Source organism: Mugil cephalus, chromosome 13 (assembly GCF_022458985.1).
Source record: "Mugil cephalus isolate CIBA_MC_2020 chromosome 13, CIBA_Mcephalus_1.1, whole genome shotgun sequence".
Taxonomy (NCBI): domain Eukaryota; kingdom Metazoa; phylum Chordata; class Actinopteri; order Mugiliformes; family Mugilidae; genus Mugil; species Mugil cephalus.
Genome location: NC_061782.1, coordinates 17984959 through 18271410, shown reverse-complemented (window position 1 = coordinate 18271410; position 286452 = coordinate 17984959). Strand labels below are relative to the sequence as shown.

Here is a 286452-nt window from a genome sequence, read left to right as displayed (position 1 = left end):
GCGTGCTCCGGGTACTTAACAGCACTCAGCGGTGACACGCTGTGGACGTGGCCCTTCAGCTTGACTGACTGCTGCATAATGGAAACAAAAGATTTCTGTTGCAGTTGCTAGCTGGGAGTCAAACTTACAAATAGCTCGGGGAGCGAGGGGAAAGTGCGGGGAAGATTCCGTGCGGGGAACGGCCGTGTCAGACTTGATGCAACACAAAACGAGCACACCTTCCAGTGTGAAAGGTTGGGAACTGGTGGGGGTTCAACGTTTAGTAAACATTGTATGGATAACATGTGATTATGTCTCATTGACCATGATTAGGCCTGTGTGGCAGAGCAAATGTAAATACCAAAGAGCAGAAGCCTTACATCTTCTTTCTATACATTAAACTGAACAGTAAAGGATTCGAAGGTGATCAGGGCAGCAGATGATTAAACACAAAAGAGCATAAAATGCGTTAATTCGAATTATTGTGGAAAAATTAAGAGATTCACTATCTTAGAGGATATGAAGGAGTGAAGACGAGGAGGATTCAGAGCACCGAGGATTAACGTTCCAGACTTGTCAATCAAAAGCCTCTCACCAAGGTGGAGCCGCATAAGGCGGAGAACCACAGCTGATCTCCGCAGCATCCACCCTTCCATCTCCCCCCCTGTCTGGCCTCCATTCTTTCTCTTCCTTGACTCATTTGTCTTTTCCCTTTCTTCCGCGGACACACTGCTTCATGTTTTTCATAAACCGCCGTCTACTCGTGTCGCGTTAATTGTCGAAGCAAAAAATAGTCTGAATAATCTGAAGCCTTGCGGCGCGTGCCGGGACTGACGGGGTGATGCGTGCACAGGTGTAGCCCTTTCATCTTCCTGGCACGGCTCATATTTTAATGCCACTAGGTGGTGTGAGCACTCGGGTCTCTGACCACGGCGTCTGCACGTACGGCTGAAGTGAAACGAACACACCCACGCGCAGGTTTGTGTACTCGCGCGCACGCGCACGTATCTTCTCATCAGCGGTGCTGCCTACTGATTTCCCCTCGAGCTGTAAGAACTCTGCTGTCTTCGGAGAGATAAGCGCGCTCGTCTCGCTGTTGCGGGCACACGCACGCGCGCCGGCGCATGCTGGAGGCTGGTGAAACATTGATGAAGAGGCTCCGTAGTTGCTCTGCTGACCGCCGCCGCCCTTTGTTTGCTTAAATCAGCCTATCACGCGAAGAAAACATTTTACCACCTGCGTACCAAAGCACAGAACGTGCGGGCTCATTCATATCTGAAATGCTTGCTGCTCTGAGTGATTTTCCATGACAGTTACGTGGGTGAAGATATGTATATATTTATATATATATATATATATATAAAAGGGCCTCCTGCAATCCTGTCTTTTTGCTTTCAGACCTCATAGTGTGTCAGTTGTGCGTTTTAATAGATGTCATTCTTGACACAGATGAACCCACTCACCCTACCTGTATCAAAGCATAAATGGAAGCATGTAGGCGTGGGGAAAGTACTGAAAGAAGTAATCTAATGCATTTATTTGTAAAATTATAGTCCCATATTCAGAGTTTCACTTGAGAAAAACAGAAGTGCAGTTGAGGCATAACATTTTGACCACTGTCAGGAGAAGTAAATAACCATCCTGTGACAATACAATGGCCTACTGAGAAACGTTTGTACCTGGCTTTCATGTGGATGTTACTTACAGACCAGGCAGCCCCACCCCATGACACTCCTCGATGGTAGCAGCCATCCCCAACAGGATGCAGCCTGACACAGACACACACACAAAAACGGTTTAGGAACAACTCAAAAAAACAAAAACAAAACAAAAAAAAACAGCACGAGATGTAAACCTGGCCTCTAAATTCACTAGATCCCAAACTGATCAACTATCTGTGGGATGATCCACAGATGCCCCTCCCCTCAAACCACAGGCCCCCCACTAATAACATCATGTAGCCAGACACCACAGGACACCTTCAGAAGACCCATGTCCATTCTCTGATGAGTCACAACTGTTTTGGAGAACTACACAATATTGGAAATATGATCATAATGTTATGCCTGATCAACGTATAAGCGTATAATTAAAACCAAATGACTAACAATGTGCTGGTTCTGAACCTTTTTGTCCAAACACCTCTGACCTGTCCTTGGTAGTGGATCCGTTAAGTCAAGGGTGGGGCGTCCAACCTCAGTCAGACTGAGATCGGTGAAATTTTTCATCCGAGTCGACACCTTGGAGTTCTTTTCCTCATGCTGTTCCTAAACTTTTTTTCTTCTTTGTTCACGCCCCATTATCTAGCTGAAAGAGACCCTACCGTTGCCATGAAGAGGTGTACATGGTCCGTAAGAATGTTTCCGTGGGAGGTACTGTATGTGTTAAAGTCACATCCACAGGAATGCCAGGGCCTGAGGTTTCCCAGCAGGAAATTGACCCCAGCAACACACCGCCTCTGCTGGGCTGCTTCTTTAAATAACCTCTCCTGTTATGTGCTTTCATTCCCCAGGTGAATAGCGCACAGAAATTCATCAGATCAGGCAGATCCATTGCTCCATTTCCATTGCAAGTGCTGTGTGTCCGTGGTGACCACATGAGTATCGTACAAAGCATGCTGAGCTGTGCAGTGTGTCTGATTCATTTTTTTTTTTTTTTTTAGCAATGTGTGCTTCAGAAGCTCTAATACTGGATCTGACCACGCAGGATAATCAATGTTAATCACATTAGCTGTCAGGGGGATTAACGATGCAGTTAGCTGGTGTATATTTTCTCTGCTAACATTATATAAAATGGATGGAAGATTCCGTTGACCTTTTTGTGGTTTTCAGGCAGTTCTGTCATTTTAAAGTTACAACTTGGATAGAGAAACCTGACTTTCACGCTCCAAAAGACGTGTGTGTAGCACATCAACCCCAAGGCTGATGGTTCCCATTGTGGATGTAAATATTTAATAACTCTTTCCTTGACAGGATGGACAGCGGGTTTTTGCGGACGTTAATCGAACTGAATGAAAGTGAACATAATTAAAACAACTCACAAACTGCTTCAGTGTCGATTTTCAGCGAAAAGACGTGTCTCTGTATAACTGGTGTGATTTAAGTCCATGGGACATATTATTAATCGTTCTCATCTGATTTAATTCGAATTTCTAAATTAAAATGTAAGAAAAACTTTTTAATATTAAAGCTGGTAAACAAACTTTGTATTCTCTTGGGACTGCATGTACTGTATAATATTTTAGGAGTTCATCATGTCTTAATCAAAAATGCTCTTAATAGAATACATAAGTAAAAGTTACTCCATTCCATAGTTGAGGACAGTGTTGGAGTAAACTTATTTTGTTTTTCTTAAAACTACCCTTCTTTCCTCCAACTCTTTCCTCGTCAATGTACGTCAAGACAGATTAAGTCAGGGGCTAAAGGGTGATGGCGAACCCTGGGCATTATCTTTAAAGTGCAGCAGAACCTGGAGGCAACGCCGAGTGTAACAGTGTCAACTAAATGACGAACTCTGCACTTGACCGCAAAGCCGAGGCGGCACTCGCTGATTTGTGTACAACCCTCGGTTTATTTCGCTTTTACTACAAAGAATTTATTCAGACAGTTTGTCCACCAGTGCTGCCCCGTTCTGCTGCCACAGCACACTTTGCTCTGAGCCTAAATGGATGCTCTCACCGGTGTCTTGTTTACTCACATGCACATTTTGCAGGTGCACACGCAGTCAGGCAAGCAAATGAAAAAACACACACCTCTCAGCGACGGCGGTGACCAACAACAACACCGCCTAATGTGTGAACACGCTGCCACAGTTTCGCGTTTTAACAGGGCGAAGCACGCGTCCATCTCTGCCCTCCGCTCGTACACGTGCTGGTAGCCCTTCTTGTTTAATCTCCCTCTTAAATCATTGAATGGCGGGGTAGAAATACTCACCGGCCCATCTGTATTCCTGGGTGTGCGTGACCTGCACTCTAACGGACGGGCTTTGTCCACAGGCGAGCCAGATGAGGAGTAGAGCCGCGGAGTGGTAGTGTTACAACCCCAAACGGTCTCTACGTTTTCCTATCCTCCACCTCAAGGCTCAGTCAGTCTTCTTTCTGTTTGTGACAGCAGGGAGGAGTCTGATGAGCGCTGTGTTGGGTCAGCAGGGTCCCTGTTTGTGCGTTTAAGGCTATCCATCAGCGTGGGTGGATCAAGGCCCAAAGCAGCTTGTGTGCATGTGCATGTGCGTGTGGTAGTTCATTTGTTGCGGCCGTCAGTGTCATGCTCATTCGTCTGATCTTGAGTGTGCCACCCGCGAAGAAATTCATTCATTTCAGCTCACTGCGCACTTTCATTCACCGACACTCATGTCTCCGCATTGAGAAAAACAAACACCCTCTGAATGCACACACACACACACAACAGTAGACAGACAATCTATTAATTTTCATTTGGTGTTTTGACCCTTCTTGCCGTGAAAATGTGTGGGTTGAGTTGTAAGAATGTTACGAGGAGCTCTGGGACACTTGACCGTTCGCTCATTCGCCTGAGTTCTGAGATCCTATGTTCGAGGGAGAGACAGAGAGATTTGTAGAACAGAAAAAAATAGCAATCAACTGCTCTGTGCGGTTAAACTGGTGTCAAGTGAACTATTCATGTTGGTACAGAGTCATCACCCCAGATTTGAATCCGACAGTCTCTTATTAATTACTTTAGCCCATCTATTCATTTTCAGGCTGTTAGCACATCTATTCATTTTCAAGTGAGTACAGCACAGTTCCAGGTTGTCGCCTGCAGAAAATTACTTCTGTCAGGTGGGGCATACTGCAGATATGAGATATATAATGTTGCACTACTATAAAGTTGTGAGACTCATGGGAGACACATTTTTTAAAAGGTCTGATGCATCAAACTCCAAAAATTGCTGAATGCTACTTTTAGCAAAATATAACTGTTGCAACCATGTTATAGAGCTTGCAGTGACTTTATTTCTGCACAGGAACAAGGCACATCCTTTTTGTGACTTGCCAGCATGAATTTCTCTTTTATGTGTCTGTGATGTTTTCTCTGGTAACTACTTCAGTGTGCAGCAGCAGCAGCAGAGACATATACTCTTCCCCTAACAAGTCTGCTCCAAAACTCACTTGATTCAAAGGTAGGTGGTGGCGGAAGCCATGCAACATGAGTACTGGATGAAATACTCAATTACAAATGGGTGGATGGATGGTATCACAGTACTGAAACCACAAGTGTCCAGTAATCCACAATAATCCTCCCCTATGTAAAATGCAGGCGTCACTTGTTACATTTCCATTCCATCATTTAAATGCATAGAGTAACATCCCTTCTGACTCCCGATTTTTCCGTCAAGCCAATGTAGGCCTAAATGTTGGACAGCTGAACAGCCCTGCAGTGCATAGATTAAACATTTAAACATTCTTATATATTTTCAAATTAAAAGTAGGGGTTGCAATTGCCAATCTCACCACTAGATGGCACAACACCCTATGCACTGGTCCTTTAACTAAAGTATTAATTGTGTTGCATTGCAATAATATTTTCTTTTTATTTGAAAAAAAAATGTGTGAGGAAAGGCCAGCTGTTTGGAGCAATCATGTTTCACAACATTACTTTGACTTTTTTTTTTTCTGCACTATTTTTCCTTTCTAGACTGCCTGTCTCTCTCCCTCCTTTCTCTGTCATGTTCTTGCCTCTCTCTTATATATTTCTTTCTCACTCTCCCTGGCTGGTTTTGTTGCTAGAGATCTAAGTGATTAACTGCCAGTGTGAGGCATTTGAGGGCATGCCAGCCCAACTAGCAGAGACCCCTGTGGCTTCAAAAAAAAGCAAACCAGAACATCAGCCACGCAAGCCTCTAAACGGAGTTTGAAGACCTCCTTTTTTCCGGTCTAATGGCCCCTGTGATACTTCCCTGGAGGCTGGCGTTCAGCTAGGCAAAACTTTCAATGCAGCACTGATAAACGACAAGGCAAAAGGGGCTCCCAGAACCGAAGCCGCATGTGATGGCATGGTTTTAGTTGTATAATACATTAGTGGAAATATCTCCCAGTGCTCCTCCAATTGGCACCTCTTTTTTATGCGTGTGTGTGTAGGAAGTAAAGCAGACCTGAACGACCCACTATATGCATTATCTTGCATAATTGAATCTCTGAGTAATTTGAAAGGAATTAATATTAATCCTTTCCTGTGGCAGGGCGCGCTGTTAAGGCCGCAGTGCCTGAAGGAGACACACTGAGACGCACTGCAGAGAACATGCCAAGATCCTCTTTGAGCACAACAGTCAGCATTGTTGGAAAGGTGGATAAACTCTGCTTTGCAGCGTTTGATTTAAGAGTTCTCGAAAGCCTGGGCTTCAAGGGGAAAGGTAATAAATCAGAACTTCACACCATCTTTCAGATCCAGAGTATTGTTTGGTTATGTTCACACGCTGGCCTGTCTACAGCAGCTCAAAAAACACGGCAATAGGTGTGAGCTGCCACACGATAGGGAGAATGGTATATGTGAGCTGTGAATTGTAGCCTACTGACGTTTTTTTTTTTTTTTTTCGGTCACCACAGTTTGGTCTGCAGAAGGAATTTGCAAGTGCTGTAAAGGAAATGAGGGGGCGCCATTACCACAAACCTGCAGGCTCTGGTACTTACATTCTGTTCATATCAGCATTTCTTTTAACTTTGCTATTTAGCATTTTATTGTGTGATACACTTTGATTTAAACAGATACAAAGATAAGCGTTTGTAGATAAAGGCTCCTATTAACCACTGAAAGCAGTTAGTCACTGGTTGGTTTAAACTGTTCTCTTGTATTTAAGCCTCATCAGAGCAGGAAAAAGTGGTCCCTCTTAGTGGTCCCAAGATCTAGAACGACACATAGGACTCTGGGTCTTTTCAGTGTCAGTCTGAAAACTCTGAAACACCGCATTGTTCAAATCTAAATTAAAAATGTCCTTTTTTTCCTTTCTCTCTTTCTGTTTTTTTTTTCTGGCTTAGATCCTATCTATAGTACTGTATATCTATATGCTACAGATTACCACACTATTTCTGGTTCAGTTTGGTTTTAATTATCCAATTTCTTTATTCTTATCTTGTTGAGTTCTAGTTTTATTCAGCGATTAGTTTTAATTTGTTTTAAGTGTGACGGCCTCCTGCCTAGCAGAGCCTGTTTTGGTGCATTTCCTTTCTTGTTTTGTCTTTCAGGAACCTAGCTGGTAGGCGGAGCCTAGTCAGGTGAACAGGGAGCACCTGGTCAGTCTCCCAGTGGGTGGCCCATTTCAGACCTGGCTGTCAACTCCCATCCTTTTCTCTTGTTCCGTCTTGACAGCACCACGTTTTTGTTTGGTTGGCTTCGGCTTGATTCTTCGTTATTTTACTTCATCTAAGACTTTACATTCAATACAAGAACATTCACCCATTAACAGACGCACTGATAAACACTGATATCCACACCCCACCTATGTGGTACATTTTCATTGTGGTTAATCATCTTTGTTCGTTATAAATAAATTTCTTTTATGTTGCGTTACTGTGTATCTTTGCTTTTTGTCATGGCCAGTGAGCCGGGTCATGACATAAGGCTTTTTTTTAGTTGTACTTCTTAAATAACAATGTCTAATGATGTGTAGCACATTTTTTAAAAAAAAATAAATAAAAGTTGCAGCTCATTGTCCTCTTGCTGGGGTTCCTGTAGGGGCCGTAGCTCGCTTGTCACAAAGATTTAAAATAAGGCTTGATTAACATATGGAAATGATTATAAATGCGTTACGCTGTCCATCATGCCATATCGGTTTATCACAGACTGTGATAATGTTGACAACATAGACATATGAAATGCATGTGATGGGAACCAGTTTTCTTTTTGCACATTTGGTCGGTGCAGAGAAACATTTGCTGTTTTGTTTCTGTCCTTTTGATGTAGGTAAATATCATTTCACACCCCACACTCAGTTTCATCATCTCTTTTCTGGTGATTGACACATGTACAGTGATTTTATTTTCGTTCCATCTGAAAGAAACTGCACCAATTAGAGCAGTCTGAATAGGCTGGAAAACCAAACCGAGGAGTTTAAAGATGCTAGAATGCGCCACAAAAATGTTCTAATTTAAATGTCTGCTCATTGTAACATGTCGTAACAAAATGCTTGCCATTTAAAATACACTTTTCCCACTGAATACAGTAAACAGAATAAACAGCTGCAAATAAAGTGGATGCGGAATGTTTTAACATTGTGAAAAACTAGGTAATCCTCCTTTGGAAATATAGGTAACCGTATTCCCTGTTGTTGAGGGACAGTAAAACTCCTGAGATACGTGTTGTCGGCAACAAAGGCAGAAGAACAAGAAAGAGGACAAAGAAAGGAACTGTGGAACTTTTTCATGGCTATAAAGTGAAATGAAAACATCACAGCCCCTGAGGGTGAGGAAAAGTTTGCGGATGTGCTTTTAACAAAGGACAGCCTCGGTTGGGGAGTGTTTTGCCTCCAATGTTGCCGTGTGAAATCTGCATATTTTGCATTTTTCCTGAACTGATTTACTGCTGGATTGCTACTAATAGCGTTTACTCAGGGAAACTTTATTTCACAAGCCTGTTTTGGGTTTGGTTGTTTTCTTTAAGCCGATGACACTTGCACACATGCAGTTAATTCCCCGTGAGAGCGTCAACACTTCGGAGCGAGACACACTTTCAGGCCAGTGTGTCCCATGTGTGGCGTTTTGCTTCTAGCTGCATGATAACACCGGGATGTATTTCTGCAGTAGGAGAGAGATTCTCATCCAAGTTTCTCAAAAAAAAAAAAAAAAAAAAAGAAATCCAACCCAGGTGTTTAATAAGGAATCCAGGGAGAAGGTGCAGGGATTTTTGGATTAGAGCAGACTCAGAGTGTATATTGCACATTTTTAGTGAACAGAAACATGAATTAAGTAAAAGATGTTCACCAGAGAGTCATAATAGAATGATGAGATGGTAAAACCTTCAGGCGTGTCAAACTACTTGCAGCACTGTCTTCTGTGTCTGCGGGTAACTAATTTGCACGTCTTAGCTGCTCGGTCTGGAGGAAATCTGAAGTTGTGCCCCTTCACGTTAAAATTAAAGCAAGGATTCATTATAAATTAAGAACGACTCAAGTTTGCTCACCTCAGGCAGCCACACTTCAAATTTAAACATGACTGATTTTTTATGTTTTCAAGGCTACGAATCGAATATTTGAATCTGTGGAGTGAAATATAAATGTCCTCAGTTCATCAACAGAGGCTGTTCTGTGCAGATTTGTGTTCGTAATTTGGACGGAAAACAAAGAACTCTTTTCTTAATAAAATCGACTGAAATTGCTGGACTCGTGAGGAGGAAAGTTGAGGAAGTTGTCTTTTGCAACACAACCAAATTTAAAGCCGTGTATTTAAAGTTCAGAGCCAATTTTCAGTTCAAACTTGATTTTTGAATATTGAAAATATTTAATTTGCAGTCAAAGCTCTGATGGAAAGCAGCACGATTTTTTCCCCCTTTTTTTAAAAAAAGCACAATTTCTTTTTAGACAGTTTGCACAGACACTCATTTATCAGCATCTGTCATAACCACTGACTGTCTATAATAGATCACAACAGAAGCAGAGATGCCAGTTTCTCCTCCAGCAGTAACAGATTTAATAGACCATGATGCAACTGAGAAGACACGCACCGTTTGTGTAAAACAAGTCCCATTTTTTTTTTTTTTTTTTTTTTTTTAAAAAGGGGGAACAGAGCTGTCACTGTCTTGGACTCATTATGCTATTGCTATACCTGCCTCTGATTCTCACTCCACAGCTGAATTCTACAATTTCACACTTTTTTTCCCCACACAAATTGTTGGAAGTCACTTCAGGAGATGTGGAAAGTCACTGAAGTGCATGTAGACAAGACATTCTGGGGGGAAAGAGTGAAGAAAGTTAACTAGATCCCACAACGTACTGAGCTTCACAAATTGGTGGTGGTATTCTCTGCACGCCGTCATTGTGTCATTGTCTCTGCAGTGGGGGAAAGATAATTGAAATAATGTTCACACTTCACCAAAAATGGAACATAAAACTGTCAGTGCTGGTTTTTTAAGACAAATATAAACTCTGCCACTAAGACGCACCGCCCTTTAGACAGTTAGTGCTGTCAATCAAAGGCAGTCACATTTGGAACAGTTTACCACTTACAATACATATACAACTTTTAAAATACATATAAAGAACTGGATGAAAAGTAATCAAACTTGCACTCACTGTTCTTATTTGATGTGCACTGTACTTGAATGCATTTTGTAATGAATAGCACTGCCACTATAGCTCTCAGTTGTCTTCTCTTGTCTGTGTCTTGCTTTGTCTGTCAATTTTGTTTTGTTACATGTTTTGAATGCACTGTAATGTAATATACTCGTGTGCTGGTGAAAAATAGCAACACTGCTAGCGAGCATTTTAATGATTTTTTAAACGCCGATCTTAACAATATGCAATGTCCTTTTAAATAAAATAAATAAATAAACAAACATGTTTGACTTAAATGTAATAATAAAGGTAGTTTGTAGTGCAACACTACATCCACCCACTAGATGTCCTCAGTCTCTCTTCCTGGTTCCAGTCACGTGACACCTGTTCCCGACGTACCAATCAGTACCCATGTAACTATGCCTGCCATTACCCCCTGTTCCTTTGGCAGTCACTCGTGCACACCAGGCTTTGGATTGTTGTTCCTGTTCTCAACTGCTAGCCTGCCAACCAGCCTGTAAGCACCTACCTTGCATTATTTAACCGGCAACTATGTCTTTTCTGGCCTGGTTCGGTCTGCTCCTGGGGGCTTGTTCCTGCTGTTCAAGTACAAACCAGGGCAGCTTAGTTTAGCATGTCATGTTGCTAACATTAGCTAAACACAACGTACAGCTAATATCAGTGTCGTTAGCTTTGCAGGTGTCTGTGTAGAGAATTTATTCAATAAAGTCCAAATACTGCTGTTCTGTAGTTGCATCTTTTCTGTTCAGATGCTTGTGCACAGCTTTCCTGGAGCTGTGGTGGGTTCTTTCATTTTTAGTAAAAGTGCTAATGATTGTTTAAAGAATTCCCAGTTTTGGACTGCACGTTTATGGCCAAAATGATGATCACGATTATTGTGATCAATATTGTAATCATGATTTTTTATCATGATATTTATTGCACTACTTTTAAACAAACAATATGTGAACATATTGCACATATTAGTGTGAAATTAAACTTCCTAAGAATAAATGCTTAATTATATATATATATATAAAAAAATACCCAAGAATTTAAAATTAACAAAGGGCTAACAGAATAAATATGCTATTGCGGAGTGCAATCATAAAGTGCAACTCAATGGAACCAATTACAGCTTATACAGCAAAGGCAATAATATTAGGCTTAAGTCTACAGGTTTTTGGCAAAGAACACCAGCCCATCAACATTTTCGTTCACCATGGTGCTTCTCATCTCCGTAGCTTCTTCTCACAACATCATGACTTGTTCTCATCAGTCCACAGAGTGACTTCAAGATGCCGCTGCGAGGTTATTTAGGCAGGTTAATGAAGCCTTAACCATGCGTTCGCCCCCTGGTGGTTGATTGACTACTGGTTGGAAAAAGTGCTTGATTAGATATGCAGCAGAGCCCCCTTTTTAAATCTAAAATTATTTGTGCAGTCTAAGCACATATTCATAACGTACCAGTGGTTCCAAATGATCTTTTAATAAAAAAAATTAAAAAATCTATATACACTAAATACGATTTTAACCCAACAACTTGGATACGGGGGCTGATCTCTGTGCACACGGGTCAAATTATTTAGCTGGCAAGCATAATTGTTGAAAAAAATGTCAAGGTAACAACTCAAAATAACTGAGCAGTCATCAGGAGATGCCTAAAATGTTGGCAAGTATGCGCTTAAACTTGGTAATAAAATGATGATGTAACTCCATGGTAAGTTATTCCACTGACATTAGAGGAAAAGTCAGAGAACCAACAAAGTCATTAAAATTCATCTTCTTGGTAATGTGGCTGTTGGTACAAAACGGCACGATAATCCATCTAACAGTTGCCATAGAGCCCTGTTTCTGTGGTGCAGCTTAAAAAAAAGTCTTTTTTTTTTTTTTTTTCTTGGTTAAAACTAATGGTTTAGTAGTGACCTTTATGCTTGTCTGCCTCTCTGCCATCATGAGTTGATATATGATCATATTAAACACACATGGCCTGGTCAACTGGAAACATTTGAAAGATGAAGTGTCTACACTCACAAAACATATTGTGTTGCTTTTTTAAAATGCACGGCAGCAGGCAAACAAAACAAATGTGTTTTGGAGATTCTGACAAATGCCTGAAACAAAAGGGCGGAAATGCATTTGCTTCAGGTTGCCGCTGTGAATTTCACAAAAGCAGAGATGCTCTGTTGGCAGAGTAAGCAGCAGTGTTACATATGTATATGTGACTTTTCACTGCATTCATGAATTTCTTTTCAACAATTACAGAAGTAACACTTGAGGAATTCATTCAATGTTTTACAGAAATATTACTTGATTCGCTTACTCCTTTTATGACAGCAAATGAGATCGTGAAACTGTTTTAATGTGTATTTATATGGAACAATACTTAAAATAAAATTTGAGAGCCAGAGGTTGTTGACTACAACTACCTTTTCACAAGCAGAATATGATCCAGTAGGTGTAAAGGTGGAGCTATCCATCTATTTGGAGATGGTGTTTCATTATTGATCAGCATAGGAGTACATAATCGGTGTTGACACACCTTTTGCTCTACCTTTTAAAGAGTCTAGGTGAGTCAGTCAGGCACAAAAACATTTTAAACGGAGGTTCCTGGCGTTAAAGTGGCTTTGTTGTTCTTAATCCATGCGTGACTAAAATCATTTGCATGGTAAATCCAGAACAACAATGTGTGGCTCCCTTTGCCTTCCCTAAGCTCCTGCTTGTATTGACTCACCCCCACTAGACTCTGCAAAGTTCACTTAGAGTTTCCACGTCTCTGCACTGATTATCATCACTTGTCCAGGCAGAAAAACACCTGAACCAGCCTCAAAATATAAAAATAAAATAAAAATAAAAAATGTCCAGAAGAACAAATTATTCAGGGAGGAATATATATCAAATTTTGACCCTCATAATCCTCTTCTGTATCTCTAGCTCCCTTTTTTGTGTTCTCCTTCCTCACACATTCTTATCCATTATCGCAATCACACAGTCTGTGGTGTTTCCAATCTCTTTTCTCGTATTATGTCCTTCTCTAGATTCTGACAGTATACATAAAGAAAACTATTGCCATAGTCTGTTAAAACACAAACAAATACTGTTTGCTTTCGCACATGTGCCTATTTTGGAATGGGGCCTTATTTAAATGCCAGTCCTATACTGACAAGCTTAAGAATTGATGAACAACTAATATATTCTGCTTCTGCAGTACAATATCTACATATTTCATACCTTCACCATATAAAAAAAGCCAAAATTGACACCAGAATTGATGCTAAGAATTCCCCTAAGTGTCTATAGTGCATTGTAAACATCATATGTATTTAGAATGCGTAAATGGTCTATCTGACATTGTTAAATTGATTATTGTTTCAAAGAGAACAGGGATGTGTTTTTTAGGTTTCACACCACATTTTATTCATTGTGTAATCTTCTGTTCCACAGTTTTATGTCCTGTTTTAACTAAGACACAGAAAGAACTGCCTTAATGATTTAAATATATTTTATTGAAAGTGGAAATGGCAAGAACGTTCTGCAACTGTTGGATTTATTATACAACAATGTATAACCATGACAACGGTCAGTTATCAGCGAAGAGAAGTATCTTGTCTTATTGGGCCTGTAGTCATTTGAAAGTCAGTGTCTGCTGCCACCGTACCTACCACACCGAAGGGGAAGTGAAGCCACCTGCTCCTTCAGAGTCATCTTCATCAGAGGGGCTGTAATCTGAGTTTTCCTCCGTGTTGCCTTCCTTTAAAGATACATCCTCCTCCAAATCACTATCTGCTTCCTCTTCATCTTGGAAGATCAGATTAAGGACCTCTTGCACAGCATGTCTTGCTGTCATGCCACAGCCCACACCCCCCACGCCCCCTTTCTTTAGATGTTTCTTTTGATCTTAGTTTGGAGTAAATGGATTCAGTTTTATATATTTTTTTCAATACTTTTGTTATATTGCAGGTGCTCACGTCTGTGTCGATGCATCCTCTGACTCTTCTTCCTTTTCGCTCTATATGATTAGACCTGCTGCTTTTTATGCTCTCACCTTTTCGAGGCAGGTGCCTGTCTCTGCGGGAAGCTCGTCAAATGTGGTGGGAACACAGATGGTTCTTATGACAGTTTCAGTGTCCCCCTTGAACCCTGTCCCTACTGTGCCAGAAAAATATACAGATATGCCATGTACAGTCTCTCAGTTTCAAGATTCCCTAAAAGCATAATTTACCTTGATGTGAGCTGATTGATTCTCAGTAGGGGATGTAAAATCCATTTTAATAGATTCGTGTCAAATCTGACTAAATAAGCTTCAATGTACAAATATTTGTACTGTCTCTATTCATTCACATACTTATGTTCATACTTCATTCTGATTGTATACAGCAATCAGAGATAACGTTGGGACCAGGAATGGAATGAGGAAAAAAAGTTCAAGGTGTTGACTTGGATGAAAAATGTCCCAGATCTCAGTCTGACTGAGGTTCTTTGGAGGCCCCACCCTGGACTTAACGGATCCACTACCAAGGACAGGGCCGAGGTGTTTTGACGTGAGGCTCAGGACGTTAGTCAGGTGGTTTTAATGTTGTGCTTATATGTCAATCAGTCGTAACATTATGACCACCTTCCTAATACTATGCATCCAAAACAGTTTTGACACATTTTTGTCCACATCAGAGAATGGACATGGTCCTTCTGAAGGTGTCCTGTGGTGTCTGGAAACAGAATTTTAGTCGGGGTCTTTTGGTCCCGTGGTCTGAGGGAAGTGTCTCTGTGTCTTTGTGATCCAGTTTAGGATCTTGTAAATTTGGAGGCCAGGTCAACATCTCGTGCTGTTCTTCATGTTTTTTTTGTTTTTTTTTTCAGTTGTCCCTAAACTGTTTTTGTGTGTGTGTGTGTCAGGCTGCATCCTGCTGGGCATGGCTGCTGCCATCAAGGAGTGTCATTGCTAGGAGTGTCATGCTATGCCAGGTCCAAAGGTTTTTACAGCAGACCACTGAACTATAACAAGATTATTTATTTCTCCTGCCAGAGGTCATAATGTTATGTCTGATAGATATATAATGGAACACATCTAGTATTTTTCACTTGCTTATACACTTTTTATATTTATATTTATTTTATATTTTTATAACATTTAAGACCAGTTTTTCAGTTTTAACTTTTTTTTGATTTGTCAACCATTTTTTGTATTTTGCTGCTGCAACACAATAATTTTCCTCATGTCATCAAAAAGTATATTAATGTAATATATCTAAAAAATATTAACATATCTGTGTATTTTGTGTATCCTGCTCTCAAATTCCAAAAAAAAATGTTGATCGACCCCATCAACCTCCTGCTTGCTTTGGTGTTCTTTATACTGGTGCTACCTTCCTTGAGAAAAATAGTTTTGATCAGAAACAGATCCCTTTGAAACAAGCTGCAGTAAAATGCAGTTAAATAACACTTCTACTAGTGCTGGCAAACTATTAATATCTTTAATCAGGTTAATCACAGGGTTGCTGTGGATTCATTTTGATTAATTATGATTAAATATTAATTTTCAATCTATATTAAACGTGTTTCATTTTGCAAGAGCAAACAGACTCCAGAAAGACGGGAATACATATGCACTAGACATGTTTGCAGGAGTGACCAGATATTTGCAAGCCAGCATTGCCAGCTTGTTGTTGTTTTGGTTTGTTATTAGAATCCCTGACTAATCTGACGAATCCCTGACTCCCTGACTAGCACTTAACTAACACTAAATGTGATGCATACTGTCACGTTAAGTGCTTTGGTGAAACAAAAAATACTTCCTGTAGAGTGTGCATTATACTTTGTTTGTCGACTGTACGTTTAGTTTTTTTGTACTCAGATTTCCCATGGAGAGGGCCTACGTGCTGCCTCTCACTACTGGATCAATTTGCGCATGCGTGATGGCAAATCTACTTGGACAAACTGCCCGAAATGCGTTGCCAGAGATGCTCAGAGTCATTCTGTACTGCAGGTGGGTTAATTGCACTAAAATCTTTATTCAGATTAGTCATGATGATGGATTTATCTGTGTTATTTTCTTGTAAAGCGCTATAGTATATAAATTATTGCTGTCAAAAATAAGATAAAACTGGAAATGTGGCGCTAAAACTACTGCAAAAATAAACAAATTCAACTTACGAGTGTAATTTCCATGGAGCTGTAGCCATATACCCAGATGTTATTGGACACTTTCTTGTCCATGCACCTGACTCCCACATCCACCTGCTTTGCACTAACCTCCAGCGTCCTCATCTTTCCCGCCCACTCACAAACCGGGTCCCAGTGTTCCCATCCACTTACGTTTCCTGTGTTGTTGCTCGTGCTTTAGATTCGTGCTCTCACCGCCTTGCCAGTTGCCTGTGCCTGCACCGGCTCGCTTGTATCCCTTAATGTAATGTTCAATTCTGGAAATAAGTCACTTAATTGTATCTGCCTGCCTGTTGGTCTGTGTTGAGTCCCTCATACTGTTGTCTGTACACGCTGAATCATAACATTGTAGATTGGTCCCACCGTATGCGCATTATGTCTCTCCGTTGCTGCCGTCTCTTTTTGCTGTGTGTCTCATCTGTGTTTTTCAGTGAATGTACTCTGAGGTCCTCACTGTGCATGTCTCTGTGTTGGACGCTGGTTATTTGTGGTAACCATGGAAGGCTTGTGTAGGATATAAGCGCATACGTGCCTGTTGCTCTGATTGCTGTCTCGTGTTGTCCTCATGTGGTTTCAGTCAATATTTGTGTGCTTTCAAAATCTGCACAGAAATGAATCCTGTTGTATTTCCTCACAGTTGTGGTTGGCCATAAAGAACAAATGTGCCCCACACGAGACCCAGATCAATGTTACACCCTCCTGCCTTGCTTTCATGCCTCTCTCCTCACACACACATAAAGTCTCATGCACTATTAATGCTCTCATCCCTTTTAATTACGCTCTCCATCAGAGCTCAGCAATCAGCCAAGGGACCACGTGTCTTTGGGGATAACTGGGCCGCCCCCTGGCTGGGAAGCTGCATCTAATTTCAGGCCTGCCCGGTTGCTTAGTAGTTAGTGCATAGCGATGATGCCAGTGCAATGCACAGACTGACACTGTGGTGATGGCTTGGTGACAGCAAAAATGACATTAATGCTGATGACCAATGGATGGTGCTGTCAGATTTCAGAGGTTCTCTTGTAGCGTGAAGGGCAAAAACTGATGTGGATTTTAAATATGTAGCTAACACCTGGGGAGGATATGCATGAGCCCTTTGGTTCAGTGCAGCGGTCGAATCATTAGCTTTTTTTAACGAGACAGAAACAGAATGTACACTGCGCTGCATGAAATCACTAATCAAACAGTTAATTTCATTAAGGTCGCCTCAGGAATGTCATAATCATGCCTGTGAATTAAAAAATAATTAGATCAGATTTACTTAAAAGTGAGCGCCGGTGGACTGATGCTTATAGTAAAGATGACAGGATTTGCATAATTGTACAAGGTTTAGTACACTTTGGTAGGTTCCAGTTTTATCCAAAACCAATGGAGGACAACCTTAATCAATGCAATCAATACATTCTGCATGCAGCAGCATACATAAACATTCCCCTGACAGAAACGAGTTTTTCAGTCTGTTAAAATAGTGCAATATTGAAGCGGGGAGGCGGGGGGAAGGTTTGAGAAACTGCAAGCAAGTGAATCTAATTAGTGTACAGTTTGCCAGGACATGCTATTTTGAAAATGCCTACTTCTCTCTTTCTCAGTTCATACTTAAGCCCTTGGGTTACCATAGAGTGATTGCTCTTTGTTGTCTTACTACACAAGTGTTCAGAAGTACTACAGGTGGGAATAAAACAAGGTTTGTTTGGTTGATTTTCAAGGTGTAGTTCAGCATCAGACAGAGAGTCAGTAGAGGCAAAAAAAATCCAGAGATGGACAGGAATCATTAACTAGCCAGCAGGCAAAAAAGAGCAGAAGCACACAACAGACGAGGGGCAAGCATTTCTAGGCGGTGTATATACACTGGTTTAAAAAAAATAAATAAGGAACACTTCGAAAAACGCAAAAGATCTGTATGAAGAAAAAAAATGTGCTGGATATCTATACCGATGTGGACTGGGTAATGTGCTAGGAGTGAAAGGGTCCCACATCAATTGATGGAAGTGAAAATAATCAACCTACAGATGGCTGAATTCAAACACACCCCAAAAATCAAAGTGGAAAAAATGATGCGGCTGGCTCGTTCTTGACGACAGATGGTGTCCTGGGGTATCTCCTCCCAGATCTGGACCAGGGTGTCACTGAGCTCCTGGACAGTCCAAGGTGCAACGTGGCAGCATCAGATGGATCGAAACATAATGTCCCAGGTGGGCGTAGGGGTAGTCAATGGTGTCAATTCCTTCATCTTCCAGGAACTGCCTGCATACTCTCGCTACATGAGTCCGGGCACTGACGTGCACCAGCAGGAACCCAGGACTCACTGTACCAGCACAGGGTCTGACAATGGATCCAACAATTTCATCCCACAACCCAACGGCAGTCAAGCTGCACCCTGTAGAGGTCTGTGCATTGCCTCCCCAGGCCATCACTGACCCACCACCAAAAAAAAAGACTAGGTATGAATGGCTCTGTACATACAGTATACGTCTCAGTCCTGGGTGAACCCAGTATTTCATCCAGTGGTAGCTTAAATTATTCTAGCCCCCACCCATGAGGATAACTGTTCAGAGAAGTTAGAGATAGCAAAATAATGGATAGTAGAGAAATGACAAAATTGGACATAGTGACACATCAATGATTTTTACATCCAGCCTGAGACAGATTATTGTATTCATGAAAGACTTGTTTTAGACAAGAAAAACAAGCTGCACTAGTGGCATATTGGCGTATAACAAAGTAAATATGATGAATACTTTAGCAAATAGACCCAAGCTTACAGATACGCAGACATGGAGTAATATTGTCTTTCATTTGAAGGTATGTTTTTGCTCAGCTGTTGAAAATTTAATTGACTTTACTCGTCTTCACTAACAACTTGGACAAAAATACATGGTTGTTTCAAAGCTTTTCTGAATATGGTTACAAGGACACTAGTACTCTGAATAACAGGCCAATCAGAAGAAGTGTCTGTTGGATTGTTGGTGTAAACCTAATAAACCCTGTAAATGGAATAAATGCATAATTTCTGTGCTTCTTTGGTCCACAATGGGCAAGTAAAATCTCTGGCAAGGCCATAAATATAGGTAGCAAGTCAGCCAATTGTTCAAACAGCTTGGACGAAGCTGAAATGTGTCCATCTTACCCGTTTTTCTTCCAATAATTCTTAATTCAGTGTTGTCAGTAAAGTTGGGAGGAAATCTTTCTTCTTTTGTTATTTTTCCAACTGATATTTGAATTTATCTTTGGCATCTATGTTGGAATTGTGAATTTGAATGTTTTCAGTGAGGGGTTAAAGGAACATACAAATGTTGACCAACGAGTAACTACCTTTCAGTGTCGTTTGGTGTTGGGGCATGCATGCAGTGAGATTGCAGAGCTTAGATAATGAAGTGCTTGCCTGCTTTTGCTGGAAACACCACTAGTGAGAGCGGAGAGCCTGAACCAAAGAAGAAAACAATGCTAAACGCTAAGATGGCGTTTAATTACACTCTGTAGGTAACAATAAAATAATGGAGAACAGCCTGTTAATGAAGCAGTTTCTAATTTCTGAATCTTCATGAATAGGCACATTGACCACTTTCTTAATTAATCATTCCTAATTAGCTCCGAGTCAACTGCTAAATGGCACATAAGGGCCGATCAATCATGACACCCTTATTTCGCAACGATAATTTCTATTTTTGTGCCTCCTCAAATAAAGTAATGCATCATGCTGAGTTTTGAAGAAATGCACCATTACTTGATGGCCACCTCACCGTTAATGAACATTTCTGTGTCCTCTCAGTAGTTCATCATCCTAACAAATGGACAAATTACTTCGTGACTGTTTCTTCTTGCTTGTGACTTTTCAGGGTTTTACATACTTTATCCTTTTATGATGTTTCCATTCCTCTCAAGACTTAGAATCAAGACGTATTGTTGGAGTTGTCATTGTTGCTGTTGCCTTTTTTTTTTTTATCCTATGTTCATGTTTTATTTTAAAACCCTTCATCAATTTTCTTTATATCCTGTCTTTTCTCTCTCTTCCCCTGTCTTCTCATGCTTTATTGGTGTTTTGTCATTCAATATGCCAACTCACCGGCACTCAGCAAGACTGGGTTTCACCTGGAGCTCTCCTGTATTCACACCAAAATCGTATTCAGCCTCACAGGGCTTTTAAAATTTATTGTGCACACAGAAGACAAAAGAATTCAATGGATCTCAGGAATGGATGTGGTTCCTGGTGACGCTTCAAATGCACTAATGACCACATCCGCCCTCCGGTAAACTGTGATTTGATTGAAGAGAAAGACGGAAAGAAAACACTCAGATTTGTTCACTTTTTGTTGGAGCAGAGAATTAGGCTCAAAGGTCCCCGCAATCATCAAGAAGCTTTACAATGTTCAATCAAACACACAGCTCTGATGAATCTATCATGAAATCGATGTGGATATGTGGAATACTTTGATCCTGCGGTGATAGAGAATCAGTGTATAATGAAACACAGGCACTGGCTTCACTGCTATTTCTTTTTCCATGTTGCAGGAGTATAAAACAGATGACCACAGAGCATGACACTTGAAAAGAGTTAAACTTTTGTCTTAGATTTTCAGAAACTTTGATACTTTCTTTTTCACTTCATTCATAAGTGTTTGTTAATGCTTAATGGTCAGACTACTGAAGTGTAAACCACTAAAATCAAGACCTTCATATTGACTGGTTAGTTATTATTTGGAATGAGGCAATTAAATCCAGTTGTCAGAAGTAAGTGTAAGTAAATTAAACAAAGTAATACAAAGTTGAAAGTTACTTAATTTGACTTAAATTTAATACTTAATTTAACAATCAAGAATAACTGTTTTTTTTTATTATTTGATTTGATTCTGATTTGATTTTGCCTCAAGCAGTTGTTTTCATTTGACCTCACACAGGTCAAATAAAAGCATTAGACCGATTCCCAGCTTAAGTGGTTATCACTGAAAAGTACACCCGCTTTGAAAGCTGTGGAATGGCGTTCAAGGCATTTCTTATCTTATCAAAATGGAGGGAGTATCGTCTACAAATGTGACAGGTGATAATGAAACGGCACGAGTTTGGCTTTATATTTATCAGTGAGGCGTTGCATGCCAGTGCCCACAAAAACTTATACTAAAAGTGTTGCACGTTTTTCTTTGTCACCTAAACATTGCAGCAAAGTATTAGCTCCAAGGAACATAGTGTCTTGACTAAGTTTGCTGTGCAGTGGTTGTATTAATGGGCTATTTCATCATTTGCAAGTATAGTGGAAGAAGGCCTTTTCTGCCTGTGTGGCAAGTACTTAGAAACAGAAAACTGTTTTGAATCCTCCTGATTTTAACTTCATGTTGAAAATGAATTTCTAGCTGTGGTCAGCAGGAAAGGTGATACAACATGCTGCCCAGAAGCTGTCATGAGTTCCTGCTAGTGCTGAATACACGTAAGCGGCTAGCAAAGACGTAGCAGCAGCCAGACGTTAAAACGTCTGTTTGTTTTACTTCTCATTCCAAGGCACCGTGTGTTCGCTTCTCCGCTCTTCCTCTCAGATCTCCTGCTCCAAAAGTGAAAGCAGCACGGCAATCTCTGGGCTCACTGACTGCGGGGCCTGAGGGGCTTTGTGGTAAAAGTCTAGGCACGTATTAGTTCTGCAGTGACTGACCCAGCCTGGTCCCTGGCCACATCACCACCGTCTCATGCCTACTCAAAGGGCCTCTGTGTAGGAATGTGCCAGCACGGAGCCAGGCCCCTCTGGAACATGATCCATGGGATATGCAAAGCTGGCAGGATGACAGTCAGGTATGTAGGCACAAGATGGCTGGAACATGGACCTGCTGCTGTCTCAAATCAGGTTTGAGAGGAGTGAGTTTTTTTTTTTATTACCCTCCATCTCTCCCTCAATCTCGTTTCAGGGCCGGCCTTTTTTATGCGTGTCTCTATCAATCCCTTTTGTGCGAATCTCCACAGTGTTGACTTCTTTCCGCGCATCCGTCCCACTCTGCCTCCTCTCACATCACTGTGACTCTCTCCCTGCACACTACTTCTACGACTGTCTCTAGTTACTGTTGTTAATTAATTGATAAGTCCCCAGTCTTCCTGTCATCTTGTACCGTTTTCCCCTTCCGTCTTCCCACCTCTCTCTCTTGTTGTTTTCTTCCTCTCTCTTCATTCCCCAATCAGCCTCCTCCTTCACGCTTCCTCCACTAGCCTCCCTCTCATGCCGTCTTCCACTCGCAGGGTTGTGCTGTTTCCTTACCTAATTAGAAATCCCCTGTAGGTTTTAGTTACAAAGCAGAATATTTATTGGGAGCAGTTCAGCCATGGGTTTCTGGGTCACATAAGGGGAAACGGAGACTGATCCGCCTGAAGACTGAGGCTTAACATGACTAATTCATTACTAAATGACACAGTAGAGTGGTCAAATTACTATTCTCATTAATGCAGAAGTGTACCACTTAATAGTTTTGTTTGTTTTTTGTTTTTTTTGTTGCTATATCTGGACTAGAGAAACTGACTTGCCTTTCCCTGAAGAACTTTTCTATGCCAGTTTAATGTCATTTTGATTCATTGATCATTTAATATCATTTTGATATGAAACTTAATATGCACAAGCAGGCGTGAACTGTTACCTAGCAACAGCTGGTGTAACTGTGTGAGGATAGATGAGTGCCGGGGCGACAGACGCGGGTGTTAGTGAATTTAGGAATTGTGGGCAAGATTAGCTTCTTCCAATTCTGGAGAGATATTCGTTATTTTGGACTTGACTTTCTCAAGTCAGGAATGGGAATACTGGTCGTTTGTGGTAGTTCTTGATGAGGAACTTTGCAGTTAAATAAACATTTGGCATTTTTATGTTCTGTACGTGGACAGACATATATCTACATACTCTTTATACTATTTATCTACCATCTACAGAGCAAATGTATATAGGGTTCCTTTTATACTTCGATACATATTTCATTGGCTGTTCTTCAAACTTTTATTTACCTTGGAAACAATGGTTGATGAAATGGTCTCAGCTCAGGGAGTTTGAACAGTTTTCAGAGTAGTAGGTGTAAAAACATCTTCCATTGTCTCAGAGCACATTCCACCCAGAAAGAGTAAAACATTTTCAATGGATTCTTATTATGAATTAGAATAGTCCCTATTGGGCCAAGTCGTAGATCACAATGAAACTATTTTCACAATTTAAACTAATTTTATTTTCAAGTTTTTTATCACATTGACATTGACTGTATTTGCACCGATTAAAGAAGTAAATAAAATTGACCATCTTGTGACAATACAACGTTCTGCTGTGAAACTTTTGGAGCTGGCATTAATGCACCAAACACGTAGACCAGACCAGGCAGCCCCATCCCATAACAATGACACTCCTTGATGCAGCATGACACAGACACACATACAAAAACAGTTTAGGAACAACTCAAAAAAAAAAAAAAACAAATTGACTAGATCCCAAACTGATCAACAACAGACACCACAGGACACCCTCAGAAGGTCTATGTCCATTCTCTGATGAGTCACAACTGTTTTGGAGGCACAGGGGAGACCTGCACAATATTAGGAAGGTGGTCATAATGTTATGTCCGATCGGTACATAGGCACTAGTATTCTACATATTGTCAATTGCAACACTGTTTTTCTGCCCTGTGTGTGATTATTGCAATTTAAAGATCTGAATATGCACAAACCAATCACTACCAGTAAAGATTGTAGCTTATTGTGATATAAATGCATACACACACTGTACATCTTATCAGATTATTTTCTTTAGCATCCATGTAAAATGTGAAGTTGGGTTGAAGAAATGCTGTCCTTTTAAAACCATACTGATGGTTCAAATTGCTTAACAATGGTATGAAAACTATAAAAACCCAATGTTGATTAACACAACTTCTTCACCAATTACATATGTGCTGTTTTTTTGTGCATGTTTTGAACCGACCAGCGTGCCACAATAAATCATTCATACTGTCGAGGATACAGCAACAAATTAGAAATCCTTCTTTGAAACCTGTTGCTCCCAGCAACAGTTCCCCTGGTGGCATTCCTCATTACTTTGCAGTGTTTAATCAGATGAGTGACAGGTGACAGGGGTTAAGCGCAGGAAATATGATTGACACAAATGGAAAGAAACACTCGTCTTCTCGAGGGGATCAGAGTGTGTCATGATTGCTGAGTGATGCAATTAAAGAATTCCCAGAGAAGGACTTAACTGCTGTGCTGGAGACACTTTCCAGGGACTGCTTCATGAGCAGCACACAGAGAGAGAAAAAAAAAAGATTAGAAACAGCTCTTTTTTAAGTCATGGGTGGCTTGCAGCTTTTCATACTTGCAAATAGATGCAGGGATGTATTACTCTGTATTACTAAATCGATTAGTTCCTGACATTGACAAGTGTAGGGGTTGGGGGTCGAATGTCAGTCAGATTTCAGTGGGTGTCATTAACAAACATGAGGGTTTATTAAAGATGTAATTCAACATTCAGCACTGTTGTTGAGTGGCCAGACTGTAGATCTCTCTCTCTCTTTAAACTTTATAAAAGAAAAAAGACCTATACTGCAGCCAGCCACTAGGGGGAGCTCTACTTGCTTTAGCTTCGCTTTTGAGGAGCAGTCCAACCATCCATAATTATTAGCTACTATGCTTTTGACATTTTAATATGAAGAGCAAACATGCAGTTAATCACGTACAAATGACTTGAAATATTCAACTTTAGGAACAGCCTCACAGAAATGAGAGAATTCCCTGTAGAGAACGGTGCCAGATTCCAAGAAACGTGTCCTGAAAACCCAAGTGGTATTTCTGTTTCAAAGTGAGTCTGAGAATCAAATCCTGCTTTTGAGAAACTGTAAATACAAATGAGTGATGCATGTTAGTTGATACAGTTTCTCGTGTATTCTCCTTGGCGTGTTCAGCCCAGGGGAAAACGGCGCACGAGAAGATAAGCATTAAAGATGTGTTCCTCTACACGTGAAAATCGACAGAGGTAGCTGTGCAAATAATAAAAACAAAACTGGGTTTGACAGGCGAGTTCAAACCTAGTTTCTTGCCTCCACACCTGGCCGTGTAGCGCTGCATTTACGCCCACTTTACTGAGTGGAGTGCGAGGCAGACTGTCGTTTTGAGAAAGTTTAGAAACCGTCAGACGCAGCCCTGCTAATTCCAACGTTGGAGAGATGCTCAGGGAGGGAGTTTGAGACACAGTTTGACCATTCAGCCCAGCACTTAACAAGCATATTTGTGGCCAGTTTCTGACTCTCAGCAACTTGCTGTTTGATTCTTGCCTCCTCTTCTCCACATGTCTAAGTGTTCTGGGGGACTGGACCTCAGGCCAGAACCTTGCATGCATGGCGCCTTCTCCACCACTGTGGCGTGAGCTTGAGTGTGTGTCCGTGAATGTGAGGCAGGAACTGTCAAGTGCTCTGTCTGTTAAAGTAGAAAACACTATATATATATTGTATAATTGCAGTCATTTTGTCAGCGTTTCCTGTTGCAGCTGCAGACACCTACAATTTTTGCTGTTTTGCAAACATGTTATTCATTCTAAATACATAGCGGACACACGTCTCTGCTGAGAGCACCGCACTTTGTGTTTGGGTTAAAGTAGTACAAAGGTCCCCCGTCAGCACGCCCTGCCTCTCCTCGCAAAACAAGTGTTTCTGTATGTCAGTGCACTGTAAAAACTGCTGAGCAAAACGTGGAGTTGGAAAGATGCAGCAATTTCCTTTCAGTTCTCCTGAATGTATTTGATAAAACGCGCTGTATTTGTTATCGAGGGGCTTCCATTACTTGACACATGGGTCGTACTGTGTAATACACATTTTATCATTTTCAATATGTGTCTATTAATGAAGACCTGCTTTTTACACATGAACATTTGTAATGCTGGTTGGGGGAAAAGAAAAGGATGTTTTCTTTATAGTAAGGACAGTCAGAGCTGAGCGAGAGGTGTAGGTGTTGTTCCATGTCATATTGATGCCTTGTCTGTAAGAGAAGGGTGTTTTTCATTCAGTTCACAAAAATCCACAGCAGACCATCTTGTGAATAATGCAGAGCCTTAGGTAGAAATACAGCCTTGGGCATTTTCCCCCTGTACGAGTATCCACAGAATTTGCATATCAAGCAGTTATTTTCAAGTGAATTTGTGAGTACGCTACAAATTGGACTACTCGAGTATGTTTGAGGGGTTTTATAAAGGCGTTCGGTTTTGTTTTTATACAGATTACTCAAATTTTCCTCACAATGCCGAATGTATGCCATAGTAAGACCCAGGCAGACAAACTAAAATGCGTCGTCCCCGTCTAAAATGAATCAAAAGTCGCACAATGAGAGACTGGATTCAAATCCAAAAAAAAAAAAAAATCTTCTTCTCATCTTTTGTGTACTGGCCAGCTCTTTGGGTTTTTTTTTTCCTCTTCTCCTCTGATGCAGTGAAGAACATGCCTTTAGCAGTTCCTTGGAATTCAGAGGAGATTTCCACTGAATAGCTCGACCTCACAGCCTAATCACCAGATCTAAAACTCCAGCAGAGCTCCAGGCCACACTGAGAGGGATAAAGCCTCCTCCTGCTGTTGCTTCCTCCAGCCCCACATGCTAGGACACAATTAATTCATACTGCTGGCAGCCTTGGACTGTCCCCGTAGTACGGCTCTCCTCCCTTGCGCTCATTTTCTCTACTTATTTGCATAATATCAATTTGGTTTGTAATGGCCTATTGGGGAGCACAGTCTGCAAGTTTGCATAAATAAGAGAAAACATGCAAACACCTCTTTCAAGTGATGTTCATGGTCTTATCGCAGCGCTGCAACTTCTGCTCTCAAGAATGATATGAGGTAAAATATATACTCAGATTTTCTGGAAGTTTCGGTGTGCGAGTGTGTGCGTGAAGCCGTTTCTTGCAGGGACAGACCTCTGACGGAAAGTCTCTGAGGAAAACGGTGTGGCTGTGTGTGTGTGAGTGTCCAAGAAGGGGAGAGCGTTGATGAATTTAATCACAGATAGACAAACTGGCCGTGGGTTGAGCGAGCGAGCGAGTGAGTAGGAAAAGCTCTCTGCCTTTCCCTGGATGTATAATCATACAACCCTGCTTCACTCCTTCTCTGCTGGCTCTCTGCTTCTGGGGAACGCACACACACATACACACACAATGAGAGAGAGAGAGTCACAGTCAGAAACAGAAAGATGGACAGGAATAGAGCGATGAAGAGAAATAGAGCGAGAATGATGAGATGGGAAGAAACGGTGCAACAGTGCAGAGGAGAAGATTAGGTGAGGACCAAACTAAATCTAGAAAGCAATCCCCAGGCAGGCAGGCATTTACAGTGCGGCCAGAATTTGTATTAACAAAGCTTGTAGGCATGAGTTCAGATAGGATCACAGTACACCGCTTGACTAAATATGAATTGTCCCCTCTGTTCAAATGTAATTCATACCAATGGTGGAAGGAGAAGAGGAAACAGGACAAAAGGACTTTTGTTTGATCCTCTCCGGTTATCTTTCCCTCCTTATGCCCAGAACTCGGGCATCTGTGTGTTAAGTCGTGTGAGTGGAGGTGGGGATGGCGTGTGTGTATGTGTGTGTGTGTGTGTGTGTGTGTTTATACTTGTACAGCTATCTTTCAGAGAACCAGTTTAAGTTTTATACCATCTGACTGAGAACATTTTGGTCTGTCCTCACTGTTTTTTTGGTTGTTTTGAAGGTGAAAACTCACCTTAGGGTTAGGGTTATTGTTAGGCATTGGGGGATGGTTAGGGTTAGGGTAAGGGGCTAGGGAATACATCATTTCAATGAGTGTCCTCACAAAGATGGCCATACAAGAGTGTGTGTGTGTGTGTGTGTTTGTGTGTGTGTGTGTGTGTGTATGTGTGTGTGTGGATTGCAATGAAACTGATCCCCCTGGGGACTCTCCCTGCAGGCAGAAAAAATGAAGTGTGCGGTGTGTGTGACTGATGTGTTCTCCTATGCAGAGCGCATTTGCAGGAAGGGTGTGTTTTCTGCGAATGTGTGTTGATGCCCAATAGGGAGATTCCTCTTTCCACTCGTCTCTCCTCCATTGGGGTGCAGGGATCAGAGGATCTTCACTTCAGTTGGGAGTTTGCTCACAAAGGCTTGAACTCCTTGTTGATTTGTAGCCCCTTTGCTGCAAAAATAAACACCAACAGTTACATCAACTGTTACATAACGTCTCTCTGTCTTTTGTTTGTCTTCCACTCTCACCTGACTGCCTTCTAGACTCTGGAATTAGTGATACTGTACCACTTCTTCTTGCCACTTTAAACTTCTCTGCTCTCTTGCTGTTTTCCAAGAACCCGCCAGCTGCTGTATTTTGCCATGTCTTGTTTAATTTTTACCGTTATGTTGTATATTGGTGAAGGACAGGTTAAAGCCATTCTTCTGAGAGTTTCAATCCTGAGTCCTGTTCGTTGTTACATTTAATAGCTTTTACTGGACTGTTATGCCCAATTAAATTCATCTGCAGTGCTCTCTGAATGCTACTTCACCACTTCTTCTGCATGTGAACTTCATGTGAACTTCGCGTTTCTTGCTGATTTCAGCTGCAAACAGGACTTACTTGGCCAGCAGGAGCTCTTGAAGCATCCTAATAACTTGCCCATCCCAGCCCAGTGGGTGTTCAGTGGCCACAGAACTCCTCTCTGTAACGGTTTAATCGTTGCGAGCTCTTTGTTGATAGCTCACTAGGATTGTTGATAGTCAGGATTCACTGTAGGTGTCTTATATAAAAGTGCTCCAGCTCAGGGGTTGACTGTGTGTGACCCAGACTTCACAGCTGTTTTGGAGAGCGGTGCACACAACTTTATAGATGGACACTTCATCCAACTGTTACTGTGCAGTTGGAGGTGTGTGTTTGGGAGGACCTTTTGTCAAAGTTTGCAGAGGGTCAATTTATCCATTTGTTGACTTTCTGGTTGAGGTTGCAGCCCAGATCATGTGTTTAAAAGAATAAATCTTAAAAAACGGTGTAAGTGGTGCAGTGCCGGACCTCTGTTGGCAAACAGAGGTGGGAAGTGTGGCTTCCCCCCCCGAAAGGCTTAGTATCCTCTCATACCACCCACCCATATTTAGACTTAGACTTAGGCAGACTTTAATGGTCCTCAAGGGAAATTACTTTATCACCGTAGCTTCGTTGCACATAAAATTAAACACTCATAAAAACCACAAGAAAGATAAAAATTAAATTAAAGTTAAATAAAAATAACCAGTGTAATCAAAACATTTACAGAATTAGCACTTTGATTAAATATACAGAAGTAGTTGGCAAAACAGGGTCCAGGGTGATGTGGTTGTTTGGCCAGTTGCATAGCAACAGCGGCATGGATCGTGTCGCATGGTGTCTCCTTGTTCTTGAGTTCACATCCCTCCTGAGGGAGGGATGTGAACTCAAACGGAGTGTGTCCGCCTATAGAGTCTGAAGCCGGGCACAGACGTACTGTGGTCCCATGAACCAGGTCTCCAAAGCACTTCTCATGACACACTCCCTCTGGGTCCCATCAAGCGCACACAGTCCATCGATCCTGCTGCCAAAGACCTCACGTTCCCCATGAGGGCAGACGGCACCGCACCGTTTCCAAGAAACTCTTTAATACCAGTAAAAGCAACAACAAAATGGGTCAGATTCTTTAATGTAGGCAACAGTTTAGTGCAATTTAAAGCATATTAAAACATATTAAATTTGACTTTATGTGGACTTTGACTAAGTGCTGTCAGTGCCTGAAAATAACCATTAAAAGTTTCATAATATTGTACTAACTACAGATACTTTTAGATCAGATATTGCCTCATTGCGTTGATAGAAAATATTATCTGGGAGGCAGTCATTTTCCTGCAAAAGCTGTTGCCAGTTATGAAGCAAATGCAACATCTCTTCTCGTCAGGTTCTTTTCTATAAGTAAGTTCGCTATGGTTCACTCCTCTAGGTCACCTTGCAATCAACCGTGCCTTGTCGTTATAAAACATTGTTGCAGATGTTTGACCTCAGCGTGGAATGTGTATTTACAACTTTTTGTTTTGAGCTGGGGGATAAGCTCCCTCAAATCCCTCCTGTATATTTCATAGTTGGCTCCAATATCTTAACCAAACATTTGTAGCAGCTTACTAACAGAGTTACAGAAAGATCAGATCAAGGCAGCGCTTGCATATTGTAATTATGTAAATAAGTCTGGTGTGGTGGTGCATTTTAATATGAGAATTCACCTGTCCTAACTGGATTACTCTAGGGCTTGCAGCAGAAATGCAAGATGGCTAAATGAAGCAGAAACATTAATTACCTAACAGGGAAAACATACCCAGACATTTATTCAAGTTTTGAAAACATGTTCTCAGTAAAATTTCGCACAAAAAAAAAAAAAAAAAAAGAACTGGGTAACTTAAGTTCCCTTAAAAAGTGTTTGGACATGCACAGATAAGTCCACTCATTTTTACTTGTTTCATTTAAGCTTTAAGGTGAAAATGTATTTGGTGCATTTTAAATAAAAACTGCTCCATGCACATTTTTTAGTCTAGAAAAGAAAATTAAATGACACACACAAGACAAAAACCATTCAGATCAAGATGCAGAGAAGCCTGTTTATTTGAATGGGTATAATTACAATGTTAGTCTGAATCAAGAGTAGACACAAGATTACAGTAGAGGGGGCCTCGGTGCTTTCATCTTGTCCAGACAGCATATGTCTTTCTCAAGGAAAATCTTTGTCCACAGGTTCAGAGAAATAATGAAAAACTGCTGTTCCTTGAGGGCTATCTGCTCATGGTGTCTGTGGAGCATTTCAGACCAATGTCCAGAGTAAATAATTAGTTAATTCAGCTAATGATAAGAACCTTCATTTAAAAAACTGCATTTTGTGTTAACTTGTGCGCTTTCGAGTACTTGTTGCAGGTTGCCCAGTCTGCATCGTTTAAGATGACGTGCAGTTTCGCCTTAGGCATTCTGAAGGTTCACTTCCATCCATGCAGGTGAAAAACTGACGTCATGTCATGTGTAAATGTGTAAATTTAGTGGCACCAAAATGAAGCACCACAATCTGTGCTGCTTTCCGGTCTGGTTACCACCATTTGCGTCAGCACCAGCGCCATCATGGTACCGAATCATCCATACCAATCCCCAGCTATGAACATGTTCACCTCCAGAAGTCCAGTGCCATATGGAGGTCCATCGCTGATACACCCAGCAATTGCAGGGTCATCTGAGAACTTGTGCGTATGACATGACGCTGTGTTGTAATTACAGTCCGAGGTTTTACAGGTGAACAGGACAGGGGACAGCACAGTCCCCTGTGGTGCTCCAGTGCTGTGATAGTCCTGGGCATGCAGTTCCCCATACTGACATACTGAGGTCTCCCAGTGAGATAGTCCACTAGCCAGGAAATGAGTTGTGAGTCCAATAGAGCAGGAAGAGGATGGTGTCCTCCACACCCACCTTCTCCTGGTACGCAAATTGAACAGGGGCCTGATCTGTCTGTTTAGAGAAAGTCAGCATGGTTATAATGTTTCTACAGTAACCTTTCTAAAGATGTGCTTTGGTACTTGATAGCTTTACGTGGAGAACTGTATAATAGAAATAACACTAAATGACATAAAAGAGACCTCAAGTGTTTCCACTAAAGACAGTCATCATCATTCAACAGTATGTCTTCAAAGGAACCAACCTTTTTTTTTTCACTCTTGCCAGCAGCACTGGCAGTCGAGGCGCTCTGCTCCTTTATGCAGGAACTGCTCGAGGAGGAGATGGCAGGACGGGTAAAAACTCAACAGTGCTTTCCAAAAGACAGTTGCCCCTCAGCTCAGTGGGTGTGTGGCACAGAGCTGAGGCTGCAGTTTTAGCTGAGGAAAGACCTTGAGATCTCATGTCTGTTGCCTGCTATCAGAGCCTTCCTGCAAGCAAGGGCAGACTGATTATTGAGAGAGACTTATACCCAGAAGTCCTCTGCTGGCTGGAGAGGTCCTCATTTTTGTCTGTTGAAAGAATTTTTTAAATAATCACTTTTGTGTACATTTTTTGTGTGTTTACCTAAGTGCAGTGAAGGTATAGAGGATATATATTTAGTAAATGTTACAAAGAAGCAATGCCATGATGAAAAACGGCATTGACAAACCAGGGTCAGCGTCGTTGACCTTGTCTATCTGTCGATCCTCCTGTTCGTTTTTTTTTCTGAAGGACTGGTGGCTGAGGTGAAGACAATGTGATAGGCTGAACGGAGAGTCTCTCCAGAGCAGGATCTTTTCGTGCTTAGTGCAGAGTGCTCAACCCCTCTGCATGTCACATTAATGCTTCCCTCTTAGCTTTGTCAGCCTTTTTGTACATCCAGTATCCTGGATTCTCCAGTGACACCACAAGGGTTTTCCTGCCTACAGTGGCTTCCAGCAAAAAAGACATCAGTAGAGAGTTGAAGACGTTTGTCTTAGTGAGGGACAGGAGGATCCTGGATAAACTGCTCTCCATAATGGACAATCCGTCCCATCCACTACACCAAACACTAGAGGGGAAGAGGAGCTCATTCTCCAGCTCCACTCCCATAGTGAACGCTATAGAACGTCTTATACCCTACTCTGCTCACCTTTTAGTAACAACTAAGCTACTATGACCAATTAATTTCCCTTGCGGATCATAGAAGTCTAAGTCAGTGTGCTGTGGAATGTGGTATTATAAAAGTATTATTACTGACTCATTACTCTGCAAAAGTTTTTGTTATTCAAGTTTCTTTAAGCATTTAAGCGCTTTGAATCAAAAACTTGAGAAAATCAGTCTCCGTGGTTACGGCCCCTGAGTGGCAAAAATTGTCAGTTGAACATGGAGATTAGCAGCAATACTTTTGAATCGTAGGCTTTAATACCATCTAAACTGTAAAATTAATTTAGAAAATGGGGAAGAGCTGTACAAACAGATTTGAAGAGCAGTCGGAGATACATTTTTTCAGATATCTCTATCTCTGTCTGTCAATGGATCGCTGCATTAGAAGAAACAACTGGAATCCAGGCACAGAAACCTGGTGTTGTGGTTCACATTTTGTGTCAGGTAATATTAATTTATGCTGTATTTTTTTAATGAAGTCATAATGACTTCGTAAAAACAAAAATATAGCATAAATTAATATTACTTACGCTTAAGTTACCTTCTGAAGGTCTGTCAGATAGGTTGGTGGATGTTATTGTTTTAACGTAGTTACGACTGACTATTTCAGTTCCAACAACAAATAACAATAAAACAATAAATTGAATGTTTGCGATCACTCCGTCCGGTTGGAAGCTACAGTATTATATGGCTAACATTACTTCTCAGTAAAGCTCTTAGCGTTGGCATTTTTTCTTAAAGTAACTGGAACCGAGGCTAATCCACTTTTCCAAATCCATACTAGTTCGTATGGATCGTTGTAGAGTCAAATTGTCCTTAATTTGATCTGATAATCCACATTTTCCCCGGTCTCGCTGTAGTTACTAATACATTTCACCATGTTTTTGCCACTCAGGGGGGCGTGGCCCCGGGAGGCAGTGACATAAATGCATACCCTCTATATTTTCTCTCTTACTCATTGTAATGATTGAATGAAATGATATTCACCACAGTGTAATAGCTTGAATCACACATGCTTACAAATAATCCCGCCACAGTTGTCAATGTTGTACTTTATCTGTGCAACAACAGGAGCTACTGTACAACCATTTTATTGGTTAAGACCACTGAGTGACTAGCAAGTGCGTTTTTAGTACCTGAGTAGACACATGTGTTTATGTTCAGGAAATCAATGTGTTAAACGTTCTACAACAGTTACTAAGTGATTGTTTATGTTCAAGAAAATGTGCTACAAGCTCCAAAGTGTTCGTAGCTGTCAAGTTAACAGTGGTGACAGATTCACACCCCAAGTCTGATGGTTGGAGTGTTCATTGGTGCCCTAACCATTTTGATGGTGTTGCTATGTGAAAGAAAGAGAGAAATCTTATTTGTAATTAGACTGCCTGATCTGAGTCATGCAGTGTTAATGGATAAGACTAAATGGATTTCTTATCTCTGATGTTATGTCTGTACGCAAAAGATGATGCTCACTGGGGTACATAGTTATTCACTACACTTCCAATCCATCACCATTGTCATCTTCTACTACCACTTGTACTCACTAGGGTTGTGGGAGTTGCTGGAGCCTATCCCAGCTGTCATTGGGGCGAAAGCTGGGCTTAACCCTGGACAGGTTGCCAGTCCATCGCAGAGCTACCAGAGAGACAAACAACCACTCACACTCACAGTAAGATCAATTTAGAATCATCAATCAACCTAATGAGTATGTCTTTGGAGGTGGGAGGAAACCGGAGTACCCGGACCTTCTCGCTGAGAGGTGTCAGTACTAACCACAGAGCCACTGTGTAATGTGTGGCCACCACAGGGGACTGTCCTGTATGTTCACTCTTTACAACTCTGATTTCTGATACAGCTCTGGGTCCTGCCACCTGCAGAAATTCTCTGATGGCTCTGCAGTGGTAGGGTGTATTAAATATGGACAGGAGGTGGAGTATAGGACACTGATCATGGACTTTGTGGAGTGGTCCCGGGTAAACCACCTACTCCTGAATGTGGACAAGACCAAGGAGCTGGTCACTGACTTCAGGAGGAAGAGGACACCATTGGAGTCCATCACACTCCAGAGCCTGGAGGTGGAAGTAGTGGACCGCTACAAGTACATGAACAACAGGCTGGACTAGAAGGACACCGGCGATGCTTTGTATGAGAAAAGCCTCAGTAGACTCTACTTTCTGAGGAAGCTCAGGCCTTTCAATGTGTGCACCAAGCTACTAGAGTCTTTCTACCAGTCGGTTGTAGCGAGTGTCCTTTACTTTGCTGTGGTTTGAAGTACCAGGGGAGTGGTAACAGCAAAAAAAGACACCAGTAGGATGAACACATTGATCTGAAACTCTGGTCAGTAGGGAGTTGGAGACATTTGTCTCAGTGAGGGACAGGAGAACACTGGATAAATTGCTCTCCATCATGGACTATCCATCTAATCCACTACACCAAACACTAGAGGGACAGAGGACCTCATTCTGCAGCAGAATGATTCAGCTCCACTCCCATAGCGAACGCTACAGAACTCATTTTATACCAAACTATCCAGCTGTACAACAGCTCATCTTTTTGTAACATCTAAGTTACTACGCCCAAGCAATTTCCCTTGTGGATCATTAAAGTCTAAGTCTAAATACAATTTATTGGATTAAACTGAGTGAACCTGAATAAGCCATAGAGTGGGTAACTAAATCTTCATTTGTGGTTAATGGTTTATTTAAATTGGGTGCAATTTTTGACCAGTATAGGACACTATACTTAAAGTTAGCTGTACTATTCAAGCAGTAGTAATTAAGCAGTACTTAAATGAAACAATTCGTTCTTTACTCTCTTTATTTTGTTTTTTGAGGCAGTGAATTTTTTTAAGTAAGGTCAATTTATACAGTCTATTTAGTGCATTTGTTGTTGTTTGCATCAGTCATTCATCTGAAACACTTTAAAATTCAATTTGGATAGATAGATAGGTAGGTAGACAGATAATCTTTAAGTAGGTAGATAGTTCTTTAAAGTGGAAAAAGAAAATACTGGCACCATCAATCCTGAAGATACACCAGGAACATCCTGTGGATTTATCCAGATTATTTCTGGGTCTATTTCATCATGTAAGTGCTGCAGTTTGCTATGCTGAGAGCAAAACTGGAACCCAACATTAGAAAGAAAATAAAACATCAGTTTCCACCCCCAAATGATCCTCAACCCAATCACAGGGTTATGCAGATTAACAGAAGTAATTTTGCTTTACCAACACATACATGTTCTGAGGCTCTGAGTGCCCTGAGAATGCTAAAAACACTGAATGTTGAATCTAACTTGCAAACCTTAATAGAAAATAGTTTCAAGGTTTATTGACATAACATGAGGTTATATTTCGTTTCAAAAATGTGATGTGAGTTTTGGACAATAAATGCAGACTTGGTGTTATTTAATGAGATTAGATTTTCAGCCAAACAAAACACATTCCCATCGGTAAACATAGTTTATGTTACACTTCCCGAACATCCGCATGTCAGCATTGTCATTGAGCACGTTGGCATCCAATGTCGGTATTAGCTCTAAGTACCACTATGCCAGAGTGTAGCCTCATAGAGTGGTTAGCATGACAGTAAATTCTTAATCTTGTTATAGTGCATCACTGTAAAATGTGAGTGAATGGACAGGAGGGCCAGTGTGTAAGCCATCACATTCAAGGTCACAACAAAAGAGTTTACATTGCTCCTGTGCTAATACTGCACCAACAGGCCAAACTGTGTTACTCTTCTCCCAAGTTGCTTTCAGACACAGAGGCATATGAACATTTTACTGAACCTCCACTGTTTTATTCAGTGTGGCTCTTTGTCCGCTGGCGCCTCTTTTGTCAAATCCTCTTCTCGTGGTGTTGCGTTTGAAGATCTCATTTGTGACCAGGAGTTATGATGATGTTAATAATAACCCCGTGTAGTGTTATCATGACACTGAATAGAATACTTGAGGCCACAGACTCCCCTTTCCTCCTGTCCTATTTCTTGTGTTGTTGGTGTTTTTGAGCAATTTGCTTCCGGGACGCGGCAAAGCAGCGCGAGAGAAGACAGGCGACAAAATGGGCATAATGACTGGCCTTGGGGGGCTGGGAGACAGAGACAAAGGCCACAGAAACTGTTATGTCAGTATTCATTTTCTATAACTGTTTGTCCACTCGTGAGGTGGGGTTGGGGGGCGTGTGGACTGGAGCCTATCCCAGCTGTCATTAGGCAAGAGGTGGGGTCCACCTTGGACAGGGCGCCAGTCTATCGCAGGGCTCTTAAGTCAGTTTTAACCTCATCAAAAGCAAGGCCACATCTGAGGACAGCGAGTGACTTGAACATTGATTAAAAGATAAAGGCTACTAAACAACTTAAGTCCCATCTGACACTACACTGTGCAGAAAAAACAGAAAATGTGGATTCATTGAGATAAGGTGGCGAGAGGGTCTGAAATACAATAGACATCGTATACGTTTCCATAGCCCCTGGAGTGTTGCACCATCCTGCCCTTATTCATAAACTACTAACAGTGTTTTATTTCTATGACATTTTGAGGCATTTCATATGCAGTGCACTATATGAATCTTCCACATGCTGCATAATGCATAAACGTAAATACCGTGAGGCTGACAAACACATTAGACTATATGGATGAAGATGTTTAAGGTGGCTGAAACACGTACCTGTCCATTCAAGCAACTTGCTCCAGTTGTACTAACATGTTTTTCTATCTGTATGGCGGCCGATTTAAATCAGACCCTACAGCTTAGCGTAAGTTTAATACATCACCATTCACTTTTCTTTAATTTCAAATCCGAATTTTAAATACAAAATCTGTTAATTTGTCTCACTTAAATAAATATCTCCATATGATATTTTTTCTGGTCCCCATACAGATAAACATAAACACTCAGACAGTGCAGACACGCGGATGCGCATCTATTCATGGACTCCAAGTCAAGGTAAATCTATTTTATTGTGACATTAATCTGTTCGTGCATTTGCACCTCCTAGCTCATTTGGGAAATCTTGTTCTAAGATATATACAATAAACTCCTTATGGCATTTACATTATTTAGCAATCAGGATGTCATTCGCAGATAAAGGACCACGGTAAAAAAACAGCAATAAAGACAGTGCAAATGTGTAATAGTAATAGTAGTAATGGGCTGCTGTTAGAAATAGTTTTCTCTGTAAACACAGTAGTAGGCACTTTCCACGGTCTTACTTGATCTTTAAATAAAGCTAAAAGAACACCAGGTGAATCACTTATCACATTTCACTTTGGGTGATGTATTCAACGCACAAGAACAAATGGTTACGTCCACCAGGTATACATTTCAGAAGATGCACCAGGTGCACTCCTTTATTCATGAATGCGTATGAATAAATAAACATACACCATGCCATCTTTTCACATGAAGACATGCATACAAATAGACTGGAACCGCAAAAGCACACACCATAACTTTTACATGTGGATTCATTAATGCAAGCGCAACATGTTTCATTTGCATATGCACACATACAATATGTTTCTGCAAACAAAACGCATCTTGAAGGGGCGATAAGCCGGGACAGTATGGATTTAAAGCATCCGCTTAAAAGGCCAACAGCAGCAGTGTAGTGTCACACCTAAACGAGAACAGGGAACATGTTCCCGTTTGAATTTCCAGCTATCTGCACTCACTTGTTCAAGCTTTAATAAACCGTCAGCAGTACAATGATTTTGTCATTTAATATAGAGAGATGTGTATTCTGAACAGCTGTACAATAGAGACGGTGGTAGTCCTTAGTCGTCATTCCGTAGGAAAAACTGGAAGAGCTAGCACTATCTGGGAAGCTAGGAAGCACCTATTGTCATGCTGTGCTAGCCTCTCTTGAATCATGCTACAGTTTATTCATTCGAGATGATCATGTTGTGGTGGATGTTTGTTTAGTTGAATGTTCAGATTAGATAAAGCTGTAAAAACAAAAAGATGGCTCTATGCGTGCCTTTTGAACTTCTTTGTTTGGTTTACTTCCGTGGTGTTTCTCTTCCTGTGCTCTGATTCTCTAATATGAACAGGCAATCAGAGGGACCTTGCCCTCTGTCTTTTCACACTGCTTATTTAACGTGCCAAAGCGCTGAAAACCTGACAACAGGGGTCAGATTCGTGGCAATGCTCACGACCTGATGCTGGCTGATGGTCTGCTTGGTTCGCCTTGGCCTTTACTGCATTCCTGCCACAGAGTCTTAAATGAATAGGTGCGAAAGAATAGAAGATACTAGTGACTTACATTATATAAATGGCACAAGCCACGCTTTTTGATACTGACAAAATGCCTATCAGTAAGTGAACAACGAAAGATATATTGCGTTGCCTGACTCCTTTTAACCTCCAGCAAAAAAAAAAAAAAAAAAAAAAGTGACTCATCAGAGAATGGACACGGGCCTTCTGAGGGCGTCCTGTGGTGTCTGGAAACAGGATCTGGGGGTCTTTGGGTCCTATGGCTTGAGGGGAGGGGTCTCTGTTGATCAACCCACAGATACTTGATCAGTTTAGGATATAGTGAATTTGGAGGCCAGGTCAACACCTTGTGCTGTTCTTCATGTTTTGTTAGTTGCTCCTAAACCATTTTTGTGTGTGTGTCTGTGTCTGTGTCAGCCTGCATCATGTTGGGAATGGCTGCTGCCATCAAGGAGTGTCATTGCTATGGGGTGGGGGTCCCTCGACTAGGTGGTGCATGTCTAAGTAAAATCCACACCAATACCAGGTCCAAAAGTTTCCCAGCAGAACATCGAATTGTCACAAGATGGTCTTTTACTTCACTTTTTTTCATGCTTGATCGGTGTATATTCTCGGAACAACAGTCAGTTTCAACATATGCAGAAATGTAATCATGGAAGTATGCTAACATGCACGGCCTGTAATTGTGTCTCTTCGGGCAATAGCGCAAGGAATTTAAAATCCTGCACATAGCCGTTTAGAGATACATTCCCCAGCAGAAATGTTTCGGTTATTTCTGGACTGCAAGCCACACTTTCCAATAACCTCTTTTATTTTGCCCTTAAGGACTAATAGACACAGAGTTAATAGCAATTTATATCACTTCAAGATTGCTGTTCGCAATAATGTGACCAAATGAACTAACCGGCAGTTGAACAATGTGGCCCAGACCAGCAAAATGTACTGCGAGCACAGTCCAGGAGGGACTAGGTAATGGATTTCCTTGGTTAGATAAAGAGCAGGGGTGATGATGAAGGTTATTGTCTCTGGCTCCCTTCTTTAGTTATAGTTGTAATAAATACAACCTAAAAAGATATTTGTATATGAGTAGCTCAATAACTCTGGCTAAACTCTGGGGAGGCGCCATCTCTGCCAGGTCTTGCGCTAGGCTTTATATCTGGAATCGGAGCAGGAAAACAATCATATGCGCAGTCTGGCACTCGTCATTAGATTCCTCTACACGGCTTGCCCTTTGGCAATGTGGGTCTGACTGAGATGGATGTTTTCTGGAATATTATGCACAGATTAAGGATCAATTATTCCAACAAACAGTGCTGGCTCGTCAGATTGTTTTTGCAAATAATCCAAAATATCCACCGAGTGAATATTAGCACTATATGATGAATGTTGGGGGATTTCTGCAACATCTTGCATCGAACTGAAAAGCAGCTATGGTGTTAATTACTAGATTTTTGTCATTACAGTCTTTCAGCTCATTTTGAGGTAAAATCCACCGTATGCTGCCAACGCAAACACCAAATAGCAGTTAGTGTCCAGCTGGTGATCATTGTGGAGCATTTAGCCGCTATACGGTCAGATATTTCCCTCTGGAGGAAAAAAAAAAACAAGCTAAAAGTGTGTCAGTAATTGCCAGGTGGCTTTTTTTATTCGCAACTCCAAATAAAAGATGATATGGCGCTGTATCACCCAGATCACAACGGTTTGACTTCTTGACAAAAATCTGATTTAAACAAAAGACTTGTCTCCTAAGTTGTTGATAGATTTGGACCTCTCTGGGTTCAGCGTGGTGAATATAATCCAGAGAGCGAGGATTGTTCTTTCAAACCTACCTCGCAAAACAGAGCAGCTGTGGAAATGAATTACATGTAGAGTTTTCAATGCAGTCTTTCACAAGTAAAAATAGAGTGTTGAGGTTGCTGAGATTGAACTTGTTTGGCATTTCATGCTCACAGAGTGTTTTTCGCTTTCAGGTGTATTGATAAGTGTCTGTGACAGTAACATGTACGGCTGTCACTGCAATCATGCCATACCCCCTCATCATTGATACAGAGAGATGTGACTCTGAGCTCACACATTTGTCACCCTTGCAGTAAGATTGTCTTTTTAGGTAAGAGTGCTGACAAGATGTATTGAAACACGTTTCTTAGAGGTCTATGAATAGCACGCAGAGAATATCAGTCAGGTGCCACTGTAGCTATTTTTATTTAAAAAAAAATTAATATTCAAATGGAGCAGCGATTATATTTGGCGTCCTGGATGAGTTTACGATCAAACAGAAAAAATATCTGATCTTGCTTGACGTTTAGTCTTTTTTTAGGAAAAGGAAGTGTATTTTTGTGGAAATGTCCAGATTATGTCAATAACCTGGTTCCTTCAGCTCTGTGGCGCCAGTTGATCTTGTGTAGATCTTGCAGATTTTCTTCCAGGATGGGGATCACTGGGAACATTTTGTAACATTTACAAAGTCCCCGTAATAGCTGGTGGACACACATATTCACTGATGCACCACTGTATATATGGAACATATATACTGTATATGGGTTGAACAGTACGCTCTGGCTTTAGCAAACAAGGTGGAAGGTGTGGGTGGTGTATTTTGACCCAGTGGCATTGTGCTAGTAAATGTCTGCTATGTGAATGGGTGTCTAGTTGTTAATCAGGGCATATGATGGGATGAAACTGAACCTTGGGGAAAGGTTGCACTGGGATCATGAGACCTGTTTCTTCCTAGAGAAAGGTGCCTCTAATGGAGACATTAAAGTTGATGGACATCTCCTTTCTGCTGGTGTGTTATCTGAGCATTTTTTACAGTGTGACTGAAGTGACTGAGAGACAGAAATAGACTGACTATCTGTACCGGCTGCTAAATGAGCCTGTACCGTTTGGAGGACGTTCGGATATTCCTGGCTGGGCTCAACCGACTCTGTCCAAATTGTTCTGCACTGCCAGGATTTCGACTCTGAGGCAGGTGGTGGATCTGACTGGAGCCCAGCTGGACAATCTTATAGGTCCGGCTGCTCATCTGGGAGTCAAATCCGCAGGGATCATTAATCAGCAACTGAAACACTGGAAACATGAGCTGAAATGATGCGAAGGTTCTGTTTACTGCATATTGTGATTGCTCTTCACTGTTAGACATTACTGACTCCTTCTATCACACCCTTAGCTGACTTTAAACACTGCTCTCACCCTTCAGTTGATTCCATCAACTTACTTCTCTGTAGGATGCCTCAGGCTGATGGTAAAGACTTTGAACTTAAAGGCACACTCCATGGAGGACTGGAGGACTTATCCGGGCTTAAGTCTTGGCCTCAAACCAGTCTGGACTTGTGCTATTACAAAGACGCACACAAGCGGAGAATCCTGCATGTCACTGTAGCTATGAACTGTAAGTGCAGCAGTCACAAAGTCTGGTTTCTTTTATTAGACATTGTTTTGTGGATTTGAAGAGGTCGTTCCAAATGTTGAACTTCCTTGGATATGGGTTAAATCCCCCTCTTTGTAGAAAATGAAAATGAACGAAGTCCAGGTTTACAGAGTCAATCTAGTTTCTCCTGCCTGTTGATATCTGACTTGCAAGGTGTGTGAACATTTTTAAAAGTCAACTCAGGAATGTAAACACATTAAACCTGCCACTTGATTTGGTTTACAGGTCACATAACGTAGCCTAAGACTAACCCGAAATGAGTTTATTTTTGAAGAAATCATTTACTTTGAGTTTTATATTTGGAAGAAACAGGCACGTCAATAGTTGTAATTTGTTATTACATACTGCACAAGAATTCACTGTGTCAATGAAAAGATTTTTATTGAGCCCACACATCAAGTCTGACAGATAGTCAATAGGATATTAGTCTTTATGCAGTGCAGCTGTGTAATCTAAAATATTTAACAGTGCACTTATACGTTTGTGTGATGGCCTTTTAAATCAGAGCGCGTCCTAGATCTAGAAAGCTCACTTACTTGAATGTTGACCTGTAGCCAAGCTTACAGCAGGCTTTTAATGAGCTTGTGGGAATTGGCTCTCCTAATGGCTCTTTATTTTTTTTTTCTGTCCGACGCATGAGCGTCAATCAGATTAGAGATAGAGGCCTTAAAACACATTGTGCCCATCTGGTCTGAATATGAAACAGGACCAGGGAGCAACAGTGAGCATTTGTGAGTCTAATTAATTCCAATGTTCTCAGATTGTGGTAGCTCTGCTTAAATGCACGTTCCAGTAATTTGGCTCACTCTGTTTTCTGCATCACTGTGGAGGTTGTTGTGGAGAAAAGTCATGACAGTTCAACTTTTGCGCAGACCCTACTTACACCCAATTAGAAAGAAACAAAACTGAAGGTCAGAGTGGCCTTTTGTTGTTGGATTTGCGTGTGCTCCATGATTGAGACACTCATCACAATTTAAGTCTGCAATTGAGAGGATACAGCAGCTTCTCCGTCTGAGCCAGGATGTATTGTACAGGACAACAACACAAAGTTCTGTTGAATATTTGTACAGTGTTTACCGGCATAATAAGGGCTTGAAATACAGGTTCATTTGCCTACTGCATGATAGAATAAACAGATTGAAGGTTGTATATTGCTCTGTGATACAGCCTATTGAAATAAAGCAGAGGTTTGGATATGTGGGTGGCGTGTCTTTAGCTAATGGACTCTGGCCTCATTTTAGTAACAATAGAAGCAGTCAGGTGTAAAAAATGAGTTCTAGTGAATGGAAGAAGAGCTGTAAATCAGGTAGACGTTTGAATATAAGGTAAGTTGTCCAGGTCATCTCAAACAAAGCTGAAACAAAGGCACCTGAACTTATTGAGTTTTTTTTTTAAAAGGTATTTCAAATGAGTAAAGAAAGCCAATTATGTACACTGGAGAAACCCACTCTAAGCAATGAAGTGAGACACTGCTCATCACTTTTAACCAAGTTTCAACATCACTCTTCAAAAGGTTTATTCTCCATTCACACCTTGAGGGGAGTTTCTTAATGTCGTTTAGTTGCAGTTGAGTGTTGAGTCTTTTATGAGTTTCAGGTGGCCACCAACTGCAGGTGTTCCTAATAAAAGTCTAAACTCTGCAGTAGTCATTGGGCTCCATTGAAGTCACTCGGATGAGCAGTGAAATGTCTTCAAGAAAGCTCCAACAACTCCAGCTGTCTTTGTTTGAGCTTGTCTTGGATAATTGGAAAGTTTCCGCCATGAAAATGCTTGGATCTCTACCAGCCTCTGAGGGGAATATCTGGAACTGTGTCCGCTAAATGCTGGACTCCGTTCACCAAGTTGTTGCTACTTGTGTTGTGTCCGTACGCTGGGAATGACGATGAGATGCTGATGAGAGTGAAACAACAAGCCAGAAATCCAAGCTCCAAGCTTTGTATTTATTTTGTTATACTTTCCAAGAACATGAGGAGACTTTAGTGATATAATCTTTGGTAAATAGGCCAAATGTTGATTGGATTCACACCTTTTTCCTTTTTTTAAAAAACAAAGAGAAAACATCAGCGCTGAAAACGACAGCTCTTAACTGTAGCCTTAAAAGAATACACAACATTGTTTTCATCTTGCTATACCAACAGCCTGCTGGGTACTTCATCGGTTCAGGGTTCAGGCAGCCAGTGTAAACAGGACATATGCAAGGATGTATGTAGTTCTCAGGGGAGCTCCAAAGCACTTCCCCTCAGGGAGTTTCCTGAACTCTGGCCTCAGAGCGCCCCTGAGATATAGGTGAGCATGAAAAACAGTAAAGGTGTGGAGTGGACAGATAATCAATTAGCTGAGACTTGGAATAAAGCTTGATGCAGCCCTGAGGAGCTGATTCTGGTTATAGCTCCCTTGAGGCTCACCGCTACCATTAAGGTCTGGTTATCCCTTTGTGATGAGGTGTTGTTATAGAACATACTGAGTTTAAATAACAGCTAAAGATGATCTTTTCTAATTTCTGTATTTTTTCTAAATCCACATTTTGGGTTTATTGGGCATGAAACAAAAATATACACCTCTAAAACCAGTCACAGTAGTTTCTCTTTTTAATATAATTTTCTGTTGTTTTTTTCCTAATGGATTTGTTGAGTTTTTCGGACAAACATGGATGTTTAAGCTGCAGAGAAATGGCCGATGTCAAGCTTTGGCTACACAGACGATACTTGTTACAGCGTGCTCATTGGAAATGTGGAGTGAGCCTTTCTTATCTGGAACAATCTGAAAGTTGTTCTCTCCCATTTGAGATTGTCTTTTTTTATTTTTTTACCTCCTTTCACATTTTAGTTCATATGAATCCCTAGAAGCGTTCTTTTTTCATGTTAGAGAGTCGTTCGCGTGAAAAACAGCAAGCCTTTTTTATGAGAAATGTAACGCCTTTTGATGTTCTTTGTGTGTGCTGCGGCCGCTGTGCTGTGTTGCGTTGCCCACGGTGCCTCCTGGGAGCAGACTTTCAGGCTACCTCATGCCGATGCTGAACAAATTGATAAAGAAATTCTCATCTAAAAAAAACGGACGGATCCATTAATCTGAATTCGTTCTCAAAGCATGTGCGACAAGAAAAACCTCGAAACTGCACTAATTAATACTTTAACAAGTTAGAATCATATGACTGTGTAATGTAACAATGTGACAAGTGCTGCTTGTAGTTAAAAATATAGAAAAAAATATTACCCAGCTTAGCAGCTCCCCACAGCTTTCTGGGATGTTTTCCTTTTTCAACCACAGCCAACAGCTGTTTTCAGGTAAAGAGCTCTGATCACGCCACTGCACACCTGCCCTACACCCGAATTTTGGTGACTGAACTGTCGAATATGGTGGAACATCAAGCAGTTAAAGAGCCTGGTATTTCCATCAGCCAGGGTAAATAAACACTGGCCAAAAACACGACTGAATGCTGATGTTGCGCCGTGTTTGCTCGGGGTGTAAATGTTTGCAAATACATAACAGCTCAGGGTGATGATAAGCGAGTGCTGTGTTTCCAGCGTCAGTGTCCGCAAGGGACCCCCACCAAAAAAAGACCCCAAAAAATTCAGGTCACGTCTGCGTGTTCAGTCAAAACAGTTCAACATCTCCACTGTTTGTGTTCTTGCACGGTGGATTTGAAGAACAGAGGGTAGAAGTCAAGACACTCAAAAACCATTCAAGTAGGCCTACTACTGGTGATTTCAAAAGGCTCTGCCACTGCTGTCGACAGTACCAGAGAACATTTTGGCAAACACATTTGTTTTCAGCACATGTTTAAGGTGGTTGTAAAGGCAAAATTTGGAAAAGTCTCTTTCAAATATTTACCGCTGAGACCAAGTCTTTTGAGGTTTCTGTCAAGTGATTAGGATTTTCAGTCATAAGGTTTTTTTTTTTTTATATATAATCAACAAAGTCACGTGTGTTGCTCATTTTAAATTATGTTTATGTTTAAAGCATATAGGAAATATGCAGAAAAGGTCTGCGCAAACACAGTGTAGCTTTTCATCTCTTGCGTGGGTGTTGTATGCACCATTTTTCCGACTGATGAAGACCTAACCCATCATATCGGATCTAAGGATAGACTTTGTGGCATAAAAAAAAGCCCCGGGCAACGTTTTTAAGAAGAACCGTTCTCTCGCTCTCCTTCTTTCCATATCTGCCTCATCCACACACACACACATATTCTTGAAGGACCTTTCTTCAAAGGTTTATGGTATATCGCACTGTTTGATCACATTTTGATCTGCCTCGTGAAAATGAAGTAAAGGCACACGCAATTTTCTATTCACTTTCTTTGACTGCAAAACGTTAAGTCAACCAGTCAACAGGAGACAAAAATGCTTTTTCATATTTCTGCCATAGAGACTTAACACAGCGCATTTATTTAATTATAATAAGTTTTGGAAGGAAGATCTAATCTGTCAGTATTTTTATTGTATATACAGAAGGTCTCAGAAGACGTTTCTACTCTTTATTCTGAAGCAACCTGCAATTTAAAATACTCACCAGCATGAGGCAGCTCCACAGCACTCATACTGGACCAGTAGTAGCATTATTATTCTCAGTACCAATCCACAACAACAACAGCTCCATCACATGCCACATCACATCCCAGGAACAGTCTTCTTCATGCTGCAACATTTGCTTTTTTGATGCAGTGGCACAAAAGCAACTTTATGCACCTCTTGAATTCTAAAATAGCGTGTATTTATACAGCCTGCCCCTTTTTACGCCTGTCAGAGGTAGCGGCATGGAGTCAGTAGATCGATGACTTCAGTCTTAACTTGAAAAAACTCAAGAAAGACTTGCGATGCTGCTGAACACCAAGGTCTCGACCAAGGTTGTGACTTCAGTTGGACCATTTGTCAAGAAAATATCGGGATACTGCTAAACTCCGTACGCAGCAATCCACTGTATCTGCCGTAGATGTTCCCTGGTTATTCTGTACCAAAGGCTCCGTTTCATCCATCATACAGCATTGATCTGTTTGAATGGATAAGGGTGATTCAGGGCGTCTCTCCACCTTGTAACATCTTTATTGTGATGTTACAGAAACACAACTAAAACTGACAGTAAAACAGTTGCCAGTTAATGGCAGTACCTGGTGAAGAGCACATTTGGACGTTTAGACTCAAAATTCAACATCTACAACTTTGATCTTATCAGTTTTGACGAAGGCTAATAATCACAGAAGGACCCCATGCTACCCCCCCGCTACTAATTATATCTACTTTGGATTTTTTAAATATTAGTAATATGTGGTGAAAGTCGACTCAACGTCGACTCGTTGATCAGAAAAACACAGTAGAAAGTTACGCTTTGCAACAATGAAATCTATATCCTCAACCTGAATACACAATGTAGCGTCTCACAAAAAGGAAGCTATATAAACACATGAGCTTATCAATATTTCTGTGCTGCAGATACGTTTAGCCTTTATATATTGGCACCGTCAATGGCGTTTAATAGCACTTCACAACATAAGATAAGATAATGTAGCAGGGATTTAAAAAAGCGATGTTTCTCCAGATTATTTTCCTCTGTTAGTCAGTGGATGCATTTTCAGATCAGTGCGTAATGCACTAATGCACAGCAGTAAAGTCGACTGGTCGGTGCAACCCCCAGCTTGCCCTAGTGTAAAAAAATATTAAAATCTTTCTCTCTTGCACCATCAAATGAAGAACCACTAAGTAGTTTATTATGAGCCCTTAATGAGGATGAAATAATGAATACATCATTTCCTTTTGCCACTTCGATTTTTCAGCTTTGCTGTTGATTTTAAGTTTGAAGGTCTGCAGCTCATAACCTTCCACGCCATTAAGTTTGTAATCTACAACTACACTGCGCAAGTTTGAGTGGGAGGCTTTTCATATTCACGGTGATTGAAGGTGGAGAGGGAGAACCTCAGGATAAAATCGCGGAGCCAAAGTCTATAATGATGAATGAATCTAATAACAATGGAAACGGTGTGGAAATCGTTTGAGGAATATCAGGCACGTCGGTGTTTAGCTGAACAAAATAAATTAATCGAAAATCACCTGGGCTGCTGGAGACCAGAGGTATATGTTTAAAGTTTAACATGATAAGCCTGTGAGTCGGCTCACTCTGCATGACTGAGGGTGATGCCGCCATAACAGACTCCACATGTTATTGTGTGTAATTAAGTGTTGTGGTTTACCATGGAGTCTCTTCACAGCAGTGACTGAATGGCGGCCAAAAATGACTGGCAGAATGAGAGATAGTGAGAAATTGGTGGGGGTGGTAAAGATTTTTTTTCTCTCGTACAGACATTACAAATTAATGCAGTAGTCGTTAATTCATATGCGGTAGTATACGGGTTCATGCATTAAGACTAGATAACTAGCCCTTTGGGTAATGTGCTGGCAAAAACCCTTGAGCCATTCTTCAAGCATGATGAAAATAAATACTCAAGGCCAACACGTCCCTTCACCCATACCCCTCGCTGCTGCAGGTTCACACTCCTCTGCTCTGGTAAACCACTGAAATACATCAGCATCCTCCTATATTTAGACAAGGGCATGTGAAAATGAAAGTTTGATAAATCAAAGGAACATCACGTATTGATCTTGAGCTTCTAAAATAGTCAATATGATCTTTTTACTAATATGTTGTTTGATTAAAGAAAAGTCTGATAGATGTTTAAAGGCTGTGACACACCAAGCTGATGGACGGCTTATTGGTGTTGGGTTGTTGGTGAGCAACTGTTGGTGGACTAAACATGTTTCTCTGCTCTCTAATTAATCAGTTTTGTCTGGTGACTTTTATTTATTTATTTATTTTTACAGCCCAGTGTCACAAAACAACTTTGCTACTGGAAACTTTACGACCTGTGCACCCACCACGCCCTCAATCCTCAAGGCTGTAACACAGCAAGAAGTCGATGGACAGCTGATGGCCGGTGTTGGGGTAAGTGTTTATGGCCCCGTTTGAGCTTTGGTCAGGGATCAGTTTGTTGGGAACTGATAATTTTGTTGTATTGAGTTGGTAAAATCATCTAGAAAGAATAAACTCGAGACCAACCGATCATCTGTTTCAGGAGAGGCCAGCTCTGTATGACAGTTTGAAGCTCTGTCTGTCTTCTTGTCCTCAAAGCTGGCAGTGTCTCTTCTAGTTTCCCCATTGTGAACAACAAATCCGTACTACTACCATCTGCTGGTACTACTGCTGGCTGTTCGCTCTAATCTTTTGCAGTGTGTTCAAGTGCAACTTTCTGGTACGCCCGCAAGTGTAATGAGGCAATGTCGCTGTCAGCCTGTGTAATTAGTAATTTGTCAGTTCGGTGAGTCTGGGCTTCAGATTAAAACAAATTCATTGCTAGACAATAATGTTAACATGATTGTCCTGAATTATTGAACAATTTCATCCAACATCCATCACATGAAATCTACATGCAGATGATTTTTACCATTAAATCTTTTGAGGGATCCACTTACATGACTGCATGATTCCAACCTATTCTACTGTATTACTGATTAATACACTTACTGCTGCCTTGAGGTGGATGCAGGGAGTTAATGAATATGGGGACAAGACCTTTGTTTAGTATAAAGCAGCTGTGGAGGACAGGTACTGTAACAATCACTTATGTTTCCGCCCACTGTGCTGATCTTTACCCCCTCACTTCCCACCTTGGTGCATAAAGCATACGCTACTTCCCACACCGACACTGAAAAGTGAAGTTTGTTTCAGCTGATTAATATCTTTATTTATCCTTCACCATACAAGAACGTTTTGTAGAGAATGGAGAAAGACCTAAGTCGATCCTTAAGTGAATGATGGCTGAATTCCATTTAGCTGCTTCAGTGTCAGGGTGCTGTTACTGTACACACTGACTCATGGCTTACTGAAGCCCACTGTGTTACATGACTACTTTGTAGACTTGTAAAACCCAGCGTCGTTAAACGCTGCATCTCCTCTCGCCGGCACAACTTTCTCTTTATTGCCGATTGTTTTAGCATCCCTTCACAAAAGTCTCTGTTTATTCTGTGGATATCAAAGAGCACCGCTACATAACACAAATTATTTCCTTGAGCATTCCTTCTTTAAGTCTTAGTGGGTTTCTGCTTGAGGCAACAGGCAGTAGCAAAGTAAGGCTAAGAGTGTTCACTTTCTAATTCTGTAGTCTAAAAAGGTCTGGTCTACAAAGTGCGATTCAGAGGTTAGAGAGGTAACTTCTGCTTTACCCTTGGATTTCCTGTGTCACGAAGGTGGCATTGCACACATTTATTTGTGTACACCACAAGGCCAACCGCTTTGCAGGAATGTACTCCCTTGTACTCCCTCTTATTTCTTTCTGGCTTCAAGCATGGTCGTGTCATTTAATTGGGCTATTATTTATTACATAATCTTGTTTATATGTTATATATCCTCTGTGTAGTTCATTTGAAATCACCAAGGATGCAGCTAAAAAAGTAATACTGGAATTGTCACAAGTACTTTTTAAGCAACACACTGATTTAGTGCAATGCACCCATGCATGAAATCATAGTCAGATCTACTGGTTCCCTAATTATAATGCAGTGATGCCCACACTCATGGGCAATTGTTTGCCATCTTACTGTCCTGGTATTTCCTGCAGATTGTTTATTTTTTTTTTCTTCTTTTTTTTAAATTTGTTATCTGGTCAGACATATCTAGGTCTAAACCAGTCCATGTTTGTGATTAGTCAATTAGTCAATATTTTAGAGTTAAGACCTTGATGATCATACCAGTACTTCCATACTAACCTGGCGCGCTCATTTAAACAGTATCCTCTGTCGTGTGTTGCACAAGGTTTTTCAAATCTGGTGAAAGTTTGAGATTAGAGAGATTAGTGAAATCTGTGGATTTTCTCCACAGGAACGATGCCACCTGATTCCAGATTACAGAATTTTAAACCTCCCGTAGTCTGAGTTTAGCTTTACTGAGCTGATAACCACCCTAATGACACCACTTATACATTCAGCGTAGGCTTACTGAAGACAGATAATGGAAAGATATCCTGAGTATGTGGAACTTGGTTTGTAGAACAGGTCTCCAGTCTCTCAACATTGTTTGTATCCTACTTTTAGGCTTCAGGGGGTTGTTTTCCTGTTAGTATCATTACCCGACTTGATAATGTTAAAGCCACTTAGAGAACTTAGAAAAAAAAAATAAATCTTGCAAAACCTGTAAGCACTGACTTGTGAGGGTTAATGTTTATTTGTCTCTGTGTTTGAACTCTGAGATGGCCTATAAGATGGAGAACTTTTAAACTGAGGCTACTTTAGCCCAGCATACAAGGCTCCTTTTCTTCTACTGCACATAAGCCTGTGGGTGGGTGTTGTGTTACTGCTAATGTGCTAAAAAAAATTCAATTCTTAACATCATGATTCACATTTGTCACTGCAAACCATGTGAAGCATATCAAGTAATTGCCACATTTTCACTTATTCTTTGGCACATATATGCATACACGAATATTTCCACATGGTCACGCATTTTCTGCACAGATACGCAGCCACTACAGCCAAGAGGGGTCATTCTTTTGGGTGGCCTCCGAACGGGTGGCAGTCAACTCTGCCGGAGCCCAGGGTGCAGAGCTGCACAGCAGAGATAGCGGTGCTCAAACACACACACGCACACACACATAAATGCATACTTACAAATCCCACTGCATAGCTGACCTCTGTTGAGTTTCTGAACTTGAAGGAGGTTGATTGTCGAGAAGGGGAGGCATTTTAATGGTCTTCTATGGGCAACTCTTTCTGTGGACCGAGGTTAGAGTTTTTTTTCCCCTTCCCCTCAGAGTATGCTGCATGTTCCGAAAGTTCATGAGTTAAATAAACTGGGGTAGTGGATTAAAGCCTGTTGGTTAAAATGCGCTCCTCTTTATTTGTGTCTAAAATTAGTTCATTCCACTTCACCTTTGCTCCACATTTTTGATCTCAGCCATCACTACTTCCCTGTAATGCAAGCCCACAGTCTCTTGGTTTGGAAAAAGGATAAAGCTGATGGGGGCCTATATTTTTATTATTGTCAGCAAATCCCAGAAATACCTAAAACCAGCAAAACATCAGACATCAGACATGAAACATCATCTGTTCTCAGTCACCCAGGTGATGTGTTACTCTCAGTCCTGACTTACTGGTCTTAGAGATGCATATAATTGCTGGTAGCATCATTTCTCAAACACTAGTTAAAAGTTCATCTGTTGGGAACTATTTTCTCCAGTGGATTAATACACATGTGGTGCACTTTGTATTATTTATGATGTCTGAACGGTGTATCTGGGCTTGGGTGTTATAAATGAAACAAAATGCCTAAATACTGCAGGCTAGATGGTATATTTTTTGTGTAATACTATATTGATCTCTGCAAGGGCATGTTCTTTTGCTTTAACTCTCCTGGCAGGTCAGGGTTACCTAGAGAACAGCTGAGGTGTGAAGAGATTCACAGCTTGGCTCAAGGACAACGGAGCACAGTGAATATTTACCAAGCTGCTGAGGGAAACTTTAACATTAAATCAACACTGCACACATCTGCAATACAGGTTACTGGAGTATGTACGTGCTGCCTGTCTGTCCTGCAGGGATCAATTTTTATTTTATTGTTTTATACATCAAGGTTATATATTTGTAGAAACCTCAAAGGAAGGGAGAGTGAGCTCAAACTCAGCTCGGCTGTGATAATGTTCCCCAAGTGAAAGTCTGATCTTATTTCTCCCCCATGATTCACTGCCAGGTTTCCTGATGCATTCGGTTCATAGTCTCTAATCTCCACCCCCAAGTCGCATATCAAGCCACAGATGGTAAAAGCGAAATGAAAATGCCACACATTTCATCCAATGACTGCACTTCACATTCTGTCTGATATTCAAGCGAGCATGTCACGGATAGCGCAGGACCTGGTGTTCTCTGCAGAGACTTTCTGGAAACAGTGCAGGGCTCTGAGCAGCTTGAAGCTTGTACAATACTTCCAGCGAGTTCAAGGGTTATCATCTATCAGTCAAGCAAGCAGACGTGGCTTTTACAGATGCGTTTTCAGAACGCCGAGAACTTCTGGAAGATCTGAGATGTTGGTGCACAATCTATCACCACAAATGCTTCGTCTTTACTCGTGCATCACTTCTCCCTGCAGCCTCTGTAGAATCCGCTCTTTTGTTGTTGCTTCTGCACGCCGTGCCCTCCGGAGTTGCATCTCCGGTGCGAGTGTGATTGAACGATTGATGCGCAGATGTAGACTCAAATGCGAATGCACAGCCTCCTCTCCTCTCACCCCAGTGGGGCATGTTGCTTTGACCTCGACACTGGTATGTGGTGTTACTTGATTGATTTTTATTCCCCGGCCTCATGTTTATTTTAAGGGCTTCAGTGGTTTGTTGGTGTACAATCACGGCACACACAGCTCCACGGACTCAGACGCCGATGCTCATTAAGGTTGATACTGGCACACGATTCGTGATTCTGCTCTCCTCTTTCGCTCCTTGTTCGCCCTTTTGGTTTAAATCGCTTTCACCTTGGTTCAGCCGAAAAACTTACCTTGAAGAATTTGTTAGATGTCAGCTTGGATGACCAATAGGAAATGATTTCTTCTTTCCATTACTGTGGAATATCTAAAGAAATGTTTGCCTTAATTATAGTATTTAATGCAACTGATAAGCCAGTCGAGATTGCAACTTAATATTAGCACATTTTCTTCCAGCCGTGGTTTTGATATATACGCTAATTGCATGTGGCAGAAAAGAGATCAAATTGACGTGATATAACTGCCTGCTGAAACTTCATCTTGATGTATTGTATTTAGTATGTATTTAGTCATGCAGACTATAATACAGCTTGATTAATTGATAATAATAAAAAAAATAAATTACGTCACCATCTGTTTTCAGCAGTGAGTAAGTCAATTATATTTCCCGGATTCAACTGACAGTTACACATAATACATAATAATAGAAACATTCACAAACATAGATTAGAAGTTACATTAAAGTTAATTGCTTTCAGTGTTATTAATTTCAGCTCCAGTCAGTTCACTTCAGTGTACTGTATATACATGATCTTCACCACAGATACAGTGTCCTCTTGTGCGGCATAGATCAACATTAAATATTGATATGAAACACATTTATCTGTATTGATTGTTTTGATTGCCGCTGGATGAACGAAGCTGTGTGCTGCCGATAGTTTGCTCCATTACACAGGTTGTGAAGCAGCAGTTATCGACAAAACAGCCATCCCTTGCTTATTTAAGCCCTTCTAACTTGCTTAGGATGAAAAGGTTAACAACGTAATATCAAATTTGCTGTGAGAAAATCACATCATGTGACCCGTGGAAGATGAAAGAGAGTGTGTGTGTGTGTGTGTGGTGGGGATGCTTCGGACGCTGTTTGAAAAAAATAAAACAAAAGCTGAGTTCACACCTCTAACACCTAATGCACACTTTTATTTATTATTTTGTCAAATTACAGTCGTCTCAGTCAGTTTACCACATTGATCCAGACTGAAATAGCTCAACAATTACTGGATGGATTGCTATTAAAATTGGTATCGCCATTAGCATCCACCAGAGGAAGACGTTGGTGACGCCCTGACTTATCCTCTGCTAACCAAAATAAGCTGTGATAACTCTAATCACATATCAATTCCCATTATCCTCTACTTCAATTTCAGCATGCTAATACACATGCTAGCTTTGTAATTGCTAAACATTGCATATTGTGATCATGTTGTCAAGCTAACACCAGGATACAAAGCTACTAGTACGACAGTACCTCTGCAGAATAGGTTTAGATCCAATTTGCTGTTATTATTGCAATTCTACATCAAATTACTCTATCAGTCTCCTGAGTTATCGATAAGAGTGCTACCTTTAGAATTCAGTGTCACTCCAGGTGCCATTACCTCATCATTGTAATCTTTCTTTTGTTCTGGTGACAACAAATAGCGTGAGACTTTATTAATTAAAACTACTCGGATTATTGGCGCACCATTCGTAAATCCATTTTCATGTTTTTATACACATACATTTTTATGCACTTCACAAACCTTAACCTTTGCTAGTCCATGATCGGGCGAACATGAAGTTTTCAAAGCGCTGTAACAAAAAATATTGAGTCACCTGGAGTGCTGCCACTTTGACTCGAAAGTGCAGTTTGAAATGATCAAACTTTCTCTGTTTCATGTAAAACCAGAGCCATGATAGTTTTATCATAGAAATATCTATAAAAGTCAGTGTGTAAAAGGGGGATGGGATGGCCAGGCGTCTTTCAACATATTTGTAATTTTTTGTCATCTTACAAGACCAGAAAAAGTTTTTTAAAAACTTGTCTTCGTGACGAATACACCAGAGAGGTCGGATGTGGATCAGAGTCAAAGTCAGTTAAAGTGAAAAAAGATACCAAACATGGGTGTGGTACATATTTCTTTTATGTGGTATGAGGGTTAAATGTGCAATATTTCTGCAACCTACTATTATTATTTAGAATCTACACTGAAAAGCCATCTAAGAGTTAACAGTGCAACTTACTGAAGTGTATGAAGTAATCCGGTTCCAAAAGAAATTTTTGTAAGTGTAATTAAAGAAGGATTAAAACTGGTTAATGTTGTGGAAATGGCACGCCAGTAATAGTATTTCCTCGGTTGTGCAAAAGAAATGCGCGCAGACAGGCATGGTAATCAGGGTATGGATATTCTACATGGTTATTTGTGTGTGTATTCATTCATCTGCGCATGAGCAGATGCATGTGCATGACGGGTTGACACTACCAGAGCAATTACTAGACCTCTGCGTAACCCCTAAAGCCATGAAATCATATTTTATGACCACTTGTGTGGGGGTTGAGGGGGGTTGTTGATGGTGGTTGGATGTGTTATGGCCTGGGGTCTTCTACAGAAAGTCTGCACAGTACAGTAGCTGTCTTCTCTCAGGATGGAGACGGAATATGAGAATATGCATGAGTTCTTCTATAATCTGTCGTGTCCTTTGGCAGGAAGGCAAGGCCGTGCTTATCTCTTCTATGTTCTGTCGGCTGCCCACAAGACACCTGGTACCTAATTTGTTACTGCCAGAACAGCCGTGACAAGGGGAGCTTGGTTTTAAATGGATGTAGAGTTAATCATATGGTCTGACAGCGCTTTATGCCGAAGACATTTGTATAGGTTTTTTTTTTTTTTTTTTCTAATTAGCCACACAAAGCAAAATCTCCTCAGGAAAATTACAAACTTGCACTGTATCTATCTGAAGTGATTGAGCTTATCTTAATGTGCTATATGTCTGGTAAACGCTGAATCCATAGATTTTAAATGTCTGTAAGACTTTTCGTAGCGGTATTATCTACTCAGTGACCTCCTTCCCTTCGCGTCTCAACATGAAGCTTAAAGTCAGAGTGATCGTGGGGTTTAATGTCTCGAGCAACAGAATGACCTCCTCATAATCTCTGTAATTTCTTAAGGTTTATGAAGTAGGGAATATCCCATGTGATGATTTAATGTATCTAAATAAATAGAGATCATAAAATGCCAAACTAGCTTGTAAATGGTTATTGGACAGCTTTGGGGGTGTTGTAAAAAAGCATCTGTCACGGGTAATATGTTGCAACTTGCCCTCTTGGTGTTGTCACAGATTAATGCGGCTTGTAATTGATATAAAAGCTGTCAAAAAAAAAACAAAGAAACAAACATGAGTAGCCTTGCATTGCTTACGTATGTCGCAGGAAATATTCTGTGCATAATTTACTTAAGAGCTGGTCTGTTAGGCCCCTGACCTCTTTAGTCTTTGCTCCATTGTCCTGTCATTCAAGAGCTCTAAAAGCGCCAAATACGCTCCGCCGCGCTGAATGATCACCTCTAACGCAAAAATCAATGAGCTTTGTCATTTGTCACTTCTGCTTCGTCTTCTCCTTTCCCCTTCCACTCTGCCCATTCGCCTCTCTTTCTCTCGTCTAATGGACTGGTGTTTAGGAAAGCATTATGAGGCTCAAAATCGGCTCAGCCAGCCGCACACAGCATCGTGGCCGGCTCTATGATGGAAATCCCTGTTCTGATTGCCTGAGCTCAGTGCCACATGAGGAATCTCTTAACTCTGGCCCTTATGATTCTGAGAGACTCGGTGCTGAGATCAGGCTATCTGGCTACTGTAGGGGATGAGCAGCTGGATGATAAAAACTCTCCTGCAGACAAGCACACAGATGTGCATGTTCATGAAATAGCTGGGGCCACCAACAAAACACACACACACACTCTTGCACAACTGCTCCATGACCGATCAGCTTTTCGCTCTCAATTGCCAGGTCTGGAAGTGGCGATGGTAGTTGCGCTGCGCTGTACTGGAGGAGAGAGTGGAACAGGAGAGAGTGAACGAGTAATTTCACTGCTGGTTTGTCAAACACCTCCACAGTCGGTCTCTTGCTCTCACGAGTCCCACCGCCGCATGAAGAAACTCCGCTCTGCCGCTTTCCTTTTTATCATCTCTCTAATCGGCTGCCGGCTCGCGTGCATTCTGACTGCCATTTTACACAACATACGTTGTCTTTATAGCGCTATTAGAAATTGATTTGTCCACTAAGGGATCTAAAAGTAAAGGCAGAGGGCTCTTTTGAGAAAATAATCTTCATTACACATTTGCGTGAAATGAGCCTCATTTGGGGTAATGGCACGAGGAGCGTCGCGTGTATTGGATTGATGTGTTTGAAACTGATCACACAAAAATTTGCACAAAAAGTGATATTTTGTCATGTTGTTATTGCGCATTTCACCCAGTGGCATTAGAGCTGTAGACTCTAATCTTTATTAGATGGTCTTTACTTTCACGCAAGCGCAAGTATGTAGCATGGCAGGGGTTGACATGCTAATTGCTTAAGCCCCATTTGCTTGTCAAGCTCAGCTACTTCAGTTCAGCTTGAGGAGTACAATGTCTTTCAAGAAGTTCGTTCATTTGCATTACATCTCCTCTTTTTGAAGCAAGAAAATAAATTAAGCACAGCAGATCATAAAAAAAGCAACGCTGGCTGAGAGAAAGGACTCCCACCCACGCACACACCACGCCACAACAAATCAAACAATTGCAGAAAATGAAGTGGCAGTCTTAGTTAGTTGTATGTCTCAGTTATCAGCGGGGTAGTGACAGACAGGAGTTGGTCCTTTCTCTTTGCTCTGAGGTAGGTTGGTTGGTGTTTTTCTTTGTCTTCAGAAAGCAGACAAAGAACTATAATCAGTGTTCGATCTAGCTGCAAATCATTTGGTGCACTGATGCACGGCAGCTGTTTGAGGAGACAAACAGTGGTGCCAATTGACTTCAGAAATGTTTGAAGCCTTACAAGATTATTCATGCATTTGTTATAAGACACTCTACTTGAAGATGTATCGGGCCACAAGAAAGGCTCCTTCGGATGCAGACTTTCGAGTGTCATCTCGGTTGTTCCAGATTTCAGATGCTAATTTTTATTAGCGTTGAGAAACCGATGCAGAGTGAGGTGCTGACCAGTCTGAGCTTCAGTATCTATGTAATCATCATTCATTATTGAGTTTATTAAGATTCATAGGACTTCGATTCATTGTATCGCATGCTGTTTCGTTTTCATTGTTTAACAACCCCCCCAGCACCACCCCCACTGAGTCGCCTGTTATATCTTCTTTCAACTGCAGCATGAGAAATATCTAAAATCCATTAGAAGTCAGGAGATTTTCTTATTTTTCTCGTGCCTCTGTAATAAGAAACTTATCTACATGCAGCTGTCATCAAACCACCTTTATACCTCAGTGTACCAATTAAATAGAACAAGGTGTGTATGTCAAGATTCTGCCAGCGATTCACCTGTTTGTATCGTCGGCCTCAGCAGACTGTGGGTTGGATTCAGATGCAGGGAGATGATAGCACTGAGTGTGCGTGTGTTTGTGTTTGGTCTTGTACAGCTATCTTTCTGAGGACCAGGTTGCGTTTTACACCACCGGAGAGAGGACCTCTGTGCAAAGTGAGGACATTTTCTGCTGGTGTAAAACGCAACCTGACCAAACGCAAAGACAAAGACAACCATCCAAGCAGTGGCTTAGAGTTTCTTTGTAACAGTTAAAAATTAAGGGTCAATTTTGGTGTTAAACATTACTATATAATTATGATCAGTGTAGGGCTGTTCTAGTATACCAGTATTGATAATCATGGCATAGACCCCTTCACAGTTTGAAAACAATGTGATGTTTTTGAGGGGCGGGGCTTAACTGGATGCCAAACATTTCAAACACTATAGCTTGTAAACGCCGGTTAGCATATTTCAATGGACTGTTTTGACACGAATGGACAAGGAAAACGCATATTTTAGAGAATATATTAATAAACCCACTCTCTGAGACCGTGAGTGTTATTTTAAAAAGTCAACTCTGACTGATGGAACTATATTCACCGACCAAAGGAGGACACACAGAGGACAAAGTCTGGTCTGTCTTTATCAAGTGAAGCCTCTCCAACAAACATATTACAAGAAGTAAGTGGAGCCACTGTGGAGGGTAAAGTGGTAAATGCAACTTCTGCTTGGACACCCCTGAAACACGCAGGTAATGTTGCGTTACCTAGCAGTTAGCATTAGCATTAATGTAATTTCAGTCACAATTTAGTCTAACCCATAATGTTATCCAGGCTGAAACTGATGGTACATTACATATTAATCTTGTCTGATAAAAAGTGTGCCCGTAATTAATTATCTCACTCCAATCCTTTCTTTTAATCGCCAGAAACAAACCCAAATTGTCTATGACTGGCAGTGGCTGGTATGTGATAAAACTCTTCAAATATTTCTTCAGTGAGTGCTTCAATTGCTTCAAATTTTCTTATTTAAGGAAGCCAGATTTAAATTTATAGTATTTCTTTAACATAATTTAACACAATAACCAATGCCATTAATTTTTCAAAATTAATTTTGATAGTTTATTTTTCTCATGCACTTAATGTGCACTTAATGGCCCACAACCCTCCCCCCAGATTTAATTTTGATCCTCCACTGGGAAGGATTTGGACGTCCCTGGTGTAAATGATCCAGTGCCACTTGAACACAGTGTGTGCTGCTCCTCTTTTCTTTCGTTCTACTGTTATTTTGAATGTCAGTCATCTCCCAAAAGAAAATTACATGAATAAAGTTAAAGATGCATTTTTTGGATTTTTCCGTTATTATTTACATTTTTGTTGATATCGTAATAATATCGTGATTGTGACGTTTTTTGTCCACGACAATCGTGAAGTGAAAATCTGATATTGTGACAGCCCTAAATCAGGGTTAGGCACGTAGGTCAGATTTAGGGTGAAGGTGGGCATTATGGAAGGTCTTTACAAAGATAGAGACATAAGTGTGTGTGTGTGTGCAGAAAAATGATTTTCTATCCATTTCCCGAGGACTCACCATGACCTCAAAAGTGATATAATTTAGATTTTTTTCCTAAAAAAATACGACTCCCGACAATATGACCGTGTCAACAGATTTATGTCCCCACAACATGAGCAATATAAATGGACACACACACACACAGAGCAAAAGCAGTTCATCATTTCTAAAGAATAAATTCAACAGTGTTGAAGCACTGGAGTGTGACAGTGGCTCAGTACTGAGCCGGTTAAAGATGATGCCTCCCTGCACACACACACACACACACGGAATAGATTACCACCCCAAACAGAAATGGTTCTCATACGACTATAATTAGGGTTAAAATTTAAAAAGATGGACCCTTTGGACCTTTTCTAAAAATATTTCCGTTGTGCTTTCCCCAGGGACCTTGGTGTTAGACTTAGGTTGATTTGGCCATTTTAAAGCCGATTGAAAACCCATTTATGCTATTGATTATGTGCCGCCGTGTGGCTTGAACCGAACGCTCAGATTTGACCGAAGTATTTCCTCAAAACGCCGATCTAACAGTTGTCACAGCATTCCAGTTAAAGCAGGATTTAAACATTACAAAAAACAACACAGACGCCTTTTACAATCAAATACTCCCCCGGGCAAATGTATAAATGGAAAACGCACAAGCCTGCACACTCACTTACACAATTTCCCCGATCCCTGATACTAACAATTTCTCTGTCGCAGTCATTGTTAATAAATGCTGTTATCATCTGTCAGCAAGAGGTAAGTTGCCTGCAGCTAAGGCAGACATGAAGACCAAATAAAACGTTATTCCCACACGAAAGGCCTGAGGCAGGCAATGTAGACAGGACACACACACACAACGATAAACAGTTTTAAAATGTGTTTAATTAAAAGCAATACGTCTTTAATTAAGACAGTAATACCCATGTCTCTATTGTCTGACACACACTCATAACCATCTCTCGTAACAACATAAGAGGAAGATTTTATCTGCCATATGAACAATAATGGCAGTTTGTGTTGTTTTTAGACTTTATGCCAAACAGGTGTTTTAGTTTTCTTCTTTTTTCTTTTTCTTTTTTTTTTTTTTTTTACCTCAAGTCTATTTAGGTGAACTGAGGTATAAACAAAAGCTGCATTTAGTCCATTGCTTAGTGTACTTTTTTTTTGTAGGGATTATTTTTGTTAGCTAGTGCTGCTCAGCACTTGATCAGATACTGTACACAATGTTATGCGATGCCATCCAACCAAAGTGTGTTCCCACTAATACATGTGCATGTGGAGGGTTTCTTATTTGTTTATTTTTAAGTAAGGATTCTCAAACTGAAGTTACTCTATGGCATTCACTACCAATACCTCATTATGGTACACATGAGGAATTTACAGGTCGTAGCTGCTCCTGCCAGCTCAGGGTCATCATACCATCAGTGTTCAAATCCTGTGTTACACATGAGCGATGTGCCAATTGCCAGACAGTAAAAGTCTAATGCTGTTCAGTTTCACCCTGAGAAGTGCGGCAACCACAGAAATTCAAGAAAACTCTATTACTACTAAATGCCTCCACATCCAAATGATAAATCTCTCCAGCTGTCTTAGTTATTATGTCTTTTGGGACTAAAGGAGAAGGTAGTGTGATATTGTTATGGTGCCACTAAGTCCACAGAAGGGGCATGTCAGAGTGGATGGATTGTAGGTCGGTAAACATAAGACACTGATGACAGCTCTTAGTCTGTGTTGGTGTCTTTCAACATTTATATTCATGACAGTCTTAACCTTAACAAACCCACATCAAGAGCCTTTTCGATTTTCAACCACTGCGCTTAAGCCTGAAGCGTATCCATGCCACTGAAAAATCAAGTTCAAGTTTGTCCATACTGAGGCTACGGTCTATAGTCCTTACAGCAGTGGTACACGCTCGATACCGGTCTCCACCCTTTGCTGCAACTCGTACCACCATCACCCCCTTACCTTTGATGTCTTTCCACCGACAACTATCTAAAAAAGGCAACAAAAAAATTAAAAAATATCAAAAAAAATCTATATATATCACTTTTTTTTCTTTCTTTTTTTTTTTTAACCAACCAGTATTGTCTCATTCTCCTTTTCTGTGCTGCTCAGGGGTGAGTGATTGCTGGGTCACTGTACTGCGACTCTCCACTCCGGTGGTCGCTCCTCTCTATAGGGGAACCCCTTTCATTTTAAATGACAGCTGCATCAAGCAAAGCACCTTTATTGAACTATTCACTACTTTGTCATTTTGTCATTACTGTTAGGTCTTTACAGTATGTATTTAAAATGATCTAAGGCCTTCTTCAGCCAGATAATGTCCTACCCCAATCATGTTTGTGTCAGTGAATGGCTCGCTTGGCACCTTGGCATCAAATGCAGTGTGACAGTTAACGTAATAGGCCAGCACCACTCGACTATATGATCTGCCAATTAATTAATCCGATAGAGCCAAGCTAGGGACATTAAATCCCATTCTAATTAATCAGATGCTACCAGGATACTCTGTCACTTGCCCCAAATTTGAAGGATAATTACCCAAATGGAAGTTAGTAATATTTTTTTTTATACTATCTGCTTTTAAATAAGGAAATGAGCCATATTCCAGCACATTTTCAATATGGATGTGACAGATTTTACGAGGGCACTGATAAATCTGGGCATAGTGGTACCTGGCTGCAAGTGGACTTATCCACATCAGAGCAGTGGTAACCATCGGGATGCGTTTCACAAGACGTGGTGTGGGAAACATGCATTTGGAGGCGCTGCCAGGGAATGCAATCCAGCATTGTATGGGTAATGCTTATTGGGTTTGATTTTTGTCATTCGGCCTGAGGTTTAACTTCTTAACCGTGGCCTTGTGGGCCAGAGGGAAGGGAGGAACCCCCATCGAGTTAAAAGAAGCCCGTGGACTGAGCTGAATACTAAGGCTCTTGTCATCTCTAGCCCTTACACGCAGTATAAAAAGAGGGAGAAAGATCTTTCGAGCTCATGTGTGAAGGCTGCACCGAGGGAAAAGAAAGGAAAGGAGCGATATATGGGCAGCGTAAAAGAGAGTGAAAAGGGAGAGAAGGAAATAGTATTTAGACAGGCCCTTGTTAGTCTGGTACACGAGGGCTGCTTTCTGAGCGCTCAAATCTGGCCTTGACTTCATTATAAATACATTAAAGCTTGTTGCAGGCTGCGCCGTGACTGAATTTTCTCTGCAATATTTGTGCAATAATTTATTTTTATTGTACGCGATGATAATGACCACAAGCGGAGGCTGCTCAATCGACTTGTGACGCACCTTTATTCATTTGTTTTGCCACAGAAATTGAGGATTTTTTCACAAGCCTGAGCTACAGCGTGCTAAAAAGTGGATAATTGGAATAATTGATGTTTTCCACGTAGCAGCACAGCTTTTAAACTTTTGACACGGCCTCTCTGTGTCTCACCATTATGTTACCAGTTACCTTTCATGCAGCCTTTAATAATGAAACAGCTTGACCTGCTCATGAATCCCAGAATACTTTAAGGATTGTGTTGTGAACCTCTTTCCAGGTAGAATTTTAAGTGTGTTTCAGCTAATTGGCTCCCCTTTAAACAACCCCGTCCACTAATGACCGTCTCGCAGGCACAGCTGGAGTGAAATGTAGCTGACACAGGCACGGGGTTCAGCAGCGTCGCTCAGGGCACAAAAAACAAAAGACTGAACGGTCGCTATTAGGTTTATAAATGGTAAACATCGCAGCAGGCAAAATTAGTGTTTTGCAAATCTTGCTAATGCTGGATAATAAGGAGGCTGCGCACTCCACAACAAGAACGCTTTATTTCATTTTGAATTCATGAGATTTTGCTGACGAATACAATTATTTAAAGAATCAGGGACTCTCAGATTTCATTTTTTGCCGCATACTGTCTCCTTTTTGTGAGATAGTTCTGACAAAAAAGTACGCAGACACCACAGACCAGTAAAAACACTGAACTGAAGGCGGCTAAAACGGAAAACACGGAACACGCCTCTTACATTCGCTCTTTTATTTTTAATAAGAGTAGCCACAATCCACTCACGGTTGTACAACGACATGATGCTGAGGGTTGCGGTTAGGGAACAGGGGGTAATGAAAGGAAAAAGACCAGAGGAGCAGTAACTTTCCTGTCCCTGAAAAAAAAATATCGTTTGCATTTCTGAAACCACAACTCAGTGGTTCATACATCCGGAGTATTATGTAAACTATTTATGCTTTTGTTTTTTTTAATTTTTTTGGGAACTACAATCAGACATGAATAGAAAATACACCAGTCTTATGGCACAATCTGTACATGTATAGGTGGGCTTCTGAAAAACTTGTCATTGGTGATTAATGTATCCTATTCAGAATATCTAAAGCTGGCCTTGAGCTTGTATGAGTCTGCCACGTTAAAGGTGCAGCATTATACCATTAGTAGCCTCACATGCATGAGTGAGACCACGTCTGAAGGCTGCACACCTGACTAAAACTGAATCCAGAGTTATTTTCCGGGTTGGAAAAATTACAACACCTCGGCTGTGACGGCTGTCAAAGTTCTTGACTCGAAACGGAGCAGAGAAAGACTTCACCATTTCAGAGCTCCTGTCCAGTCCTACATCTTCCCATATAATTATTTATATATTTATTACCTAGTACATACTTCGTTAAGATTCAGTCCAGTGAATTGTTGAAATAACTCCCCGATGAGGATCGTCAACAATTCACTCATTGAAATTCTGAGTCAGTGATGGAGGTTGTGCTTGCTCTCCCATAACATGATTAATCTATAATGTTACCTCGGGCTGTGTATTTGGAAGAGGGAGAGACATGCTTATTCACCTCTAGTGCTGCAGACACTTATTGCTATTCCCTGCACATTTCTGCTTGACATGAATGGATTTTTGACTTGTCTCCGATTTAGCCCTCCTCCAAATTGGTGCAGGGGCTTCGTATAACTACGTCCAGGATCACAGCGGGATGGAAAGAGCCAGTTGCACTATGACAGACCCTTCAGTCAGCTCATAATGCTGAAGCACGATCTCCAGCTATTCAACTATAAATGAAGCAAACTAACTTTAAAGCACTGGTGCATTCCCCAACACTAAGGATGTTAGTTTATATGCAAGCTGCCACATTTAGTGGTCTAATTATGCTGAGTTACAGTGCATTTAATTGCATGCAACTACACTCCTAGTCAAAGGTTTGGACACACCTCATTCAGTTCAATGAGAAGGTGCGTCCAAATTTTTGACAGGTAGTGCATCTCTGCCCAGTTCTTTCAGTAGACCTGAAATATGTTGGACAAGAGGGTAATGGAGTGATTAAACTCTGTAGCACATCCTTACATTGAGGCTCTGTGTGCTGTGGTGCTTTATGTACAAGAATAAAGGTGAACACAACAGCTAGTCACAGTTGAATAGACTTCTATTCTTGGACTCGAAAGTACTGGATGTACAGTATGACAGGGCTACCTGGACATCATGTCAGAGTCCATGAAAACAGACATTATATACACAGGAGCAAAGTACGTGTAAAACGGTGATCGTTTCACAAGCAGCAATAACAAAAATCGTTTAATATTAAACTGAGAGATGGGAGACATCAGGTGGAACAGAGGAACCAGGATGCTAAGTCACTCTTCTGCTGAAACAACTGATCACCCGAGAGCTATGCTGTTGGATTTTGGTAAGAGAAATGTGCTAGGAAAAACACGTTATTCGTTAAGAAGCGTGCATTTGTAAGAGGTCAGCGTGGAACAGTGGCACTTAACTATTCATCATGACTGACTGGGTTTGGCTTTGATAATTCCGAACGTGACAGCCTCTCCTCTTCTGCATTCACATTTTGGCCGCGTTCCAAAAAGGAGGAGTGAAAGTCTGTCCTCCCTTTTCACTCCATTGCTCACGGCCATAAACATTAATGACTCAGGTTTCTGCGACAATGAAATACCACCTTTGTTGCTGAGAGCAGGCGTGACCTACCCGCCAATGTCTCGGCTACTGTTTGCAGCACTTTTGAGACTAAGCTATGTTGACACCCGTGGAGGTGCATGGGGTGCACTCTAGAACTGAACCTGAAGGAACAAAACACTGACGGACATGGATTTTTAAGAATTTGGACATGGTCGTTAGGGGGTGTTTTTGGGACAAAATACAAAGATGGTTTGAATCAAAGGCATAATGAACTTCAAACCAGGCCTGATTATCCACTGCATGGCCTGTGTACAATGAAAAGGGTATTCTGTATCGTATTAAATCTACTTACTACTGCATGGAGCTCACCTACCAGGGCCACATAACACACTTTGCCTTTCATTCAAATATCGAGTAAATACCTCTCTATATGCAGGGAACAAATATAAAATGACATGCGCAATGTGCTTCCTGTCTATGGTGCAGAACGCATTACTCTAGATGTACATATGGTATGTTTCATGACATGTAGCACATTGTTGTTGTTCCTTTGTTTTGTGTTTTACATTTAGCAAATATTTCTTTTTTAATTATTCATCATCCCATCTGTATGAAACGTTTGGCAGCTTCATTGCACCTTTCAAATGGAAACCATCTTCATTGTTCTCATTAAGACTCTGCAAAAGTTGCATATAAACACCAGACAACACAATACACAAATCCTTTTTGAGAATGAAATAGTAGCCGGTTAAGCTACCAGTTACAATGAATAATTTATTGACACTGCAACATATTGCTTCATAGACCACTGAAATTAAGAGATCTAGACCTCGGCTGGGATTGTGATGAATTTTTTATGGTGTTTTGGATGTCCGTCTACAGCATTTAAACCCAAATCTCAAGGTTAATCTTTCAGTTTTGATCTCTGATGATTGATATACTGTGTTATAGGACTGTTATTGGCATCAAGGGGCAATAAATAATTCCTAGGGTATGTTCTGCTCTATGTCACTAATACATGGGTTAACATTTACCAAATATTATATCTGCTGATTTCCCCTCTTGAGATACTGGAGCGTTATTGGCATAGTTTGTTATTAAGAGCAACGCTTTGTAAAAAAAAAAAAAAAATCCTTCCCAGCTTCCATTTTTTATGTAAATGCGACAGAAAATGATGGAGCAATTTGGGCTCAACATTAGGCATGCATGAATCGTTATGAAAAGATCGAGATGTTTTGATCTACCACAGCTGCACTAACCGAAACTGGCCAGCAGGGGCGGTGTGTGATTTTACAAAAAACTTTGAAGGCGTGTTAAGTTTATTCTTTGGCTGCAGTGAAAAATCCAGACGAGGTGTCGATGATTGTTTTCCTAATCATCAGCTGCTGCTAAGATTCAGGCTCCTGAAAAGAAATAACCATCTTTAGCTGCCTCTACAGTTTTCATCTGCAGTTTGGTGAAGGGAGCTGTCCACTGCTGGTGGTGCTGAAAGTTTGCTCTGTGCGCCTCTGACAGACTTAACCAAACAATTAAGAGATATTTCCGTTTTTATTACAGTCACGAGAAATATCCTTTAATTGTAAGATTATGCCTATCTAGAAACACCATCTCTGCCAACATTTCTTCTCCTTCTTTTCAGCTCTGCGCACGCCGGGTATTTCGCAAGCACTGAGAGGCATTTAACTGCTGGAATTACTGGCACACTGTAGACTGGCTCTCTAAAAAGCGTGTCCTTAACATTATCCACAATCCTGCCATTAAAAACAACACCCACGGCGTCAATTTTGCAGAAGCGATGATCAATTAAACGACCAAGCGAGGCAGCTTTAACGAAACAGAAATGTAGTCTATTTCGTGTTTGCTCCTCTACAAAACACTCCCGTGTTAACTCGATCCAGCTGTTCTCCCGGTTCAGTCAGACGTTTTTGCTTTTAGTCACGTCTGTCCCTCATCCATCAGCCCTCTCCGAGGATCACGACGTGTAAATCCCTTTCTCTGCCACATCAGCTGCGCTCTGTCGCCGCTGAAGTGCGCTGAAATGTGGTTCCGCCGATTCGCTCCCTCACATCTTCCGCGAAAACGCCAACTTCTCCAAAAGTAAACTGCGTCCTGAGATCGAGCCAAATCTGCAGGTTGAGTTCACGCGTTTGTCGCGTTAATTTCTTGCCGCCGATCAGCATATTGGCTCTGTGGAGTTTTTGCTTTGCCCGCTGGAACCTCCAATCATGTGTTTAATTATCGGCTCTCCGCGCGTCTTTCTCCAGCTAGTCCAAATCATTTCTAGCCGGCTTGTCGGGACAGCATCCGAGTCGTGAAGTCTCTGCAATCACGTGATTGAGACGGGACTGAAGAGTGAGATTTTTTCTCAGTGTGTATGTGAGCGTCTCTCCGTGTGTAGTTAGAGGGGTGTCCCTCCTCCGCATTTTTGCTGCTTGCCATGCTTTAGACGCCGGAGCGCAGGGAGAGAGGCGAGAGTGAGAGAGGTAACGCCGGTCTCTCTCACCGGGCTACCTGTCTTTTCGGTCTTACCTCGGGTCCACGTCGGTTCTTACTCGCCTTTTTGCACCCACCTTCCTGTGTTCTGCTTGTTTTTGTTGGTTAAAAAAAAAGAAAAAGAAAAAAAAACTGTGGCCATTTCTGTTGGGCTTGACGCGGTCTGGTCTGCTAGGAGGAGGATCGTTTCTGTTTGGCACTGGGTTTTGATCGTCTTTCTTTTCTTCCTTTTTTTTTTTTTTTTTTTTTTTTTTTTTTTTTTTTTTGCTTTGGTTGCTCCATTTGGACAGTATAGGACGAGTCGAGCAGAGCTTGGATGAGCCTCCTCACTGAAATCCCGAGATGGAGTTGCTGCTGATCTGCCTTTCCCTGTGGATACTGCAATGCAATTCGGCCAAAGCGGACTCAATCATACATATCGGTAAGCGTCCGATAAAACCACACTGTTTGGGTTAGATGGGTTTAGACAGAGTGCGGGAATAAAGCTCACCAGCTCATACTGCGTTGATCACAGGATTTTGGTGAGAGGGCGGGATAAATAGTCTATTCAGCTCGCATCCTGTGTTTAAGCAACACTTTGACTCTCGAACGAGTTTAAAAGTTGGTGTTTTGTAAACGTCCATGGCTCTCATCTTTACTGTCAGAGCTGTTTTGTTATGATTTACTGATATTATTTATTTATTTGTATATTTTTGCAGACATTCCTCTCACTTTTGCCGACCACTGCATTCGTGTTGGCTTCAGATCTAAACATCATCACTGCCGGCCTTTATATTGCAGTCCTATGTTCAAAACACGGATCACATTATGCAGAAGGGCCTGATTCATTTACGTTTTGAAGAAATTAATGCCTGAAACCCAAATAGCCGTGGCCTTTTAGACCAAGCTATCTCTTGTGTACCCGACAAGCCTCAACTTTCATCGGAACGTGACTGCAATGTCAATAGCGAGACAGGGGGAATGTCAGTGGAGTTTCGTTTTAGAGATGCAAAACGCATAGAGCCTCTTTGTGCCCAAACTTCAAGCCAGAGCTGCAGAGACGGGGGGCGCTTTAAAGTCTACACGGTGTTAAATGTTAAAACTGGCTAATGTTAAACATCGCATTTCAATTTGTGGTTTTGAAATACACGCATGCTCGCATGCACTTGCTGGATAACTGCCTTGATTTGTGAGCTTTTTTTTTTTTCTCTCTCTCCCCCTTTTCCCTATACACAGTCACGTAGACACTTATAATGACTGGCATTTTAATCTCAGATAAAATGTCAATGTCACTGTGAGCAAATTTCTCGGTTTTCCTCGGCTGCTGTTTCTACTGCTACTGCTGCTGCTGCTGCTGCTCACAGTTTACTGCAACAGTCTGGCAAGCAGCAGGTGCTCAGTCACTGGCTTAATACAGCTGTGGGACTCCATCCAGATAATATTGGCTGATACCCGCATAACGTCAGGGTACCCCAATTATATTTTCCCTTCCCTGAAACCCCTTTCTTTGATATATACATACTCTCGATAGCAGCTAATGGCATTTTGATAAACAGGGAAAGACAGAGAGAGACGGGGGGGGGGGGGGGACGCTTCAGTGTGCCTCGTATGAGGCCCATGCTTAGTGGGTAGGGTGTAATTGATCCGTCGGACATTATGGACGCTTCAAAGTTTGGTTAAATGTTATGAATGAGATGAGACTGTGCAGTCTCCATGGTACTGAAATCTCTTCATGGCGCAAGAAAGACGCACATGCAGCATAACTTAAGCATAAAAAGTAGGCTATATATATATATATATATATATATAAATTGCACTTATTCAGTTACGCATCACATTCACACTTTCTGTAAATTAAAATTATTATACAGTGGTTGTTGTTATTATTGTTGTATTGATAATATTTGCATCTTCCACTTACAGAGTGCAATCACGGTCTTTCTCTTTGTTTTTTTTATTGCTTAACGAATAACGCATTATTGTATTCAACAGGTGCCATATTCGAGGAAAATGCCGTGAGAGATGACGAGATTTTCCAACTTGCCATATCAGATTTGAGTCTGAACGACGACATTCTGCAGAGCGAGAAAATCACCCACTCTGTGAAACTTATAGAGCCTAACAACCCCTTCCAGGCTGTGCAGGAAGGTAAGCGCAAAAAAACCCTCCTGCATAATTGTGGCGCTATGCTGCTGCTGCTGGGCACTTTAGGAAGGAGGTCTTCTTCACTTGTTCGTGGTTGTGTTAAGATCATGCAATAGGTCCATGCCATATTTCCTACGTGGAAGCCTTGGCTGCCCCGATCCTTTAAGAGAGTGTTTATTCACGCGTTGATGCGATGGCTAAAAGAGCAGGCAATGATGATGATTTATGCGTCTCTGTGAGCGAGGGAAATGACTGTGTGTGTGTGTGTGTGTGTGTGTGTGTGTGTGTGTGTGTGTGTGTGTGTGTGTGTGTGTGTGTGTGTGTGTGTGTGAGTGTGTGTGCGCGCGCGCGACTGTCGCCACCTGCAAAGCGCTGTGCCAATGTACTAAAGCAAGGTGTCTTCTGTGGTTGAAAAGCTAGGTGGAAGCATTGAGTTAGAGCACGGCAGCTGAAGACAATATGTGGAATGAAGAATTATTTCAGGATGATCGACTGTTGCACCAATTGTCAACTTATGTAATCGAAATTTTCTGGCTTTTAATGCCTCTCTGAATGCGCACCACAGTCATCGTTCATGCACATTTGTCGTCTTCCAGCTTTTCCCCTGCAGCGTATTGCCTGCCACATTCAGATACAGTAAGTGTCCAGAAGGCAAAAGCTTCCACACATCAGACAGGAAATTAGCAATAAAACTGTTTTAGCCAAGGTTATCTCTCGTAGACATTGAAAGCTGGTGCCATATACTACTGACTGCAAAAAGGTGATTAAAAATTCTTCTGCTCAAATGAATCATTAAGATTTTAATAGGTTCCTAGGGACCTTCAAAAGCTGTTTATGTCCCCTGCACTTAGTTACCAGCCTGTACTTTTGTCCCCAATCGCACAGAGGCCCCGATGACTCATTGCTATTCATAGTGCCCCTGACAGGCACAGAAAGATGATAATATGTCTTGCCTTTTGCTATAATTATCCCGTGTCATTTAGCTCTGGTCCTTAACAATGTCACAGATATCTTGTATTCCAATTCACGTAGCCTTTGTAAGCTTAAAACCTGATGTGTCTGACATGAAACAGACTGTCATTCAGGTTCTTTAAATAAATCAGAACCATACCAAATATTCCCCCCCCCCCAGTTTGCTGCCGCACAAATAAGACGAAGCATGTCTCACAACTGGGTGAACTTGCTAATTCATCATTTGCTGTTTCTTGAGACACAGACGTGTTGTAAGGTATAGTAATTAAACTAACTGGCTAGTAAATCATCTGCCATTTGTGCTGTCTAATTAGTTCAGCAGTACAGTCAGAGATGGAGTTTTACACCTTCGCTTGGTGAAGAATGTACATGCTGGCATCGTACTAATTGACTTAAGAGTAGTTTCCTTTGACTGTGCCCTAGACAGTATTTTAACACAATGTGCGAAAGCTTAATGACACAGAGAAGCTCTTGATGATGCTTTCTGTCACTGCAGAGCTTGTTATTTCCCTATTGAAAATGATTCAGCGTTCATTTCCTCTGATTGAACCGCCTTTCGTTAGCCTTGATTGGGTATCATTTAACGTCCTTAATTATTGTTTACAGATAGGCTCCCGATAATCAAATATTCACAGAAGTGGGTGATTGGGGGGCATTCAGTGTCTCCAAAGAGAGTGGGGAATAATGTGCAGTCGATGACACGAGGATCAATGGGTGGCCTCAGATTATTGCGCTAGACACAAGGCAGGGTGAAGTGACAACCGGGATAAGCTAACCTTTTGCTTTGCTCTTTTGTCTGGTGCCGTCCCACAGTGAGTGGCAGTCAGGACCTTGCCATGGCATGACAAAGAGGGAGGGGGCGGTAGGGCGAGTGAGGTTGAGATGATAGGCGAGACGAAGAATATAGTGGAAGCAGGCGGCTGAATTAGGGGTTAGAAGAGCAATGAGGAAAAGAATAACCATGGGAAGCAGCAACGGAAGTGGAAAAACTGTAAAGAGAATTGTGATAAAGGCCTGAATAAACATGAGTGTAGGGGACCTAAGATAGCAATAAGATGACAAGGAATGTATGCCAGCGCGGAGAAAAGTAGCTGCAGCGTCATGTTTGTCCTTATTTGGCTTCCTTTGTCCTTGCACCGGGGGAACGTACATTAACAAGGATGTCATACAGACACCATGCACACTCAACAATTCAGTCCTCCCACGCTCTTATCGTTTAAAGATGACAGCTCAAGGCTGGCTGGATATACTGCCTGACCACACAACCGGCAGATGCTGTCCTATTTATGGGCAGGAGAGCCTGAACAGGGTGATTTCAATAGCGGCGGCCAAAACTCTGAGGAATATCCAGCTCATAAGTATTGACGCTTGTCATGGGAATTATGGTCTGGACACGCCATCGTCTTGTGATACTGTCACACGGTGAAAACAGTTGTAATTTCAAGTTGTAAAGCGAAGCAAAATGGACCAAATTATGTACTTTAGATTTCACATAATCAAGGTTGAAAGATTAAGTAAATGCCAAAGTGTCACTATAGCACATGCAGTACTTTACATCTTGATCAGTATACTCAGGTTGTAGGAAGAGGAAAAGATCGCAAATACGTTCACACACATCTGTGACACCGGTTTTTCCACCATCTTTTTAAAGTTCATCCTCTTGGGCAAATAAGCATAGACCTAAATGAGGAAAATGCACCTTTTCCTTTCATGCGTTTTATTCAGAGCAAGTGGCAGAAAGAGGGCTTGCTTGCTGTGCCATTATGTAAATCTGAACATGTGCATATTTCACGAAACGTTTAGCCTCTAAGGAGGATTCTCTTTTTCCTCGTTGCTGCTGTGTGACCATTTATTGGGTATGAGATACAACGTTAACGTCTCACAAAAAAGAGCATGATACACCGTAATATAAACAAGAGAGAGCCATAATCTCCCAAATCACCATTCCTGGATAGTGACAGCAGCTCTGTGAGGCTGAACATAGGCAATATGAGACAATGTCAGCACACAAAGGCAATGTACTGTCAATTCATCATATTAGTTAACCGTGAGCATGTTGAAAATATTCCCATGTGGCATGCTAGTTTTTTTCCATGCAAATAAAGATAATTCTAGCGAGCTCAGGTTTAGTATTGTTTATCATTATATAGGGTTGGTTAAATTTGCATCAACAAAACAAAAAAGGTCATCTTGACAGTCAATAAGCTTATCGTCAATGCACGGCGCCATGAATACTAATGTGAACCAAAGGGGTTTTATGGCAACATTATAAGGTTCATTAATCTGGCTAAACATAGGGTTTGAGTCCGCGTATTCATGATAATCTATAACTCACGCTATATCACTTTGACATAAATTACACAAGGCTTTTCATTATTATTTTTTTTCCAGTTGCTTGCTTTCAAACCATTAAGGACCACCTTTGTTGCAGTGCCTTTAAAATGCAATTTGTATGACGCGCTCATATTATTCTCTGAAGCCCCCGCAGGTTCCTATTTCATTTTAAAGATTACACTGAGAACAAAGCAGGTAGAAAACGTAACCATTTGGGAAGTGATAGCAGAAGCAGAAGCTCCTCTAATGTGTAGTAATTTGTTGAGTGTTCTGTCCCACTGAGTCCTTTTCGCACACCACACCACCGGTGACCCTCTATTTTCATCTAACCCCTGCCAAGGTAACGTCAAGGAGGATTTAATTCTTTGCCCTTTATGTCCCTGTAAGCCAAAAAACTTGCAGTCTTTTTTTTTTTTCTTTTTTGTTGTTTCGTTAACCACAAAAGTTAAAATAACAGTTCCCTCGGACGTGTTGGCATGGCTAAGGCAATATTCTCCATCTGATTCTCTATTTCTGATAACTCATTAGTTGCTGTTCGCTGAATGTGATCCACCACTGCCCTTTCACTATTGTTGTCCGAGCAAATTTAATAATGCCGCATAAATGTTGGTAATAGATTTGTTTGTTGTTTTTTATGTCTTTTTACTGGCTCTGCACAGAGGGAGGATGAACGGGCCATTTCACCAGCCCTGTTAATTACCCGACAGCTATTTTAATCCGTCATAAGTCCTCCATTGGGCTGTGGAAAGGCTGCTGCTAGCTTAATCAGCTAAGTGATGTTTCAGAAGTGGTGTACCTTTCACTTAATCCCTTCTCAGTGTGAGGGCCACTACCCAGCATCTCCGTGGGGTTGACCTTTGGATGGTGTGAATGCAAACTCGACCAAATCTGCTGGATGGTCATCCGCAGAATCCGTCCGTATCGCCATTATCGTCCACTGCGTTTAATGCCCACCACTTACTTGACTGTCCAGTGTGTAAAATGATTAAAAAATGTCCCGATCAATCGCAAATCATAGCACTCAATGTATCTCCACTACTTCCTGTTAATAGCCATAGAACGCCATATTCCACTGTTTATCGATGCGAAAATTACAGTTGTGTCACTCAAAGGCCGCCGGTGAAGATAGAAAAATGGCGTCGATCAATAAGTGTCTGAAACATCAATTTGCCGTTCGCCTGATGTGTAAACTAATAAGTGAATGCGCACTGTACAGGAGCGACGAACAAGTGAACAAAGGTGCAATTTTGGGCGGCTTGTTCTGCCGGCAGTTACGACCGTTACTGCTTGGCAGAGGTCCACAACACATCAACTGGCAGAGTTACATCCACCATTCCAAAAAACGAAGAAGATTTTTTGTGATTTTTTTTGGGATGGGGTGAATGGATGCTGTGGAAAGACAGAACACACACTTAAAATGGATGCCCTGTCTCCTGATTCTGTCTGTCACGGCTAGTTTTATCTTGAATCCGTGCCATCGCGCTCGGCTCGAGCTGCTGATCACACAGAGAGTGATGCCTACAGTGCGTTGCTGCTGGGTTTATGCATTTGTTATGCAACAGTGCAATAAAGAACGCGTGATTAACGCTATCAGGGGACTCGAATGTGTAGATTTTTACCAGATGTGCCCTGTTTTGTGTATCATGGAGCAGTTTGTTGAGCCTTCCGATAGTCCTCCATGCTAGCTGTGTACTCTGTCTTTCGGTATATTCATTCTTTGGTCTTTAGTTTTCTTCTTCATAACTTAAAATATTATTTCTTTCGTTGACCAGGTCACCTTCTGACAATGCAGTTCTATGGATTATGCGCAACAGTACTTCTACGGTACACTTGCACCATTCATACCATACCGTGTGGAGGGCACAAGGGATTTCCTATAGGGCTTATGGTCTGACAGACACGCTAAAGAATATGTATTCCTGAAGCTTTTCTTTGGAATGACCCGAGTCAGCAATGTCTAGCAACTGCTGAGCAGCACCTGCCAGAGAAAGAGCAGAATACAGAAGGGTAGAGGCACGGAGAGGTCAAGACTGTTAAATACTGGATCTGCTTAGTAGGTTTTGTCCTCTGTGCCGTGCAGAAACAGCTGGTCAGTGCTGACCTCCCGTGGTGCGGCACGTCTGCGTCACAAGGCCTCGACATCTGCAGCAGATATCTCATTTGGCCGTTCCCGGCCTCCACTTGAAATTAGTTCTGAGACATTTACGAGTAACCAGTTATGTAGAACAAGACTCTTAAGACTTTGAAAGTGATTCTGGCTCTGCAGTCAGAACGCCTGTCTGCTGATTAATGTCTGGAAAAAAGGCGTCAAATCACTTAAATGCCACGTCTGATCTGTATTCAAAGAAACAATCTACAGCATGCTAAATGTCACCACACGCAGACTTTAGTAATCTTTTAGTTTATAGTAAACAGCGCCGACCTTGTTTTGATGTGTGGAAACAAGCTTTTCTAAAGTTCCCCAAATAAATAAATGAACTTGCTGAATGAGAGAGAGAGAGAGAGAGAGAGAGAGGGAGAGGGTGAGAGGAACTCTCTGCGTATGTGGGTTATCGGGAAATGTGGAAGTTATGTTTGGTGTGCATGCGACGCAATCAGAATTACTGTTTTGCTCTAATTAGAGAGAGTGGCAGTCATGTTGGGTCTTTGTTCGCTTTGGCATTCATCAAACTCCCCATTTGTGCCTCAATGGCAGACAGCTGAGGGCTGACTCCAAAGTATTTTGATCACTTTTCACAATGGCATGTTTGATTGAGGATGCTCTGTGGGGTCACTGTGCATAAGGCTGACTAATGGCTTCTGGGTGGTGCGATTGCTGTCTGTCTTTGAAGGACAAATGCAGGAAAAGCACATTTAAAATGCGAACGCATTTCGGGTAATTGCGCATTAAAAGTGCATACCAGCCTTCATCGAGGTTTGACAGTTTATTTATTCACTTGTGTCATTCCATTCCTGTAATTGTTGTTTAATAGACGTTTAGCACCTGTATTGATTCACCCATTTGACAGCAGCATATGACAAATGGCTGAAAGAGAAAAAAAAAATACATCTATCAGTACGCCTGCACACGTGTCACATATAATTCTGCAAGCAGCCTGTTATACATGCTGATGAACACACAACACATGTATTCCCTAGTCGTAAGTCTCAGCTACATGTCTTATTCATGTTCCTACCGTCTCTGGCCTGACAGATTTATAACGAGCTGCAGAGAACACTGTGACAGATGTTAGTGTTTTGCCACAACCCCCAAAACCCCCCAGGTGCCGCTGGGGATTGGCCATCAATACTGCTCTACCTGTTAGAGCGAGAGAGAGACGGAGTGAGGGTTAGACATGGAAAGAGAGAGCGGGCGGGGCGGCGGCCCAGAGGAGATGTCCTGTCCAATCAGACTGATGCTGATGAGGCCCTTGGCCTCTGTCCGTTGTGATACATCGCAGTCCCACGTGTTACGCGTATCATTCCTCTTTGTACACACTGTTATGCTTCGACGTTATTGAGCTGCCCAAAGTGTGCTGAGATGACAGAGACGGGTGGTGGTGGAGGCTGAGTGGGTGTATTAAAAGCTGGGAGAGGATTTATTTGTTTTGTGCGTCGTGGTATGAATATGTGCGCGGATGTAGACGCTGGCATGTGTGGCGGGTTTGTAGATTTATAGGTTTGTGGATGTGTTTGAGAAAGGGGGTTTTGTGGCGTTGGTTGCGAAAACCGCTCGGTGTTGGGAGCTTGGAACTCCCCCCTTTCACTCACTTCTGATGCTGACTAGCTCAGAGGGATGTGTGTATAATTTACTACCCACCACCTGCACCGTTGGCTGCGAGAGAAGACTTCATTCCAGGACAGAAGACAAAGAGCAGAAAATCAGCCCCAGAGTAAATCCCATTAGAGGCTAAACAGGAGTCAGCCAAAGAAATGCTCTGCGGCTATCTCCGACGTCACTCTTTGCAGACGTAGGGAGGTGCGAGATAGGGGGTGGGGGGTGGGGGTGGGAATGTGAGTCTTGGTGAACGAGGAGGGGTGAGGCAGAGTGAACTGGTGAGCAAGCGTGACGAAAGGGGAGGCAGCAGGGTGATGGAGATGGCTGTAGGCAGAGGGAAAGATAATGCGGGAAAAATAGCAGCGGCGTCTGTGAAATCTCGGGCCGTATGGAAGACAAGAGGGGCAAAGTCATTTGAAACTGTGGACTCGCTTCAGTTCCCTCATTGATGAAGAGATGCCAAAGTGTATTTGGGAGCCATTGTTTGCATTACTGCCCAAAGACACAAATACCGAGTGGGACCATCTGTCACAAGAATCCCTCCTCAGTCCTCCTCTCTGACTCTCTCTCACATTGCCATGGGTCTTCTGCCATGCCCAGGCAACATGGATTTTATCCAGAGATGAGGCTAAGCTAGTGTGTAAGCACTCCCTGAGTGAAATCAGAACCCGGCTTATACCTCATGAGTGAAAGCCTGAGAAGAGTGGAGAGGGCAAAACATACAGGCATTGTTCAAAAGTGGGTCAGATGTGCATCTCGGTGTAAATGCATCAGATCACTATTGAAATCAGATTCGTACACGTACTTTGCCTCGGCTCAGACTCAGTTCGTTCAGCGCATCACAGCTGAGAGCGTGCCGTTACCCTCTTTTACATGACAGCTAACATGTCGCCTGAGAATGGAGACATAAACTTGGTTGACTGATTGGAAGAGCACACCAAAGCTCTTGAGATCAATTGGTTTCACTTACATGTTGTCTCAGATGAAGATAAGAGATAAGACATAGTGAGCCATTTATTATTGTCTTGAATACAAGGCGGTACGGGTTCCAGTGTTGCGTAATCCACGATTTGTCATGTTATCTAATCCACTGCATTAACACATCCAGACAAATCTTGCTGGTAGCACTCCTGGGATGTGTACCCCTAATTCCTGCCGTACTATTCCATTCATTAGCAAGCCCTAACATCGGTTCATTGTAAGAGGAGTCAAAACAACTTTTCATTGTTAAGTTTTAATCACGGCTAGAACAAGCTTGTGAAACCCCGTGCCACCTAATTTACTCCTTTCTTTGCTTTAATTATCTCCATGTAAAGCACGTCTAATTACATGGATTCATTCCACAGATTTGCAGATTTTCCAACGTGACCAAACCTGGGGATGAGAAGCACTTTGTTGTAAAGTGTTATTTATAAGCTCTCAAGCTGCAGTAGTAAAAAAAAAAAGTAGCTAAATTTCAACATAGAACGTCAACAGAAGTGGTTCCCACAAAATCATGGCTACCCTTCATAGCTTCAGACATAGACATATATTGTCATTCACAGGCTTACACTTCATTCATTCTGTCAGCCTGAGTCAGTTTTTGTGTGAGACTGATTGGTAGTACTACAGTTGGATTATATTTTGCGGAAAGGAAAGTCTGTCACTGACATTTGATGTTGTTTCAGCAAAGCTGGGGCGTCCCGGATGAACGGGCTTTAAGCATCGACAGAGGCCTCAGTCATCACCTGTGTGGTGGTTTTAATAGGTTGGCGAGGATTACTTTGCTCAGCAAAGGAGGTGATGAAGAGAGCAGAGTTAATGTGTTGTTTGCATCTTTAAGCCGTTTCAAACCCAAGGCGATATGAATGATTCATTCTTTCACTTGATCGACAAAGAGCAGGTTCATCATCTCGCATTATCATGTCACTCCGAGGCACGCACTCGTCGCAGCTAGACGCTCCACACCATCGCTTCAGTCAAGTTCGCTTCTCCCACGAAGGACGAAAGAGCGCATAAAGACCTTGAATAATTACAGAGTGCTTGATCTAGCATTTACAGCTTGTGTGATTGCGTGTTTGAGAGGTTTTTGTTTGTCATGCACGTTAAATGCATCTTTGTGTGCTGTACCTTGAACCTTATTTGTGCATTAACCTGCTACACCAGTGAGTTAGGTTCAGCTCGGGATAGTCGTTCTTCCAGATAATGACACTGGAAGGAACTGGTGGAGGGTTTTTCAGCATCATAATCGAGGTGATGAGCTCCATGGCTCTGGGGACAGCAGCATCTGTCTATCCGACCACTGGTCTAGACTGATATAATGACAGCAGACATTTTATACGGACGTTTGCGGTCTCCAGGGAGTAAATCACAATGATTGATGGTCTGTTTGTGGTTTTCAGATGACGTGTCACCAGCAGCACAGGTTTACACCAGATAACAGTTTTAAACTGTGTTTGTCTGCACTAGCTTCTATGACATCCACCTCCCAGACTTTAAACCGGTCCTAATGTCCTTCAGATAACTGCAAACATTTAACACAGGACATGAAGAAATATAACAAGTGGCCTTAAATGTTTTAAGCACATGCCTAGACTCCCACATAATGGGATTGCATGATGTATTCTCTCATTCACCATATGGGTTCTGTCTTTGTGTTGAAACTTTTTTTTTGTAACATGAAAAGACCTGCAGATCTAGCGACCATGAGACGGAGGATTTAGTATATATATATATATAAAAAAAGCTCTTCAGTTCATTTAATACATGTGGACACAGTCATTTTGCAGAAGGGAAAGAGGCACAAGAACATTTTCACACTGGCAGATGCAACACCCACCCACTAACTCCTGAATGACGGTGCGGTATGTTGGAGTCAGGATGTCTGAAATTTTATCTAGGTAGAAATTGGATGAAGGTACACACACGCACACAAGCAGCAATACACAAAAACTCACGCGCAGACAAAATTAAAATTGTTGCAAGTGATTTTCAGACACTAGTTTTCACTGCCTTCATCCCCAAACAGTGGCCCGGACAACAACAGAAAACTGCAATGAAATGCTTAGAAGAGCTGCGTTTCGAAGAGGTCAAACAAGAGGAACATGACAAAAAGTTTCAGTATGCAAAGGCCCATCTTGCCTGCACAATAACACAGCATCGCTGTCAGAAAAAATGTGCCTTAAAGGCACAATGAAAATATACAAAAGATGAGTAGGAAGAGAAGAGAAGCAGATTGCCTCAAGGGAAGCAAGAGAGGAAGAGTTATGGAGTAGGAGGTGGCAGCAATTCAGATCATGTGTCTATCTTTTTCTTTTCTCTTGGACAGCGGGGGGATGTCTATCAAGGCAACGTCAAAAAATTTCTGGCAGCGCCGACTTCCTCCTAGCAACGCCCCGGCACCCTGTGCAACCAGGAAGAGGGGCTAGAAAAATGAGGCATCTCCCGATTGAACGGTTGTCCCTCGCTGACACACCACATGCCCACTCACTGGCCGTCACAAAGCCTCCTTTTAATTGCACAAAATTGGAAAGTCTTGGCAGCAGCCACTGTTAGTCCGGCACAAACAGTGTGTGCGCTTTTGTCACAGCCTTTTGTATGTGTTTGGTTACCATGTGTGTGAGCATGCAGGATGTAGAGGCTTGTCTGTTTTTTCCCGTATCAGCATATTAATAAACTGCAATTCCTCTTTGCGAAATGTCAAGATATCAGTATGAGCCATTGTTCGTGATGTATAATGCCACCGTCTCAGTCATATGTTATATTTCAGATTACACTTACTGGCTAATTTAATACCATGTTTAACGTATTGGTTTATATGGCAACTACCCCTACTTGAGAAATTAATTTTTTCCCTGTCCACCTGTTGACAGAAGAAAAAAAACAAAAAAAAAAAAAACAGGCTGAGACACGCAAGCGCAGGCAGCAAGAAAGATAAAGACACACGCAGGAACACGAGAGTGGCATTTAAAGCTTCTATCAAAAGAGCGATGAATTTCTCCTCCTCAATAACTCAATAACCACATGATAGAAACAGCCACTTAAGAGGACCGTTTAGTGTATTGTTTTTAAGTGCCGGTGCTGATGCACAAGTCATTTATACCATCTTTCAAATTTGCCACTGACAAAAGCTTGATGTATTGTAGCCTAATGCCATCGTATGTGGTATGTGTGACAGAGGGATTAGCAGCCTGACGGTTTTAAATCATGGAGAAAAAGAGAAGAGCGAGAAGTAAGGACCGCACTCTGTCCTTCCTCCCATATGGAGACAACACATCAGCATGAAAGTCAAAGTCGCTGCACGTTTGCTGTAATGAACGGTGATGGAGTCGCTGCAGCGCAGGTTTATGTGTTCCAGTGTTTAAAGAGCTCGTTTCAGTATTGGTCTTGTTTTTTATGCTCATTTTGAGTTTGCGCCAAACATCTCTTGAGATCTGTTTTAATTTTAAGGTTAGTTAAGTGGAATTAATCACTCAAGCTAAATTAGTTTTTTGACTCTCCAAGGCTTTTTTCTTCTTCTTCTTCTTTTGGACTTGATGTGAACAATATTAACGTGATTTAACCAGGATCACAGTTGACCTTAGCCCAAGCAACCAAATAGTCAGTCCCCCGTGAAGCCACTTTTCAGATTCAGCACATTATTCATGTTTAATAGTTCTCGGGGCACATTGTAATAGTTCACTGTTTGGCTCTGTTTGGTTTATGTAAATAGACAAGCTGCTCTTGCAGGTTTAAGAACATTTGGAGGAGATTTGTCTTTATTTATTCGTGGATTGAAACTCCCTGCCTGTCATCAAGTCAGTTGGTGAGGTCTAAAAGCCACTTTGCACCAAATCAGTATCATGCTACTTCTTTCTATTCATTAAAATGTTGACAAATGTTAATACATTGGTTTGTTGGTGTGTGTGCGTGTAGCGTAGGGCTTCGCGGAGGCTCAGTGTCATCCCCTCTGTGATGACAGGCTCATGGCTTTCAGGATTTCACTTTAAACTGTGTAAATCTCTGATTAAGTGTTCCCCAATTGGAGCACAAAGTCTCAATAGGAAAGGCTTTTGAAACGTGTCGCCAATAATCTCGATAGCCCTGTAATGCTTTCAATCCTCGGTGCCGTCAGGCTTCTACCATCCATTTAAAGTCACCTGCATCCACCATAGCTGCCTGTTCCCCCACTCTTATTCAACACAGTCCGCCTCAGCTCCTTTTATTGTGCCTTATTGTCGGCTCTTTGCAGTAGTCCGGACTGTATGTGCGGTGTGAATGGAGTTTATCCCGCTGCTGAATTGCTGAAGAGGAAAGGCTTTAAGAAGAATGGCTTACACCTGGTGCCGGTTTTGGTGAGGATCAATGGTTGGCTTAAAACAGAGCACAAGACGAGTTGTGCGAGCTTCCCTGGAAGGCGTCCTGACCCTGGATGAGCTGGGCGGTGTTCATTATTGAGCAGGCATGATTATAACTTAACTGCAGACCTTGATTTTAACAGGGGCACTGGATATTAAGTCTTAATAAAGGCCTCAACAAATGTGGTGCCCCTGGAAATATATAGATCAATAAATAATGTAGAATATTTGATTTGGATGCAGGGCACAGTTTTACATAAACGTTTGTGTTGGAAGCTTATTAGTTCCTATTAAGGCTGGGCAATAATTTATTTGTATCATTTTATTGGAACCATATTGTGATGGCCTGAGCTTCTTATCTTTTCATGTTATTGTTCCAGATATTCCTGTCGTCCAGATGAATAATTGATAGTATTTTTACTTACAGTAACACGTGTAACTACTTTATTTATTCCTGTGCTTTCACACTAATAGTGCTGGCCATTGTTAAACCTTCGCTATAAAAGGCATAAAGCCAAGTGTTTTGGATTTGTTTCTTTCTGGCCTGTGAGTAAACCTGCGCCATTGCTGATGGGGAAAGTCTCACTTCATTTGTGGTTAATGTTCATCACATTGTTGTTTAAGCCGTAAACTTAAATTAGCTCCACTGTAGGTGCAGCGGCAAATGAAACTGATTTGGTTCATTTGTACTGTCCAAGGACATTTCCAGTCCCTCAGCAGTCAAAGGCTGGTTCAAGGAGTCACTGGCTGCACATTTTCTTTTCATTTCCCTAAAGACTGCAACAAAAGAAAAAAGAAAGAAAAAAACTCCTTCTCCTGCTCAAAGAATTGCACTCGTATACATTCATTTATGCTGTTGGCAAGAAAATAAATCTTTTTTTTTTTTTAAACAGTACAGCAAAGTTTCCACTTATTTCCGTGAGGTGCTGATAATCCTGCAGACAATTCAGATCCAACAGTTACTTAAAAAATTCTGCTTCACAAGATGTTTGCTTTTCCCACCTCGGTGCTAAAAGTCAAACGAGTGAAAGAAATCCTCTTTCATCTCCTCTCTCTGCCTGAGGATTTCATCTCATGAGCTCACTTTTTGAACTGTAAGGCCACCACTGGCTATCTAATGATGTGTGCGTTTGCTCTTTGTACACAGTCTATGCTAAGGCACATGGGCCTCTGTTCACAGGACCTCTGCAGGAGGAATGAAGTTCTGCTCGTCTCTCCCTGGAGTTATCTCATGTTCGTCAGAATGTGGTGTCAACCCCGAGCTCATTTGTAGACTCATCATAGTCACTCGCGCAGTAACAATCCCGCAATTAAGTCTGATCAGCACTGTTTGAGCTGGAGGATTTGTCCATACCATCTGAACTGATGATTCCCTCGTTTAGATTCCCTTCGGGATCCAGCTTCTAAATGACCTCACCTCCCTCCCCTAAAAGCTGTAATGATCAAAGGAAGGGATGTCTTTCTATCCACTCAGCAGAAATCATTGGAGTCCAGAGTTCAGGCCTCACAATTAATAAAGATCCTTTGAAGTTAGCTTTTATTGCATGTGGGGCATTTCAGGATTCGATTATAGCCGTCCACATGAATGAATTAGTGAGTACAGGACAAGCCAGGCAGAAAACATTAACATTGCATTTTACTATTCACGCTAATGCTTTTATTTTAGCAGTCGAAACTTGCGCTTTTAGCAAAAAGACGTTCTTTCATGTTCCATACTCAATCTGTGTTTCCTCCTCATGACTCAATAATCCATAAGTAAATGACTTAATTCTGTAGATGCTGGGAAAAAAAATATTCTGCTGTTATTGGAAGAAAAACAAAAAGAAAAAGGGCTGCCAATTTAAAGCCTCTTCGTTGAGTCAAAGGTCGGTATATATAGACCAGGGGGCGGGAACTGAGGTGGAGCAAGGGCTGGACGTGACTAAAAACCCACTCCAGACTCTCCAGACCAGACATGTCAGTCAAGCCAGGCCTATTATATACTTAATTATGGTATTAATCACACTGATCAGACTAAGCAAAATGAGCTAATGCTGTCATAATGACTGGTGAAAAACATGTGTTCACTCAGTATTTCATGATTAAAGTTGACAGCTCGCACTTAGTGACTATTACTGGTATTGTACTTTAAGTCACTCCTGTATTTATTTCACTTTTCAAATCTGGTGACTAAGTCTATCCTTTTACACCAGTACAGAATAGTACGTCTATATATATCTTTATCTATATCTGTATCTATATTTATATTTATATCTAAATACACACATTAGACACTATTCTGCACTGACTTCGTTTGTACCAAGACACTGTTGCTTATTTATGCCTAGATTTGTTGTCTTGCATCTTTAATTCACCCCAACATATTGGATGAGTCATGCTTAAATAAAGCTGATTTAGTTGCTGGAAGAAAGTTTACACACTGTAGCACAGTGTGGCATCTTTGTCACTCCATCCAATATTCATATTCAGCCAATGGTGAAACAGCCCCTTTGGTATTTACCTTACATGCTTCATTACAAAGGACAAGATATAACCTGATGAGTGTGACCTTTCCATCACACATGGTAATTGCACTAAAAAAGGATGATGACTTCTCCTTTCATCGCCAGGAAAGTGGATTAGTTGCCTGGCAGCGCCTTCTGCTCTTCACGTGTACGGCACAGAGTTGGGGACAGCAACCTACTGTGAACCCCCAATTTGCAGTTCTCCATCGGAGTTCTTGAGCGCTGATGTCCCTGGCGAGAACACGGAATGTCAGCGCTGCACTTTTATGTTTAGTTTGCCATTTCCTCCTTCTTTGTCCGCGGTCACAGTCAAGATGCAATCTTAACGTGGACTAAATGTTAAGATTCCGTTTCTCTTATTTCCTCATTATTTTTTTTATCTCGCTGTCCCTCATTGTGTGGGTTACTCTGTTTATTCGGCCTGATAATACGCTTGGTTTCTGCATTTTCTCTCATCGTGCACCTCCCTACTGGTATGGATTAGTTCTGGGGTCGATTTCCCTGAGGGTTGTTGGTAATGTTAAAGCCCGTCGGAGGTCTTACTAGGATGCCAGCTCTGCCAGTATCACACATATCACAAAATGAGTTGATGCTAATTAATTTAACTGTGTGTGCGTGTGTGTATGTGTGTGTGTGTTTTATTATGCCTCTGATCCATTAGACAGTGCCAGTTTTCACTCTGTCCTTTGCAGATATACAGCCTGCATGAATACCTAAAACCCTTTCTGCTTACAAGGGAAAATAAAGCACTGGTGCTGTGCCATAAGCTTTTCCGATGTGATTAGGCCTTCATTAAGGGATATACACACCCGGAATTATATGGTTTATGTCCAACAAATCTGTTCACTTTCCCACACCCATCTTGTGTGTTGGGCACACAGACAAACACACTTACATTAACTTAAATACCCATGCTTTTACACGCTTTTACAGCACCACGCACATTATAAGGGGGGTTTCGTAAACACTGCTTCACCCTCCGGCTCAGCCCATCTCACCGAGTCATTATTGTGTTTTTGAAGCTGAGCTAATATTTGCCCCGGGCTATTAACCTCATTGTAACATTCATGAGGTCTCGACCTTACCTTGATCCACTTTGAAGCCTTTCAGGTGACTTTGAAGGTGCACAGAATAAAATGAGCGCGTATGCACAGAAAACACAATAAGACATTTTTTAACACTTGACCCTGATTTATTGTGGGTGTGTTGTGTTTCTTTAAAATTTGCAGCGAGATAATCGAATCCAGGTCACACAGCGGTTAAAAAAAAAAAAAATAAATAAAAAATCTGATTGTTCTTGTGTAAATCCAGCCAAAGGGTAAAACCACTGCCTTTATGGTGGAAAATGGGTTGTGATTTATGTACAGATCATGCAGTCATTTGGTACGGGCTATTATCCTGCATATGATTATCATTATTCTCTTTTGCCTGTTAATCATGGCAGTCTCCCAGGGTATGTTGGCAAGGTGATCACATTTAATCTGGCTGTGTAAAGACCACTCCATAGAGGTTGTTTTATCACTTAGAAGAGGATGCTTGCATTATCCAAATGAAAAACAAGCTGGAGAAGAGGCTGATTTGTCAGAGGCTGATTAGGCCTCTCTCTGGCACTCCTCTTTGCTCGGGCAGGAGCTCGCCAAGGGCACGGTGGGACGCGTAGTGAGGGACCCTGTTTGCACAACACCACTGTTTGTTTCCACATTTAAACGAACAAAGCTGAAAATTTTTCCCCACCCACTGATGGTTTTAAGGTCTCTATTGTCCCCACGTTCACCACTGCAAAGCAGACGCAATCTGTCTTCCTGCCGTATGCATCTCCGCTTTCCTTCTAAGTAAACAAAACTGTCCTTTAAAATTATTATTTTGTTACCATCAAACAAGGTGTTCATTTTTAGGGGAATAATGTGTTTGTTGACGCTTTTAAACAAAGAGCTTGAGGCAGCAGACAGAGAGCTATCAAATAAACAGAGCAGTGGGTGACAGGCTTCAAAATTCAAAACAATACTCAAGGAACAAATGCCTAACATGAGCGTAAGGAAGCATCCATTCTTATTCACTTTTTTTATGAATCGCACAGATCTGTCAGTGCGCTCGTCTGCGCATCCCATTTTGCTTAGATGCCGAATCAAATGCCGGCACGAACTTTTATGTAAGTTTTATGGAAACATGACCCCGAAGATTTCTTTCGTTTTATAATGGATAGGAAGGAATGTGGCAGTGAATGATGTTCATATGTGTGCGTGTTTTCAGATCAGCTCAGGGAGACTGCAATAAAACACGCAGTAAAACAGGGCGAATGATCAGGTTGCACATATAGGTAGGTAGGATGGGGCGCCTCTGTCCTGATTCTTCGAGGACAGGACGCTTGCATAATCCATGGAATTTATCATGCTGGTGGTGAAGGTCATTTCTTTTCCCTGGTGCATTCGCAAACTCCGCCTTCCTAATTACTGCTCACACAGGTGAAGTTGCTTCTGTCCCGTTTCTTCCCGGCCTCTTCTACAAAGTGTCTCTCTGAAGGCTGAGGGTGTACTGAGCGTATGTACTCCTCATCTGTGCTTTTTGCCCTCACGATGCCAGACATCTGCATCCCCCCGTGCATAAGCATCCTTGAACTTGACACTAAGTTTCTGCAAGTTGCACACGTGTTGGACTGCAGCTGACGAGCAAACAGACACTCTGGGTTGAAGGATTTGTTAAGTATTCATTCGGACACCCTGCTCACATAACCAGTCGCCATCTGTCTGTAACGTGAGATCAGAATGTAGAAGAATGTAGCAAAACGGCACAATATTGCGGCTTGAAATTCAGATACAAGGGAAAGTAACTGTCAATCAACTGGTGTGACAGTGATTTTAGTGTGTGATTGTGCAAGTCAAACACAGTTTTTTGCTTTTGAACTGACAAAAACTGAGCAATGGAAATTGTCATAGGTGTTTTTCACAGCTTGCCCTACAGGCAAAACAATTATTCAATTAATGGGAAGAACAGAGATGAATCAATAAGGGAAATAATTGCTTAACGGGTTTGCAATCCAAATATCTAGTCTTTGACCTTGTCGCCCCCCCCCATAACCATACATCGACCTCCGCGGAGGATGGCGAGGAATGATAATAACTTGCCTCCAGGGAAACTTGGACTCGCAGGATACAGGTCGATGGTGGCTGGGTGTGGGAGCTTATGAAACTCCTCATGCAGCAGCTCCAGCTGCGTTTTCCAGCAGGCATGGCAGAGTTATAGGACTACAGAGCGCTGCACAGAGGGGCATTATATTGCAGCGTGTAGAAGGAAACGTAAGGGATCTGTTATCAGCCTTTCACAAAATTTTACTAAATGAAATGTTAACAGTAGATAAAACGGATGTGATGAATTAGGTGAACGCTTCATGGTATAACACCATTTGATTAAACTGGAGTTAAATAAAGATCATAATCTTGGATACAATAATGTGTATTTACAATTCTGATGTACATTATTAATGGTTCCAATTTCTTAGCTTGCAAACCATTTAAATAAAAGAAAATATACTCTAAACTGCTATACTCTACCTAACCAAGAAAAATACCATCAAGCCTTTCATTACACAGAGGAATAGACAGGAGAAAATGTAATACAGTGAATGTGAAACAGGTAAAAATTACTTGTATAGTACAGTAAAGAAGAAGGATAATTAATCTAATCTGCTCACATAAGCAAACTGATTACAGCTGTCATCTCCCTACAGAATAGGAACGTTTACTTATGATATGTAATTTAAGATATATTATAATGTTCAGAAAGTTATAATGAATGTCTTGAAGTTGATGAAGTATTTGTACTTTATCACAAATAAAAGACTCGAATGCGTCTCATTACATGCGAGGAACAAAGCAGCGTTTAGGTGGTAACAGTGCTGAGGTTAAAGTATGTTTGCACAAGCAGGACTGCATGGTAAAATAAAACAAAATGAAAGGGAGTGAAAAGTGGGAAGATGGCCCAGCGTACTCAAGTCTCACTGTGCTTCACGCAGCGAGGAAGGCAGGACTGCTGCTTTGCTCCCCGGTGTGATGTGCACTCAGGCGAGTTTAATGTGGTGGGCTGGTGGTAGGTGGTCAGGGAGGGAGTTGACCTGAGGGTTTCCGTGCAAGAAAACAATGTTTTTTACTCATTTTCTAAGTCCTCATTCCTCCCTTACTGTTTTCTTCCCACTCCCCAAGGCATGCTGTTTTTTTTCTGCAGTTCGTCTTCGGTTCTCTCCCTGTAGGTGTTCTTTTCAGTGTTAATTTCACCATTGAGCTTCCTCGCCTTTTCCTAGAAGCCCACTTTTTCCCATTGAGACGATGAGGGCCTCTATTTGTGACACAGGGTTAGTTGTTAAGTAAACATTTTTATTTGCACATTAAAAAATAAATGGACTCTTTACACAGATATTGTCTATTTTACCACTCCCATGAGGCCATCATAGACTTGCAATTTTAGCAGCAATATGCTGGTGGTGTAGCCTGAACGTTCCTCAATTACAAAATTAGTGCGGAGAAAAGTTGGTTTTGAGTTTTTGCTCCTATGGGAATCAAATCAAATAGTGTGGGGCGGCTTTACGCTCTTTCCTGCAGAGGTAATTTATTTTTTTCTGCAACAATATATATCATCATCATTTTTGCATTTAACATTAAGCTATTCAAATAATACACAGGTTCAAATATTAATTTCTTTATTTCAAACATGTGTAACAGTAGGGTGGCTGTGCAACTGCCTTAAACATAAACATACCTATATATATCATGCACTGATAGCTTCTGTTGTTGCAGCGTGCAGTGGGATTAAAAATATATATATTTATTTTTAAGATGTCTAATCAACCAAAGATTTTGCAACCCCTCTGCAGTACCTTCGTTGAAGACCTCTTCTGTAAATACAAGCGCCTCTTAAACTCATTGAGAATTCCTTGGAATCCGAGTGGTCTGGGGCAACGGTGAAGACTGCCTAAAGCCCAGAGCGCATTGCTTTGTATCCGTCAATTGAACGTCCCAGGCACTGGTTGCCTAGGTAACTCCCTTGTGTTGGTTGTATAGCCTTACAGCAGCAGGAAGGAGGGACCTGTGGTAATGCTCCTTCACACAATGCGGCTGAAGCATTCGACTGCTGAAAGTGCTGCCCAGTGCTGTTACAGTGCTATGAAGTGGGTGGGACTGGTCATCCATCAAGGATGACAGCTTTGCTATCATCCTCCATCACCCACCACCTCCACAGGCTCAAGAGGGCGCCCCAAAACTGTCTCTTTTTGTCTGCTGCTGAGATGCTGACACTCCAGCAGGCCACTCAGTAGAAGATGGCTGAACCGACCACAGAGTCATAAGACGACCTCAGTAGTGTTCCCTGTACTCCAAAGGACCTAAGTGTCCTTAGCAGGTAGAGTCTGCTCTGGCCTTTCTTATAAATTGTACTAGCAGGGTCAGTCTAATCCAGTTTTTGTTCAGGTGAAGGCCCAGGTACTTATAAGAATCCATATTCTCTAGGTCCTTTCCTCTGGACGGCTTGTTTGTGTGTTTGTGCCTGCGGAAATCCACCACTAGCTCCTTGATTTTGCCCACATTCACCCGGAAGCAAATTTCCAGGCACCAGACTTCACAGTCACAGACGTGTCCTCTGTATTCTCCATCTTCCCCATCCTGGATGAGGTTGGACGACTGCAGAGTCGTCTGAGAATTTCCGCAGATGACAGCTGGTTGAAAGGTGTCTAAAGTGAGCAGTGTAGAAGGAGAAGAGGAAGGGAGCCAGGGCAGTTCCCTGAGGGGCTCCCGTGCTACAGAGGGCCATATCAGACACACAGACCTGTCCTCACAGACTGTGGGCTGTTGGTCGAGGTATCGAGGATGTAAGTTAGTGGTCCGCTCCTGTGTGTACTAGCTTCCTTATTTCCAGGTGAAACAAGGTAGTCAATATAATATTGCTAGTGTTCATATGAACAGTGACATTTTTGTTTTGTGGTAGGAACCAAAGTTCTGGGTTTCCTTGTGGTAAACATTTGTGAAACTCAAATTCAAATTACTTAATACCACTTTGGTTTGCCAGCGATTTCTTCTGCCCATCTTTGCTGAATGTCATTACAGTGCCATGGTCCACCAGCATATAAAAAAATACAAATTTATGGCTCACCAACATTATGAAATGGTCTCAATAAAGGCTGGAGAATATTGTCTGCGCAGCTCTCTGCTATTGTGCTGGTGGGGATTATTAATCAAACCGAAATAAGCTCTTCAAAGGCGTTTTCACTGTGTTTCACAGTGTATAGTCACACCAAATGAATTAAATAAAGTAATAGATTTCCACATAAAATGTGTACAACGTCAATTAATGGATTGAGGTTTGTGTGGTCAAACTTTTGCACTCCAGTGTATTAATAAATTTAACGCAGCCTTCACTTGTCAGGACTCTCTATAGACAAGTCCAGTAATGAAACATGTATCATCCACTTGATGGGGCTCATCTTTGTGAATTTTTGTCAGGTTTTATTAAAGTGTCTCTCTGCAGGTTTGTGAAAAGCTCTAATGGAGAATCTCTTAGAAAGAATTTTTTTTACTGCCATTTCATCACACTTCTAGTGGTAAGATAAGATCTGTTGTAAATATTGTCCAGCTAAATTGTGAACTGTCACTCTAGTACTATTTAATCTAGAGTGGTCTATGCACAAGGGGCCAGTGGGTCAGAGGCCCTAAAAAGATTAGCGTTGGTAGCACAGGGACAACAGCTGTGTGTCCATGAGTGCCAAAGCCATTAGCTTGCTTATCGCCTCTGCTCTCCTGTGATTAGCCCACTCCCTTTGCTACCATCCTTTTCTGCAGACCTTCAAAAGCCCTTCCAGCAGGCCTGCACTATACGCTCATGTTTCCCCCTTTCTCTGAGTTTCTCCCTGAGAGTGCTCTAAGAATGAGAGTTGCAAAATGCTTTTTGGATAGCTGGTGGGAGTTGTTTGGCACCATTTCATCTGAAAAAGTGTCTTGCAGCAAATCTTAGAACAAATTGTATCTGAAGACGTGTTGGTACGTAGGCTGGAGGTGATCTGACCCCTTTTATTGATAGTGTGGCTCTAATTATCGATGGTGGTTGGTGGTCCATGCGTGGTGCAGTTTCTGGCTCCTTTGGGTCTGCTTTAATGCTTCATGGAGACTGTGTGAATTCATGCACGTATGAACACCTTAGTTTAAAAGGTAAATAAAAAGCTTATATTATGCACAGGCCTTATCAGCCGATGGTGCACTCTACTCATATGTCAATATTGAGTTAAGAAGTTACACGAGCAGGTGAAAACAGGCCATAATGTGTATAGCAGTCATATAATCTAGCTAAATAGATGCTGTTGTTGGACCAGTGTTTCTTGTATTTTTGTTTGGATGCATCTCATATGCTCAAATAAAAATGTAAAAATACAATCCAATCCTGAAGGCTCATCCATGAATAAAAGTGAGGAATTATGATGAGGATCATATGCATCTCCACAATTTTGAGCCTATGTTGCAGTGCAGAAGAGATAATGCACAATAATGAGTGATTGTGTATTGTAAGCGTGCTATGTGGGCCTGTGACGCACATCTGATTTAATCCATTGTGCGATCATATGTATATGTGTGTACAGTGTTCCTAAATAGGAAACCGACCACTTGAAATCTCCTGACATCAATTCACTAGTTGGCCGTCTGTTGATGCAATGATAAGGGAGGTTGTTCGTTCAGAAATTATAAATGCTGCAGTCCCCTTCCTTCTCCCCCTTATCCTCCAGCATACCCCATTCACTGGTGAGTCCATTCTGATGTAGCTAAAAGCAACGAGATCTAACGAGCTGGCTGCCTATGGCTCATCCCTTCCTCTATCTCTGTATTGATCACTTTGCTGCATGAGACCCCTAATCATTTAGATGGCTGGATTTATTGGGATTAAACTGTCAACAGCCAATCCCCGTGGAACACAGGGAAGAATGGGCATGTGCACACAGACAGATACACCTTTCTGTACACACACATAGAATCACATGCAACAGGCACAGAAGGCTGGAAAGGTTTTGTATGTCCACACAGAGGGGCTAACATATATTTTATCTAATGCAGGCAGAGTCATTTTCTGATGTGCACAGGAAATTGTAAGGCCTAGAATACACTTATGTCTTATGAAATGACAGGTTTGTCAGGTTACACAATCACGAAGATGAAAAAATATTGTCTGTGAGTGATGGAGAATATGGCACATATTGGTTTCCATTCTTTACCTGTCTTCCAATGACTTACGTACTATAGGTGCTCAAAGAGAGGATGCCAGGGACCGAATTCGCTCTTGGCAGCAGAAAGGCTGTAATCTAGGCGAGGTCTGGAAAAACAAATCAAAAGCAAAGAACATCATTAGGTGTCCCGGTTGCTGCGTCAATTGTCTTCCACTGTGATGTACTACACCAGATAAAGCTGTACGCCTGATGCTCATTTTCAGTCCACTTATGGCGAGACTGTCTTCTCATAAAAATGCAACCCCATAGGTCGTTTGTGGAAGCCACTTAGTATGGCGTCGTATTTATGTTTTACTGTTAAGAGACCTCTAATGGTTTTGTGAGACGCCATCGGTCAGTAAATGCTGAACTCTAACCCAACCTGCCATGGTTTCATCACATCACCCTTTATTTTTATGTTTATATCAACGGTCATATCAGAAGGACAAAGCGGTCTGCTCGGCTGGAGGACATGACGCAGCAGGCACCTCACGTGAGTCCGGTTGGGGAATCATTTGCAGTCATCTAGTAGCCCAGCATAAACATGAAGGATTCATTATATTAAGCCATTAGCTTGTCTCTCTTTCCTCTCTATGTCAAAGTATTGCTTTAATGTTTTAAAAAGTTGAAATCCCCGCTGTGAAAATAAAGTCATACATTAAAGTTAGGTGTCGTCTCTCAGTTTGCTCATCAAAGTTTTGTTCGGGCTGAGATACAGTATAATGAGAGTTGTGTGAGGAACTGTAGGTGTGAGCAGAGTGGGAGAGGTGTCATTCATACACACTCACACTCATTTTTACACATCATACGCACTCACTTGTCATTTCATTTGGTACACAAACGATAATGAACGTAGCTGCAACAATTAGTGCAGCACTAAAGCTTCATGAAGGTTTTGGTTTTCAGCGTTATTTAAAGAGACCTGTTTATTCAACTGTGTTTTCATTTCGGGAGGCTGTGCAGTTTGGAGTACTACTGAATTGTATCATGTTGCACTGACACGTGTGTCCATTATTTTGACAATGGCGTTTTAGTCACTGGGCAAAGCTGAGTAACACAAACACCTTTAATCCAGTTTAACAGCACCACATCCTCCGACATTATCATGCAGGTGAAATACACAGCTTCGACTTAACTGAACCATGTAAGAGTCATGAAGGGGGATTTAGTGCAGGACATTCTAGGTTAAATAATGGAATGCATTTATTTTCTGTAGTGTACCTAATGATTTGCCAAGTTGGTGTGTATTTAATCAACTATAACACTTCTGGTCTAAAATATGATGGAAACAACATAAACAACACATTTGTTGTTGTTTTTTTGCATCTGCACAGACTGAATCTGGGCTTTGCTTGTTTGTTTTCTCACAGACGACTGGTTGCTCACATCTTTAGGCCGGTCTGTCCGCACCATGTGTGATTCAATTGTCTACATTTGTCCAGATGTCACCAGTCCATTTGCATGCGTCGCTGTGGTGATAATTAATGAGTCGGTAACCATGCGTCTACGCCGATGACACGGCTTGCTGCGGTCTTGTTCCAGTATAACCCCTCCAGTTTTGCCTAGAGAAGCCTAAAGGCCAGTGAGACAGTTTATTCCGTGATCTGTCTGTCTTGTCCCCCATAGCACTCTTTGAATAGCAGCATGCTCTGTTCAACGCTTCCATCACTCTGAGCCTGTCATGTTGTGAGGGACACAAAAGACACTTTGTAAATGTGATTTGAGATGTAACAATCTGATTTGATCGCATGTCAAAGCGTCTCCAAATGTGGATCTGATTTGCACAATTTACATTTCAGGTCATTTCTTGTCGCCTGGGGTATTAGTTTAGCCACGGCCTGGGTGGGCCAAAAAACAGATCTAGTCTGTACAAGTAACTCATGTGCTGTGTTCAAACAACGTGTTTTTAGTGGCGATATATTAAAAAGTTTGGTAATAATATTTTACAATCCAAAAAGGGCTATGGGAATTATTTTTCTGGTAGGAAATGTGCAAGCAGTTGGGCCATGCTGATCAAAATCTCCGAGGGTGAGAGAAACAATGAAATTAAAAAATGCTCCCATGCAGAACAACAGAGGCAGAAACACTTCCTCTCTGTGCCTCACTCACCGACAAACACAGAGGAGATCTGAGTTTGTTTTCTACTCTTTCCCGAATTTCAGAGAGTGGATGACGAATATCTTGGTCACGGTGATATTCAAATGTTATAAAATGTCATTGAAAATCATAGCTTTAAGGTTATTGCACCACGGACATTACTACTGTTTGGAAACTACTCGGATCTCCACTATTACACTGCATACTGGCTTGTGGCTACTTTAACGTTTTGTATTGCAATGCTTGCAATACTCATGTGCGCTTTTGTCCAGATAAAACACCGTTTTGGGATAAATACATTTGAAACAACGGGGCACCCCAGCAAAAACGTTATTGGCCACTACAGAGGAAGAACGATCCATCAAAGGAATCCCTGGTCACTTACTGTATTGGTCGCCACGAAACTTTTATAACCGTGTGGAGGAATACAATGTGTTAAAAGCATCCAGCAACACAAAATCACCAATTAAAATTAATTAGGAAGTTACAAAAAAGCACAGAACTGGTCAAAATAAATCGAATTAGATTATTTTAGTTTTTTGGGATTTATTGCTGATATTTCAATGAAATGATGAAAAAATATTTGTCTTGCCCATTCTGTTTTAAAGCCTTCTTTTATCCCTACCATCTGTTCTTGTTTTGAGTCGTCTCCTTCTTCCTGGCACAAAGTCAAGTCTCTAGGTGCTGCATCACCCACTGTCAGTGTGGGTGGGGGGCAAGATCAATCACTGTGCTTCTAATGCAGTGCTTTAGCATACAAAGAGTGCTTTAAGGTTGAGGCTGCCCATAGGGAAATCATGGGATGCACTATTTATAGCGTAGCTACCTGTAGCTGGCGTTCTCGGCTACTCTTTTATTTGCCTTATCCCTTCTGATTTCTTCCGAGGCTGCTATGGTATGATTTTCATGACGCAGTATGCACTCGAGTCAGCCAGAGGCATAAAAGTTAAACTTTTCAGCGTCTTTATTATTACCTGTCAATGGTCAATGGATGTGAAGCAACAGGGGGCGGACCTAACATGCAGCGAGTCAATATCTGTCTTGTGTTTATATCTGAAGCCTTAGCATCTCCCCTGGATTCAACAGTGCTGACATTTATCTTAGTTCTGACCTTTATCAAGATGGCCAGTGAATCAGATCATTACACCTCAAATCTCTGGCGATGCCACGCTGATAAATTACTCGCCAAAAATGAAATTGTCATCCTCCGTAACACTGCTGTGTTTCCTGGGAGGAAGTGAATATATACTGTTCCTCAAGGATTCCCGCCGTAGGAGCGATAAGGCCGTCTAACCAGGAAATGTGAGTGTCTGTTTCTTGGAGAAAGGAAGGACATTATGTTGCATTTCACAGACAGATTCACATCTGAGATGAGTATATTTGACGCGCACGGCTTGTACGCCAACTTTACGTTACATTAAGACCTGTAAGGCAGGGCGAACTTCCAACCTGCCAATTATACAAAGGCTTGGATACAAAGCTGTCGGTATGGATTTCCTGCTGGTGTGTTGGGCTTGGATTGATCACATCCAGCAGTTACTTGGAAACAGGAGCAGTAGCGAGGATGCTGACAGCCAGAGTCCATTTAACAAACATGCATACATATGCAGAAACGGTGCATGATTGCGCACACTTGGAATTGAAAGGTCACGTTTCTATGAGCCATACACATAAGAAACCTGTCGCTTTTTTGCCCTAACTTTATTTATCCCTCAGCCATTTTCTCAAACGGCAACTACATCCTTGCCAGTCTGTTTGGCAGACACGCATAAGGAATGCAGGGCATCCAGATTATTTTGCGTCTATCGCATGATAGGCAATTATCTTATTATTATTGCAACACAATTAAGTAATTGGCGCATTTTCTTCTGTCCGTCCATCTATACATACGTATCTATTATTGCTCATCTTTGGAGGGTGGCAGGTGTCACCGATCCCAGGTACACCCTGGACAGATCGTCTGTCCATCACACTGCTAACTTACGGAGAGGACAAATCACATGCACCTATGACAAACAGTCATCGATCAACCTAACATGCATGTCACTGGACTGACTGGAAGCCGAATCAAACCACGCTGACTTGCAGATTTGAATCCGGATCGTTCTCGCTCAGAGTGCTAATCACTGCCCTTTTTTTTTATGCAGTCCAGTCAAGTGGATCCAGCTGGGTGTCATGGTTGTGGAAAGACTCTTTTGATTATAGAGGCGTACTTATGAGAATATACTACATGATTTGTGACTTTCAAAAAAAAAAAAAAAGTCTTTAGATGACTTTACAGGAAAGTGAAAATCAACATCCTATCAATGCCAAGCTGTGATTTCTGAAACCGCGTCATGATCATCACCAGGGAGCATAGCGCTTAATATCTATCCCTCGATTTCTAAATGTTTAATTTAGCATTAGTGGCATTTTGTAAAGGTTGAAAATTCATCATCGCCGTGTTTACTCGTGTGTTCATCTGCGCTCGGGTTTGTTGACTATGTCGAGACTCACCTACACACACATCCTGTCTGGAGGTGGCTTTGCATACAAAGTGGCTGCCACCCAGTTTGGCAGTGTGTTAGTCTTTGAAGTCAGTTGAGCCCCTTTAGACCAACATGGCTTCTCCCCGCGTTCACCTGCATGTGATGAAAAAGCTACGGCGGAGTGGGCAAGAGCGCAGCTGGCTGCAGCTGAGCTCCGTCAGAGAAGGAGAGAGGAAACAGGGGGAGATGTTTAATCACCTCCTCAAACGTCACTTCTGTTTCAGTCGTTCCCGTAGGACCGGTGTGGGAAGCAAGTGGGCCGATGTGCTGAGTCATATCTACATGTTAAAAAACAACAAACAAACACCCCTAACAATAGACTTGTTTTAAATGTTTTGAAATGGGAAACACTAACTGAGCAAACAACTCAAGTGTTTCATGTACTAAATACAAATCCAGCATAATTAAAAAAGAGGGAGAGAGAGATGACATGTAACTTTAAACACTAGTCAGGCAGTTTTCAAGCAAATACTGGTTTGGTTTAAAGGTTAATGAGAGCAAAACAACACGAGCATGTAATTCCTGAAGAGACACTGCTGAATTTGCTCCCAGAAATGAATCGTTTCTCTGTTTCTGTATCTTCCAGCGATTTGATACTCTGACTTCCAGATCAATAGAGCCAATCAACCAACGGGCGAATGACATTAGCAAACTGATCGGTAACAAACTCTGAATTCAACAGGCCCTCTCTTTAGCCAACGTGGGGTGAAAAGTCTCACAAAATGATAGATTATGCTTCATGACATTTGTAGTTAAGTTAAATAGACAATTCCACAAAATGTGCATGTTTTCTCCCAGTAGCATTAATTTCTTTTCATTTAATGTTTTGACCGAATGAAGAAGAAACAGTAAAAAGATATTAATTTACTGTCAAACCTCCTACAGGAGTTCACCTCGGTGTGACGCTGACTTCAGAGCTACTTTCTGCAATGACTGGTTCAGAGCCTGCATTGAGTTTCTGCATGGAATATTAACCTCACTGTGCTCATTGCATCGCTGCATTTATCTGGGACGTATTAAAACACACAGTCGCGCATGTCGGCTTTGGTCAAATGACAAAAACAAGGTTATCTGGCATTTCAATGCTGCATTCTTTCAGCTCAATATATCAAGTCAAAAGACTAAACGTCATTTCTGCACAATAAGTCTCGAGGCGTCATTCCCTGTGTTGGTTTGGCGGGCTGTCAAATGTCAAGAGACTTTTATTTGCTGTTATCACGGTGACTGCAGTGGTCGAGATGCCACATCATAGGCCGTGCTGAAGTGTGCAGTGGTAATGTGTCATTGAGGGATAAAGAACCAACTTTATTTATTTATTTTGTCTGTGAAAAATAGTGAAAAATATCTCCAAGTGATGCATATCTACAAGCGGGAAATCTCTCTAAATGTAAATTTATATGACACCCTATTTGATGTCTTACATTGAGCTTTCCTTGCAATTTTGGCAAGCAATTTGTGCTCTGTGTCTCGTGCTTGAAAGCTTGGCCACATGGAGGGCTTTTATTTACCGTCAACATGTACCATACTGCAACTGGAAAATGCGCAGAAGTGTGTGTGTGGTTTGACATAAATACAATGTTATCTTCAAGTCAGATGAAAGGGTGACTGGTAGGTAGTGCTTTAATTCACATTTTTATGGTGTGGGAGGACAAAAAGATGTGGATACATTCCCCCACTCAGCCCATCACTGCAATCAGCATTCATAACCTCTGTGTCAGATCAGGGAAGGGCTTCTGCTTCGATTAAACTTTGCTCACTCTGGGACGACATTTACGTGAGAGGACAGCTGATATTTTCACACTGTAATTAGAGGCATAGGTCAATGAAAAACAGAGGCAGCCGCAACACACCCAGTTCTTACTGCTCAGCAAATCAGTGCCGACCCAGCCGGCAGAGCTGGAGACCACCTTGAACCAGAGCGTCGTAGATTCACTGTAGGAACCACAGCCAAACCACAAACTAAGACCGTTTGGGTGATTCTAAAAATTCGTCAAGCTATTGCTTTTACTAGATGACTGTATCTCTTGACTAACCTCGAGCTTCTTGTTCTGTAGTGCCACACGCAAACAAATGTCTCCCTGAAAGCCCTGAAAGCAATTCTGAAAATAGATTTTTAATGGAATCAAATATTTGTTGTTGCTGTGGCCATTGTTAACTGAAATGAACAGTTACAGGTAAGCAAAGAAGCAAAGTCTTCATATCATAGGTCCTCAACAGGGGGTCCGCGACCCCTACAGGGTACGCGGGGGTACTGCAGGGCGAGTCGTAAAATCTTTGCATGAGTGGATGTTTTTCATATATTTTTCTTTTTTTTTTCAGTCAACCCTCATTCAGAGATACAGGAGCTGCCTCAATAGCCACCGTTTCACACACATAATACACACCTCTGACTCTGTCAGGTTCCCCGCTATTGGCCGAGAGCCTTTTTAGCCCCCAGGTGAAATTCAAGACACATGCTGCACAAGAGAAGCAGTGCAACAGTGCAGCTCGCTCCCATTAGCCAACTACCGAGGTCAAAATATTTTGATGATTCACTGTCCACACTACATTTTGCTTCAAGGTAAAAGTATGTATGTTTATTTGGTTGCCACCCTGCTGTTGTACATGTTTGAAATTTAAACCTGTATTATTTGAATAGCTTAATATTCAATACACATTGATAGTAATAATGTATATTTAGAAATAGCACTAGGCCGAGCTTAAAATAAAACACAGATAGTAGATAGGGGGTCCCTACTTAATATTTCCATCAGTTTGGGGTCCTTAGTTTGGAAAACGATAAAGATCCCAGCTTTATATATATATATATATATATATATATATATATATATATATATATTATATATATATATATATATATATATATATATAGATAGATATATGACAAGGTTATCCAGCTCCACTAACTAGCACCTCAATGACTGATGATTAACTCTGTCTATATCTCCAGTGCAGCAGTTAAGTAAATAAATGAAATTATGTCAGGCCAATGTGATCAACTCATAAGAGGTCAGATCTCTACAACAGTTATGAAGCGTTTTTTTTAGCTTCCTAGCCTCCCAGCTAATCGCAGCTCTTCCGCTTTTCCCCCAGACTGCTTTCATTCACTGAAATAAAATTTGCCAGGTGGCCATTCGCTTTTTGTGGTTCAACTTTTTGGTCCAGACATGACGTGCGCTGTTGTCTCAGTCAGTCTTTAACCATCTATTAGTTCTGTGATGTCGACTTTGCGTCCACACCTTAATGAGAAAATATGTTAATGGCAAACAGGAGGTCAGACAAGCCCTCCGTTATTAAAGGCTTTCGCTTAACACACCAGCGGTTGTTATTCTGTTTATTTTCAGTACATGAATAGTGTCCGTTAATGGTCCTGATGCTGTAAATAGAGGTATGGTTGAATGTGCCTGAAAACACTTTCCGCCTACACAATGTACTGTAATCAACATTAGCTTCCAGGAAGCTGAACATGCAGGCAACTAATGAATGATTTGTTCAAGATTTTGGTTTAAGTTTCTGCCGCAAGCTTTAGAATGGAGTAAATCTATTGTATAGCTTCTGGGATCCGGGGATGCATATCAATGATATCACCAGCTGAAATGGTGGATCGATGAGAGGGCCCGTCATTGTTTGAATATGCTTAAACAAATGTCACCTACCTTAGTGTGCACCCCTGCGCAAAGAGCACAAGGCTTAGTCATGGAATAGTCGGAGCTCGACATTTTTCTCCTTTGTGTGTGAGTGAGTCCTGGATGATCTGCTGAATATGCTGAAATGCATCATATAACCGAATATATATCTGATGCACTTTGAGAGGAAGGTGCTGAATGTAAAATGAGAAAAAAATAAAAAATAATAAAAATAAAAATGGTTGCCTTACTGGAACCGTCACATAAACTTACATTCAGAAGTATCAGTTACAGCTGCAGTCGTGCTCAAAGTGTGATAGACAATCTTCATCCCTCATACAGCAGTTTGTTATCGATAATGTACAATCACGCTTCAGCGGGTCCGACAGAAGCACCCAATTATTTCCTCAAACCCGCTCCACAGCATATTGAACATATTTCCTCCATACCTTATTACTGGTGCTGTGACTACTTGTCTGATTACTTCGGAGTGAATTATTCCACGCATGGATGCCGGCTATTTATACAAAATTACATAGCAACTCTGACTCTATTTTTATCCAGCTACATCTAAACCTCACTTTCATTATCCATTTATTCTTTCATCTCTTTGCCCTCCTTTCTCTGTCTTTTTCCCTCCATCAGTCTCTTATCAGTCTCCCACTCCGTCTTTCCTTCCAGGGAGGCATGGCCTCACCTGAGGGGCTATGATAACGCCAAGGCAGACTCATAAATGGCTGCAGAGTGAGGATGGAAATCGGTAATGGTCAACAGTTTTGCTCGAGAAAATGCAGTGGTGTGTGAACTGCCACGGGGGCCGTGGAGGTCTTATTGGCTGATTTCATTCAAGCTTGACCTTTCTCACAAGGGAGCAGGGACGACAGAGGCTCTGCCAACAAACTAACATAGCTAATCCCCAAGATCCACAAACACCACCCGGAGAAGGAGAGAATCAGTCATATAAGAAGTGTCTCACGCTGGGCTGACTCATGCACCTCCACGCAACAGTGCACAGGCGCCGTATGCATTGACTGCTTATGAAAACACTGTGCACAAAATATTACATCGAAGACCCCTTTTGCACCATCCGAATTTCAGATATCTCATCAGATTGACCAGGTGTTATTTACCTACGCCCATACTACTAGTGTCCTGGCTTGAAGCGGGGTGCAGACTGACACGTGCCGCATCACTGACACATGGCGCTTCCAGCTGCTTCTTTTCACCTGTGAATGATGGGCTTCCCTGGAAGGATGCCTCAACCAACTAGTGGGAGTCACTAGAGCAGTGACAGGGACAACAACCCTTGATGTTTTCCAGGAAGGAGCCCCTGGTTTTGGCAGTAGTCAACAGGAGCCTCACCCCAGTGCCACCCGTAATCTGCTTGAAGCCAATTCCAACTCATCTTCCTCAACTAGACTTCATGTTCAATGCCAACCTCTGTGCACATGGCGCATCCAACGTGTCCTCCTAAATAACAAAATACTGCAGCTTGTTTGTCAGTGCCTTCCTAAATTGCTTTAAAAAAAAATAACACAACTTGTATGAGCTGCCACTCCTATGGTAGGACTATGTGGTTTGGTGGAGGCTGATTCTCTGAGTAAAAGGATCCATTGTTAAACTAAATAGTAGTTTGATACGGACGGAAATAAATAAATAAATAAATAAATGGGGTCTTGAGTTTAATTAACTTGTAGAAGATGATAAGACCGGAGTAGGGATGCTGAGATTGAAAATGAAATGATGTTAAGTTGTTGCCCACTAGTGGCTCAATGGAGACTACTGTGCATGCACCCTGTGCATGTAGGGGTCTGTTCTGTTTGTACTGAGCAAGCACGCAAGGACACACATGTATATGTGCAATTCAAACTGTTTCGCTATTTGACAATTACAGAGAAAGCTAAACACAAGTGAAGGCAGGGGAAGGGACAGCTGTTTGTGTGTAAATATGGAAGAAGCACAATAAGTGGCAACATTTTAAAAAGGAAACATTCTGTAAATATTTCATGGGCAGAAGAATACTAACCTCACGTATGCACGCAATATGTTCTGTTGAGAAGCGAGTGAATGCAAATCTCCCCATGGCATCATTAGTAAGCCATATGTTTATACTCGATGCAAAGCAGTTTTCTCCCTTTGTCACTTGCTCAAATTAAATCACTGGGTTATTTTTGAAAACGCCCAAACCGCTTCATTGCTTCATGAATCTCTCACGTTTGCCATGTTAACAGATGTGAGCAGTGGCGAGTACGCGCCCTGTACGCAGGCTCATTTACACACACGGGCACACTTGTCGGCAACACACATTTGCACAACCGCACGAGAGAGTGCGTGAAGACGTGTGCAGTTCCTGCACATCCTGCATGTTTATTGTATGACGTCTCAGTGTCACCACTTCCAGTGAAACATGTAGGACATTTACTGTAGAAGAGATGCTCAGTTATGTGATGTCATGTCTATGAGATCTGTAGAGAAAAGAAAGAAAAGGTAAAGCAGAAATTACAAATGTGGGATTCATTATAGGCGCCGCTTCCCTCTGGGCTTTCGGAAAGAGTCGAATGCAGGTGTCTGTTTTGAAGTGCCTTGTGTTCTGATAACAGGACCTTATTCCATATAAACCTACTGACGGAGATGCGCCACGTACTGTGGCTGCTCCTCATCTCCTCTCCTGTCCTCTCGTCTCTTCTCTTCTTCTCTTCTCGCTTTCTGTCACAGCGTTGGCTCCTGCTGAAGACAGATAACGGGAACTGGAGGTTTATATTTGCTTTATTGAGCGTTAGATTCACAAGTGTGTATTCATCGCTGATGGATGTTCCTCACGAGCCGTTCCCAGTGTGCGCGTTTCTATACAAGAGCCGGCGTGTGCACGCGTGTCATAATGTGTGTAGGTTGTTGAAAATGATCTGCATGGAGTGTTGAAAGAAAAGAATGGCAACTGGTTATATGTTAGTTTGAGCTTTAAATGGGTTTACACAAATATACATACATATATATATAAATATAGTATGACAGAAATCTGTCTCGACTGTTGTGCAACCCCACCATAACAAGGAGAGCATGCAACGGAATTCAAATTGCTCTTTTATCCCATTTAACTCTTTTCAAAAAAGAATGGTTTTAATTTCCATCTCACATTTCCTCAACTCTATGGTTAGATAATAGATAATCTTCCATCTCATTTCTCTTCACAGCATTTCAGTGCTTGGTGCTTGGTGACTGTTACCGGATATTTCTTCTTCTCATATCTGATTTCACTCCGTGCCAATGAATTATCGTCATGTATGTTCGCTGATTTCAATTTTTCACGTTGACCCTTTTTTTTTTTTTAAAAAAAAAGGAAATATCTTCCACACGTGATCTCCAGGCCTTGATAAACATCTTTTCCACCCCAACTTTATTTTCTCCTACCGCTGCGGCTGATCTGACATTTTAAGTCAAGTGCGCTCGGCCATACCACACATCATGACTGCCATCTGCTTTGACATGGCTGCTTGTTATAGTCACTCTCCAGAGAGTGTACTCTCCCTCCGCTTGGCACCTGTCCTTGGTGGTGGGGTGTAAGGGCTTATATGGTAATAAAATATGCAGCGTTTATTCAACAACACAACATGTAAGGCCCATAAGGGAGTCTGCTGAGGGCTATGCATCATTTACACTCTTTATGTAACTTCAAAAAATATAGCTAACAATAAGCCATTAAGACCAGCAGAGCGAAGTCTAGTCATACTGCATTCTGCAAATACTCTGTTTCAAGGCTTGCATTTAAAATACTTCAACAGTAATTCTGCAGAGACCATATCCTTTGAATTTATGTATTAGCTCCGCTTACTGTCAAATTGTAACCTTTCATGAACATCTCAGGATGACTCCTGAGCCACAACCTGGAGGCGATTGGTCTTCCAGCTGAAATGTGTTGACGCTGTTGGGACCTTAAAATGACAAGCTCGGATCGCTCTACTCTAATCTCAGCATTGTTTAACGTAATGTTTGACATTTGTGTGTCTTAAAAAGTTCTTTAAAATATGTACATATACTTAAGCAAATTGGAAGTTCAGACAGGAAATCCATATTTGGAGACGCCTCATTGACACCCGGGGGTGTAGTCACACAGCGTCTCAGTCTAAAAGTAGTTCCCACCCAGTTAAGTTAAGTGCCTGTAATTAAAGGGAATGTCACTACTAATTGTAAGACTGCATTTTTTGGTCTGTGCACAAAACATTTTAGTACTTTCAGTAGCTTCTATGGCTGACAGAAGTCGGAGACAGTCCAGAGGACTCCTGACTCAACACCACCTGCTCACAGTCAGTTTGCATTTGGGAAATCTGAAAGCAGCATAATTGGATGGTGGCGAGTTCATGAAGTTTTAGTTTTTCTTGTCAAAAAGTCAAAATAATCCCATGATGCATGATGGCTTGCACGCCTTGACAGTTTGCATTACTAAATTTAAATTGCAACAGTTGTGAACATCTCAGCCATCTGTCAGAATTATTGATTAAACCAAAATGTGCTCTGCACAGTTTGTCTGACAGGATTTTCAGTGAACAGCAACTAAATGTCGGTTCCCTGTATTGACGACAGTGAACCACAGTGAGATGAGGATGAGAATGAAATGAGATGAGAATGGTGACTGACAAACAATACTTTTATTTGCCCCTTGGGCAAACAGTCCCAAGCCAAGACTCTAATGCCATCCATATTTCATCAGCAGTCCCTTTTGTGCTTTTAGATCTTCGTTGCACTGAACTCAAGGGTAGGCCTGCTCATTCAGTTTAGATGAGACTGTGCAACTGTGAAAAGATGGAGATAAACACTGCACTGGGGAAAACAAAACGGGAGAGAAAAGCGCACAAATACTTCCTGATTGGAGCTGACATACACTTTGTGGCACTCCTCTTCTCTGTGTTGCTGCAAATTGTGTATATTCAATGGGTAGACCTAGTGTTTTTTTTGTTTTGTTTTTCATAACCATATGTGCTTGCGTGTTTGTAACGGTTTTGTGCGTTGATGTTCAGTAGTGCCGGCAGGAAGTGCGAGAAATAAAAAGGCAAAGGATCAGAAGATGTAGAGGCCACTGTAATCCAGCTCTGCGGATCTGTTTCCTATCTCCGGTGATCTTCTCTGGGCTAATTCTTTAATAATTATTACGGCACAAAGGCTGAGATCTCAAAGGGGCGCGTATAAACGCGCACAGAGGCATGTGCTCAACATTAACATATGCATGTGCACAGACATCCATCGCTACAAATGCCAACTCTCCAGAGTGCGAGAGCCTCCTGGCTTCAACTTTAAATCCTTTGCATTTCCTTCTTATCTCAGCTGTTTCTGTCAGAACATGGTGATTATATAGAAAGGTCAAAGGTCACCTTCTACTGTCAACGCCCCTCTTGCGTTATTAATTGTCTTAAACCTTTGGTTTAATAAAGTAGCACCTACTGCTAATTACTTTGCTAAGCATATAATACCATTATGTTTCTTAAAGTATTACCGAAAGCTTAACATTACTCCCTCCTTTACCCACTAGCCATTACATTGAAAAGAGTTTGTTATGCATATATAATATAAATGAGCAACATTTTATGCATTATTTGTTCTGGCTTAATGCTATAGACCACCATTCAAACTCTTACTGCCAGGCAACTTTTACTAGTGACGGATTACAGCTTGTTCACTGCTTTGTCCGATTTCTGCTCTGCTGCTTTCCTCCGGTAATCAATTGTTAGAGCCCAGCCCGCCTCTGTGTTTGTTTTCCTCAAGCAGGGATGCAAAACTCATTCTTAAAAAATACAATGAAGTTGATCATTCATTAGCGGAGTTGTTTGAGGGTTTTTTTCTCAGTAAGGAAGGAGTTTTTTTTTTCTTTTTGTGATATAGTTCCTGTTGTCACCACATTATTATTTTGCAAAATCACAATCACTGCTGGTGTCACGTAAATGAAAAACAATACATATGGTTGAAAACAGGCGCTACAATTAAACCTAAGCTCTACAGCCAGGACAGAGAAAAACAGTGAAAAAGACTCACTGTCAACTGGAGTTAACAAAAACAGGAGAAAACTAAAAAAGAGCCATTTGGAGACAAAAGAGGAGCAATTCAAGACACACATCTGCATCGCTCCCCAGGTTTTTCTTATCTCCGAGTGTCTTTTCATCTCGGAAAGTCAATGCGGATGTTTGGCTCACAGGCGTTCGCTTTTCCATTTTAAGCTCACAGCTTTCTTTTTCCACGACTTTTGTGTGTTTGAATGCTGTTAGATTTTTGTCTCGCCTCCCCTAGCTCTTTGTTCTCTGTAAATTTCGTCGCTAGTTTTTATTCCATTAATTATTAATGACAAAACCATCACGGTTCTAGCTACACCGAGCTCAACAAAAACATTTTGTGGAAAATTATACAAATCGTTTTCACTGCGTGTAATGCACTATTGTCTACTTAAGTGTGACGTATTTTAGCATTTACTGTACATTATGTTGGGTTTTAGTAGAGCGCTTTAATATTGTTCCAAAGTTAATACACAAAATAAGTTCGCAACATACAATAGATGTGAAAAAACCCGTTTGGAAACAATGTTTTCACTGAAACTTCTCCCATTTGTTGTTATAGCTCATTTTTAAACCTAGAATACATTAGATTTTTCTGAATAAGAAAAAAAAATGTGAATAGGCCCGCATTGATTTTTATAAAAAGAATTGAGATGGTAAAATTAAAGTTTCTTTGCAAGAAAACACACAATGGTCCAGAGCCAGAATCTACAGAAACTTAATTGTGGACTCCAAACAGCCTGTACTCAGCCACACGAGATGTTGCCTTGGTTGCACAGCGGGGATTTACCACCTACTGACGCTGTCTAAATGTTGTTGTTTTTTTTTTCTTTTTCGGCTTAAGTGCCGTCTTGTGCGCCTTGTCCACCTTGTGTATGCACACCATAGCGGTTTCCAGCCTGTACCAGGGTTTTGAGCTGGGCTGGCACTTTAACAAAGCGTCATTTGGCCGTGGCAGTGCCCTTTTCCCCGCTTTTCATGGGACGGGCTCTCCAAATCGCACAGCCCACTCCACGTCCGCCCAAGCCGGATTTAAGTGGGCACAGGTGGAGTTGTGTCATTGTAGCACGGACACACACACACACACAGACATACACACACACACACACACTGACATTGGCACGCAGCCCATTTCTCTTGATAATGGATCAAAGAGGTTGCAATAATCCTGGTTTCTTAGCCAATTGAAGTCCAACAATAATCTCTTTAATAATTCATGCACACTTTCACTTTCTAAGGTTTACCTCTCCACCTTCATGCCTGTCACTTAAATGATATGAGTGTTTGGACAACCTCCTGAACTCCAGTAAAGGTTAATTAACTGCGTTTCTTCACCAACTCTCTCTGCTGGATGAAGCTATGCCGAGCCACTTCAGCGCACACTTGCACGAGTTGAAAGTGATCATTATCATCCAAAAACTTCAATCAGTCCTACGTTCAATTTGCTCCCTTTCATTGGATTAATTTACACCATCTTGTTATAAAAAATACAATTTCTACTTGGAAAGATATCAACGGCTGAGCCAAATTGTTTAGTTCACTTTGATTTTCCATTGCTCGGATTCTAGGCAAGTTGTAAAAGTTTGAAAAAGGCTTAATTCTTTGTTTTCTGCCATTCAAGGACGGCGGTATCAACAGGCGTGCGTGGTCATTTAGTCTGATTAGCAAAGGCCAATCAAAACTGGCAAATACAGCTCAGGTGAAAGGGAGAAGATCCCTAACCTTTTATTTATAGAGGTCATGTTACTCTGTGATGAAGGTAATTTGCAGTTGAGAGGAGTTTTCCTCAGATCCATCAAATCATTGTAAGCTTTGAAGAACATTCGTTAACTCCATTTATTTGGGGTTTATCTCTGGATTCCTCAGTCAGATAATCAAAAGAAAGCGCCCTGGCATATGTACCCACATTTCCAGTGTATGAATTTGAATCTAACATATGAAAGCAATGTTACACTTTGAAGTCTGGTGGTGTAACACACACTAAAAGAATAACAATAGCAGCCTACACGCTGCAGAATCTTCTGTGGCCAGGCCAGAGTTGATGAGATTATGGGGATTAGAATATGTCACACAGGCTTTAAATAAAATTACAGATAGGTGTCGTGCTGCTGTGACAGTACCTTTAGAAAGACATGTCAGCAACATCTGCCCCCTCTGCCTGTTCTTCTCTGACAAATGAGAGAATCTGCTCTGTCCCGTACTGCTGTCTCTCTCACAGTTCCACACAAAAAAAATAAAATAAAATTTAGAGGCCATATTTATTTTCCATAAAAGCACTAAACTACTGAATAGATGGCGCGAGCAGAATACTAATGGGTGCAAATGTTGAGTGAGATTATATTTTTAATGCAGTCCTGCTGCTCTTATTGTGTACAGTACGTTTGCACAAAAAATACAATAAATTACACGCTGACTGTTTGTTGGGCATGAGGAAATGGAATTGGGTGAATGAGTAAATAAATAAAGCAAAAGAAATTTTGGATCCAGTGTCAAATTCTGTCCAGGAAATGGAGTGTTTCCTCAGGTTAAGTGAATCTTATTGATCTAAAAAGGCTTAAGAATCTGTGCGACACAATCTCCGATCTCAGATCCTCTCCGCTGATGTTCAGCTGAAGCATCACTGACCTAAAATAGCATTACGTTACTCTGTGATAAAGTGCACCATACTGTTACGAGATCACTTGCTTATGGCTGCCGTATGGACAGCTCATTATTTTTAATTAGCCCAATCTTTTCTATTATTACCGGCTTTACAGACTTTGCATTTATTTCAACTGCTGTTTGTGCTGCCAATGACATTTAACACAAACCACCCACTTGGTCTGAATGTGAGTTGTTTTGGCAGCGTCTCCTCCGCAGTTCTGAGAAATGAAAGCTTGAAAAAAAAAAGAAAAAAAAAACTCACGGACAATGGAGGAGAGTCATCAGCAGTCATGGGAGGACAAAGAGGAGACGGGCATTTTTCTTGGCAATGAAACAAATGAGCAGCCCTTCAGAGAGCTGCGTCTGTCCCCTGTGTGATTAGCTTCATAACTAGAGGTTTCTTGCATCTGTTGCTATTCTCTTATGAGTGTTTGTTATCCCTCCAGAGGTGCAACCAGTGTCCGATTTTAGTGCTCCTGCTACCTCTGACCGTATGAGAACACCTGATTGATGTGTGTGAATGTGAGTGTTTGGGGTGATTGGCATTAAGCTTCCTTCGCCACAGAAACTCTCCTGTGGTCCATTTGGGTCTGACTGTTGCTGATTGGGTTCAAGTGCACCTCGACTGCAGATGCCATTTGAAGATTGCTTTTATCCTCCCTTGAAACACAAGGACAGATAAGAAACAGACTTTTCTTCTCTGGGGATCTGAAAAGCCCTCTCTCACATAAATAGAAATGCATGTACACAGAACAAGTTTTCCTTACCTCTTTCCCTTCTTTCTTGTGCCTTCTGTCGAGCAGCTATACTTACACACATCCGCACCGAGAAAGAAAATACGCCAAATCGTATTTGCTCGCTCCGAGGCAATTCCCTTCAAAAAAGAAAAAGATGTTGAGAACGATTGGTCTTGGAAACCCTTTTAACTCCCCAGTCACCCACCACTCTTCCATGCCATCTTATCTTTCCCATGCAGCATGCTAATCAAAAGCGGTCGCACTCGGTTATCTCCTGGTGGGATCAGCCGCTTTGTCTAAGCCCTTGCCCCGAATGTCTTAAAAGCCACACCTTATAAATTAACACAGGTGCCGTGATGGCTTTAAGGTTTACGTTACGCACATCAAAAGATGAGCAAAAGGGCTGGCAAAGTCAAGAAAGGGACAAATCTAATAGTTCTAATTGTTTTTCCAAACTGGGCTCATGGCGACACTTCCGCCACGGCTGCCTTCTAGCATGCCCTCCGTGAACGTTGTGCGTCTTTTAAAGTTGGGTTTAAGAGCTGGATGTTTTCAGTTTTAAAGTGCACTTCTAAGAAATGATGTGTAAAATTCAACATGACATTACACCGAGGTATCAACCGTGACCAGCTAATGCATTTTAGGTCGAGATAGCGCGACAATTAAGACTGAAGTTTTCATGCTAATTTGTGTGAACAACTGACACAAGCCATATTTAAATACCATTCAGATTTCACCCTGCGCTGCAGATTTAGGTCAGTATCATGGTTAATTTGTATTAATCAAGCCTTAAGCCAATATTTTCTTTAAAAAGATGTGCACATAATTTTGGTTTAAAAAGGAGATGTTGCATCACTTTAATGTGGGCAATACACGATCATAACAGCAGAAGTATCGAGAAACAGTCTAGTTCATCTGGTAATTTCTTTTTATTGAAGGGAAAGGGATAATATTTGTCTTTTAGTAAAGCAAATAATAAGATACGTCTATGATCTCACTGTTGAAACAAATCAATCTTGTTCCACTTTAAATTCACAGGCATCCCCATGTGGCTTGTCCGGCACGTTGTGTCGTACGCGAGTGAGCTGGTTCTATGAGACGAGAAGAGACGATTCCTGTCGGGGAGTGACTGAAGAGTCCGTGCTGGCAGGGGCTGAACTTTATTTTGATGGGCACCTTATTTCTCCCCCAAGAGAGTGTAATGGTGCAGGTCAGGTATACACAGAGTCACGTGTGAGCCGGATTTAAATGGCAGCACTTCCAGAAAAAGTGAAGAAATTAGTGAAACGTGGCCATCCATTTCTGAACCTGCATTAACCCTTTAAAACTGAGCGGATTTCCGGTGATCCCTTTATAAACGCAGTATTTGAATTACTGTAGCTCACAGTGGTTGGCGCTACTGACAATATTCAAAGTGTGGCTGAACACTGGGAAGTTGTGCTTTTGTCTGGAAGACCTTCGTGACATCTCAAGGGTATAACTAACTTTTTTTTTTTTTTTTAACAACAAATTCCTCCAAACAACTCTCTTCCTGGAGCTCCCCGGTTTTACGTTGCTCCCCAACCTGCAGCTAAAAGCAGCGGCGCATCATCATTACTGTACCGTTTTTTTGTTTTTCCAGAAAGCACAACTTTCCAGTTTTCAGCCACACTCTGAATTTTGTCTATCGGTGACTTACGGTAATTACAGTAATTTAGATCCTAAAGGGTTAAAGACTTTCATCTAAATATCAGTCTCTATTTATTTATGTGTTTGCTGTGGTCCAGTTGTTCATCTAACGCTTTGATCAAAATGTGGCAAAAATACATAAAAATAAGGCTGAAAACATGAAATCAGCAAATGAAAAATAGCTTACCTACGCCACGCTAAATGAAGAGCCATTTGGGAGCTGTTCAGGAGTCATAAGAGCTGGTTCTTCTACGTGAGCCGAGCCATAAGAGCCGACTCTTTGAAAAGGGCCAGACTTCACTACTGGCACACCGCACTGCTTTGATGAAGCACCTCTTCCCTCCCTCCCTTTAAGTGGAAAAAGCAGAAAACTTTGCACCCTCCACAACTTTGAAAACCCTCAAAGTACTGAGAGTAGATGCTCGTCAAAGGGAAGCGACCACCCATGATGCTCCTGGGATTTGCGGATGAGCGTGCTACAGGCTGCACAGTCTGTATAGCACACCGTCGTAATATTAATAAAACCTGAGGTGCTCTCACCATTTCTCCTACACTGAAAACTCAGCAAACAAAAAAAAAAGACACAAGAAAACAGGTGGCATGGGAGGTGGTTTGGCGGGAAAATGATATCTTGAAACTGTGTGACTTGAATTTGCCGCTATTCGAGGGGATTTGAAAGCAGCCCGTATCTGCTTTATTTAACAAGAGCAGCTTGTTGTGTTGTATGCGTTTGAGATGATGCAGTTTTTGTTATTTATTTATTCTTATTTTCTGACTTCATAGGCAGAGAACCCTGTTTCACGGTTGACACGAGGACTGGGATATTTATATTTATTTGTACTATGAATATATTTCATATGAGCAACTTCATTTTACCTCCTCACCCTCTGTAAACTTCTATCTTGTCTCTGTTTACTATCTTGTTCTGGCTTCATTGTTCTTAAAACGCATATCCAAAATTTCCATATTTTTTCCCCCATTCCCTTTGTGTGCCTCTGTTCTACCAATCTCCAGCTTTCACCCTGTGAGTCCTTTTCCTTTGTTACCATCATAACTAGTTATGACGGTAACAAAGGAAAGGGAGAGACAGGGTGAAATCTTACTCCTTGACTCCATTATCCCGTCATTTCTCTTCCCTAGTGTCAACCTCCTCTTATGGCCATCGCTCCATTTCTTCCTGCAGCTTTTTTTTGTTTCTTTTTTCTTTTTCAATCAAGTGGAATTCATTCAAGCAAGGGGAGGGCAGTGGAGATACCTAGTAAGGGGAGCGAACACAAGAGGAGAGATCAGAGTGACCATCAGATGAAGTGAAAGAACGCGAGGATGAATAGTAAACAAGAGAGAGCTCCTAAGGCTGAACTAATTCAATTCCACTCTCTCCTCCGAATCGTGTTAGGAGCGACCTCAGTCATAGGGAAATTCTGATGGAGATAGGGAGAAAAGGGGCAGAGGAGGGGCAAAGATAAAGAGAATAAAGAAGATAGCAAGAGAGCAAGTTAGAGAAGAGCCAAGAGATTGGATTACAAATATAAGAAGGGAAAAGAGGGGAGATAGCTCCTCTGGCCAGACTAATTGAATTCCGATTTTCCCTCTGAGATTGGTTAGGAGCAGCAGCAGCAGGCAGACGGGCTGCCCCCCAGCGTGGATCAACTCCATCCAACCAATCACACTAATACAGTGTTTATGTCCAATCCAGTGGAGCCCGGTCAATAGCTCCTTCGCCAGTGCAAAGCCAAGAGCAGGTTTACGGGAACCAAAGCCAACTTTAGAAATTATACATAATTGAAAAGCCTTACTCTTACTACAGTCTAACTTACAAATCATCCCCTCTGAAGACGAAGTGCAAAGGTTTATTCACTTTTATGCGAGAACATTTGAATATCAGTGGTGGTGGTTGGTGCAGCGGCGTAAATCACAGCAAGAAGGTTGAAATATGTTTATGAAGGTCAGTATCGCTTCTGCTTTCTCTCAGGAGGCCGTGGCCAATAGGAATCCAATTTCTGCAAGGAACACACAAAACCAATTTACTTTGTTCTTAAAGGATGCATATGTCAACAAATATTACGTTGAACTGGCTGTAGTAGATAGTGGTCTGAGCTTAAGAGCTCCATTGTTTGGTAGAATCCATAAAAATCACATCAGTGGCCTGGACACACGTCTGTTTTTCTTTGTCCCAACGTTAGAGGGTTAAAACAGTGCCTAAAAAGATCTGTTTTTTCCCCGTTGAAGTAGAAACAAACCCAGAAATTAATGAGCACAGGTAAATAAAACAAAACAATAACTACATGTATGATTCATTTTCTTTTCAGAAACACTCAGTCAATGCAGGATAGCACTGGTTAAATAGGAGGTACTCACAGACATATTGTTTCTGTTTAATTGATTTAGCTGTGCTGCTGTGAATCCTAAAAATCCAGCCTTTAATTTCTTGCCAGTTGCCTCACCGTGCTAGGTGAAGTTTGCGCGCATGTGTGTCCACTTTTGTTTCCCTAACCATTACTGCACATTTGTGTTTGTGTGTTTTTGTCTGCAACTCGACTGCCGGCGTGCCTCCAGCTGCGTCGTAAAGCATGAGGGTGTCTCTTTCCATGCTCATTATTTGCCTCTCCCTCCTCAGTCTCCTCCATCTCCCCCGCCGCTCTACGTCACAACCCATCACCACTCAGCCTCCATGAATATTTAACCAGTCCACAAGCTCCCCTGCTCTGCGCACTCCTCCTTTTTGTTCCCTTGCTTCTCCCCCCTTATCCTCTGTCATACCTTTTTGTCGCTGCCGCACAGATTTGTCCTTTTCTGTCTCTTGCTCAAGACCTTTTTTCGTAACTTCTCCCTCTGCATTTCCCTCCGTCTGTCCGCCTCTGTCTCCGTTTCATTCTGCTCTTCCTTGCATCGCAGGACGGGGGCCGCTGCCACTGCTACACGCCCTGCCCCTCAACACCCAGTCGTTGTTTCTTATTTAATCTGTTCCGCTTTATTGAATTTAATTATTTCTAAATGATTAACTCAGAGTTCAGGGTGGGGTGGTGGGGTGGGGGGGGCCAGGAGGACATATGTTGTGAGATGGGGTGGAAGGGCCACTGGAAGAAAGATAGTGGGGATCTTGCCGTTTTGTTTTGGAGCCAGGCAGAGTAAATAGCCTGGTATGCACACTCATCAGTCTTTGATTCCATTACTGCGGCGTGACTGCAAGTGCATGCAAGCTCTCCTCGCCCTCGAACTCAACTGCAGCCTGTGCGTTTCTGCGTGCGTGCGCGCGCGTGTGTGTGGTCATGACAGATAATAAAGGAGCATTTGCATATTTTCTCGAAATGTAACGCCGCATGTCTCAACGCCTACAGATTCCAAATCAGTCTATTTTTCAGGGTGTCGGCGTGTGCGTTCGCTTGTGTGTGTTTCTGCGTGACAGGTGTAAAGGAGAAGCCGGTACTGTTTACTTTCGCGTTGCTATACCTCAAACAGAGGTATTCATTACAGAGCCAGAAGGCAACAGAAGCATAGCTGTAATGACACTGACAGCTCTTTTTATGAAAATGTGACTGGTTGACAAAAGAAAAGGGAAATAGAGTGAGAGGCTTTTACATTGCTGCAGCACCTTTCTAACAACAGCGGAAATACTTATTTAGACTTGTATCAGGAATACACAAAAGGGGGTAGTATGAGTGTACAAAGACACACCTTTCTCTGAGTTGACGAGGTTTCCAGTTCCAGCAATTGGGTTTTTGGATGCATCATATTTTTAGACGTTGTATTATTGGTTCCAGGTGACGGATATTTAAATGAGAGATGATCAGCATTGCAATTGCGGTGGTTGCTGGAGCCAACACAAAGACAAAAAAGCATTCACACTCACACCTACGGTCAATTTCGAATCACCAATCAACCTAACGAGCATGTCTTTGGACAGTGGGAGGAAACCACACAGACACAGGGAGAACATGCAACTCCACCCAGAAAGGCCCAAGTCAGACTCAAAGACCTTCTAGCTGGAAGGCACATATTGAGATGAAAACAGAAAATGTTAAACAGTTGTTTTGACACAGTATTCATAATGATATATCTCATGTGAAATATATTTATAGTGTTAAGGATATCGGTTACATGTAGTCTTAGTTTACTTGAAGATGGAGTTTTAATTAACTATTACTCCTAAGTAAATTAGCCAAAACAGGCCCACCAGAGGATCCATTCTGGCCTGCACAATAAATTGCATAAGAGTGAAAATTACATAGAAGATATTAACTGTAACTATTACATTGTGTTGCTGCTCCACCCTTAAGATCGAATTAGGCTGTATGTGGCCCCTGTACTGAAATTACTTTGACACCCCTGGTCTAGCGATTGATATTTTTATAGTTAATGTAAAATGAAACTAAATCTTAAAATTCTGTTAAGTCAAATTAAAAGTTTAGGCAACACAAAAACTTGCTCTATTGTTACTCTGTCTTTACAAAAAAAAAAAGAATTAAAAAATGAAGAAATGTGTTTAGCTTTGAATTTTTTAATCTGCACAGATATTATTTATTACATTAGCAATAAGTGGAGTATTCTACTCTGTATACTCCTATAATATAATACACTGCCCAGTGTGTTGCCAAGCAAATAGAACACTCTCTTAATTATATCCAGCAAATGTGGTTTCTGAATGCTTGCCAGCAACACAGTGACAATATGAGCCAGTAAAGAGGAGGCTCCGTGCATTAACAGGAACTTTTGTGCAACTTCTACACAACATGACTGATGACTGGACTTGTTTCTTCTCTTCATCACTTCATGCTGAAAGGTGCGCGCACTCGGAAGTCGTAATTTACAGATGTGTAACGATGCTGTTGATCTATATAAAACTTGAGTAGTGCGGATTAGATGTTGACGGGAATGGCAAGAACTCCACGTGTGCAACAGGTGCCGTTTATTTTTGTTAATGAGTGGAGGGAGAGCAGAAGGGAGCGTGTCCGACGTTTTAAAATTTGACAAGGTTATGTGTAAAAACCAACAGGTGTGGTTTCAAATTAGGAAATCAAGAAGAATTGGCTGAGCTCAATAGTTGGAATGAAACTTGTCATCGAGTAAGACACGGAAAAGTACCACCACATCAGACCACCATCGGCCAGTGGACCCAGAACCCTCGTGCAAACCACCACGTCCTAAGTCATAGCTCTTCAACCAGGGGTCTGCAACGTCTAAGGGGTCTGTGGATGTACTGTAGGGGGGGTCACAGAATCTTAGTTTATGGCGCGACTACCCTACTGTTGCACGTTTGAAATAAAAAAATTGGAAATTTCCATTATTTGAATAGCTTAATACTGAATGCAAAAAACGTTAATGTATATCTGTAAATAGCACTGGGTCAAGTTTAATATAGAGCACATATAGTAGGTAGGGATCCCTACTTAATCTCTCTGACAGTTTGAGGGTTATCTGAGAAACCTGGTAAGAAATGCTTCCTTCTTTGTTGTTCCAATATGAATTTCAAAATTTAACTGTCACAGTTTAGCCTAAATGTATCTTAGAGTTTCTGTTTGTGCTTGCACAGTCATAAAGTAGTTCCCATATCACATTACTGTGACAGCCCACGTCCCACTTTTGGTGAATTCTCCCAGAGGTAGAACTTCACTGTCGCTGTCAATGACATTTAGAAAGGTGTGTTTACAACAAACAGTCTGGAGCGCTCACTCTTTTCATTTGCACTATTTGTTCAGCTGAAGAATAAGTAAAGCAAATTCAGGTTGCACTGAATAACTGCCTTGAGATGACAGGAATGTCAGTCACGTTTGCCTTCCCGAGTCCTGGAGATTAATTCAAAACGCATCCGATGGCTGGCTAGTCTAAACGGAGCATTGTTGACATCTGAAAGCATGTGATTACTCATGCTTGCAGGTCTGCAGCGTGAACCCAAATACAGCACACAAGTACACAAGCAAAATAATAAAAAAAAAAAAATAGTTGTTGTTGTACACTGGCAGTGAGCATGCTGGCTTTGTCACTGACGTACTGTATTTCTTCACTCATGTCCACACCAACATGTGTCCCTAAATCTTTCAAAAAATCTAAAAGCATTATAAAGGCTAACATAAGCGTATTCAATGTGGAGAAGCAAAGAGATTTAATACAGATATTTGCTTCCATAAAGACACAGTCTAAAAGGTAAAAGCAGGTCTCTTAATTGTCCTAAAGTAGTAGTTGACAGATTTACTTGCATTCCCAGTTTTGGCCCACGCACTAAACTTTTGTTAGCTGATTAAGACAGATGAAGGCAGAGGAGAAAGCTGTGAAATCGATCCAGTGAGATGTTTATATACTTCTTTTTGTTGGTTCCAAAGACCTGAAAGAGCTGCAGACAAGTTAAGGGTAGGTTGGAGAATTACACAGAGGAAATCAACTCTAGGTGCAGCTTGAACTTTTAAACAAAAAGCAGAGAAATCTTCCCTCGAGCATATGTGTTTCATGACCACGGTATCTTTCTCCCCCCTTTTTTTATGAACTACTGAGACTTGAGCGTTCCTGCGGAGACAGCTTGCTCATGTAACTGTTGATCTAATTAACCGAAGTTGCTCGTATTTGAAAGAAATATACAAACATAATAAAAAAAAATATTGTCATTACTTTGTCAGAATAAAAGGTTTACCTTGATCTGTAGTTGTAACATTGCGGTTTATAATTTTGCAATAATGATTCCACATGCTTATGGGCACTTATGAGAGCGGTGAATTTTCCACATTGTGATGACAACCCATTGAGTGCTCAGTGTCTCCACAAAACCCTATCCATAATAGATTGTTATTGAGCTGAAGATCATTTTTTACCTGGGATGACACAGTAGGGATTTCTCAAAATGTCAACACGCACAGTGTGATTGCTCAGTGTGACAGGGCTATCTCATTTCATACGAAGCCTAGACGTACAGTTCGGATATCTAGCTAAGAGTCGCAAACAAAGCGAGGAGCTTTGTGGAATGACAAGTCGCTTCTGACAGCGTTTAAGCATTTAATCGAATGGAAACACAATGGATGTTTGAAATGTTGTTTTTTTTTTTGTGTGAACCCCTCACAAGACGCAGCACTCCTGCACTCTCCGAACCTCTATAATGCTGCTTCCGCCATGACCGCCACCGCTTTTAATCTCTATGCTTGATCACAAATAAAATTCAGGAACATGTAGTTAATCACCACAGCGTGTCCAGCGTGCGCTGCCTTCACCAACTCAACTTATTGACCGAGGCAGTGGCAACAATCAGCCTACTAAGCTTTTAATCTAAAACACAATTACCACCTATGACTCGATGGTTCCAGGCAGTAATGCTTTCTGTTACTCCGTGGAAAGGCTGCTCTGGCCTTAATTTGCACACTCCATTGGCCTGTTAGGGCAATACACCCAAAGGCAGGACAAATATTTACACAGTCATTTATTTGTCCACGTATACATAATAAAACCATTCCTCTATAAGCAGTACTGTTGAGATATGACAGACAAAACAACCATTTACTAACGAGCAATAACATTACAGGTGAACACTGGAAAATAACAAGTCTGTAGTCCTACACAGAGTTGCGTTGGTTTGAACAGTTATTCACAACCACGATTATCCTGTACTGGTCACCAAATGCCTTACAGAGTGATACCTCCGTCTAGATGCTATTTTGGAATTGACTGGGATAAAATTAAAAGATCTCGATTTAAAAAAATACAATAAAGAAAAGAGAAAAGACCCATCACCATAATCTTGTGACCGTAATGTTCCCTTTTTATCTCTTTGGTGTTTTTCGTGCTGCTGCGATGACAGGGGTGTTTTGCAGAGGTCCCTAGTTCCGCTGTTATCTGTTAGAGGTTGCAGGGCAGATGGGAAGTTAGATAGTGCCACAGGTAGCTCCCACCTCCTCCCTGCTCTCCCCTTGATCCACCTTCCATGCATTTTACCCGTCTTATCTTTCTGGAAACTGGCCTATGCCGGATCCGTCTCTCCGTTTTATATATTCATAGCGAGACCTCATCGCATGGTATAGTCAAACATTTGCACACTCGCCCTCTAGACACTGAAACTTCAGAGGGTTGTGGAAAATAGCATGCCATTTAAAGTATGTTTGAATGTGTACGTGCCATACCTTCCCGGAATGCACATAGCAAATGGAGTAATCACTGCAGTAAAATTTACATTGCGTTTTATCTACGGCTCCTTTTCTAAATATTTAGAACTAATTTTCTTTCTCCCACTTCAAAGTTTGAGGAATCCTCAGTAGTTCTATTCCTTTGGTCAATTTTGATATTATGTATACCTTCCACACTTGATGTATGGTAGAGCAATCCATAACTAGTCCGCAGAGTGCGATTTTATTTTATTTAAGCAAACAGTAAAGCAGTTGAGTTCAGAATTCGGTTAAAATAGCCCATCATTTTCATGCACAATTTTCACTGAACGATGAAATTTTAAAAAATGGAATAGGTTATGGATTAATCAAGAGAACACTTGATAGATTATTAGAGAGTGAAAGGCTCAGCTACATGTTATCACGAAATGTTTCACTTGATCAGAAATTTATGATGAAGCTGTGACATCCAATAACTTATTCCACAGACTGAAGTTAAATTGAAAATGTAACTACAGCCAAGTACATTCATTAAATGTCACAACCTCGGTTAACTAAAGTATAGGTGAGCAGAGTGTAAGAGTGGGACTTATAATGGCAGTAATTTGTGAGTGCTTAAGCGCTCTTTAATTCTGAAAGTCGTATTCGAGAGGAAGAAATGCTCTGTCAAATCAAAACAAGCACACAGTGTAATTTTTTTCATGACATAATCTGACCACGCCGCATTAACAAAAGGAACTAATTAAGTTCACACTTTCAAGTCTTCCTCTGTTCTGCAGTGTCATTTGGTGTGGCTAAACAGGCGCAAAGTTATCTGTGACCAGTGGCAGTTCTAGGTTTAATTCCGCCCTGGGCAGAATAACAGAGAGCAACAATAACAACAATGAATATATAAAAAAAAAAACATTACCAATAATGTAGAAATAAAAGGTAGAATAAATATATTTAAACGAACAAGTCACACTTCACACAAATGGGAACACACAAAATAGACCTTATTTTTTCTCTACTGCAGTTAGAAGAGCAACAAAATAAAAAATAAAAATTCCATACACAGACCGTGATATGATATGACAGATAGAAAAGAAAATGATGCATTAAGATGCCTACCCAGCAACACACTGATTTCCATTAAAACAACAGTAACAGAAAATATGTTTTATACCATTTTTTCTTTCTGTCTGTGACAACCATAGACTGTAAACAAAGTGGATGCCATGACAGCCTCTCTAAAGGGAAGCAAAAGCAAGTTGAGCTCCCCCTGGTGACTGGCTGCAGTATAGGTCATATGTTAGTAGATGTGACTTGAGTCAAACTAAAATACACGTGTCATTTTACTTATTTGCTGCTATGTAAACAGGATGTGACCAACAGTAGGAACGTAAGAGAACAAACTTGTTCGAAGTCTACTATATGAGTAGCTGCGCAGCAAACTTTACTAACCATTTTGAGATACATGTAAGTTCATGTAGATAACTAGCTATCTTAAACAACTCCAAAGTAAACTCTGTGGGGAAAAAATCTGCAATTGATAGCACCAGACTACTCTTGGACAGCTCTGTGCAGAATGTGGCTCCAAACTGGCAAGATGGCACCGCCCGTATCCCCAGGATGCAGGTCTCAGTTTGACCATTGGGAGAAAGTGGAGATGTGTCATCCATTTTATTTTCTGCAGTCTATGGTGACAACCCATTATAGGAGTAAGTATAGGAGAATGACAAACATCAAACATCAAACCATGTCTAGGTTGTTACCAGTCAGGATGTACACACATTTGTCACTGTCGACAAAGCTCGAAAGATAATTCCACTGGTATCAATCCTATGGAAAACAACACTAAATATTCTAAAAAGAACAATGGTAAATGTGGTTGAGAGTGGAAGTTTATATTACCCATCTAGTATGAAATGTGTTTATACGAGATAAGATGACAGTGGAGAGGAGAACCAGCAGTGTAACCCTAGAGATGAAAGGAACGCATGTACTTTATTTACAACAATCTGAGCTACATTTACGTTTAATATTTGCATGTGCATATTTTTTCCAATCTGTGAACGATACAGAAATAGCCTTGCCTTCTGGTAGTATAAATGCAGCTGACCCAGCAGTCTGTCAGTTAGCCCACAAAACAGACACCAAACAAAGCAGGGATGACACCGCTGACTTAATTTTCATCAGTGAATATAGTAATCCTAGAAAGAGGTACCAGGCGGTAGGCGTACACCGTCTTAACCTGCTTTTAAAAATACATAAAGACAGTGTACACCTACTGCATGCTGCTTAATCTAATGTGGGCACTGCATTTGCTCCTCTAGGCCAATGAAGATTCCCAGCAAAAAAAGAACTGGTCTCGCAGCTGTATTAAATGGAAATTAAATTTAACATATGCACTTTGTGAAAGGTCTGACAGTTTGTGCTTTTTCTGCAAATCCTGTAAAAAACCCTCCTAATTTAGCACTTAAGACTTTTTAACAAGCTCTCTTTGTGATTTCTATTAAATGTGGAGAATAGTGCTTTTTATTAGTAGATGAAGACTTATTCGAAGCCTTGTCTTTTGACACTAAATATTACACTGGATGGTCAATAGAAGGTAATTTATGCTATTTGAGCAGAAGCCTTTTTGCCCATGATGTGTCAGTGAGCTACAGCTTAGCCCCGGAGGGCTGCCGCTTTGAGCCCTAATGAAGAGCAGTATGTCACCGGCCATATGGCAGGAGTCATGGCGTTAGTTCAGACGCTCGGTGCCAGATGAGACATGCTAAGGTGGCAACCGTGCGTGTCTGTGCATGCGTGCCCACTCCCATAAGTGTGTCCAGCATCTACATGCTCCAGTAGAGAAATGCATGTTTGTGTACAGTTTAAGTGCGCTCATGAGTGCACTTTTGTGGGTGGCAGTAGGTTGCAACATGTGCCAACAAGGCTGGCTTGAGAAAGCCAACAGACGGCCTGGTTTTTTCATCAGTGCGGGTCAGTGGCCGAAAGTAAGGCCTGAGACGGCCTGCTGGGAAGGCAGACTGTCAGCCACATCAAGTAGACAAATGGGGCTTCCCAGGGCCCGGGGCATCCAGCAAGGTTAAGGGTCATTAGCAGCACGAACAGTAGATTGGCACCAAGGCTCCGACACAGGGCCGATTCTTATTGATTTGTTTGCATTCCTTTTTGTAGGTACGAAAGCTGTGCCATCTGTTTATTTTCATCATCGATTACGTCAGTTTCAAGCCCAGTTTATCGATTTGTCTATATAATATACTATTTCCTGATCCTGCATATATATATAGCTGAAAGATGACTATCACATCTGCCCAAGATGACATTTGTGATTTACTGCTTCTGTCTGGCCAAGGGAAAATGGAGAGTTTGCCTTCAAATAAATCATGAATGTATCATAAATGAGGGGGTGGGGCAGTCAGGAAGTAACATTTGAGTTTTTGATCTTTCATGGGTGAAAGTTATTTGATCATTTCACAAAACTAAACATACAGCCGAGATATGCAAAATGACTCATCCTTCCCTTTCATATACAGTTAAGATGACCTGCTGCCAAGAATGGCTTCATAATTCCCCGCAAAGTCATCAGTAAAACATAAAAGTCAGGAAATGAAATATAAAGAGAAGCTGTTTGTTATATATTCAAGTAATGCAAATTATACTTTAGCTTTTGTGTCATAATCCCAGTGTTGCCTGCGTGTATAAAGGACATAACAAATAGACTGTAATGCCCTAAAAGACATTAACAGTAATGACCTTATTCATTTGACACCATTACAATTACCGTGCCCAGAGGCACAGCGACTCCAGCCTCTTTCTCTTTCATTGTCTCTCTCCCTTTCAGTCTCCCTGTACCACTCCCTCACTCCCTCCGTCTCTCAATCACTTTCCCATCGATGCCGGGCTCACAGTTTGATTCACGGCCGCTTATCGTGCATACATCAACCCGGCGAAGACGTGTCTTCATCAGGCGGGACACGGTGACGAGCATAAACACGCGCAAATGGACGACAAACAGCGCAGACATTCATCTTTAAACACCTTTTGAGATTTCAGGACGAGCACGAAACTGCTGCGGTAAATTAGTACAGGGCTGCGTAGAACTAATTACAGGCGGTTTGGTTGAGGGAGGTTGGAAAGGAGAGAGCGTGAAAAATGAGATGTGTTTAACAGATGATCTATGCACCGGGTGCTTCACCGTGATCACCCCTGCTGAGAGGAATTATTGCTGTAAACAGAAGCTCGAGTCTCATAAATGCATCTACATTCATTTGACTTGACGGCAGGCCTCGCGATGCCATCTCTGGCAGCCGGCAATACGTCTCCTCCTGGCGAGCACAGGGTTAGCATTGATTGGCATCCATGACGAAACAGAGGAAAATGAGTGAGGAAACAAAGAAAGAAAGGGGTGAGACGGAGCTTGCCATCTGGCATGGAGGAAGAAATCAGCAGTGACTCGATGACCTCAGCGTCAGCCTTGGCTTATTCACTCAAAATGCTGCGTCACCCGCAGTATAGCTATAGAGAAACAGAAGGGAGGAAATGGCCGTAAAGTTGATGCCGGGTAGGCGATGATCAGGGCCTGTCCTCTGAGAGCAGTTCCTCCATAATGTTCAAGCCGCTCCACGATAAGGTTGCTAATTAAATGCTGAGGTTTAAAGTAGGATTTTCTTAAAGAATTTTTTTCTGCCATTCCTCTGTAAACATCTGACGAAGGCTCGGGCAACATATTGAAGTAGCTTGTTTGCTTTCTCTTGTACTTCAAAGCACAGCAACAGTCGTGACAATAGTCGTGTGGAGTCACAGCATTAATTAAAGCAGTCAGTCAGTTTCCTTGGAGACACTGGCAGGTGTGAGCTTGGCTAGTCAAACGTCCTGGAATGACGCTACGAACATGAGCGATTACGGCTAAATAAAATCGGAGCAATGCGGTGTTTTTACATGAGTGATATGAAAATATAGATTGGATTTGATTTGATTATGAAGAAATGCTTTTCAACAGTTAGCATTCTTGAGGTTGTCCCCTGCTGATGACTGATCTACTTTCTTCTTAAACAAGTATGTGAAGATGTTGGTTTCTGTGGACTAGGTGCTGGTCTTTAGAATCTTTACTATATTTAGTTAGTTTTTCCTTTACTAACAAATAATGTGCAGTGATGCCTTTAGTAAATGTTGTATTGTATTTATATAATTTCACCAACTAGTATCAAAAGCGCTAATATATATATTTTTTTTTTCACTTCTATACTGTCTGCCTTTAATCATCGAGCATTTCCACAGTAAACGACAGGTCAAATCATACTGAAATAACCTCATAATTTTAAAGGTGGATTATATTTCTCTTATTTATGAGTGTGCCGTATGCTGTATTATTACTACTCTTTACCGTTGTATCATTGCTGTTTCACCCCTCAATTGTCAGGACGTTTTATATGATGAAGATGAAAAGCATAGATATAAAAATAAAATAATCCTTGCTTTAGAGATTCACTGCCCACCTTCATGGAAAAATAATCAAGCACAGAGTGATTACCTGGAACCCATGATTTTACATTTGGCTTAAACACGCATGCGGCGTAACAAAGCCTAACAAGTCCCTTTCCTGTTTGCACAAATCACAAAGACTACTTCTTTTTTAGTCCCGCAGAGCTGTGGTCTAATCTATTATGTTGTCTACCGTTTTGCTGGCTTGGCAACCTCAGCTTCCTGTAGAAGAATTGTCTTACAATACTGAGTAGGTGGCCTAGAAGAAGCCTGCTAAGTGAAGGAGGGTTGACAAAGCACAGCATCAGGTCCCTGTTACTGCTTTCTGGTTCAGTCTTGTCGCCATGATGAACAGGTTTAATAACGTCACCTTCAAGGGTATTATCATAAGGTGTTTAAATGTAAAGACCAGGTCAGGTTGATGCCAGCGGTGATGAAAGTGATGCTCTTCAGTTTGGCAGATTGATCCTCAGGTGATTACAGGAGTATCACTCCATTCTGCCTAGTTTCAAGACATCCCTTTTTGACCAAAGTGCAGTTGTTCAACTACTCTATGAGGAACCACTGACTGCTGCAGCTGTGTTTTACTGCCGTTGACATGGGCTCATATTTCCCTTACTAAAATGGCAAGACAGAAGCTTCCTCTGGAATTCTAACTGTATGGTGACCTACGCTGTCTTCCTGTGTTCAAAGCTCTTCAGACTGCAGCTAGTTTTTCATAGCCCATGGGAATTAATGACAGACAGATGCTTGGTCCAGTCACCTGCAGAGGTGGTATCCTTTTCCTATTTTCTTTCTTTCTTTCTTTCTTTCTTTCTTTCTTTCTTTCTTTCTTTTAAAGCACCTGGCCTTTTCCAAGGACAACAGTCCAGATGGTTCTGTGTAACAACCCATCTGGTGCATCAACTTAACAACTAAGACTAACCAGGAGAAAATCATTGCAGTGCATATGTCATTTCCTATAGTGTGTAAAATATTGATAAGAAGACCACGTTATTTGGAGTTGATTTACACTTTGTGTTACATTTAAGCCGGCTTTAGGAAATCACCACGGTTGATGAACATGTCTGGCTTCTATTTGTCTCACTCTAGCCAGAGTGTAGCATTTTCATCTCTTGCTAAAGCACAAGTTACTTTGCATAATGATCAAATTTCAACCAAATCTCAAATAGTTTTTCTACAGCATGTACACAAACGCTCAAGGTTTTTATCTGCAAACTGAAATATTAGCATTAACATTTACTATTAGAGTGATTCCTCATTCCTTGTCCACAACCTCGGATCTCACCTCAAACAGCATTCTTATCGAACTGTGCTATTGCATTCAGATTTAGACTTATCTAAATTATGCACCTTGATTCTGTTATTGCGTGTTCTCTTCAGCTTCACTGGAGATACTGCTGTCTTGGCTTAAATGAAGAGAATGGAAAAAGTCTAAACTAAAGATGTAAAAGTGTACGATTTGACGTTTAACTCAACCACTTTTAGTAATGTAGTCAGATCCGTAAAGGTACATCACTAATTACAGTTATAAAATAAACATCTTTTTATAGCAAACTGATCAATTCAACATCCCAAATTTAAATAAAAAGACGTCTGTGAAAATGTATTGCTTGAATATATTGTTAAATACAGTAAAAATAAGGATGTACATACATTTACATCCAAAAACCACAACATTAAAACCACTGACATGCCAAGTGAAAAACATAAACTGCATCATTACGAGACAAAAATGTCTTGCTGGTAAACCAATGGGCCTTCAACAACCTCTGTGGAATGGCTCATGGAAAATTACATAGAGTACGAGGCAAACTCCCCAGATCCCAATCCGATCATGAGTGTCGGTGAGAAATGTGGAAACTTGTCTGATCCGCAGAGGTCTCACTTCGCAACCCACAGGGCCCGAAGTATTTGCTGCCAAAGTGCCGGTGCCAGGCACCACGGGACACTCCCAGAGGTCCCGTTCCATTCCTCAGTGGGTCAGAGCTGTTTTGGCAGCACAAGGGGAACGTAGATAATATTAGGCAGGTGGTTTGAAGGCTGTGGCTGATTGGTGTGTTTTATATATATATATATATATATATATATATATATATGTCACTGTACCCATTAACTGAATCTGGATTATTTTGAATGCTGCATGAATCAGACTACCACTGTTTGTTCAGAAAGACTTGCGTACGTCTTAAAACATAGCTATTTTCCTGTTTCTGCTGATATGATATACGATGCTGTTTCTGAATAGCAAGAAAAAAAATGAAAATAAATTACACCGCGGCAGATAACAGACAATGCCGTAATTGCCGGTGTCATCCCAAGAAATAGTCCCCAACTCATTCATCATCACATCCCTGCTCATTTGAGTGTGAGACTTTTGAGATGAAGTGCTAAAGAGAGAGTCCCACTCTAAATGATAGGGAGATCCTTCATTCATCCTTCATTCATATTTAATGCACAACACAGGACTGCATCGCCTCACCTCGTGGTTTTAAGACAGAAACATGGTTGGGGTATTGGTTATGGGAACTGCGGTGGTGTGTTGCCCAAATATAATACGCCTAAACGTGTGTTCTTGCATTATAAAACCGTTATTTTTGTCTGTTTGCACTGACTTATTTCACCAAGCGCTGTATACATTTAACACCCAGTTTTAATCTCTGAAGAATTTGTCACCGCATAAATCTCACGTCGCTTTTCAGAGCTTTAATCCATCAAACTGCAACCTGCCTGTAACAGAGTGACTCTTACAAATGAAACAGAAAAAAAAAATGCTTGAAGATCTTACAGGCCGATTTCAGAGACACCTCAAAAAGTTCAGCTACTCCAAAAATTCTTTTGACGGTGAGCAGATTGTTAGAAATGACACCCTTGTCTGAGCACAGACAGATGTGCAGGGAACCAACTGTTCCACAGACATCTTTTTTTTATTGTTGTTGTTCTTCTGAACATATGCACAAGGAACAAAAACGGCCTTTCAAAGTATTTTTACCCAATATGCAAACAGCTGGTCAGTGGCAGAAGTTAAAACTTGGAGCCCGTATGCAAATATTAAATCCTTTGTCTTGATGTATGAAAGAAATAGAAAAAAAAAATTAACCCTCAAAGGAGACACACTCAAACGCCAGGAAAATGTTCTTTTCATCTTGAAAGAGAGCGGCCCTACTGTGACAATTACCCCTGTTTAAATACTGCTAAGTATAAATTCACAGCTGTTACATGCAGCAAACACTCGTTTGATTCATCACCATCAACGCCTTTAATTTGAAATTCACTGTTGCATTTGCCAGAAGCGTCTCCTGTCTTAGAAATATAACAGGGGTCACGAGCTGCTTTTGTTAATAAATACAAATCCATCACACAACGCTTTACTGCACTGAGTAAACATGCACATATACATTGTTTAAATTCGCTATGTGTCATGTCCTCACAGAAACATTGCCGTCCACTTGTGTTTTGCAGCGTGACCGCTTACAGCATGTTTTAATAGAAAGAGTGGACAGTTTCACAATAAAAGAGGTAATTAGCTGCGAAGTACAATCACATGCGAAGAAATAATCATAGCTGTTGGCAATTATCGTAATATTGTTGCTTTGCAGTCTCCATAATTGGGTTTGAAAACTGGATTGTTTAAATATGTACTGTGTCCAGTATGAGATTTTAATGTTAATAATATTTCAACTGTGGCTGCTCAGTTTCTTCTGTTCATGGGGGATGTTCATCCTGTGCATACCCTGCACACTGTGTCTGCTTCAAACCGGCTAATGCAAAGACACAAGACACGTTTATTGTTCGTGCATGTTTTTGCATACACGCATTCGTGCGGCCGCCTCCACGTTCCTGCGGATATACTGTACATAAGCATTTCACGCATCTGTGCAGGTGGCTCCACGTGTCTGCCTGAGATTAATCTGATGGTGAGAAATTCAATCAGGGCCTGCTGTTGAATCCACCCAGCGAAGATCCATCAGCGAAGCGGGGGGGCATTTACTCAGCAGCAGCAGCGAAGGGACATTCTTTACCGCACAGACAAAGGGGAGGAGAAACATGCCGGCACTCTAGACTCATCGCAGAAGCTGCCATTTGTGCGGGCGTGGTGCTGTGAGTGTAGAGAGCGGGAAAATGACAAAGTTAACAAAAACAATGAAAGTCACAGCAGATCCAAGTGAAATAATGCATGTCATTTATTCATAGTGTTCCCTAGCTTTGGTCATGCTTTGGTCCTAGCAAATTAAATAGGCCTCCCTTGTGCTGTCATGTGGCATTTTCTCCTGTCATCTGGGGCTTTTTTTTTTTTTTGCTTCAACTTCTGCTCCCTCATCTGCAGGAAATGGATAGTCCAGTGAAGTAAAAGAAAGACAGGCAGGAAGACTAATGTTAAAAGAGTTGCAGTCGTGAGAGCCATGGTGATATCACCTTCTCAGGGTTCAGTTGACGATATTATTTTATGGAGAGTTTATTGAATAAGCTACTAATATTCTCTCAAAGACTCAAACTGCGGCGCGTATTACGTTTGCTTGGCATGAACGCACTCACCCAACAGAACCCTCTCAAAGCTTGATATCCAATCTGTGTGCTCGCGTTTGACTCAAATTTGAACGGTGACATGTCACTGAGTAAGTGATGAAGAGCTGTCGTCATTATTTCGTTTCATTTCATTTGCACAGTTCGTAGCCGCCGTTGCTGTCCCTGGTCCAAGGCGCGCGGCTCGCATTTAAACAGTGAAACGGAGATCATTTCACGAGGCAAGACGTTACTGCAGCGACGCTCTCTGCTTTCAGGTAGAGGTGTATACCGATGCAGCGGGTGCTTACTGTGAAGCCACGTGTTCATAGATTTTATGCTCCACATGAGCCAAATCCTTTTGAGAAGGGCTCTTCTATACGGCACTGCGATCACTGGGCTGTAACCACGCTGATTGTAAGAGAGTGCAGTACTTACTGTGTTGCACTTGAACTGCTAAAAATGCGTTCACAGGACAGGAGATTAATCATCCACTGTTTTAATATGATTTAAATGAATTAACTAGACTCTTAAGTGGCCACGTCTGCTGTAGGATAGTGACATTTTTGCTGTTTTCATTGCCAGTGTAGAAGAAATTGTGTTGTAGCCCTAGTATCCTTTATATAAGCATCCTGCATCTTTTGTTCATCAGCTGTTTGATTTCATACCTCTGCATGTATTAATGTGTTAGTGTAGCTTGTCTTATCAGTCTCTATAGATGTGGTGGTTTCTCTGATTCATTCACATTTACAGCTTTGCTTTTAAAATCGTTCTTTGCTCCGCTTCATAGGTCTTAAACTCTTAATCGTTCTTTGCTTTTCCAGGTATACATCACAGCTCTTGTGTGTTGTTTTGTTTTTCCAGACAAGTAATGTACTCATCTTCGTCCCAGCCCCAATAATTAGCTTGCTCGTCAATGCGACTGCACGATCAAGCGGCTCCCTGCAAATGAAACGGAAGTGTAACCATGAAATTCTTTAAAATTACCATCTCGGCCTATCAGTCAGCGCTGCCTGTTTGTCACCGCTGTGCTTCGGCACTGAGAGATGGCTTGTCGCGGGCCACGCTCGCCGGAATACAAGCGCCACAATTAAATCCCTGTGTCACCGCCATTAATGATGCTAATCTATTCATCTATCTGGAGATCTTCCGGCCTTGTCTCATTGAGGCTTAGTCGGGGCTTTGATCGGGCTGGGATACTGAGGGCTCTGCGCGTGGAGGTAGCATAAGTCGAAACCTTTTGCTGTTGCGTAACACGCGATATCCGAACATCAATAAGAAAATGAGAGAATTCAATTTGCGAGGAAATCAGGGTCTGGAGTGGGATCCAGTTTGAGATTATGTAAATGTTTCTTTTCACTGCAATAGGATTAGGATTATTCAAATAGTTTAAGACCCTGCTACCTTTGTCTAAGGTATTGTATAAGTTAAGGAGAAAAGTAATTGAATTAAAAGTGTAGGAATTATAGAACTATCAGTCTAATACAGGATGTGGCAATGAGCATGTGGGAAGCAGGCACAAGTGAGCTGTGACTGATGCAGGCGAAGAGAGACGAGTAGCACCTGGGTCCCATTTCCTTCCCTACAACTCTTTTCCTCACCTTTTCATTGAGGAGGTGGCAAAGTCTGAGGAAAGAAAGGCTCCAGGAGCAATAGACTGAGCCACGGAGATGATGATGGGGAGTAGGCAGCACTTGTCTCATTAGGCCTCCCCTCACTTCTCCTCACCTTCTTACGAATGCTCAAACCAGTCTCGGTTTTGCAGCCTTGCCAAGCACATCTGAAGACGCTTAATTGCATTTGTTCTCATTTGCCTCACACGAAAGCAATGCCAGTTTGCTCTCCGGTCCCATTTGTGATAGACTTCATGAAAGGACGGCACAGCTTGGTCCCTGCGGATTCTGGTTGCCCTGGACAGTCTACAAAGTCTGTACCTGTCTCGGGAAACTCCACTTTCTTCTGCCTGGGTGACACAACGGTAGCACTGAGTAGCAGCCAGACATTTATTTCATTAACAAACCTTTGATAAAAATAACGAGAGGGGGCACTGTGGCTTTTAAAGTAGCCAGGAAAAAGAAAAAAAAAATGGTTTATTGAAAAGACATTTCACTGCAGGATGGTGGTGAAAATACATTCGACTGAGAGCTGTTACATTGGACTTTTTTAGCTCAAATCTGCTCACAGATTACCATCATTTTAAAGTAGCCAGTTTATCAAGTATGCCAAGCTAAGGCTGATGCAATCAGCCCTACCTTCATGAGTATTTTAGTGTTCAAGGTTAGAAATAGTTCTGAAGAGGTGTTGGTTCAACTTTCTGCTCACTTTCTGGAATGCACTTTGTGATGCCATTGAATTGTATGGCGTTACACGGGGAGTTGTATCGATTGTATTGTATCGCACCGCTCTCAATGGGTGCATACAGTACACTGCAGATTTGTGAGTTACTGTAAATCGTCTAGTTCTGCTGGCGTGTACAAATAAGGCCAACAGCGCCTTGTTTGCTTCATTTGAAAACAAAAGCATGATAATGCACTCAACGATATTCTGCAAAAACAAACTGCACCTTATGTGCCGTTGAGGGTAATTAGCATTCTAGTCTGTTGCAAGAAGCATTTTCCAGCTCCTGGTTGTACAGCAAGGCCAGGCCAGTCCCCACCTTTTAGAGGCAGAGATGTAATTTCAGAGAGTGCGTTTTCACTCAGGGCCATGAGGAGTATTCATTTCATGCTTGTTTTATTTGCCCCCATTTCTGTCTGTGACTGAGTATTTCTCGATGCAGTGGTCAGAATGGGTCATTCCATAGCTAATTATTTTATTCACTGTCATTATGTTTCACTCTCCCGACCCTTCTCCTGTTGAAGTCCAGCTAACAACTAAGATCCAAATTAAAAGTGGTTCCTTGTATGACAGTTGTAATAAATGAAAGCTACAGCTATGTCTTGTTTTACATGGATTTTTGTTCCCTTCATGTTTTTGCACCCTTTAAACAAAGCATGAAGCAGCAACAAGAATAAAAACCAAAGTATTTTTTTTTTTTAGGGAAAATCTTCTTTTGAAGGAGACAACAAACAAACAGCAGGTCATCTTGCTTTGTATTAGACAGCTATGTTTCTGGTTTAGCTTGATGTTAGCATCATCTTTGGAAGTCTTTGGTTGAGATTTCCTGTTCCATCTGTTGCTGGCTCCTGTTCACACGTGCATACGGATGCATTTCCTTGTCCATATTCCTACAAAGGTTATGAATGAATCCTTAATTTCTTCCTTTTTTTATCTCTTGATGCTTACAACTCTCTTTCTGATATAACCAAAAAAAATTCTACTTTTTGGAGTTAAGTGTCTATTGAAAGTGAAAGAAGCACAGCGCTGCCCACATCCTTCCTTCCCTGGCTATACGGGGTATAAAACTGCACGTCATTGCTCAACCTTGCTCACTGAATGAATGGATTTGTTATGTACTGGAACCTGTATGGGGGTTATATGCGTGCCAAGGTCAGTCTGACTTCCAGGTCACGCTAGGGTTGACGTTGATGCCACATTACATCTAAATACTCCTGCGATTGCTGCATGCCCTGCAGATGTTTCCACACTACACGCTGAATGTATTCATTTCGCCAGCCAAACACACGCAGCAATGCACTCAAGTGTAAGTGTTTGTATTCACATTTTACATTAGTGGAGCGCTCATAGGGCTGAGAAGTTCCATGACATACAGCTGTGCTGCAGCTCTTAATGGCAGTGGCACAGGTTTTGATTACTCCGTCTTCTCTAAAACATTTATCACAATGCATATGCCCAGGGCGGCTTAATTCCATTTCAGTTATAAAGGACAGAATCGTGTTCATTCATGCAAAAACAGAAAAGGTGAAGAGGGAAATTAAGTGCAGTCTTTCAGCTGAACTCATTATTCTTAAAGAAAGAACTGCAGGTGGAAAGACAAAGGCATTATTGCTTGTTAAACTTGGCAGCATTCTTTTTAAAGTATTAATATAATAGTAGCAGAAGTGACATCAATAAAACTTGAAATTATAAGAACCGTTCTTATCTCACCCCGAAGAGCACTCCCCAACAGGTTTATTACCTGTGCTAAGACTCCTCTGATTGACTGTGACAGCTAGATCATTTTCATTTTTTTAGCGTGTTTTGGTTTGTTGTTCATTATATGGTACTCAAATAAAAAATTTTAAGCAGTTTACTTTAAGCTTGTCAACCCCATCATACATGGATTTGAACAAATAACCCAGGAGCACAGAAATGCTGCCTCTGTAATGATATGAACACGGAATGAAAAGCATGATAATCCAATCCCATTCATTATATTCTTCTTTTAATTGACATGGCAGATCCGCTAGTCAAGTCTTAAGGAGATCTCGCAGGAACAAAGCAAAAGTACTTTTTATTTTCCCGAGCGCACAGTGGATTTTAACTGCTGTTACGTGTCAGCCGCTAGCCTGGAGATCTGTGAAACTGGAAATCTCATGACACATTCCCAGAAATCCGGCTGCTGGTTGCCATATGCGCCACACACATATCTTTGTATGACAGCCTCTGTAAAATTAGCCAAATGCAGCTTTTTCTTCACTAAGTCTAGTCACATTACGAGGTAACATCCTGGCTGTCACCACTGAGACAGGGCTAGCTAGACATAATGGGACTCCAGGCAGGGAATGCTCTGAAACCTGGACTACAGAGGGATGTGATAATGCAGTGTCAAACTGAGAATTCCAGCCATCTGACGAAAAGTCAGATAGTTAACTTCTTCGTATGCAGGTAAAGTTAAATATTTTTCTCTAGATATAGTATAGAAGATATGTCAGACCCTGCTTGACTGTGCCGTATCACTCTGGAGTTGAACTGCGTGTCCCAAAAGGATTGTGGGACTTCTACATGGGCTGTCACAGTCTGGCAGTCGGCCAGACTGGAAGGAATCTGTTCCTCTATTTCCCTTGTTCATTACTTGTTCATGCCCTTTTCCCCTCTGTACCGGGATAATCTGGTCTGACAGAGTGGGTGTAACATTACATAAACCCCAGAGCCATCCTGTGGCTTACTAATTAACTCTGAGCATCAGCCGTTGGTGTATGCAGAGCTGCATTTATAAAGCATCGTATAGTAACCCGGCAAGATGACTTTACAAGAAGCAGTATTCCTGGCTACTTGAGTCATACTTGTAAATCAGAACTGTTAAGCAGGTTGCTACTCTTCGCTAATGTATTCTGGTGTTTTATTAAGGGACCACAGACAGTTGTTCCCAATAAAACCCCGACTAGCCACCGGTCACGTTTAACTGATCTACCTGGATGAGTGGCAAAATGTTTCTAAAAAGTCCAAAAGTCCAGTTGCCTTTGTTTCAGCTTTTTTTTTTTTTTTTTTTTTTTTGGATTGGGATAAAATACACTTCATTTATTTCCTGTGTATTCAATGCCTGACTGCAGGCTGAGTCGCTGCTTTTTTGCGCAATATTTTTGGGGCCATGTGAACACACACGTAGATCTTTTCATATAATTTTTTCTAGCATCCATGTCCACAGTAAAGTTAGACGTCTGATGAAATATTGTCCCTGTAAACACAGCCACTGAGACACTGGAGTAATGCGCAATTTGAAATTTAATTTCAGTTTTCCAATATCCTCATCTTTGCTCTGGGTTCTCTCTCTTTGTTTCCCGGGGTTCAAACAGCTGCGTTTGTTCAGCGCGGAGCGGCACCTCCTTCCGCAGGGGTTTGAGTCGGTGGATTATGAGAGCAAGAAAACAAACTTCAAAACATCTCTCCCTGTCACAAACCACACACAGAGTTCTCCCTCGCGCTGTACGCCCTGCTGTTTAGAATCCATTTACAGCGAAGGGAAGACACACTCAGCCTCATACCACCGCAGCAATATTCGCTTAAAGAGCTGATGAACACCGCTATTGTTGTCCACTGTCGGCTTTGTTGCGGAGAACAATCACAGCGTTATTGGCAGATATCTATAACGTCCAGTGCCGCTTAAAAAGAACATCATAATAAGTGGAGGGTGGTGAAGATGATTTGTTGGCTGGATCTTTGCTGGAATCAGTTTTTAAAGGGCTTGTGTGTGTTTTGTAGGACACGGTTTATCAGTGGTAGCACTCACAGCACTGAAGCCCATGATTTCAGGTTTTGTTTTAGTGAATTTGTCTAAAGGAGGCATTATTACTTTGGTGTGGCTATAGGTGGATTACCATTACCAAATGTTTTTCATCTCAAGAGTTGTTTTTTGAAGAAATAATACCATTGCATGTCTATTTCTGGCCTATCAAAGGCATTTCTAACAAGAGCAGTCAAGGTTTAATCTTCATGTCGACTACAGTGGCTTCAAGCAAAAGTCCTCCAAATATTCCCCATGTTAATCCACTCACTAGCGAACGCGCTGTATGGCCCCAAATGCTCGCTTTGCTTCATGAGCTGATTCACAGCTGCATCATTTAACGCCGCACATTCCGCTGTCAACACAACCACAAGGTCTTCAGCCCAAACCGCAGTGAACATGTGCTCGTAGGAGCTGAGTCAGCACAGCGGTTGCAGTGAGTGTTGGCTGCGGTCCTAGCGCTTCAGCTGAGGTCGCTTCTCAGGTAAAAAGCGGCGAAAGCTGCCATGCCCGCGTCCCCGTCCGTTTGAGAACACTCTGGCAGAATGTGACTCAAGCTGCGGAAACAGGTTAGCGCCCGGCTTCATCTTACCTTTGTCCCGCGGTGAGGCATCGCTTCGTCTGCGAAACACTGTCATGTGTACTTCATGTTCAGCTTTCATGGAAGTTTAATGACACACACGTCAGAAGCAGGATAAAAGGGAAAATAAAGAGTCAATATATGAGATGTGGAAGTGAGGGAAGAGTTTTTGTGAAAATGCTGGTGCAAACCTACAGGAACAGGAATGTGAAGTGTTTCATAAGCAGAGCAGAGAGAGAGAGACTGACATGTCAGACAGGATCTCTGTAACCTTGGCACACTGGTGCTCCAGATCACAACAATCAGCTACCTGCAGAACAGACAACCAGAGGTCACTCCCATATCATACCCCCGAGAGGACACCAGCAAGTGAACCTAGCTGATGTGATGACAGGTCTCTGCTGGACAGGTACTGTTAGTGGGGAGAAGGAGGAAACAGTCGGTCTCAGAGTCTACAAGAATTTTCCTCTTTTTTTCAGGTACATAGCTAATTAGACTCAACCTAACCCATCACCCAATTAGAGTTCCCTTTTAGCTCATTTACAACAATCAGCTATTAGCATTACATGCGCTGTGTGTGTCTGTGTGAAACAGAGCAGCTGTGTTTTAAGACGGGCTGGGAAGTTTACTGAGGACAATGGTTGAAGCCACTAGTTCTGAAAGTAGATTAACTCTCTCATAATGTCTCTGCCACTGGGATATTTTACTGCGCAAATAGATGACGCACATCATAAACTGCAGCAAAAAGATACTAAAATTATATTTTTAACACAGCTGATTTTAAGTACACACTTCATTATGGGAATTCTATCATCAGGACAGAAACAATGATTACATTTCTTGCGTATCAGGTCATAATGTGTGTATTTTGCATCCCCTTTTTGCATTAGTGATTTCATCATTTGTTAATGCGAGGGGAAGAGTAGGATGTGTGAGCATTGAACAGATAAAGTCAGAGGTCTCTAGTTTGATAGCAGCAGTGTTAAACATTATTGGCGTCTCCACCGGCTGTTGGCACACAGCAGCGGCACTAGTGAAGTTGGCAGAATAACAGGTGAGGCAGCTTAAAAATAATGAGTTGTGTGGAATTTAAAACGTTCACTATGTGTTCTGTCACGTTTATTCCCACCGGCTTTTGCTTTTGCTGCATGTATTCATGGTCGTTGGTTCAAAATCATTTTCCCCCTGTCGTGACCATCGAGAAGGAACATTATTTAGTGAAGAGAGACTTACAGATTGCAAATGGAGCTAAAAATAGCAGTATATTCAAGGAACCTAAGTGCAGTAAAGAGCCTCTCATGGTTCACAGTAAAGAGTAATTCGGGCCGCATTGTTCACATTAGAAGCTGACGTATGGCGGGGTTGACATTAATGTGCCACACTGCGAAGCGGCAGTTGAAAAACATCTTGTAACTTTGAGTTTGTGCCCTTTTAAAAGGCACGTTCCGCGGCGATTGATCACGTAAAAAGTGGGAGCTGTTTTTTAACTGCATTTGTCACATGGTTGGAAAGGTTAAATGCATACCTTTTTTATGTCTTAACCTTGACGGTAAAAGATGATGCGCTGGCGCCAGTCAAAAGTTTGGACACGCCCTTTCATCCAATTCAATGGGGAGAAACTTTAGAAATCCAAACATTCGTGTCCAAGTATTTCACACGCTCCGAAAGACTGGGCTGTTGATTTACACCAACTGAGGTTTTGCATACAAGTTTGTGGCATTTATCTAAGAAGCAAAACTTAAACAAAAGTATGTCTCCATTATTTATCATCTAAATGTCAGCTGAAGACCAGATACCCGTATCACATTAATCATACCTAATGAAAAATATTGCACATCTGAAGGCATATATTTACCACTCCTACATCGAGCAGTGAAATGACTTATAGTCTCCAGGGTGCCTCCAGATAAAGGAGGATATCATCTATTGTCAGAAACGTCTACAGGCACCAGAATTGACAGTCCTAACTGGACCTTCTTGTGAGCTGGCACATTGACATAAATCCACTACAGACAGCTCGCTCAGTACTACAGCAGAAAAAATGGGCCCATACCAGACATTCAAACACGGGGCCTAAAGGACATTGTCATCTCTCACTGAACACCTGCCTGACAGTTTGAAGATACCGATCAAAGGCTCAACTCAAATTCTCGACAGACACAGTGATCCAGATCAGTCCCAACTCAGTTCAATAGTCTTGGCTCATGTTCAAGCAAATCACCCCGACCCATCACTGCCAAATTCCCTGACCTCGAACGCGAGAAACTATCCCAGCATAAACTAAATAATTTAGACTCTATGAATTGCGTTTCTGTCGTATGCAATAGCCATTAACAGAAGACCGGGATGATAAATAAATGAGCCAATCTGATTGTGGGTAAAACTTTCACCCAGGGACAGATTTATTGTCCAGCACTCAAGAGAGTCCAACAACACAAATTAGCTGTTCACAGCCATGCCCCCTATTCAACAGAGGCCGTGGTCTGCATCTATAACCTTCTTTTTGAATGAGCATACACATTCATTGAATATAGTGATGAATCTTGACAATATAATGGCTTCAACTGTAGAAAGAAAAATCTCCCACTCATCAGAATCTCCCTATTAGAGCATGCACCACATTGACTTTTTTTTTTTTTTTTTTTTGTTTTTCATTTTGCATCACAGTGAATGCAATGTAGACAGACTCTAATTAGGAAGCAAACTAATGCCGTCCACATGACTTATGACTTACCATGACACCACCTGTTGATATGTCTCCAGCGTCTTCTTCTTATTCTACAGGTCAGGTATGTGCACGCTCACCAACACTGAGCTGTGACGTGGAGAAACGTCCCTGCTCAGATTACTGACTCGTACCTTTTAGCCTCCCTGGCATGATTGTGCTGAAAGTGTCATGTTGCTGGCTTTAGCCATTGGTGGAGGGGAGGTGATGCCACACCACACTGCTTCCCATGACAACCTAAATTAGGCTGAATGAGCATAATCTGCTGAGACTGTAGTGGACTAACTGTGCTTCATCTGACTCTTGCCTAAACTGCTGAACTGGAAGTAGCAAAATCATTTTGTAAAGGTAGCTAATGGCTGCGGGTTTGTGCAGGGGAAGTGTAGATGGTGAATTTTAAATAGTTCATTTCTAGGGAAAGTAACAAGGCAATAGTGCCAGTAATGGCACTAAAACAAACATTAAGTTCTACTGAATTTAGGTTAGAACCCGAGAAGTAGACTTAAATTCTAGTATTTGGTCTTGCCCAACAGCTGCACTTTACAGATTTTATAAGTATGATTATGTGCTCTATAATATTTTACAGCATTTTAACAGACTCTGGGGGCTTTTAAGCTCAAAAGGAACTTCCTGTTCTTTTTCACAGTTCAATAGTACAATGCTACATTAATGCCAATATATTCATGAAAGCACACATTTGAAAACTGTGGACAGGAAGGGCAGAACTTGACTTGCATGTAGTAAAGAGCTGCAGTTTGAAGAGGAAGATAAATATTCATATACATTTGCGTATTAACAGTGGCCTCAATGTGTGCCTTCTCTAACGCATACATACTGTTGTTTACTGACACAAGATCCCCTATGAGCAGGTTACGAAATGAGCTGTATTGCAGTTATCCTTCTAGGACTTCCTGCTTGCAATCATCTGAAACATTTTTAGATAATTATACCTAACAGCTGGGTGATTGCACACAGGAAGGCAGATCTCTCTGATTCTAATGGCATATCTGTTTAGAATACGTCTATCTGTTTATACGGTGTTCCTGACTAGTAATTTGTCACACAGGCCACACTCCATAAAACAAAAAACAAAGTGGAATTCATTTGCAGGAAAGACGTCACAATCACTTCAGACTCTTTCTACCGCTAAGAAGGCATAAAGAGCTTCGGCTGAAGTTTGAAGCGCTCCGAGCGATGCTGGAGCCATGCGTCAAACGGGGGGAGCGCCACTTTCTGCCGTTCACTCGGCCCTTAAGGTTTGGCAGTTTATCTCAAGAGGGAACACACAATTTATCAGAAGCCATTTTGGATGGTGGTGTTTGCACATTCAGTCAGAACAACTTCTGAGGGGTGCAAAAAATTGAGCCTGTTCCAGACGACATCTCCAGAGCTTTAATGTGTGCACATCATAGACACAGCAGGAGTTCGTATACATTTTTAATGTGGAAATACAGACTTGGTGCGCAAACTCCTTAATTGAGTAACTTTATTCATACCCAGAGGAGTAATTAAAACTCAAAAGTGGTGTACGGAGCCACAGCAACAGAGACTAATAGCAGATTGCAGCGTATTATTCTGTAGTATAGTGTAGAGAAAGGTGACTATAATTTCTATTGTTTCTGTCATAATACAATCCCAGATCTTTGCCGTGTACTTTTTAGTAGCATTGTGTCAATTCCTTCTTCTTAGTTTGTCACTTTAATTATGATGAAGGAGGCACCATGGAGGAACAAGACGCCCACAGTAATAAACATCTCGTTCTCCTTGGGTGATGTTTTGTTCCCCCATGGCCACAAGTTATCTATTTAAATGAGCACATTGCATTGATTGACTCTGACAATAATCACTTGCTTTAGCCAAAAAAGCTACTCTGCTCACTCTCAAATCTAATAGTGACTGTTTCCCTGGTGTGTCAAGGTGAATGTGCCTGGAAGAACGAGCTGCTTAAAGTTTTCGAAAATTCTGTAACTTTGTCTATTATTTTCTATATTGTCACAGTCATGATTTATTGTGTATTAAAGTCTGCTTTGTGTGTGCCATCTTATGTACAACAGTACATCGGTTTTACTATGCCTTTTTAAAAATCTCGTGTCCTTGTGTGTTTTTGCTAACCCCTAACCCACACATTACATGTGGTTTCAGAGAGCTTTTTTTTTTTTTTTCCGAGCTTGAATCATTTGCATCACACAAACGGACCGAAACACCGACAGACACCGGCAACCACCCACAGCTAGCTCGGTGCACACACTCATCACAGATGCTCACATGTTATTGAGCACATAATTGCATGCTAATTGTGATTAATCATGTATGTGTTGAGAAGTGCATCCACGTACACCTGTTTGTGTGTGTGTGTGTGTGTGTGTGTGTGTGTGTGTGTGTGTCCTCAATCTAGACAGCTAAAAGGGAAGGTCACAGTCAAGGTGGTTAGAAGGGCTTAGAGAAGAGAAGTTGAAGCTAAAAGGGGGCTGCACCTGAGCCCCACGGGACCTAATTGAACGCTGCAATGGCAGGTAGAGGGAGAAGAGGGCAAGGAGCACTTGCTCTCAGGTCACCCGTTTTAAAAGCGGTGTGATCAGACGTGTTGATAAGAGCAAATAGCATGCTTCAAATGGCCCAGCATCTTAACACCACTCAGAGGGACGGAGGGAGGGAGAGACAAACAGAGGGGAGGGAACTCTGTTAAAGACTTCTTTTTATTAACCACTTGTACTTACAGATTCAGCGGCTTCAGTGTGCAATAAAGCAGTATTGTTAATTCTGCATGTGGCCACTGAAGGAGTTGCTGCCTGCCAGCTTGTGTTATGGTTTTAACAAGAAGTCCAACAACATACCTTCGCTAATAAATGTAACATAAATTAGTGGCTGGGGAATGTATTAGGCAGGGTAAGTGAAATAAACCTTTACCCACCTCTATCCCCTCTGGTGTCCTGCACCACTGGTACATTTATCAGTCTGATTGGCCGTTCATCTATGCACACAGATAGAAAGGATGGCCACAAACATCTGTAAACTACTATATTCAACATACACACAGCCGGCACCTATTGTTTCGCACATTCATCTCGTTTAAACATTCAAATATGCAAACACTTTCTCCAAAACTTAATCATCTAGAATAAATAGACAAATATATTGTATACCAGCTATCAGCGTGATTCAAGAGATGCCGGCTCTGTTCAACAGTTTGTCCCTCTTCTCAGCCTCCCAGCTAATAGCAGCTCTCTGAATGATAATCACACCCTACCCGCCACCTGCTGGTGTGAGGAGATAGTTCACAGAATAAAGAAATTAGCGAGACAGTATAAATACGGTATGGAAATCAGGGCGAGACATAGGAGGAGCACGATCACGGAGGATGTCAAACAATTGCCAGTGCTGCCAACAGCCTGGACCTGAGCCACGTTTGATTCTTTCCACCACAAAGACATGGCGGAGAGGAAACGCCGTGCACAGTCGCAGGAGACGAAACTCCCCGTTCACACATGTAAGCGAAAGGAAACAAACAACAAACACAGAAGGAGAGAGAGATGAGTACATTGCGCAAGGGAAAGAGAAGCCAGAGGGGAAGCACCATCTCCTGCAGGGTGAAGATCCAGATCGAGAGGTCCAACACAGAGTGGTCTGAGTGAAAGGAGAACGTAGAAAAGGAACAATTTGTGATGGCAGGGAAAAGAAAGACATTTATTTTTTGCACTTGTGGGTGAGGGACAGCATACCAACAGGTTGGGAAAGATGCGGCGGTGCTGGGTACGTTTACAGCAATCACATGAGCAGGACAAACGAAGACTACACTGTGAGGTTTAATACATCTGTTAAAAGATTCAGAGGCTGATACATTGGTAAGATAATGGCCAAAGATTATAGGGGGAAAAAAATAGTTTCAGATCGTGTCTCATGTCAGAAGGAAGGATTTATCGGAGGAAGGGGACATGATGAGTAAAGGCCCTGGGCCCTCAGAGCATTTTTTTTTAAATTCTGGGGACAGACAAGATTCTTGTATTCTGAAAGCAAGGACCACCACAGGCTATATACTTTTCTGTAGTTTTTAGAAACATATTAATTCTGATCTGGTAAGGACACAAAGCTAAAGGAGGGAAGCTGCAATGAATACAATGCGATCAACTGTTCTTGTTTGACTTTGCACCAGAGCGCGGCAGGCTTGAAAGCGAAACGTTACATTAATCGTCCGGGTAAAATAAAAGCGTGGCGTTTGTGTCTCGAGCCAGCCTTTACTCATAAATGATTATTTGCTGCTTATGAAAAGAGCCTGTGTTTGAGAATGACCAGCATCTCGGTTTTATCAAAATTTAGTAGCATGGATTCATGTCACATCACACATTACGCCAACAACCTGGCGATCTGACACCACAGATGGTGACAGGAGAGAAACAGCTATGTGTCAGGATAAAATGAGCATAGACAAGGGTGTTACCACAGCAGTGAGTAGGTGCATGCACAAACTGTCTGAACCCAGAAGGTATCAAGAAAATCTTTACTTAGACGATAACAGTCTTCTGGATATGGAACTCGCTGCTAAGGGAGATAATTTCTTTTAATGAGTAAAGCGTCAGTTCCTCAAATAAGTTAAATCTAATATAAAGCAGAATAGAAAAAAAAATAGATTTGATTAATGCAACATTCATTTTCATTTAATCATTAAGATTTGTTAAACACACATTAATATTTTGATTTGCAGATATGTTGACACTGGGAACCTGCAGAGCGTTATGTCCCTAGATACTGGAAGGGTTTTTTTCCCCTGACTTTTAGTTCTGGCTTCCACTGAAAAAAAAATCAGTGGAGCATTCCTTTAAAGTTAAGCAGATGGGAAATCGTGCAAAATACGGGAAAGCCAGATGCATCATTTCATGTGTAAATAAAGCGGTTTAACTGCACGTTAATGAGAAGAGCACCTAGTTTGTATCCTCTCAACTCAGATGCAGTGAAACAGCAAACACGACACTGCTAGATTTGGAGTTATACGCGCACCTGCCCTGAAGTATTCTGCGCTTGAAGGTGGTATTATGCACACTTGTCCTTTACTGAACTGTAAATGTAAAGGCTATTTTCCCTCCGTCTCACAAGTAACCAGTGAAGTGTCCCTTTCACATTTACATGAGGGATGATTGTGGAGTAAGTGTGTGGTACAAATTTACTCTGTGCTTTAATGTACAGTACTGAAATGAGGCACTACAACTGCCTCAGTATAATGGCCTTGCAGGGTATTTTTTACTCTGCTAATATTCCAGCTCCCATTTCTTTTATTGCTCGCGCTCCGGCAAAGCTAGAGAAATACATTACATTGTTGGAGAGGTGGTTCAAGAATGGCCTCGTGTCCAATAATGCAGCTTTATTCTTAGTACGTTAAAAAAATATCTGTGAAATTAACTTTTTTTTTCAGTGTCGGTATGCCAGTCAAATATGGTCCACAGTTCTTCTTAAAACAGTGATAACAACTTTCATATGTGACATGAGCTAATCTTTTTAATCCTTGATTGTTCACAAAGATAGAGATTTCCTTGGTGAACTAGCTGAGGGGAAGAAGTGAATAAACAGAGAGAGAGAGCTGTCATGTACCTAAATATGTGTCACCCACGGGCGTGAACACAGTTTAAATACTGTAAAGTGGTACCAAGACCCTATTTTTCCTTTAAAGTGTACTCTTCAATAGGAAATACAAGATTTCTTAGCTGCAATATGAAAAAATTATGAAACCGCAAGGCTCTGGCGAATCACTTCTCCACCTTAATCACCATATGAAGTCATTTTCAAGAAACCTCTAAGTGTTTAGCTCACATTAGAGTGCCTGTGATGTTTTTTTTTTTTTAATTAGGGGTGTCTCCACTGTCCCAATAAAACTCATGCTGAAGCGGTGGTAGCAGTTGTTTTATCGTTAACTAAGGATTAAACACAATAAATATGCAATATTCAACAATTCTGTACATTGCAATCTTGAAATATGCATCTGTTCATCCCACACCACAAAGATGAGTGTTTAGTGTAACGCACACTTTGGCAGAACTGCAGGAAGACTTACAACAGATATGCTGTTTTGGAGGCCGGCATCAATGAAAATCACAGCTATAGGTGTGGAAAGGCCTAAAGGTGATTGGTTGAGTAAGGGCTTTCACAAATGCTTCTTACTTTCATAAGATTACACTGAGGTTTTTATTTTTCCAACAAGGTCTTCCTGCAAATTATAATCAAGGCTGTGGACTAGCGTGCTCCATAATGGCCCACATCAGTCCAGACTCTGTGATTAATGACTGTTCAAATATGGACGTGGGAACAGTGACATTGATAGATGTCACTTTGCCACTGACGCTTTTAACTCAAAATGGGTTTGGTATGGCATGACTAACTGTGTGTCTCTGCTTTCTCCCCCTCTTTCCTTCCCTACCCCTGTCTCCCCTTTCCTCGTGCGTTTCTCTCTCTCTCTCTCTCCTTCCATATAATGCCGCTGTTCTTCTGCACCAGGTAAGACAACTTTTAAAGTTTTCTCCACCAAAAACACAGTCTTATTATGAATTTGTAAAGTCTGCGGTTTAGAAATGCAAAAGAAGACATCAATTTATGTTCCATTGGACCTTTCGCCCCCCCCAACCCACTCCCCACCCCGATTGGCCCGAAACCGTCCACACGCTCACTGAGTCGGCGCTGTTGTCTTCCCTGCCGATATGGCTTTGAACGCTGAATGGAATCACATTGGCCCACTTTGTCATAATCCTGCACTAAGCCACGACACTGGGGGGGCTCAAGCCTCAGCCCGTATGTGCACATAATTACATTTTTTGAATGCCTAAATAGCAGTGTTGGTTGTTTCTCGGTGCATAATAAGATGCACAGCCTTGGGAGCAGAAGGGGATTGGAAAACAAATGCCTCTATACATTATAGGGCTTTGAAACACACCGACTGGAGTGAACTAGTGGCTAGTTACCTTGTGTTTACCCTCTGTGCTAAAGCAAGCAGCTGCTCACTCTTGGTTTTTAACTCTTGGTTGTTGCGCCATGTGGTTCAGTAAGAACCGGATGAGTAAACTAAAAGTAAGATGCATGGGACACGTGGTTCAGTACATGGGGACTCTTGACAGTAGTTTGATTGTTTTTTCACTTAAGCACTAAGCACCAGCCCACTCTAGAGGGGACAGAGTTTGAGTCCATATTAAGAGGAATATAATATAAGGCAAGAATGCGTTACTTATGTGTTACTCTTCACCACGGATTAAGGCCTCAATGAATGAGCTGTGGACCCTTAATTCAGATGGTAAGGCAAGAGGGATTCCTAAGTCTTGCTTAAGCTAACAAGCATTTTGAAATAGTGGGAAAGAAGGAAATGTGGTTAGTGACGGAGATGGGCAGTGAGACGTGGTAATGTGGCGGCTAGGAGAATCTAAGGGGGATTAGATGAAGCGGAATTTACTAGGGGGAATATTGACCAGGGAGGAAACAGGGGTTGTGAGAGCGGAGCGTTTTGATAGCGCACGCCTCAAATAGAAATATGACGGAGAAAGCTTGAAAAAAAAGGAAGAGATATATTAAGGATTGAGCGCAGCGCGAGACCGTGGGGTGGAGGGAAAGGTTTGGGGGCAGATAGAGAGATAGGACCTAGCGGAGTGTGAAGACTGGATTTCTCTATCAGTATTCTGTCTCTGTCACTGAGCTCCAAGGGCTTCAAGCAGCCATGTTCTCCGTTTTACTCTGTCTCTTTTATCCATGCAAACACATCACACACACACACACACACATGAAATGAAAGTTCCATCACATACCCCTACACATTGAATGCACACTTTTTGTATCTTTCTCTTTCACCTCTGACAGCAAAAGGAACAGTTAAGAAATTCGGTCAGTACTTTCTTTTCTCTTCAGTCAGGAACAACACATTAATGAAATTTCATGTTGTTAGGATTATGCCAAAGCAAGGCTGTTAGCTGAGACCATAAATAATCTAATGGATGAACTTGTGCGTCTGCCTGTACGGATAATGAATATATTGATATTAGGATAGGGGGGTGTAATGGAAATTAGCTCTTATGTTTGATATGGATGATGAGTTGAAAGTCTTGGCTCCACAAAACCTTCATCTTCAGAATCCCCCAAAATCGATCAGTGAAACTCAAAGACGGCAACACAGATGAGACATTAACCAGAAATTGCTTTGTTTGTTACAGCCATTTTATCTCTAGTCTTAATTAATTAAGGTTCTGGGTTCAGATCCATCAATGTCATTGTTCACTGATACACTGCCTGCCTTTAGCCTTATTTTTGATGACGAACCTTAAGTTGAACTTGTCCCTTGTTGCCAACAACCTGCGGTAACCGAGGCGTATTTAAGAAACAATGGCAGGCTTGTTGCGCAAGATTGTCTGGACACCCGCTGTTTCCTTTGAATCTGCCGGTACAAAATCCCGAATACTCAACCAGGTAGCAAACTGTGAGTCCTCCGTGCTTATGCTGTTTATTTTGGTTTGTGACAATACCTACATGGTGTGAGACATGGCACATCCAGTGAACTTGCGCTGCATTTAATAGACGGAGAAGCATTGAGAGTCAGAGCAGGTGTGACCTGAAAACCCGTTTTACATTTGTCAGTAACAGAGTGTGGCAGACTTCATTCAAATGATGCAAATGTGTTTGATGTTGTTGATTTGTTTTTCGTTTTTTTTTTTTTTTTTTGTACATACCCTCATTTTTTTCAGTTTGGTGTGGTTTTGGGTGGATCATGTGCTCTATGAGTGTCTTTTCCTTTTTTTTTTTTTGCCGAACCACTTTTTCAAATGATGTTTTTAGATATTTCCCCTCAAACATTGGTCATACATACAGTGATACATAACTAGCAAAAGACAAGGAGACAGCCGGTATTATTTTCCACTATAGATGCCGCTTTTTCAGTATATTTTATAGCGACTCTGAGGTCAGTGTAAGATGATAGTCACTATCTGTGCTGTCTATACTCCTGGCTCAGCATATACAAAATGATAAATGCACAGGCAGTATTAATTAGATGAAACATTTTTAAATTGGCATACAAACACACAGTGAAACTCGGTTTGTGTTTATATGAATTTAAAGTGCTGGAAATCATCACTAGCAAAATACCTGTGAGATTAGGCAACAAGGAGGAGTAATTCCAACCCAACATGCTGATAGAAATTGGTTCTTAAATGGCTGAGCTTTTTCTTGGTGATGGTCCTTTGTCTGCGCCATATGTTGTTAGCTTCCAGACCGAGCCTGGAGGACCACTTCAGCCAGCCATGGGTGCCTCCACTTTGAAGCGCAGAGGAGCCGCATGACTTTGTCTGAAAAATACTCAGAATGACATAGCTGCAGGGACATAAGAAGAGCCAAACACATCACTGAGGCACTACAAGCCAGCCTCGCTCGTCCTTTCCACATCTCACGTGCAGTTATCTCAAGCACTGCCATAGCAGTCCAGCTGTGGTATCTTCAGAAAAACAGACCCAAGCTCTATCACGCCTACATGCCAAGGAGTTAAAAAAAAAAAATTGCCTTTACAACAGATTGTAATTTTGATTTAGGACCATAACATATTAAAAATCCCTCCTGCCGCATATTTCTAGTGCCAGAAATTACAATAAAAATAATTTGTCAGAAAATTGGACGTCGGTTATATGATTTTTTTTAAATTATCTTTGCTAGATTGAAGTTTAGTGGAAAGTGAAAGATAAGACAAAATTCTGTTTTGTGTCAAAGTAACTAAAAACATAAAACATGAAATATTCAAATACAAAGGTCATCCGTCCACTTGTGATTGGCATACCTCAATAGTCTGATGGTTTGTAATGCTAACTAATTGGAAATCTCTCAGATTATCTTTGATATATCGGTGCGCGTTAACAAGTCAGGTGTGTTTTTTCGTGACCAATCACAAGGTTCACCCAATCCCAGCAGATCTTAGGTGGAACAAAGCAGAAGAAAAACACTTAGATGGAGCCACTTCTATTCTGCATGCCATGCATGTAATTGGCCTTCGTCAGTAAAACATGTTGCACATTTAAAATATGTTTTTTTTTTTTTTTCTGGACTCATTGCTCCAGAGTCCAATCTTTATCCTCCCTAGCAAATTGAAACCTTTTTTTTTTCTAAGGCTACACAGCTCTTCAGTCCTAATCCCTTGAGTTCCCTTCGCATTGTACGTTTGGAAAAATGCTACTTTTACTACATAGCCCTGAGATCTACAGTTCTTTTTCTTCTATTTGATTTCATCAAATGTTTAAGTGATCACCATCAATCGGGATTTTTTTTCAACCACATTTCTCCCTGAAAGATGATGGTTCCTCACTATCCTTTCAGTTTTTAATAATTCCTTGGACGCTTCTTAACCCAATTTTGGTACTTTCTGCTTCAGTTACCTTGTATGTTTTCACTGCTTGATACATGACAATAATTTGACCCTTCTCAGACAGACTAGCATCTTTCCCACGGCCACAGGATGTGTCTTTGGACATGGTTGTTTAAGAAATGAGAAGCTGCTCACTGCATCACCTGAGGTTAAATAACTTGTTGCCAGCTGAATGATAGTCCCCCATGCAGTAATTATCCAACAGGAGGCTCGTACCTACTTGCTTAGTTAAATCCAGGTGGTGACTTTATTTTGGCCGGGCAGTGTCACATATTTTTGTGCTGCATTGATTTGATTACAACACACTACATACATTTCTGTTGATGTAATAACAGCATACGTCAGCTCAGGCTCATGGGCACATTGTAGCATCATATTTCAAAGAGAGCTTGGCTCTGTGAAGGACACTGTGCAGTAGCCGCAGTCTCCAGTGGCCTCATTGCGGTGCTTCGGTCATAGGAGTCATAGGTCTGTCCAGTTATTCTTCCCTGCACTGGGTTTGGGCCAAGTCTAACTGCAGTTCCTCTGCCATGACAGCCACCCGTGGCAGAGGTTGTCACATACTTTAATGATTCATTTTTCACTCCGAACCCTTCTCTCATGAAACAAAGAAAAACTGTCACAGGTCAGAGGAGAGCGCCACCAAATGTTCTCTTCCTTTTATGGACTTAACAAACAGAGCGAGAAAGACAAATAGATATAGAATAGAAAAATAATTATTGTTGGTGGTGAATTGGATTATGTGGATATTGTCATAAGTTGCTGTATTTTTCTTCTTTATCACATGGCTTAGGTATTTTCTTTAAACTCTATTCCAGTTGTTAAAATGTTGTGTTTTGTGGAAAACACAAATTTTCTATTTTGTTACACTGTTTCCATCCTTGTCTTTTTATATACTGCTATAAATAAATTAATCTGATCTACTCAACATGTAGACTGCATCCGTATTTGCAGCTGTAGCTGGCATGTTAATGTTCACAGAGCCTATTCTGGTGGTGACGCCCGTCCTGGTGGAGTAAATGAGGCATTGAAAAAAGCGGGTGCTGCTGGCTTACTGCCATCTCACCCACCGGATGAGTTGACTGCAGGAGGTGTTGATGGTTTAATGAGCGTTTGCCGGCTAGCTTTTTCTGTGTGTACATGGAAGTTCGTGCATGTGTGTTTTCTTGTTTACCTGAACAACTGAGTCGTCCAGGGCTATGGTTTTTGAAGCAACCCACCACTTTCTTTCTGCGTGTGCCATTTGCAGAGTGCCCCATCTCATTTAAAAAGCGGGAGGCTCCATTAGCACAGTGGGATGTGGTCCTGTCACAGCCAGCCTAGCGCTACACAACTGATGGTTAGGTGTGCAGATGTGCAGCTGTGCGGTTGTGTGTACGTACGAGGGTCCATTTTCACTTTTCAGTGACGACCCATTATCCTCGCGGTATTTACAAAACATCTAACTGGGTCTTATCAAAACCTATTAACTTTAGGACATAATTCTGGATTCAGAAATGGCAGTTGACCGGGCCGAGTCAAGGTCTGTCCACTCTGGCCCACACAAGATGCATGTGTGACTATTTCTCTGCTATGCTGGTTATTATCCTTCCTGTGTGGCTTGTTAATGGTGGTATACGGTTCGTGTGTAATGGAGACCCTCGTAACTGGACCAGACTGCCAAGTGTTTGACAGGTCCAAGTTGTCTGCCTCGAAGCTAACTTTGACTGAGATCAAATTCATGTTGGCAACAGCTTGGGTTTTTGTGAGTTATATTTTTATCTTCTTCTTTGTCTGTATGCCTGTTGCGTCTGTCCATGTAAATGCATTTTCAGAAATTGCTGTTTGCATTGTCATCACTTTGTCAGCTTCTTTTGTTGACATCAAGTTCAGCAAAGCACAGTGTGATGACACAAACATGGAGCTCTGCCCTCAAGGGCCACAGATGCTCTATCACATGAGATCATTGCTCACTGCCCTTTTATAGAGCCAATAAAAGTGGCTCTTTGCATGTGGTGAAATAAATTGTAGTTGTTTTACATGCAGAGCTACTAATGGTAACACCAATGCCTTTATAAGCAATGATTTCAGTTTGAATTAAACTGAAAACATCACTGGTATTGAGCCAATAATGGGAATAATGGTACAATTGGAACAGAAATGCTTCATGAAACCATCTCAAAAGGAAAAGACCGACCCGATCCACCCAAACTGGAAGTTGTTCTCCATTGGTGGGCCCTGCTGATAATCTGATGAATTGGAAAATATTTGTGCTAATAACGCAATGTAAACACTTGATCTCTCTGGTTGGAATAAATAAATTTTTTTCTGTGCATGTTTGCTCAATGGTCCTTCAGATGCTGTTTGAAGGAGGGACAGAAACATCGAGAAACAATGCAATGTTGTTTGAAAAGACGAACAAGGCCAGAATCTATGGCCTCAGGTTCATCTTGGTGATGTTCTCTTGTTGACTGAAGCATTTCAATGAACCACTTAAGAAATATGGCACATGTAAATGTAGCTAGTGACTTCGCTGATTCTCAGCACTAGTTTCCTCTTTACTTTCAAGAGCCAGCTTCAACCTTGTTAAATATTTGATCTCCATACTCCATAGAAGCTGAACCTCACGGTACATGTCAGTCTTTTAACTGTGGCCTTCTCGCTTACATAACTGCAGCATGGGTCTACAATGTAGATTATGACAAGGAAAACCTCTCAAAGCTCACTTCCTTTCCTCCCGACCTCGTTTGCTTGATTAAAACAAATTGCCATCATTACTTCTGGAGTTCATTTTGACTTTTTCAGAATTGGTTTCAAGTTGGTGACAACATTTATTGGGTATTTTCTATATTGCATTGCTCTAATTGCACATAGCTCACCTTGTTTGGATCTTGTTAATCCAGACTCATCTAGATTAGTTTAATAGTGAAAGTTTTCTTTGTCCTTTCTTCTATAAAGCCTTGTGGGAGAATGTATGAAAAACCATCAGCCCGAAACAATTGAGTTTTTTTTCTTTGTTTTGTTTTGTTTTTTTTTTTTTTTTTTTTTTTTTTGCAGAGGGCAATTTTAGTTATTGCGGCTGAAACACACATTTTGTTTTGTCATAGTTTAACAATAAGCACTGGGACTGTGTAATTTATCATTGAAAGCACGATCAACGCAAGCAGTGAAAGACCATAAAATCATTTATTTTAAAATTATTTAGTTTTCTTTCCTCTAAACATTTGTGATTGGTCTTGGTCTCCTAGCCAATTTCCAAAATGCAAAATGTACAAAACTGATTTATTACCTTCTGATAGCATTCCGCGACTTAAGTTTAAATTAGACCAAAAAAATAGTGTTTATTGTGTTCTTCTTTGCATAGCTTTAATCACTTTTCTTATTTCCAGTGTTTGAATCTCTGGAAATGTCATGCTGGTGAGACACAATATCAGGGCCTATAGATGGGTTTGAGGGTGCTATGGTTCACCTTTCAGGTTCCTAGGGGACAGTCAATGACAAGGTGCTGTAAAGCCCCATCACAAAGCCTAGAGCTTTCGGATGTGCAGGTCACTTCTCGGCTTTATACTTAGTGCCTTATCACCGATGGTTTTGCTGACTTCCCCAGTGATCTGACATTGAGACGGTCTCTCACCCTTGTGATCCTTTAAGCCATGCCTTCTGTTCCTTGACTGAAGCCTGAGTGGTCACCTGCTGAGTCACTGAGTCGTTGTCCTTTAACTCTTTGAGGCTATCTAAAAGTCATCTACTGTAGAAAATGTGGCTAAAGGTCAATTCATGTCCCTGTGTCCACACGTCTGCAAGGGTCCCTGTGAAGTCATTTTGATACAAGTTTGTGAGTGTTCAAGCAGCTCAACATTTGTGACTATACCGACAGTCTCATTCTCATCTTCTATAACCGCTTATCCTCTAGAGGGTCGCGGGGGACTGGAGCCTATCTCAGCTGTTATTGGGCCAGATGTGGGGTACACCCTGGATAGGTCACCAATCAACCCCAACGGGCATGGTGGCAGGAAGCTGGAGTACCAGGAGAGAACCCAAGCAGACACAGGGAGAACATGCAAACTTAACACAGAAAGTCGGGTGAAGGGTTCAAACACAGAATCTTCTTCCTGTGAGGCATCAGTGCTAACCACCACCCCACTGTGCCGCCCCCATACTGACTGTACTTAGTGCAAATGCATCCACTGTGCTTGAAACAGGAAAAGTAAATGGATGTTTCTTTGGAGGAAGAGCTGTGTAAGGAGATCACTCTTGGATCATTTATAGAGTACAAGCACAAAGAAAAATTGTTTAAATTTGTCCCAGAAAAATGTGCTCTGTGTTCCCACCATACTTTGTGATGGCAAGGCCTAGCAGATAGACTTACAGAATGAAGAAATAAAAACGCCACAGCGTGACACTTTTTATTCACTTGTAAGAAGTCGCTTTTAAAGAAAAATAACTGTAGTTAAATATACTTGTAAACTTAAATGTACCTTGTAGACCTAAATGTACTTTGTAGATCTAAATTCACATAAGATTATAAGGAGACGGTGTGAACTAAATTACTCAATGTGGTCCTCTGTGACAATCATTTCAGGTAGCATTTTAACCAGTGCCAAATTACAGGATGTGGTCTATAAAATACATGAAATATTCAGCACTACTAACCAACAGACAATGCCAGTACCTGGCAATGACTGACATTTTAACAGCTCATTTTATGACCTCAAGCTGGGCAAGCTTTGATTTCTTTTGCTTCCAAACAGGCCTATATAATAGTGTTAATGCATTTGGCAGAAAAATGATAGATTAGTCTACAGCTTTTACAAAGAAGCCTCATTCCTCATCGTGTGGATTGCAAAAAGTGGAAGTAACAGGTCGACCTCTAAAATAAAAAGACAAACACTAATGCAAAATAGAAAAATGTCACTCTGGATGGGGTTTAAATGACAGGAGGACTATTGGCTTTGCTTAAAAACTGATTCAGAGCTGATTTTGATACAGTCGTAATGGTTCTTGAGACAGAACTTAGAAGAATTCAAGAGAGAACTGGGCATCAAGATTGAAGTATACCTTATCACAGACTGGTCAGAATAGCTTGCATAGATCACTAGTCAATCTATTTTTTAGTTGTTTTATATTTGGCAATAACTGCCTAATGTATCTGGTATTTGTAATCTCTCTTTCTTTTTTGTCATTGCCTCTGTTGCTTCTATCATTAACTGGAGTGGGTTGCTTAGCAGAAGGTGCACAAGGTCAGTTTGAAAAGTGATTCCACTTTGCTGCCACACTGGTGTGACTACACTGGCTATTTCCATCTATGAGTCAACAATACAATCATGTTTCCGTGGTGAATTATTAGTATTTAATTTGGAGTTGTACATTTGGATTCTTGTGGCGTAAGGAAGCCTTTCAAATGCAGCAATTGTTCCAGGACCATGTAATTCTGTGTAATTTTAATGACAATGGAGAAGGGAGAAATTAGAGCAGCGGGCGGCCATTGTCTGAATGTTTAATGGAATGATTAGAGGAAAACTTGGAACTTGGAAGGATTGTGCGACATCAAGGTGAGTGGTAGGTGAAATGACTGAAGATGTGACTCCAGAGTTAAAATTTCCACATCATGTATCTTTTTTTTTTTTGTCTTACCATGCTGAATAGTTTAACTTTGCATTGCCTTTCACACTTTTCGGTGAACACTAACCTGTGTTGGCAAAGTGCAATGGTTTTACTGTTCACCGCTTCTCATGGGCAGCCCTCCACATGCATTTATTTATTTTTTTCCCACAAACACGGCTGACACTGCCTCGACGTGTTGCTATTCATCTTTGCTAATTAAGTCGGACAACACGTTAGTCACAGTTATGCTGACTATCAATCACACAGGAAGCCATGAAACTAGGGGGCAGGTGGAAAGGCGCATGATGAATGTTGTGTCCTGAGTGTCTCTTGGTCGGTCATTTGGTTTGTGCCCTTATCTGCTGGTAGTTTTTCATAGGTAAATGCTATGTATTGGCTTTTTAACGACTGTCTGACAACACAGACGAGGAAGTGTGTTGTGTGTTCATCATATGGCACTGTCTGAATTGAATTTTGATGGTGGGTAGTTTTATTTTAGACTTAACAAGCTGCAGATGAGATAAAAAAATATACATATTTAGCACCTTAAGACAACTTAAGAGACAACTTTTCACTGAACTAAATGTGTATAATTTATAATAAATAGTGAGTTTACAGAATCAGTTTAGACTATTTATTGCATATAATAGTTCAATATAAGTTAAATGTGTGGGATATTGTAATATTGGCTGTGATGAGGTCATAGTGCGTGTTCATGTTGCAATGAATTCCATTGTTGTTTCCCTTATCACAGAGTGCAGTTTACCTCTGAAAGGTTATTGTGCTCCTGATTCATCTTTTGTGCTGCTCAATCCCGTTGCACAATGTTTTCTTGCTTTGTCAACAGAAGTGCGATATTTTGTCTGGGCGCCGTGTATACACATTCACGGTGAACGGTGCAGCTCTAATGGCTCAGCTGGCTCCCAGCCTCGACAGGGTGAAGGAGCAGTGCTCTGATGTGACGGCAGAGAAGTTATTTTCCATAAAAGATTACGGACGGGCCTCAGGTGTTTTCTGATCTCAGCTAAAGCACGCCTTCCCATCACAGCTGGGCTTCTTCCAGCAGAGAGTGTGTGAAAGAGCATGAGAAGAGTTCACCTGTTACCAGTTGGTGCATCCAGGATTTATGACATGTATGATAGATACATACAAAGATCCACATACCAACCAGGCTAACAGGCAAACAGATGTGAACTGATATATCTGACATGATCTAAAGATTGAGCTAAAGAATTCTCCTTGTAATCACCATTCTTTATCATATTTTTTTTTATAAAACAAACAAACAACAAAAAAAAGTATCACCCACAACGAACCTCCCTGTCCAGCTAAGCACTGGATACTTTTAGTTTAGCCTCACTGACACTTGACCAAAAGCACTGGTGTGCATCAATACTTCTGCTGAGGGGAACATGGTAAGAGGCTGCCCTTGTTATTCACACAAGTGTATTTAATTCTGGTCGAGTCAGTTTTTGTGAAGCCAGCTGGTAAAATAAAAGGTCAAAGGTAAGACTACAGAGGATCACACGCTCTTCAGCAACTAGAGACCTGACCATATTCGTGCAGCTAATAACATTTAGAGGATTTGGACAACATGAGAAATTTAAAGGCTGAGAAAAGAAGACGGACTCATGATTTTCACTACGACAAACATTAGACCAATATTGGTAATTGAGGTCCATGGGGTTTGACTGTCTTTTGGAACCACTGGCCTCAGGCTGCAGCTTGAGACACGAGCAGGCTTTGATACTTTCACTCAGGCTTCAGTTTTACACCTTAAAGATAGTCGCTTGTCTTTGACTTACTTTGAAACAGAGTGTGGAGCAGCTACAGTTGGTAGTTGGAGCTGATAAACTTGGGCACAGGCCTTAATATGGGTTCGCATAACATACTGTAGCAATTAGCCTCATCTGCGATTTTGTTCATCTTAGCATGTGAATGAAAGATCATTTCAAGAGTACCTTTTTCAATTCATGACAGGTAAGGGCAGAGTGGCGGAAAAATGCAGAGCAAGTAAAGGCATCTATAAGCTGGAAGGTGCTACATAGGCTAGATGGTGCCACTTTAAATGGCTCACTGTGTACTTGAGCAGACACGGAAAGAAAGGATAATTACTACTGTCCAAGTGTGATTAAGGAGAGCCATCATCACCAGAGTCTCAGACAGAGGTTGAATGGGATGTCAAGTGTCCTCCTACTTTCACTCTTGGATCCCGTTTCCACTTTTATGTCTCTTCATCTCCTTCCACCTGAGCGGTGATCAATCTTGCTCAATTGGCTCAAGGTCAACTGGCTGAAAAGAGACAAAAATAGAAAGCAAGACTGAACTGAGGAAAAAACACATATGTCAAGGTCAATCATTAGTAATATTAACACAGAAAACAAAAGATGTAAAACTGCAATAAAAAAAAAAAAAAAAAAACAGTGACATTTGATCAGACTATAAAGCCTCTTGTTTCAGTGAGATACTCCATGCCTCTCATTTGGTCTGAACTGTAGGACAGGAGCCTTGACTAATGTAACATCGCCACTCATCTGACCACAGGCTGTGTGATATTCTTACTCACTTCTTTTTCCTCTCAGGGGCAGGTCACTGTTGTGACATCACAGTGGATGGGACAGGTTCACATCATCGATCAAAGCTAAAGTGCCCATGAGAGGTCTTTAATATTTTACTAATTAAGATTGCTGAGTGCTCAACTATCATTCACTCCCACTAAAGTGGGCTAGGTTCACTAGAAAATGTGAAATGACATTGATTGCACTACTGCAGTGTACCCTCATCGGTGGTTTCAGGAGATTCACTAGTCTTGATTGCCATGCTGTGATTGATAAGAGATATGCAGTGGTGTGAAAAAGTTTTTGCTCACTTCCCGATTTCCTATTTATTTTTTTGCATGTTTGTCACATCTAAATGTTTCACATCATCAAACAAATTTAAATATAAGCCAAAGTGCAGTTTTTAAATGAAAGTATTCATTATTAAGTGGGAACAAATCCAAACCTATTTGTCCCTGTGTGAAAAAGTCTTTGAAAAAGTGTTAAAACATAACCTAAAGGCATGGTATGTAATTTATTTTTTGGTGTAATTTTTTCTACGTAAGTCTTATGTGTCTTATGCCAATCAGTAACTATGTTGAACATCATACAAAAGTAAAACCTGGTGGTAGTGTGATGGTCTGGGGCTGTACCCAAAAAATCCTGAAGGAGAGCATCCGGCCATCTTTCATGACCTCAAGCTGAAGAGAATTTGGGTTCTTCAGCAGAAAAATGATCTAAAAGACACCAGCAAATGACAAAGAAAAACAAAATGAAGCCTTTGGAGTGGCCTAAAAAGGCAGTGGCCTTAAAAAGGTGGTTCATGCTCAAAAACCCTTCAATGTGGCTGAATTACAACAATTCTGAAAAGACGAGTGGACCAAAATTCCTCCACAGTGCTATAAGAGACTAACTGCAAGTTTTTGCAAATGCTTGCAGTTGTTGTTGCTAAGGGAGGCCCAACCGGTTTTCAGTTTTAGGGGGCAATCACTTTTTTTTTTCACACCAGGCCATTGTAGGTTTGGATTTAGTTTCCCTTTATTTGAAAAATGCATTTTGTGTTTACTTGTGTCTGCATAATTTGCAATTGACGTAGTTTGTTTCGATCCTCTTTCAATCAGACTCTGACATTTGCCCTTTCAATACAGTACACATGGATCGTGTCCTTTGCTGGTTACTTTTGAAGCACCATTTTTAGTCATGTTATCTGTTGGGTAATTGATTTGGAACAGCCTCGGGCGATACAAGCATACCGTTTGTCCCTTGGGTGTTAATATTGCAGTTAACAAGCTCCATTCGTTGACGTCACAGGATAGTGCAATATACTCTGTGTTGAATAAACATTTTCCAATGCCGAAACCTCTATTGAAAAAAGTAGAAAATTGACCCACTGAAAGCGCTAAGCCAGCTTGGCTCCGCTAAGCGTGGCATCTTTTCAGAAGATGTACGGTTCGCACTGTCCATTTTTTTTACACCCAAATCCTCAGCTTAGTTTTCACCTAGACACAAATAATAGAACAAGCCAAGATAATACAGCATGCTATCCACGGGTGAAGACAGTTTGGTGGCAAACCAGCAAACACATAATGTGCAGCATTTACAGTATTTATTGCATTTAAAAGGGAAACAAAGTGTCATTTGATCCCTTGGTGTTTGATTCCTCTTTGTGAGACAGGCTGATTGCCAGTTTTAAAAGTGTATGTCAAACTCCTGCTGATGACTCACAGTCTGCAGTAGAGTGCTGCTTTTTAAATTGTTAATAATTGAGGTGACATAAAGTCTCTCTGCTGAAAACCTTTTCTGATGCACCAGCATTTGTGACCCCTTGAATATGTAACTTACAATAATTACTGACAGTTATAGCTGAAATATTGTCTTGCCTTGTTTGCTCAGATAAATTAGTTATTTAGGTTTCTCTCCTAGTTGTTATTATTAATATTATTATTTATAATAATATTCTTTCCTGAACCTGCATTTTTCTGTTTTCTGTGAAGGCTCTATCAACCTGGCTTGGCAAGGCGCGTGTTATTCAGTGTTTTTGACTTTTTGAGTTGTTGACATTTGCTACTAATCAGTGGTGTTGGAAGTTTAACATCCTGATCCCACGAATCCATATAAGCTTTGCTTTTGAACAGTTTCAAAAAAATAACATTTAACCATTTATTCTGAGCCTCTTGGAAATAATTCCATCATCGTTCGTGCTACTAGTGCTAGTATTGTTGAGGCTGTTTTCTTGATTTTCTCATGTTTTATCTATTTGTTTTCTGAATTTGCAGTGAGTTGTGTTCTCCCGGTATGCTTTGTCTTCTCATACACGACAAGTCATTTAAGTTGGTGCATAAATGAAAGGCTTCAAGGCGAACTCTGTTGTGCAGTGAAAGTAAAAAATGCATGTTTTCCATTGAGAACTGAACAAAGGATTATGCATTTACTCATCCTGTTTTACTATTTAAGATTTGAAAATAACCTGTATTTGCAAAAGTGTCTCCATATATGCACCAATAATTAGCTGTGGGTAGATGAAGGGGTACAGCTCCTGCAGCCGAACCAATGGATTTACTTTGTATCTGCCAGCATACTTCCAGGGGAATTACATTAGCGATATGGGTCTCTCAGCATATTTGCGCATGTCAGGAGAAAAAAAATAAATAAAAATCTCTCAATTTAAAATATAGGCACGTGAATCAAGTTTGAATTTGGAATCACATCTTCAAGCACTGGAGAGAAATTAAAACTGGATCACTGGAAGAAGCTGACGTCTCTTGTAATTGCTAGACCTCTGATTCTCCTTTAATTAACGTGTCTTTGTGATTCGAATTACAGATAACCACCAGCTCCTGCCTTCATATTGGCTTGGATTGCTTGGTGCAGAAGGTGGAGGGGAATGATGGAGAGAAATAGGAGCTGTGAAAAGAAATGGAGAGAGTGGAGATTAAAGTGTGGGGGGAAAAAGGCAGATTAATTGCCTGTTGTCCCGAGATTGGCTTTCAGCTACCGGCTCCTTGTCACGCATTTTTACGAGGTAGAGATGAAAAGGAGCCCTTGTGTCCCACATTCCCATGCTGATGAAATTAGGGCCAAAGAGAAAGGAATGGTAAGACCCGCAGTGAGAGTAAGAGATAGAATAAAGAAAGATAGAAGGCCATGAGAAAGGGAGGCAGATCTCAAACAAAGCTAGAGTGACGGAAATGAAAGGTATTAGAAAATAGACGGGATAAAAGGCAGGGGTTTTATTTCTACACGCTCTAACATTAGTTCAGTCCTCACTTGACCTATTCAGTGAACAAGAAAAAAATATTTTCTAATCATACTAATAGTTCTTGGAATATAGTTTGTAAACCCTCGTCACTAATCCTTTTTAGCCACAGAAAAATGGATGCAAATGCAAATACACTTTTCACTCTTTTCAATTACTGTAATCCTGCTGGTAAGGGGGTATCTTGGGATAATACAGTGCCTGATATTTGACAGTCTGTTGAAGGGCTTTCTTTTATTGCGCAATGTTGAAATTGCTATTGAAATCACTTGAGGTAGAAACGGGTTACAAATGCACGCCGTGTCTTTAAAGACCTGCTCAGATTAATCCCCACTAAGTGCACCAGTGAAACCTGCAGATTTTAGTGTGACACCAATATTTCCTCAACAACTGGCTTCCAAGGATACAAAGGGAAATACCTGCTCTTTGTAGCACATTTCTATCCTTCCAAATCCACAAATGTCTTTCTTTCGAGCCTGATTTTTTTACACAAGATTGTGCTAGTTATTAATTTATCATTCCAGATTACTCATTTACTCAGGACATTTGTCATGTATATGTACTGTATATCTATGAGAAGGAGACTTACCACTACCCCTGGAGGCTATGTGTGTTAACACTCCTTAATGTTCTTGCTACATCTCTCCTCAAGGGAGTTATTCAAATGAAGTCATCAAGAGAATAGAGAAACGGGTGACAGATTAAGAGATTTGTCCGCTCAGAGAGGAATGCAGTGTGATTTAGCATGTACTGTATGCGTGGGTACGTCTGTGTGTGTGTGTGTGCTCGTGGTGGAGGAGAGAGAGCCATAAAGGCACCTTATCAGAATTCTGCCGTCATTCAAATGTTGAATGGCAGTGACATGAACACAAAAATAGCCGGAGGTGAGAGCTTCTCACAGATTACTCTGAAAAATAGGTGGAATTCAATTATAGCTGTGCATGCGTGTGTGAAGGGAATTGGAGGTGAGGCATTCTTGGGGTGTTTCAATGGCGGCGGTAGGCTTAAAAATTCAGGCGAAGTTTGCCCGCAACATTAAATGATAAGAGAATTAAAAAGAAAATGGCGCACATTCGCTGATTTATGCTCACACACAGGGTTGCCTTCACAGTATGAATCTTATTCCAAACAGCACCTTTTCAGGCCCGGTAATAGTATTGCAAACCATTATCCAATTCAACCTGCAGACATTAATTCATTCTTTGTTCCGATGTTACACTGCCGCGGCTTAATAATAAATTCTTCCAGTGTTGTCCATTTTTTTTCCTCGCTTCCAAGAAATTCAGATTCATTTGTGAGAAGGGAATTTAATGGTATAAGTGGTGGCAGTTCCGTTGTTGCTAAATAGCCTGCTGATGTGTCTAATCGGGCACTGTGTGACCTTTACAGGAGATACTCTCACTCCCTTCCCTCTACATACACATACACATCAGTCAAGGACTATTAGCCAAGAGAGTTAGCATGTGATCACCATGCCACGTGCCATTTCTGTCATGTTCAGGTTAAATCCATAGGTGATATGTCACCGATAATTCCCCCCTTTCCTCCGTTTAAGAGACTACGTTATGATTAAACATTTTAACTTTTACCCAGCATATAAAATCTTCAGAAGCACGTCACGATCTGGCAAATTTTCATTCAACTGCCAAAGCACGGCCGCAGACAGTTACTCATGCATGATTCATGGAACTTTAGGGAACTGCAAATTTTGCACAAAAACTTTAGAAAATCAATTTTAATCTTTTGCTAAATCAGTTGTATGAATATGGCTCCTGCTGGTGGGTCATCTGCATTCACGTGCGGGCTTTGCAATTGTGCGATCAGATCAGAACGCACTGAAAGTGAGATCACCTCGGCTCACTCCACTTAGCTGTAAGCTTTTCTCACAGCCGAGAGACTATTCACAATAACTCAGCCCCGGAGTGAAGCTGTGAACCTGCTCAAAGCAAGTGTGAATGCCTTTCACAGCTGGATTTATTCTACTTGTAGAAATGACTCAAACCTGCTTAAGTAAACGACGAGGGGCTCAATGGGCCACTGAGGGTTCTCATGCTCGTTTCAACTTCATAACATTTTCCATTAATACTTTAATTAACTAAACTTAGATAACACCTGCATTGTTACAACGTATCGCTTCCGAACTTTTAAAGAACTCATTTCCAGGTGCACGTGGCCGCATCAATGAAAAACACACGACACAGTTGGGTACTTTCCGTAGAAAGTAAACAGTAAAACGATTACAAGAATCCTGACGTCATTTTCAGTTCATGTGTGATCTTGTTGGTCTTGTTGATGAGACTAGAAGATCTTGCTTTGGACAAAACAGGCTCGAACATAATTTCAGAAAAGACACGGGAGCCACCGACGCTGATGCCCCTGAAAGCGTTATTCCGTCGTCAGTCGTCTGTCTTAGAAATGATAAGATGTCTCAATGTGGTGTTCTCCACCATTAAAAGTTACAATGCAGTAACAATGCAACATGGGAGTAAAACTACACACCACCCGACTGATGTAGACGTAATATAATTTGGAGCCAGGAGAACTCAGGTTACTAAGGCGTGTTAGTTCAGAGAAACTATGGGGACATAGCTCATTAACAAGAAGGAAACACACATTTTGTTTGTACTCGTAGGTTATTTGAGATGACTTCTGGCTGAAGCTTCAAGGCCACCTCGTGCGTGGACCTCTGGTTCCCCAAAAGAACAACGCTGACTTTGAATTAAGCCTCGCTCTGTACGTGCTCTTTTGGAGTTAGAGCCTCTTCTCTGCACCCACGCAATCCCTTTGCTTCCCCTCTCCGTGTCCGTAGTTGTTTCTTCATAGTTAGAGCCATATCTGTACAATTGCACGCGCACACACACAGGCGCAACGTGTGCACATTTACATATACACACATAACGGAGCTCTGTCACTGCTTTCCTTGCCTGTATGGCCGTGTAATCGAGTTTTGGGGATGCAGCCTGGCACTTCCTCCTCGTGTGCAAGCTCCTCTCATTACAGAAGCCTAATTGGGATTAGTGCAGCATTTTGTTTTGGCTTTGTTAACGAGGCCTGTGGTCAATGCCAGGATCTGGCTTGTTCTCCTCCCCAACTCCAGGACAAGGAGCCATTTGTGTGTTTGTTTTGTCTTCTGTGTGTGTGTGTGTTTAGTAGACACATGTTCGCCAGACTGATTTCTACACCAGGAAGTCACTATGTGGTCTCCTCTGTTGACTGTCTAGTAGTTGTCAAAGTAGCGGGATGATGTAGTACACATGCAGTTTCTCTGTGACAAAGTGGGTGAGAGCACGCCATTTGTCCACATTTATACAACAGTATCATATTACGAGGTGGTATAACCTTGCTTATGATTTGTTCGTTTTAGACATACTGTTTTTCCGTTTGTAGCTGGGTTTACATGGAGACAAATATTCTGTGAAAAAAATAGACATTATCACACGCTTAGATGGCAGAAAAGAATTGAAATATTTAACTGAAAAAAAAATTCATCGAAGCCGTGATAGACTGAAGCGTGGAACAAATTCGGAAACACTGAACACCAGCTACTGTAGGCTAAACAACACAATAGCAAATAGTGGATATGATACACTTTCTGAATCAATGTGTTTCTCGAATAATTAAAGTGTAAAAGCAATGGCAGCTACTGCTGATTAGACGAGAGACCTCCGTCTTTGATCATGTTTTTATCGATCTGCGCGTGTCTGTGAAACGGCTGTTAACATCAGATCAGAATAGATCACCTCACATGTAAACCTGAAACCTTCAATCAGAATGATTGGAATGAGAAAACAGCCTCCGTGTAAACCCGGCTGTAACTTGGGCGTCACAGTGGTGCGTTGATTGGCCTATGCATGTTCTCCCTTTGTCTGTGAGGGTTCTCTCCAGGTCCTCCCACTGGCCTCCTCCCACCGTCTAAAGTCGTGCTCGTTAGTTTAATCTGTGGTTCCAAATTGGCCGTAGGTGTGAGCGTGGTGGGGAAAGTGTCTTTAATAAGAAGTGTGTTTCGTCAGAACGAGGTTCAGTCAAGACTGGTTCCCTGCTGACTGAGGGTACTATAAAAGCTGAGGCATTTTTGATTTCAAAGGAGACATATGTTGGAGTGTAGCTGAGTGTACGTGAAGTTAAGGCTATTAGTTAATATGAGTTTAGTTTCAAGTTGATTTTTTGTGTTGTGCATAGCTTTGGTTATAGTTTCTAGCCCCCCCTGCAACCCTCTAGAGCGGATATAGAAGATGAGATGAGAGCTTTGGTTTTAGGTGTAGCATGGTGGCACTGTGTTATTTTATATATATATATATATATATATATGCATATATATATCACTTTTTAACAGCTGAATGAATTCTGCCTCCTACACAATCCATGCCACTGGGCTTCCCACATCCTCCATGGTGCATAATGGCAGATATGCAATGAGAAATACCTTCAAAGTAATAACAGAATCATAGATTTAAAAAAAAAAAAGACAGGATAAGACAGAGCTAACTAAACTGATAATCTAACGTGTGTTAACATTAGAACATGGCTGATGAGAAATAGTTTACACTTAATTTATCCACTGCTGTGCTTCATTTGTCGACCTAACGACGCATGAGATAAATTGGTCTGATTCTTGGTTGTCTTTCTCACATCAACACATGAACACAGTGCTGTTTTTAATTGACATCACGACTGAATGTAACATTCCCAAGGGCCTTTACTTCGCAGACATTGATGCTTGTAATTTGATTGGCTTATTATTTTAAGTGTAAAAGGAAACATCAATCTGTTGTGTGTTTGGGTTTGGTTTTTCACTGTCCGCTGTATCTGGCAACACCGCATCAAGGCAGGCTCTGTTATGACACTTCTTCACCCTGCAAAGAAAACACTGCCAGATAATCACAATGGCCGCAGTTCGATTCAAGCAGGGATCCTGTGTTGCATGTCACACCTCCTCTCTCTCTCTCTGTGTTTCCTGTCTACCTCCTCAGCCTCTACTGTCAAATAAAGTCAAGAACATAGAAGGAATCTTTAAAAACAAAATCTTTAATGAGCTCGCGTCCGTTTCCCCCAGGCAACAGAATCTTTGCGGTTATTTTAAGAGATCATCTATTCTGTTCGTACAGCCAACAGTCCAGCCCGTGTTACAGCGGTATGAATCTCACTGTTGCCAATCCATCAAAGTGAGAGTGAACATTTCTGCCAACCTGTCCACCTCCCTGTGTGTGGATGGGTGGATGGATGGTGGAGCTTGTGCTGGCATTACTGAGATCAGACGCTGCAGAGGGATTGTTGCTTTCTGACTAAACGCTCATCCACACACAGCTGACGAAGGTTTGCTGGTAAATTTTTTCTACACCGATCTGCCACAACATTAAAACCTCCAAATTCACTAGATCCCAAACTGATCAAGTTTCTGGGGGATGCACTGGAACGAGCCTGATCCCTAGAGGCCCCTCCACTCAACCCATAGCACCCCAAGGCGCCCACCAACAACATCCTGTTGCCAGACCCCAAAGGACACATTCAGAAGGCCCAACTACATTAGGAGGGTGGTCGTAATGTTGAGCCTGATCAAAATATGTCTTATCTCTTATGACACCGTCCATTTTACTCAGGATCGTAAACGCGTATTTTTAGTTCGATGACGGTTTATAACAAAAGGATCTACATATCTGCGGGAGCAGGGGTGAGAATTTGCCTGATCTGGGAGAATCAAGATACAGAAGCAAGCTTTTTAAATTCAGGCCCATGTATAGTGTGCTCACTGAAATGTGCAAAGAGATAAAATGAGTAAACACGGTGCTGTTCAGATTGATATCGTTAGCCTAACAGCATACAGTAATTGCCAAAGTCATATTTGAACGTTTTCAGAAAAGAAGAAGAAATACAATTTTTAGCAAACACACTGGTATTTTTATTGTTATTGTAACAGTTAAAAAATGATTTAGGCAATAACGCTATTAGGCTAACGATATGTGTCCCGTCAACTAAACCACTAACACACTCTAAACGCTACACGCTAAAAGCAATGTAGACTTTGTGTCATGTTGAAACTATTAGAGGTCTATCATCAATACCCTCTTGTTAAATGAAGCCACTCAATATGGATCAGTAATATGATTTGAAGATGATTAGGACATTCCTTGATCTACCGTTACCCCTGTGTTATATTCTGTTGGACAGAGATCAATGGCTGTTAGAAGTTTAAGGATTTAATGAGAATCAATTTGCAAAATAATTTAAATGCACATGGGAATCCAGGGCGCTGATATTAGCCATCTGCAAGCGGTAGCTTCAGAGAGGTGCGAAAGAGTGGGTTTTAATCCAGGGACTGGGATTTTTTTATTCTTTTATTTTTTCTGAAAATGAGACACTGGGAGCTCACCTTCCTCTGCACTGCCACAACACATCAGTCTGAACCAAGCAAGGCTTTTAAATCTCTCTGATGAGGGAATAAAAAAAAAAAAACCTTGAACCTGCTCATTACTGAAGAGTCTCACCAGCCAGAGAAGGCATCAAAGAATGCTCCAAATTGACTCCTTGATACGTCTGAATCAACACCAGCATGTCTCGCTGCCCCACTTCATGACTCTCGAATATTAGCATCGCCTTGAAATAGAAAGTGGAACTCTTATTCTATGCGTCACGATCATCGTGAATGGCCGATGTGAAAGTGCCAGGGTCAGATCTGCAGAGTTTCTTTCGATATATTACACGTAAAAATTACAGTTTGATCCTTTTGGATTGCATTCGTGTGTGTGATGTCTTGACTATTGCAAATGCAAAAGTGTCATTTAAGTAAGAAGAATTGAAAAAACAAATAAATGCTCATAGAGAAAAAGTGTAATTTTTTAGCCAAAATGCAATACAGTCTGTCCCAAAGATACAACCCATATGTTTCCCTTGCAAACTTCTGTTTAGCTTGTAACAAGGAGGCTTTATAGCCGCTCCTCATTGAGTTCGCTTGCTGTTTGCAGATTTGCTCCCTCATTAAATATTGCCTTTGCCATTGCAAATTGCCACTGAGAATTCAAGAGGTCTGTTTATCCGTGCTTACTTACTTTACATGCGGCTCCCTCTGTTGTCTTATGAACTGTTGCGGCGTGGTCTTGCAGGCTGTTCAAATGCTGGAAAATATGTCGTAGCAACTCGAAGGTAATAACAACCCAAAACACTGTGCACGGAGCGAATGGTTTTTACTCAGTATAGGGGGTGTGAACCCTGCCGAGAGCAGGGCTCTGGAATCTACTGCTGTTGTGCGCTCTGGAACGTTTGAGCACTTCTCTGATCAACTGGAGAGTTATTTACAGAAAGCTTTCTCTTATATGAGCTCCAGAATAGCTCATGACATCAGGATGGTACAGCAACATTACAGAGCACCCTGGGACACTATGCTACTTTTTCAAGATTGCACATCTACTGTATTCATTTATTTCTAAATAACAGCCAGGTCGAACAGACACTACCAATTGTTTGATAGTGTTGCCATAGCAACGAATTCTGCAACACACAGGCATTTGTGATGGAAATCTCATCTTTTTGAAACTCTTACACCAGACGTTTTGTCCATTTGCAGCGAGGTGGCAGGACAGAAATGGTTTTGTAAATGTTGTGTAACCAGATATACTATTTATAGCATAGTATTATTATTTTAAGGATGACATCAGTGGGGGATTTTAGATGACATTGTGCTCGGAGTTGTAATCTTTTCACAATATCGTGTTGAACAAATTTGCGTTGCTCCCTTAATGCCCAACTGTTCCACTATTGTAACATGTACTAAAAGTGTAGGATTGCTTTTTTTCATTTTTTTATTTTAGTACGAGGTTACGGCTCATAGTCATTTGTGAGAAGTCAGTTACTGTGGCTATTATGAGCATCAGTGGGCATCATTGTACAGCGGTGCGTAATGGCTCTCTCTAATGGTATAATGGCTGATTTGGTGCTGTTGCAGGACTTGGCCAGGAGAGAATAGGCTTAAAAGTGAGCCTGTGTGTGCGTTTCTAGACCCAATTGCATGCATTTAATGAACAGATTTGCAAGTTATTCATTTTTAATGAAAAGATCTGTGGAGCTCACGTGTTGCTCCTTTGTCAAATCTCCACAAACCAAAAGGAAACAAGGCAGAAAAGCACATCTCAAAACATTAAATGATTGACATTAAATGTAATACATCAGCCCCCGGTAAATTATACACTAATTACATGGTACATTCTCTGGTTTAGTTCATTAAATATTGAGGGCCCATTAGAAAATGATGACCATAAGAAACATACAGTAGATTAATGTACTACGAATGGGTCCCTGCATTCTTCCTGCCAGAGCAGCGCTCAGGAGCCCATTAGGTTTTCTTGGGCTTGCCAGCGGAGTCTTGGAGCATTTGTTTTGACCTAGCAAATTAAAATGTCTGCTCTTATCAGTGCCCCCCGGGATAGAGGGAAGCAACAGAGGGACGTCTGTCCTTGTCAGGTCCCTTGTCTTCCATCATTCGAGTTACAACAACCCTGCTGTCAGACAAAGGAGCATCTCTGCCCTCTCTCTTTATGGGTCTGTTTATAAGTTAAGGGGTTGAGAAAGAGGACAAGGAGGACACAGTTTATGATGGGGAATACATCTATGCAAACAGAGGCTTGACATTTCTAATACTTTCTTATTTATTTTTTATTTATTTCTTTTTATTGTGTAACAAGACAGTGATAATGACAGTACAGTGACGGTGCTGCGACGTGGACAGACAAGACAAAAAAAAGGACCAAAAAATAAATAAAATATAAGGATAACAACATTTATGTACGCGTGTGTGTGCTTGAGTATTAGTTGCATTGTTTAACAGATGATTAGGGTAATAGTGATATTTAAGATAGTAGTGTTGATAGTTACAGGATTCATGATGATAATAATGATTATTAGTCAAGAGTAATAATCATTACTATAAAATCAAATAAATAAAAGTGTTTAGCAATGTCAAATTAAGGTTTTTGTAATAATACTAATATTAATAATGATAATAATTATGGCAACAATAATAGTAATAAAAATAATAACAACAATGGCCTCTCCTTACCCTTGGATGTCTGGGTGAAATCTTCTTTCTTACAGAAAAGCATCACAAACCACTGGTCATGTTCTGGAAGTTCTCCATGTCTTCATAGGTTTACAAGTACCAGTCACTGGGATTCATTCAGGCAGAGCAGATGAGTGGACTTAGGTGTTATATTTTAGTTCCACCGCATTCTCCCTTGACCACTTGCACCCGCTGGGAGAGACTGTGGTTGCCCTTGTACGTTTAACTCCTCCCAACATTTCCTGTATGTGTGTGTGTGTGTGTGTGGGTCCGTGTGTGTGTGTGTGTGTTTGAGGCAGCAGCAGGGCTCCTAATGAGGATGTATGGCCCTTGGTGCAGAGTGCCATCCGGCCGCCCCGCTGCAAAAATGCATACGTTTTTTTTCTCGTCGCAGTTCTCCCTCTCTCTCTCTTTTTTCCCCCTCATTATCCCCCCGTTTCCATCTGCGACTCCTCTACCTCCAAGTCTCTCACTTTGGAGGCAAGGTGAAACGGCCGGTCAGAGGTCAATCAGGCGCGCTCCGTTCCAATGAGCTTTGCGCTTTATGCATTTCTTTACCTTTGATTCAATTTATTCCAGCTTCATGTTTTAACACATTGTTTGTTTCATCAATCAGTCTTTTCCTTTCACCTACCAGCCATCTGTCGTTGTGCGAGCTCTCTCCTGCTACCACCGTCCCCCCCATCCCCACTACCCCTCATCTTATTTTTGAGCTCAGTCAGCCCAAACCCGTCTGCTAGGTCTCCGGCATCACTCTTTAACTGTCTTCCTAGTGTGATATTATTGCTCTCCCTCTCATCCTTGCTCTTTTAGTCTCGTTCTTTTCTTTATGCGTCTCCCAGGATCGATTTAACAAAATGTGGAGTTCTGCTATTACCCTACGGGGACAGCCATTTGACAGATCCTGTTCCTAGCAGCATGAGCCAGCAAACACAATGGGGCAGGGATGAAGGTAGATAGTCACTGACAGCTAACAAATAGGCCCAGGGGACTCAACAGGAAAAGATAGCCACGTCCCACACACATTAAACACCCGATCTCTTCACCGATAGCGAATGAACACAAGTGGCAGTGAATGAAACGGATATGAGGGTAAATGCAGCCCCAGTGTGCAGCATTAAATAGAGACCAGATGTGCATGGAGTGTTTCTTGACAGTACAAATCAAAAGTGTTTATATATATATATATATGTTTCGCTATTCCTATCTTTTACAATGGCATCCCAGAAAAGATCTGATTCTGAGCCCACCAGAAGAATGCTAAGAGCGACCAATGTTTTCAGCAGGTAGGAGAAAATACGAGTTAAGAAGATGTAAACTAAAACCCCAGGCAACGGATGAGAGAGAATTTAGAATAATCGTGAACGTAATCCTCAGACGGCCTTCACGTTGCAATACAGGAAAGAAAGAACAAGACTTGAAAAACGCAAGAAGCAGATACAGGGGAAAAAAACAACAACAAAAAAAGGAAAAGAACTTTTGTCTTTACTTTCATAAATGTTGAGGTTTCTGTGGTTGATGCTGGACTAGAACACTGCAGATAGTCATCTAAAGTCATCTAACAATAACTTGAAAGACTTCACGGGGAACCTGACTGCAGATAGATAGGATGGCGATAGTAACATTAATCTGAAGACTCTGGAACATTGTGGAGCTTTGTGATCAAATATCTCACTATAGTTTCATTTGTTGTAAGTCATATTACTGCTAATGTTGTCAGCTAATTAAATTAAATATCACATTCCCTGGCTTTATTCTTTCAGGCCATATACATCAAAAAAATAGATCAGACGAGCAAATAGCTCACATTTCTGTGAAATTAAAGTTGAGATGTCTACATTAAACCTGCGCGTTGTACAGCTTCCACAGATTCCACACGAAACACAACTTCATCAGATATCTACAATTAGCTTCAGTCTAAAGAAATACATGTGAAACCATAGGAAATTAACTTGTTTTACTTATATTTAATTTGTGAAATGCTGCACACTTTTGCTATTTCGTGAGGAAAAATGTCATCAAATTAGTGTTTAAAAATGACCGATGAAATGCTTTAACCCTGTACATGCTGTTAAATGAAGTTTTCTCAGACAATAAGCCCTGGCAGCAATTGAACGTGTATTTGATGGTGAATTTCTGAGACAGCAGTCTATAATAACATCGGGTTTCAGACTTCAGAGCCTTCGATTGCGGGTCTTTATAACAGATGGCCTGCGGTGGGAATATATAAATGCCGTTCTTCCCTCGCGGGAGCTTTAATTTACACTCATCAGTCATGGCTGAGATGTGCACCAACAGGTGCCCAGCGAGGAGTGCTCTGCGGAGAAGTGATTGAGGCTGAAGGCCAGGTCTTGTCAATTATTCTCCTTCCATTAATGCCAAAGATAGAGCTCAGATATTGCTCTGTGTGTCATCAGCACGTAGCTAATTCACTCTCTCACCTCCACTATTGCATCAAAGGTTAATGTATTGTCTTACCCACTTTCAGATGGAGCAAAGGGCAAGTTCACAGCTCAGAAATATCTGTATTATCATCATGTATTAGATGCCACGCCAAAGTTTCTATTGAGCTCATATTATGCCAGAAAAGATGTACTTAGAATTTGTAGAGGCTGTGCAATGTGATTTTTTTTCAGAATTCACTCGTCAGATGAAATGCATTACGTCCTGCATATGTTGTATGGCATAGGTTTTCAACAGGGGGTTCGTGTAGATACTGCAGGGGGGTTGCAAAATCTTTAGTTGATATATATATATATAATCCGCCACAAATTCAAATTTCTTTAAATTCACAATAACATGAATCCAACATTTAGTAAAGGGATAAATGGAGGCAGAACACATTATCTTTCAGTCAGCACTTCACTCATTCAGCGATACAGGGGCTGTCTTAATTGTGCACCGTTTCACACAGAGCACGACACTGCCAGAGACCTGTCAATCTAAGCCTCCTGTACACCGTAGGCCCCGCCCCTATCACTACTGAGCCAATCACGAGGCTGCATATTACGTGCCGACCCTGTCAGGTTCTCCGCAATTTGCCGACAGCCTACTAAGTCCTATGGGGAACTGTCCTTACGTTTAGCTACGTTTGAAGTTAAAACTTTAATCTGACAATTATTTCCTTTTTCTGTCAATTATATATACACACACCAGTTAGGTATGTTAATCTCAGGTATGTTTATGTTTACGACAGTTGCACAGCCACCCTACTGCTGCACATGTTTGAAAAAAAAATGCATATTTGAGCCTGTGTATTATTTTAATAGCTTAGTATTGGCTTCAAAGTCATAATGATAATGTATATTTATAAATAGCACTAGGCATCTGGGTTCTAGTTTAATATTGAAGACATGTAGTAGGCAGGGGGTCTCGTCTTAATCTCTCCATCATTTTTGGGGTCCTTGACCTGAAAAACATTGTGTGGACCCCTGTTGTATGGTGTACCATTAAGGGGTTTGAGGCTACTCTTTGAAACAGAAGGCATTTACCTCCTGTATGACGGGTCAAGTGAAAGAGTAAAGATCCTTGTTAGGGTTTTCACACTGCCTTGCAGGAGATTCTTAGTATAGTGAGAGTGTGGGATGTGCCAATTAGCGACACAAGGCCCATATAATGACTGCTAGGAGCTTGTAAACTTAATAACTCAAACATATAAGTGTGCAGAGGAGAATGAGCAGGAGGGTATCTGCTTATTAGCAGTAAGGTAGAGACTGAAGAATGAAGTTCTTTGTGGGCATGATCCAGATGAACTTTACACCTCGTTAACATCCCAAATCCTCAGTAGAACTTACTCAACGAGAAGATGAAGGAAAGCTTAAATTTTGTGTTAATAGCGTGCTTGGATCGGTCCGACACGATACAACATGCTAATTAGTGAACTAGGAGGATTTATTTACCTTTGGACTGAGCCGGGCGAGCAGTTTCTCTTGATCTTCCAGTCTGTACGCCCACTTTACCAACCTGTACCCCCACCCCGGGATTGACAAGCACAGACGATCTTGGGCAGGACTGCTCTCCCATAGCTCTCGCTTTGAATTCAGGGCCAAACCACTACAAAGCCAGTGGGAAATAGAGTGCTCTCTTGCTTGTTGCACTTATTCACAATACAGAAAGAGAAGGACAGAGAGTGACGGCATTAGCAATGAGCAAACACAGACATGGAGATGGAGCCAAGAACTGGAGAGTGGAGCCACGTAGAGATCTGCTGTGTGATTTTAGTATGGGACAGTGAGAAACAAGATACCAGAGGAAGAATAAAAAAAATAAATATGTATTCAGTGGGACATTGATTATCTCATGGGTGTTTTGCCCGCTGAGGCCATTAAGATAAGCAGAATACATCTATTTATTTATCTGTTCAGAGCATCTTTCTCCTAAAGTTTACATGTATTCAATTATATGTAAGCAGACAGTGAATCACTAGGCCGGCCAGAGACCTTGATTAATTCCCTGAAAGACCTTGAAAACTGTAATCACGCGATGGTGTTGGCACGTGATCCAGACCCTGTATGAGACAGTGGACGGAGCAATGGAAAGAATATAACTTTGAAACAAGTTTTCCAGGGCAAGTATGTTTGGAGAGCTAATGAGCAACAATTTATCTGGCGCACTGCATTGTGGGTAGAAACTATTGAAGCACTATAAATACATCGGAAGAGGGGGAGATTGTAATAAACGTGGAAAAGGACAATCCACCGGGGAGAGAAAAGGTGGAGTTGTGGCCGACGGACAAAGGGGTCGGGGTTTAGAAAAAAATCACACGCAGAACATGCTGAGATCTGAGAGAGCGAGCCAAGACAGAAGGAGCCCCCAAGCAGATGGCAGCTCAGATCTGTTGGGTCATTCAGATCAGTGGTCACTGAAGCACAGTACAGAAGTGTGTGGTTCAGGAACAAGTCACCTGTGTCTCATACCAAAAAATAAAAAAAATATATATACAACAAGTGTGTAGCAGGCAGACCTCATCTGCAGCTTGTAACCATCTACAGGGGGTGCGTAGAGGTGATTCAGACCTATAAGTATCTGGGTTTACATCTGGATTGCAAATTGGACCGGTTGAACATAGACTCAGTATACAGAAAAAGGTCAGAGTCGTCTCTGTTTCCTCAGGAGGCTCAGATTGTTGATCATCAGCCGGAAGCTGCTGGACATGTTCTACCAGACTGACATTGCCAGTGTCCTCTTCTACGCTGTGGTGTGCTGGGGAGGCAGCACTGAGAAGAAGGACACCTCGCGGCTGTACAAACTGATACATAAGGCGGGGTCCTGTGGTAGGAGCAGAGGTGGAGTCACTGATATCAGTAGCAGATGCGAGCACCTTGAGCAAACTCTGGACCATCACGAACAATGTCCACCACCCTCTACACGACACAGGCTGCTGTCTCTGTCCTGTCCTGACACAGGCTGCTGTAACCTCCTCAACCTGTCCAACCTGTCTGTATGTCCCTCAGGGCACCATAAGATCTTCGACAATGTAGTGGACATTTTTGGGACAATTGAGACCGTTGGAATGTATTTTTGTCTTCCCCAGTGTTTCTTTGATTGCCACTAGGGGGTGCCAAATCAGAGATGCACATATTTTACATGCAGTGACTTAACAGACAATTAAATAAAAACGTAATACCAGAGACAAAGTCAAGACTGACGTCTGACTTTAGACTAGGAAACATTGCTTTCCACTGCACCCAGACCAGCTGGAGTAGTTCTGACCTCAAACCAGTCAATAGGCTAAAAGCCTCCCGAAACACCATTTGTGTCATTTCTGCCGGTAGACGCCGCACCCTCTGGCAAAAGTGAAAACACCCTGGGGGTATTAACTAAATCCCATCACCAGTGGAGGTAGTGGGCTGAAAGGTGTGTGGAAGAATGGCCGGTTTGTGATTTTAATCGAAGCAGAGAATCCCCGTGGCTGAGAAGACGGGAGAGCAGCCTTGCAAGACGGTGTATTACTTCACCCTGTACTGACACTTCAAATTGATGTTATCAACATGGTAATAGACCTACTTTTGCCAGCTCTCTTCATACATTATGCGGGATGACAGCTTACTTAAGGACAACATAAACTAAATCATATTTCCACTAGGTTCTCTGTCTGCTCGCATTTATTTCAGCTTCTACAAGCAGATGGCCTGGCCTCTGTCTCCCATGCCACCCATTGAATTGGCGCACACAGGAAAGTATATTCCACTGTGTCCCTTCCAGAAGTACCTGGAGACGCAGTGAAGAGTAATCTCAGATTACTCCATTGATACCTTTGGAGATATTCTTTAATAGCAGCAATATAACATTTAACATAGAAACAAAAACACATAAATAAATGTGTAAAAGCACACTGACAATAAAGGTCACTGAAGTATTATATCTGGTGTTGGCACTTATTCAAGTGCATTTTACACATCATACACAGAATGAACTGACCATTTTAGTTGCTACAACCGGCTGCTAGTACGAGTCCTCCAGCACAGGATGGAATCAAAATGAAAAGTCTTGGGCTTGCTTAAAAAAAAAATAAATCTTGTAATAAATGTCCTCCGTTTATAATTTTTGGGTACCGTAGGGGCACTGTACAGATGTAAAACTGGCCGTCTTGGTTCATTTGGTGATACCTGCAGTTACCGCTGTTAAACAGCTAATGTGGTTTAATGCTGCAGGTCACAGAATTCAGCAAAACAAACTGCTCATTCTCAGTCCATTACTCCTTGCAATACTTAAAACTAATCACCTACTTAAAATGCATTTTCTTTTATTAATGATGGCACTATAAGATGACCTCGCCATTTGCTTTTCTTGTGACTGTTTTGTTATAAAAATCAACTTGTGTTTTGCACATTGCATTCTTTTTTTGCCTGTGAAGCTGCAGCAGAAAGAAATGTCCCCTGAACTATGCATCCACATCCAGAAATCTTGGTATAGACATTACATTAACAGTATGTTCATACAGCATTTCTTTCAGGGAAATCGCCACAGACGCCAAGTTCGGCTCACAGGCTCAGGCACCATTGTGTCGTTTATCAACAGACTCAACAGACATTTATTTAAATGAAAATCTTGCCACTTAAAATTTTAAACTCCAAGTAAAGCATGTGAAATCCTGTGCAGCAAATTATATTTTATATATGCATACAACACTTGTAAGCTGCAACCTTTCCAATAACACTTACATGCAGGGAATTCTATTAAACATAATTTGGATTAATAGACATTTAAAGGTGGATGAGACAGAAAATTGCCACAATATATGTATAAGTGACGGAAAATTCATGTCACATTTGCTGTTAAAACTTTGCAGACATGCAGGTTGGGGTCTATGTAGATATAATTTCCAGACATAATAATTTAAGCTTATTTGTCCAAAAAGTCCCAATCGTAGTCACACAAAATTTCCCAGAATTCACCGACAGCTTGGCATTATTACATCGCTACAGCTAACAGCTAAGTGTTGCTTCTATACTTTTGTTATTCCACACTGCATCTTACCAACGGTTAATGAACAGTTAAACAACACACACACACACACACACACACACACACACAAAGGTACAAGCACAAAAGTAATATACTGCACGGACCTGTTACCAGGGAAACTGTTGTCAAGTGGTTGCCAGGGAGCACCCACATGTTATAGACTGACAGCATGTACACTCATGTGAAGTTGAAGAGGGAAAACGTAGAGGAGGTATGTTTTGGAAGCCCTCTTTACCCAGAGTGGTGAAACGCATTAAAGGAGTGGAGTGAACGCAAGCTTTTACCTTTAGAGAATACGTCAATGTCACCCCCTTACAGGAGGGTAAAGCTCTCTTTCATTTCATGCATGAGGGACCTCTTTTCCGCATTTTGTTGTTTCTCTCCGCACCGCTCATTTCCCAAAAGAGAAAATTAATAAAAACTGGAGTGCAGAACACAATAGAACAAAACAAAAAGGCCTAATGATTAGGATATTGGATCCTAATTCAAAAAATAATTAGGGGTTTGCCATTTAGGTTATGAGACAATAAGAACTCCCGGTATTAAACAAATGGTTGCTTATGCCTTATCTAAAGGGAACAATTCTGCCTTGGTTTAAAAGTTATCTGGCAAATTTTTCATTATGGAATCAAGCGCACTTCATATACTCTTGTTTAGTTGCAGATGTACTATGTTTGTTTGTTTGTAGGTTCAGGAAAAAAAATGATAGTATGCGTGTAATGGGTTAGAGAGTAACACTTTATATTGTGATCCCTGTGAAGCCATCACAGTCATCAAGATTGTGTGTTGTATGCAGTGTGAGCCACAATGTGTCACCTTGGCATTTATCTGCAGATGCTCATTCTGAACTTTAAAATCCTGCTGCATGTTGGGTGTCTTTTTTTTCCCCTCACCAGGAAGGAGTGCGGCGCCTTAATGGACTTGATAATGGGGATCTGTCTTGTGACAGCCATTACCGGCTGAGTTTAATGCGTACTCTCAAGGTAGTATGTTGACATTTTCAGCTTGGCACAACCAAAGGCTTGACTCGTCACGCATGCAGCGCCTGTGTGCCCAGACTTTCAAGGATAATGAGCTAATTTGTTTTTCAACAGGACAGGGCCAACGTTAAGAAAGAGGCAGATTTCAAGGGAAAAGTCACTTTCTCTTCAGAATGAAAAATAAATAAATAAGAATAATAATAATGACTGTCGCTTTTTGGAAGATTTTTCTGAATTTATCTAAATCGGTTTACAACCAAGTTTTCAGCACAGTCATCATGATGAGGTTCTCAAAAGTATAAGGTCATTATTTAGCTGGAAAAGTTAATACATGCAAAACAGAAGTAAATAGGTTTGTGAAATATATATATAGATGTATAAATATATTCTTATTAATTGGCTAAACACATCGACCATCTTGTAACAATACAATGTGGATGTTACTTGGACATGTACCATCCACCTAGATCAGACCAGGCACCCCCACCCTATAGCAATGATACTCCCCCAGCGGGATGCAGCCTGACACAGACACACACACAAAAACAGTTTAGGAACAACTCAAAAAACATGAAAACAGCACAAGGTGTTGAAATATCTGTGAGATGAGCAACAGAGGCCCTTCCCCTCAACCCATATGACCCACAGACCCCCACTAACAACATCCTGTTGCCATCGGCAATTGATTCACTGTATTTTTTATTTAAATGTGATAACACGCGTCCACGTATTTTTAGCATGGGATCATATGGAGATGGTGGGAAGGTCGTACAAGGAGCTACATTACACAGGTCTGTTTTTTTTTTTTTTTAACCGTTTGACATTTCATCAGTGTACTGCTCAACGCAGGAGGATGAATCAGCAACATAAGCCAACAAGCTGATTTATCGCTTAGGATGAAGGCTGCACCTTACTATGAGTCAGGTCTCAGTCACAGTGAAGGCAAAAGCGGATTTCGATGAGTTACTTTGTAAAGTAGGTGAACACATATCTGGCATCAGGCTTCCACATGAACACATGTCCAGCTTTGTTCAAGCTGTGGGAACAGGTGGCTGTGATCTTGTGTGCCAACATGAGCTTCAGTGGAGCTGCTAGGCTAACATACTGTTGGGGCTTTGAACTACCAACACTAGCCACATGTAAGCTATTTAAACGGGTATAATATCACTGGAGTAGGGGGTGGCACACATGCTTTTTAAGCTACTGAGACTATTCATCTGCAGTGAGGCTAAAACTTAAAGCCTAGAATTTTGTCATGTTTATTCGTAAAATTAAAAAAGTAAATGAGGAAAGTGGCGTCTTCAATCAGGGCTGCACAGCTTTGATGTGGTAACTCACTTCACTAAGTCTATGTGAAGGGTGACTACTAATGTTTTTAGTCTGGTGACTGATGTACAGAGTCGTAGTGGTGGTCTTAAATTCTTTGTGTCATGTTATCGGTCTCAAAATATGTTCCTGATTCCTGTTGAAATACGTTGTTTGTAGAACTATACGATGTGGTGCATATCTGGATATAATCCAGATGAGGTTTAATACACATTCATCTACACTTAGCCACATACTGTATCTTGTAATACTTGTTTGGAACAGAGCAAGGAATGACAGAAGGAATGTGTATTTGTGCAGATATTGAGCTAATTTTGCGGATAATTGAGGCCGTCTTCTCGTCTCCCTTGGGTTATGGTTATGCTCTCTTCAGACGCGCCTCTGGCTCCACTCTTAAACCCTTAAACTCAGTGTATCACTTCGGACCGAGATTTATTACCAGTGACGGTTATTCTTCTCACCATTGCGTTTTGAATGAATAGGTTGGATGGATACCTTACTGGGGCATGACACAGACTGGTTTCTGTTTATTTATTCATAAACCTCTAAATGGCAGCTTGCCATCATATATCACCTCCAGTAATCATTATTTGACTGTTTCAAGTGATCGTGTAATGCTCAAAGCGTGCCGTCACTGAACTTTGGGAATAAAGCTTCCAGCAGTTTTCTGCTGCACACACTTGGAACACTTAGGAACAATCAATACATCTCGTATAATTTAAAACGTTCACTTTATTACAACTAGCTTCTCCTGAATGTAACTGTAGTCCCATTTGTGTGTATTTATTCAGATTTAATTGTATCCTTGACATGACGGAAGACGAGGGCCTGCCCTTAGCGATTTCCCGTGATACAAATAAAACTTGAATAAAATGAATTTGCATCTTTGTTGGCTGGATCACATAGCTCAGACTGTTGGCTACATTGAAAAGATCCATGACAACACAATGCTTGGCTGTTTTTTTTCCCCACTCATATTACTATCACATTTATTCAGTGGCTCCACTGTTGCTCAGAAACCCCACACTTGTATTGTTAGCATCAGGTACTGGCTGTTCATGCAGAAGCTGACCAGCATTGGGACCAGAACTACAACAGTGGACATCTCCTCAGGAATCAGAGGACACACAGAGGATACAGAGGAAGATTGAACCAACATGAAAAACAGATTCAGGTCCAGAGAAGTCCAGAGAGAGGCTGATGGTTTATCACTCTGTTCTACTGCCACGGGCAGCGTGAGAAAACTGAAGAATGAGATGGACAAGCTAAAGGCCCCAGTGAGCCATAAGCAAAGTATTATGTATTTCACTGATTCATGGCCACGGAGATTACTCCAGATCCCTTCCTTAACACCACTATCTTTCATATAGTTTGGGCAGATGGGACTAAATTTGAGAGTGGCAATGGAGGAGTTGCTTTTATTAACAAAAAATGAAGCCACCCTAGTCATATTATCCCAAAGCTATGTCACTACTACACTGCATTTGATATCATCGACCTGGCTACCGTGAGACTCGAGGATATTCTAAAATAAAAGTTGGATTTATGATTTATAATGCACCGTGTGAGGAGTGAATTAGGATTGAGTATGCATATCAGCGACACGGATGCATTGACACTTTTTTTCAGCCATATGGCGAGAATACATTTCAAAAAAAAAGAGAGAAAGCGATTCATGTCTACCCACAGATGTTCTAAGCCACAGTGTAGCAGCTGCTGCTAACGGTGCTCTATTGCTACCGAAGCATTAGCTGCAAACTGACACATTGAGTCAATTTATGAAGTAAACTCTGAATTTAAAAACTTGTATCTGTGAGGTGTCTGGGGACAAATATGCATCGCTCAGGCACTTAGAGGTTTTACTCTGGAGGCCTCCGTTTCCTATTTACTCTGATATCACAAAAACCACATCAGGAATAAAACAAAATAGCTTCTAATTTAAACAGTTTCCATTGGGCTCAGATTTTCATGGAAAAGATGTCTGTCTTTGATCATATTCAATGAAACCTCTGCAACTTGGTATTTTTATCATGCGTCATTTAATCCTTAGATCTTGTGCATTACTGCAGTACAGAGGAAAAGGGGCATTCCTGCATGGGCTTGCGGTAATTCATTAATATCTAACATGTTTGAGGTATTGTCAGTGAGATGCAGATGGGCTGAGAAAGACAACGGCAGGATGTGATAAGAGACATGTCGTGTGGCATTAACAGGACAAGCGATGTAAACACTGAAGGACAAGACGAGAAAGAAAAGATGGGGCGAGATATGTGGACAGGGAGAGATCGGAAAACTCCAGACACGAGAGAGACAAAGAAAGAGATGATATCAAAGCAGATGACATGATTACCAAGAGAGGGCGTGAGTAGTTTCCTAATTCCACCCATCCATGTCTGTATAACCAGTGGTGAGTCATGATTATCCTCTGACAATGCGAGCCAATCTTCCTCAGTAACACCATCCAAATCAATCATCCCAAAACCCAAACACATGTTTGCCATAGAAATACTGGGCTCCCTGTACACCTGTTCCAACACTACTGCCAGTAGAGCACCTTGTCCCAACAGGGACAGCTGTATGTTAATTGGAAGAAGGCTAATAAAAAAAAAAAAAAAAACAGAAAGAAAAAACCCCCACACTGGACTGTGTTATTCACATTAGACTGACCACATTAGACCTGGAAGGAACAGCGGCTGTGCTAAGTTGATGAGAGGAAAAGTGACAGTTGAAAGCACAATCAAATACAGACTGATGGGGCTTCGTCTAATGGCTTAATATAAATGCGGTTCCAGAAGGGCATTTGTCTTCTTGTTCAAACAGACATCAGGATAAGGTTAGGGGTAAAATAATGACATTTTACTTTACAGGCTACTACTCCCCACACATGTCTGCTCAGTGCTTCAGGGGAGAGGTTTAAGCCACTTGTTCAGCAGTTGAAACTGATGCCACAAGACGCGACAGCTAGTTGTATCACATTCGGGTGTTGTTGTTTTCGTCACTGTCTGGTGGCATCTGTTTCAGTGTCAGAATAGCTGTCAGTGAATCAGCGCTTTCTGAGAGCTGTGCATTGGGTTTGGCTACATATTACAGCAATTTTGTTTCGGTTTATCTTGTTTACTGACTCTATAAGGAGGGAGTTGTATTATGCCGAGCTCCCCTCCCAGCGTGCATAGAAGTACACTGCAGCGCTTTTGCTTTCGTGTCCCTTGGGTACAAGCTGCCGAAAAATATCCTTGAGCGTGAATTTCACAGGCCAGAAGAGCTATCTTGTTTTGTCAGCTCCGATGTGACAAATAATAAGAACCACATCTCCAAAGCTTATTCAGCATGGGGACCTAGAAGAGGAGACATGAAAGCGCCACAGAACAAAGTGGGTCCAATAGTCGATCCACAAACCATTTAGATTTACTTCAAAATCTCAAGCTAAAACGTAAAGCTTTCAGCAAAAAGAGTGACGGGAAGCCCCGGCACAGTTAGTATGTTTTCGCGAAATACAAAGCTGACTGTTGTGTACATTGCTTTATTAGATTTCACACAGAGCAGAACAACAGCCAGCTTCTCTGTGAGCTACAGTAGTAAGGCCAGTGTTTGCAGGGCGCAGTTTGGATAACAATTATAAACGTCTATAGCGCTTTTGTATGCACACATAATGTTGAAAATTGGTTTTGAAGTTAATGACTGCTGTTCAGTCACAGGGCATGTCTGATAAGAACAACAAGGCGGCCTCTCTGTTTGTACTGCCGCCGTCATACTGAATTATTTAAGTTAGTGTAAGTTAGAGCCATCTCAGCCGGAGCCATTTTTAGATCTCACTAGAGCATGAAGTTTGATTACATTTTTGACATCGGACAATAGAAATATTAACAGCTTCAGAATTTAAACTCTGCGGCACTGAATGACTTCTTGTCCAGCATCGACACACTGACAGGAATTATATATTGTTAAGGTAATTTCTCATCGTTTCATCAATTGTTTTCCTATATAACTGCATTAACAGGATATCGGTTGAGTGTAAAGCCATGTCAGTCATTACGTGGTCAGCACCTTAAACCACAGGTCATCAACAGGGGGTCACACTAGACCTGTCAATCTAAGCTTCCTGTACATTATAGGCCCCGCCCCCTATTGCTTCTGGGTCAATCACGAGGCCACATGCAGTATTACACACCGTCAGGTTCTCCGCATATGGCCGAGAGCCTATTCAGTCCCCAGATGAAATCCAGAAGTGCTCCATTCATCTGTTCATCCAAGGTTAGATGAGCTGTGTGCTTCTCATCAGGGTCAGACCTCTCACTAAACATATCTCAGGTATGTTTAACATTGAAACTTGAATCTGTCAATTATACACACACACCAGTTATGTGTTATGTACCAAGTATGTTTATGTTTACGGCAGTTGCACAGCCCCCCTACTATTGCACATGTTTGAAATAAGGAAATGAATATTTGAACCTGTGTATTATTTGAATAGCTTAATATTGAATGCAACATGATAATAATAATGTATATTTATAAATAGCACTATGCCGAGTTTAATCTAGAATGCATATAGTAGGTAGGGGGTCCCTACTTAATCTGTCATCAGTTGGTGTTCCTTGGCCTGAAAAATATTAAACCTTTAAGCCACAGGTAACCAAATACTGGTTCACAAATCTGGTAGCAGGTCACAAAACATTTCTTAATGGACCTTGTCCAAGATACTTCTTGTTAATTTGGCAAAAACCCCTGCATAATAAATGCTCATCTTTTTATTAAACAAATCTTTTTTGCATTCCACAGGTCTCTAGCTTCAACTTGGTTTACAAAAAAAGCATTTAAACAGGTGGCCTATGACTTTGCAAGCATTGCACTGTTAAAAGGCTCATCTGCAGCCAGTCAACTATGTAGCAATTTTGTAGTTCAAACAACAGTGTTTGAACAGCTCACAGAGGAGTAGGAGCTAATAAATGACAACTAATAATTACTTTTACTGAAATCGCTGCAAAACAGGAAAGAGTGAAGATGTCTGAGTTAGTCGTATGTGGGAGGCAGAAGGAGGGAAAATTCCCTGTGGTCTGTGTCATGGACAAGAACTGCATTGTGGGTCTGCGTCGCCCCAATGTGTGGCATTTCTCAGGTGATGCATATCCGGCTACAGTGTAGGTAACAGAGCTGACCCACACAAATGGTGTAGACCGGACAGAGAACCCTCAATCTAGCTTGAGGCCACCAGGAGTCATTTATAATCCCACTATAATGCAAAAGACTCAAAATAAATGTATCGTCTTTGAAGCTCAAGCTAATCTACTACTTTCAAAGAACGTTAATTGTAGTGTGTTGAATTGTATTGCACTACACAACACAGACATTATCCATTCAAATGTGTTTAGTGCCATGCTGTTCTGCTGCGGTGTGCTGCACCGAGCCGCTGTTATTGTACCTATACTTCCCTGAAAAGAAGCCGTGTACTGTACTAAGCGCATTTCTGCTATTCTACCTGTCAATTGTCTGGAGGGTGTAATTTACTGAAGCGAAATACTCCATCACAGTTCAGATGGTATGGGCAGTCTCTGCGTCAATAGTATTGACGGGGATATGTACCCTTATCGTAGCCTGACAGGAAGGACTGGGAAAGAGCCGTGGAGGTTTATCTTCTCAAAAGAGAGAAAGACGATTCATCTTTAGCCCAGCTGTAGTCCTAAATGTTGACCTAAGCCTTGGTCCAGCTGCCATACAGTACTGATTTCCCACATATCTCCCTTCTGTGTGGTGAAGAGCTATTATGTTGTGGGAAGCTGCCAAAAGTGGAGTGGACAGGCCCATTCATAAGAAAATGACACTACAGCCCGTCTCCTCTTAGCTGAGCCTGATATGGATCTTTTAAAGCTCCTATGAATCTTCAACCAGCTCAGACATAAAAAGTGCACTTTGTGCCAGTTTTCTTGCTGAATGTTTTAAAGTCATCAGTGAGTAATTTAGCTGTGGGTGTCTCACTCTCAGCACTCTCATGTTACGAGTGTCAAGTGATGATAAAGATCAATTTTTATGTGTTTTTGCATGAAGACATGTAAGCACAAATTTGGCGGTCACTGTTATCTCCAAACCTAACCTCTTTTTCTGGTCATGTTCTGAAACACATTGATGTACAACATTTTGTTGTCGTTTTATATTTAGGAGAGATAGGTTTGCTCTCATCCTGAAAATAGCAAGCTGTCACATCTCCCGATTAATATAAAACGGGCAACATTTCATTCTGAATCACGTATTCCATGCCGTCTCAATAATTAGGTCTGAGTTACAACCAGTGCCACTGCAGGGTAGAGTGGTGTCAACAACATTGCAGCGTTTATCTCAGTAGTGACTCTCTCCTTTGAATCCTAGGACTGTGCTCTGAGTCAGAGCAAACTAAATGAGGTGATGTCTTATTTAGACTGTCACCGAGACCGACCGAACTTATGCAATATTACAGCGGTGGTTTATTTGATGCCTTCAAATTACATTGGTGAAATGAGGGCAAGACACTGATGGCATCCGGTTTTCATGGGAAAACAGATTGCGCTGTCTCGCGTCTTGATGAAAACTTTCCAGCTCCCTAGCCCATCTGTGCAAAATTGAACAGTGGACTGGCCTGCTGAGGCACAGAGCAGAAAAGTGTGTGTGCTTTTGTTGATCAAAGTTTAAAAATTCATAGCCCCCCAATGAATTCATCATCCATCAATCAACTATGTCATTACTGTGTAGAAAATGACTGCTTCTCCATAGTGGCCTTGAACGATCAGTAAATCTCTCTTTTCAAAGAAAGCAGCTGTTGTTTGCGTTTCCCCATTGCACACCTTTACCTTATAGAGCAATCTGTCTTTCAATTTCCAATCCATACATTCATCACATTAGTTGATATAACCGTAATATCATAGCAGCGTGATTTTAGGATACTTTGCATGTATTTCCCAGCAAAAAGGGAGATTTTCCTTTAAGGTGCATAGATGCCGCTGCTATTATATGCTAACATTAGATGTCAGATAGCTAGCAGGAAATGAATGATGGCCTCTGTCCACTTCAGGGGGAGCGTTTAAGAGTCATTATTCCGCCATTATCATCCTTGCCAATGACTGTAGCGCACTCTTCCCTCCTGTCAGTTGGCTGTCTGCTGTATAATGGGCCCGAGGCGTCCATTATGAAGCCAAAATGGCTGCAGATGCACTTTACACACAGTCTGCTAAAAGTGGCAGAAGGAAAGGGGTCTTTTAGCACAACTGAAGGTAGAGATTAGACATTAGCAGATGGTGGAACATGGGAAATAGATCACAAATGTGCTAATAATTCTAGAAATATTAGAATGCAACAGTACCCAACGCACAAAATACGGTTTGTTAATCATTCTAGCCACAGTCATATTTACTTACATTTTCTACACCATAATAATGCCATTCATTTCCTGTTAATATACATCTTCATTCATCTGGTATAAGACCGTTTGTAAGCTGAAAATGTTGTTACAATATACCAAAAAATGTAAACTGTCAGATAAAATGAAAGTAGAATGTTTCAATCACTGAGATGCTTGAGCTCACATAGAGGCGGTGAAAAAAGGGGGAGTCCAAGGTGAAAACTACAAACAAACAATCCTAACAGAGCTCCGTCCTTGTGGTTCAGGTGTATCACTGCTCAAAACAAGCCTCAAAGAGATGGGTTGATGCGGAAGGAAGAAGTTCATTTCAATTTAATCTCACAGTTCTCGCCTTGCGCCAGTATCCAAAATTCATCCAGTGGCCTCTGGCGCTCAGTTTACCTCAGGGCCATCAATCACACACTGGGTTCACAATGTGCCCGGTTTGGGTCAATGAAGCACCAGCACAGTTTTTATAATGTTTCCTTCTTTTGTCTTTTTCTGAGTTTGTTGGTTTTAGCATTTTGTTATTTTTCATTCCTAAAAATTGGATACGAATCCATAGGCTCTCCTCACTTCTCTGCTTTGTGCCAACTTACAGCATCTCACAAAAGTGAGTACACCCCTCACATTTTTGTAAATATGTGAGGGGTGTAGCCATTGTCCCTCCCCAGTGTCATGTGACTTGGTAGTGTTACAAGGTCTTAGGTGTGAATAGGGAGCAGGTGTGTTAAATGTGGCGTTACTGCTCTCACACTCTCTCATACTTGTCACTCGAAGAGTGTTCGACGTGAACTCTCTGAGAATCTGAAAAAAGAATTGTTAGTCTACATAAGAATAGCCTAGGCTATAAGAAGATTGTCAACACCCTGAAACTGAGATACAGCACGGTGGCCAAGATCATACAGCGATTTTACGGGACAGCTTCCTCTAAGAACAGGCCTCGCCATGGTCGACCAAAGAAGTTCAGTACCCATGCTGGGGGTCATATCCAGAGGATGTCTTTTGAAATTGGACATATGCGTGCTGCCAGCATTGCTGCAGATGTTGAAGGGGTGGGGGGTCAGCCTGTCAGTACTCCGACCACACGCCGCACACTGCATCCAATTGATCTGCATCGCTGTCATCCCAGAAGGAAGCCTCTTCTAAAGACGATGAACAAGAAAGTCCGCAAACTGTTTACTGAGGACAAGCAGACTAAGGACAGGGGTTGCTGGAACCATGTCCTGTGGTCTGATGAGACCAAGATAAACTTAGAGACACAGATGGTGTCAACCAGGTGAGGAGTACAAAGACAAGTGTGTTTTGCAGTCAGTGATGGTGGGAGTGTCATGGTTTGGGGCTGCGTGAGTGCTGCTGGCACTGGGGAGCTACAGTTCATTGAGGGAACCATGAATGTCAACACATACTGTGACATAATGAAGCAGAGCATGATCCTCTCCCTTCGAAATTCGGCCACAGTATTCCAACATGATAACGACCCAAACGCACCTCCAGGACGACTGCTGCCTTGCTGAAGAAACTGAGGGTAAAGGTGACTGGCCGAGGAAGCACGTGTCCAAACCCTACTGAGCATCTGTGGGGCAAGGTCTCTAACATCCACCAGCTCCATGATGTCGTCATTGAGGAGTGGAAGAGGATTACAGTGGCAACCTATGAAGCTCTAGAGAATTCCATGCCCAAGAGAGTTAAGGTAGTGCTAGAAAATAATGGTTGCCACATGAAATATTGACACTTTTGACACAATTTAGGGGTGTTCTCACTTTTGTTGCTGGCAGTTTAGACATTAATAGCCATTTGTTTAATTATTATAAGAGGACAAGAAATTTACACTGCTATGTGAGCTATTTCACATTGTATCAAAGTGTCATAGGTAAAGGTATATTAATATAATTACAAAAATGTGAGGGGTGTACTCACTTTTTTTCTGTATGTCCTCTCTCCACCAGCCTGTGACCTGGAAATCTCATTGTGCCGTCTTGAAGGAAGTCTCAATTCCTAAAATGCATTTTGAAATAGGAGGGAGGACAGAGGCAAAAATTATGGAACTATTTTTGTCATCCGTGCAGAGAAAAGGCAGAACATACTGTGCCGCATTATGTACAGAATTTATTAAATATACGAGACCACTGACAGATGATTCAGCTGTGTTTTCTGTTGATGGACTTTTGATTTTAGAAAAAAACAAAAATCTGCATCTTTCACTCGTTAAAGCAAAAACTGCATCGTACAAAGGTTTGATCAGCCACAACATTATGACGTGAAGTGTATCATGAAGCAAATAACACTGTCCATCTTATGACAATACAACATTCTGCTGGGAAACGCGTAAAGACGTGTACCACCCACCTAGACCAGACCAGGCACCCCCAACCCATAACAATGACAATGTTAACCTGCCCTCCAAATTCACTAGATTCCCAAACTGATCAAGTACCTGATGGATGCACTGGTACAAGCCTGATCCACTAAGACCCCTCTCCTCAACCCATAGGACCCAAAAGCACCCACTAATAACATTCTGTTACCAGACACCACAGGGCACCCTCAGAAGGCCATGTCCATTCTCCAATGAGTCACAACTACACAATATTAGAGAGATGGTCATAATTTTATGCCTGATCAGTGTATACAGTTTTTAGTGACTAGGCTGCATCAGAAAAAATTGTTAAAATTTAACCTGCAGCTCCAATATACATTTCACTGCTGCCAACTGGCATATGTCATTATATCAGAGCTAAAACACACTCTAGATCTGTAATGCTGTCAATCACGTGACCCCCTACTATGCAAAGTACTACTCTTTCATGCAAAATATTTGCCAAATGCCCTGTTGCACAGGTTGGCATGCATGTATGTCTGACTTTGTGTCTCTCCCACACACACACACCAACAGACCTCCTGCCTCAGAGAAGAATGTTGTCTTCCTTGCGTTCCCCTGAGCATTTGTGCAAAAAGCTACAAATAATCTTACAACCTCTCTCATACCCTTTGCCATGTTCCATCTTGTTCTACGCTATTTTTTCATGTTGTTACACTTCCAGTACAACAAGCCCTTCCAGTCCGTCTACCCGTGTGATGTCTGATGTTCCTTCTTTCCCACTCCTTCCCAGTATGTTATTTAGTTCCCCTGTACTTCCAGCACTTGTGATTTACAGTGCCTTAATGTAGTCTTGCACTTGCAGTCAGCAGATGAAATCGTCATTTGTCACATTAATGGTCCTTCCCCTCCGCCATACATTCACACACACAAACGCACAACACTTTCACAGCGTGACTCCACTGAGAATACCCATCCTCCTATGGCGTCACACCTTTTCTCCCCCTCCTTGCACCTCGCACCTCTATCTCAGACGTCTCGCCTCATCACTAATACCCTTTCCCCGCAATCACACTCCTTTCTCTTCGTTTTGTCCTCCCCATCGTCACTGGATTCGATGCTACGGCATCGCACTTGTATGTTTATGTTGTGCTCATGTCGAGCTGTCATCTCATAATGCTCTGCCTCAAAGTTTTGCAGGATATAATCCAACCTTAGACTGTAGTGCCTCGTGTCAAATTTTTTGCAGACACCGACGCAGACTATATAATTAGGCCAAATTGTGAAATGCAGCAAAAGAGCATTTAATTACTGTTTTGTACAATATGCTCAGCTGTTTATGCTGAAATGATAAAAGCCCTGCTGTTTGAGAAACAGTGAGTTGAATTTTAACGCCGCCGTAGTCTGTCCCGTGCCACATGCAAAATTAGACAGTCCCTGTAGTAGATGATTATGCAGCTCATAACAGAGATAGAGCTTCAAATTAAATGCAAATTCAATATTCTTCATTTAAACTGTTTTGCATGCGGATTCCCACAACCTCCTCGTATCTGTTAATTGCCTTTTTTTTTGCGTGTTTTGTGTTTTATATCCTAAAAGAGGATGCAAGTATCTTTTGCTTTGTGGTTTCTTTACTCCAGATTCAAGGGTCAAGGTTAGGTCAAGACTAGAAGCTCAGAAGTTATGAATATGTATTTTTCCCCAAGGAAATATGAGATAATTTTAGTTTAAATCAGTGTTATATTAGAATAATTGTCATTCTCAGATGATGGACTATGATATATTTTACCTACACTTCACATATCATACTGAAGGTAGTAGAAATAGAAAATGATTATGCAAAAAAAATGCCTTAAATGGGTCGTGGCATACTTTAACAAGATGTTGGAAACATTCCTGATAAAAGGCCCAGATCGACATGATAGCATCATGTAGTTGCTGCAGATCTGTCGGCTGCACATCTATGATGAGAATCTCCTGTTCCACCACATCTCAAAGGTGATGGTCTATTGGATTGAGATGCCTGTGGAGGCCATTGGAGTACAGTGAACTCATTGTCATGTTCAAGGAACCAGTTTCAGATGATATGAGCTTTGTGACATGGTGCATTATCCTGCCAGAAGTAGCCATCAGAAGATGGTACACTGTGGTCATAAAGGGATGGGCATGGTCAGCAACAATACTCAGGTAGGCTGTGGCTTTTACACCATGCTCAATTTGTACTGAGGGGCTCAAAGTGTACCAAGAAAATATCCCCCACGTCATTACACCACCACCACCAGCCTGAACCGTTGATACAAGGCAGGATGGATCCATGCTTTCATGTTGTTTACGCCAAATTCTGACCCTGACATCCAAATGTCACAGCCAAAATGGTCAGAAATGTTGCCTGGTCTGAAGACTCGTCAGACCAGGCAACGTTTTTCCCATCTTCTATTGTTCAATGTTTGTGAGCCTGTGTGAACTGTACTGTCTCAGTTTCCTGTTCTTAGCTGACAGGAGAGGCATCCGGTGTGGTCTTCTGGTGCTGTAGCTCATCTTCTTCAAGGTTGGACGTGTTGTGCATTCAGAGATGGTATTCTGCATTCCTTGGTTGTAACAAGTGGTTATTTGAGTTTGTTGCCTTTCTATCATCTCCAACCAGCCTGCCCATTCTCCTCTGACCTCTCACATCAACAAACACACAGCTCACTGGATATTTTCTCTTTTTCAGACCATTCTCTGTAAACCCTAGAGATGGTTGTGTGTGAAAATCCTGGTAGATCAGCAGTTTCTAAAATAGTCAGACCTGCCCATCTGGCACCAACAACCATACCAACATCAAAGTCACTTATATCCCCTTTCTTCCCTGTTCTGATGCTCAGTTTGAACTTCAGCAAGTTGTCTTGATCACCTCTACATGTCTAAATGCACTGAATTGCAGCCATGTGATTGGCTGATTAGCTATTTGTGTTAACAGGTTTGAACAGGTGTACCTAATAAAGTGGCCAGTGAGCATATGCCGTGTATTATATAGTTTTATTGTATGCAAATAAATATTCATAAATACATTTTGCAATTCTAGTGAATGTCCAAAGGGATACAGTTTACATTAGCTGTTCTAAGACAGTCAAACTCTTTCGTGGTGTATGTTTTTGAACACTGTCCATGGAAGTTGGAATATGTGACGGCTGTTTACAGTGACAGGAAAGAAAAAAACTGTGACTAAACTTAGTGTCATTCCCCTGAATGAGTCATTTTAGTTTTGTTTTTCAACTGTTAGATAATTCCAAGTCCACCCCCTGCCACTACATTTTGAAAAGCTCTTGTGGAGACCAAGCTTTTCTTCTCAATTCCAGACCTAACTCTAATGTTAAAGATGACATTTGACAGATGTGTGGCATTTTGCCCCGCCAGACACAGTAACACGCACTAAGAGGATCAAAAATAGATTTTGCCCAAATTACACGTGTAAGTAAAAATGTTAAGACCCACTACAGACATTACAAGGACGTGTCTGGAGCCTTAATCCTGGCGTGTTTACAGACTTTCACCATGAGCGAGTATATGGAGTGATATTTAGTAGAGACTCGTGCGAGGGATACATTTTTCATATAACCTTCTGCATCCAGCTAAAATATTCCTGATTTATTTTCTTTGTGACAGATTCCTCCCACTCAGCCGCCACTTGGGTTCTGTTTTCCTAAGACCCACACTGTCTCCTGCAGCTCCCTGATTCATCTGCTGTTTTCAAGTGGCTGTTACCTTTAGCGAGCGTTTTCCCTTTAATCAGCTGTCTCGTTTTTTGTCTGTGGACAAGGATTAAAGGAGGCCCCCCACCGAATCTCTCATCTACACATTATAATGCAACTTCAGTGCCAGCCCCCTCTTTTCTGTGATCTGTTCTCGACTGCAGAGGCTTAGACATAATCCTAACTAAGATACACAAAGAAACATCCTGAATTTTTAAATCCAGTTGAGTTCACTTTTTTTTTTTTTTAATACGTGCAGAGTTCTTAAAACTTTTATAAATGTATTTAAATAAATAAATAAATAAATAAATTACCTGTTCGAACAACTAGTCTAAGCATGTGTTTTATATCGTTTCGTCTCTCTCAGCTTTCTCCTGTCTGTTCTTTTCTCCGTCCAGCATGCGAGTTGATGAACCAGGGGATCCTCGCTCTGGTTACATCCACGGGCTGTGCAGCCGCCAGTGCTCTGCAGTCTCTGACAGATGCAATGCACATCCCCCACCTCTTCATTCAAAGAAACGGCGATGGCGCACCCCGCACTGCCTGCCAGCTCAACCCCAGCCCTGACGGAGAGAGCTACACGCTGGCTGCCCGTCCGCCGGTCCGAATCAGTGAGGTCCTGCTCACTCTCGTCTCAGAACTACACTGGCAGAAGTTCATCATCTTTTACGAGAGCAACTACGGTGAGTTGGAGCAAATGGGAGCATGCTGATTGCCAAGTGTGCGTCGTAAACGTGACATTTGTCCGTGGGATGAGCTCAGCAATTTCATTTTAATGTAAATGCTCCGTAGCCGTGGCCCGTGTCGGGGGACATCAGGATGCCACTGATGTAAAGCCATATTAACACAGGGAGTTCAATAAGTGGGGACTGAGATGAAAGAGCATCACCACTCCCACTCAGAGGCACACATAGGAAACTCACACATGCTGCACTTGCTGCTGACAAGTATATCAAAACTTCAGGAGAAATTGTAAGTATAAACAAGATCCAGTCACCGCGTTCGCCATTAGAAGGATTCCTATGAAGAGACAAGTCTGGGCCTAATTGGCTCATTTGTGGCACTCTCATTCTGTCAAGGTGTGTCCCAACTGCATTTTTAAATTTTTTTTTATTTAACATATTCTCCACTGTTCTGGATTTGTGTTTCATTGTTCTCACCATGACGCCCCTGAGAGCCAGGCCTTCTTCAACTCACATTTGGCTAAAGGCTCTGCGGATCAAGGAGTGATTGGCAAGGCAACGCAATTGCAGACAGATGAAGGGAGAAAAATGCTGCACCGCCATTCCTCAGATGAGACTCTGCCTCTGCTGGCTAATCTTTTTACTACTTAGAAGGGTGCAATCTAGAGGGGAGTATAAATCTGTTTTATTTTTTCAGTACCGGACACAGCTGAGCTATAGTTGATGTAGTACATATAGTAAAGCGAGCCCTGGGGGAAATGCGGCCACCCACCGCGCAGTTATGGAGACGGTGGCTCGCTGCATCCATGTAGATATACTGTATGAGACATGTTGCCTCACATTAACAGGGATCTGCCCTTGGATTTGCCTTTGACATTGGCAACTTTCGTAGGAAGCGCACTCTCAGCATTGCGTTGGATCGATGGATATCCCTCTATCGAAGAGCACCTGTCTGGTGTTCTGGCAACCTGTCTCACTGTCTATCTTTATTCTTCTGAGTAGCTAGGTTTCTGTCTGTCTGTCCAACTAAGTCACCATGTGTCTGAGCATCTCTTTTGCTATAGATTTTTCTGACTTGCTCGCTGCCTGTCTGTCAAGTGCTCTTTGTGTCTCTGTCCTTATGCACAGTCACTGTCTGTCTGTGTTACTAATCAGCTGCTTGTCTATCTGTCTGTCTGTCTGTCTGTCTGTCCGTCTCACTAGTTTTCTGTCTGTGCTCTGATTGATAGATCCATCTGCATCTCAGGAGACTTTCAGGCATTTCCTCTCATGTGCATTACACCTCAATTCACTGAACCCCATCCTGTCAGGATCTCTGATAACACTACGCAACACGGTGCAAAACAAAATAAATTGCAAGTCCTATAAGAGGGAACCTAATGTGCTCCGCAGAAGCACTTTCGAAGAATGCTTTCGAAAATGCCATGAATAGTTTTTCGGTTTATAAATTGCAGCTCATTCTCACCTTCTATGCACCTTCTTTGCAGGTTGTTCGAGGTAACTTGGAGATATATATATATACATATATATATATATATATAGATAGATAGATAGATAGATAGATAGATAGATAGATAGATAGATAGATATTTTTTTTTGATACCTTAGCTTCTAGCTCTTCACAAACCAGACTGATGCATCAATTCTCTGTGGGGGCCATACCATCTGTTGCAGGACTCCTTGTTCTCTTTTGTTCTGATAGTTCTGTGTGACTTTGATTGTTTGGGATAATTGTAACGCTGCAGAACTTTAGAGAGCAATCCCTTCTGATGGTGTTGCGCGAAGGATAAACAGTAATAGGAACGTCTAGTCAAATAAAGCTTTTCGCTCCGTTTAATTAGATGCTGTTCATACAAAGTGGCTTTTTTTTTAAATCTGCTACATTAGGTTCTGCAAAGTTGGGAAACACTGACATTTGTGTTTGTGTTACATGGTTTAACTGCATGCTCATTTAATTAAGGAATGTAGCGGGTAATTAGGACGCTCATCACAGAACAGTCCAAATACCCGTGGTGCCTGCCTCGGAGCAGTACCACCGTCTACAGATGAAGTACTCAGTAATGTCTGGTAACGTGCTGGCAGCCAGTTATTTGTGTGGGGGAAACAGTGGTATTTTTACTCTCATTATCCTGTATTTTTAAGAAATGTAGTCAAAGGTTTAATTTGTCACACACTTGACTTGATTTTGCTTTCCTAGACAAGATAATCCTCAATTTATCCCCATATAAAACCCGAACCACAAAAGTAATATGTTTTTGAGGGGGTTTTTGAGGTACTGCAGGGGGGTTGCAAAATCTTTGGTTGGTTAGACATTTTTTGTATTATTTATTTATTTTTTTTAATTTCCCCCACATATATATATATATATTCGTTAAATACACATAACATAAATCCACCACATTTTAATAAAGGGACAAGGGATAGCTTAATATTGAATGAAAAATGATAATAATAATGTATATCTATAAATAGCAGTTTAATATAGAACACATAAAGTAGGTAGGGGGTCCCTACTTAATCTCTCAATCAGTTTGGGGTCCTTGGTCTGAAAAATGTTTAATACCCCTGATTTAAAGTGTTAAGAGAAAGAATATACTTCTACTTAACACTTTTTTTTTCATTTAATAAAGGAACCCCTCATTTCTCAAATCTTGCCGCCTTTTCAAACAAAACTGATTTGGCCAGATTTTGGCCGAGGAACAGATCCAAGAATGTGATACGAATCAGACTCTCGGTGCCAGATTCTTGTGCGACAGCGTAAAGAGTTGGTTTGATGGGAATATTTCAGTCAATACCAAAATAGTTCTAAGGTTCAGTAATCAGTGATGCACGCCCACTCTGGTCGTTGTTTGACTTGGTCTTGTGAATGCTATCATTCCAGTATCATACAACATGTACAGAGGGGTAAAATTTAATTGACCGATCAAATTTAGAAACAGAGTTCAAGAGATTTAGAAAAAAAAAATTATGTCTTTGCTGGGCTACTCTTGAAAGAGTTTTGCTGGGTTCACCAAGAAATACTCTGACAATTTATTCAATACATCAAAGCAGGTCTCATGTTTCTCCACTAGCCCCCGGTGGATCAGAGTCGGGTTTGAAATACTGCTGATAGTCCATATATGGTATACAAGTGGTTTAGTACAAGAAATACCGTGGATCTCTTGGCCTTTAGCTGGTTATCTGGGAGTGGTCTGTCAACTGCCCCCAGGTGCAGAAACTAAATGGCATGTGTGTATATATATATATATATATATACACAAATAAGCTTTTATCAATTTATTTGGTTGGTGTAGTTTCAGAGAAATACAAAGTTAGTTTAGCTTGTTGTTGCCCAGTCATAACGTTAAAAAATGCAACATTAATCCATTGCGCCTTATTCACTAAGTTGATTCAAACTCAGGGCTGACAGTTTTTTCAAAGCTCTTCATCGGCGGAAAACTTTGTTTGAACACAGATTGATTCCTCAACTCGCTTTAATTGCTTCTCTAAATAATGTGGAGCGTGTTAAAAACAAAGGTGTTTACCTGTGAACAGCTTGAACATTGGCAATTACCAGATGGTTATCCATTTATCGGTGTAAGGCCGGTGTCCAGCGGATATGGATTTTTAAAATCAATATCAAAATACAACAATATATATATTCTGCATTTATGAAAGAAATGCTTTCTGGACGATCTTTGCCCCTGCAGCACCCATCACTGCTCTGTCTTGATTGCTTGGACGGGATTCGCACATCACATTGCTTTCGAACACATGCTGCCAGATCAGTCATAACTCATCAGTGGAAATGAGGTTATGTAACTTAACTCGCAGCGCAGGAGCTCAGATCAGTTTCTCTGTGTGATCTTTGTCAAAGTCTATTTCTATCTTTAGATTTCTGTCTATGTTTAGCGTGAAGAGGGAAGGATGTGACAATGTGACATTTTTATAGTCAGGAACGTTTCCTTAGTATATGTTTCTGAGCCAGCGGTTGGAGTACTTGATGTGTCGCGTGCATATATTCTAATTTTATTCTTTATTTTATTAATGTAGCAGTCATTTCATATATAATACATGAAGGCGAAAGAGTGACAGACATGAGTTAGTCTAAGTGCTTTAAGATGAAAAGGTCAGATGCTTGTAGCATTAGCACAGCTGAAAATACAATAACTTGAAGTCAAAAACCGCGAGCTCCCATCTTATTTGAAAACATTTGGTAGAATAGGAATCAATTTTTAAAATTATTTTTATTTTATGTGTGCAAAATTTTGAGCACCCCCGGGGGCAAAATATTTTGTTCATTTTTTTTTTTTTTTTTTTTCAAGTAAATACAACCCCTGCAGCAAATAGACATTAAAGATGTTCAAACGGGCATTAATGACACAAAAACTAAACCACTGTTGTGGCATGCGCAGAAGGTTGGAAAATATCACCGCTTGCAAACGCTTTGTAGCCAGTCAGGAGTCTTTCTATTCACCAATTAAGAGTTTTGCTCGTTCTTTGCTGAGCATACAGTATCAGAGTTAGTTTTTTTTTTAAACTGTTTTGGTTGCACAGCATGTTTCGGCTTATTCCCACTGTGAGTCAACTATTTAATTGTTTTCCGTATTCTATTTGTTTACCAGTGATGCTCAGATCTGCTGAGATACCATCCAAATCATCCCACCCTCAAACAAATGATTCCCTCCAGTTTCTTCCTGGTCACACGTTAGAATAGTTTCTTAGTGCGGTGAATATATATGTAAGACTGAGGATATAATAATAATTTAAAAAAAAAACATGAAGTAAGCTGGTTTCCAATTAATAAAGATTAGTTTGAGCAAAAGTTGCTCATTTTTCTCATTAATTTCCTTTTTTTTTTTGATAACATGACAGCAGAAAGTCTTTAGTCACTTCAAACTAAAATAATGAATTTCAGGACTTGATGAACACTCTTATTTCAGACAGTGTGATTAGCTGTTGTTTTCCTCATAATGATTAATTTTTTCTCACATCCACGCTTTGACCCGACTGGCCCAATTAACCACAGTTTCCTCTGTAATAGCTGTGGTCCGTGCTTCATTAAAAAATTGTTTTTTTTGTTGTTGTTGTTTGTTTATTCCTTTCAGTTTTTAACACTTCTTTGCTGCCAGTAATAATTCACTTCTTCTTCTGACTCTAAAATAATATCTGTAATATCAGTGCCAAGACATTTTTTTTCCCCTCACACATACCCAGATATGCTGATTGGCTGCGACTACATCAAGACACCCCGCTAACCTGGGAGCATTAGAGCGTTCAGTGCGTAGTGCATATTATAAATCTCACATTAAAATTAAGTCAGAATGAAAACATTTAATTTGAAAGATTACAGTAGAAGGAAAACTGCTTTACCAAGGTCATATATGTATATATTTAAAAAAAAAAAAAAAAAAAAGACATGGACTATGTGCAAAGGAAAAGCATCAGTTGTCCAAAATCTAAAATCTAAAATCTAGATAGATAGATAGATAGATAGATAGATAGATAGATAGATAGATAGATAGATAGATAGATAGATAGATAGATAGATAGATAGATAGATAGATAGATAGATGCTTAATTAATCCCAAACTGGGAAATTTCTATATTATTTCTATATTACGCTTACCTTTAAACTGCTCTTGTAATCCCTCGTATTTCTTAATGCTTTGCTTTGAAATGGCGAGAGTGACGCAAGTAGGTGTGCACAGGGGGAGATTTGTGTTTTCATACAGTTTAAACAACTGGCTTGCCTTGACCCGAGGGCAAAGTATATCTCAGCGTAATGAAGTGTGTCAAGGGAGCCAATTCATTCCAGCCTTCACCAATGCATCAGTTGCATAAAAAGCACATTATGTAAACAACCTCGAAAGCTTCACCTCTTCTGGTTGCATTTGTCATTGTGCATTTTCAACACCAGATTTGATTCTCTGCTGTGAGAGAGCAATGATTTCTTTCATCAGCAACTGAAATAACCTTATTCTTATGCCACTATAGCTCCATAAGGAGGAGGCCGACATCGTGATACGACTGCCTTTTGTGCCGTCAGGCAAAGAGGAGAGAACCAAATTGTATTATAATCCTGTAACAAGTCATTACTAAGCAAAAAAAAACTATCCGCTTTTTATTTTTGTTCTTTCAACCTCATGTTTCTCCTTCGTTGTGTTTCACCTTCCTGATATTGTGTAGGCCTCCCTTGTGCCTCCAAAAACAGTTTCATCAGAGATTTGACATGGGCCTTCTGTGGATGTCCAGGATGTCGTTAGTGGGTTTTTTTGGGTCCTATGGGTTGAGTGGGAAGGGCCTCTGTGGATCATCCAACAGACACTTGATCAGTTTGGGATCTAGTGAATTTGGCACCTTGTGCTGTTTTTCATATTTTATTTATGGCCAATACTTCTTTGCTTCACAGTGCTACTTTTGCTGATATGAGCCATACTCTGTGACAGTGCCGAAAGGTTTAATGCCTCAGCTTTCTTATTTATTTATTTATTTTTGAGATTGCTGAAACACACCCAATGCCACGCACCTATCCCACTGATAAGCAAACTTCTTGACCACCAACTCTTGAGTCAGTGTCAAGGACCAAGTAGCCTTTCGTGCATTGTGGGTATTCAAACTGACCAAAGTGTGCAGATATCATACGAAACTTCACAACGTTTGTTTCTTGTCTGCATATAAATAACTCCGACCACATTCAGAGTTCAGGGTCCCTGCTGTGAATCTGTTGTGCCTTTTGTATTCGATTTCATTTTTTGTTTTGACCATGACCAGACACAACCCAGGTTCATGCTCTCTTCTCTGCTTGTTGTGTAAATCAGTCGTGTCTGTAAATAGACACCATTCAGTGGAAAGGCTGCAAATTGAATAAGTCAGTCATGCCATGCTTTGATTTATAACACAACATGCCTGGCAAACACATGCTCTATGAGCCACAGGTGAGACCACAATACAGCATAACTTTTCACCGTTCTGTTAGACATTGGATAGCCATTTTTAAATATGCTGATAGTTTTGGTCTTTAGAAAGGTTGGATTTTGTATTGTACTATATTTACTGACCCTTTATTTTTTTCATAGCAGTGGTGTAGTGTTACCAGTCACTGGGAGAGTTTTGCAAAAAAATAAGAAATTAGTCATTAATGGTTCCTAAAGGAAGATCCTGATCCCCTAACTGTAAGACCACATTAAAATGTACATGAGTGGTTAGCATTTACATTTACTTGTGTCTGTGTGGGTTCTCCAGCTTCCTCCCACTGTCCGAAGTAGGTGTGAGGAAGATGTGTATGGTTGTTTGTCTCTCTGTCAGTGACTTTACATGCAGAGCTTAATCGAGCTATGCTCCAAATTCAACTTTATGAATGCGGTCCTTGTCCCAGTTTACATGCAACGGAGAAAATCAAATAACTGACAGGAACATGTCCTCCTCCTCCACACTAGGTGGTGATATTTTAGCGGGTTAATACGTAGTGTAATATGCGTGCTAATTGTGGTGCAGATAAGATGGTGCTTTCCCTCAGGCGGTTCTTCTACCGGCTTCTGCGACTTTCTTTGATGTTTTTGTTCCAGGGTCATATGCCTGATTGTGGCGCATGCACACATGCGTTGTCCGATTGAGCCTATACATGCAGGAGAAAATTGAGTTTCAATTGCATTATCTGGGTGTCTTAATCGGATGAAGAGAACTCTGATTTTATCGGAGATCAGAGTAACGTGTTTCCATGAACTTAAATTGTCCGGTTAAATTCAGATTGAGGCAATAATTTTTTTTTTCATGTGCCTGTAAACGTACTGTGTAAAAGACTGGTGACCTTTTCCAGAGCTCACAGAAAATGAATGAACTACTGAGTGGGCTGTAGTGTCATTTGGCACAGATATTTATATTTGAGATGAAGATTTGGTTCGAGACAAAATACCTGCACTAGTAGCTACTACCATTTACACAATCCTCAGGTGAAATAATGCACCTTTATTTAAACTTGGAGCTACATCACTATAGGAGTATCATCTTTGGCTGAGCAATGATATAAATACACTTTGACTTACGAGTAAAAACGTAGTAAAACGATTTCAAATTATTAGAGCACTGAGATTAAAACTAATTTAATTGTGAATTTGAAGTTCACATACTTGCTCAATGTGAACATGTTAGATCAAATCACAGGCGCGCACTAAAACAACCTCACTGTGCCGCTAGAAAGGCTCTAGTTTCTTTTTGGTGTTGGCTATATGTGTCCCTTTGTAAATTTTCTTAAGAGTGCTTTTAGCACAGTACACCGTGTGAGCTGTATGTATCTAAAAGGAAATCGGGTATTGATTTGGTGAAGGCAAACAGACAGTGGGAAGACTATCTGCAAACAAAGGTTTCTGTAAAATTGTCACGACACCGTTATAGGAGACCTTAAAGAGTGGTCGATTTTCTCTGAACGTCAATTGGCTCCTTGGCATGTCTGAGTTAACCTGCACTTAGTAATGACAGTGGAGCGGCTACATCCGTCTCTGTCCTCCCTGTGGTGACAGTCTCTCTGTTAGAGGTGGAGAGAGTTAGACCGGTGGTAGGTGTTTGATTAATTAAGCCGCTTTTGGTCCCAAGTACGAGATGGTTCCTAATGTAAAACATGTATCCGTATGACACGCAGGCTGGGAACACAGACACAAAGGATACAGTATCCAGCAAGTTAGCGTGACATGTTTTAGAAAGAGCACTAAAGACGCTTGTGTGTAATGACATCTTGTTTCGTAGAACTCGCTATGTCGCTTTATTTTATCAATTGAACGTTCATTTAGGCCATAAGGTCTGAAACGCTGCCAACAAACGTGGCAGGTAATTTCACAGGGACCAAACGTATATGTGACCTTCAATTAATTGGCTTTTCTATATGAATATAGAGAAGGAGAGGGTACAAAGGGAAGCTAAATATAGAAGGCGACGTGTGTAAAATGTGGAGAATATATTGAGCATCTTATAGCCGTAGGGGAAAGTTTTACAGCTGGTTTGTATTGAACCTTATCTGGAAAAATTAAGTTGATAGTAAGACAAAATTTCTCCCCACAGGCTTGTGCGGGGCAGACATTCTTTCTCTGTTTATAGACCCTTGATTTTTATTATTTTATTCAAATTCTTGCATTCCGATCTGTCTCCCTTTTAAACGTTGTATCATCCCAAAAGCGTGTCAGCCAGATTTAAGTAGGGCAATTAATTTTATTCCTCTCCTGGACTAAAACCCAACCTGGTATTGTAAGCCAAAAACGCAATCACTGTACAATATCCTTGAGACTATTTACAGGGTCCAGACTGGAATAATAATTCAGGCAAGGAATTAAACTCCATAATAGTTCACGCTACATATTCAGACCAGACGGCTGATATTGCAAGCATTTTGTTGAAAATTCTTCTCTGCGGTTTTTATATTTTTTGGCCAGTAACACCAAAAGTGACACAGTATATTCATGGTCATCCAAAGTGTGGGCGCTAGCGTCTGCTTTCTAAAATTGCTTTGTGAAAGGACAATCCAAATGGAGAAATAAGCATCACACTGAAGCATGAGACAGTCTGGAAGCTCAGTAGTGACAGTTTTTAATGTAAATGGTCTTTTGCACAGATCGCATAGATGGGCCTCAATGAAAACACCATCCTTTCTGGCATCAGTGCTTTGGAAATTTCTGAGGCCACGAGAAGACCTTCTGTTGTTTTCCACTGAATTGCGTCCTGAGATCGATAATAATTTTCATTCGTCAGTCTTCACGATCCTGTTCTTGATGTGTAATTATTTACTGGTTAAAAATGTGATAAAACAGTGATGAATGTTCAATTTCTGAGAGGTTTTCTTCTTTCGTTTCAGAAAACAAGCACAGCACCGAAATTAGATACCTTTTTAGATACTTTTTTTAAACTTTAAAGCCGGGGGACAATCTGACTCGGTGTAACTTCTGTGTTCTGTTCTGTGGTAATTATCTCTTTCCTTTCAAATTTAAACTCTTGGGGTCAGTCGGTTAACCTTGCAAGAATAAACTGCCAGTCTGGATCTGCCTTTCACACCACTAGAAGCCATGCGATCAATGTTAGATTATGATGTTAGACTACTACTCGCGCATTGTTCGTGTTGTATGCTGTTGGTGTAAGAACGTAATAAGCTTTTCTTCACCTTGTGCTTCTCTTCTGCAAGGTGTTGGGCTTGTTTGTCTCCACATCCCAGTTCATAACACATGACGTACTTATAAGCTGCTGTGCACGGATCCTCGTGTGAGTGCCCCCCGACACATAATAAGATCCAACATGATTCCCAGACAAACTGATTAATCAATTTATATGTATTTTGCATGCCTGCCAGAGTATGTCTTGGGATTTGTGCAGATATTTCGTTTTTTAATCAAACATGTATGTTTAATTTGAAAAAGCACATAAAATAGTTATAGAGAAATACGTACAGAGACTCTGCTGCACAATCAGCAGTTGTGCAGCAACTGGTAGTTTTCCTCCATTATTCTCATTACTTTTGATCAATCTCTTCTTGCAGAGAAGAGAATGATCAACTTTAGGATGCATATGGCCATAACATCCAATTCTGTCCAAGTTGATTTTCATAGTTTTCTTAAAAATGCGCAAAAACAGAGTCTAAACTTTGTTCTAACCTGAGGCTGTTTGAATAAGCTGTGCATCTATGATGATATTACAAATGTCACTCTTCTTTTTAGCCAATGCTTCCAGCAGAAATGATGATTAAGTTACAGCTGCATGGATGTGATTTATGAATCTCATAACCGTGCTGTAAAGGGATATTTTGTTTTCCTTTTGTTCAGAGAATGAATGAAGTCATCTTTAACTTGAAGTACTGTGCTGACATCGAGGATAGATGGGCGCTCGCTAAAAAGCAGGTGATTTGAAACTGGAGCAGTTATTTCCTTCCTCAAGTCGCTGTGCACAACACACTCATGGAACATTTGGGGTTCTCAAAAGAGTCTATATTGCATACAATTAACTGATGTTATTATTGCCGGAATAACAGATTACTTTAACAGACTCATCTTGATGTGGAGTAAACACAGCCGGGTAGAATAGCGATTTCTCAGGCTTTCCCGCTTGGATTGCAACACCACTTGACAGATCTGTATAAAAGAAAGAAAAAAATGGGAGTCCTTTGATCATGGTATGCTCGTTTCTGCATTGCTCAGATCCCAGAAGGAGTCCGGCTTCAGTTTCAACATGAGTGAGATAGTGCTGAAAACGATGTTAGGGCATCCTCACGGGGTATTTCTAAGTCTCTGCCAATTCATCTTCCCTGTCCTCCATAAAACAGATACATACTATTAAGCAAAAGATGAGACATTCAGAAATCAAGACTAGTGTGTAAGTAGCCAGTCAGTGCGAGAGAGTGGAGGCCAATGCAGTACAGGCACAGTGAAGGATGAAGTTTTGATATCTAAAACTTTCAGAAGCAGATTTGTGTTCCGAAATGACGCTTGGGTAAACATGTCCGGAAATCAGACCTTTAATTCCCCGTTAATCCTCTTTTCTGCGGCCCTGTCCATGGCTGAAACGGCCACCCTGTGGAAAAGCCTGCTATGCGTCTGGAACGCTGACTTTGAAGTCCGATGTTTCTATCGAGGTCCTGGAGTAGTTATCGCATGACCGCTTTCCTTTGGGTCTTCATGGAACTAAAAACCCGTGTTTGTTCGTTACAGTATGTTTCAAAGGATACAAGTGCCAAACAATTTATTTTATCACTGAGAAGTTTTGGTTAGTTTTCCAGACCTTTCGTAGTGTTGATTGATCCGGTCTGAATGGGACTGTCCTTCAAAGAATGGATAAATATACAATGTACAAGGTAGATTTATTGTCTTTCTGGATAGTGTCTACTGTGCATAACCTGAAGAAGAAAAGTAAAAGTCCTGAGGTTTGGTTTAGAGGGATCAAATCAGTAGTGATCCAGAAGGTCTCCACTACTTGTTAATTTATGTGTACGTTGTCTTTGTTCATATTTTCAGACAGTGTTGAGATGATTAGGGATTTCCCACTGCTTTTAACGGAAGGATACATAGATACAAACAAGTCACTGCCAGGAGAATTAAATAACATCTTGTAGTATTTCAGTGTTCTGCTGAAATGTAGAACCCACCTAGACCAGACCTGGCAGGATGCAGCCTGACACAGGCATACACAAAAACAGTTTAGGAAAAACTCAAACTCCAAATTCACTAGATCCCAAACTGATCCTTAGGACCCTAACAACCTAACAACATTCTGGCAAGGACACCCTCAGGAGACCCATGTCCATTCTCTGATGAGTCACAGCTGACTTCAGAGGAACAAGGGAGACCTACACACCATTAGGCAGGTGGTCATGTTATGGCTGATCATGGTGTATAGTGTATTTAACAGCATTCAAATAGTAGATATGGGGACGGGAGAGAATTCAGAATGTGACCACTTCCTTCCCACCCTCTCCCGGTCTCTGTCTTTATTGCTCTCTAATCATAAATGGAGAAAACTACAAACTAGTTTTGCTATGTGTTTGTTAAGACAAGGTCACTGTGAAATGAGTGACTCATTAAAACCACTCATGAGTGAATTTCACGCATCAGAGATGCGAATCATTCTTGCAACAATAGACTTGATGCGTAAATGTAGCAGATCAAGCAGATTGTTGTCACAAGGCACAATACACATGTCAGGATTATCAGAGGGAATGGGGATCACAAGCAGGTTGTTTTTAATTTCGAAAGAGGTTCAATGATTGAAAGTAATCATAGTCCTTCCTTAATTCTACAAAGTACAGAATGGGCCCAGCTTGGTCTATGATCAGTAACACCTTCATGTAACTGCAGCTGAATATTTTATATAGAAAATTTTGCAGCTAGTATTAATTGTGCAGGTCCTGTTGTGGGAAAACGTTAAAAAACAAACCATGGTTAACTTGCAAATTGTGTTTGTACTGCAACAAAAGGGCCGCTTTCCCAGAACTTCAGCATTCACCAGTTGTATTTAAAATGCCCCACCAAGGGTAACCATTTCAATTTCGAGACTGAACAAAGTGGTGTGCAAGTGTGTATGTCTGCAAGGGAGAGAGTTCTCAAAGAACGCTGCAGTAAGAGTTTGGCAACGCATCAAAATGATGAATGATTTAATTTTGTGTTTTGCTCTGCCCTTTGAACAGATTTTTTTTTTCTGAGAAGAATAGAGTATTTATGTTACCCCAAAATAAATTGCAATACAACAACTGCAGGAAATATCAAACATTGCGTCTAATTCTTATGATTTCTTCTGCATCATGTTGCTGCTTAAGTTTGCCTCAAGGTACAGACTGAGAAAGGCGGGGATGATGTACCGATACGCTGTTTCTATTTTCAGACCGGGTCATGGGCTATCTTGTTGGCCTAGTTTCCAGTTTTGGCCCTGAGCAGTAAAAACATATGTGAAGTTTCCTTTGCACCTCAAGAAGCTGCCGCGCATCCCTGTGGTGCGTTCCTCTGCGTGCTCGTGAACTTTATACAGTATATGAGCTGTAGGTTGCCTTTGTGTCACACTGCGTGTTGCCTGTTCTGAATGCACGCCAGCGCTGATGACTCATCACACCCTCACAAATGCAAAAGGGGGGTTACCTAACCATCCGAACGTACACACTCACATCTCTGACGTCTGGGGCTAGCGATGTTGCATACCCTCCATTAACAATGCAGCACGGCTTGGCACATGCTGCGTCGCTGCTGCCTCAGTGATTGCTGAGATGGTGTGCTTATTGTGATCCTTCTGCTGCACATCACCTTTGATTTGTGTGTGTACAAGTGCAGGCTTCTCAAAGTGGTTTCTTGTATGGGGAACACACATAAACACATGCACAAAGATCTCTGGGGACAACAACACCTGTCTGCAGTTTCATATCCCATAAACCCCAGGAAACAGAAAGACGGGAGTGCTTGTTGTGTTTTGTCATGCTTTAAAGCGGGAGCAAAGTCTGAAAGCCACCTTGAAGCCCTTGGAAGAAACTCTAAAAATACAGCGTGCGTGTGTGCAGGTGTTGAAATTACAGGTTGTTTACCAGCAATACTGATTAAATCCTCCAGAAAAGAAGTGTCATATTGTTCCTTCGTGGCAGTTTGCGTTGATGTCACATTCTCACAGCATTGTTTTCTCCTCCATCAGATATCCGGGGCTTGCAAACCTTCATGGATCAGGCGTCCCGGCTGGGTCTAGACATTTCCCTGCAGAGGGTCGACCGCAACGTCAGTCGAGTATTCACCGACCTCTTCAACACCATGCGCACTGAGGAGCTCAACCGGTACCGGGACACTTTGCGGAGGGCCGTGCTGCTGATGAGCCCCCGAAGTGCACAGGTGTTCATCCACCAGGTAGGCCATGTTTCTGAAGCACGCGCACCCCTGATAAGACCCTTGATCAATTTAGTCTCAACTGTGGCAAATAAGATGAGTTGAAAAAATCTAATAAAAATTGCCCGACTTTCTGAGGATTGACTCAGAAGCACTGACCACTGAGGTTTACCCACCTGTCACTCAAAGCATCGTATATATTTATATTTTACCCTTGATATAATGTAAATTTGTGAGTCATGTGAAAATACACAAAATACACTGTACATACTAGGGGTCTTACCGATTAGTTGACTAGTCCACTTGTCTACCAGCTTGCAGAAAAGCCTACGTAGCTTTGTTTGTGTGAGACGCTACGATATGTATTGTGGTCAGATGTCATTGCTGCAAAGCGTTACTTTCTACAGTGTTCATGAGCAACGTCATCGGCGACCTGACGGTGTCAACTTGAAATAGTCGTTGAACCTATGGCCTGTACACCAATTATCTGTAGAGTCCTTATTTCTGCTCAGACGTCTCGTTAAACTAGCTTTTACAGCCAGCTTCAAGTAGTCGTTCAAGGAACTTTCTGGCTCTTCCTCACTGGCTTCATTTTCCATCCTTGAAGGTTGTAGCTTGGTTCTGACAGAAGCCAAAGCAGAAGGGAGAAATCACACTGAGGTGTGTTTTACCTTTGATACTGAGTTGAGCATAAAATAAACACTGTTCTGCATGAACTGCTTCACCTTGATCTTCAGGCCACATACAAAGTATTTCTACAATAAAAAAATAAAGAATTTATTCCTCAAAGCCTTACCAAAAGAAGTTAGTCTTTTGGACAAATCAGCAGCACTGCATATTGTATAATGTAAAGCAAAGTTTCAAGATAAAGTAAACTGTATGTAACCACAAAGGAGTTGCATCCTTCTTTCCTCATACTGCCCTAATTATGAAGATGTTCGCATCCTCCTCCTGCGCTTCACATCAAGTTTGCTAATTAACAGAATGGGAATGTATAGAAGTTGATGTGTCAAACTCTCCATTTTTGTGAACATGTTTCTTCTCTCATCTCGCCTTACTACGTTCAAAGTTCATTCATTAATTTGCTGGCCTTTCCTCAAAACAATTTATAAAAAATGAGCTTCTGCATTAAACTAACCAGTCTGTGTTCTCCTTCGTATGGTTGCTAAAGGTGGAGGCCTATCTTTAATCATCCAAAGGGTTTTATTATTTATCATGGTAACCCCTTGGTCAAATTACGCTGAATAATTATGTGCCGTAGTACTTTCGTATGATTGAAGAATAAGCTTGCGTGGCAACCGGCAACGACGGAGACAGTGAAAAATATGGCAACATAAAAGTGGAGCTGAGTGGCTTGTTCTGCCCAGCAAACACATTGCAGACTGACACTTAATCTTCTGCTCGTCCTGAAAGGACAGGGAAGAACTGATAAAACACTGAAAATTTTCCAACTCAAGTGAAAAATTGGGTCCTCAAATAGCGCCGGAGACGGGCCGTAAAAAAACATGTCCCAGTTTCACAGTTTGTGTTAGCAGTAAGCACTTGGACACAGCTTTTGTCACTCTTTTGTGACTCTTAGTAATTCTGATTAAGATGCTTGGGCAAATTCAATTTGAAATTAAATAATGGCCATAATAATTGCCATGAAAGAAAGATAAAACGCATGCCATATTTATAACCCACAATACTTTTTCATCATACTTAATAAAAATTCCAAATAAAAAAAAAAAAAATGGCTCTTTTGAGACGATTTAGAGTTTAACTGGGAGACCTGGCCTCATAATTTTTATTGAATTCAAATTTTTACGTATTTCAAGTTGCTTGATTCAAGGACACTGAAGGGTGACGTTATCTCTTGGTAAAGATGGTAAATCTTTGCCACATGTCCTGGGCAGGACTAAAAAGCTACGATGTAGCACTAAATTGCTTTACAAAGGAAAAACATGAGCCATATCTCTCTTTTTATTGCGTGTAAAGCTCAGCTGCGTTCAGCGATTGCCGCAGGATAAAAGAAAATCCTCCCGAGACACGTGACACTACTGTACAGATGTGCTGAATTCTTGTCTCATGACTTCATTGTATCGAAGCCCTAAAAAATGCATCACATACATTTAAAGAACATGTGTACATGTGGTTTTATGTCTCAAAGGAGCTTAGTTCTTCATGGATTCCTTATCCCCGATCTTCTGCAATGGCTCATTTAATCTTTCTATCTATTTTGCGCAAATACCGTAGAAAATAGCCTTAACTATCCGTAAGTCAAAAACCTCACTTGAATTCCGATTAGCTCCTTGTCAGTGCTCCACTATTAATCTAAAAGTGAAGCACTTAGAGACAAATAAATCAGTCAGCACAGGTCATGAATACACCAAGGCTTTCAAGTTTCATTAATGACATACTGTTTTGATCTTCTCCTGTGTGCCAACTAATTCTGTTTCAGCACGCACTCTCTTTTGCTGCAGACATCTTCACATAAGACTGCATTTAATCGAGACAGTTATGTTCCTTCGTCCCACATACAATTAACGTGAAGCATATCGAGGACAAAGAAATCAGCACAGCCCAGCGTTCAGCACAGCACCCAAAATCCTCCTGTGAATATGTTAATATATGAAAAGTGGTGGAGATTGGTAAATTCATCAAAGCTTCATTAATGCCTTGGTCACAGAGTGTACCTGCTCCTCATCAGAGATGCTGGGGCGGAAAATGTAAATATGCTAATATGTGACTGGAGAATGATGGCGATGCCTTGGAGAGTTCACGATTGAGCAATCATGAACTGCTGAATGCCAAATTTGTCAAAGATATGACAATATAATAAACATGTTAAGAAATGTGGTTGAAAACTAACTGGAATTAACTGTGTTCGATGTCTGAACGTGTAAAGCTTAGTGTTATCTTAGTGTAAGCGAAACTAGGTGCAGCTGATCAGTTGTAACAGAGTAGTTCTTCTGTTTACCTCAGAGACCTGCTCTGTTTCCTGCTCCTTTCTGAATCTGGCATCTGCGTGTTTGTTGAGCGCTGTTTTTTTCATTTCCAAATGCACACCGGGTCTCGGAAAAAACACGGAAAAACAACTGCAAAGAGTTGCAAAATGACAAAAAGACACAAGGACCACAAAGATGTGCAAAGACACTTTGGACAAACCCGAGGCGACCACAGGTGACCTGTGTCATGACTGCACAGAGATACAAGTGGGCTTCGGCGAGACACACAAGATGACAATAAACGAATGCAAAGCGACCACACAGAGATGCAAAATGGATTAGAGACACATCAAAGACAACGGAAATGAGATGAAAGATGGCAACAAAGAGACACAAAATGACTACAAAGAGATGCAAAACAGCCGCAAAGGGATGCAGACGGACTAAACAGAGACCAAAGACGACTAAAAGAAGATGTAAACCACCACAAAAAAATGCAAAAACGACTACCAAGAGACCCGAGAGAGCTGTGATAACCACACAGAGAAACAAGGAGAAGGCTTCAGAAAGGCCCGAGACAACTCAATGAAGGAAAAAGGATTACAGGCCAAATCTACTAAAAATGTGAAACAACTAGATTAAGACGCAGAATGACTACAGATTGCACTATTTCACACTGTGTAGCACAGTGTGGGTCCTTTCACACGCCTATGCTTAGGGACCCGGGTTCTCATTTACTTATACTTGCGCAAGGTCAGAGGAAAAAAACGTGACAGATGGAGAAAAGGCACCTTTGACGGGCAAAAATGTACAAAAGGACCATTATGTCTTGGCTCTAATCCTTGTGACTTTAATTTCAAGTTCTTAATCCAGCACACACCAAGGGTGCATTAGCAAACAGTCATCCCATGTCACATATTCTGATGCTCTTTCACCCTGCGCCACACATTTCATCACAAGTGTCACTTCTCAAGCCTCAGTCACTTCTTATACTTTAAACAAGCTGCATATGTCGCTGATGGTGTCTGGGGCGTCCCGCTGGAGTCCCCGGCTACTCCGCACACTTGTCATCTCATCTCTTGTTCACTTTGGCCATGAGAGGATGCAGCGTCTTCTGTCAGATCCAGCGCTGCCTCGTTCCTGACACCCAGCTACTCTCCGCTCGCGTCGTCATAGCGGAGCCGCACTTGAGTCACGCGAGCCTTTTAGAGGGCCATAAAGTGGGTTTTTTTCAGCTTTCAGCTGTCACATTTCTACGTCCTTGGGTTGTATTAGTGGGCACTTGCTAAGTCGCTTAGTTAAAATGATGTGCATTTAGGAACAAAAGCTCGACCCGATTTTATGAGTTGCTGGAGTCACTCACCAATTAATTGTCGACAGAGGCGCTCCGGGCTATATATCTGGAAGACACTCAAATTAGATTTTTGGCTCCCTGGGCTTTGGCTTTGGGAGATAATTGTTCGTTTTCACCAACATGATAAGGTGCTTTAAGCAACTGGAACACCTGCAGTCAGAATTTCAATTCTGAAGCCTGCGCGTTACATCAGATGAATCGTGCAAGTTTAAATTTAGTGTCCTAATATGACAGAGCCAGGGAGCGAGCTTGTCCAAGTTGTAGTAATAGAGTGGGCCTCAGATGCATGGCAGTGATTTAGTCTGTATCACGGTACGAAGTGTCAAGCTTTCTAGCCGTTTTTTCTTGCCGTGTTTGAGGGAGAGCGGCCTCCAAAAGGTGTTGATGTGACGGGACCCAAAGGGTGGTGTCAGCCGCCGTGCCAGCTCTGCAGGGCAGTTGATGGATGGAGCACAGAGGCTGGGTGAGGTCCGCCCCCTGTGCAACAGCTACACAAAGCTACAAGAGTGACAAGCGCGGCTGCCTGCTGCCAGGTAGCGTGAGGGTGAGAAATAAATGCTGCACAGGGTGGAAGGAGGGTTAAGGAGCGACGACAGGAACAGAGAGGGAGAGAGACGGAGAGAGAGACAGAGCGACCAAGAGGCAGAGAGAGATATAAAGGACAGGGAGATGGATGTGGGGAGGAAAGGTCAACGATGAAAAAGGGATGGGGGCCAGAGGGGGGTCCTACGACATAATAAAGCACCTCTGTATGAAACAGTAAAGGGGAAAAGCTAAGGCATGGCAGTGGAGAAAGCCAAAAAAAGAAATGAGTCCCGAGGGACTGTGTACGGTCCCTACAGAAGAGGACTTCACCTTAATCTGAAAGTGTCAACAGTGTCCTACATTTGACATGCAAAATGAAATCTTGTTCACATGGCAGTTAGAAGGAACACTGCTGCGAGGAAGCCGCTGCACACTTTGCCCTTAAACCTGAGTGAAAACTTTCCGACGGCACTCACTGCAAGTTGATTAGATGACATTTTAATATCCTGACATACTGCACGGAAAATGTCCTAATTATCATATTTAACTCCAGTTCTTCTAAATAATGCACATTCTCCAGCCCGCTTTGATGCCGAACACTGCGCTAATTTTAGTTTGTGCTGCTGTGAAATATGCTCAAGAAGCTGTGAGTTAACTGTGGCACATAGCTCGTACGTTGCCTGCATCTGTCTGTGCAGGTAAATGTGACCATTTTTCGGCTTTGTCACGGGATCCAGATTGAAAAGCATCACAACGTCAGGCTGTTGCAGTTCTTTCGCCTGTATTTTTTGCAGAATTTAAAGCCAACGTGACCTTTCCCACCCGCTTCCTTTCAAGTTAAAACTGGTGCTTTTCAATTTGGAGATTTCCTCAGTCTTCAGTTTTATGGAACACCAACCGAGACATCTTGTTCAACATCAAAATATGTATTTCAGAGGGCAAGAGGCAATATAAATGCCATCACAGAGCAAGTGTCCTGTAGCCATTAATGTGCCCTTTCAAGGTCTATGCCATTGTGCACAACTGCAGCATAAAACCTACTTTTTGTTTAGTCTAACCTAGAAAAAAAAAGCTCAACAAGTCCGTCTTGATAGTTAAAGTGGTTTATTTCAGTACATAAACCTTAACATCTTCCTTTTGTGCCAGCCCTCTTTTTAAACTGCGTGACAAAAAAAACACCACGACTGACACTGAAAAGGTGACTCTGTTTTCCTCTTGTCTGTCTGACAGCAGAAAGGGCTTTGAGAGCACGCGTGCCCATGGTGGGCCGCGCGGCAGGTCGCAGCGCTGGAAACAGATTCGCTTGTCAAGATTTGAGACCTGATTAAAAATGGACCCCGGCGACACTTCGAGATGCAATAAACACATTCGCCCTTGATCTGTGTTTCGATGCCGAGGCCGCTTCCGTCTGGTTGTCATGAGCGTTTGCGGACGGTGATTTAAAAGCGGGCCCCGAGCCGATGTGCTGCTGTGGGTCGCTTTGGAAAAAAACAAAAATGGCTTTTCTTCGTGGGGAATTCAGTGCTGCTGACATCCTGTGTGACACAACACAGACAACGCACAGCAAGTCTTGCGCACACTTCACCAACAGCTCTCTGCCTCTTGACAGTTAGCTCTCACTGTGCCCTTAACAGCGTCAAAATCAGTGTCACATGTTGAAAACAGAACGGGAGAATACTTTAATGCTAAGCTGACTTGTTTTTTAAATGTCACGGCAACACACGCTGCGTTCTTACAAAAACATGGACATGGAGTAGAGTGTAAAAAAATTACCACTTTTTTTATTATTTCTTATTTTAAGCCGCACCTTTCTCAGACCTTGTAGAAAGCAATCTCCCACCTCCAGCACCTATCAGCAGCAAAAGCTAATATCCCCGGTGTCTAGACGTTGTCTGTGTTTCCTGCGCCCAGTTCTTTTACCTACTTCTTCCAGGTTTCACCTCATTTTTTTTTGTTGTGTTAACATTTAATATAATATACACACTAATTTCGGCCAGTGTATTCTCAGTCTCCCTCAATGTAAAAAAAAAAAAAAATAAAAATCCATCATGTAGCACAGTTGTGTCTTGGCACCTGGACTCTTCCCCCCCTCTCTCTCTGTGATGGAGTAAAGCTGGCCATGACCTGGAAGTGTTTATCCCAGCATGACTCATTAACCTGACACAGAGAGCATAGTGTTGGTGCAGGGGAGCGTGGTGTTGGCACAAACAACATCCTTTGCATTTGCGCACACACAGAAGGCATGCCCGCGCACACCTTCACCGCTTCACCCCGCGTTCCTTCCCCAGATCTATCACTGCCAGTTGCGTCTACGCCCCCTCCCTTAGTGCTAATGAGTGAGCCGAGGTGTGATTAAAAAGCTCAGAAAGTGCCGCTCAGTCGGATATTTTTTAATAACACAACTGGATAACACACTTGCAGCCAACCAGAAGACTGAATTAGACTGGCTCAGAATACAAATGAATTGTTTTGTTGGTTGAGTGGCATCATTTGGAGTGGGAGGCTGGGAGGAATTTATGGATGTGATAAACAAAGCAACACATTAGGGGTGGCTAGTACCGAGCAGGGATAGTGCAGGTAAAGTTTTAAACACAGCAGATATTATTAGAGTCTATTCAGTAGCAACATTTTTTCTGCTATATAAACCGACCTGGGTACTGACTTACTTCGTTTAGTTGTTACTCTCCCAGCATGGCTGCAAATAGGATCCAAAATACAATTGTGCACATGATTTCACATTTATTTCAGTTAAAATTACAGCCCAAGAAGCTGTTACATAACTTCCCTTAAGTTTCTAGCCAGGCTAGACTCTGGGGACGACACTGTTGGCTCGTTAGTCCACAGCTTTGGTGCAAACTGAAATATTTTATCAACCACGGAATGAACTTTCTTCAGATACTCACGCAAGTGTTCTGCTCTGGGTGTTCCCCCGACATCAACACGAGCCTGATCTTTATAGTTTGGGTGAAATGGCAAAATTAATAGAATTCGCATTTATGCATATTTACATAGTGTTCAGTTCAAAGCACTGCCGTGGAGCCTGACGGAGCCACTAGCATGGCTCGATAATTTTATGTGATCTTTTGTAGTTTTAAATGTATACCCAACCACAAAATAGATGTAAATAACAAATAACAAACTCTAAATCCATTGCATATGTGCATTAATGAGGAATGTGTGGTGCACACAGAATTGCAAATGTGTTAAGCTCTTGAAACTACAATGCCAACACTTCTTTTTTTTTTTTCTTTAAGGTAGTACTCCACATGCATGCTTATCACAATGTGGTTTAAAATTCGAAAAATAATAGTTCGTCATAGTTTTCTCATTGTAACTAATGAATATTGATGTTTTTAAATCTTGGCTCATTGATAATTTTTTGTTAGACTCAAAGAGTCAAAGCTAAGTAGCTCTCCCTGTTATGAGTAAATTAGCTTATGCGTAATATGTGTGGCATTAGTAGTGTGATAAATTAGGAGTATCTTTAAGTACCCGAATAAAAGCTAAATACAACTACACAACACATCAGTAGCCTGCACATTTAGCTTTAGGTTTGCTCAGATCTACTAGAGTACATTAACCTTTAACCTTTTTCGAAAAAAAGAAAAAAGAAAAGGACATACCCAAAGTAAATTGAATGCTGTTCATTGGTTTGGTGGTTTGGGGCCCATGCATGGTCCTGGTCTCTGTTGTTGAAAGTTTCTATCACAAAAGTTAGAATCACTGCGGTATTGCTCTTGAGTGATCAAAGTTGGCACAATATAAAAAGTTACTGGGTTCGCCTGACTTTTTTTTGTTTTGATAAAAAAAAAAAGCCTTTTATTAATGAAGTCAGAAGAAAATTACATATTGCATGCACCATTAACTCAAGCACCGCTTGTGTACAGAGCCCTGATTGGTTTAAAAAGCTCTTGCTGTCCCGCATACGACCCAGCTGAACGTTAAGTCCCTGTCCAATACACAGAGGATGTGTACCCAAACTGAAAACATGATTAGACAACCACTAGTCAATCAGTGTGCGGCTGCGGTTGCAGGCAGGGCGTGATCAGAGCACCGTCACCTGACTGATGATCTGCTGAAGGCCTAAGGTGAAGAGATGTGTGAGTTTATCTTGCCTGCCATCCGCTGGCTTGGCTCCCCCCCTGGTTTAACTCTCCCACCTCTGGACCCCTGTCCTCTCCCTCTGACCCTTATTGCCACTCCTCTATTCCATTTTCCTCCCAATAACAGCATGACAAATTGAGCCTGCCAGAAAGCGATCTATCATTGTCCTACATCTCATCCTTTGCTGCCCTCTGTTCCCTCCTTTTCTCCCTCCCTTTGTCTCTCTATCCCCTCCCTGTCCCTGTAACAGGACATTCCCCCTTTCCCTCTTTGTATTTTTCCCATCTTAATGGTTTCATGTTTCTCTCCCTACATGGGCACTTTATCTTTCTGCCCTTGCCTTTTTTTCCCCCATAACCTCATCTCCTTTGGTGTGCTCTCTTATTGCACTGTATACTTTTATCTGTGTCTTCATTTCTCTTTCTCCGTTGCTTTCTCCTCGCCCTCCCTTGAAAACCTGTTTTTTTTTTCTATAATGTTCTCCCTCTCTGTGTTTGCTTTGTCATCTTTCTATTAGCCTTACAGACAGGTACATTATGGTATAGACTCATGACACCATTTGGACACTGTGCTGTGATTTAGAAACATGGAAATAGTCACAGGGCCAACAATAACACACTGCAAAGACATATTTAACTGTAAGTATATATTTTTTTATTTAATTTCTTTAGTATGTTTTTTTTTTTAGGCTCGGTTTACTCACTTAATAATTTTTCAATCCCTTGCTTAGTTCGAACTCAGTGACTCCATGTGAACTCTCCCAAGAGTTGTTGTCGTGGAGCATGGAGACACTGTTGTGCGTGCGGAGAAAACATTAATTGCTTTGAGTGATGAATAAACGCTACATTTTGACAAGTAAATAACAGATGACTCCCTCTCCATCCACGATCAATTAATGGTACCTCCCCGGAGCATTGAGCGATTGTGAGTATGAATTTTTCAGGGCAAATTCGCCTCTGCGTACAGTAGGTTACCTCCAGCACGGCAGTAAACAGCGAAGTAGTTCAGACCAAGCAAAATCTAAATAAAACCACCTCGTCATGTACATCTTTCATGGGCGAGAGGAATAATAAAGAAAAATGATTGTATATCCAAACTCTGGTATTAAAATTGAAACCGGGGCAGTTGGCAAGCTCTTTACTTGATGGATTGCTATTACTCACACAAGTATGAATCATCTGCTGAAGTTAAAGAGCTTTTCATAAATAATTTGCTTTTTCATAAGTAATGCTGGAGAATTAAAACTCTGATGTATTTGAGGTTATGGCTTATTCCTGCACATTAATAAACGTCAGGGGGTCTTTTTTCAAACAAAAAAAAAAAAGGCAAATGAGGGCCTTCAAAGGGTAAATAACTTGAGTATTTTGTTACTGATGGTGAGGGTGGTGGGAGGGAAAAGTGATTATTGTAGCAGACCTGAGGTACATATTTCGTTGTAGTCTGTGGTTCAGTGTGTTCTTCACACCTCTGCGTGTCACGCCTTTCTGTGTGTGGACGCGTTGCCACTTTTGAAAAGCACTGTGCTGAAACTAACTACATTTCCAACAGCGAAAAAACACGAATAATAAATACGAGTGCAGATTTTTTTTTTACCGTGCATCTGCAGACTCAGAAAGCCAGAGAGTTAGCTCAAAGCATTAGCTGTATTCATCTAGCAGGAGGGTACGGCCACCCATGGATAAGACCGTCGGGGACAGCCCAGAAATTGCTGCCGAGAGCAAACAGCAACTGGTGAATCACTTGCTCAAAGTGCACCACCGATGCCAGTAGGTTCTATGAATTTCTGCCGGGGCTTTTATTGTTGGATGCTCCCCTGCATTAGCATGCATGAATGTTTTACTCCTTACTTGGACTGAAGTCTGCCACTGACCTCCTTAAAGAAACTCTGGAAAATACAACCATGATGAACAGAACTGTGCGTTTCATTTGAACTCTGAAATAACATCATTTCAGACGCCTTCCTGCTCAGAACAAACACTCTGGAAGGCTATAGCTTAAATTAACTGCAATTACCATTACCATATTTTCTCTTTAAGAGAGAGAGTTTGCTTTGGTAAGCTAGCTAACACAGTGGCGTGTTAGCTAATGAAATAAAGAAAGAAAAACTGTCTGCGTCCGCTTTGGACAATTTCATCATGATGATAATGAAGAAAACGATAAAAACAATTACACCCAACAATTTTATCTTCCGTGATCACTCTAACCTTGGTCTTTATGCTGTTGCTTAGTAAGAAATCTAAGTATTTATTACAGTTTACTGTATGTATTTCAGTGGCAGCACCCAAAACACATTCTTGTCCTGACAGAGGGTGATAAACTTTGATTAATGTTTGTGTTATGAGTCATGCTTAGCATTATTGAAACAGTAAACCTCTTGGGCTGTTTTTATTTCTTCAGGAGGGAGAACAGTTAATCTCATAAAAGGCACCCAGTGAAGTATGTCTCATTCATCTGCTGACCTCTAGAGTTATACGTAAGTGTCAGAGTTTCTCCAAATACCAGGGCTGCTCATCCAGAGCCTGTTTTCTGTTTGTTTCCATAAGTCGTCCAAAATTCGGATCACAGTTTAAAGGCTGGCTGTTTGGTTTGTGTCTCATAATTACATGAAGTGTTGTACACCCATTTGAGCTATTGCTACATTTTTGCTAAAGCCTCATGTAAACCACATCCCTGCTTAATTGGAATAGTCAAAACACAGTTTCTTTGTCTGTACATGTTAATAGCATTATCACTCTGTATATTTGTCTCCTAGCAGCATAATAGGAGATGCAATTACACCAAAACCCTACGATATTGCCGGAAAGTTCTGTCTCTTTGAAATTGTTGCTGTGGGCTCAGGATTATTGCACAGTTCCCAAGTGGCGGACTCAAAATACAGTACGAGTTTTAAGGATAATTGCAAAGCCAACCACTTGGAAAACAAGTACTGTACTGGTACCCAGCACATAGCCTATCGCAGTCCAAAAGCCCTGGAGAAAATGTTCAATTAAAGTACTGTACAACCTCAGTGGAGAGAATATAAATACAAATCCTGGTTCAGGTGTCCTTTTACCCTGTTTTAAGTGCTTTTGTTTTTCCTTTTCCCTATTTTTCTTTTATACAAATATCTTAGTCGCCATCCAACATACATATTCATACATATAGGTCAGATACATATTTTCATGTCCCATTTTGCAGCTCTGTGTTAACACCTACATTTGACAGATATGGCCATATACTGGATCTTATTAATGCATATCTGCTGTGTATGAAGGTGTGCAGTCTGATACATGTGTCTCCACCTCCATTTTCTTCTTATTTTCATGAAGGAATTTAGAAATAAAGAAGAAACCTTTCCAATTTAGTTAGATCTCGCTAAGGACCATAGACACCCACATATGCCCCGATGCTGTCTTAGCCATTCAGCTACATGACCTCCAACAGGTCACGCTCACCACAATTCAGAAACCTGCTGTTCTGAAAACCGTGTTTCCCACAAGTCTGTGGGAGTTTCACAGGGCTGTTAGCACTTCTGCAATTGCATTAGCGGATTTGCTTTGCACTGGGATAACTGTGAGAAATCCTTAACTGGTTTCGTGTGTGTGTGTGTGTGTGTGTGTGTGTGTGTGTGTGTGTGTGTGTGTGTGTGTGTGTGTGTGTAAAAAAAACCCAAACTCAAAGAGCTCTCTAATAGAATCACTGCGAACGCTAATGTGGAAATGAGCAGAGAGACATATTTTGAACTCAGATTTCACACACAAGAGTGTTGCTTGATTAATTATGTCAGCCGTTATTTAATATTAAATTTAAGCATAGTTTAGAGCTGAAATATTTTGAATATTATGCCAACAGGTCTTCAGTCAAATTAAATTTTGGACCGTGTTAAAGACGCTTTGTTTTTGCTGTCATCCATTTGCCCCTCTTTGAACCTTTGTTCACGCTTCTCCACATATTTCCTCCTCCAGACCTTTCATACATCCTTTTTCTATGTCTGTGTTTCACAATTCACGATGACAATACTTGCATGGAAATGAACACACACCGAGCAAACAGGTGCACACGCTCTCTCGCTGGTATTACATTTAACCGTGGGCTGTGTGACTGCGGCTGCGATTTTCAGCTCAGCCGGATAAAGGAAGTTCAGAAAGTCTCGCAGACTTAACGGAAAACAGACATTTGCTGTGTCACAACCATTATAATCAGGATATCCATGTATAGCGGAAAGTGTAATGATAGTTACAACAGAGAGGCATTTGAAAAGTAGTTATTATTCAAAGCAACACAGACTGGGTGGCATTTAGGTAAAGGTTCTCCTGCCCTTTCTAGTCTCCAGAAAAGTTGCCACATACCGCCTCAGATGCACTGAATTCTAAAGATTTCGACAAGTATTAATTTTTGCCGCGCATCCTCCTCTTTGTCAGACTTTTATTTTGTCCCATCCCTTTATTCTCTGGGTGGTGCTCATTAGTAAGGTTGCACTAACTAACCGCGATTGTGCTTTCTCTTAAGTAGACTGTATTCCACATGCTGTGGCTAGTAAAATATTTCAGTGGTGTTATATAAAGCATTTTAACCACTGTCTTTTATTCTTTAAATGATCTGCACTGAACTCCTTCGCTAAAGGTTCTCATTAAACGTCTTATTTTTCCTTTTATTCACCCTCTGCACTGGCCCTCACACCCACCTGATAACGAGATATTAGCTCTTATATAATCCGGCCACTTAAGATATGGTACGCAAAGAGGATACAGCTTTCTTAGTGGTGTAAATCCGTCATGTGAGAGCATTACAGCCTAATTATGTTGAGTGTTTTAAAGTCTTTGGAGATAAATGTCATAATGTTTCATTAAGACATCTCAATCAAGCATCTCACCAGAGACTTCTGTGATGTGGCAAGAGGTTTACACGACACTCGTATTCTCATATTGCCCAACAGCAGCGGTCCTGGAGCGGAAGCACCGCCTGAGTGTTAAACGCAATGCGACGCAAACACGGAGAGATGCTGTGGATACATGTTAATCAACATGTTTATACTGTAGCGTGCTCCTCCAGCTTAGCGATGGTCCAGTGAAGCATGCAATAAAGCCTGATGAGGGGAAGGGTTATAGCAGGGCTGTGAGGCTTCAGGGTGTGTGGCGAGGGCGAGGGGGGGGCGGATAGATGGATGAAGAGGAGAAAGTCGGCTGTCCAGGATGCCCCGCAGAATCTCCTCCAGATCCTTCCTTCAGACAGGCCTTTTCAGCCCTCTATTCAAAAAGCAGTAATTGCATCATTTTTCAAGCCCCTTGCCTCTGTCTGACTGAGAAGCTGGCCCCATTAATCAAACTAATGGAGAAGTAAGTGATTTCAAAATATAGGCTTTGATCATGCACCCCCTATCCTCTCCCACAACTCCGCCCTCTCACCAGCTTTGGGAACCCCTCTCCTCCCACCCTCCCGTATCTTTCTCTTCTCACAGCTCCCCTTTTGAGGAACACGTTCCTACAACGGCGTATGAAAATGCCTGCGCGGGTGAAAAATTAATTTCCGCATTACGTCCAGTACAGAGGAGCAGCAAACGGTGTCTGCGAGGTCGTGGAAGTGGTCATTCTAAAATCACTGTGCCCTATTAACGGGCCGTATGTCCCACAGAGTCACAGTTCAGACACATTTATTGATCTTGATGAGGCAGATTAAATTAGAGTGCTCCTCAGGTGTATTGAAAAGCTTGTGCCAGCTATAAAGCAGCGTGACCATTACTAGAGGCCACTAACAGAGCACACTGGCAAATTAGATTCCTTCCAAGCAAAGGCGCTAACCTCAGCTTTGAGGGGGGGGGGAAACTGTATCTTTGATGCACAGTAGTCTTGGAGAAATACAGGAAAGCCCGATCCTTTATTTACAGTGTTTATGGGTAGTTTATTGTTTGTAAAACTTTCTCCAATTGCCTCAGATTGTGGTTTACTGGGAATTAATGTTTACTGTATAGATTCTCCATAAAAATCGCTCATGGACTTGACATGTATAACTCCAGTATATACTGTATGTTTACCAAATTAGTTAATAAAGCAGCTTCTTCCAACATTGTTAGGACATATACAGTAGAAAACATATCATCACTACCGCCTCCTACTCCTCCTCATTTCCTGCAGCCTCCCTGACTGTCAGTGCTGTTTGGAATTAGCATGTCAAAACTTAAACTTTCGCACTCCTACTCTCCATAACACCTCTTCCTTCCCGCGGTGTTCTCAGAAGACATGTCTCACCCCGTTCTGGAATAATTAGGACGAGATTCGTGTTCATCTTCTGCCCAGCTAACCTCCCACAGTTACCTCTCTTGCTGCTTGTTTCCTCATTTCGTCCTTATTTGTCTGCCCACTTATCTTCCTTACTTGTGCTTAATCAGGCAGAGTGTTGTGCGGGGACGCAGTCTGCTTACCGCGAACTTTAATACTCAGCCGCATGAAAAGATGCAGATTTCTCAGAAGAGGAGCACCAGCGCTGACCCATCGGGCATGTTGACGTGATTTATAAAAGCGCTTTATTTAGCAATGTTTTCGCGAGCATTAATGCCACGTACCTAATGCCCCTGTTTGTCACCTTTTGCTCCTGTATCGTCATCTTTTCCTTTTAGTCTCAGCCCGTTTTTTCGCTTCAAAATATCCTTGTTTACTGCTCAGAAGATTAGAGGAAATGGCTGCTCGCGCTTTAATATTGCGAGGCAGGCTGCCTTAAGACAAAATGTTTCCACACGCTGGCTTTTCTTTTTTTTTTTTTTTTAACCTTTATTTACTTGAATGATCTTTTTTTCAGGAACTCCTTCCTCTATTCACATGCATCTGCTCAGCACACCCATGCTAACCGCTCACTAGGGGCTGAGCGTGTTAGTTAATTGCCCCTCAGGAATGGTTATTGAGGAACGTGTGCGCGTTAAAATCCAAGGCAGGAGGTGTCCAATGCATCAGGATGTCCACATCTGTTATTTTTCACTCACCAGGATCAGTGGCGTGCATATCCGCAGTGGATACCACCTGCTGTTTTCCAAGTCAGATGAGCAGTAATTTTCTTCTAAGCCATTATAAATATGATGAGTTTATAATGATAATACACAAAAAAATGAATCTTAGAAAATTTTACAAAATTACACTAATCTAGAAAGCTCATGATTGCTGCAAATGTATGTCTGGGCCATGATTTCTCTCGTCGTTCAGAATTTGCATATAAACTGGTCTTGCACAATTTATGAAACATTTATAACAAGCAGGTGAGTTGAAACTGTGAAAAACAATACAAAGGTGTGCATGATGTGCTGTAAAATCTTGTCTGGCTGCGTTCTCCTCATCGCGCCCTGACTAAACTGTCACATCTCGATGCCACCTTCAGATATCCCACCATACCTTTGTTTTCTCTCCTCTCCTGGCAGTCGTGTCTGAGCGGTGACTTTGAGGTACTTTCAGCAGTGCGGCATGAGTGTACCCCGGAGCAGAGATTACAGCTGTGTGTGTCTGGAGTTGTATAAATGTGTCTAGGTGTTCTGACTTGGTAGGCAGTGCTTCCTTAGAGGTGATGTGAGAAATAGCACATGAAGGGAGTGAGAAGCTTTGAGTCATGGGGGTCATTCAAGGTTACTGCCATAGGTGTTTTTATAAGGACACTGCTTTGTAGTGATTATAGAGGTCTTTAGTGGGTGAGCTGTGTAACTATAGAGTAATATTCCACAATGGCCCTTGTACATTCACTTTAGCGTGTAATCAAAGCGGCCTACTGGCTACAGGAAATGGAGCAATTAGGTGTCAGCCTCCCACTAAATCACCTTGTATGTACAACAGAACTGATGAAACTGTCACACTCTCGATTCCCTGCGCAAAACCGCTTCAAGAAGTCTTGAAGAGTCAAGAGATTTCTTTGAGTGCTGAATTCGTAAGCAGCTACGCATCCAGCCTTCAATGCAACAATCTACTAAGGAGACAGCTAAATTATTTATATGTTTCCAAATAAAAATCGCTCACCTCTCTCTCTTGAGATGTGTTTGTCGGGTGTGAAGTTCAGCGTGGAAGGAGAAAGTTCTGTGATTGCTACTCAAAGCTAATGGCCTGGAGTGGTATGAAGTGCATTAATGGAAAACAAATTATTGTATTTCACTCACTTCAAATCGCTATGCTAGGCAATGGGGGCATTCATTATTCAGTTGCGTTAAAATGGCATTCTGTTGCTTACCCTTCGTCCCATGAGTCAGAGGTTTACGTTTCAGAGGATTTTCGTTGCAACCTAAAGTCTGGCGGCGCAAAGAGGTCACGGCAAGGCGCCCTGGAGTCATTCCTCCCTCAGAACAACTCGTTTTTTTAGCCTGGTAACTAAAATATTTTAAAGGGACACTTCTCATTTGTGTTTTTTTCTCTAATACAGTATACGGTTTACCATGTTTGTTTTCTGCAGCGTTAACATCTCATTTACTTTTTAATCTCATTCCTAATCTGCTGTTTAATGCTACACTTGTGTTTAAGTGTGCAAAGGGTTTGCATTGCTTTTTCCACTTCGCTGGGTATGTATGTCGCCTCGTCCTTGCGTTGTAACTGTAGTCACAGGTGAACAAAACAACTTTTGGTGAGGTAATCAGTTTCCCCTCTGTTAATTATCCCTGGTTATTACATCCATCAGCTGCGCAATAAAAATTCAATTGCAAATATCATCAAAGATCCACAACATAAATTTCCCCCAGGTGCAGGGCTTTGGTTTATGTTCTGCGCTTCCCCAAGGACACCCTGCAGAAACACATAGTAATTCATCCTCTGCTAAGACATGCTGTTCAGAAGGTGTACATCGGTATTTTATTAAAATTCTAACTAAGAATATTGTTGTGCACGTTCTCCGAGATACTTTCTTGTCTATTTAATGATTTTTTTTTGTCCGGGTTATAATAAAGGTACACCAGGAACAACTAAAATGTTGCAATTCCACTTAGAATATATTGGTGAGACATTTAATAGAGTTTAACTATTGATTAATGTCTACTCAAACCAGCAACTTTACTGTATGGGTCACGTACACTAATCCTTACCTTAAAGCAGGCAGATTATTTTCAGATTTTCTAGAAAGGGGAAAGGACAATAAGTGATAAGCAAGGTTTTTATATGTATTTTTTCTGTAGCGTATTTTCAAAAGGAGCGAGTTATGTTGGTTGTGTTATACGGAGGAGGTCAAAAAACAACAATTATTTGAGTAATAATAGCAATCACAACTATGCTAACGCAATGTTGGCTTTGAATAGCATAAATATTTCATGTAGTTGATTGCAGAGAGGCATGAAAGGGATTCGGCTCAAGTTTTACCCCCTTTCATTATAAGACAGTGTTAAGAGTACAGCACTTTTGCTTTTGTGGGTAAAATCCAAGCAAATGCCATGTCCGCTGAACTGTTTGGACAGTCGAAACTCCTCCAAAACCCTCCCACAAAAGGTTCTTACAGCCTCAATGAATGCCTTCACTTAGGAGTCTCTGCTGCCTGCTGTGGCATTCATAAAATGTCACACCTAGTTCTAATCCTGTTAGCGACTCTCAGAAATCCCGCTCACAACATTATAGCTCACAATAAGTACAGTTGCCTACGGAAGGAATGTGTCGCAGGGGGAAGTTAACGAGTTGCCGCCCCGTAACAGCAACAGATGCTGCAATACGTTGCTGCTGGAGTTTCCTAAGAAGTCCAGTTGTTTGTAGATGTCGAAATGTATGATATGTGCTTCCTCCTGCATGCTTCTTTAAAACAATCAGAAATTATAGCACCTTTCAACAGAAACATTTAAATCCCATCAAATATGATTGCATAAATGTACATTTTGTGTACCTCTATATAACAGCCATGCATACGAACGCCGTATTGCAGCCACTGACACAGTGCCATTGTCCCCTCTAATTTTAGTTTATGTTTACAAGGCTAATGTGCCAACTGGTGAGTCTCCTAGTGGGGGCATTAGCTATTCCACTCAGGTCTATAGCGTAGGGTTGTGGGAAGCTAATCGCATGCAGAGAGGAGCTAGCAGCCTCAGCACCATGGCAGATGGGAGTCATGATTTATTTTAATGTGTCACACATGTGGCACCTTATTGGGAGGGCCACCTGCGCTTGAATACTGACAGTGTAAGGTCAGAAGATATTCGTCCAGGTGTTGCATTATCGCCGAGGACTGCGGATCTGCAGCCTGGCTGACTTTTCTCTTCATTTCTGAAGTTCCCTTAAGCATCAACCACAAACTGGTGTACAGCACTGATGAATCCCTATATGGTTTAAGTGAGTCTATGCCTGTATGCCGAGGGCAGTTGGCTCCTTTTTGTTCAATGCTGTATCGATGGAGCAGATAAAGTGGTCCGACGGTTTGTTTCCACAGCAACGGTGGCAAGGCTGGGTTCAAAGGGACTATTGTGAATCTTTTATGACAGACCTCATTACTCCTTCCTGGCTTCTTTGTTAGATTCTACCAGTGAAAGAACACGGATGGTGTGACAGCTGCCAAAACCTTTTCATTGTCCACCCCTCTTCAAATTTTGACCAAATACTGAGACCCAGGGAAAGGCACCCACTTACAGTCAACAGAGGCCTTTGGTTGCCATGCACGTGGACCTGACCATAAAGCTGTGATGCATTGCCCGAAAGGGGGACAAGCCTTCTGTCAGTCAGTTCACGCAGAGTGAGAGGGAAACAGGGAGCATGGTGTGTGAGAGAAGAATGAGGTAAACAAAGCCACATCTGCATTCTGAAAGAGATTCAAAAATGAGAAAATCTGGAAATCCATGCATGAATGGATGCAGATAACTTATCTGGATATGGGAAAATGCCTGATAATGCAATAGATGGTATGCGATTGGAACAGCCATATTTGTAGATCTTGCATTGTGGGTATAATCAAAATCATTATTATAAGTTTAAATCAGAACTCATTTAAATTCCAGGTGTACAATGAAAAGGACAGTTAGATAAAATAAATAAATAATATAATTTTTAATCCGACTGTAAATGAGCTAGTATTAACCAGACTACTCCTAATGATGATATTTGTAACAATATGATGCACCGTAGTGCTGCAGACGTCCCAAGGATCATGTGTGATTGGTAAATTCAGCGAATGACAGATCACAAACACGTTTCATTCAGAGAACTGGAAACTTAGTGAATAAAGAAATGTGTTTTATTTTCTCCAGCTGCAGAGAAAAGTTGCTCATTGTTTGTATGTGCTGATACTGCAGACACTCGCAAAGAAAACAATGAATTTAGATGAGAATCAAAACTGTAAAAGGAAGCAGGCTCGGAGTTTGTAATTCTTACAAGTTCGATGCACAGAGATGGGAACAAATGAGAAAGTGGTGATCATTATTCAAACAAACCTCACCGGTGAGTCCATAAGTATTTTATTATTTTCATTTTGGCTGTGCAGCATTATTGGGAATAATATAGTCCTAATGTAAAGATACTGGATCTCTTATTAGAAGAAAACAGTCTGTCATCACAGGCAATAATTAATTAGCCTTCAAGCTGCAGCTTGTAAAGGATATCCAATATTGATGGAACGAAACTCCCGAGCAGTTTTTTATTACTGTAAACACATTTAATAGAATAATCACAAATGTGTTTCATTATTTTAGATTTAATAAGAGGAGGCACAAATATTACTCCCTTGGATGTCACAGTTCTGTGAAAGAGCTGCTCAGACACAGTGCGCACAAGACGCTTCAACACGGTGAGATATACTTTGCCCAATGTTGTTGTCTTCCTGTAAATCATTACGCGAGATTAGATATACAAGAATTAACGACTATAATTTGGTAAACTTGGAAATGTAATGGTTTGGATGGGTTTTATCAATATGTTAATCTTATTAAAAGTGTAAAAGTGTGTAAACAAAGAAAAGTCTATTTTTTTAGGGTCCTTGGCAGGTACGTTGTTCCCAGCAGCTTGAAGAACTGGCTGCATTTAGACTGTTTCAGTGTGTTCTCTCTCATCTTGTAATCCCAGACTGGTTCTGTTGGGGGCATACCATCTGCTGCAGGACTCCTTGTCCTCTGATAAGTTGCTGAAGTTAGTTGTCTAAGACTCCTGTGTGTTTGTCGTGCTGTGGAATGAGTTTGGGGCCAATCACTTCTTGCACAGTACAAAGTTTCTAAAACGTGTATGGTACCACCTCTCAGTAAAAAGTCAGTGCTTTAGATGGCAAGGATCCTCACAGGGAGACCTGTAGTTGTAAAGCCTGAGGAGCAAACAATGTCCTCAACCTGTTCATGGAGCAGGACAGAGACACCAGCCTGTCTCTGTCTGACTGTGGCGATGTGTAGAGGGTGGTGGACACTTGTCATGATGGACCAGAGGTTGTTCAAGGTCCTCGCATCAGCCACTGATATCAGGGACTTATGGCAAAGCATTTTAACATTTAAAAGCCAGACTGGATATGTGTTGCAGATATCTATAATTCAGTTTTGGCTAGTCAAAAAGAGCATTTCAGATATCCGCAGCTCCATTCTTCCTGTCCACAATTGTCATTTCAGATAGTTTTGAGGCGAAATGACATTGTAGACATCTCAAACTGGAATTAGGAAAAGTCGCAATTTAATTGTAGATATCCATTATCAAGTTTTAGATATCTTGAACTGAAGTTTGATTATAGATATCTGAAATTGGAGATATTTGCAACTTTCATTCCGCCCTGTCAGAATGTAATTACAGATACCTTGAACTAGAGGTTTGACTAGGAGAACGTGACGTTGCAGAAGGCCCTGCCTACCACTTCAAGCGGGAGCGGGTTGTTGATAAACTTTGCACTTGTGCTGAGCAAGATGGCGGAGCAGCCTAGAGCTACTCGAATATTCAACGCCACAGCCGATGGAAGGCAAGAGATGGCAGGGAGGAATAAGGAGAATGCATTACTGGCCTCCTCGTTTTTTTTTTTTGTGGTTTTCTCAATTACAGCCAACGCCATCCTACTTCTTTCTGAACTGACTTCTTCTTCGAAAATGGGAGAAAGTGACGTATTTCTGGATATCTAAAATAGAGAAACATCATGCATAAAGTTTGAGATACCTCTAACTTTCATTCTGCCTGGTCAAAACTGGATTACAGATATCTGCAATTGTCATTTGAGAAGTGTGACGAGTCGAGTGACGTTTTCAGTGACGACATTGCAGATATCCATAATTCAGTTGTGCCTAGTCAAAACTGAATTACAGATATCTCTATATGTCATTTCGACTAGTCACAATTACGTTACAGATATCTTGAATGAAAAGTCCAACTATTCAAAATGTAATTATGCTGATATGATATCTACGATGTTAATTCAGGATAGTCAAACTTTGCTTTTTAAATTTTAAATCGGCTTGCCAGAGGGACTGCAGCTCTGCTCCTACCACAGAGCCGTCCTTCTGTATCAGTCTGTCCTGTTAGGTATCCTTCTTCTTAGTGCTGCCTCCCCGGCACACCACAGCATAGGCAAACAACACCACAATCTACGACCCTCAAAATTAAAACAAGGCTGAACAATTACATTAAAATAATAATCATTAAAATAGTTTCAATAAAATGAGAATAATACAACCTTCTTGGGGATATGGTTTGCAGTCATACTTTGTCGTAAGTTCTGTTAACAAGGTAGCCGAGTGCACAAAGCAAATTGCTTTCCTTTCAAATATTTAAAACGTGATATTGTACTGTAACAAATAATTGCTTTGAATATATTTACACTCTCATCTCTCACATTGAGCAGATCCATCTTCGCCTAAGCCTTACCCAAACCTCCCTGCACCGATTTTCACATTCTTCTAACCGCAGTTCCTCTCAATCCCTTTTCGGCTGTCACGGCTTTAAATTGCACTTGGCATTCTCTGGCTGCCTTTGTGGCAGTTCTACTGTATAAGAACACGCCTGGGGTACTTTGCCTCTCTGATTAGAGATCTTACTGTCGCCAGGCTTTGCCTGTATCAACAGTATGAAATATTCCTCAGATGTCACTCCAGGCTCTTGTCTGTGCCTCCTCTTCCAAAACCACATTGCTCCCCATAGTTTCAGCGTTACATCATCTCCTGAAGTGAATAAGACGAAAGAAAACACACAAAGCTGAAATTACTCTGCCTGGATGTCGATAACATTTAAGGTCTCAAATGGATTTTAGGCTTTGGTGCGATAAATTTTAAGCAAAGGGAGAATAAACGTGCTTAGTTCAAGTAAAATGACACCGTGTGCGATTAGAAAGGAGCTGATTAGGCAAAGTAATGTAGGAAGTGTACTTAGACACAAGAGGCTTTTGTACTTAGGAGCTACTTTGGAATCCTAATGAGCAGCTCCCTTAGGTGCTGTAAGCGCAAATTAACCGAAACCTCAGCATCCAGGTTGTTGTCATTTTACATCTTCTTTTGGAATGAAGGACTATCTGAACCAAGGAACACTGGTAAATGAAAGAAATGGAATATGAAATGAAGCAAGCATTGAACGTTAAGTCTTCTCTGTGTTGTTACATGTATTGATTTAACAAATACGTTTGACAAAAGGAGCCAATCTCAGCTTTTGCTTTGCTTAGATGATGTGGGAGAAACTGGCAACAATAACTAACAATGACTGAGTCCTCACGGTTTGTCAGCAAAGGTGCCTCAATTACGTGTTCACGAGAAGCATGGTTAAACATTGTTTAACTACAAAGGGGTTTATTCCTAGAGGTACCACTGTTCTCTCGTGCTGCGTACTGATGTTGCACCTCTCAAGTGTTGGATCCTTTTGCGCCCATGGCTTTAACAAAACACTGCATCCCAGCTGGTATGCATTAACTAACCCACACCATGGCACTTGACTTTGTTTTTACCATTATGGCATCTGACAGATTTTGTCTGGAACAATGGATGCAGTTCAAGAAGCTGTCGTCTCTCTTGAATGTCAAGGTTATTCTTCAAGGCAGGCAATAGTTATCATTGTCAGGTTTTATTTGGGGCCCAAAAGACATTATCATCATAATGTGAATGAATGTATTACTCACACATGAATGGCGCTTGCTGCTATTTCCCCCTCATACAGATTGCGAGGATGTGATTTTGTACCTTTATACTCACAAGTCATCTTTCACTGATGAGCGAACGTGTCAAGTTATTTCTCTTGTCAAACAGAACCGTTCTTTGTGTTATTCAGGCATGGTTTAAGCGCTAATGTAATTATCCGTGTGAACAATTTGGCCTCGTACCCAGCTGCAAAAGGATATTTTTAATCTGCCGAAGAAGTAGAAACTGCTGCTGAAATAGTAAAGCTCAGACAAGGTTTTGGTACATTTCCATATAGATATGCTTACAATGACAATGTCATTTTGCAAAAATGTCATTGTTCACAATGATTTTCCAAAAACTCACATGCATCCATACACACAAACACATATGAAATCACACTTTCTGCTTCTTTTTGTTCACCTGTGGCCTAATGTGGCCCCTGCAGCTCAACCTTGAACAGTGCCTTCATTTTTCCTCCAAATCTTGCTTTTTTTCTCACACCTGCAACCCGAATGCACACAAACAAACACACAGCCTGCAGTACTGTGCCTCAAGTCGTTTTGAATTACTTCTTTTTTCCTCTGCTGGTACCTGATCATGTCACTTGCAGCGTGAGTATATCCATATTTATGGAGTATATCAACCACAGACTGTGTATCAGCGCAGTCCATCTCCTTGCATTGGTCAAACTGACGTTATTTTTCCGGGGATACAGACAGGGGCGTGTTGCGACTTTGAAGCCAGAGTCTGATCAGTACAATCCAAGAGTGGCGCCCCTCGGAGGCATGATATCAATGACCCGACCACACTTCCTCCAGACTTACGTTTGGATTAATTAATAGCACTACCCGCTGCTCTACCTCCACCCGTTACAAGGAAATGTTGGATTACACACTGTAGTTATTTTAAAAAACTGTCTTTACAACTCTCACAGTCCCGGTACAAAGCGGTTGGCATGGCAACTTGTGGTCGCCATTATGTCACGTCCTGTGTCTGTAGCTTCCAATAACCAACTAAAAACAAACTTATCCAAAAAATGACACTTTGAATATGCATCAACATTATAACGACCTAAAATCACTAAAACCATCCTTCAAAAAATGATTTCACGTGTATGTAACTGTTTTAGCTTGGCCCAAGTCGAGCTTATGGAGCTTACGGAGCTTATACTGCAGCCAGTCACCAGGGGGAGCTCTACTTGCTTTGGATTCAGAGCCCTATATTAAAGAGATTCTGGCCAACTCAAACCATGGGCACCATATTAAATACATCAGAGGGAAGAGTCTACAGTGTAACACTACGGGGCGGATATGCTATGTTGAAATAAATTTTCACCATTGTCAGGCCTATTAATGTTATTACCTCTGTTAATATGTAAAAGGCCCTCACTTAAATATCTTTAAATATCTTAACTGAGCCTGTAAAATGCTTTGTAGCATAATTGCCTCAGTCTCCCGTGTTCATCCATCGCTGTTAAAAGTTTGAAATTGAAATTGAAACTCCGAAAAATTATAAATCTCTTACTGTTTTACTGTTATTTAGTATTAGATTTAGACTGGGATGGACTTTAATGATCCTCGAGGGAAATTACTTTGTCACCATTGCTTCATTGCACACAAAAGTAAACACGCATAAAATCACAAGAAAGAAAAATAAAATGAGATTAAATTAAAGTAGAATAAAAACAAGCAGTGTAATCAAAACATGTACAGAATTAGCATTATGAAAATATACAAAAGCAGTTGGCAAAATAGTGTCCAAGGGGATGTTTGGAAATTTGCATAGCAACAGTGGTGTAGATCGTGTCGTCATGGTGTTTCTCGTCAATGGTTTTTCCTTATCGGATGAGGGAGGGATATGAATTCAAACGGAGTGTGTCCGCCCGCCGAGTCCCGAAGCCAGGCACAGACGCACCGTGGTCCCATGAACCAGGTCTCCTAAGCACCCTCCACGACACACTCCCTCTGGGTCTCATCAAGCGCACACAGTCCATCGATCCTGCTGCCAAAGACCTCATGCTCCCCGCGAGTACAAATGGCACCGACCTGAACCTCTTTCTCCAGCCCGGCATCCAGAGCACCTCTTCCGAAGCTTAGCGGGAGTCTCAGGCCTCACTCCGGGGCAGCTCAGGGGACAGCGCCAGCACCTGATTGCAGGAACACACCAACGGACACAACGGCCGCTCCGACAAACTCCACAGCCAACAGCCAACGACACAACCAAAAAATAAAAGAAAAACAAGAAAAAAAAACAGCACAAAAAGACAAAAGCTTTGATGGGTTCAAGGCTCAGAAAAAAAAAGTCAGAAAAAAATTACCATTAATACACGAAGAATAACTTAAAAAGGTTAATAATAATTAAAAAAAAAAAAAAGGCATTTTTGACATCAAGGTACACATTAATGATGGTATGACTTCATTTTTCCTATGTAAAAGCAAACATCAAACAGACACACTGACATTTACCTCACATTATAGGGAGAAATCTATTGACATCCAGTTCTTCCTTTTAATCTTCTGCTCCCATAACTTTCTCTGTGTGAGCACCGTGACATAACTTTTAATCCAATTTTATTCTCTGTTATTGCCACTTCTCTATGGATGAATATTGGTTAGACGTAGATAACGCGGCGCCCATTAAACACGTGACCAACTCAGAACCAATCAGCATAGCGGGATCGCTCAGACTGTCCATTCCCTAGTTGGCCAGACTCTCCCTAATATACGGCTCTCGGTTTGGCCCTATTGTTTATTGATATCAACACAGATCACGTGAAGATACTTTTTGTACATTCATATATCTGGTGTTTCAGTATTAGCAATGTCAAATTCAAGGTAATTTTGAAGACACATGGCCCCACTCTTTAATTTTATGTATGAGCCCATGGCATTTCAACCGTGTCGGTAAACATTTCTCTCGTGGTGGTGTGGTTCTGTTGCAATCTGATGAGATCAATCAGGAAATAAGAGTAGCATTAAAATAAAATCACCACTCTTCCAAGTTTCGAAGATTGATTGTCAGCTTTGGGTGATTTATTATTTATTTCTGCACCATGTATTACTGATGAGCGTGGTGGTTGTTTGGTGAAGCTGCAGCAGGGTTCTTTAGGTCATATGTTCAGGCATCAGTCTTCATTTTTAGTGAGAACCGACTTCATTTAGACACTAATGATAGCTATTTGCAGAGGAGGGCATGCATGGTGACGTTAAGCATGACAGATGTCAAATGACTGCAGTCTTGGACAGGTGGAGGACCTCTATAATGACATGGATGTTTTGGTAATTCTCAACGGGTCCTCTTCACTCGTATTGCGAGGTTTTAGGTCATCCCTCCCATTTACATTCACCACAGTAACCAGATTACATTCCGCTTTCTGCCATAATTACCTTATATAATGGCTAGGGTGGGGGGTTAGAAGATTTCTCCCAGCTTGAGTTATCCTGGAAAATAGCAGATTCCTTGGCTGTATTGTGTGTGCGACCGGGTTTAGACGACAGGCGAGAACGTATCGCTGTGACAGCAGAGCAGCAGGATAAAAGGAAAGAATACACGCATATGTGGAGCCTCGTATTCAGATGTTTCCATGCAGCGAATGAATAAAGCCACAATGAATTTACAGAGGCAAAATAGCCATGTTTGTTGTTTGTTTCAAAATAAGGTTCATACCGCTTGACATGTAACAATCTATAAACTGTACTTTCATAATACATATTATGTGTATAGTCTGCACTTCAGACATCTCACATTACTATAAAACAGAACTAAAATTAGTTCTGTTTAGCATAGCTTTATTTATAATGGCTGCTTTGTCCAATATGCTGCAGCCAGTATGATTTCCTCCCCCTGGACCAGCAATCTTTATGAGTTCTAGGATGTTTTGATTTACAAATGAACCTCCAGAGACAGCTGAGGGGTGAGTGACACGGACTACGGTAAGACCTCAGTGTGTATGCGCTTACGGGTTTCTTTAACTTGTCCTTTTCTCTCTTTCTCTGTCTCTCCTCTCCCCTTCTTGTTTCATTCGTCACTGCAGGCTGTGGAAACCAACCTGGCATCCAAGGACAGTCACTGGGTCTACGCCAATGAGGTGAGGCCAAACTCAAACACACTTACATGTACATGAGTGAATTTCCGACTTTTGTGTCAGTTTGCTTTTGTATCAGGTATGCTGCCAAGGCGTGCACAAATACATGACAACCTGTAGGACTGTGTTAATATTCAGTTAGATTAGCGGTACAATGTTTGTTTTTATTTTGTCTTGGCTGCCCGAGGGCTCTGCCTTTATTTGATATTGTATAATTGCCATCCCTTTAATTGCTAATATTAGCGGATCTTTCCCCTTTCTGTACCAGTGGGCTACATCGGACACTGACTTAAATGCTCTGCTAAAGTGGCTCTTACGGCACAAAATTCAGGTGCACTTTGTGAATACAGAACAGGGATCTTTAGCATTGGCGGCTTATCGCCGCACTTCCATTGATTCAAAGAGATTTGCAGATGGAGGGGCATAGGAGCGACACAATACTAAAAGCAGAGGATGAAAGATGTCAGCTAAATGGTTTTTCAGAGATGATTTACCAGGAATATTATAATGTCTGTGCCTAATAGCAGGCACTCACAAAGACTGTAGGCGATACATTTTTTATATTTTTGTACAAGGACATTACACGTATCTTCCTATGTCCAACAGCTACTGAGTTGCCTCTAGCAATCATTTTGATCAGAAAATTCAAATATATCCATCCACTACTGATTGATTAACCATTTGTTATGTGCAGTTACGTGCGGTGCTTCTGCAACGTAAACCTTTCAGGTTTTAACTGAAAGCACACTTTCAGGGTGAGGATAAAAACAAGGAACATACAAACTTTAAAGCAAGAGTCTTCAACATTTTTAAAAAAAAATATGCAAAACATGTCCAATCACCCGAACATTTTTTGACTTCCCTGTAGTAGTCACGCGCACCCCTTACTCTCACCTCTGGAGGGAAAAAAACAAACAGTAAACAGATTTTATTCTCTACTATAAGCACCACGTCCCAAGCTCAATATTGCTAATCAAATTGGCTTTGCCCTTTCTTGCTAATGTGTCTGAGGCTGTAGCCACATCTGTAAGAACTGCCAAAGCTCCGCTAGATGCACAGCACTTTGATCCACAACTCCACATCCGTTGCTAAATGAAATGTCCATAAACCCTCCCAAAAACAATCTGGATTGTGGCAAAACCGTAATGGGAGGGTTTTCTAATTCACTGCTCCCTGCTGCCCCTGAGTTACCTGCAGAATTGTACAGTGGCAGGAGCCATCCCCAAATCAATAGACTTGTAAAATTTTAAGCATGCAGCACAACAGTCACGATAACAGCAGTTATCCCCGACACATGGACAAGACCGGTGAGCGCTCGCACAGAATCACAGTTAATCAGCCGCAGTTAAGTCTTTCGTTACATGGCGGCCTTCTTGGGTTGATTCCTAATCTCCGCCACAGCTGGGAGGATATTATTTTACTGTTTGTAAAAGCCTGATCCGTTTATTAAAGTAAGTGTGTGCGGATCTGTTCCTGTAATTACATATAGGACATGACCTCTCTAATCATTAATGCAGTATATAGCAATGACTAGCCTAGTAACAACGCAAACACACTTTAAGTGGCTGTACTTAGATACATTATCATTACATGGTTGTCTCTCAGCAACACCGATGCCACAACAGGCTTGATCATTTGTAGTTATTCATTTGCGGTATTACGCAATTAAACTTCATGGGTAATCTTACTCCTCTGACCTCTGCTCCCCTCATAGAATATATAAAGGGTTGGTAGGTCATCTGTATCAGATCGAGCTGATCTCAACACTGTATTCAGCATTTCAAATGCACCCCCAAAATAAATTGGGACCCCACCTTCAGCTATGTGTGTATCTTATTGATCCCGTATCATTTTATTACCCATAGGAAACATGGAAGTCAAGACGCCGTAGGCCAGGCCAGGTTGAGGGAGGAGAACCACGTCATGTCAGGCTAGGGCCCTTGTAATGAATCATCTCGGTTTCAGGGGGGGGTCCTTATGAATTTCAATTCAGTGATTTCATTTCAAGTGTCACTGCCTCACTTGTTGGAACATGTCATCGCAACCCAAAACATGACACATATTGATTCCGTGCCCACGCAGCATGAAAAATGTGCTTATATTTTGACAAAAGCCTTGTTATTTAGCCAACCTTTGTAGAAATATTGATAAAGTGTGGTTCGGGGAGAGAAGCGGGATTTATACTACTGCGTGGCAAATTAGCTCTCAGTACGGAATACATCAGGCTCACCAGAAGAAAACTGCTGTCATTTATACTTAAGTTAAAAGTTCACAGTGGAGAAATTTCTGTGTTTTTCTGTGGCATGTGCATTTATTTATAAATATTATTGATGAGCCCTATTTCGCAGCATACGTTGCCTAATTTAAGACTATAATGAGCTTTGTCACATTTCCACCATATATTTAATTGTACAGTTGACGTTTTGATCTACAGTAGCTAATGAGACCTAGAGTTTCTTGGAACATTTCAAACTTAAGTTATGTTGAGAAGCTTCTGTAGCCGCAAACAAGATGAGGAGAAAGGGAAAGCAATTTGAAGCAATATTCACATACAAACTCATGCGTGCTTCTGAGTCAATTACTCCAGACCTCCACAAAGACATTAGCTTTTAATTGCATCAGAGTCTGGGAAAGTATGAACTAATGGCATGTTAATTTCTACAGTAGTCACTTAATGGTTGATGGGATGTGGCTTACCGTGGAGTTATGTATCCCCGGTGCACATTTAAAGAGGGAGAATGTTCTTGTTTGTAAGTGCGAACTGTAAAATATATCCTCATTCACTTTTCTCTCTCTACACCCGTTTCTCAATATATAATTTTCAGCTCCATCTCCCCCCTGCCCCTTCTGCTCTGTTAGAGTGAGGGAAGAGAATGTTTTTCACTTCATTCCTTCCTCACCCTCTCTCATTTGTGTTTGCAATCTCCTTCTCTTCTGTCTCTCTTTCATTTCCTCACCCTAGATAAACTGCCCATGAAGCTGGCACTCACCTTGAAATGAAAATAACGCAGACATGTTGAGAAGACAAAAAAAAAAAAAAAATTCAATTACTGCTCATTCCGAGCCATTTTTCTCGTTGGCCTCCGGAGGGGAAAAAAAAAAAAAAAAAAGATAACATAAAAGTCTTAGCTGCTAACAAGTGTGTCTTAAATTATATTTGTCCTCATCTCGCACTGGTAACAAGGATCACCTTGTAGATTCAATCCTTGCATGTATCTAACTGCAAATGATTTATCTACACTTATCTCGAAAGGAGAAGGAGATTTAAAGAAAGGTGCAAGCTAATTTGTTTCCATTAGCCCGTGATTAGTTTTCTCAGATGCTCATGGCAGAAAGATTGTGCACGTTTCTCAAAACTCAAAACATGTGAGGAGCAAAGTCATTTTATAAACTGCATCTGGTAGGAATTATTCTCTTTCCTGGTGATTCCTGTAATCCCACCTAGCTACACGCCTGTAATATACCTAGATGCTGTTCCCCGCACTCAAAATCTGGAAATCCTGTTAGTCTGACCAGATGCAGTCTGGCTGTATCAGGAGACCCTGCAGGGAAATAACAGCTCCCTCTTTCCTCTTTCCCCTCAATGCACCATCACTCCCTGCAGACAGTTGCTAGTATGCTGCTGGTCATGACAGAGTTGTGACATCCATTTTAACCAGGTGATCGTGAGGCCCACTCTCCAGGTTTCGCCATCTCTCTGCATTCCAGTCAGCCTTTCGTCCCGCACAGTCGAGACGAGATCTCACATTGCATTCGTCTCCCATGACAAGCAGTTATGCAAAGCTCCCACCACCGGCAACATGTGGCAACGATGAATGCAGTAGCCTAGACTAGCAATGTGATAAGGGTTCACAGGGAGACGGGAAATGATGATGTGGGAGTAGGATTGCGAGGCGGGTGTAATGGGCAAAACTATAGAAATAAAGCTGATAATATTGATGTGGCTTTTGCGAACGAGCCGGCTCTACGAGACGATTCTTTGTAGAGAATGAGACGAGCCGTCGGGTAGGACTCCTGCGAATCTGTGCAGGCAGGGGCGGGACTTTATTATGATGTGCATCCCATTCTAAACAAGAGATAAGAGCTCGGTAAGAAAACAAATAGTAAATTGGTCATTGGATCGTCACTGTCATTGCTCTGCTGAGGCTCAGCGACAGCGGCACTTGTTGACCGGAGATTGTCGAACACACAGCACTGTTGGTGGTGTTGCTGCCCTTGCTTGAAATTACGATGCGGCATAAATTGCACGTTGAGCTGTTAACAGTTACTCCCAGTGAAGTGAAGCCACACTTTGCATCGTTTCAGCCCCTCTGCCGTCACGTCTTCCTCGTCGTCGCGTGAGCGTCACGTGACGTGAATGACGTGCTTCGACACAGAATCAATAAACATGAAGGCTAATATCGATGAATTAAACCAGTTGGAACTGGTTCTTTTAAATTTACTGTAATAAATCGATATATATCTAGGCACAAGCTGGATCGACTCCACTAATGTCGGTTGTCACAGTGTCAAAAATGCTTTTTCCGGACGCAGAGAGGACATTGTTACACTGCAGTTATTGTCATTATTGATCAATCTGCTGATTGTTTTCTCAACTGTCTCAGAAATAATGGACGTTCTGCTCTTCCATAGCCCGAGCTGACATCCTCAGATGTCCTGTTTTGTATGACAAACATTAAAAAAAGCGAAAGCTGTTCACGTTATTATTATGTGCCACGTAGAAAATAATGAAATCCTGACATTTAAGAAGCCGTATATGCAAATCTTTGGCATTTTTGCTCAGAAATTGAAAACAGACCATAGAAAAACAATCAGCGATTGATTAATTAATCACTGGCTTAATTAGTGCGATACGTAAACCTTTCCACACAAGCTTTTCCCTCAACATAACTTTTCCTCAGTTGGAGTTTTTTTAGTCGTGAATTGACACGGATGTATTTTAAAACCAGAGTGATATTTGAATGACACACAGATCATGAGCCCTCGGGGTACGAAAACGTTCTCAACGCACAGATCTCCAACATCATCTTTGAAAAAACAAGGGGAAAGCTGTGTACAAGAAGTGCAGCATGGCTTGATTTGAGAAGGAAGGCATGATAGGGATGACAGGCAGGCGTGTGTCTCGGTAAACCACCCACTAAACCAGGGTGCTCTACCTGCTTGCCCACAGAGGGCTGTCTGCCTCTGACTCGGATGAATTGTGCATCCTTGAAGGATTTGTTGTTGTTGTTGTTTTTTCTTTTCCTCCTTCGAAGGCGGGACACTCAAGTATGTTTGATTGATTGGGTGGTTGTGCCGTCTGTGACAGACAGAGTCAAGAAGGACAGTCATGATATGACTGATGTCTTGGGTAACTGCCCATCAAGCAACTGAGATGGAAACCCAATTCTGCTGATGGAATCTCTTGTGAAATAGATCGAATTGAGTCAGTTTACAGCATCACTTATTTCATCTTCAATTACCTTCTTGATAATTGTAAAGATGAATAACATTGCATTTTTCCAAACACTGGATTTGCTGCTAAGCTCATACTGTGTGACCACAGTGCGCATCCTCGCAGAATCCCAATTCAAATGTGAAAAATTGTCTATTAACCCAGAAATGGTGAGAACACAGGAGGCAAACAGTGTCATGATCATAAAACTGAAGAACCCAAGACAGGCCCATGTCTTCATGAGCACCTCCATCTAAATGTTACAGCGGTTACAGTCACACTTATTTTATGTGGTTGGGGTTAATAAGAGGGCGATTGAAATTAGACACAGACCCACGCTGGCTGCTATCATAGCACCAGAGATACTGTTTGCACTGTACCCACAGCTGCCCAAGCCCAGTATGATTTAGTGAGCCTGCACTGGTCACATGGATGAATAAATGAATTAATCACCGAAATTATTAACACATCTTCAAACCTTATGTCGCATTTCAGATATCTTTTTCCAATTAGGCAGCCTCTTAGTCAAACTAATCTTAAGTGCTGAAGTGGTGAAGCGGGGAAGTGCAGTTCGGCATGAAGTTACGCCAAATCATCAGCTGCTCAGACCGCATGTTACAGCCAGCGATACTTTGTTTCCTTTCAGTCTTTCTCAATCAGAAAAGCCACTTTTCTTATGGTGTGCAGTTTGCATTTATCATGTGCATGGGGCCGTACGCGAGATCAACTGAATGCGGCTGTTTTAATGAATTAATGATTCATGGAACGAGGCGGCAGTGATTTAAATAAAAGTGCATACGGCTGTAAGCGTGTTGTTCTGTTCGTGGCAAACAAACAGGAACTCCACTCCTGCTAATTGACATAACTGCATCCCTGTTCAACCTCTTTGCATTCACAGTTTCTCAAACAGAACTGCAGAAAATGACATGCATACCCCGATGATTACATATGGCAACAGCATGTGCCACTGATTGCGTTTCTAAGCCCATTTAAAGGTATTAAAAAGTCATCACCCTTTGGTATGGCACGGGTGACAATGATGCACTTACACTGGAGATTTCATTAGAAATAACAACCTCTATTTCCTTGGGGCAGTGACATAGTGCCACTAAATCAGCTATTGTGGTTTATTTTACTAATCATTTTTTTACTGGCAGTGCTTGAGAGCTTTATTAATAAAAGCCAATAAAACCCTTGCTTAATCATCATTAGCTTAATTTACCAATTTGAGAATTACACAATCATCAGGAAGGGAGCTCGTGCCAATTCAGATCTGTGTGATTGCACAGTAACCTGAAGCCAAGCATAAGATAATAGAGACAGTGTCTCTTTGTGTATTCTGGTTCGTTTGTCATGTGAATTGTGTATTATATCCGTTGTTACAGTGACAAACAAGTAAACATTCTCCACTCCACTCTCTTTAGTATTTGCAGTATTTCAGGTAAATCCAGATTTGATTGTTAATATTTAATTTACCACCACAACAGCACTGCCTGAATAGAAACCCTTGCATTTTTCATAATTTATAGAAAGTTATCATTTCTATTGTTAGATGTGCAAAAAAATAAAAAAGCATTGGTGTATTGAAAAAGACACATTCTCACGAATAAGCAACATTTCACACATTGTGTTACTCTTTTTTTTTCCTTTTGTAAAGAACAACAGGACTCAGAATATCAAGTTACAGCAGTTACATCACCAGATAATGTGATAATTAAAAGATCCAGAGGTTCTTTTCTCTCTTGTGTACATTGAAAGCACATAAAAAGGCATGTATGTGTTAGTTCAACAGGCGAGAATAACTCAAACTGATGTCATAAACAGTGTTTCCTTCCTAAATCCTGATTCCTATCCTGCCTCTTAGCTTAGTTGCCTGCATCATTAAAAAGCACCTTAACTTTCAATTAAATGACTGTCATGACACAACATTTTTATTTATATCTAGAGGAGGATAATTTAGCCTCTCTGTCAACTCAACGTGATTTGATTAATGTATTTTGGTCGTCAGCTGTCATTGAAACATGGCCTTGCTCTGATCACTTTTTTTTCAGAAATCTGAGTTGCCTCCCAGGAGTTACACAGCTGCAGTAACGACAAAACCGATTTGAACAACAGCTAATCACACGCAGTGTCCCATTTAGAATAATACACCTGCAGCCCTGATTATATGTGGTCATTTTTGTGTGAATATTGCAAAAGTGAAAAGTCTTATCCCAGTGGTGACTTGAAGTCAAACCCTCGTTGAATATTTTTGAGACGTGACGATGCTGCTGGTGACTGAGTAAAGTGAGGGAGGAAGAGGCATGAAGATTAAAGAAAGCATCTCACTGGACACTAATTTGTATAAACCCTCAAGCACACATTGAGTCATTAACATTTTTATGTTGTTTTCCAGGAAATTACAAACTCTATGGTCCCATTCAGACCTTGCATTAACATGGCTCCTAGGCAATGAGATCACCACTGGCCAGCTTTAAGTATCTGTGTTCACACTTGGCATTAAAACGCGTCTCTACACGCGTCCCCAGCCAGCACTCAAGATCCCATCTCAGTATTGCACTCTGTATGCAAATAAACACATTTGGGGCACATATTATATTTTATGGAATTGCTGTCTCTAATTTACAGTATGTCTTGAGGTGTTTGAGAGCCAGGTACAGAAATTTTATTGTGTGTGCATCATGACTTGGGCATGGGAAACGTTTTATAACCTGGACCAGGCTGTGAAGGCTCTTTCTGTCGCTGAAAATTCATGTTAGTTTTTGCTTTGTTTTTTTGTCTCCCCCCTGGTATGTTTTATTTTGGAGCCCTGAACAAAGTTCAGATTGTACCATGAATCCTGAAAACTTCCCTACCCATCACAATTTCAACTTCGTTTTACTTGAAGCAGTCACTGAAAAATCTCATGTCATGTCATGTCAAACACCTGTGATTGTTCAGGAAATACACAGCCTGGCCAAAAAAAAAAAAAAAAAAAAAGTGACCAAATGGATTTAACTAAGCAAAGAGGTACAAGCCTCCTATAAGATAATTACAGCATGGGCAATTATCTTTCAGCTGGCAACAAGTTATTTAACCCCAGATGATGCAATAAGTAGCCAATGAGTAGTACAACCACATGGACGTGGACACATCCTGTGGTCATGGAAAAGATATTAGTCTGTCTGAGAAGGGTCAAATCGTTGGCATCAAGCAGAGAAAACATCTAAGGAGATTGAAGCAGAAACTACTAAAATTGAGTTAAGAACTGTCCAATGCATTATTAAAAGCTGGAAGGATAGTGGGGAACCATCGTCTTTGAGGAAGAAATGTGGTTGGGAAAAAATATCCTGATTGATTGTGATCACTTAAACGTTTGATGAAATCAAATCGAAGAAAAATAACAGTAGAACTCGGGACTATGATTAATAGTAAAAGTAAGAGCATTGGGGATTGGGACTGGACAGCTGTGTAGCCTTGAGAAAACCACTCATCAGTGAGGGTAAACGGGGAAAAAGACTCCAATTTGCTAGGGAGCATAATGATTAGATTCTGGATCAATGGAAGAAGGTCACCTAGTCTGATTCCAGATTTACCCAGTTCCAGAGTAATGGGGCAACAGGGTAAGAAGAGTGATGCCCTCATCATCCCTAGAGCCTACTGTAAATGCTTCCGGGGGTCTGTGGTTGCTCAAGTCCAGGTTCAGCAATATTATGCTCAAAGAATGAGGTCAGCTGACTACCCGAATATACTGAATATAATTTCTTCCTTGAAATCATGGGAATATTCTGAGATGAAATGCCAGGATTCATGGGGCTCAAATTGTGAAAGAGTGGTTCAGGGAGCATGAGACATCATTTTCACGCATGGATTGTCCACCACAGAGTCCAGACCTGACCCTCATTGAAAATCTTTGGGATGTGCTGGAGAAGGCTCCGAGCAGTGGTCAGACTCTCCCATCATCAATACAAGATGTTGGTGAAAAATGAATGCAACAATGGATGGAAATAAATCTTGTGACATTGAAGGAGCTTATTGAAACAATACCACAGTGAATGCTGCTGTAATCAAAGTTAAGGCAGCCCAACGAAATATTGGAGTTGGTGACCTTGTGTTTTTGGTAGCGACTTTTTTTTCTTTTTTTTTTTGGCCAGGCTGTGTATGTAACTCAACTACACATGGCTCCATATAAATGAACATGATTGCCCCAGTGATTAACCACATGTCGATATGTATCTTAATAACAGAGTCACACACCGTGTACTCATTAAGTCTTGTCAGTTTGTTAGTTCTTATTTAGATTTATTAATTATTTAGTTAGTTAATGGTTACAGCAGCAGAATATTTTAAAAGGCTCTCACTGATAATGAACAGACATCACTAATGGTGCTTTTTCCTTTTCGGGTAATAATTTATAATAGCGGTGGAGTGTTACTTTTCTGAACGAATGAATGGCGGCCTTGAATGTGACCCAGGCCACCTCCAAATGCGTCCTCATTGGGTCCTGTGTGTACACATCTGTACTTTAAACTAGTCACTTGTAACCGGTTTGCCAGGACATGCAAGGTCTGAATGTAGCCTATAATACCATTAAAAGCACTTGTTTGCCAATACTGGGCCAGGAACTGGAATATAGATGACATGCAGTGAAAAATACATGAAAACATCAAGTGTGATGTCATGGGGAATTCAAGGCTCTGTACTTTCTTCTCAAACAGTGAATAAAAGTAGGCCATGTCCCATTGGTTGGTGTTATTGCCGAGGTCAGGTTATGACACAAATGTCATCTGTGATGGTGACAGAACTCTTGGATTAGGTGGCACTATAAGCTATTAACTACGACGTGAGGGTTCAGCTCTGTGAACCATGCGACATAATTTGTCTGATTAATGTGTCACGGCAACTCATGAATATTCATAATTTCCACCTGAGTAACTGTGAACAGTCAGAGGGGGAAAAAAAACACAAATGAGCTAGAATCCCCTTTTTTTCATGCTGTACGTGAATGAAAGATCAGAGAAATAGGAAAATACATTTTTATCAATTCAGTTCAGGTTATATTTCGTGAATTATGTAGGCCCATGTAACATGAGATTTGTGTCAGAGAAGCGCAGAAGTGGACGGTAGCTCTGTCTGAGAATAAAGCAAGGCTGATGGTCAACTGAAGCACAGGTACAAAAGAAGACTAAGTAAGAGTGATGGCAGGAAGAAAGGAGATTGAAAACCACATTAGGATGAAAGGACAGGAGCACAATACATTGGCAGAAACCAGGAAAAATGAACACACTCAATAGTGTGAACTCACCGAGGTCGAAGCGAAAGGGTTCAAAACACCTGATTAGGGAAACGGAAAAACAGCATGTATACAGGCATGTGTGATGATGGATTACACCAACCCAGAGCTGCTTCAGTTCTGACCCAGCAGGGACCACACAGCTTTATTGCCAGATACTAGATGAACCCAGTGTTTCCCCAAGAGACTCACTGTCTGTCTCAGCAGTCTTCCTCTGGAGACGAGGCAGCTCATGTCTCATGCATATTGATCTGATCTTCAACACAATCGTCCCTCACAGAAGAGGACCAGGGGTCACCAGCATTATTACTGTGAAGGACATACTTGAAATGATAATAGATTTTTCAAGTTGTACAATATGTCCACCCTGATGGTCAAAAAAAGGATTATACATTTTCACAGCTGATTGTATTTACTAAATACACCAATGCTGGGATAAAAAATATCCTGTTAATGAAGTAATGGTTAGTCACATATGGATTCTTGGTTTATAAACCAATATGTGCGAGAAGCTTTTTTATTCTATTCTATTCTAAACTGAAACACAATAACAGTGCTCAAATATATTTTCTAGCCCTGGCCTCTTATCAGCCATTTAAGTTGCTGGATCTATTCTCCCTTTATTGCTCTGTTGCCCCTTTGTGGGTCATCAGATATTTTAATTGCCCAAGAAAGCAGGCACAGCCAACTGCCTCTGTGTTTGTTTTTTTTTCCTTATCTTAATGTCCACTCAAAAGCACAGTTTCACGTGGTTCCTCTCTGTGTATAATTCCCAATCTGAAACAGAAACTTGTGTTTCTGCCTGACTTGACTTAAACTGTAAGAGCAGTTCAATTAAACACCTTTTTCTCTTCGTCTGCAGGAGGTCAGTGATGCAGACATCCTGGAACTGGTGTACGGTGCTCTGGGGAGGATGACCATCATCCGTCAGATCTTCCCACTGTGGAGAGACACCAACGTTCGTTGTATGAGGAACAATCACCGCATCTCTTCCCTGCTCTGCGACCCTCAAGAGGGCTACCTGCAGTCCTTGGAGGTAAAAAAACAAACATCTGCAATTGAGGCTCCTAAAATGTTGTCAGTCAGATTGAAGTGATCTGATACGGCTGACATTTTATTAGCAGGAAATCTTTCAAATATTGACATTGTATGGAGAGTGTAGACCTGTGTAATAACACTAAATCATAAAAGAGGTAATAAGTATTCATTTATTTTGTGGCATAGAGGAAGCCCTGCTCCAAGAACAGAACAAGTCGTATGCATTTAAAAAAAGACAATGAAATCAAAACTGAAAGCTGAAGGTTTTTCTTTGTGAAGTAAGATGTTATCGCGAATGGGCCACCATTCCGTCTCCGCAGCCTTGGACCTCTCCGTCAATAACAGTTTTATTAAAGTGCGCCATTGCATTCAGACTGAGACTCTTACGCTCTGTGCGACATGTTTCTTCTTGTATTTTTAGTCTGGACAAAAAAAAAAAAAAAAAAAAAAGTTGCATTCAAAGCAAAATCTGTCTATGAAAATGGTCAGTATGTTCTAAACAATCTCTCATCCACCAGCAGAAGTCACTTTCAGATTCAGATAGAGAGCTTTGATGAAGTGGTGAATGCATAACATGGCAGCAGCATGATAGATGAGGCTTTATTGAGAATTTAATGGGTGGCACATTTATTTATTTATTTTTGCTGCAAGTATTCCTAGGACAGTGAATTTGTGCAGCAGCTGTCAGGTTTCACCCTCCTTCGCCGAGACTTATACGCAAAACAGGTTGTTTCGGTTCTGTGTGTAATACATATGTGAACATGTCGGTGATTGCTGGTTGATCATTGTTCCAAGTTTTGATTTTGAATGTACGGCATAATCACGCAGTCATGGTGTAGAACAGTACAGACAAGGCAGTGCAGGTGCCACATGAATACAAATATTAACTGATTATGTATGCAACTTAATACATATTCTCCCTGGGTAAAATAATTATGAGGGGCATGAATGTCCATGAATATAAATCACTGCAGCCAAGTGTGTTTGGGAAATAATTGCCACGACTGAGTATATTATCGTTTTAAACAAAAGAAAGAAGCTTGGTTTTTATTAACATGCAAATCCACTTAAGACTGTGAACGTTACAACATTGTAACCTAAAGTCAATATACTGCTTTTTACTACATGGATGCCACAAGCTTAACAAAAAAACGTAAAAGGAATGGGCAGTATGCTCTAAAGCAAATTCTGCTATCTATAATTTGCATTAAGGATTTATCAACCAGGAACCCAACTAAAGTCAATGACAAAGAGGTTCAGTAAAGAGGATATGACACTGAGCAGCGTTATCTCTGTAATGCAATGTCATTGACTTCATTGGGCCTTCGGAATAACCTTGCTCACCCTGCCATTTAATACTTTCTACACATCTCAGACTTCTCCTTTGCTCAAACCATCTGGAGTGCAATGGCTTTGTCCCCTGTAGCAATATTGAAATGTTCGCATTCCTTTTATTCCATAGTCCAGACAGATGGCAAAACCATGTGTTGTGTGCACCCACAGTCCTCAATAATTGACGTGAAAGAGGGGTAAATATTGGGTAATGGCCATTTAAACGTTCAGCAGAATAGTTAAACGCAGGATGGATTGCAGTGGTTTCCTTCACAAATCTCCTTCACAAGCAGACAGTCGCGGTTTCACCTCAAAAAATCCACAGCTACCAAATTGTATTTCTACTGGACTTCTGCTTTTGTGACCTTGATGCTAGTACGGTTGACTTGCGCGGCGTCTTACAACTGAGAGGCCTGGAGTGAAGTCCAAACATGTCATCAACTGAATGTCTACGGTAGCAACTAGTATCACTTCCACCCTGCAGTCGGAGCATTTGACTTGACTTGACCCAGACAACCTATCCACTCTCAAACCTAGACAGGAACAAGTAGACAAGGCTCCTGACAGAATGCTGTGGAAGACAGTTGGACGGATGGCGGTTTTGAAATTCATTCCACAGAGGATTATTGAACCAGAAATAAATGGGGTTTTCATATCACGCCACAGCATTATCATTACCTTCGCCTTTTGCCAGTGTTGTGTCATGGAAATTGCTTCACCAGCTGCAGGTAGTCATGCCTCATCACTGTTCAGGAAATCAGTCACAGCGCGTGACCAGAAAGGCTCCGGCAAATATAAATGTGGACTCTCGTTCTTCATCTCACCAACAAAAGATAGCCATGACACTTTCAGACAAAAAGGGAAAGCAACTACAACCAGCTATAACCAGTTTTCACTCTCTGCGAGTCTCCAAGTGAGGAAACTCGAATTCATTCATTGAGATTTTTTATTTTTTTTTTGTCACCATCCACCTCACCAATGGCCGCCAGACTGAAACCATGTGGCTGTGTGATATTTCTTGGAGGCCTTAAAACTAATGTTTGCTTTCTGTGTTTGTATCAGAGTTTTATACGTTGCAAAGAACAAACTTCCCCAAATCCAGGAATGCCTCTATTAAAATTTCTTCTGTTTCCACCCAACAGGTGTCCAATCTCTATCTGTATGACAGCGTTTTGATGCTGGCCAACGCCTTCTATAGGAAACTGGAGGACAGGAAGTGGCACAGTATGGCCAGCCTTAACTGCATGAGAAAATCCACCAAACCGTGGAATGGAGGATGGTCTATGCTGGACACCATCCAAAAGGTATTGAAGCTTGGGTTTACTTTGCTATTCTGAAGAAGCAATTCTGTAATATTTGGTCACAGATGATTATATGAAAACTTACATACAGAAAATGCACACTCAAGGATTTTTTGCATCAGCAATATTAGGTGGTTTATAAAGGTGGTTTATGCAGTCAAAATATTTCTGAGTCAATTGCACTGCACTGCAATGATATCTGCTAGAGACTCAGATTCAGCTATTTTTAAAAGATGCCTTGAAGGGAGCTGATTATTAAATGCGATCTCCACATTTGGCATCAGAGTGGATTTGTGGCAGATTCTGGGCTTTGATCTCTTTATGCCTGTGCAACCCTTCTAGTTGTCTCATAGAAATAGGGCCTCGTATACTGGAAATGTGGCATGATGTCATCCATTTCAATCTGATAATGGAATTTTTCGTTGTTGCACAGAGCCCTGTTGATTTAATCTCAAGTGTGACATGAGATGACCAACTGGGGCATGAAGAAATAGCGAAGCAGCGGTGCTCATGGGGATGATCTTTTGGCTATGGTTGTGTCTGCCAAGCTGAATATACACCAACTTGAGTGCTGCAATTTCACATATAAATGTGCATCTGTTACATTCAAGCCCTTGCGAAATAAGTTCATGCAATGTTGATTAAGCTAATCAGCGGCAGAAAAATCTATCAGTAGTTCACGGAAGGTTCAATGAATGTATTGTCTCTGGTGGTCAAGAGGAATGAAAAACTAAATTGAGCCTTCAGAGAATGGAATTCAGTGTAAACAAGAAAATGACAGCTCAGGGCAGGGAAAGGATTGGTGGACTGTAGGCATATGTCTTACACACGCATCAGCTGTCTTTGTGTAATTACTCTCTTTGCCAGAGGGGCAAGACAAAAGTTCTGCAATGTGGATTTAAAATGATTTACGGGCAGGACTTGTTCATAAAAGGCAAATTTGCCCTCACCAGTAAACAACACTTAGTCTGAAGTGGTGAACTGATGATCCAACCTATTGTGGTGATCGTTCAAAAGGTGTGGCGTGCAGCCTCCTCAGGAACCACTCATCCAAAAAACTACCAAAAGATTGGATGAGCCCCAGACCCACTGGCAATGTAATTGAAAACTGTCGTGAACATGCTGTCAGTGCCTCCTGATGATAAAAACCCCGCTGAGGACGTCATTGAAGACATTCTGTTGTGAAACCGGAACTGAAAGCAACTTTTAGCCACAACATTAGGACCACTCATCCAAATAACGTCACAATTAATGCTGCTCTTCCTTGGTTCCGCAGAAATACATCCACCACATGTGAAGTTGACCGAATGAAAGGTTGTTGAGGAAAACAAAGAACAAAAGTCCACACACAGAAACAGTCCATCCTATAGAATCAGATTCTTTTACTCTACTCACAAGCCTGGTAGAATGGCAGATATTTGGTAAAGCTTGTGGGCACACGAGTAAAGGGATGATATACATACATTTCATAGTGTGATTCATGTTAAACAATAGTGAAAACTGCAGTTTTTCTCCAATGAACATTGTTAATGTATATATTGGTTCAAATTTCTTCCTGCTCATGGGATGTTTTTTTAATACTCATTAAAGTAAAGTTAGCATATATTTCTTAGTAAATTTTAATGATTTTTTAAAAAAAATATTTTTGTTCTGCTGTATACCGACAGAACAAAGACACACAGAGCAACAAAATAAAGAAAACAAGATGACCACAGTTTCTTCTTCCATGGTTCTACATCTTATTCAGTAACTATAATCTGATCTGCTCTTGTTGCTGCAGGAAAGGATCAGTGGCCTGACTGGATTGATGGACTTCCGCGCTGAAGGCTCCAATTCTCACGTACAGTTTGAGATTCTCGGGACGAGCTACAGCGAGACGTTTGGAAAAGATGTGAAACGGGTCAGTGCAGAATATTATATAATAGATAACTCAGCTACCAAAGAACGAATTATTTTGATTTGAATTTACGTTTTATGCATAGTGTGAAGGTTTGTTTCTGATACGGTCTCACGATCATGATTATCTTATATTCATAAAATTGAAATTCCTATCAAAATAATTCATCCTTGGGTGGCAGAGGTCTCTATTGTTCCTCAACGCAGCGTGTCACTGTGATTGAAATTACCGTGCAACTGTGCTATACTGTATGTTAGCAAGAGGCCCAACTGTTTTCATTTTGCACAGTAAAGCAGCTGTGGTTTGTCCCAGTCATATGCATCAGACCGCTCAGTTCAGTGCGGGTGCAGTGGGAGCAGCCGGTACAGTGAAACCACTGATGAAAATAGCTTTTCTTAGACATCATCTCGGTGACTGCGAGAGGAGAGAAATAAAAGTGGAATTATGAAATTTCTCATTATTTCAAGGGCCCCCTGCAAGCGCTTTGTATTTTTATCAAATTCTTAAGAAGTGGCATCCTGCTGGGTTTTGTCTTTCTCTTAGACTTAATTATCCACACCTAGCATCATTTAGATACATTGCATACTGGGTATGCCTTATTTATTACCAGCGCACGTTTCCTTGAGTTTCAAAATTGAGTACTCCTTGTACTAGGAACCCCAGGGGTCCTCTAGAGTTCTTGATTGAACGAAACTCTGTAGAAGACTTTGAGTGTCCAGCTGTTTCCTTTTCCGCTCGATATTTTTAGGTGAATGCATTTATTTTACTGGTGGGATAGAAAATCAGCTGCACTCTGATCCCTGAGAACTGTGGTCACGGGGCTTCACATTTATCAGTGAAGTGTCAGGTATACGGGTGCCCTCTACTGGAGCTCCTGAACTGAAAAGAAACCTGTTCTGTTTTATCACACCAACCATCACGGCTTGTCACGACCCGGGAGTTAAAACAAGTCAAATGTGTGCAGTTTTCCATCTGTTCTCAATCAACGTGTATTTGTGTATTAGGGGGTGTTGATAGCAAAAAAATATACCACTTCCACTTTGCTTTTTCGTGCTCGATCTGTTATTTGATGAACACGGGCATTTACTTACATTTTTTACTCATAACAAGCAGTCTGTGTGAGCAGATTGCGGTGTCTTTCCTGGAAAATGAGCATTTTGGAGCTGAAATGAGAGACCGAGAGCATTATTTGTGCACTTCTCACTTAGGTATAATTTGTTTGTCGCTATTTGTCCTGATTCAGTCAGAGACTCCTAGCACAATGAAGAGGAATTGAGTTGCCTGGTAATCTATATAGAGCAGGACTGACCAGAAGCAGTAATGAAGATTTAATCACCCCTCAGCCTAACTGAAATCATGAAGCCAATTCATCATAATGTGGCCATTAGCATTAGCTGGGGGGAGACACACACACACTCGCAGCAACATACAAACACACAATCGTGTCTGCCAGCTAAGTAAGTAAGTCGCACAATAATACACAGTGTGAGGTGGAGGCCCAATGTGTATTCACAAATAAACATGGGTTGTACACAGCGTTTGGGGTCTCAGACACCGAGAGCGTGTGGCCAGGCAAACACAGAGCAGAGTCCAGGGAGAATGCTAACATGTGGGCGCTTGTATCTCAAAATCATTAGAGGCAGAAGGGGACAGCAAGGCCAGATAATGGGATGCCGAATGCATTCGGTACTATTGTTCATTATCTGGTATGCCTATCTGTGTGTCAGTCCAGTACTTGGCAGACCCATTTGCGGTGAGAAAGCAGACATAAATTCATGCACCTCTCCTCGCTGTTTCTCCGTAATGGATCATTTATCTATACATTGAGCTTGTTTCTTGTCCCGTGTTGGGCAAAAATGATCACTACCACCGAGAAACCCCACACTATTACAAGATTTCCCCTGCAAAATTATACCTTTCTTTTATCAAGTGGAGTGTAACGGTGATTCCATGTTGTGCTCTACCTCCCGACCCACATCCACCCCTCAGAGCCATCCTCATCCTGTCCCTCTCTGTTCTCTGTTTCCTTTTCTTCTCATTTCCCATCCTCTTCATCCACTTCTCTCTGGTCACTACTTCCTTAACCTTTTTTTTTCCCCCTCATTTTTTTCAGCCTTTTCAGCCCTCTCCATCATCATTTATGTGCATTCAGTCCATTTTCTTCCCAGCCTGATGGCTCTCAGATGAGGCGTCTTCCTGGTTAGAAAGTGTAATGAAGACTGAAATACTATTTCCTGGATGGCCACTGTGAGTTTTCTCCACCATCCACTGCTGATGCAGAGTGATCGATGCCGTTGTTGTTGTTTTGGTTTCCCAGTTTGCTCTTATTGATGTGTCAGCTCGTCTCCAAACAGATATTGCTAATGACTTCCAGCGTACACAAAGCTCTCATAGAGAAAAGTCAATTCTGTTGAATGTGGTTGTTCCTCCTAGGCAAGCATCTCGCATGCATCATGCACTAGTTATCTCTCAAATGTGTCCACACTAACAGTGCTGGTGTTGTATTATTCAAAACAATGCGTCCACTAAAATTATTAACATAATGCTGTATGTCTGTTTCTTGATGTACGTACTGTCTCAAAAGTGGCACCTCAAAGTCCTCCTTATTGAAATGTGTGGTCGTAGTGTGCATCAAAACACATACAGTGAATAGTACCACACAATTGCCATGTAACATGATTTAAAAAGTCTCAGAGGGCATACTACATCCCATTTCCTGCACAGCTGCCTTATTAGCATAAGAAATAAAAAAAAAAGTTTAAAAGTTATAGTAATATCTGTTGTTACGGTGGCCAATGTTTTATTTCTGGAAACCCTTCCCAGTTTTAAAGAGTAACACACCGGCGTCAGAACAAGTACATCCATTCAAATCTGATTGCCAAGACTAGCCCACGGCTCCTAACTGGATCTGATTCTTACCCTAAATCAGTAGTCAATACCCCCAACACGAAGCCAAGTCTGGCTGGCCCGCACTAGCCAGCGCCACTTCACATTTGGTTCTTTGATGGATCGCAGAGCTACATGTGCCGACACTCGCATCAGCCACTAGATTTGGATGAAAGGGTAGAATTTTCCCGTCGGCCATCATCGCCCTTCAACTGCTGAATGCTGATGTTGATAATGTGTCACATTGCCGGCATCTAAAATCAAGCAGTAGTTCACCGCAAGTGTGTTTTCCCTCCTGCTCAGCCCTATTTCTCACTGACTCATAGCGCAGAAATGACATTAAATAGTCTCTAAAGGGCTCTTCTGTCCTGGAAACAATACATATGCGGGGGGATGATAGGGCTGTTGATCCAGTGATTAATTTGCCAGTCTCTGAGATGTCTAGCTTTCGGAGACACACTTGCTGCAGCGTTTTGAAACCTCTTCCACCTGCTTGAGTTTTCACCCACTAGTACAAAAAGATCTTTTTGCCAGCAGCCTTTCCCTAGCCAAACCAGCAAACAAGAACCCCACTAAATAATTACTTTCACAGCATAGTATATAGTTTTGGTACAGACCCACAAATTATTTGTACAGAGTCTGTGATTTCATTACGTAATTACTCATCTCTAAAGAGATAATTAGCTTTTTACATTAATTCCACCACAAACAGTGCGAGACACCTGTTGATGCTGAAACTCCTCAGTCAACAGCTGATATCAGTTAAATTAAATGACTTAAAGCGGCGTCCAACATCGGTCAGGTTGCAACACCCTCCATAAGCATCATCATTTTGTCACATGGTAATTCTGTCATGCGGTCTGTGAGTGTTGTTGTGTGCAAGAAGAAAAAGAAAGCATGAAACAGGCTGTGCCCACTCATGGTTGTTCCTACTGCCACTCCTCTTGAGAGCCTCAGATAATTAGATGAGAAGTGGACGATCTCTCTCTCTTCATCCCCTAATGTATTCTTTCTCATGTGCTCCAATTTATCTTAAAAACAATTCCTCGTAAACATTGCCAACCTTACAGCCGCTGAGTTTATTACCAGGGCAAAACGCTTCCTGTCGTTTTGTAAGTGAAAAAAGTATCAGCACCTAGTTTTGTAATAACGTGCAAGTTTGCATTTCACATAGTGATCTGGAGCCTGGACTGTGTGCAATGAGCCAACAGAGCCACATAAGAGTTTATGCAAAAACAACAAGGGTGGATGCTGTCAATCATCTAAATATTAGATAAGACATGAAAAATAAATGCACGAGAGGTGGAAAATAGAAAAAAAGTGATAACTGAAAGATTTTATTTCCCCATTACGTTTTCCCCGTGTCTTCTGTCCGATTTCTGTTCAATAGTCGTAACCACTCGGTTAATTTCATTCATCTGTCACTTGCTTGTTCTCCTTTTTATTCATTTCCTTTTCCTATTTTGCCATTTGGCATAGTTTTACAGAGTGAATCCCGCCTCATGTTGCTTATTAGAGGTTAGAATGAGAGACTGGTGCCATGTCTGCCAGGCTCATCTCTAGAAAATCACGACTGATATAAGATGTCTCCTGTCTTGGCTAATTTAAATGGCCAGCTCTTTTTCTTCTACCTCTTCTGATGATCACCTTTACTGCCTTTTCTTCTGGGACTGGGCTGACAAAGTGGAACATGAAAAAAAAAACTTCTACTGGATGTTGTAGCATTAAATTCCATTTAGTCTGAATGGTCAGCGGTACAGCATGTGAAATACATATATAGTGAAATCGTCATTGTGGCAGTAATCAGTAATTTTACTGTCCACCAAAGTCAATTTAAAATTTCAGATTACTGAATCAGAAGTAGTGTGCCAAAACATGGTTGCTGGTTGCTAGCATTAAGGCGACTGGACGTGGATGATTAGCCAAAGGAATGGGTTTCACCTGAACGGGGATGACAACTGAAGTTGAGTTAGGTTTCATATTGACAAGCAGCCGTACTAACATGTAAGAAAATTTTTCATAGGAGTTTATGAGCAACTGATTTTTGTGATGTAGTTTATGCAGCAGAGTCATAAATGATTCCACTGAATAAAAATCTAATTAGTTTGTAGACTAACTGTTCCAACACAAACAGTGACCACTGTGTAATTCAATGTTACTATCACGTACTGAGTAAAGAACGCACCACTCCAAGCTATTTTTACCTTTGTGTTATTGTGGTATTTGTTCGCTTTGTTCCTTTTATTTGGTGGCTAACGTATTATGAAGTGAGTCACTATCCACCCACTGCAAAGGTGCTGTTGGTGAATTTGCTTTTTCCATCATGTGTTTGCACCTTGTTGCTTTAGAAAACGCACATGGCAATGTTTGTTAGGCTTAGAATAGAATGGGTGGGAAGCGAGCAATTTATTTTAGAAATTGGAAATATAACTTTTGCTTTAGAAGCTTTAAAGACGTTTATTCGGAATAACCGAGGCTTCAAGAGCACATGCGGAGACATGAGACTTAAACAGTAAGTAAGACGACGATATACGGAGAGCACACGCAGGCGTCAGACATAGAAGGGTGGGTCAATAAGAAGCTTGTAGCATGATGGGCTTGTCAATATGCAAGCACCTGATGTGATGCACTGAACTGGCAGCGAGAGAAAAGAAGCAGAATAACAGCCACTTGCTCAAACCATAGTTCCGTGTCCGTAATGATTCTTTGTGTAAGATTTTGTGTGGATACTGTAATTATGGTACTCTGGAAGCAGGGCTACTTGACTTCTTTCCCTTTGTTGTTCTCAAATTATCATTGGCATTTTCTCAGCCCCAATGCAGGTGACTATTTAAACGTACTGAGTGTCACGATCATTAGCTAAATAGTAGCCTGTTATAGGATAAAACTCATATGTTGATGGAATGATCTCACTACAAGTAGGTGTGCTGTAAAATAAAAGACTCTTAAAGTTGCAGGTTACAAAAAACGTACAGATGAAGTATAACCTGTTTCTGTCTGCGACAACCTGTCATATATTTTTTCATTTCCCGCCACAAATTTAAATTTATTTAAATACACATTAACCTGAATCCAACATAGGGATAAGGGATAGCTTAATATTGAATGCAAAATGATAATAATAATAATGTGTATTTATAAATAGCACTGGGCCGAGTTATATAGTAGGTAGGGTGTTCCTACTTAATCTCTCCGGGGGTCCTTGGCCTTTCCTTTAGTCGTGTTCATGCAGCGTCGTCTATGACAGGCAGTGGCAGATATGCGATAACACTTCAAGTTTTGAAGTTTGAGCCTGAGGAGGGTTTGGACTGGACTCCAGTGCACTGCACTTTAATGTATAAATGTTTTTATACTTTGTCTTTGACGGCTGCTGTAATTGCCCCGCGGGGATATATGAAGTTATTTGAATTGTACTCAATTAAATTGAATTGATTAGCATCAAAGTGGCAACAAGAAACCATGAAATGTTAATGAAATTCCTTGATTTGAAACGATGATCGCCGAGAAGCCATTGCCAACTCAAAGTGGGCGTGTACCAAAGAGAAGCTAAATTCAGCGTCGCGCAGCTTTTGTGTCGTCATGTCGCCAAATTCACCAAGCTGATAAAGGACTTGGAGCGGCAATGTCACTGAATGTCTTCTGCTCGGATAAAGAGTGTCGACAGCAACTAGGGCAACTAGAGCCAGCTCAGTCCATACACTAGCAATGTTTTTTAAGTTCTGCTTGTTTAATTTCAAAGCATTTGGGGTGAGACTTGTACAGCGGGGGAGCAGAGGCAACCAGAGCCTGAAACATTCCCTAGTAACTGTCAGTTTGAAAGGACAGTTATTATTTTAGATTAAAGACCATAATCTGCTGCTCTTGGGACATGGTTCCTGTCAGTTCAAAGGCAACATTTGAGGATGTTTATTTTACATGTTTCTGGGATGTTTTCTTCTAATTGCAAAAAAACTGAAACGCTTAGAAGATTGCTAACACACTACATTGTAAATAAAAAATATATACTGTTTCTCTATGTGTTATGGGGACTCTTAGCATTCAAGACTGATGCAAGGTTTATGCTTCTGTGTTAATCTCCCCAATTTTGGATGTTTAATTTAGTTTAGGCCGTCTGTATCCTGCAGATAAACCGCACGTCTGAGCTTAAGTTCATGGAGTCTGAAATCGAGAAACAGAATGCAATGCAAGACGTGAAGTTTACGCTTATGTTTTAGCGTGTACATTGTTGCTGCAATGCATATTTAACAGAAGATGCAAGAAAGTGGTTGTTTTTCCTTTCACATATTAAGCACATTTTTATCCTGCGTAATGCATCCCCTTCAATATAAACGTGCATCCTCTTTCACTGTCATATCCTTAAACATCTCATCAAGTTTATCTTATTTGTCCAGGGCAGACGTGTGAAATTTGCTGAAATGTTATTTATATGTGCAATTATTATTCTACAAATTACGTTTCCCAGGCTGGTAATCAAAGACCAAGGCGTGTTCACCCATGTGTTTGGTGGATCAAATCTGGATGCTTTGGCATGCTGTATGTATTGTTTGTGGCCTTCTTCGCAGCACGCTGGTGTGCAGAGCTTTGTGAAGTCGAGCAGATCCTCTTTAGCATGCTTCAATTTACTGAGCAGATTCATTAATGATTTTCAGGACAGAGGACAGAGCCGCTCAGGGAGAAAATAGCCCCCTGTGCAGCAGGCAACATGGCAGCAACGTAGGGCAGACGCACACGCGAAATACAAACACATGGGCCAGTTATGTACGTCGATGAGCCAAAACATTATAATCAATTAGAGATGAAGACGCAAACCAAATGAAAAGCAGGACAGTGATATTAGAAGGGACATGAACCGCTCTGTGGGTGTTTGATACTGTGCAGCTCAGAGGATTTACATAAAGCATCTACAGTATATTAGTCAGAGCGGTGGACATAATGTTTTGGCTCATTATTCCATATCTGCCCACGCAGCTGAACTCATTTAGACTAGTACAATAACATTTACACGCCCACCAAAATAACTCATAACTCACCTCTGGCACAGTATCTTCTATCATTTCACTTTTATGAGGAAGGGCAGCGTAGCAAAAGATTTTATTGATGCAAAGGTAAATAAATAAAATTCACCGCATAACCCTACATTACATTTCAAATTTGAAATGAGCTGTTATCTGTAACATAAACTTGCACATAGAGCCAGAAGGGGCATGCCACGGGTGACATCCCGCACACGGTGAAAACAGCGCAGATACTCCCCCAGAAGCAGGTGGGTGGGTTACAGGCATTATTCACTTCCCCACTTCTCTTCATTGATCAGTTTGCAGCGAAGCCAGGAATAGATGGGAATGCATTATGCTCAGACTACAGTGTCGTGCAGATGGGTTGCGAGGAGCAAAAGATTTGAATGATAATGGAATTTTCTTCTCGTCTGTGCAAGCCACTTTGATTGCCTTACATCTGTTTCACTCAGCTGAAAGCCTTTAATGCTGACTTGTAGCTGTGGTAATTGCTGTTGTCTCCTGGTTGTACAGTTGTTGCTAACTTTTGCAACAGACTTCTGTTTGTTCGTTTAGTTTTTGTCATCAATCTCGACTGAAGCCACACATAAGAATGCCAACCTGCGTTTTCAAAAACAACGCAGGGGTGCATTCTGCAGCACCCGTTTGAACCGAACCATAGTGTGTTTGACCTCTTAGCTTGATTCATCCGGGCAGGTGTCTCTTGAGAGGAGATAGTCTTGCTTCAATCCCAAGCAAACGCTGGTGCAATCTTTTTGTTGTAAGAACATGACCCCACCTTGCTCTGACCCAACCACCAGGCACAAGTTTGAATTAAACTTCTGTTGTAGCCATTAGCTCTTCTGTTTCTGCTCAGTTCATGAAGCGCTGTAGTATTTTCAAGATGTTTCCTCGAAGTGCATTGTGCTGGTCTAGTTTTGCAGAGATTTGCCGCAGAGAAAATGCCTATTCTGCTAGTGCTCCTTCTTAAATTACATAGCAAGGTTTCTCTTACATATATTTGCACAAGTCTAGGGGCGTTTTCCTCTATTTACCTCCTTGCTCCAGCCCCAGACACATGTAATAAGCGGAGCAAATTTTTTTGCTTGGTTTGTAGTAATGCCTTTTCTTTTCTCTCTCCGCAGAAAGAAACCAAGGAGAAAACTTTCCAAATTTCCAAACATAAGAGCTGATTCAGACTAATTACCATAGCTATAGATGCCTGCGTCTAATCAAGGAAATTAAAGGGGTCATATAACCTCCCCATTAAGATTCCACAGGATGAAACTGTGCCATAATGAGACCCGTGTACAGTTTTTTTGTGAGCCCAATAACACCTTGAGTTAAATTTGCAATGAAACAGAAGTGACATGTATAAAAGTAACTACATTAAAAAACAAACAGTGAAATTAAATATGTGTTGTGGTATAAAATGATATGAATTCATTCGTTTTCATGTTAAAAAATGAAATGTTTCTGGAAAAAATCTTGTCTAAAAATATGAAAGTAAACCTGGACATTTAAGACTGAGAAATATAACAAAACTAAAACAAAAATATGCATTTGGCACGTGTTTAAAAGCTTGCAGCTTTTCTGTGTCGTCTTTCTTTGCTGGGAGTGTGTGCAGTGTGTTTCTGAGGACAAGCAATCTGAACGTGTGCCGTGGCCAGAAACGCCTGTTGTTCGTCCTCAGGCCACCGTTCATGTCCTGTCAGCTCAAATCTTAAAAACCACTCCAAATAATGCGCCAGATCCCCGAGAAACCATGTCCAGCTAGCAGCACTGATTAAGAATTTAACAAACACCAGCTTCACAACCTAAGACATGGCTCACAACGTTGACAGCGTGGAATGACAGTTTTATAGCTGGGGGATAGCTTAGAATGAAGACACAAACTCAAACCAGTGTGTACGGTTTGTTTGGGATTTATTCTGCGATCTCACATTGGGCATAATTTATATGAATGTATTATTATTTGATATTCATTTGATTCCGTCCCATCATACTCATCATTATTCTTATTACACCACCTCCATCTGTACGGTGTAAACGGCTCACAGTGCATCAATACATTAAAGCCTTCAGCGATGGGAGTTGAATAGAAGGACCTGTTAGCATGCTAATAGCTAACTCATGTTGTCCTGGTAACGGTTTCAGATGTTAGCGTGGACAATGGCTACTCAGTGCTGATTATCACTACAAACAGACTCGTGAAATAGCAGATGGGATGATTACTTTAACCACAGATCTTTCACTTTATCCCTGCACAGTATTCATTCTTTAATTATACCCGATAGATTTATCCATATGGTTTATGGTATGCTGGTTACATTTTCTTGTTATTTCTGCTCATCTTTATATTTTTCCTTTCTCCCCGTCAGCTGGCATCTTGGGACTCCGCTCGTGGTTTGAACGGCAGCCTAAAGGAGAATCGCATAGAAAGTGGTATGCAGGGAGTAACGCTCAAGATTGTAACATTACTGGTAAGTTGTGGGAGTACGCTGAATCTATTAACATATGACCTGTGTAGGCAAATAGCTGAGTAAGAAAACAAACAGCAACGCAGGGGCAAACGCATCACCGTGCTTATTAGGTTGTTCTCTCCACCCACGGATTAAATAGTGAAATACGGTTTTAACAGGCACGTTGGTTCTACCCTGGTAATTTAATTTAGATCAATTCAACTTTTAATTAGTTTTTCAACGTTGCACCGCTGTCACTGACACATTTTGTGCAGATGTTTCACAATTGAAGCACTCTTTCATGCCCACCGAACAGTCTGATGGGATAAATGTAAGACATATGTAGGATTTGCTTAAATAGCAAAGAGTCGCACCAGCAAATGAACATGCGCACAGTGTAAACAGAGCAACTAAAATATGATGAAATACAGGAAATGAAAGGGTATGAACAATGTTTTGTTTAGTCATTTATACAAGATTTTTATAAGAACAAAGGGTTCACACATCCAAGAAATCTTCATATCCTGCGACTGCTGTGCTGCCACAATATTTTTATCAACAACTGCCGTGCTCCACCTCAATTATTGGTGCCTACATCGACTTTTTTGGGGATTTTCAAATTCCCCTTTGTGTACGGTGGCTAGGTGACAGGTTTTTAACCAATCAAAATATAAATACTGCATTTGACCAGTATTGGTTTCAAAAGCTCACAAAATTAGATAAAAATGATGAACGTTTTATGTTACAAGCTGTGCTCCACTGCTGTGCTCTGTGTGATCTAAAATAAAAATAAAAAAAAGAAAGAAAAAAGAAAAAGCCTTACACAGAAAAATACTGCCCATCTTATTATTAATAAATAATGACAGGGCTGCTGGGGCCAAATCAATCCAACTCAAGATAAAAGCTCGAGAACAGTGATTAAGACCAATGCTGAGACTAAGCATCACACACAGTGGTCTTTAATACTTAGAGAGTTAAATGTGACCTACTTTAACCTCAACAATCACTCACAGCAGTACGTTGATTTCAAACATTAGGAAATCATCAGTGGTTTAGAGGGAAGTACAATGACATGTTTTCATGATGTATGATGACTATTTTGACGAAGGATACTTCATATTTTCTCCTTTCAAACCTTCCCCCAAGAATGTAAAGCCACAGACGGCATAGGTTTTCTTAAACTCACTTTACCCCTCGCAGCAGCGAAGTCTTTAACCTCGTCCTCCCTCAGTCACCCCCCCCCCCCCCCCCCCCCCGCTCTGTTTTCCCTCTTCTTCACACATGATTTACCTGCACCATATTTATTCACATAAGTTCTGCTCAGCTACTTCCTGGCAGTGTCACTTAATCAAGTCATTTGCCCCTGCCCACTTTCCCCCACCACCCCGCTCCACCCTCCCCTTCCCCAGCTGCCTTTACTCCACCTTCACCCATTTAATTCTGCCCTGACACTTTCAGCCCATAAAGAAGAACCATGGGTGGCTGCCATAAATTTGAAAAGGCTATTTCCAGGTTGATGAACCGTCGCAGTTGCCATGGCACCATGTGTTACGGGTCAACAGTTGCTAAAGAAACTATTTTATTAAGATGAAGTTTAACTTGCATCACCTAGAAGCTCCTGATAAAGTGTGTCACTGCACCGTTTTCAAGATGACTGAACGTGTCCTCGCTTCAGTCACCAATCTGCCCCTGAGTAGATTTCGGTGCATCTTGAAAAATGACATACCTGTGAATAAATACGCACATACTCGTGTCTTTTTAAAGTTTTAGTCCAAGGTCTTGGCCGTACAACTAAATCGACACTCGGCGTTATCAATGTCGCAGTAGCATAGCATTTGAAAACTATGTAACCGGTCGTTACATATTTATCCAAACAGGAAGAACCTTTCGTAATGGTGGCGGAGAACATTCTGGGCCAACCCAAGAGATATAAAGGTTTCTCAATAGACGTGCTGGATGCCCTCGCCAAGATCCTGGGCTTCAAATATGACATCTACCAAGTCGGGGATGGGAAGTACGGCTCAGTGCTCCCTAATGGATCCTGGAATGGTATGATTGGAGAACTCATTGGCAAGGTTAGTGCGTTTTCCTTTTTTTACTTCACTCGATCAGTGTCCCTATTTATGTCCACCCATCCTTTCTGGCAGTCAGACCCAATTGTTTTGTCTTGTAAGTAAAAGCTCAATTATGAGTCTGCGTGAAGTGGAAAAGATCAGACAAACATTACACAGGCCAAACAGCCTCCATCTGAAAATTAGTTTTGTTTTAGTTGGTGGCATCTCAGATTGATTGAAGAGGGTCAGATTTCTGCTGTGTAAAAGTATACTTGACAAAGACTGTTATTTACCACGATGATAACATAATTTAAACTCCATTTAATAGAAACAGTTGTCTTTACAATTTGGTATCCTGCGTCTTTACAAGAAAACTTCAGTTTTCACACAGTGAAGGCTTTGAAATTCACGCTCCTGTTAACAAACTCAAACATTTTATCACCGTACAGCATGTGAGCTGTCACATTACAATCTTCATTTTATTTGACGCTGCGGTGTCAAAACTAATGAGACAAAAGTGATGCTTTCTATTTAGAATAAACAGATTTGACACATGAAATATGTTTCCTCAGGCAAACAGTATTATGTTTGTTGATGATTGATGATGTTTTTCATTACACAGACTCGATTCCAAGATTAGCAAGTTCAAATGTCTACGAAGGCATAATGATTGCCCCGGTTATTAGCATAAAAGTTAACAATGCTCTGGTATGACAGAACAGTTATACAGGAGGTAAACTCTGATCTAATAATGATGAAGGATTTCTGCGTTCAGATGTATTTGAACACATATTTGATCTGTCAGTTGTCTTCTTGATAACATGAATGCCACAGGGAAACTGTCTAAGAAAGGAAATGAGTGATGTATGTGTTATCCATATTGAAATGTGGACTTATTCATGAGGGAAATTGTTAGTGTAAGTAATAGCTATTTCTGTGAAGGTTCTCAGTCATCCAGGTGATGTTAATCCAAAGGCTTTTTTAAAAAAGGCAACTGAACTTGTGGAGTACTGAGAAAGTAATAGCTATTTTTTTTATTATTTGCTTATTATTTTTCCAGAGAAAAGTGTTCCAGAATAAAAAAGAGCATAGTTTATTAACATGAATGGCCATGATTGACATGACCATGACCATGACCATTTGAAAACTCTACTAACTAACTATCAATAGAGGATCTAACTTGTTTAAGAGAGCCTGCTGTATCATTGGATGTGTAAAAACACAACAAAGAGTTCTGTTGTTTGAAAAGGGATTCCTTTAAAGTTTCTCTAACGGGAACGTACAACTGTCCATTCACAGCGAGCCGACTTGGCCGTGTCGGCAATCACCATCACACCAGAGCGCGAGAGCGTGGTCGACTTCAGCAAGCGCTACCTGGACTATTCAGTGGGAATCCTGATGCGCAAGTCAGAGGAAAAGATCAACATTTTTTCTTTGCTGGCCCCATTTGACCTGGCGGTGTGGGCATGCATTGCAGCAGCCATCCCTGTGGTGGGAATCATGATCTTCCTGCTCAGGCGCATCCAGGCGGTGCGCTGCCACAACAATACCGGAGGTCACCCACCACCGTCTGTCTCCACTTCACTCCAGAGCGCCATCTGGATTGTCTACGGTGCTTTTGTGCAACAAGGTGGGTGATGGAGTCTTAGTTGTATAAGTCATCTGTCAGATTGGAGAACCAAGGCAAGGCGGGGTTTTCATTCCAGCAAATCGTGCACCAGTCTCTTATGATCTAGCACTTCTCTGTTTGGAGAGGCACTCATTGGTAAAGTCTGTGGCACTGAATAAAAACCTGTCTGCCTCTGGCCTTCAGTGGCATATCCCTGCAAGCACCAGCCATTCGCCTTTTAAATGTGAAACACTAAATTAAGCGGAACAAAAAGTGAAGAAGAAACATTGAAAACTGTTTCAAAGGATTGAGGACAAAAGAGTAATGTGAAAAATGTCCAATCAACTGAAACACATATCTGAATGTCACCACACAGCGAATGCTGATTCTGTAGAGAGTCACTTTGAGGCACAGCTTCCACCATAGCGTTTTCTAAAGGTGCCCTTCTCAAGGAGAACGCCCCATCTTTAGGTCTGGTGGAGATCCAGGTATGTCCGTTTTGGATAAATGACTACTTCAGCAACTGATGTTAAGGCCTAAGCTGCATCTATCAAAGTCTGGCACGCTGCCTGTGAGCCTTTTTTAAACGCAACACCCACTATATTTCAAGAGAAGCTAAATCCGTGCCTTCCCTCTGCCTGTCCTTCTTCTCCACATTTCTGGCTCCTGTTCCAACGTTGCCACTTTTTGTTTCAGTTTAGTGGATTGCTTTTTCTCTTCTTGTAGATGACGTAGGTCACTTTGATATGGATCTGACTGCTGATGCATAGTGCGCCATTGTCAGAGTGCATAAACTTGGCAACAATCGCCCCCCTATGATTCCATAATGATATGCCAACACTTGGCTGGTTTTTGTTCTATGTTCAGAGCAGAATAAACTATTCACCCCGAGACACACTGATTTTCATCACTGCCTTTTTAAAACAAGGACAGCCCTTCCTTAGTTCCATAAAGAGGTCAGATGGAGGTTGGACATAATCTGAAAAACTCTGGTAGAACTGATGAAAATAACACTCCTTCCTTATGACAATCAATTTGTTTTAGAGATGAAAGTGGTTTCATCAAAGTGGACCGCTGCGGTAGGATACGATCCTGTAAAGTTTCATGATGCACATTTCACATTCAGCGACCTTAAGAAATCAGTCAAAGCCATTTGTAATAAAAATGACTGATGCCAGAGTGCCATGCATCTGACAAGGCCTTCAGTTTTTTCCCAAGCTGTCCGAAGGGTGCAGCCGTGTTGATTTTGACACTTTCTGACAAATATGTTTTCATTGCATTTCATATTCTTGGATCTTTCACATGGCATTTCTGCAGACTTCCTCTAAAAAATTAGAATGTGCTCTGACATGTTTCCCATGCACCTCCTAAGCTGTTTTGGAGGGGGTTAGTAAGTGTGCCAGTGAAAAAGTGAAGATAGCAAAACCGTGTGGTGTACCAGTCTTTTAGCCTCAAAGAAAACAAGAGAAAGCCAGGATTAAAAGTGAGAAAAAGGAAAGGGGAATGAATTTTAATGAGCAGTGTGTTCTTTGAAAAATAATGTACTGGGATGTGAAGGGGAATATAAAATTATGCAAGTAAAATGTTGCGATAAATGGTTTTGGATACGCAAAAGCTCTTCGGAAAACTAATAATTGGGACTTGGAGAAATCATATATAGTTATATGTTCCACTGTCACTAGTACTATCTCAAAAGTGAGAAAACTGCTCATCATCCAAAGCTTAAGTATTAAGATGAAAAGCTTTTATTTTCTTGACTTTCTCATAATAAAAACTAATTGAAACAAAGAAATCAGACGCCAAGACCCTGATAATAATAAAGGAAACCCAGACTTTTTGGCCGTTTCCTCAGTTCTGCACTGCAAAGTAAATGAGTTCTCCTAGATTAGATCATTAATCCATTTTTCTGTTTGACAGAAAGACTATCTGAAACTATTTTGGTTTGTGATTTATTTTATTTTTTTTTTCCTTCTTAAGCACAAGTAATTTGAAAACACTGGACTGGGTGAATTTACAACAGGCATTTTTTTCACCATCACAACTAGTATCAAGCAGCTGAGAAAATAATTGTCAGGCAAATCGATGGGGAAAGTAATCACAGCTTGCAGCCCTAATGTGACGCTGCACAACAGAGTGTGAAGGTGGTGATGTGGGCTGTTTGTGTAGTGTTTAACCCCACGCCTTGCTACCTGCAACCCCACAGGCAGTGACTCCATCCTGGGATCGGTGGCTCTCCGTATCGTCATGGGCAGCTGGTGGCTTTTCACCCTCATCGTGTGTTCATCCTACACTGCAAACCTGGCTGCCTACCTCACCGTGTCACGCATGGACAACGCTGTCCGGTAAGACGCAACATTTTCTATCACATCAGTAATGTGTCCACAATGTATTTTTCATATACATTTTGAAACGGTGCATTAAATAAGCTCGGTGCACATAAGGTAATTAACAAGATAATGTTTTTACTGGGAGATGCAAACACAAGCACAGCCCTGTGGCTAGGGCCCTTAATGTTGTCTTATAGTCATTACTCATTGCAAAATTATTGCATCTCTTTGTCTTCATCTCCAAACAACATAAGACATGGCTAACAGGAGCTGACGCCAAAGCCATGACAAATATATCAAATTTTCTTTTGTAATGATCAGGATTGAGTTTCTCCTTCTACAACGTTTTGTTTTCAGTTTGCCACCTCTTCTTCTTCTGGTCTGGTCATTACAGCAATGCATAACTTGGCCTACATCACCACGAAAGCTATTTCAAGACAATTCATTTTGTGTCTAATATTAAACTTTCCATATATCTACTGGAGCAGATCCAACACCAGAGTGTTTCAAAACGTATACTTAGTTTAGTATGTTACGGTGTCGTCAGCTAATCGCTTGTTCACCTTTAAGCCTGGAGGAAATGTGTTAATGGCTTTTTTTTTGGAGATATATAGGGTTTTGGTGTTTTTTGACTTTGAATGCATTTCCAATATTTGATTCTCAATGTTTTTACATTTTTTTTCTGCGACTACAACCTTGAGTCCAGTGCACATTGCCGTTTTAATGGTGGAAAACGTCCCCAAATGGCTGACATTTTGCTCACTATGACTAACAACCGGAAATCAATTCTTACAATGACGCCCTGGCAATTACTCTTTTAGAGGCTGTACAGAGACTGATGTGTAAATCTGTAGAGCATCTAGTAAAAGCTTCTCTTTTGCTTTTCTATAATCGTTTTGAATATCAACCATTATTTTGTTCACACGTGTCAGGTGAAGTCGCTGAAAAACACACACACACACACACACACACAAAAAAGCTTTTTATGTTGTACAGTGTGTTGAGTGACGTTTTGATATGATATAATTGATTTATTCAAACGTTTTTACTGCAGGGACACGTGCTATAGCCTAGATTGAAGATTTCTCTGGGTGCATCCCTTGTCAGCTTCACTTGGTACAGACCGTTCCTGTAATTTTTGCCCACTGCTTAACAACTAACCTGTCCTCGGTCCAAATGTTATTTGTCAGTAAATCCAATTTAGTGCGCTGTCTTTCCCCAAAGAATGGGCAGAGGCATTTGATTGCATTGGGTCAGTCTTCTGTTGAGCAAATAGCCACATGTGGACATGCGAGCAGAGGGCATGAATGCTAAGCAGCACTCGGCTCACCTGTGAAGAGACTGTTTAGGGAACAGTACACCTCAGCAAATGATTGGAATTGTAAGGTAGAAGGAAACGGAAAGTACATTGAGACCATTTTGTTTTTAAACCGGAACTATCAAAACATGCTCTGTACATGTCACCTGCAGCTCTCAGCAGGTAACATCTACTTTACCACAACAAGCTGTCTGGGATTCAGCTTTGTGCAAATCTAGACCGGAAGACCTATTTTTGACAATTAAAACTCAGACACACCGCCTTACTTAGCAGAAACCATTCTGTATACTGTAATTTTCTCATAGGTTTGGGCACTCATGATTAAGTTTAGGTGGAAACGAAAAAATAAAAGCATGGAGAGTCAGGGGGATGGGTTGGTTGACATTTTGGAGGAACTAGATTTCAATTTTCCCTAAAACAGCTGACGCTAAATGCGTGCAACCAGACTGGTAGACTGTGCCAAAGTGGTTGCTTGATTTTAAACCACAAACAGAAAAAATAAGAAAAAATACACCACAGGTCTGACCTCGAGGATGGCCGTTATTTGATTTAATAAAAAATGGCCATTTTGTGGTTCTCTGCTTCCTGACTTGATGTTGTACCAAGATCCCTGAAGACAGTACAATTTCCCACAATGTGATTGATTTTCTGATGCAAAATCAATGTTTTTAAATCTGGTCTTTCTTTGCTCACTGCCTCTGTGCCATTTTATAGACACAGATAAAGAAAGGCTTTTCTTTTTAAACAGGATTTCACCTTATTTGAGGGAGGTAACGGTTTTTGCACAAGAGAACAGATGGAAGAGAAAATGTACACAGAAATTTGGCCCTGTGGTGAGACGCTGCTGCTGCTGCCTTGCCCTGTCGTTAATACTGTCGTTGTTAATATACTCTGGAGGTTGGCTTGTGAAAGAAATACATCTCCAGTGAGAATAGAGTATGCAAAAATGTTCCACTGTCAAGGAGACTGCTGTCTCTGGCCAAAGGTTTTGAAATTAAACTCATTCAGACACCAGGGGCACGAACAAATGCCAATGCCTTTGGTTACTTAAAAGCTACAAATCAAGGTCCTTGATGTGATTTTGGTCAGGATGGAAAAGCTGGGCTATTGATGCCCAAGTTGATATAGACAGAGAGAATAAGGACTGAACTAGTACAAATCTTTATTTTTGTACTGTTCCATGAAAGTTCACTTAATGCTCATTTCTGGGTTCCATCCTTTTAACCCTATTTGCTCTCTCTTGGCAACATCACCTAATAAGGTCTTTTCTATGCAGACGACACCATGAGATTATAAATGACATGTCCCCTGTGCTTTGTAAATATTTCTAGTCAACATAAATCTAATATCCAAGCCTTGGACTCGATACGACATGAATTTTAAAAATCTGATGGATTGAGATGCAGCTCTTTCCATTTGAAAAGCACTCAATGGCAAAATGTTGTGACTCGTGGAGAAATCAGTTCTCTTCTATATGTTAGCTGGAGACACTGGTGTTCTGCCAAAAGGCAGCAGCTTGGGTTTTTAGTGCCAGAAGAGAGACTTTATACCCTCGTTTTAGATTGTATTTCTGCATATGTGCCTCGGCGGGTTTCTAAATGTGTGTCTGCATGGTACATTAATGTGGCGCCAAGGGAACAATAAACAACAGTGTGGTAACTTAAGAAAAGATTTGCATATTAGAAAGTGTCTTTAAACACTGCATGGCTTTTTCCCCTCTTTGATTACGCAGTGTGAAAAAAAAGCCTTAAAAAAAAAAAAAATACTCCTACGCCTAAAGACACAGAGGTGAATATGTTTCCTAGTGTGCTTCAGTGTAAAATCTAATCTGTGGGACTGCGTAAAATAGCAAAAGAGAGACTGTGAGATTAGTCCAATTACATGTTTTGTCCTCAAGCATATCTCGCGGATGAATACTAATCCGATGAATTCTTTGATTGAACTCTGTTTTTTTCTTTCATATTGTTTGATTTGATGCTGCTTTGGCTAGTTTTGTGTTTAAAATTAATGCGCACATATTATCAAGATAAGAACTTTGTTTACGCGCACATGTCTCTATGGCAGTGCATGGTGAGGAGGAAAAGGCTGTTGGTTGGTTGGCTGGTGTACGTGGTTGAGTCAGGCATTGAATCAGGTAATGAACAGCAGCCTCGGCTGGACCTCTCTCTATTGACCACAAATCAAATTGTGTTGCACTGCTTTAAGAGACAAACAGGGAAAAGCATTTACAAATGAATGGCAGAGGTCCTACATGCGCATTCTCCACTAACCTAAATAGCTGTTCCATCATTTAGTTAGTGGTAGTGTTTGCTTTATCTTTGTTTGTTTTCTTTGTATGTAGCACTGTATAACCATTGTGTTTCATATTCGTTCTTACACTGTAGAGTGTGTCACCTTTTGTTATTTATTCTGTTCGCTCCAGCTGGCGCATCTAAATATTTATAGCGTTGCTTCATTTCCAATGTATATTTCCACAGCGACACAGGTCACAGTCCACATGTAGTTACATTAAAGTGAGCTGCTGGACAAAGTTGAAGTTGAATATTCTACTCAGTGCGGTAAAGCTCGAAGTTTAATCTCACGGCGTAAACTGGAGACCATGAAATGTCAAAATAGGTTATTTCTTCCATCCAATCAAATGGTTGAATTACTACTGCATTATTTGCTTCAGATAAGATTCTCTCATTTTTCAGAGAACTGGAGAGAAGACAATCAAAGATAAACCAGCATTCCCCATTTATTTTAACATGTTGATGTTCTAAGAGAACACAGCAAATGCACAGCGAAGCTCGGCAAACGTGCAGACCTAATACCAGTCCAAAAGTAATACATCTTCTAGATAGCTGACCATTTGAGGTAGCAACCGTTCCTAAAAGCATACTGACATTTAGAACTGGAAATTATCTTTACATAAAAATAAAATTACCGTCCAGAGTCACGACGCTGGGGATAGTGGCGGTATTTGACGTCACTGACAGCAAACTACAGCTGCAGCTAATTTGGTTGATAAGTGCATGCTGATTAGTGATTTGCTGCAGTGTGCATTAGAGAGAGAGGCAGTAGTGAACCAGGAGTTGTGTATACGCTCCATATACGAGCCAAAGAAGCTTAGGTCGAGGAATGAATGAAAGAACAGCAGAGTGCTGGTAGCGCCACCGTGTCTGTGCTGAGTGGAAATCAGAAATGCACAAATTACACATAGACTGTAGCATCAGGTTTTCTAGAATAGTGATAAAACAGACGTTTGTCTTGCAAAAGAGTGAGATGCTGTATATTGTATATAATATTGTATACAGTAATGTCGATGGTTAGCAATAAAAAATTAACCTAAACCTAACCTAACCTATTTTGTATAAAGCAGTATCTGTTGGTAATTTAATAGTTTGCATATTTAATATCAGCACGTATTTATTGATTAATAAGTAACACAAGTATTTACTCACTTCTGATTCTGTGCATCATATCTGTGGAAATGGCACAGCAGTGATTTTACCAGCTGGCCCTTTGTAAAGTTTTTGCAGCTTTTTTAGTAGCAAACACGACTTTGCAGGTGAGACAAATGAATAATCCACAACATGTGATCCGAATATAAGTGAAAGATAAACCCAACAATTTATGAGAGTGATGTCTTGCCACTTTAAATGGATTAGTGCAACAGAATGTTACTTCATTTCTGTAAATGTTTAAAGATGAGCAGTTACACATAAAAAAATGAACGAATGCAGTCACGTTGAAATGGTTCAGTACATGAAGCATATCAAATAAAACCTGCCTCAAGTGAACTTGTTTTTTTTGTATTCGTTTCTTAAGTAAACTTAAAGTTAATTTGCTCATGTGACCATATCACAGGTCGTTCCAGGACCTGTCCAAGCAGGTGGACCTGGTTTACGGGACAGTGAGGGACTCTGCAGTGTACGAGTATTTCCGGGCCAAAGGCACCAACCCTCTGGAGCAGGACAGCACATTTGCTGAGCTGTGGAAGATCATCAATAAGAACAACGGCTTTGAGAACTGTGTAACCAGCCCATCGGAGGGCATTAAGAAGGTGAGTACTCGTTTTGGTCTTGAGAAAATGTTGCCATACAAAGAGCAACGAGTACAGCAAATTTGCAAATTAAAATATTTGATTCAGGCGATGGAAGAAGAGCATCTGAAACAAACATAAGTCATTAATGCATAATTAATAAATGATTTGTACTGAAAAAAACAAAAACAAAACAAGTTAAGCCTTAACTACAATTAACTGAAGTTCATAACTCTCTCACAAGCAGGTAGGGCTCGCTGAATTATTTCCACTCTGATTCACAAAGCCACGCGAGTAAAGCGATATTTATAATTTAATGAAGTGCGGGGGTTTTCTAATTACTCTCTCTCAAATTTTGCTTTATGCTAAATTAATAACTTGCGCGTTATCTCTTTCTTGGACACAAACAAATGGCAGATTGAACAATAACGCATAATTAGACAAATTACAGTAGAGTCGAGACATATGCATTAAACAGCTAAATTGTTGGAGCAGCTCCCTGGATTGTGTGCGCTCAGCCTATTTGTCAATGCACAGACACATACGTCAAAGAGTGAACTCGTCTCAGAAAACTGAACTGACGGCAGTTTTTGATGGGCAGCTGCCATTTACTCAGCCGCTGCATTAGCAGGTTTCTCTTTATAGCTAACTTTGGTAATAGTTTCCTATGAATGTCTCTGTTTATTTATTAAATGTGAGTGAAACTAATAACCCTTTCTAATCCTAATGGGATGCGAGCTAAACTGTTTGTTCAGCTTAATTTGTTGTGAGCTCAGTCTTACAAGAGGAAAAAGGCAATAGCATACAATAGATTTCCGTTGTGGTTGTTGTACGTATTATACACAGTGCTTTCTGCAGACTAGAGGAACATTATTGTGTTTCCAAAAATATGTTGCAGGCAGAGGAATGCAAAATAAGAAAAAATAAGGACGCAACTATTACCTCGCCTTGGTAAAGAAATCTAATGTTGTGCAAGCTGTTCGGTGTGTACTCGGAGTGGGAAAAAAGTTTATGCTAATTTCTGAGCAAATATTTAGCTCCACTGTTTGCCTTTTGCAATAAAAAAAAAAAAAAAAAAAAACCTTCATGTGCTCTTCTACATTAATACAGAGATGTGGGTTCCAGTAGTGAAAAATGAAAGTGAAAAATGTGTTAATACATAGCTAATTTGACTAATTGGGATGACAAGGACGTGGCATGTTGTTGTGATTAAACAGTGTGCCAAATAGGCTGCTGGTGCAGGACCAAACACGGGCTCTTTTAACTCTCAAATTAGAAGTGTTGAGGAGCAAATTTTCACCTGATGGTTGTACCACAGTTAGTCATCCTGCCTGTGCCTTAAAATCTTTGTCTCAGATGAGGCGAGTAACTCCTGATTATTGTTCATTTTGCCCAGGTGAAGCGAGAGTCATATGCCTTTCTGTGGGACATGGCGGTGGTGGAGTACGCTGCTCTGACGGACGACGACTGCACGCTGACTATAGCGGGGAACAGCATGAGCACCAGGGGTTACGGCATGGCCCTGCAGCATGGCAGTCCGTACAGAGACCTCTTTTCTCAGAAGTAAGTATATGTTTCATGCTGGTTGTTGATGTGCACCGATCAGCCACAACACAAAGACCACTGACAGGCGAGGTAAATATATTGACCAGCTTGTGACTATTCAGTGTTCTGCTGGAAAAACATGAAAAACAGCACAAGGTGTTGACCTGGCCTCCAATTCACTAGATCCCAAATTGATCAAGCGTTTGTAGGATGATCCACAGAGGCCCCTCCCGTCAACTCATAGGAACCAAAGACTAACAACGCTAACAACATCCTGTTTCCAGACACCACAGGACACCCTCAGAAGGTCTCCATGTCCATTCTGGAGGCGCAGGGGAAACTTACACAATACGCTCGATCGCTGCAATGAGCTTTAATTAAAACGCAGAATTGCATGGAATACATTGACATGCTACACTGTTTATGCTCATCCCCAATTATGCTGGCTCTGTGCTACACACAGACTACCCGCTTTATTGGAGAAAGCTCAAACCTAATTGTCAAACATGTGGGAATTCTTCATCCTACGTAATGGACGCATTCGAAAAAATGAAACAACCACAGCAACAACCCACAAACAGAAGGGTCTCAGCGGAGAACATATGCCAACTTTCCCGCCTCGCAAACAACGAGGCATCGTTATTTGGACTTTTATAGTAAGTTTTGTCTGATTCTTGCGTGGTGGTCAGTGCCTGGGAGCTGTTGCTGCTGCTGCTGCTGCATCCTCATATGCTGCGCTTCATACGAGAACTCTGCCCAGGCTTCTTCATGCAGTCAAAGTGCTCACAAGCCGTATGCAATTCAGTTCTCAGGCTGTAGATGCTCAGACGTACCACATAGACTTGCATTCTTGTTGAGTAGCTGCAAGCAATCTGTATCAGATGAATAATACAGCTGCATTTTCAATTTCAATCAGCACAAGTGATTAAAGTTAAATCAAACCCAACATCATCCACGCTAATTAATGGCAGAGCACTGTCATGGACACCTTTTCCTAATTAGGTCTGTGCTTTATTAATATTTATTCCTGTGATAAATAAATGGCAAGATTAGAGACATTACAGAAAATGCTTGAACGAAAGATTAAAGTCATGCCTGTCATCGATCGACATGAATTGATTGAAAAAATACTTCATACAGTAACTGATGATCTGGACACCCAGCGACATGACTAAATGTAACATGACAGTCAGACAGGTAGTAAATATTTTCCACATTTCATTAGCAACTAAAACCAAAAACGAGCGTCCCTGTTGTTTTTGTCCCTTATTGTGCGGAAAAAACACACAACTGTGATCAGAACATGAGGTCAAAGTTGAGCCAGGACGTGGGTCTGCTGTTGCTGTCTGCCGTGGAGCTGTTGTTTTGCAGACATCCTGAGTCATAGTTTTAAAGTTTGTCTTTTTTTTTTTTTCTTTCCCAAAAAAGTGTGTTTACACCATGTATCCTTTTACCTCTTTTTTTTATGTTTCCAGTTCTGGAAATAGCTCTGTTGAAACAAACAGAAGCTGTTGTTGTTTTTGTTACATATATATACGTAGTCATGTTTTCTCACATCCAGATTCACCGAAAGCCCCAGTTAGAATTTTAGTATTTGCAACCAGATTGTTTCCTAGTGAAATGTTGCCTCAAACATTTGTCTTACGGTTTTAAATCAGGGGCGACAAAGTGTGTCTACCATGTGAAAAGCGAGGATTGATCACTCTGTAAACCACAAACAGTTTTTCGATGAAAAATCGCTTACAGGAAAACTTATGGCAGCTATCGGGAAACATCTGGGCCTGTGATGATTCACAAGAATCAAGTGTAAAAATGACTTAACGCCAAAAGCTTTGGCAGCTGTGCGTACGTGCTGCATATCTGTCTGCCACTTTGCTCCGAATGAATGAGCGCAAACACACATGTGCCAGTCACTGTTGAACAGGTTGAATAACGACTGTGCAGAAACTAACTGCTCCGGTGGGAAAGGCCGACTGACTCGCCTGTGCTTGCACTCAGCTGTCACCCTTCTGCTGCGCTGCCTCCATCCATTCCTCCCCGCACTCCGTGTGCAAACTAATGGGCTAACTGGAGTATTTGATCATCTTTGTTTCAAGCCTCTTACAGTCTGAAGCTAAACGGATTACTCCTGAAGGTCTTGGTGGTTTTTCTTAGCCTCGTTTCACAGAATTGCCTCTAAGTTCGTGTTTGCAATCGATCAACATTACAACTTGCACTTTGCTGCTGAAACTTGAAAACTGCAGTATTTAAAGGGATTTTATAGGCCATTAATGAGCTAGCAGTCGAGTGCCTTAACAGTGTGTTTATTTTTCTTGTTTATTAGTTTTATTTTATGAGCTACACAATACAATCATTTAATTACAGTTACATGCTAATAATACAGTAATCATTTAGTTCTGTATTGATTTTCTTTTTCATGTTTGTTTATCTAAAAGATTTAATTTTTCTACTCCTGCATTTAGTCTGATTCTTGCATGGTGTCCTGCAGGGTTATTTTGCGGTACTATGCACATCCTTTGTGTGAAAACACTACTTACTTTGTCTCCACAGGATTTTGGAGCTTCAGGAAAAGGGTGACCTCGACATTCTGAAGCAGAAATGGTGGCCGAAGAAAGGCCGCTGCGACCTCCAGAGCCACGCAGACGCCCAGCCGGAGGGACGGGCTTTGCGTCTCCACAGCTTTGCGGGTGTCTTCTGCATCCTCGCCGCCGGGCTGCTACTGGCCCTCCTGGTGGCTGCGCTGGAGACGTGGTGGAACAGCAACCACTGCCGTCGAGAGCAGCCCAAAGAGGTGACCACTGACAGCTCGTCGGGCCAGGGCCCAGGCCTGCTAACCCAGAACCGGGCCATGGTGGCCACCACGGGTCCCCCTGCCCCACCAAGGCCCCGATCAAGACCCAGACCCCCGGGGCCCCCGGTCCTGCCCAGAGATGCCACTGCCACACTCTACTTTATGGATCCAGCAGGCGCTGACGCCAGCCCCGATTTAGTAGAGCTGCAGTACACCCAGTTATAATAGGTGTGCCCCTGATGATAGTCCAGACATCATGTGATCGATCTACTCATTCCTCGTCATGTTGGGAGAGAGGTTGGGGTGCTTTGTTAGAGACTTCTAAGGATTCTCTCTCATGCTGACACATTAAAAAAAAAAAAAAATCATTAATTACATACAATCAGTCACTAGTGCTCACGTGAGAGAACCGCTCCACTGATAACAGTATACACTGAATTTCAAATTCCAAACCACATACTGAAATTGTACTTCTGAGTCTGATAAGAGCTTCAGTTGTACAATAGCTCTCTTTAGCTAATCCATTCAAGTCTTAATGCTTTAGAGCTCTGACTTTATCTTGCTGCTGTCGACTGGGCAGCCCCTCTGCATGAGGCGTCCAGACAACTAAGGCTTGACATGGATCCCTAAACTAAAGTGTGAGCAAGAGCAGTAAAGAATCTGAGCTATGACCTGCCTGTTTGACTTGACAGTCCAACAATACTGGATGAAAACACTCATTTAAGTCCCAGTCCTGTCCTGAAAACACACAGTAAATCAAACTCCCCCAGCACTGGGTTTTTCTGTATGCCAGAGTTTGGGTTACTGCTGCTGATTTCTATTTCTGTCTTTGTGTGCAGCTGCTCTCATAATAACCACATACTGCTGTCATGTGAGATTCACAGGCAAACATCACTGTCTTATTTTTTATACAACACAAGATGGGTTGAATATGTTCGCTGTAATATTGGTGGTGTGCTTTATTATTGGATTTGTAGACATGTCTAGAAGCTATCTCCACCCAAAGTCAATCTTTTGAGCATGAAAAACTTATACTCTGTAGACTCGAAATGTGACTCTGTAGGATTCATGGCATGAAGGCAAAACTTAGGACGCTAGCCAGCAGCGCTGAGGGATATGGAACAATAAAATAATGAGCAGCACCTAGAGCTGTGTATTCCTTACTCAGTTTTCTTTTTTCTTTTTTTACAAAGACAGCTAAGAAACAGACTCACAGACAACAGACTAGCAAGTATAGCAGGTACAGCAATATAGCCTTGCTTCTACATGTTCATTCTTTTTGCTTACTGAGATGGATCAAATTACTTAGATATAACCCCAATGGCAACTGGACAAAGTAGTCAAATAGTGAGTTTGCTGCTTTTTGTAAAGAGAAAATGCTAATTGTACTGTAGTTTGTACTTCTAAAGTAAGTGGAATAACCTAACAGCGTTGTCAGGCTGAACAAGCAATTTAAAGACGTTGAGCTTTTAAAAGTTTTAGCAACGATTTTTTTTTCTACTTTCTTAAATTTTATCTAATGCTAAGCAATTCACATTTTTTTCAATAAATTCTGAGGCTCAGTGTGCTGAAACTGTGTCGACAAAATGGGGTTTAACTGTCGCAGCCTTTGACAATATAAACTTCTCTGCCACCTTTCAAGTCTACAGGAACAGATGTTTTTTATTCAAAAGATTTGGGTGGAGTTTAATTTCAAAGAGTTGTACAGTAAACACTGCTGGAACCATGACAGCACAAAAATACAGTATGTGGGCATTATGACAGCCATTTCAAACAAAACCCTACTGCAAGCCTGAACCCATCGGATGAATACTTTGACATAATGGGAAATATCGTTATTCACTTACTTGACGGGAAGTCGGAGAGAAAGGGCAGAATCAGACACAGGAAAAACGGTGTCTCTTTAAGAAAGAGTTACGTATTGTGAAATAAAAGCGTGTCAGTTTCGTTACCCTCGTTGGATGGATGAGTAGCCAGTTAACACTGAAAATGAAAATGTATTAGTCAATAATTTAAAGTTACAGTAATAAACAAAAAATGAATCTGTAACTGAAAAAGATAATCTGTCACTCACCAATAATCAAAAGTAGAAGTGATTCAAGCTGCATATTTTATTCGTTTTAACACGGTTGGCAGATCAGAATTTCACTACTATTATTTCATGTGTATGAACTCAAACCTAAATTTTGATTTGTTATAGCAAAAAATGTTTTTCATTATTTTATACTGATGGTTTAACCTAGCAGTGGTAAAAATATGCTCACCCAAACCCAAGAATAACAATATTTTGTGAGTTGGAGACACAGTCACTGAAGAAAGTTTTTGAACCGGAACCCGGGGTTACAACAGTAACTTTTCTACGTCACATACATGTCATCTAATTCTCAAAAAGAGAAGGGCATCAAGAGTATTTCCCAAAATGTCAAACTATTCCTGTTATTATTAAGTAGTATTTAGATGCAATTATATGTCAATGTCCGGATTCACAGAGGACCGTTTTTGTTATTGTCATTGTCTATGATTTCCAGCAGGTGACAAAGGATTACGGTCTGCAAAGGGTTTCTGGTCCATTGACATATAATGACATAAGCGCTTCACCAGAGGGGAGGCGGAACATATGGACAGACAGAGAAAGAGACTGGGAGGAGGCCGAGGTTCTTGACACAGGTCAGGAGAGGCCTGAAATACTGTGCTGGACGGTGATTGGCTGAGACAGGGTGAAGGGGCGGGGCATGGGGCTGGGCAGGGGTAGTTTGTAGTTGCTTCATCCATCATCTCACCTCATGGTCTCCCCTGTTATTTGCCTTCCTAGTTTTGTCTGTCTTCAACGTGGCTTGTCCTAAATAGGTGCATGATGACAAAGTGAAAACCAAAGCATGTTACTGTTGGTTGGAAAGTGTGTGTATTATACAACAATAGTGTCCTTTAAATTGGCTTCTCCCTTTCCTCCCCCACATATGTATATTCCCTCACAGAAAAATTTTAATTAATTGACATGAACCAATCTGTCTCAATTTGAATTGTATTGTCTCAGCTTGTCTTGCTAATGGGCGCTGCTCACTTCCTGCAGATGTGTGGTCACCCAACTGAGCCACAAATTCTGCATGAAGTGATATCTTTAAGTTCATCTCAGTAATGAAGACATTACCTTTTACAATACCACATTTAAGAGTTACTGTTCAAAGGTAATGTCTTTTTTGATGTTGGCTGCTCAAAATTGACATTACATCATAAATTGGGTTCCTTGAATGAAGCTGAAATAAACCATTGTGTTATTTCAGCATCCTTCCAAAAGCCAAAAGTGAACATAATTAGATAATTTTCTTGATATGATGATAGAGTAGACTGTATCGCATGTACTGAAGATAGCTAGTCATGATGGTGGTAATGAAACAACCATTATAACCTTTCTCTGTTCTTTCACTCTCTTTGCTCACCCCATTCCTTCTTTTAACCCCCTAACCCATTTTCTCTGTACATTCACCTCACTTTTATTCTTTATCGCCATCCTCCTTAATCACATCCATGCTCTCCCGTCCATTAAAACCTCTTTCTGCTGGTTTCTTTTATTCCACGCACACTCTCTGGCTCTGCCTTTTCATTTTTAGGACAAAGAGGTGAACCTGGAACAGGTCCACCAGCGTTTGAACAGCCTCCTGGACGAGGACTTAGCCCACAAGCAGCTGCCAGGCCAGTCTATCGAGATCTCTGCCCTGGACATTGGCAGCATGCAACCCAGCCAGTCCCTAGAGGCCTTGTCCGTTCGGGACTACCCAACCCATCGGGGGCCGCCGCCACTCTCTGTGACCACCTTCCTCCAGGAGGGTCATGGGGCAGGAAGGACACTGGGCGCGGCCGCTGGCAGGAGCTTGCCCCTGCCTCTCAGCAGTGCCACCATGCCCTCCATCCGCTGCAAACACAGGGCGCCCAACGGGGGACTCTTCCGTCAGAGTCCAGTCAAAACACCCATGCCAATGTCCTACCAACCAGTGCCCGGAGGACCCATCCCAGAAGCCAATGAGCCCAGCCACGGGACATCCATCTGAGCACGCCTAACATTCAAAGACACTCGAGCTCAAACAGCAGAGTGGAGAGCTAAACAGCGTGCTAACTGTGTGAAGAGATATAAATAAAACACTTAAAAAAAAAAAAGAAAAAAAAAGATTTTTATTACCAGAGATTAAGAGTCCGTGGGACGACACATGACAAGACACTAAGACTTTAATGTACATATTTGTAAGTACAAAGAGAGAGAGAAGCAACATTAAAAAGTGTATTTTGAATATTCTCAACAGTTGAGTTTAAAAAACATAAAAGTATTAAAAAAAAAATATGACTGTTTGAATGGCTTTGTAAATTTTGTTCTAAATGAATAAAGGTGACAATTCTTTGTGGTTGTTTTCTAAGTGCCAAGTTCAAAGATGATGTTTTCTTTCAGATCAACATTAATTGAATGTACTGTGAGAATCCATAGAAAAGACATTTCACACTTCAAACACATTGGAAGAATTGATTTGTTTCATATGAAAAAAAAATAAAAAGGACAATAAAAAAAGACCCAGATGTGTGATTGAATGTTTAGAGTTTTAGTGTCACGCCGTCTGTGACTGTGTGACTTTTTCAAAGCTGAACTGGAGCAGTGAACTAAGACTCATTATTATTGGTTTTAACTCTTGCTTAGATGCATTATAAGAATATCGCTGCATTTTCCCCCAATTCACTTTTATATTGCTGGGGAATTTTCTAATCTATACCTACTCTTCATTCTCTGTTCATAGGTACATGTGTTAAAAATATGAAATTTAAGTTTGCTATTAAAAAAACTAAAACCAAAAATGATGAGCCTTCTTCATATTTCTGTATCTACTTGGGATGGGAAAGCAGAGCAACACAATGATGATACTGGCCATTTTAACTATGCTTAATGCAATTAATACCAACCAATAATCTCACTTCGTGCTCAGGTTTGTCTCCAAGGGCTTCACTGGCAGCCCATCTTGGCGCAACATCATCAGCACACATACGACCAAGGGAAACAAAAATTATTCATGTGGCGATTGAGGCCTAATGTTCCCAGCCCAACTCATAGCCACTCTCACACCACCACCTCTCCAAGCACATGGGGCCTAAATGGACAAAATGGACCTCTGTGCCAAGGCCGGCATTAAGGGGCCCACATGGATGTGGTCTTTTGGAAAGCAAAACTGTAGCTGGGGAAATAGCTGGTCTGTGTCATTGTGTTTATGTGGGTCGCAAAGCACAAAACGGACAAATATGTGGTGAACAAAAATCCTTTGTTGAATTTTACATATTATACGTGAACAATAACAGATTTAGATATTTTAAGACGTGATCTGGTTTCAGCTCATACGTTATAACGTCCACCCAGGCGCATTTGGGTTATTTTTTGAGCAAAACTAAAAATGAAGATGTTACCTTGAGCTTTTAACACATTTTTTACAGCTCACACCAGATCAAATAAACGGATCACAGGCTTTATCATCTTTGTGTATATTCAGATGATTTTTTTTATCCAAACCAGTTTAGCATCAACTCCAGCCAGTAAAATACATATATAGAGTGACACAGTTTGATAAAGCATCCATCCTTCCCTGTCCTTGTGAATCTTTGTGCTCTCTGTTCATACGCTACACGACCCTTTTTCTAATCTTGGAGTCTGAAAGTCTATCACTTCAAAGCTCAAGCTCCACTCAACCAAGAACAGCAGGCTATTAATGACACTGAACTTAGCGAGCTGAAATAGAAATTTGAGCAATATATCTGTTTAATGTACAGTCTGAGACACAATATGACACTTAGTTTAATTTCCTTACATCGCAACAATCGCAGAAAGAGCAGTGCATATGACTTGAGAACTTGGTCATTGTGTGTGCTCTCTTTCGTTTCAATATGCATGTATG

The 286452-nt window shown here is 41.3% G+C and overlaps 1 protein-coding gene across 3 annotated transcripts; it reads left to right on the top strand.

Annotated features, from left to right (window-relative positions):
- The first annotated feature begins 64755 nt into the window (after positions 1–64755).
- grid1a (glutamate receptor, ionotropic, delta 1a) lies at positions 64756–284683 on the top strand. Of its 3 annotated transcripts, none has more exons than XM_047603751.1 (17): positions 64756–69717; positions 71268–71423; positions 195704–195988; positions 210107–210312; positions 238197–238250; positions 249816–249989; positions 252466–252627; positions 254405–254524; positions 264783–264884; positions 266741–266938; positions 268217–268547; positions 270730–270868; positions 276021–276216; positions 277592–277758; positions 280291–280531; positions 283063–283198; positions 284140–284683. In XM_047603751.1, the coding sequence occupies exons 1-17, from the start codon at positions 69639–69641 to the stop codon at positions 284550–284552; spliced, it is 3159 nt and encodes a 1052-aa protein (XP_047459707.1). In that variant the 5' UTR covers positions 64756–69638; the 3' UTR covers positions 284553–284683. The 3 variants fall into 3 exon arrangements, with proteins under 3 accessions (XP_047459707.1, XP_047459706.1, XP_047459708.1); XM_047603750.1 differs by having other exon boundaries at positions 64757–69717; positions 283060–283198; XM_047603752.1 differs by lacking the exon at positions 283063–283198 and having other exon boundaries at positions 68391–69717.
- The last annotated feature ends 1769 nt before the right edge of the window (positions 284684–286452 follow it).

Bases quoted from the DNA above. Each gene is read 5' to 3' on its own strand.
- grid1a (XM_047603750.1), top strand. From the start codon at position 69,639: ATGGAGTTGCTGCTGATCTGCCTTTCCCTGTGGATACTGCAATGCAAT. The intron at 268,548-270,729 runs GTGGGTGATGGA...GCAACCCCACAG, and splicing joins CGGTGCTTTTGTGCAACAAG to GCAGTGACTCCATCCTGGGA. The intron at 280,532-283,059 runs GTGACCACTGAC...TATGATTTCCAG, and splicing joins GTCGAGAGCAGCCCAAAGAG to CAGGTGACAAAGGATTACGG.